The sequence below is a fragment of the Oenanthe melanoleuca genome, chromosome 2 (assembly GCF_029582105.1).
Source record: "Oenanthe melanoleuca isolate GR-GAL-2019-014 chromosome 2, OMel1.0, whole genome shotgun sequence".
In the NCBI taxonomy this organism is placed as follows: Eukaryota; Metazoa; Chordata; class Aves; order Passeriformes; family Muscicapidae; genus Oenanthe; species Oenanthe melanoleuca.
In genome coordinates, this window is record NC_079335.1 from 26,296,241 (window position 1) to 26,584,598 (window position 288,358).

General features: G+C 36.6%; 5 protein-coding genes across 10 annotated transcripts; 2 read left to right on the forward strand and 3 right to left on the reverse strand.

Annotated features, from left to right (window-relative positions):
- Positions 1-41,580: 41,580 nt before the first annotated feature.
- On the forward strand, positions 41,581-99,068 carry CNGB3 (cyclic nucleotide gated channel subunit beta 3). Its single transcript, XM_056485239.1, has 18 exons — positions 41,581-41,688; positions 44,022-44,094; positions 51,363-51,474; positions 66,372-66,526; positions 67,945-68,136; positions 68,661-68,869; positions 70,718-70,768; positions 72,747-72,833; positions 74,464-74,528; positions 77,964-78,086; positions 83,890-84,031; positions 85,959-86,118; positions 86,472-86,569; positions 87,349-87,432; positions 88,985-89,103; positions 93,491-93,637; positions 96,153-96,333; positions 97,372-99,068. Exons 1-18 carry the CDS (start codon positions 41,581-41,583, stop codon positions 97,603-97,605), a joined length of 2,340 nt encoding a protein of 779 aa, XP_056341214.1. The 3' UTR covers positions 97,606-99,068.
- A 1,558-nt stretch (positions 99,069-100,626) lies between these two features.
- CPNE3 (copine 3) lies at positions 100,627-128,042 on the reverse strand. Of its 2 annotated transcripts, none has more exons than XM_056485240.1 (17): positions 127,963-128,042; positions 125,216-125,274; positions 118,920-119,059; positions 118,085-118,264; positions 116,859-116,933; positions 116,353-116,424; positions 115,444-115,527; positions 114,441-114,530; positions 111,034-111,132; positions 109,984-110,070; positions 109,348-109,407; positions 108,271-108,404; positions 107,794-107,848; positions 107,647-107,698; positions 106,874-107,007; positions 104,605-104,841; positions 100,627-103,262 (listed from the first exon to the last, which is right to left on the reverse strand). In XM_056485240.1, the coding sequence occupies exons 3-17, from the start codon at positions 119,049-119,051 to the stop codon at positions 103,152-103,154; spliced, it is 1,602 nt and encodes a 533-aa protein (XP_056341215.1). In that variant the 5' UTR covers positions 119,052-119,059; positions 125,216-125,274; positions 127,963-128,042; the 3' UTR covers positions 100,627-103,151. The 2 variants fall into 2 exon arrangements, with proteins under 2 accessions (XP_056341215.1, XP_056341216.1); XM_056485241.1 differs by having other exon boundaries at positions 127,546-128,019.
- An 85-nt stretch (positions 128,043-128,127) lies between these two features.
- On the forward strand, positions 128,128-140,609 carry RMDN1 (regulator of microtubule dynamics 1). Its single transcript, XM_056485242.1, has 10 exons — positions 128,128-128,364; positions 128,963-129,074; positions 131,652-131,739; positions 132,667-132,826; positions 133,469-133,558; positions 134,187-134,242; positions 136,093-136,180; positions 137,754-137,784; positions 138,240-138,373; positions 140,409-140,609. Exons 1-10 carry the CDS (start codon positions 128,251-128,253, stop codon positions 140,445-140,447), a joined length of 912 nt encoding a protein of 303 aa, XP_056341217.1. The 5' UTR covers positions 128,128-128,250; the 3' UTR covers positions 140,448-140,609.
- Positions 140,610-143,512: 2,903 nt separating this feature from the next.
- WWP1 (WW domain containing E3 ubiquitin protein ligase 1) lies at positions 143,513-202,677 on the reverse strand. Of its 5 annotated transcripts, none has more exons than XM_056485236.1 (24): positions 202,127-202,677; positions 179,370-179,460; positions 175,559-175,697; positions 173,218-173,342; positions 170,301-170,438; positions 170,136-170,199; positions 167,873-168,054; positions 164,609-164,957; positions 162,477-162,572; positions 161,693-161,867; positions 158,337-158,391; positions 158,152-158,236; positions 157,924-158,052; positions 156,919-156,991; positions 156,757-156,828; positions 155,698-155,786; positions 152,885-153,044; positions 150,147-150,280; positions 149,897-150,037; positions 148,886-149,006; positions 147,642-147,746; positions 146,183-146,279; positions 145,838-145,910; positions 143,513-144,439 (listed from the first exon to the last, which is right to left on the reverse strand). In XM_056485236.1, exons 2-24 carry the CDS (start codon positions 179,437-179,439, stop codon positions 144,340-144,342), a joined length of 2,772 nt encoding a protein of 923 aa, XP_056341211.1. In that variant the 5' UTR covers positions 179,440-179,460; positions 202,127-202,677; the 3' UTR covers positions 143,513-144,339. The 5 variants fall into 5 exon arrangements, with proteins under 5 accessions (XP_056341211.1, XP_056341209.1, XP_056341210.1 ...); XM_056485234.1 differs by having other exon boundaries at positions 170,136-170,202; XM_056485235.1 differs by having other exon boundaries at positions 202,076-202,677.
- A 20,180-nt stretch (positions 202,678-222,857) lies between these two features.
- On the reverse strand, positions 222,858-241,161 carry ATP6V0D2 (ATPase H+ transporting V0 subunit d2). The gene is made up of 8 exons (XM_056485657.1): positions 240,884-241,161; positions 233,962-234,133; positions 233,221-233,399; positions 230,426-230,505; positions 228,487-228,564; positions 225,321-225,497; positions 223,856-223,933; positions 222,858-223,305 (listed from the first exon to the last, which is right to left on the reverse strand). The coding sequence occupies exons 1-8, from the start codon at positions 241,011-241,013 to the stop codon at positions 223,144-223,146; spliced, it is 1,056 nt and encodes a 351-aa protein (XP_056341632.1). The 5' UTR covers positions 241,014-241,161; the 3' UTR covers positions 222,858-223,143.
- Positions 241,162-288,358: the final 47,197 nt, after the last annotated feature.

Here is a 288,358-nt window from a genome sequence, read left to right on the forward strand (position 1 = left end):
CTGCCCAGAGAAGCTGAGGATCCCCTGTCCCTGGAGGTGTTCAAAGCCAGGCTGGATGAGTGATTTGAGCAAGCTGGTCTAGTGGAAGGTGTACCTGCCCATGACAGGAGGTTGGAACTAGATGATCTTCAAGGTCCCTTCTAACCCAAACAATTCTATGGTTGTATGATTTCCCTCTCCACCCTCCCTGGCCTAGTGACACATACCCCATCAAATTCAACAGAGGCTGGTAGTTGTGTAGAAGAGTTAAAAATCTTAGTCACACAGATAAAGTTCTAGATTCTGATCCGGATGTGCTAGGAAAAAATAAAGTTCATCAGGTCTGTAAGGGGAAGTTTCTCACCCAACAACCCCTTTCTAGACCTGACACCAGCAAGGCAGGGATCCCCAGGATCAGCCTTTGCATAGTGGGTTTCCATTGGTGCACTTGCTCAGTGCCTCATAGCTTAAAGCTACTTCTCACCTGTGTCTTTCATGGTACAAAAATGAGATCTTAGAGGCAATATTGGGATAGAAGCTGTTTTATACCTCCTTGCTGAAGATGGGGGACAGTGCTAGAAGAGAAATTTGAGATTTACATGGTTAGATATAACTAGTAAGAGCCTGATAGACTCTATAGCTCTAAAAACAATCTCAGACCCCAGTTCATACTTGCTTTTTGGTCTTTAACTGAAAAATAGAAACTTATCATGTAATGTCTTGTAATCTGTATATTGCAATCAGATACTTCAAAGTATAACCTTTTCACTTTATAAGAAGAAAAAGTATTATTAAAACCAGAATTTTTTAGGTAGGCCTTTTAGATTATCTGGAGGAATTAACAGAGTTCACTGCAAAACATAATTATGCATATTTTGGATATCCTTATCATACAAAAATGTCAAACTCCTATGCAGTTATGAGGAAACAGACCAATTACTTATCTGCTCTCCTATCTTTAAACATTGGATTTTCTTCATTGAAAGCAAGCAAACATAACTGGAATGTGTCAGGAGTTTTAGACTAGAACTTAATATATGAGGTTCTTGGATATGGTGTTATGTAGGGCCAGCAGTTAGACTTTGATGATCCCTGTGGGTCCCTTCCAACTCCAGATATTCTATGATCCTATGATGTTTAATCCATATCACCCTTCACTTTAATTGTTTACAGACCTAAAAATTATTATTGCTTAAATACATTGCAATTTTTCTTGTAATATTTTTTAAAAGGGTAATTTCTTATGATTTCAAGTTCCAAGCTTTTATTGCAATAATTAGATACATTTTGAAAGAGTTCCCTTTTCATAATGATACTCTGATCCAGTGAAAAAAATGAAAGCAAAATTTGATCTTAGAGAAGATAGAAAACTTGACAAATGTGTTTTTGTACAAAAATGGAATTCATCTTTTTAAATTGGTTTCCACTTGTCTGTGCATGGCAGTAGAGATCAAGAGGGCATTTGCAAATTATGGAAAGCAGAATGCCAGTAGATAGTGAATTTTTATAGATGTGCTTGACTGGAAAGGAAGATGAATTTATAATTAAGGATTCTTTTCCTGGATTTATTCTTCAAAGATAGCTGTGGGGTATAACATACAGAAATACTTTTCAGGGGAGGGGTGAAGCTGTCTAAGCATCATTTTAAGAGCAAAATTGAAGTGCTTCATGACAAAAGACTTTAAATGTTTTATGCTCCCTTAGAAGCATTTCCAACATTATAAAACAATACACAGACATTTTTCTATCAGAGAAAGTACTAAGGCATAAAATCACATTCAAAAGATTTCTGAAGGTGCTTCATTTAAAGTTTAATAGTTTAGCCTAAGTAGAGAAGATATTTTAAAAACTGGAAAAAAATACTGAGTTACATTTCAGTCTTAGTACTTTGTAACAGAATGAGCAGTCAAATGCTGTCATGTAGATGAAAGATATGTTGAAAAATGCATTTCTTTTTGAAAAAGTTCTTTCATGAATATCATGTTCTTATGCATATGACAATCATGTAGTTTAAGCATAGTGACAAATACTTGGGGCACAAAATTTTTTCACATTTTAAAATTTTAGTTATTTCAACTTATAAATTATTCACCATGAATATTTTGCTGCTTTGTTAAGCTGGTGGAATTTGGAAATAACTTTTTTTCTTTATAAAACTTTCTATCACATATTCAGCACCACCTTAAATAGCTATATGTTAGATTCCATTATTTTTTAAAGCATCTTATGGCAAGGTCTCATATCTAAGACCTTGCCTCAGTGTCTCCAAACTGATAATGAACCTACTCTCCATTGCTTTTTTATTATTGTGATTTTTAAGTCAGAGTATAGAGTGATAATGTGGGAAAAGAATTGAAACATATAGGGACAAAAAAGAGAATTTAAATTATCTAGAAGACAGAGTGAATGGACATAAGAAATAATTTATCCTTGCTTGCACTGCATTCTCTGAAATGTTATTATCAAGCCATGACACTCTCAGAAAGTCTTACAAATTTTCACTGGAGCTGAGGCTATGTTATACTCAAATAAACCTGTGTCAAACTTCCATTAAAGAGTAACTTCATTCAGTATTACTAATCTGGTGAAGAGCTGTGGAGGTGACAATTTTAAATACACACACACACATCCCATAATTTTGTTTTTCTGGGCTTTATAATATCTCACTTATAAAATTCAATGAGTCTTGACAACAAAAATATTTGTATAAGAGGCTCACATCAAGCAGGGAAGCAGCATTAGTTTTGAAATTTAAGGCTATAAGACTGCTAGAATCTCTACCTTCAGATCCTATACCCAAAGGGAATTCATTTCCATATTTCCATGACAGGATTTTAAAAATAGTTTTGAAGCATATGTAATTTCCTTCAGAAGCACAATAAAAATGAAACAAAAATACCTGAATACCAAAGATCACTCTTTGGACATCTCTAACCTTGTGCATAGACTAATTTCCTTGAAAATCAGCACAAAGAGGATTCAAACACCCAAAAAAGGGCATTTGGGTAGATTGTCTGCTTTTGCTGAATAATATACCCCATTGCTTTAAGTGAGATCCTCCCATTAAATTTCAGTTGTCACTAGCCAAAAAAAAGAAATGTAAGTGGGACTTGTGCAATTACCTTGATTCAACAGATTTCTGTGCTTGGGCATTTTCATTGTCTCAAAGAACTCCTGTTCACTTATTGGTTTCCACCAGAAGGAAAGAAATAACAGTGAGGGCACTGTTATGGTTTTTTTCTTCTTTTATGTTCAACAAATACATTCCCCCAAATAAATGTCTCAAAAGCAGCATTCACAATTGGCTTCCAGCATGAAATACCACAACACACAAAACATGTTGGAACATTGGTCTGGTTTCATACAGTGCTTTTCAAATGCTGTGATAAGAGGTCTTTTCAAAACCAAAGACTGAATGAGAGAAGCATATTAACTTGAAGGAAGGATCTGCCTTTTTGTTATTCCATGTGTCATTACAAGGTTTAGACATTAGAACAAGTTTTATATAAATGATGCACTCTGCAAGAATTGTCTTTACTCTAAGAAAAATATCAGAAGCCAGACAAGATAGCTTGGCAAAAAGCAGTCTAATTTAAAATCTGTCAGAAATAAAGAGCCCTCCTGGTGAGATACTGTGTGACAAGGCCTTAGATATGAGATCACATCCAAATCAGAACTTCTGTATACAAGTAACAGCTTCAACTCCATTGCTTTTACAGCTCCTTATTTACACCAGAATTGAATTATATCTACTAAAGAGCAAACTTTATCATTGTCTGTGGCTGAAGAAGCAAGTGCTGCTGCACTATACAGAGACTTAACCAAGACTGTAGCCAGGGCAATTCACCTATAAAGAGTACACCTAGCAAAGGCAGCAGAATACTGCAATCAAAGTCAATTACACCAGAATTACACCTGCAATCAGGACTAGAGAGTTAGAATCTCTGCTATGCTATACCCAGCAGATTTGTATATCTACAGAATTTCAACATAGGGAATTTTAAACAAGATCTGAATGGTGGCATTTTATTTTGTGGTGTAAGGCATAAGAAGCATATCACTTGTAGAAAGGGTATTCCCTTTTTTACAGCCTTCCTGGATGATAAATCTGGTTCCCTGGTTGAACATTTTGCATCACAGACTCCAGTTCCCTGCTAACACAGGCACCTATCCCTCTCTCCCTCATGTGTGCAGCACCATCTGCAAAGCAGCTCGTCTCTTTGCTCCAGTGCTGTGATCAGAGACAGCTCCAGAACATCACTGCCATTGCAAATCCAAGCTTCATCATGGCCAGTCTACACCTAACATGAAATAAGACAATGCAAAAAACAAAAATCTTCATTATTATTATTATTATTTAAATATTTATTATGAACAATTTTTTTAAATGATCACACAAAAGTCCAGGTTTTATTTGGTATGTAAACTCCAAAATATTTGAGGTTCATTCATGGCTGTTATGAGTCCTTCTACTCTTTCATGTTGGTATCTTATCAAGTGGGTACCAGAGCCCAGAAGCTTCCTCTTCTATTCTGTTGTAGAAGAGAAACATTTTTCCTTTGTCATGGAGAAAGGCAATAATTTCAGTGATACACTAGAGAACACATGCTGAGCCAGCAGCAAAGATAAGGTGAGCTCCCCAGTTTTCCCATCCATTCCTGTTTGACTGCAAGCTTTGGAAATCCCCACCAGAGTGCAAATTCCTCATAAACACTAACCTATGGGGATTATCAGGGTGCTGGAGAAGGACCTCTTGTTCTTCCAAGATCACCAGAATTCTCTCACAAAATGTAAGTGCACCTTTAATCATAAAACCCATCCTACCTCAGATTTCTCATCCATCCTCATATTCCTCATCTCATTTTCTGCTGGACTCAGAAATGGTATGAAAAGTATTTGTATAGCTGCCCAGTTAGAACAGTTGCCTGAGACTTCAGAATTATCCTTACACAAAGAACAAGCCCTCAAACTATAGCCCTATACTTTAAAACTGAATAAGGTCTATAAGTACTGGAAATTCAAATCTTCACTTGTGAAGACAAAACAAGAGTCTTAATGACTTTCCATGCTGATTTCTTTTTGAGGAAGATAAAGTTTTATATATGAAATGAAAGTGATGACAAGATTCGTGACAATTTAATTCATATACTTAGGCTGGTATACATTCAAAGTCATCTGACCTGTTTCAGGAGTTGAAATGGTCTGTAAAAACACTTTTTTTCTTTATTTTGATTTCCATCAGAAGGAGCTGATATAGTAATCTAAGACTTAGACATTCAGACATCTAAGGTCTAAGATGTGACTCATGGTCAAGATGTTGTCACTCAGAGGAAGAGCCTGCAATGACAGAATTCAGCTTATCCTTATCCATTTACCTTCTTCCCAAGTGCCCCTCTAAGGCTAACAGCAACAGTGCCTCAAAAGTTCCACATTTGAAGACAACTATCAAAAGGCACATCAGTGAATGGAAGGCTTTTGAAAACAAATACTAAATCCAGTATTAAATCAGATTTATTTCTTTCTTCAGTTGCTTCTCCAGTTGGTGCGCAGATTTCTTGGTTCTACTGTCCCAAGACTTTTTACAAGTCTGAGGATTTTAGTTCAAATGTTTCTCCCAAGTTTCACCAGTATCCAAGTTAAATTAAAAAAATTAATGTTAATCCCAGGTCTGAAATTCAAGTATCTGGAGACCACAGAATTCTGTGCTATGTTTTGCAGCAATTCCACACTGTCATCCCTGTCCATGTCAGACAGTGGGAAAAACAAGATCCTACTGTCTTGTGATTCCATCATCAAACCTAATACCATTGGTACTGCCATTTAGCTATTTAAAAACACAGAATAAGCCATAAACCAGGATCATGGCACTGGAAAAGGCAGTCAAAGGAGACCACAGATGTTAAGTAAGATCTCTCTCTTTCCTGTTCTGGACAAGAATTTTCTATGTCCCTGTATTTTCCCCACATCAATTACTGAATTTATTCCAGCACAGCAAAGGAAAACAAGGAAGAAGTCTAACCCTGTTGTAATCAGACAACACCTTTTTACTTTCTTTTTACCAAATTTCTGAGACAATCCAGATCCCAACATCCAAATCCAAGAAATTCCATAGTTGTGGAGAAGGATCAAGCAATATGCATAGCCATGTAATTATCCCTGTGCACTTTGAATTAATTACAAACCCAGCAGGAACTCATAAAGCATTGCACAGAACAGCAACAACAATTATTCTTAACAGTAGACCCAGCTGGCTCCCAATCTTAAACCAGCACGAGTTTTGCTAATAACCATGGCAATACCAGAAAAATAAATACCTTTGCTTAACACAATCATTATTTACTTGCATCCACCCCACTGATGTAATTTAACTTGGATTCTTTATTCTATCTGCTCTCCTCCTGTCTCCCAACCAGAGTATCCAGGACATATGACACTAAAGTATATGCTGAATATCTGCATTGTTCCCACACTGCAGAGAATCCACCAGCTAGAGCTGGGAGCACTGAATTGAAAAGAAACATAGTAAAACATGTATTAAAAAACAAGCAAACAACAAACAAAACAAAAAACCTCTCATTTAATTAGTTTACCTCATAGACTGAATATAAACTTCTGTATGATGTAAGAAATATCACTGATGACAGCACTGGGGACTATGATTTGTGTCAGGAAAGATGATCTCATAGCAGGTATCTTGAAATTAACTTTTACAAAATGAATAAAAAATACAGTTTGCCACTCATAACAGTAAAGTTTTCAAGGAATGGGAGAAAAAAAGAACACCAAAATCTGAGTGCAACTGAGTCAGAATATGAAATTTTCATGTCTCCAAGGTGTTAATTCAAGAGAAGGTGTAGACTGGCAATTGCTAGAAATCAAATGGAAAACAAGTTGTGACATTCTGTCAAATTTCACCTGTAAGTGCAGAATACTGATAAAAATAAACTCAGCTCAACCCTTCTGTTTCCACAATGCATCAAAAATAGAACATTGAGGTTATTTTCTCAGTGCAATAAAAATGAATCTCTTCAAGAGATTCAAACCGAAAAATATGTTTTGCAATTCCAAGTAGAGTATTAATCACACTTCCTATATTCAGGAATGCAGAGTAACATTTTCAAAAGCATCCGAGATTTTTCACTGACCAGACTTTAAGTTCTCTTTAAAAGGTTGGGTTTAGATTGAATGAAATGTGTGGAACAGCAGTTCCCAGCCATCACTGGTCCTTAAGTAACAATTCTGTGAAAGAAGATTTTTGTAGGAGCCCTGCATTGTGTCCATTCAACTGTGTTCAATTTTAATCTTTCAGTTGCCTCTGAATGTGAGCAATACCACAGGATCATACACAGCATTTCTCCTCAATGTGCAAACTGGCTCTGAAACAACTTTAACAGAAACAAGTTAGGTATGTCAGTTCTACTAAAGGTATTTTATACTGTTAGAGTTTTACTTTTTAGCTTGTGCAGTCATTGTTCAAACCCAGTCATACATGAAGATGGGTTCTAATTCTTCCATAGAACTCCACCAATATCTGTGAAACTTTTTTTAATGCATCTAGTCATACAACTAGCACAGACTTCCAGCTCTTTGCACCTCATTGTTTCTTAAACAAAAACAGATAGGAAAGTACCGTTTTTTTCTCTATTTGTCTTTTATTTGCTCTAATATAGCAACATTTCTCTTAAGATTCATTGCACTACCTTCTGTTTGTTTACATGCAAAAAATGTATGTAATATGATGGAATTCTTTAAGATAAACACCAACATGCTTCTTTTCACATAACACTTCTTTAACTCACTCTTGATCATCCTTTGTGCTTTCTTCTTTAGATTTGCAATGACATACTTTTTTTTTTTTTTTTTGTATAGTTATTTGGCAGAATGCCATTGTAGTGACTTCTGCAATCTGTGCAAGATCTTTGCAAAGTATTATTAGTTCTGGAAAACAGGACCCTTTATGACCCAGAGGAGTGAAGATCTCTTGCTTGTTTAAAAGTAAAAGAATATTTTCTTGAGCCAAAAATTATTAAACTTTGTTTCCCAATGAGACAAAAGGGAAGGGGGATAAAGAGAAAGGAGGGTTTTGAAGTTTCCTTCAGGTGGTATACACTTTGCAGCCATTTCTGGTGAGATGCTAGCACACAAATCAATTCTTCACAGATAAATTATGACTCTCTCTGTCTACCTGACACTGCTGCACACAGTCTGACACGATCTTTCTCTTGTAAATATAATGCTTTACTGGACAGAAAGAATATGGGCACATGTCATTGCATGTATTTTACACATTATTATATGCTTATAGTAGGGGAAGAGGAATTGAGATGAGGGAGTGGATTAGTTTACTTACTCCACCAATTTTAAATCAGTATAAATTTCCAGTGTAGGCAATGCCTTACCTGGCCTCAGCAACCACACTGTAGTGTGTGGGAGCTTTTCACACCAAAGTAACAGTCTGACTGCTCTGAACTCTTGCAAGGTCTGAGAAGGCATTGGGAAAACTGGGACTGAGAAAACACAACAATGAGCAACACTTGTGCTTTGTGAGCAGCCAGCAAACTCCTGAGTGCAGAACACCACTTAGTGGAAGTACACTGCCCAGCTAAAATGCCTAGAAGGACTTTGGTTTTGTGTGCAAGAAGAGTAAAATCTATTTTCATACACTTAAAAAACCCAAAAAAAGTAAATGCATTAAAGTGGCTTATATCCAAAACCAGAGAGATCTGTTTGTCCTTTATGACACAAGATCAGTGCTGCAGCTGACCTATATTCCTAAAGGATAATTAGATCAAATGTCAGATTTAAGTGACCTAAATCTCTATGGCTGATGCAGACAGTCAGAACTGCACCATTGAACAAGGAATATATTGTGATTGTGCTAAATTGATGTGTAATTAGGCTGGCAAACATTTACTGCTATTCCATTTCTTTCAGATAGTCCATTAAATAGCTTGTAAATAGCCAACCACCTACTTTCAGAAGGAAAACTGAGAATTAAAAAGTACATTAAAACACTCTAAAAAAAGGAAATTATAGAATTAAGGTTGCCCATAAAATCTTCATAGGCTTCCCTGTGTATGGTGATAAGACCCCATGGTCCTCAGGACATCTGTCTCATTCATTTCAAAAGGAGAAAACTTATAAATTGGAAGACCATATTGCAATTTTTTCTAGCAATTTCTAATTCAATAACTGTAAGAACTTAAAAATCACAGCTGCCTGTCTCATTCACTGTTAAAACCACAGAATAACCTTGCAGAATGGAGCAGCAGGGTGGCACTGGCTCCTGACAAGGGTTCCCTCTATGGCAAACTGGGTGGAACAGCAGCTGCATGCACTCATATCACTGGCATGACCCCAAGTTATGGGACTAATGGCATCTGTGGCCACCAAAGCCCCCCTCCTCACAAACACTCACCCCCAGATAAGCCTCTGTGGACTCCTGGAACCTGGACGTAGGTTAAGCCACGTGACAGGAACAGGAGATAAGATAAAGGTGGTGCTTTGACCAAAGATATTGTGGTTTAACCCCTGCCAGCAGCCAAGTCCTGGGCAGCAATCTGTGGGGAACTGCTGCCTGTGGGAGGGACTCATATTGGAGCAGTTCATGGAGAACCATCTCCCACAGAAGGGACCTCCCCACTGGAGCAGGGCAAGGACTTCTCCCTGAGTAGCAGCACTAACACATTTGGTGAGCTGACCATAACTCCCATTCCCCATGTCCCTGCACTGCTGTTGGGGAGCAGGTAGAGTTGAGAAGGAAGGAGAAGTGAGGGAGAAGAGGGACTTTTAAGGTCTTATTTTGTTTATCATTATCCTGCTCTGATTTTGTTAGTAAAATCTCAGTTAATATCTCTAATTCTAGCCTGTCTTACCTGTGCTGGTATCTGGTGAATGAGCTCTCCCAGTCCTTCTCTAAGCTCATGAACTCTCTGTTATATTTTCTCTCCCCTTTTCAGCTGTGGAGGACAGTGAGAGAGTGGCTTTGTTGGATGCCAGGCAGCCAGCCAGGGTCAATGTGACTTCAGCTTATGGTCCCACTTGCACCTGAATTCAGGTACAGGCATCTCTCAATAACTGGATCATAACACTAACCTTAAAACTGGTCTCTGAAGGGGATGATTAAATTCTTCTACTCATCCTGTGGTACTCTTCCTTCTAACAGGTGTCTCAGAACAGATCCTTTTTTTCCTTAAACTTTCCCTGTTTTACAATGACCATGGATAATCCCCATTTTACAAATAAAGAAGGCAGTGAGATGTCCCAGCCGAATCTCACCAATTCTGTACACTTGGTTTGAGGTCCTAAATACTTGACTCCTCTCCTAGGTACCACTGAGCACTGCCCCACACAATGCACAAGTCTCAGATGATGACCAGCATCTGCAAACTACAATTCAAGGCCTTCAGTCAGGCCAGAAGACAAAATATGAGACATCTGGGAATCAAAATAGGACTGGCTTTAGTGGCTTGCCTGCTATTAAAAGGAACTCTGTGAACAAGGCAGAATCAGGAGTCACTTCTTCAAAGTGAATGCATATCATTTGGAAGAAGGCTTGGCTTGCAATGCCATCTTATTCCATATTTTGCTTATAGCTGAACTGAGGAAATCAAAAACTGCAGTGCCCTTCACAGAAATACAAACCATGATTATACTGGTCAAAACCCAGCACTACATACTGAATAATTAAAAAACAATCTTAATCCTAACCTATTTTGATTTACAGCTGTGTAGCATTATAATTTCCAAATTTAAGAGTTCAAGCAAGAATAACAGAATAAATAAAAAAAAAAAACAGAACAGATAAATCTCACTGTGTGAACCCACACACAGCCTTTTGGCAGTGTTTTGGAGAGGCATTAGGACATTCACAAAGTCCTGATTAAAGTACTGCTTGTTTCCAATCAGCCTAGTGAATCATTCAGGATCTCTCACCGTACAGCAACTGCTTTTCTAAAATATATGTAGAGATGCTGTATATAAGTTTTTTAACTGATATACAATTGTCTGGTTGAGGAAATGTGAGCATTTTTAGTTGCTCTAAGCAGGCTTGGATTTAAGACACTAAGGATTCGTAGTCTAAAGAAGCGTGTCTCCCAAACTTTTCTGGTCATTTCTGAGATCTATTTTGAGACAAGTCACACAGAGGATCACTTGAAACAGTCTCACCACAACCTCAAGCTACTCTTCTGAAATATCCCTCAAGTATTTTTTCCAAAGCTGGCCTCTAAGCCTCTGACCATAAGAATGCCTTTGAAGCTCCATAGCAGGGACTGTGGAGTCTCTTGCTAGTGTTACTCAGAAATCCAGTAATTTGAGGGGAAGATCTTGAAAAAAACTCAGTAATAACTCCTGACAGCTGCTTTGTCTTTGCCCAGTGTAGCTTTATCAGGCTTGTTTGCTGCTCATGGATTTTGCATGTTCTGTCCTGGTTTTAGGACTAGATGAAAAGCTTTGGGGTAATTAATGATTTCAGGTGGTCCACAGAGATGCAGGAATACTTTCTTTCACACAGTAGAGCAGTTTTCATTATAAACATTTCCCAGATCCCCTGCACAACACTGGATGACAGATAAGTTGCATCCACACAGCCTTCTGCCTGAAGATGCCAACACACAGTAGAGATGGTTACATTTCTTTTCAGAATATTCTTCATCAATCTTTTAAGATAAGATCTCCTGAAAGCAGTGGTAGAAAGCTACACAAACATGTAAAAGAGCAGATATCTTGTCCAAAAGTCAAGTTAATATAAGTCACTGAGTCAAGAGTAACTCTGTACCAATAAATGGAATTAATTTGTTTTATGCATTGGTACATGGTGATGGTTTGGTACCATGCAGGATCATGCATATTGTATAGTTTACAGATTTCTGTCCTGTTCATCATGGCCTCCCTTGATAAAAACATGTCCCACACCAGGCTGACAATTACCTAAACAAGTGGCAACTGAAAATGAATTGTTAAAATGTTATTTCTGATTCTTTTTGGGGAATCAAATCTGTCTCAAATCATGCTAATGTAAATTACTGTGGCAAATGTGACATCTCTGTCTGAGAGCATGTTAATGTAATTTACTATAGTGAATATCACATCTCCATCTGCTGAAGCAATCTGTTAAAATTCACCAAGATTATTATCTTCAAGAGGAAGAGGTTTTTAATCTTTCAGGTTGCTTTTAAGTTTCTGCTGATGAAAATATTATCTAACATGTGATGCTGACTGACAGCCTTTGATTAAATTAAAAATGGAGGATGCAAATTTCTAGCTCTTACCAGATCACTGTAAAACATCAGCTGGTAAAGCTAAGAGACCAGAGCTTCAATAGCCCAAAACATTCAATTTCAGACAGGATTTCTTCATGAGTGGTAGACAGACACCAGTGCCTTGAGAGTAATATGATAAATTTTACCTTTGCCTCAATGCATCAACCTTTGACAAGTCTTTCCTTGCTATCAGAGACTAGAAAAACTCCAAAGCAAAATGTTCTACCTCAATAGGCTACACAGAAATAAATATAAAAATAGTGAAACAATGTAGTGGATATGGCTATCTTATTATTATAGTTAGGCAGTGTTTAAAACATAAGAATAAATCTTTCAGGCACTATCACTGTGGAAATCAGGAAAAAAAAGAGTCTGAAATATGTCAAGGAATCACATATCTTTCCTCAGAGCTACCCAATTTGTGCTCATTATGCATAATCTAATATAATAAAAAGAAAGATGTTTTTACAACTAACTGAAGAGATCTCAAAGCCAAATCTAGGCATCATGTAACTACAAAATATTACAATATTCTATTTCACAAAGGCCTAAAATGGGTTAAAAAAAAAAAAAAAAAAAAAAAAGAGAATACTTACTTAAATGCTAAAATTCTTTTGTAAAGAAATTTCACTTCGGTGCTTTTTTTTTGTTTTGATTTAGCATCTAAGAGGTATCACAGAAAACATCCAACAATATGGATGAGAATAGCACTTTCAGGAGAAAAATATATAGGATGCAATATCATATCAACAGCTTTGATTAAAGTCCATTGCACTGATAAAACAATCAAGTATCCCACTTTTAGAGGCTTTTCCTCTGTTTGGCTCTGGATTTGGCCAGAATGGGTAGGGAGCACAGTGGGGCTTGAAGACTGAAATCAGACCACAGAGCTTTGCAGTTCTGGGGATGGAGAATAAAAATGTTGGGATCAGAAGGAAAATAAACTGAGAGGTTCCTACAGTGGGAATGGAGGATTTGCTTGTTTCCCTCTCCTCTTTCCCCCAGAAGATGGCTTCCTTTCTGGTGGTGACAAAGCACTTCACAAAGTCAACTTTCAGAGTGAGACATCCAAAATACTTACACTCCCTGTTCCAGCCTCTTTCTAGCTGGATTTGGCTGCTGGGCAGCTTCACTTTGGGGTATGGACACCTGCTGGCCAACACAAAAATAGAGAACTGTTTTCTCAGGAACACAGTCCCAGAGCTGGGTGCATATGGCTTCATGTTCTCTCTGCCATATGTTAGAAACTTTCTGATTCAAACTGCTTGCAAGTAAAAGTCATCATTTTAAAACTATCTTTTAAAAATATCTGGCTTGGATTTTGTTTTGCTACAAATGCCAAGACACCCCAAACAATGGAAACATTACCAAGTCTCTCCAAATTCTCCAGTGTGATATAAACAACAAAATTATTCCTTAGCTTCTGATTTTCATGGATTCCAATAAATCCAAAGAACTACATACTCCAGATTTTGCTGGAAGATAAACTGAAATGAAGAAAAAGGTCCATACACTGGCTTTTAAATTTCTGCTCTTCCTATGTTTATGAAAACCTTCAGCTCTTCAACTGTTTTAAATTTATTTATTTTTAGAATCTAAATGAAGGACAGTATCCTTTTAAACACTTACAAGTCAAATGTTTTCAGTGAAAGTCTGGAGAGATTCATTAGGTAAAAGGCACCAAGGGTCAGTAATCACACAGGAATTACATTTAGCTAAATTTTTTAAAGTTTTGAATCTGATATCATCAGAGGAAATATTGATGTGATGCTGCTTTCACTCTTCATGCAAGTTTTCCTGGGCATTCTCTTCTGGTTATTCTGAAAGGCAGGATACTGGGTTAAATTGCCCTTTGGAATGGCTCCATATGAATATTCTTAACTACTGAAAAATGTCTATTAATGGATACATGATAAATGCCATGACCAGTGTCCTGCAAGTTTGGGCTTAAGGACAAATTGATTTGTATTCCTCTATAATCCCACTGAAATCTGAAGCTCACAAGAATTTTCTCCTTAACTCTATGTCAAATAATCTCCCAGTAAATGTTATTTCAAATTCTAAAAATAAAGCTTTATACTGGATATCCTACTATTGACAGTCACTCACTACTCTTTTACAGACTGAATGTTAAATAGTCAACAGTAAGATAAACACATCAAGGGTGTAAATTCTGTTTTCATCTTTAATGTACATTAAATCCCTATACAAACATATTCATTTAAGAGATTGAAAAGCAAAATGGCTTTAATTAAATAATCCTTAGAGCATTGACATTGCCTTCATGATTTTCATAAAAAGGAAACCTAAGAAATTTTACGTTTGTCTCAATTTTTATTTTGGATAAACTATTGTATCCATGAATTATAAAAATGAATTAGCCATGTTGCTGAAGAAGACTTTAAGATGATTTTCATCATATTTTCACTGCAGGCAAGATGCAACTACTCATTTTCACAATTTCAGCTCACTTTATCTCATCCAAACACTCTGAGCTACTGCAAACTGAAATGTCATGATGCATGACTGAAGGGACATTGCAGTGCAGTAAATTTGTAATGCCAGCTTTTTTACATTTCAGTTTATAAAGAATTTTCTCCACCTTCTTTAGCATCAGCAGACCAGTTTTTTGCTCTCTTTCATGAAAAGAAAGAGGAGGAAATATAGGCACAGCTAGACAATGAGAGGCAGGAACTGAAACATTAATCAGAATCAGGCAAAAGAGGAGATTAAAGGCAAAGAAAATTTATTTTCAACCTTCATAAGAGATAATAAAATGTTTAAATAATCAAACTGTGTAAATCCAGACTGTGAACAAATAGAAGTGTCATGTTTCTCATTGTTAAAAACTCATAGTCTAAAACAGGACAGGACAAGTAAAAATCAGTAGTATCTATGGAATATTAATGAGGTGAAGGAAGGAAGAGAAAGAAGGAAGAGTAGAGTGGTCAGGAGTGGTGCCAGGAGTGGTACACTGGCCATCAGCAACCTGAACAATCAAAACCACTGTGTGTTTTGGCAGACTTTTGCAGATGAAAGAAACATCCTTTTAATACTCCACAGGGATTGAATAAGTTTCTTCATAACAATCAAGAAGATCTGCCCTTAAAAATGCTCTTAAAAATAAATGAATAAATAAAGCCCAGAAATTAACTGATTCCTTTCAATATAGAACACTGGCTAATAGCTTAGCAAAAATACAAACATGAAGGGATGTCTGACTTTGAAAAATAAGCACAAACATGGCATGTGCTAAAAATTACTGCAAACCACTGTGACTGGAAAGATAAGTTGTAGCTGATATGAATGATTCTGATGTTCATGGTGCTCTTCTCACTTGTCTTACTTTAATTTGCAATTCTTTTACTGCTTGGTTCAGAATATAGCACTGTTTCACCCTCAGCAATGGTGTCAGTTCCTGGTCTTGCTGAAACCCACCAGAATTGTCAGAAGGGAGCTAAGTGGAAGTAAATGCATAACCATGACATCTGGGGAGTTAGCTGAATTTTCAGTGTGGTGTTAGAAACTCTCTGAACTGCCAAGTGCTCTTGGTTATCTCTCCCTGCTTCTTAGCTGAACTGTTCCTGCAATAAATGGAAAGGAATGGCATTTGGTTGTGTGTCATAGCTGGAACAATCCCAGATGATGCCTAAATATTCATCGCTTAGAAGAAAAGAGTTCTGGTAACACTGTTGATTTGTAATATTTTTATTATCCTTGATACCCTTACTGAGACAAAGGAATGAGAAGACATGAATTTAATACACTTATCTAATTCAAATTTGACACTTTCAAATTTCACTTGAAAGATGGTATTTTTCCACCTCACTTTGCAGCATGTATTTCCCCAACACTCTTTCACAATTGCAGAATACTACTCTTTACATCATTCTTCATATTCCTTAAGGATGAAAGAAAGCAGCCCCATTGTTTGTAACTAAAAAAAATACTCAACATACTGAGTGAAAATTCACTGGTATGAAAGCAACCACATTAAAAATGCAAACTACTAACATCATAGCTGAGGAAAATTCTGAATACATCAAGTTTTGCTAATGTTTATGGTCCACACCTTTGGTTTCCTATCTGCTGACAGACGTGCTCCCTCTTTCACATGCCCTATAGAAATGCTAAGTTTCAGCTGTCCCCACTAAATACATGAAAAAAAAAAAAAAGTGCTACCAACGTGATATCCTAGCCCAGAACTTTCCTCTAGAGAACAGGACACCTGAGTTTTTCAGATATCAGAGACTTTTTACCAGACAAGTGAGGATAGGGTACTCCCACCACACCCAAAAGAATGATGTGGTTACCAGACTCTGTTCTCATGAGTACATGGGGATTTTGTTCAGCAGCTGCTTGGTTTAAAATGCATAAAATATCCTGAGGAGCAATGAATTTGGAGTGACTACAGCCCTTTCCCCACTATGCACCCTAACATTAATGCAAAGGAATTCTCCCTTAGGCATGTCTTCTTATACTGCCCCTTGAATCTTGTGCTCCCAACTGCATAATGGTTCAGACTTTCCAAAAAATGGGAAAACTACCATTTCTGCCCACCCTGTCTGTACTGGCACTCTTCTGAAACCCAGCAGATGTGCCTAGAACACCAAAGAGTGAACAGACCTCAAAATGACTGCTTTGCTGGGTTCCAGTGACTCTCACATGGCAAGACCAACACCACTTTGCTTTGCATTGGAGGAGCCAGGGATGATCCAGGCAGTCCTGCCCACATGCATCCCCTCTGCAATGAAACTCAAGGCAGAATTTCAGCAAGGTCCTGCTGTGTGACACAAGCTGTTGGCCTGTTTAGGCACCTGGCCCTTGGCATGTGCCTGTGACTCTCAGTGTAGATCCTGTGAAGGCATGTGCACCACAGCACTTAAAACTCTTTTTGTATCCAGAACTTCTGAAACATTAACCAATATCTACTTAGCTGTACCATCAAGCTGATTTAAAAATATTAATTTTAATTCTCTAAAATATCTTGTTTCAGCAGTTTAGAATATTACAACTTGGTTTTAATTACCCTTGGATTATAATTTTCATATCTTCTCTAATGTTAATAGTTTGAAGAGATACAAGACTGCCAGAGGTGAGAAAAGTAAATAATGTATTTACAAATGCAATAATAGGATAACTTACAAATCAAGAAGAGTCCTGTGTTTAATTTATATTTTGTGTTTGATCACCCATAGGTCTGCATGCAGGCTTTGCTTTTTACCTTTCTGAATTTCTAGGAGGATTTTGTTAATATACACCTTGACCTTTTTAAAATAATGTAGGAAGAAAGAGGGAAACATTTAATTAATTCAATATAAATTTCACTCACTTCAAAGGTTTTATGCAACCCACAAAATACATATCTTAAAATGAAGGCTGCTAGTCTATATTGGTGATCTGAGGTGTAATACAACAGCCATCTATAAGCCTAATTTGCAGAATGTGGGTTTATAAGCACTATTTCCTGATAATTTCCCTGATAAAGTACACCACTTTGTGAAAGAGAAGTTTTTCCTGTTAATTTGGAGTTTCTGCTTTTTGAAGCATTTTGCATGTAGTAAGGAAGGGAAGAAGAACTTGAATTTTACTTCTGAGGTTTTGGTTGGTTAAAACAACTAACCCATTTTGCAGAAGAGATTCCTGGTGGCCTTTGCCATGTGGCTGTTGGCTTTGAGAGTGCCATAGGAGGCAAAGTTCAGTATTCACAATATGGCTGCATGTACCTCTAGCTGTAAGTCACTGGAAAATTGTACAAAACCTGTGTGTGAAGACTTGGAATAATTTTTCAATTACAAGGAAGCTCTACTCAGAGTGGAACCTTACCATTTTTGTGTTCTGACATCACACAAAACCTTATTCCTCTGACTTTTTAGCGTTTTTAAACTCTGGTTAAATTAGGTGGTTTAATCAGTATATTTGATCTTCCTTTCCAAATGAAGTAGGGCAGAATTATGATTATGTAAGTTTCTTGGATAAGTATTTTATACTTTTACACAGCTGGATCTAAATTCATTCCTCCCTCTCAACTCCCTGGATAAACAACATTTGGCTTCCTAGCAACCTCATTTGTCCTCAGTCATTTCAACAAATTATTGCAACTCAGTTTTAAAACAGTTCAATTTGAAATTATAAACAATACCTGTGCTGCAGATGTACAATTTCTGTTACTGCAAAGGTCTTGCACTATGCAGTAGAAACAGGCAGAAAGAGATGCTTTATGTACCTTACTCTGCTAATTTCTATCCTGCTCCTTACCTTCAGTGAGAGGAAGTTGCAAACATACCCATATTTTTAAAAAAATAAAATATAAAAAAAAAGCAATATTCCTTGCCCTTTGTGCATAACAGAAACTTTAGAAGGGAATCAGAGAACTGACAGTGAAATGAGTTCAGCAGAGGCCAGACAGATGGACAGTGGGCTGAAGTTCATGGCATGCAGAGTGAAGCTGAGCCAGGTTTATTCTGTTTTCAGGGGAAGGCAAATGGTGACCTAGCTGGAGATGCTGCCTAACAAGGATGATGGGGTCAGACAGTCCTTGGTGGAGCTCAGCAATATGGGGATGGGTGATAGATACAGGTATTAGGAAAAAATCACCATGTAGCCAAAAGACCAGCCAAAAGAACAGCTTACCCAGCTGATTAATGTTCCTCCTTGACTGGACAAGGTCATGATCAAATGCCTTAGGCCATCCTGGATTTGAGTAGGGATTGGATGAGATAGCCTAAAGAAGCCCCTTAGTTATTCTGTAATTCCAGCTTTTGAACATGCTCCTCTATGTGAAACAGCTGTGTTTTAGCTCCATGGATGTGCTAGACAGCACCTGCTGTACAGAGCAGGTCCCTCACCCTGAGCATTAGAGTCAGTTTGGGGTTCTGCAAGAGACTTCAGCAGAAGCAGATGCTAGTTTCTCTTTCAAATATTTGCATTTATTCATTGACACTAGTTTACAACTTCTGATACTCATAAAGAAATGCTTGAAGTTGTTTACTAACTGTTCTACTTGATTTAAGTCATATGCAAGAGCAAAGTAATCCAAACTGCTGTTAATCTCTCCCCATGTTGAAATATTTTGTTTAGTCTCAAAACTCATTTAATAATTTTGCTTTTTTGTCCTGCATTTGCCTCCATCCCTACACTTCATTCTTTTCCATGGTTTTTCTCTGACACTTCAAAGAAGGAAAATAGAGCATGCAGTGTAAATAAGAATAAGTTTTGCCTTGGTACCTATATTTTTAAAAAAAAAAAAAGAGCTAGTACAGAATTTCATAGTTTCCATGGCTGCTACTATCCTACTGAGATCAATACCTTAAGTGAACTCTTACAGAAACTCCAAGAAATAGTCAAACACAGGAGTCTGTGCACTTCTAAGTCTGGGTATATAACATTTGCTATTGCAATACTTGGGTTATATGTTGCCATTGTTTTACACGGATATGCCTCAAACCTCACTCAGATTTAAAATGACCTTTGGCAAGGTGCACAGAATTTAGAACCTCAAGTTTTATGTCATTCTTTTACATCTTTTTGAAGTTCTTCACTCCAGTGAGCAATCAAAAAGAGCAAATAATTTAGATTGTAATGACACAAAAAGACCAGAACTTCTCCCAACAAATACACCAGGCAGAGAAGGATAGGAATAAAAATACATGCATAACCAGCAGAGAAGCATTCTCCAGGCATGTTGTGTGATGATCAGAAACAGCATCCAGTTCAGATGGAGTCAGTTGTTGTTGCAGGACCTCTAAGTCAATGAAATTATGACCAATTGCTTTAGGAAGAGGAAAAGTGGCATGGTTACACTGGTGGCATTGCACCAATGAAGAGCATCCAATTTTTTTCAATAGATTTCCAAAGTAATGTGTACATAAAGGTCATCCCTGTCCAGGGCAGGCTGCCACTCTGAGTGAATGAAAAAAACCCATATTCTCCCATTTCTCAATGTAACACATGAACATATTAAGTCTTGTAGAATTTATAAAATCAAGCAGTATTTCATGCATGTATTTGGACAGTGTAATTCAAAGTCAGCTTTTGTTTCACCTAGTACTATTTTCTATCTGAAGATATCAGTAACTAGGTTTTTCTGAATATGTTAGCAACATTTTTAAGTGGCAGCTAATTTGTTTGTGGTTCACTGAATCATATTTGTTTGAAATTTACATTTCACAATTTTACATTAGTTCCCTGAAAATGATACTTTAAGAATATTTTTGTAAACATTTTCTGAATACTGCTACACATCATAATTTCTTGGCATTACATGGAAACACCATGGGTGTAACCATGAGCACAGCTCTGACTAGGTAATTATTGTACTGCTGCCAAAGACAAGGATGCAGTGGGAACCAGATAAGAAGGAGCTTTTTGACACCAGGTGAACAAATGTGCCTTATTGGTGCCCATCCAGAGGAACATCCAAGGTAGAAGATTGTAGTTGTCTATGCATCTGTTTCCTGCAGCAAAACCTGATCAATTTTACTGCTTTCAGTAACTTACCTAGCCTAAATCCACCACAGATATCCTGAATGTTTCTACATTGCTGTAGGCAGACCCCAGCTTACAAAGTTTTCTGCAGATGGACCACATGTTAGTGGGGTAGGAACTAGACAATTCAGTTGTAAGTATGAAAGTGTTACTACTGTTTCTACTCACCCAAACCTATTCATTCACTGCGCAGAACTTAGGTAGAAAAGAGAATCTGACAAAAAATAGAACATCAGATACTTTTCTAGTGATAACTGAATTTTTAATGGTGACAAATCAGAAATATACAGATTTTTTTCAGATGAGGAAGCAGAGCAATTACCCTATTCACATAACACAAGCAATATTGAAAAAAACATCTGAAACCCTGAATGCTGAGGTACACAGTTTAAATGCAAGACTCTCACATTAAAATATGGTGATTACTCTTCTCACATTAAAAAATGGTGATAACTGTCTTTCAAAGAGAGTTACTGGAGAGACCAAGAGAAAGCTGTCTCCAATCTTAGCAGGACTGGTTTTTTTCTGATCTTACATTCTCTTTTTCTCACTAAAATATGTGAGAAAATGTCTATTTGCCATCCTTTGAATCTCAGTATGCAGCACTGCACATCTCAGCTTCAAATGCTCCGAACACTAGAAACTCAAACCACTAATAACTTCCTTTTGTAAGTATCATTTTCAGAATGTGACCAAGGTATTTATTCTATTGACTGCACTCTTTGAAGTGCATAGAGAGACATCCTGCAGAGACTAAAGCAACTATATATACTTCCCATGGGTAAAACTGCTGTCATCCTTCTCATATTGCCACTAACTGGCCTGATTCCCTCACAATGGAGCCAATTTTGCACTGGAGCTATTCCACTATCTTCAAAGAAGGTTGTCTTCACTTAAATTTAATCTGAGAAGGAGTGTCAGGCTCCAAACATGATTTAATCCACAGAATATCATAAGAAAGTTGAAGTGGGTCTGTTTAAATCTTAAGCTATTTGATTCCATCTCTTTTAAATGAAAAAAAAAATCTTCTAATACTGCAGAAGCAAAGTCAAGAGATTTACCATCATAATAATTTGAGTTACATAGGCTGTTCTCTCCACCCTATAGTCCCATGTTACTAAGTTCCTCCAGTTTTCTGCTCTTTTACTCTACTTCAAGAGAAATGAAGTTAGCACTGAACAAAACTTTTATTTTTCAGGCTTGAGGTCTCAAACACAAAACGTTTTGAACACTCAGCAGAAATTCTCTAGAGTTATAACAGTATTACACAAGTTCATCAAGGCAGAACTAAAAAACAACTGGTGAGGATCACTCAAATTAATGAAGCATGAACTCTAGTACTGGGATGTAACTTATATTAGATGTATTTATTAGTCTTTCAGGGCTTCCTTTTCTCTTTCCAAAATGTTGATGTGACTTTGTAAGTAGAATCAGTATGGCTCTGAGCATTGACAACACAGCACTTACTTCAAAGCCCAAATTATTACAAAAAGATATTATGCATACGATGAAAGTCCTAAAAGTATTTCTAAATAGAAAAATATCTATATTTTTGGGGCATGGGGGAGTGGTGTGGGAGGCAATAAAGAAAAGTGTGGCAATCACTTGCATCCCAAGTTATTTTCTAAGGAGAAATAGTGAACCTCAGTGATCACTGAGTGTAACACAGCACCTCTCCCAAGGAACAAAAAATCAGATTTTGCTTTCATCCTCTAGATTCCAGACATGTCCTGCTTCCTGCCCCTCCACTTTTATAAAGCATAATCCACCATGCAGTTGGTTGATTCAGAGCTACAGACATAATAATAACTATTAATAGATTTCTTGGGTGGCTGATTTCCATTTGATCAGCTCACAGCTAACATCTACCTGCAGCATCAGCAGGAACACAAATTCAGACCCCTCTCTAATATTCCGAGAAGTTTATACCTTTAATTTTTTTGTCAGATTTGTCTACACAGGCCAACATTAAAATATTATTATAGTGAACTAAAGACTATTGTTAAAAAGTTAGGCTAAAAGCATTATCACTTTGTTATTGCAATGAATGCTGTTCTGTTATACTTTGTCTCATTTGTACTGGGTAGCTGAAAAACTACAAAATTACAGAAATTCTGAATGAGTATATCCTGTAAATCCCAAATAAACATTGTTTATCATCCACTTGAAGTATTTTCCTCTTCTGATTCTGGGAAAACTTTTCATGATGTTCTAACAGCTTAATGCAATGGTCTGTGTAACTTAATCCTTAAATTAAAGCAGAACAATGGAAATGCTATGTTTGCAGTATTATTTATTTGACCTGAGATTGCCTTGGGGTTTTATTGTAAGTTTGGAGGCTGCAGAGCTCTGAAAGAAGCTTTTAGCAATTAGCTAATTTACTGTCTTTGGACATATCCTGAAAGGTAGAGATACACAATTCATTTTTATTTCTTAGCTCAGACTTGGACTCTTTTATGCTTACATTGGCAAACACAAAATCATTTATAAGCAGAATAAATAACAACTTTCCAAGAAAGTAGCGAGGCTCAAAAATGAAAGGACTACATCAGTTAGCTAGAAAAGACTGCATGTAGAACTATTATTACTTAATTTCACAGTGAGCGATACCTTCAGAAAAAGAAAACAAAACATTATTGTTCAGTATTAGAAAATAGAATAGCACACAAGAATTTTTACACCTGTGGAGAAAGGAGCACTAAAAAAAAGCTATTCTTACATAAAGTATTATCCATCTTATGCAGGAGCATGTCTAATGGTCACCTGGCATATTTGCCACAGAAATAGCTTCCATCATCTCTTAATCAATTCAAATTCTATTGTTGAAGCTACTTTTCCTAAAATTACACATTCAAGGAGATTAACTCATTTAAAAGAAAATACAAAGTTCATCCTGACATAAACTCTTTGTCATTCATTCCTCCCTCCTACTCTTTTTTTTATTAAAAAAATCATCCCCTGATTAAATAATGTTTCCTGTCAGATTCTGCATGTGTTTTTTCAGGAAAAGTACAATTTTGTTGAAGCAACATATTCTCATGTAAGAAGCCTTTCCTGTGGAAAATTCCACACTAACTGTAATCCAGTTCTCTTCCTTGAGGTCCCAACAAGATTCATTCCTGCTATACTTTCACCATAATTTCAAACTGGTCATGCTGCTGGCCTGGAAGTTCTGAGCCCCTTAAATGGCTGTCCCAGATGTATTTTGCTCATCAAAAAGCCAGCTACAGCTGAAGCTTTCACAGAATTCACAGAATGCACAGAATTCACAGAATAACTGGGTTGGAAGAGACCTTCAAGATCATCAAGTCCAGCCCATGAGCATTCCTGAGATAAGGAAGAATAAACAACCATGAAAATCTCCAAGAACAGCCTCCTGCAGTCTCTCATTGATGGGCATTGGAAAGAGCTGGGTTCCAGAGGACCTGCATGTCCTCCAGAGGTGATCTCAGGTCTAAGGAGACACCTCGGATTGTGACACATTAACACCTCAACTAAACCATGGCACCAAGTGCCACATCCAGTCTTTTTTTAAACACATCCAGGGATGGTGACTCCACCACCTCCCAGGCAGACCATTCCAGTACTTTATCACTCTTTCCATGAAAAACTTTCCTAATATCCAATCTGTATCTCCCCTGGCACAGCTTGAGACTGTGTCCTCTCGTTCTGTCAGCTGCTGCCCTCTCTGCACTGAAACTCCTGTTCTTGGAGCTCATGTGAGCAGCAGCCACACGGCAGAAGTTTTAAAGCACCCCAAATCCTCAGATGTCCTTTGTGCCACCTCCTGAACCGCAGCACAGGCACAGCAGGGTTCCCCAGCAGCTCCCCCTGCTCTGCCCAGCCCTGGGACTGCAGAGCAGCACCAGTGGGGCTGATCAGACCAGGCACAGCCTCTTGCCATCTCTCCTCAGCTGTGGTGCCTCTCCCAGTCTAGCTCAGCCATCCTATGGATTTGGGAGAATCCCACAGCCATGGATTTCCCTTCACCACTCCTTGCAAGGCAGGAGCTTAGAGCAGAAGCTGCTGCAAGGCAATTATTTTAAGGCACAGGTTTTTTTTTTTCTTCAGAGCCTTTTTTCCCTCCTACACTGCTTCATTACAGCTTAATTCTGATTTTGTGCTGCTGCAAGTTCCAACAAGTTTGTGCTGCCCACATAATCTAGGAAGTCTTCAAGCCCCTAGAAGTGCACCAAAGATGCAAGATGACTAGGCTTGTCTCTTCAAATTTGTGGCATAGTTATAAGGAAGAGTTCTATTAGAGTTAATATATTTTCATTGTTTCTTATTGAAAAAAACCAGCCAAAAAAAGGCTACTGTGGAACTGAATTGAGACATATCAACATCCAAGTTCAGTAAAAAAGAAAAAAATTCAGCACTCAATGAGTAGAATTCTAACAATTTGCTTTGTTGGGAGATATAAACCACTGAAAATATAGTATCCAATATATATGGCATATGCAATACAATGACATGTGAAAGCTTATTTATTTGACTGTGGCCTTAACGATAAATAAAATGGATTTGACAAGGACAAACTTAATGATGTGGCACTTCATTCAAACAACTCTTCTGTCTCAGGACAATGGATAAGAATTCATCCATTACTAAATGGGTCCTTCTACTAAGAACTCCTATTAACCTCCTGTAAACCTTTTTTAAACTGAAGAGTATTGAAAATGTTCTAAACCAATAAATGATGAAACTGTGAAATAAATGTTTCAGAAACACAAATCTACTGGGATTTGTTCTTTGAAATTTTTCACTTTGCAGGAATTTGAAGGCAAAGGCTTTGTTTCCTTCACAACAGGTATAATTTGAGTGATTGGTTGCGTGGTTGAAAATTGAATTTAGTATTTTTGAAATATGCTTTGTGTAAGACCCTAATACGTTTGATCCTACTTCTGTTTATAGCTCAGTAACTACTCCTCTATCTTGCTTTCAAAAATGCAGCAATTTTTCCCCCTGCTTATTGTCAGTTTCTCTAGAAAACTATGTATCTTGTTTAATGATTTTCTTCTCAAAAGATCTTTCAAGTAATTTAAAACCTTTTCTTTTGAATAAAAAAACATGTATGAAGAAGTGCTATAAAAATTCTTATCCCAAGGGATTGCAAGACTTATGCTCCTATCCAAATACAAATTCTCATCATGGACACAGTAGAGTCCTTGAGTCTCACAAATCCTATGGGATTATTGGAAAGCATTAAAAATATATATACACAGTCATACTTCTAGTCATTAGAAATACAGAGACAAAAATTATATAGAACAGACAAAGGACACAACTCCTGAGTTTATGGCTTCATGGAATGAAACAGAATCCACAGAGAAATAAAGCGTTTTATTTGTTTAATTTGTCTTTATTACCAGGAAGACATTTACTGAACAATTAAACTCCAAAACAGTGTGAGAGCCCACTCACCATGGGTCTAACCACAGCAGAAATGGAGAGATGGTCTTTAAATCTAAGCTGTATTCCAGGATTAAGATGCCACTATAAGCAAGTGAGAAGATGAAGAAATTTATTCCTCTTTTTCTCACCAGCAGACTTTACAGCATCTGGATGCATCATGACTCTGATATCAAGTCACATTTGCTTGTTTGTCCTAAAGTGTAGCCTTGTATAATCATCATGTTGTCTATAGAACTTTCTCTGTAAAAAATTCTTCTTTCCAATATATAAATGTCTCATTATTTGTACCTTCAAAATGCCATGGAAATTGCTCTCTTGTCTTGTATTTTTTTATCCTGAACATCCAAATAGCCTCTTGGCTCTTCCAGTCTTTGCAGTCTCATTTTCAATAGCTTATTTAATTGCTACTTCTATTCCCCTTTTAATCATTCATACTATGTTCAACTCAGGCATGGAACATAACATATTCTCTTCAGCTAAGTCTCTGTTAAATTCAAGTGAGAACACTTCATTAATTTTTCCACATATGTGCATATTTCTTGAGTTTACAAAAATACCCTGCCTCTTTGGCTACTTTTTATACCATTAACTCTTTATAGCAGAGACCATGTTTAATTTGTTTATTCAGAAGCAGAATAAATATTTGCATATCCTGTAAAATCACAATACCCTTTATATATGTTGGATCATAAACTGAGTTCTGCATTTTCTGATCACAAGGATTTCAGGTATTTTTGAGTTTCCAGTACATATTTGGCATACTGGTGTTAGGAAGTGTTAAGAGGTATGGTGGCTTTTGAGCAGCTGGTCAAATGAGAAGATAGGTGACATAACATTCACAGCCTGAATATTACGGGGATGTTTCTAGCTCATGTTACAGACAATCATATTTTGGGAGTCTAAGGCAGATAGCCAATTGAGAGCCACATAAGCTGAAGAAGCAGTCATCTAAGATGGAGGAGCAAGGAGAGAGAATGTCCCGGAATGTCCCAGAAACAGCCACAACCCTTCCATTTATCCACAATGCAAGCCCAGCAAACTCAATCATCTAATGTGCTCTCAATCCTGATCCACAGCCTTGCCATCATAACATGGAACAGATCCACCTCCTTGAAGCACTAAAATTCAATTTTAACAACTTTTCTGATAGATCATAATCCAACATTTTCCCCCCGTTCATACTGCATATATCCAGTAACCATGTCTAGCATCCAGAGTATAATAATTCTTTAGATTAATCTTTAGATGCAACCTAACATCTGAAGTTAGCAGTCATTTTTGGATTTCTTCTGTCTACAGAAGGAAAGGAAGATGCAGGGAACTAGAGGCTGTTCAGTCTCACCTCCATTCGCAGAAAGTTTATGGAGCAAACTGCCCTTGAAGCTATGCTAAGGGAGATGGGAAATAAAGAGGTGACTGGTGACAGTAACTCTAAGGGTAAATTGCTACTGAGAAATTTAGTGGTATTCTATGATGGGGTTGTGGATTTGGATAAGAGAAAAGAAATGGATGTGATCCACCTGGAGTTGTGTAAAGAATTTGACACTGTCCTGAACTGTCAATTTTTCTCTAATCTGGAAAGATGTGAATTTACATTTGATAGATTGACCAACTGGTGGATAAGGAACTGACTGGGTGGTCACTTTCAAAGAGTTGTGGTCAAGAGCTCAATGTCAAAGCAGAGAACAGTGATGAGTGGCTGTGTGAGTTGACAAGCAGGAAGCCACAACAACCCCAAAACCACTGCTGAAATGTAAAGAGTGCATTTATTTCCTTACCTTGTTGAAGAGAGGATCTTTAAGCAACACCCAGGCAGAGACACAAGAGGGAACACAGGCCCCACCAGGTTTAGTCCAGCCCAGCAAAAGGCAGGGCTGCCCTTTGCACCAGTTCCTCAAATGTAATTGCCAACATGCTGTGACCTCCCTTGTGCTTTTTATGATCTCTGAGTTTTGATCTTCTTTCTCCCAGATTAGAGAGCTCATGCATGTCCATGAGAATGCCTCCAAGTCTCTCAGAACTCCTACATTATCTCTACACAGAAATCCTGTTTCTCAAAACAGACAGAGAAACAGCAATAGGCATAAAGTATGGGCTTTCCCACACCCTTATTCTCTGTGCCTTCCCAGCAGCATGGCCACTTAAGCAAATCTAGCATCCTCCTCACCATTCTTCCACTTTTAACCCATTCCTCCCAAAAGTGGCATTCCTCATGGGTTGGTATTGGGACCTATTGGGAACATGGTCAGTGGGACTGAGCACACCCTCAGCAAGTTCACCAAAAACACCAAGTTGAGAGGTGAGGTCAACATCCCAGAAGGAATGGATGCATCCAGAGGATTTTGACAAGCTTGAGACGTGAGCCTGTGAGACTCCAATGAAGTTCAACAAGGCCAGATGCAAGGTCTTGCACCTGGGTTGGGGCAATCCAATCAGAAATAGAGGCTGGGCAAAAGAACTGGGAGATGCTGGTTGAATAGAAGTTTGAGATGCCTTGGCATCACAGGCATGAGCCCAGAAAGCCAGCTGTACCCTGCACCAAAAGAAATGTGACCAGCAGGAGGTGGACTGGCTGCAGAAAGTCCAGATGAGGGCTGTGAAGATGGTCAGAGGGATGGGACACTGGAACAAGCTGACCAGAGATGCTGTGGATGCCCCGTTCCTGGAAGTGTAAGACCAAGTTGGAGGGAGCTTTGAGCAAGCTGGCCTAGTGAAAGACATCCCTGATTATGGCAAATGTTTGGAATTATATGATCATAACATTCCTTCCAGCCTAGGCCATTCTGTGGTTCTGTGATTAACAATCTGCCTTTTTCCAAATGAAAGCACAGGAAAAACACAGACACCTCACCCCATCCACCCCTCCAAGTTATTCTTTTAATTACCTTTTTTAGGATAGAAAAATACTGAAGAGCAACTGTGGTCTTCCATTGTACAGAAAGAAAAAGACAGAAAATGATGGTGCAGGAAAACTCTACACTGCAAATTGTGCTAAGAGCAGGAGTTGGTGACTCAGTCCAGAACACAGAAAAGCTGGGCATATTCCAAGATGAGAAGGAAAGAGAGAAGGGCACTCTCATCCTTGAGTGCTGTGGCAGTATCATGCCTTCTGTGCTATGACATTATAGAGTTAACATGCATCACTGATCAAAATTTGTCCATCTGTTAGAAAAGAAATCTCTATATTTAAATTCTTGTGGCTTTGCTACAAGACCTCTAAGAGACCATGTCAGACACTCATCTGCATTGTCCAGCTCAAGAATTCATTTGTCCTGATGCTTTTCGTAATGTTGTGAGAAGAAAGGCATAAACGAGCCTAATCTCCCTTCAAGAATCCTACTGCTCCCCCTTCAGATAGTTGGAATGAATCTCAGTCTCTGCTTTAAGACAAAGCAAAGATATGAGAATAAACATGTTACATTTAGATGTCCATATAGAGTTTTTAATACAGTGTTTATTGTCAAATAAAATTCTTTTCCACTTTTTAATTTTTAAATTCATTGGACAAGTGTGAGACAGAGAGTAAATCAGCATAAATAGAGCAAATAAAATATAAAACAGGATTAAGAAACAATTAATAAAACAAAAAGAGTTGGCAAGAAAATGACAGATTAATTGGAGCCTGATTTATCAAAATCTAGAGCATAGTAGGTGGCTGAGGTTACTGTATTTTTCTATTAAGGAAGAGCAGTTTCTTATCAGATTCTGTAGGCAGTAAGCATCTCAAAGCCATTTTAGCTTTGCATGCAATTAGGCTGTGGAATCTAATGGGAATGCATAAACTCCCCTGTGTCACTCATCCTGTAGGATGTCTTTATCTCATGTTTTTGTGTCACATAGCAGTGCAGCAAAACCTGCTTGCTCCTATTTAAAAAAAGCTTCAGAAACATCTATATTTACATGTTTGCATATTCTGTATGAGATACTTATTTCACTTAGAAACCACAAAATGTGATTTTCAGTCTATATTAAAAGAAACTGTAAAGACATTACATTAACAAACAAGCTGCTTCTCCAGTGAGTCCAGGATCATACTGCACACTTGGAAAATATTTTGGGGGGGCAAGGGGTTGACCTCTTTTGTCTATCAAAATACAGACAGCTGAGAGTATATGAAAAAAGTACATGCTTGTCCAGCTGACAGTGGTGCAATTATCTGATAATTTTCCCATCACTTGTGTTTGCAGGCACTACTAAAGCAGGAGCAGTGCTGAAAGCAGAGATAGGTTATTTGCAAAAAATAACAGGCAAATTAGTAATTTAACTACAGTCTACATAGCTTCTCAGAAAAACCTCGAAACAGGAGTGTAAACTTAGAGTTTTACTAATGTTTAAGATGGAGTTTAATTTCCAGAAGACTGCAATACATACCCATAAACTCTAATAAGAAAGCAAACCTTGATGACACAACAGGTGCCTTCTCATACAACATTATCTACTGGAATATATTAATACATGAAGAGTTTTAAGTAGTATTCATCAGGAGAGTAGAGGGTGCAGCAGGAAGCTCTAAATCTGTAGCATTTGGTTGTAAATTCACCAGACCTGGTCCCTAAGCATTAAGGATTACAATCATGCAAGATGTTTTTGTGTGTCTTACACTGAATGGCCATTCAGTATTTATTGACCTGAAAGGGAGGTAAGCAATGAAACCTCTTTACAGATCTAACACTTAGCTCTCATCAAAGAATAGAGCACTCTAAATTGCTGACATGGAAAGGATCCACTCAGTCTTTTGCTGGGGCTGGCTGTAGCACTACCTTCAAAACTGCTCAATGTGTGTATTGCTAAACAGCAGGACTTTTCAACTTGTGGTCTACAAACCAATTTTGCTTAATTATCAGAAAAAACATATCTGTCCATAAGACCATTGTTATCCCTTGCATGGTCTAAATGAATTTCTTATCCAAAAACGTAGCTGAATAGCTCTGACTGTGATTTGCTTTGTGCATCAGTGGTTCAAGAAGCTCCACTTACTATTAGAATTTTCCACTGCTCTTGCTAATAGAGCACCAGTTGATATTCCAAAAGAGCACAACCATCAGCTTGTGCAGGCTGCTTTCTCTCTGACAGATTTGACTGAGCAAAAGATTATAGAAGATTAACATGAAAAGAGTGAGAAAGAGACCTGCTGTAACATCTGGTGTGATTTTTAAGCAGGCCACAGCATTGGAGCTCTGACAGGAGGAGCAGGTCTTGTGGTCTCAGAAGAAAGTGATCCTGGATCTCAGGATTCTCTGATACTGGCATGGTAGGAAGGAACCAGCATGAAATACCCCAGGAAGAATATAAAGTTTAGTGATTTTAAACAAGCTGAAGAGGCAAATCAGAAGGTTAAGGAGATATTTTGTGAAATGGAAAAGAGAAAGAAAGAAATTTCAGATCACTATGCAAGCAAAAATTAACACCTATGTGGCTGACAGCAAGACTCATGGGTTTTCTGTGTTGACATTAAGTTAGGGATGAAAATGGGGTAAGCTTTGGTAATCCAGTGAAGAAATATGTTCCTCACAATACAAAGGGGATGAGGATGCAAAAGACATGGGTAACTGGAGGTATGAACAGATGCCATCCTCCATTTTCTCCTTATGCATGCACATAGAAGGAAGTAGAAGAATGAAATTACCCTGGCACTCAGTTTCTAGTCTCTCTATCAGTTGGGTGCCCTTAAATAAAGGTCTTTGCTAAAGAAAAAGCAGAGATGTATAGACAAACAGGAAAGTTATAACTAAGAACTTTTCCAGTATTTCATCTGAAGGAAAAGCAACTACTGGTCTGCTGCTCTATAACTGGAAAAACTATAATTTTAAAGAGAAATATAAATCTTCTCTCTCCCTGATAAAATTTACTGCTCTTCATAAGCTGCTTAATCATTAACTTACTAGTGCTTTTGATTAATGGCTGGGGAGAGAAAAAAAAGTCATATTTTATCTGAATAAGAAATGGCAGTTTTGTAGCAGTGAGAGCCATAACCAAGCTAAATCTATAACAGAAAGGAAATGGCTTTTTTTCCAGCTTGTACAGGACTGATTGAGCTTTTAAATACTAAATAAATTTATTTTCCCAAACTGCGAGAACTTTCATTTTTCCAAGAACTAGCTTAAATCTGATATCAAATATATTAGTAAAGCCAAATGCAGGAGGGGAAAAAGAAGTGCTCCATTTTAACCATTCCCTTAAATTCTTCAGGTGTTCTTTAGAAGTTTTTTTTCCTCCTTAAGTAGAAGTACTAGTGACTTAGAAAAGCAAACATTTTATTGCATTTTAGCACCAAATATATTATATCACCTTTAGAATCTCTTTGTCTAGGTTTCTGTCCAGCACACACTACTGCAGTCTAAGAACTCCTAATACTTAAGACACAGTTTTTCAAAGACTTATGGACATGGTGAACTTTAAACAGAAAACTAATTGCATCTTTTTTTTTTTTCCACTTGCAATTTCAGTGCAGGAATTTACTTTTTAAAAAGTTACCCATATGCACTTATCCCAGGAGACCAGGATCCAAAATCATGACAGATGATGGCAAGTAGAAGAATCACTAGCACAAGGAACTGTCTTTCACAACTGCTGTGTGCCTACAAGAGCCATTCCAGTGGCATGTAGGGACACAGGAGAGAGACATGTTTCTAATGGGTGCAAGCTTGCTTCAGCACATTGAGTTAAAGGAAGTTAAACTACCCTTCTCCTTAAGTTATCTGACAGCTGTGTAGAGGTAACATTAAAACTAATGAAAAATGCCATTGTGGAGAGGTGAGAATATTGAGGTTAAAGAGATAATGAACTACAATGAAGAGAAATCAAGCAAGTTTTAATATATTGTTGTGATTAGAAGGCTCAACAGATGGAGGATTTTCTTATCTCATTTATGGAAATGTCACAATTCTATGAATTATTTTTCATTAGGAGAGGATGTACAAGTAACAACCTATTAATTTAAAATTTGCAAATACAGAACACCTTTTCATTCATATTGCCCCCCAACAATATTAGTAAAATGGGAATATGAATTCTTCCTAGCATTACCTAAACATAAGTAAAACAATTCCTGCAATCATTAAGTGAATAGAATAGGTCAATCAAGCCAATAAAGGACTATTTTGCCATGCAATACCCTTCTTTTCAAATCTATCTCACTGTACAATGGGAGTGTCTCTAGCAGCCTCTACTGCTTCCCTTGGAGCTGATCACATTTTATCAGAAGTATAATGAATGTTAGACTTGCAAAAGAGAGGTCCAGGAGAAACTAGAAATGTAGCCTGGCTTGCTTATGGAGCCATTACTCTTCTGCCTTTTATTACTGAATCAAATGAGTTTCTAAATCAAGTCCATCATTAACACCAGAGCCTGCTGAACTGCAGGCCAGTCAGGTCATGACTAGTCTAGAGTCAAAGCTTATTCAGAGAATTTTCCATTTGATTTTCACTCCTACAAGTTTTACATATTTTATCCATAAGTGGAAATGAAAGTATTTATATAGAATTTCCCATCTCTACAAGGAAAGTTACCAATCTGCTCTGTGCTTCCCAAATGATGGAAGTGCAGGGCTAACACTTGCTCTGGTTCTCCTTCTAATCTTTGTGTTATAATAGATGCAGCTATACTGATTCAGCAGCAGATGTTGAGATAATTCTTTTCATCTTTACTAAAGGTCAGTTTAGTATTGCAGAAGAGTGGGAACTGTGAGTTTGAATCCCTTTTCTTTCAGAGGTCAGAACCAAAGACAAGTCCTGGTTTTAAGCTTATGATGGAACAGACTAGATAATTACATTAAAATATTCTCACTGCTCCCTTTTAAAAGAAGAGGAAAAGAGAAAGCAGAAGCCAATACAGCAATTGGAACAGTTTAATTATGTTAGACACTTTTCTGAGCCAAGCTACTTACACAAAGAGTTAATATTTCCTAATGAGAATGTTTTCATAATGCACTATCTCATCAGAGGGAACTGTAGTGTTAACTACCATTAATAATGAATTAAAAATAGCAAGAACTCCTATTCCTTCCACCAGAGGCTTCCCCATCCAAACAACTTATTTATCAATCATGAAAACTCTAAAAGGTGCAAAAAAAGAGCTAGAATTTAAAAAAATATGAATTGGTCTTATCTCTGCAGGACAGGGAAGGCCTCCTCAGACAGCAGCTACTTTTAAGGAAAGGAAAGTACTCAAAGGAAAAATGTAAATGTTTGGTGAACTGGCTGAGACTGGGGTAAGTCCCAGCTCAATGTTTTATCAGTTATATCAATGTACCTCCATGTTTAAGGTGCTGGGTTTTTTCCCTGCTAAGGCACTGTTTTTGCAGTACTCAGTTTGCAGTTTGTTGCCATGTTGTTGACTAGATGAGGTAGTTTGTGTTGGTGGCATGCTTTAAATATTTATGTTAGCAGAAACATAAGGCTTAGCACCACTGCAGTGGGAATAGGATGCTCTGAGAGCACAGAGAAAATATGATGTGTTTAGAGGAATACATTACACACTTCTGAGAGTTTTTCTTCTTTTGATAGCACTATGAATTTCAGCTTCCCAGAAGAGATGCAATTTGCAATAACCAAATTTCTATTTCCATTTCCCTCGGATGGAAGTGTTCACATACACAAGTGTTAACATTTCTGGCATGAAGGATCCTAAATGTATCACCCTCTCTTCCTCCTCTCCCCACAGCAATCATTTGCTTGCAAGACAGTGGACACAGATGTTTTTCCTCCAGATTTATTTCTGCTCTTCCCCACAGGTACCTGTCTTGCATCTCTGGGTCCTTTTTCATCTAAATTATGCCATGTCATCATCTCTACAGTCCCTCTTCAAGAAAGTATGTGAGCTTTTATAACTAAAGTAACTGAGAAATAAAGTACGCTTAAGAAAAAAAAAGTAGTGGTACTGCATCACCTAAATTATCATATTTGCTTCTGGTTTTTAAACTTCTCATTTTTATTAGAAAGGGAATAATCAAAAGCCCAAAAATATTGAACATGAAATTGCAATTCTAATCTGATCACCTTAAGATATTTTTCATTGTAAGAAAATATTTCCTTTCCTCTTCCTCTCCACTCCCACCTTACTCCTATATGAGAATATAACTGCAGAATGTTGAGATGATATTGGACACAAACCTGGCACCAAGAATGAGATTATATATTGCAAATATTCTGAGCAAAAGACACTTCGTTCATTGGTTTGATTTTTTTTTTTTGTGTTTGGTTGGCTGGTTGGTTGTGGATTTTTGCTTTTGTGTCATGATTTTTTTTAAAGAAAAAATTCCTTTTTTTTAATGGGGGCTCCTTTTCCCCCTCATATTAGATGGTTTTGAATTCCAAAATGAAGGATTTGGACTTAAACCTTATCAAAATTTGAGATCCAGTTGTGGTTCAAGAATATCTCTTTTTCTCATGTACAATGAAGTTTCCTATTCCTGATGTGCTCACACATGTGAAAGACAAACTCACCCAATGTTTTCTTAGAGTTTTATTTAAGGGAATTAAATCTTTTTCTACCACTCTACCATCCTTGTTATGCACGGTATTATACATAAGAGAAGCAATGATCAGTGGTTAAATAAGTAAATGATAACCCACTAGTCTGATGTGAAATCACATTAATATAGTTACTAGAAAACAACCCTTGCATTTTTATTTGACTATAAATATACATGTAAGGCAGTGCTTCTAAAACCAACATCATAATATCAAATTTTTTAACAAGTAGCATTCCAAATTAATGCTGTTTTATAAGGCTTGAAAACAAAGCAGCAAAACCACATTTTTTGGGAGTCTTGGCATTTTACTGAAATTTTTGACAGCCTACTATTTTAGTGTGTATTTGCACAGTCCAGAGATCTTACTGCTCTTACTAGCATTTGAGGGAAAATAATTTTACCAAAGTGACTTAATTTTCTAACTCTTGATGTAAATACCCTTCAGGCAGAAAAAAACTACTTGTCCAGTAGTTTTCAGGAAAAGATTTTTAGATTTGGTGCAAAGGCAGTCCATGCAGCTCCACACTGAAAGGCAGGCTCCAGCCCAGGAGTCAGACCTTTCAAAGGAAAAGGTTGTCTCCCCTCCCTATTTTCCTCCTGGGGCTTCCTACTGAAGACATCCAGCAAAGGAGCCCTTGTCAACTTTCCTACTGTAAACAAGTGCAGTATGGATTCTCAAAAAAAAAATAAATTTAACAGTAGAGAATGATGTTTGAGCTCACCTCACATCATCACTTTTAGAGAGACAAGGGTTCCTTGTACAGTTTCTGGCACTGTTTAATTCTATACCTATAACTTCTTGGCATGCTTTCAGCAGAGCCCAGTCTTCATTTTTGCCTTTGGGAAAACCACACCAGGCACTGTCTTCAGGATGCATTTTTGTTTGTTCAGTGGTAAATACCTTTCTGTGGGAAAAACACTCTCTCTTCTGCACATTTTGTTATTCGTATTTATGTGGTTATTGCAATTTTTTAGCAAATTGTGATTCCATTTTCTACTCTCTCAAAGTGCTTCATCCACTATTGGAAGGGAGGAAAGGGGGCAGCTTGAGTGGGTCTAATGTTCCCACTGGGTTTTAAACCACCACAAGCATATTTTGAGAAACTCTAGCACTTGAACTTCATATTTTGAACTACTTCAGTCTCCCTTGAAGTGCCTTATGCACAGAGGTTTTCCCCTGGGAAATATCCAGCAGACCACATACAGGCAATTTCCCATCTAAATGTTGTGGCAGAGAATTTGTTTCCTTTTATAGCAATCTATTCTTCTTCATGGAGATGAAAAACAGGAACAGAAAGGGGACTATGACCTCAGCAGTGTAAGGTTACTGAATGGCTGAATGTGGTATGAGAGCATTGTTTTTTAGGTTTTGTCTGCTTCTGACACAAGAGTGACCTCTTACACATTCCAAGCAAGTACTGCTTACCCATGAAGGTACTTGAAGAGACCCTAACTTGCTGGTTTGAGGTTATGTGGTCTTCCTAGAGGGGTTGCAGGACACCCAATTCTTTCTGATATAGCCTTGACTGAGAATCCTCCAAGCAGAATTTGCAGCTACCTTTCTAGAAAGCCTATTCCTTCTTGGCTCTAGGTCCAGAGACTAATTTTGGATACTCATTTAAGTGAAAAATACTCTTTTGAGCACTACCTTAGCAGATAAAGCTTTCTCATGTGATGAGTCACATTTTAGGCAGTGACAATGATGTCACTAAAGAAATTCTGCCTGCCCAGAAGGACATGTAAGAAATACAAACATAAATATCTATTTGTGGTGACTTTTTTTTTTTTTCTTTTTTTATTTTTTTCCTCTCTCTGAGGGGAAAAAGAGATGCCAAAAAGATAGGGAAAAAAAAAAAAAGAAAAAAAAGCCAGACATGCTAAGGGAAGTGTACCTTCTACTAGTAGACAAGAAGCTTTCCTCAGTATTTATTATGCCTGCAGAATGTCAACTACACATAAGGAGGTTTGCATTTTTCTTCTGTCTTAAATCCCACTCCTTTGATTCACATGTCACTTTTATCAAAAGAGGTCACTAGCAAAAAGTGGCATTAGCTATTATAATTTTGGCAGGCAGACAGTCAATTTTGTCACCTCCTACAACCCCCACATCACATTATAGCATGATTCTATGATCATATCCAAAGCTAGCCAAGATCTGGTGCAGGCTCTAGAAAATGAGTCTCTAGGATATGGTTCTCAGCTTAACTAAGAAATTTTATATGGAGGAATGTGAAAAGGAATAGGAAATAACATTCTGTATTTTTCCAGCATATTGCCAAAGAAGTGTTCCTATCTCTTTTTTGTTGTAACCTGAATATATTCTATGATCAGATTTTACAGATAAAACTGATTTTGAAAGTCTGCATTCCTTGAAGGCCAAAACAATCAAGATTATTGTGTATTTTCAGATTCCTCCAGACCATAAGACCTATTACCACTTCAAACCTAGGATGCAGAGGATTTGTGCCAGCATATAAACTGCAATACATGAAAAGCCTTATGAATCAGCACAAAAATTAGATACAGTAAAATGGTGAAGGAATCATCCTAAATTAATCTTTGTCATTTCTTGAGATACCTCACTAAATTCTAAAGTTATAATGCATCTAGTCATGACTGTGATAATATGCCTAAGGAGATATATTTTCTTTGAAAGCATGAATTAATTTTCTTTATTGAAGCAGAGTTTATTAGAAGATAGTATCACATTTGTTTAAAGAAGACAATAAGTAGATATGAACAATCTGAGCTCCAAAAACAATTTTTATCTGAGGAAAAAAATAGACAAAGTGTTTTAACAAAAACCTCAGCATTAAGGAAGGCAGATAAATTACTGTTAATTTTCATTAATCCACAAAAATAGTGAAAACTGTCAAATCTTACACTGTGAAGAAGCAAAAATTATGAAAAGTGCTAGACTCAGCTTTTGTCTGACTACTATTACAGAGCTCTAAAGAAAGATGTGCTACTCTTAGCTGTCAAGATTCTTGAATCACAAAGACAAGAAAAATACCTCTGAAAAGCATCTGCACACTACATTTTGCATCATGGGAATATCTGAACAGAAGTGAAACCCAGGCATTGATCTTTTTAAATGTTACATATGACTTAATACAAAATAAAAATTCCAAATGTTATCTATTGATCTGTACATTCAAACAAATGGAGCAACTGACACTGCCTTTGGAGGAATGAAAATCAGTCCTTGGAATTCACTCTATGCCTATTAACTACACTGGGAGTTAAATCTGCACTCATGGTGCTTTCAAACATTTCATTACAAATTCCAAGCAAAAAAAAAGACCAAAACAAACAAAACCACCTCAAAGAATAGTATAAAATAAAGGAATCTCTTCCTATTAACAACTCTCCTAATTCCTCAGAAAAGGAAGTCATGCTTCCTTTTGTATATTCTTATGATTTAAGAATAAAACTCCTTAAGATTAAAAATACAATCATTTGAATAAAAATCTTATCAAAAGTTTGAAAAGCCATTTCATATGTCACATTTATTACTGGAAAATAGATATTTCCTTAAAAAAAAAAAAAAAAAAAAAAAAAAAAGGATAGGAGGTAAATCAATAATAGATATAGGATATACTCCTCCTGTAGCTGGAGAATATATGAGGCAGGCTTGAAATTCTCTGTACCCTCTGGGGTTTACCATAAATAAGCACCCAGTAAGCCATGTAGGTAAGCAGCTAACTGCACACAGCCTGTAGCCTTTTCTGCTGCACTCTTAATCTTCTTACTTAACAGTGCATCATGGTATTCAATTCCCTGAAAAGCTTTTAGCATGTCCAAAGTGTGGTAAAAATACCTGAAGAGCAATTGCACATAGAAGAAAAAGGATACACTGAAGCAGATTACTCATTTTACCAGGGTCAGACATGAATTTGTACCTCTGTTGGTATCAAAATACAAGTTTTGTTGTCATCTGCTCATATTTACAAAGTCAGATCATATGAAGGGATTTTGAACATTCATTTAACTAGTCACAGACTAAGCAAATATAGCATTCATTAGCTGTGGGTGTCCATAGTATGGACATATTCCCAATGGCACTTTCCTTTTAATGTCTGCTACATGCCTTTTGCATGCCTCTTCATTATGAATTATATACTAGCATAAACATTATATTTACTAAAAGCATTTAAATGTATTGCTTCACATTTGTGACAATGACTGGGCAGAATTTTGCAGAAATTCTTAAAAGAGTTATACATTCTCTTATGAGAGATAAACTCTATATATTTTATTGCATTATGGTTTTAATGTAGAACTTTACCATTTTTAATAAACAAGGAACAAAACTACCCATTCTAAAAGGTTTTAACAATTAAGATTATTTTTTTTTAAATGAGAAAACAGTTGCCCTCAAAAAGGCTCAGTGTTAAAATATGGTTTGTATGTGGCTATTTTTTAAAGTTTCCTGAACTGGTCAATTTAATCCACTGAAATTTCACATAGGAAATGGAAAACAAACTTGTTTTCTAAGGTTATTTGTTGCAAGGAGATGTAAAAATTCACATTCAGAGGAAAAAAAACTACCTATTGTCCAGACCTGCAAAAAAAAGTGAAAAAATACTTTTGATATTAATTTATAATTTACTCATTCAAACACTAATTTTTAAACCAGGGTGAAAGATTAGCAAGAATTGCATTGCTTTTAAAGTAAGTCAGGTCATAGAGGCTAATAAAAAGGGGAGGTTCTCAGCTCTTGCTGTGTCTAGCAGCTATGAAATAATCATACCCCAGGGGAAGGTTCTCAGTTACAAAACTGAAGTCTGGCAAATTATTATAAGGTTTGCTTCATAAGTGTCATTGCAGGGAAAAATCTTCCAAATTAATGAATATTGTTGGTTCATTCTTACAGTTACTTCTATGGTAAAGTAAGGATTGAAAACCATCCTTGCCCAGTGATAAACCCCAAGGAGGGACATTTTCAATACTTTGATGCCATTGCTAAATGTGCCATTTAAGGAAAAACTCAGAGGAGAAGGTTTCTGTATTTCTTGATGCCTTGATGATGGGCATAAATCAATTGTAAGCTGTTAGCTCAAATTCAGAGCTCAAAATGAAGGCATAGACTAGTAATACATAAAGTGAAAATAGGGATAAAAAGAGACAATTAATTTGTAAAGATCCTTGCTAACAGGAGCTTAATCTACATGGCATTAGACATACTTAAAGCTGAATTTACCTATAAACTAAATCATACCTGATTTATACAGGATGACCCAAAGCCTATGGAATCTTAATATCATGTCCCAGTTATAAACTATATTTAACTAAATTTATGGGGTATTCACTCACCTAACACTTATTCTTATCAAAATTCTAGCTAAAATGGGAAAAATTGCATACATATTAAAAAATGAAAAACAGGGGTTTTTTTTCATGTTTTAAAATAAGAAGAATGAGACAAGGTATAAAGTTGCTAAAACAAACCCCAAGAGAAGATCTTCTATTGTCATTCACTCAAAAATAGAACAGGACTGCAAAGAAATTAAACCTTTTGAGACATCAGGTATTGTATTTTTGGTTATTTATTAATTAAATATTTTCATTTCCTGGTTAAACTACAGATATGCTAACAACTCAAAACCTTATCTCTAAACATAAATTAAATGCTTAATATCCAATGCATAAAAGATTAGACAGTGGTTTATTCTAAAAAGAAAAAAAATCACTCTGACTTTTTGCATGAAAAGTGGAACTGTATATGGTGTAACTTTCAAGATTAAAAATAACTTGCTCTACAAAATATAAAGAAAAGGTGCTAATGATGACAAAAAAAAGTCACTGAAATAGACTGTGCAAGAAATTTCTTTAAGGCACTAATCAGACCTAAACCTGATTAACTGTCTAATTGGCTTGATTACTGATGGCAAGAAAACACGTGCTATAAACCTGTTCACAGTAAAGGAGTCAGAGAGGCTTCAGGGGAGCTGAAGAGGCAAGATGTTTAGAAAACTAAGATCAATATTTTCTAGGCCAAAATTAGCACCTGAGATAGTAGATCACAAGAATGAAGGTGCTCCTCCACCACCAAAGGCATCAACAGGCCAGGTATGGTTTTTTTCTAGTCTATTACAGACTTGTCAATACTATCTTTTTGTTTAGAAGGTATTTCTGCAAGTAAATGCCAAAGGTTAGAATGTCAAATATACTTACTGAATATGGTATCAATCTTTATTTAGAAAAATGAAATAAATATCTATTCTCCTCCACCCCACTACCTCCTCTTTATGAAGAAAATATAATTTTCTCCTTTTTAAAGCTGCTTTCTGAATAGGGCTAACCTGAAATAGTACAGGCTTATGAGAGGTCGTGATCAACATTGCAAATGGAGAATTAGAGATACAGGTACTGCTGCTTTTCATATGATGATATATTTTTATGCATCTTGTTTCCTTCTGGCAGGAAATGTCAGTGTGTCCTTTCTGAATATTAGAACGTCATGCAGGTAGATATCAGCCTGTTTCCTAACCACAGGAAAGACAAAGTAATTTAGTAGCTTTTTAAATAAGTCTTTTTCAGCTTGGTTTTGATAATGTAAATCCTCTTGGAAAAATAAAGTAAGTCATATTAGTCTACAGTCTATATTTTTATATAGTATTTCTTCATAGTAAAAATTAATTAATTATTTTCTATTTAATTAATGAAATATTTTACACTGAAGCAAAAGGATAAGTACTCTTTTTCTTATTGTCTTTGAATTTTTATCTTTTCCCAATAATTTCCTAAAAATTGGTTTTGTTTTTTCCAGCTTGACATAATCAAAACTTTTATGGCAACAATTTATGGTTTCCCCAAGTAATTAGGGAAGTGAGAAAGGTTCTTTAGCATCAGTCTGAGTTATTAATCAATTATTGAAACAATCAAAACTCCTCCATTATAAAGTCAATTTTAAGTAAGTGGCATATCCATGCTGTCATCCACCAAAAAATGGTAAAAACGTGAATATTCTATAACCTTTATATACTGCAGATCTACAGGCATTGTTCATGCTTTTTTTATAGTTCAGTATTCTTGTGTCAATAAAATACTGTTTTAAAAGAAGGAAACTCCTGAATATTGACAGGTTAATTCTGTGCAGGCTGATATCTCACTTGGCAAAGTGCTCTAGCAAAACAGAATTATTTAGAGTTCACTGGAGACAAGGATTACTCTTTTGGTGAGGATAATTTTGCACATCAGGGCAACATTCAGATTGTATCTCCATCAGTTTACACCCTTCAAAACTCTGCTAACATGGAGGCACATGAATGGATTAGGGATTAAGACATTTGCTGCCTGCAAGGAGATACCATCTAAAGAGTAAAGAGAAGGTGGTACATAATATCTGATAACTGATAACTATACTAATTAATGCACTAATTTATGTACTTATGCTTTTTGGAGGGAGCCTAACAACAGAACATCATGCAAGAACCTTGAGCATGTACAGACTTTGATTGCAATTTTAATATACATATATATAAATATATACATAAAAATTATAATTTAGTTTTCTATGTATATGTATATTAGAACTTCAGTGCCTAGTTTTCTGAATGAAACAGACAGGAAAACACAAATATGTTCACAGAAAAAAACAAACCAAATTTATTCTCAGAAACACAAACAAAAAAAGGTCACTAATCTAGGAAAGAAAAAAAAAAGTGTATGAAGACCTGAAAGTTCCTAATGTCAAATAATTTTTCCATATGCTGATACAACCCAATATCCTTCTCTATTAATAAGCATGCTGCACACCAGGAAAACTCATTCTGTATGAGATAGCAAATACTCAAGGGCTTGATTAACACAATGCTGTTGTGTAGGACTGTGAACTCCCCATGCACATCTCACTCCATCTGCCAAAGGCCACTGATAAAGCTGAGATGGACTATGGTACAGGTACACAAGGATTTGTTTATTATCTAATTCAGCAGGTGTGGGGGGAAGTAAATTTTTTGCAGTGAAGCTGATACCATCTCAGTATTTTGTAGAGATTGAGATCTGTCATTGTGGCAAGGCAGGTCAAAGTATACCAGATGTGTTAGCCCAACAGGAGGTTCAGGCAGAATCAGAACCATGACCAGCTCAGAGATGCACCCTGGTTTGTGAGAGGCAGCACTGAACAAGTCAGCTCTGCAAACAGGCAGCAGCAGATCTCTAAGCCAAGCAACTGGGTTTGCAGCCAGGATGTGAAGATATCAGTTTTTGATTTCAGTATTCATCATAACTCCTTTGGCAAATCCATCTGGAAATACACAGAACACCCAGGAACAATGGTCAGTGTGTGGCAGCTTTCCCAAATTCCTACAGAAATGTTGCAGACATCCAACCACCCTTATAATTCTCAACAATGACAATCTACAGTTTCTAATCCTGTGTATTTTTTTTCTTTCTTTAAGGATGAAAATAAAACAACAAATGAACGACAGAAAGCAGAGGCCAATAAAGTAGAGCCTGTACCAAAGCAACAAGGTCAGTAATAAGCTATTTATGAGTTTTGAAAGATTATCTGGACACAATATGTGTGTACTCTATAGAATTGCAAATAAAACTGTTGTTCTTCCTAGTGTTCTGGCAGGAGCTCTTATTTTTTATTTGTGGAAGAAATTAAGATCTCTGAATTGCCATTGACCCCAGGCCAATGATTTGTTACAAATATAGGAACATATCCAGCAATAACAAAAGTCAACAAGCTTTCAAGCACAGTGTCTTTGTGAGCTTGCCCCTCTGATAAGCTAGTTTAGGAAGTCCTTTTTCTTCTTGCTGCAATTTGACGTCTTGGAAATCTTAAAATAAAGGTATTTAGTAGACTAAGGAGATAAAAAAAAAAAAACAAGAAAAACCCGAAAAAACCAGAAAAACAAAAAACAAAACAAAACAAAACCAAAACAAAAAAAAAAACAAACAAACAAAAAAAAACAAACAAACCAAAAAAAAAAAAAACAAAAAAAAAAAACCAAACATATTTTTAATGTTTCTTTTAGCAATACTTCTCATATGTACCAGAAAAGACAAGACAGATTTCAAACTATCTGATATTCAAATATTTCACTGAACAGTCATTCCAAACTTAAAATAAAAAATAAAAAATAAAAAATAAAAAATAAAAAATAAAAAATAAAAAATAAAAAATAAATAAATTCCAAACAAGAAAATATTTAAAAAAAAAAATTTAAAAAGCAATTCTGTTAAAAATATTTGCCATCCTCATTCAGGAGTTATTCAGGACTAGTGCACATGACCACAGAACTCAGGGCAGGAGAAGAAGGTAATTTTTTCCCTAAGCAGCTGGTTTCTGAAAACAGAGGCAGCAGGTCATGGCTATGCTGGCCCCTACTCTCCCACCTCCAGAAGCCAAGCCTGTTTGTGTATACCAGAGCCTAAATAACCCACTACCCATATAAAGGCTCAGGATGGGTGAAGCAATAACTACTGCTGGCCCATATCCCCTCCTCCCTCCCTCCCAGCACGAGTGGTGCAGCCCTTTCCTTCTCCATCCTCCAGTTCTGGAGAAAAAACAGAGTCCAATTTCCCTGTCACCTCATGCTTTTCCTTTAGAGAGCCGTTTATGTTTATTTCACTGAAGCAGCAAAGCAAAGACTGGGGAATCTCCAGCTTTTTGTGATTAAAAAATAACTGAGAAGAGTGGAATAACTAGAAGAGGATTATAAGGAAACTTTCATGATCCTTACTTGTGTCTGTGTAATCATAGCAAGTGTCACAATTTCTTTCCTCATATAATGAAACTTTAAACAAAGTCCATTTAGTGCAACTGTCTTGTCATATAATGGCTGTAGCATGAAATCAAGGGAAAACAAAATCTGACATGAATTCAGTGTAGCAACAAAGGAAAAAAAAAATCCAACCAGATTTGATATTTGCCTTTTCAGCAACACTAAGTCACAGATACTGTCCCATGACAGAATGGAGTATCAGTACAGAAATTCTTTTTGTTTACATTAAAAACTTAATCTAATTTTACAGATAAATATAACTCATTAAGATTTATTTTGGGATAATAAACTACTTTCTTCCTGTCTAAAATACAAGATAAGTGTTGGTATAGTAGCAACTACACCATTAGTTACTTCAGGAAATTATAATAACACAGTTAGGCTCCATGTTTTTGGGAGTATTTTTGAACCTATCATTTTTTGAAAGGTACTTTAAGCCTCAAATTCAAACAGCTCCAGGACACTGAGTGTATTAATGAGTTAGACAGACCACAGCTATACAAGCCATAAAATTTACATGGGGACCACACCTCAGGAGAAGCTAATGAATTTCACCACCCTGAATGCAAGTCCTATCATCTGATCTACAAAAGGAGCTTCTTTATCTCTGGACAGAAATGGAAGGTGGTCTAAAGCAGTTCACAGGAGGGTCTAGATAAAACTTCTGCAAAATTTTGTGAACTTTGTGTCAGACCTAAAATTGTGTGGTTATCTGCTGGAAGAAGAAAATGAGAATTTGTGTGGGTAGGCAGTGGACAAGAGACTAGAGAAAGCATTTTATGCTGCATGTACAAATTTAGAGAGAATTATTAGAAGCATAGCCAGGGCTCAAACAACATTAATTAAGGCAGATCATTTAAAAGGAGAACTTCAAGTGTGTTAGAGAAAAGTCTTTCCAAGGCCCTTGTTACTTTCTCTGGCATAATCAAAATAAATAGAACATTAAAACCCTTAATCATAGTATCAGTTTGCAGCCATAGTGCTAAATACAAATCAAGAGACTGAGTAGAGCTTATCTTTTTTTCATATGACCAAAACCAGCCTTTGCCTTCTCCCTTTCTCCATGTACTTCACAAAGCAGCACAGTGTTTTTAGCACACAAGAGAATCCAGCAGGAGGTACCATTGGAGCCTGTTTGATTAAAACTTGGCCACTTAGGTCAGCCAGGAGCACCTGGTACTTTTGGCTTCTTTATTGTCCTATCTCCACCTCCTCAGTTGCCCCCTCTCTCACTAGCTTGCTTTGTGATTAATTCTCTGCATCATTAGTTCACTCTGTAATTAATTCTCTGTGCTTAGTCAGTTTGTTCCATAATGGATTATTTTTTTAAATTTATTCCCTGCTCTTTTTTTGTGTACTTAACAAAATGTGATTCACCTAATTACAGATTCTCTGTGGTATTGAATTCAATTGCTAGAATTTCTTTGCATATTTATCACCTCCCATATATATATGGCTATACAAATGCTTCCCTTGTTTTACCCACTGCTGTTCAATAGCTCTTTTGGTGGCTATGCTCTTTAGAAGGACACATCCAGCCTCCACCTGTTAGCTGGTGACTCCATTATCATTCTCTGCTTTATAATTTCTTTCGTCCTCCTGATGATAATTCCAGTTTGATCCTTTCCAACTACATTTTAGTATTTCTCTGAAGTCTGTCCTTATCTTTACATTTTTCCCTTACTAAAAACTAGTCTGTTTCAAATAATCTGGGTTTTGATCTTCTACTAAATCAACAAGTGTCTCAAAGATTTTTCCAGAACCACAGACACATTTATTCAGCTTTTACATAAGTGCATATAAACATTGCTTTGTTCTTGGTAGGGCTTGAGTGAGAAAGCTAAAGTAAAACTACCATAGGTATTTCTACACATGCCTGTCTAAATCATAAATAGACAGAACATCCCTTCTGGGAGATTGCCATGTTGCTGTTCAGTGATATTTAGTATGTTCAGAGCCTAGATGCTTTGGAAAGTATCTCAAGTAAGCAGTGCAGCACCACAGAGGAAGGACTGCTCAAAAGGAACTTCACTCCAGACTCCCTCCTCTGTTCAGGCACTTGAGGAATAGTCACTTTTCCTCTAAGAAAAAAGTAAAAGCAGAAGCTGCTGATAGCTGCCCCCTCTCATATATTTGCCTCCTGTCACACCTTGCCTCTTTCATAAGAAGAGATTTCAAACCCATATCTCTCACACTCTTGTAGAGTTGCCTAACTAGCTAGTAAAACCTGGACTAGAGAGGAGTGGGAGGAAGTTCCATGGCCTTCCCAGCCTCTGGGCCATCGTGCAGAAAAGAATGCAAATCCTGTGGAACCCAAGAAGTTATAATGCACCATGGAGCATGTAACTGACCTAAACATGGGTCATAGAATGAGATCAAAACAGTAACCATGCAGGAAGAATGAAGGACTTTTATTTCAGTATGCATTTATATTGCAATTGTTGAATCTTTTAAAAAGTGGGAAAAAATCCTCCCAACAGGTATTTGACTCTATTGCAAATAAATAAGGCCCAGAGCCAAGAGTCTTGATCACTAGCTGTAATACAGATTATGGTCACTCTCTCTTCCTGGAGATAGAAATAAAGCAGATGCATTTATTGAGGATACCTATGCTGTAAAACCTTGGCTAACTCTGGTTAATTAGGAACCAACTAACTCTGCACAGACTACAACTGAGTAAAACTCTAAGAAGGGTGATTTGGATTAAATATGAATTTTTGCAACTAAAACCTCAGTTTGGCCTGTTATGAATTTGACTCTTAAGTTGCTCTTAGGCAGCTTTACAAAACCTGTTTTCTTTAGCACCAGGAAATCCAGAGTTGAATAAGTGGGTTTTATTTCAAAAAATACAAATGAAGTATGTGATTTTATAAGCTGCAGCCCAATGGACTAAACTTGCCAATCCAAAGACACTTTGAAATAATCTTATTCTTTGTCACCTTTCCCTTATGCTCATCACTGGCACTCAGAAAACAGGCAGCTGTTATTCCAATGAAATATTTTTTTTAAGGTTGCCAAGGACTTGAATATGTTTAATCAGCTTGCTTCCACTCCTGCTTATGTGAAGTCTTTTAATTCCTCTCAGATCTTCTTTTTTCACATAAGTGGCAGGTCTAAATGCTAGGAAAACAAAGTCAACTTCTTCATACATACTCTTTCTTTCTTTATAGAAAATAAATGATACTTTTGTTAGCCACTGAAGTTGAGGGTTGAGTTACAATGGACTTACATGCTGATTATTTTATTTCACCCCTGCTGATTTCTGAACTATTTTCCCTGCACACTGCATTTGTTCAAGAAATGTTGCTGGTAAAGTCACAAAGGTGCAACTTTTGCAAGGTCAGTGCTGAAGTCTTTTCTCTCCTTCATCCATAGGTTTCCATTGTTTTTCTTGAGATCTTTGTGACCCTAGAGCCATTTTTAGATATTTTGGATAACTCAAGAACATCTCTGTGCAGCCAGGACAATCAGGCAAATGACTAATTATGTCAGAAGCACCATATGGAGTTTGTGTACTGGTTCTCTTCTTGCCATTCCATTGCTCCAAATGCAAAGTCAGTCTTCAGCTATTCAAGAGAACCTGCTCTCTATGTCACTTCGCAGGCAAATCCACTTAAAAGCCAATTTGAGACTTCCAACATTTTAATATTTTGAAATGTTTAATAGTTTGCAAAAAGAGGAAATGTCCCCAAAAAATCACTGATTTTAAGTGCTTAAAATTATATTTCCAAGGCCTATATGTCACTGCTAAACAGAACAGATTACTCAAACATTAGTCACTCTGCCTCCTACTAGTGAACTCTACCCATGTCTTTATACAACTTTTCCTGTTCCAAACAATGCTGTCTACCCTCAAGTGTTTCCATGCACCATTAAAATTGGCAACATTGTTTGTATATTAGCTAAATTAATTTTTCCACTTAAGCATGTTGTAGTTTAACCCCAGCCAGTAACCAACCCCACACAGCCTCCCAGTGACTCCCTGACCAGCAGAATGGGGAAGAGAACTGGAAGAATAAAAGCTAGAAAACTTATTCCTTTATAGAAAAAGTATTCCTTTATGTTTGTCTTTTTGTCTACCATGAGTAGTTCTGTTCTGTGTTTCTGCCAAGTATTGAAAAACAGGTCAAGATAATTCAGGTCAATCAGATTTGCAGCATTATTTTTCATTACTGAAGGAACAAAAGCAACAACACTAAATGTTCTTTAAATCAACATTGCTTACATTAATCCTGGTAATAAACATCAGAAATTAGTGGTAACATTTACATACGTAGCAATTCAATTAACTATAATAAGTATTACACTATCATTGTGCAATCACATAGTAGTTTTTAAGCATCAGTGCATTTTAAAATTACTACATTTTTGTAAAAGAAGTTAGCAGTAGTAGGAAGCATTTGACCATATATATTTAATTAATATAAAATAGACATAATGTGTGGGTGTTCTGATAGAAATACTGCTTCTACCAAAGAAAAAGAAGATAAATGTGAGTCAATGTTTTGTGAATCACCCTATAAAACAATATATTGTGGATTTGAAATTAAATAAGATTATGTCAGTTGATGATCATGTTGAACTAAAATGTGCTTTTGAACAGACAAAACAAGAAGAAGCCCAGGAAGCACTTTGCTTTTTATATCAGTAACTGTTAGCTATAACAAGTTCAACTTTTATGTATATCCAACCAGTAGAGACCAGAGGGGAGGCACAGATGTGATACTGCTCAGACTGCTAGTGCAAAGCAGTGGAACTGGCTGGGAATTCTAGGAAAGAATTTCTTCCCTTCCTGAAGTATAGCAAAGCAAAAGCACTTTTTCTGTTCTGTACTCAAACTGCTACTATCCAGATGCTGACATTTATTCATATTTAATATCTAAAAACTTTTATAAAAGAGGTAAACAAATAAGTCTTATCAATTGCATCTTGTTTCTTGCTCCTTAGGGTCCTATGCAGATCACTGGTATGATGAGGTTTCAGAAGGCCTCTAAATTTAGTCAGATGTATTTGGAGGGATTCCATCAAGCAGTGTTTTTCTCACAAAATAATACTTCCACAACTGTCACTTTCCCTTTCCATCTTAAAACAGAACCAGCAACACTTATCCAAATTCAGTTTTAAAATACATTATCCTTATGGGAAGGCCAAATATCTAGGATGTGTAGACACCAGTGGGCTGCATTCCTCATTGGGAACTTCATCCACCTATATTCCAGTACAATGACAATGCAAATAATTCAAAAAACTCAACCCCCTTATTTTATGGATCTGAGTGTTTTGAAAATTATGCTCATTGTTGGTCCCTTGGCATGGTTTAAAGTTAAAAAAAATGGGGCTTGTTATAAGAAAGCATCACTTAAGGCCATTTAAATGGCAAGAGACCATTCCATTTGCTTCAAACTCTACAGACTTCCTACTTAGATGACTTTGAAAAAGTTACTAGTAACAGAATTGAAGAAATAGATTAGACAAAGTATGGCATGCATCATATCATATATTTCAATCATAATTTACTCTACAAAGAGCAGTACTGTCATGACAGCTGAAGCAACATCTTTGATGCAGTACAAACACTGAAGTATAGCTAATTTTATTAGCATTTCTATTCACATGAAAATTAGCTACTCTTCATTTTTCTTCCTATGTTTCACAAGGCTTTTTTGGACAGATCTATGTGCTGTCTATCTTCCTGCATGACTTCTCGTCCCTCATAAATACAGAAGAGCTCTGAATTGACCATTGTTGACCTGACTACTGAGGAATCTAGTTAAAAACCACAAGTAAAATACATATTCTAAATTGTGTACTTATCATAAACATGCTGTGTACAGTTGGCACTGAAATAGATTTATGCAAGATATTGTTCAAAGGTCAAGTCCCAGAAGTTGTGTCTTTTAGTGCTTGTCTACTGAAGAAATTATGTCAGACAGACTGTCATTCTTTCAAAAGTATTATTTTAACCCTTGAAAAATTACTTTTCAAAAATTAAAACTTTTTTTCTAGATACAGAATCAGCAAAAGCACCTGAGCCTTCAAAACCTGAAAACTCAGCTGAACCAGCTAAGACAACTCAGCAGGATGAGCATGAACAGAAAGATGGGAAAGAAGATGCTAAGTGAGTAAATTCAATTTAAAATTTTGAAGATTCTACCTGGCATCCTAACTTAATATTTCTGTGTGCCATATATCAGTTCTTTAAAAGTCCCTCCTATAAGGATATGAAGAGCTTTATTTCAATTTCAAGGTAGCATATGTATGAGGCATTTACTTATCATGGGGTTTTGATTGTTTCTTGTGTGTGCAGCATCCTAAATTGCAGGAATGAGGAAAAGGATTTGCTCAACTACACTTATATGCTAAGTTTAGCATATAAGTGCTGCTGCTCAGTTATTACTATATCTTAGCAAAGAAGAAATGCTGTCTTGAACCTAGAATGTTTGTCACATAATTCTGACTTGAAACTTTTTACCCTGAACTTTTTTTTTTTTTTTAATTAGTTATACCATTAAATTAGCATTAGCCTCCACAATAAGAAGATTAGTACTTATCTCTGCCTGAGACAAATAAATGGAGTGGTAGTGTCCCTCCAGGGGAATATTTAGGGACATTCAGCGTTTGCAAAAAGCTACAGTGAATGTTTTGTGAAAATAGAAATAAATATGATATCTAGGAAAAAAAAAACAAACTTTGAATAGTCCACAGTCATTTCAGAAGCAGAGATTCATAGATTCATGGAACCATAGAATTCTTTGGGTTGGAAGGGACCTTTAAAGGTCCAACCTCCAAGTGCAGCCAAGTCCAACCCCTCTGCAATGAGCAGGGACAGCTGTAAGGGGATCAGGCTGCTCAAAGCCCCATCCCAGCTGACCTTGAACGCTTCCAGGGATGGGGCATCCACCACCTCTCTGTGTAACAGGTGCCATGGTTCACACTGTAAAACATTTCTTCCTTATATCTAATCTAAATCTGCACTCTCCAACTTTAAAAACATTAAACTTTGTCATGTCACAAGCCCTGCTAAAATGTTTGCCCACATCTTTCTCACAGGCCCCCTTTCAATACAAAAAGGCTGCCAGTAAGTTCTCCCTGAAGCCTTCTCTTCCCCAGGCTGAAAAACCTCAACTCTCTCAGCCTTTCCTCACAGAAAGGTGTCCCAGACCTCTGATCATCTTTCTGGCTCCCCTTTGTGCTTGCAGATGACACCACCCAGCTTGGGGTCATCTGCAAACTGAGTGCTGAGTGTGCACTTGATGCCTCTGTCTGTGTCACTGTGGGAAATAAAGGTCTTGATAGAACAGGTCCTCCAGAAAGAATGAGGTCCAAACTCCTGATGAAAATAGAGTTTAGATCCAATTCCCAGGTTAGATCAAGGCACCCGAAACATTTTTCAGCATAATTGTGAATCTGTATCACCAAGAATGGAGTTTCCATAGTTTCTTTGGGCAATCTGGTCCACCCTTTGAACACTCTTATTACAAAAATTAAATTGAATTAATTTTTCCATTGCTTTAGCTGGTTTCTTTTGCTTCTCAAACTCTTGCTGTGTACCTCTGGTGCTCATCCTAAATTAGGATGTGTAGTTAGCCCTCATTGCTTGCAAAAACACATTGTGGGTTCATGTTCAATTTGTTGAACCCCAGATCCTTTTATGCAGAGCAGTTATCTAGTCAGTCAGCTACAAATCTTTACTCTCACATGGCCTATTGCTAAGCATCATGAAGTTTCTGCCTTTGGAGATCACTTTGAGTGGAGAAAATCCAGATAGACTCAATACAAAACAGGGTAGAAACTCCTCCTGCTTGTCTTTGCCTTCTATTATTCTGATTATCCTAATGAAACAAAGAAAAAGTCTTTCCCTGACATGGAATTAATTTATAGCGATGATTACCTATTTCCTCCCCTTTACTGAGACAAACTTTGTATCTGGAATTAATCAAGCAAAATGCTAATGCACATGCCTCTAAAAATAATAGATGAAATTAAAAGTAACTCTGCCTAGAAAGAATGGAAAGTTATAAATAACTTAGTCACTTCAATGTGAATCAGTAGGTCAAAAATGAAAACTTGGATAAGAATCTCCTTTTCTTGTGATCATACAATATGTTATTCAATGCTTACAGTTCCACTGGTAAATCTTGTAACCATGGTTAACATAATTGCTATGTGCTTATGAAACAAAAGGGTATGTTACTTATTAGCAGAAACAAAATCTGTCTGTTAAAAGGAAATTAAAAATATTTACATTAAACATTGCTTGCTCAGAGGTGTTCTGACTCAGTGTCACGTGTCAGAATATACTTATATAGATATACTTTGTCAGTCTAATTTGAGCAACAGCTTCTAAAAATACAGTAAATATTTGGTAAATTCTACTGCCAAAACAGTTACCCACTAAGTTCTGCAGTGGAGTCTGGAAGTCATGGCACTGATGTCATTGCACTCTCCTGAAGAGATCTATTGCATGGCTGTCAGAGCTGAAGGGAGAATGATTTTTTAAGATGTGCATTTGAGAAAATTTAATTCATTGCTTCTTAAGGTTCATGGAAGTGCATTTAGACACCAGTCCTGATGATTACTGCCTTCTTGAGTCTATGTGTTCAAATTTGCTCACTAGAATATTTTTTTGGGAAATCAAGTGCCTTTATCACCTTGAGGAAAGCTGAAAATTTGAGTCAAATAGATCCACGATCTAGAAAAGTAGCAGTAAATGAAACATGCTCAAACCACAGTCTAGCACTGAGACCAACCAGAACAATACAAAATACCTCCTGAAGAGTTTGGTAATTGCTAGTTTATAGTTATTTCCATACCTGGGAATTATTTGGAAAAGTGCCCATTTTATTAGTCAAAGTCATATCAAGGACTGTTCGGACAGTCAGGATAGAGTCCCATTGTCCAGGAGTTTTCTCTGTCACTGTTTAATCCATACTTGGATACTGCTCAAATAGAGATTAGTAATGAGTGCTGTCCCTTGGGCAACACCAAACTGAGTGGTGCAGTCAGCTGGAGGGAATGGATGTCATCCTTTCCTTGAGGGGGTTGAGAGGTGGGGCTACAAAAACCTCATGGGGTTCAGAAAGACCAAGTGCAATGTTCTGCACATGGGTCACACCAATCACCAGCACCATGAACAGATTGAGAGAAGACCTGCAGAAAGGACTGGGAGATGTTTTGGTGAATGAAAACTTAGCTATGGGATTCAGAACTCAGCTAGTTATATCCTGGGCTGCACCAAGAAAAGTGTGGCCAGCAGGTCAAGGGAGGTGATTCACCCTCATCTATTCCACTCTGCTGAGATTCCACCAGAAGTGCTGGATCCAGCTCTGGAACCCTTAGCACAGGAAAATTATTGACCTGGTCCAGAGAGAGACATAAAATAATCAGAGAGGTGGAGCACCTCTCCTATGAGGAAAGACTTAGAGAATTGTGATTGTTCCTGCAGTTCTACAAGGGGTAATGATTTTAAGGAGGGCAGATTTAGACTAGATATGAGGATGAATTTTATTTTTTTTTTTTTTTTTTGTGATGAGAGCAGTGAGGCACTGGTTTGTCTGAGAAGTTGTGGATGCCCCATTGTTGGAAGTTGCTCAAGGTCAGGCTGGACAATGTCCCTGTCTGAAGCAGATGGCATGGACTAAATGATCTCTAAAGGTCTCTTGGAAATCAAAACTTTTCTGTGATTCTAAGATATTGTTATAGAAATCAAGACTGGCAAAATACTGGTAGAATTTTCTCAACTGGAATTTCAGATTTTGCAGCAGGTTGCAGCAAGGGCTCACTGACAGAAGATGGAAGCCAAGACAATACAGCACAAGCAGTGTCCTTACCAGCAAGGCTCAGCCTCACAGGGTCTGAACACAGCAAACAGAGCAAGAACCTAGAAACAGGTCCATCAACAAGTCAAAGTGATGGGCCAGGTTAGGAGTCCAGGCAGGGAGGCCAGTCAGGAGCAAAGACAGGGTCAGAGACAGGGCTGGAGACAAGGCTACAGACAGCACCAAAGTCTAGGAGACAGCACCAGAGACAGAACTGGAGGTGCACACACCTGGACACAGCTGAGGCAGTGACCAAGGCCTGACCTGAAGTGCACAACAGAGACCCATGGGCATAGAGTATGGGTGGAAGTCCCAGGGCAATTAATTTATATAGATTATTTTCTTTGGCTAATTATCTTTCAAGAGTCAAAGTTCAATCAAAAGTCACCTGATTTGCAAGAAATCATCAGTATGCTCATTGACTCTGAGTAATACACATAATGAAATAAGGTTCATGGATATATATTTATTCACAAATCATATCCATACAAGTACTCATCAACTTTCATGGAAATGTTAAAAGTTTTCACCTTATCTGCTTTTACTGTGACATTTAATTTTTTTAGATACATCTGTGCAAGCTCAGATACATAGAATAAGGAAGAGGGAAGGAAGGCAATTTTACTGTTTGGAACAGCAAATTTTTTAATTTCCTCTAAAAGAGCTTTTTTTTTTTTTTTTGCTTGTTAAGTGAATAACAATTTTGACAAATATTGCATTCCCACAGAATTTTTTTTCGTCCACAAAAAAAGAATTTAAAAAAGAAAAGAAAAAAAATATTAAGACAATCGGCCTTGCCATCTGAGCACATCCTAATTTTTTAAAATACTCCAGTACACAGTGATGGACATTAATAAAGAGTAGAGGGACACAGCACTGCTCTCAATCACCTGACACTATGTTTGAAAGAGGAAACCCACAAGAATGGATGATGTACCAAGCACTGAATTACAATCTAGTGACTGAAACATTTAATATCTGTTTCCTAATGGCTTGAATAGAATTGCACACAAATTGGTTCTCTCTGCCAATATATTTTTTCTCCCCTCTGTCTTTACTATTAATGTAACAGAGCAACAGGTAATTTTCATTAATAGCCATTTGCTGAGCAATAATAACCTCTGGAAGGGTGGGCTGAGACTACCCTGTCTCTTCACAGCAGAAATAAGGGAACAGAACTCTCAGCACCTCATTTACACTCTAATAGAAGACAGGGGAATCTTATTAACATGAAACTAGCACAGAGCTTCAAGGTATGAGACAAAGAAGTAGCATCAAGTCCTGGAAAAGACAGAGCATGGAAGAAGGGAAACAAAGCATTTGAGAGTATAGATCAGAGAAAATGGAGGGACACAAAGAGCTTCTATGACCTCTTCTCTCCTGTGTCTTAATAGCCTTTAATCCTGTCGAATTTATAAGAGTATTCTTCCCAGATTTTGGTAATCATCCCAGATTACCAAAGAGATTACAATGTACTATTTATTCTAAGGCAGTATGCTGAAACCCCAGTAAAAGAGCATGAAACCCACTGTGCAAAATACTGCATAAAATAATAATCCATATTTGCAGGTTAATATTCAAGACAATAGAAAGGAAAAAATCTGCAGTAGGTAACAGGGACTTCCTATGCTTTTAGATTTCATCTCATCTCAAAATCTTACACATTGTCAGTTATGTTTAGAGAGGAACAAAATATTATATCTGATATGCCATCTTCAGAATCTAGCTATTACAAAAAAATATAAAAATAAAATATAAAACACATTAAAGAAATTTTCAATAAAATATTAAATTTATAAAAAATAGCATTCCCACACAGAAAGCATACTTATTTGATTCTCAAATGCATTTTCAAATGCAGAAACACAGGTTTGAACATTTTCCCAAAAAAGTGAACTCCAGTGCTGCAGAAGTCCATATGACCATGGGTGGTTCAGGCAAACTGAACTTCATGCTTGTGGTTTGCCTTCCTCATAGCTACATCCTATTACTTAATAGACTCTACCAGTCCTTCCATAAAGAAGATCTTTTTCCTCTTTAATTTGGCTAATAGCAAGAAAAGAAAACAAAACAAAGATTAAGAGGCAATTTGCTATGTGGTGCAGAGCCAGGTTAATAAAGAGAACTCCTGCTGGTAGCATGTTCTTAGTGAGTAATGCACTTCATTTACCTCAATAACCTCAAACAAGAAAATTACAGTGCTTATTAGTGCTTGCCATCCACTAGTTACAGCACATCAATTCAGTGAGTAGATGCACCTTAGAGAAACTCAGTCCTATCACAAGTGCAAAATCTCAGCACATTAGTGCTGAGAAACAGAGCCAGTATCTACCCTCTGCAGAGTCTCCAGAAATCCTTGATTACTCTAGGAGCACCAGGGATGTAGGAAAATGGTACTCATGGCAATAAACTCCAATTAAATTTGGATGGAGTAAGACAAGGCCAGTGCTGGATGCTACGAAACATTCCAGTTTAAACAGAATTACAAGCACACTTTATGGAGAGGCTAATACATTTCCTTAGTTGTTTCCAGCTAATCACTGCAGTACTTGAAACTGTAAACAGATAAAATGCATCTAGTATATTTATTAACCCTGACTGAAAAGACATTAATGTGTTAAAAAGTTTAAATACTTTTCTTAGCATTTATATTCCTTATATTCTTATATCACTTATATTCTGCTTACGCCTTTTATTTAGAGCCTGTCACTTCTACTTCTTGGACTTGAATTTCTGAAATGACTACATTGAAAACCTGAAAATTAAATAGAAAGGTGATGATGTGCTGTCTGTACCAAAATGGATTAAACTTCCTGTAATCTTTGCTGAGATGTATTTTCCCAGAGCCTTTAAATTCTATCTGATCTGCAGGATGCAGTTACCCTTGCTATTTAATTTGACTCACTCTGCATGGCAATCAAGTAGGTAGCCTGAAATTAAAGAGTAGTGGATTCAGAAGTTTCTCATTGCAGAATAAATGAAGTGAGGAAAGAATAGGAATGTCCTTATACAGACTGAAGTGCTGGAGTTTTTTACACTTGCATTATTTCAAATCTTATACTCATTCATATATATTTATTGCTAACCATATCAATGGAAGGAATTGTTGTTTTTTTTTGAATATGTAAAAAAGTAAGGGTATAGTTTGTCACAATTTTCCACTGATTGACTTATTTGATTAAAAGCAATTTCTGTGCATTTTGTGTAAGTTCTCCATAATACTTTTCAAAGAAGAAACCTTTTTTTAAAGGGAGAAATTGTAATTTATTCAAAACATTATCTCTGCTATTGTATGCTGAATCATTTTGGGGGGGGAAAGGAAAACAATGAGCATTGTGACAGGTACAGTACTACACTTCATTGTGACACTACACTGCTATTTATATTTAAATAGTATATTTAAATTTAAATTGATACTTAAATTGCATTTGTATTTAAATCACATTTGTACCAAACATTTGCAAATATATCAGGTCCTTTCTTGATAAATGTAAGAGGCATATAAATCTAAGACATAATGCTTATCATTTAAAGAAAACTGATTATTACTTCATAACAAGTGTAGATACTTATGTCCATGTTTAATCTTGCCCAACATCTCATATTAAAACCCCCTGTCTCCAGTTACTTACTCTTTTTCCAAATCTTAGCAATTTGGATGAAAACATCCCATGTTGTACAGCCCAAGAGAGGAACAGAGGAAAGTGACAGGTGGAGATATGAGGGTCAGATGAGAAGTCAGACACACCTGGCAGCCCAGTTTTATTCAGTATCTTGGGCAAATGATGCACAGGAGAAGAAATGAGATGAGCAGAACTTCTTCCAGGTACATGTAGTGAGTTCCTACAGAGGTTGCTGTTTAACACTTTACCCTAATTAAGGTAGATTTGCAACAAAGATGGTCACACCAAGGTAATTTTATACAATTAGCATAGGCAACAATGGCCCCATGGCATGAAGTTTGGGAACACACACTGAAAATTATGGAATTAACTTCTTAATTCTTAGTCATCACACAATTATTACCAAATCCTTTCTGTTTGGGGACAAAAAAAAAAAACAAAAAAAAAACAAAAAAAAAAAAACAAAAAAAAAAAACAAAAAAAAAACCAAACAAACAAAAAAAAAAAAAAACAACAAAAAAAAACACTGAGAAAATTAAAATGTGCAAATCACCAAAAAGTGAGATAAAAGAGATGCGACAAAAAATTGTACCCCATGCTCAAAATGCATAGGACAAATTGTAGAAAAAGATTTACATTGAGGAAAAAGAATTTGTAAAACAAAGCTAATGAAGCACAGAAATAAATTCATTAGGAAGATTAAGAAATATCCATGACTAGACATATTTAAGAAAAGGTTAGATAAGAATCTTTCAGGTGTACCTTATCCTGCTTTGAGCATTGAGGAGAGGATATCTCAAACTTCTCTACAGCCTTATGGTTGTATGATTATTTTAGGGATTCTGTGAAAACAGATGAAAAATGAAAGCACCTATTGGAAATTAAGTTTTTCAAATTTGAGACTTTTTACAACCTTTGAAAACATTCACAATGCGAAATTTTATGGCATTTCTATTTTAGTTTTTAATTCCCTGCATATTAAGAAAACTAAAAGATGGGAAATAGGAGGAAGGGTTTGTGCTGTGCTCATGAACTCTGAACAGCAATGTATCATACTTGGATTAAATTATTTTACACAGCCATAAATTAAAGGCTTATGTAAATAAGATATGATTTTGTACTTAAATGTTAAAATGTTAAAAAATTCCTGATAAGTGGCAGATGCCCCAGAAAGATTTAATTACTTATGATGCCTTGTGAGGCTACCTGTAACAGAGGCTAGACAGTGTTAAAGGAATAAAGTAGGTATTTATTAAAAGGCCTTTAAAGGACACACCTTAGGCAGTACAAGAGCCTGGCCCTGGCTCCACCTAAGATGGTCACACTTTTCACACTTTTATAAGGTTTGGTCCATTTAAATATTGGGGTTAATTGTCCAATTGCAGCTTCAGGTTTTGAAGTCCCATTCTCCCAGATTGCTCTCTTCAATAAATGTTGTTTACACTTTTTGTGCCCAAAGCTGCAACAGTGTCCTTGGTTCTCAGGCTGGAAATGGATTGTTTTGTCTAAGTAAACTGTGAGGAGAACTTGATCACACTTTATATGAAGTTCAGAGTTTTATACTAGTGCAGTACAGAACATGGAAAATATGAAAGCTAAAACTTAAGGCATCATTTACAGGTAAGAAAGCCCCAATGACACAACAGCACCTGATTGGGAAATAAATGAGAATGACTTCCTTAGACTATTATATCTTTGTTCTAAAGCAATTAGTATTAGAAATTATTCTGTCCTTATTTTCCACATCATAGTAAATAGTTAAACTGTTAAACAACTCTATATCACCAGTTACCTTAAGGAAAGGTGATTTTTTCATAGCTAATTGATACTTCCAACATTCATGCTACTTTCTTTCTACTACTTTTATAGTTCCTACTACAGAATTTTTAATTAAAATAAAATCTTATTCACATTTTAATCTGGTACCTCAGAGAGAGTTCCATGTGTTCAGCATTGAGGCAGACTTCTCCTTAGAGAGTACTGTAAAGAAGATTAGAGGATTCACAGATTGTTGTGATTGAATAACTAGGAGGATTGTCGAAGAAACAGCTGTGAAAAAAAAATTGAGCTAGAAAGCAAGGAATCTCTGCAGCCTTATTTGATTTCAGACTGCATTGCATCAAGAAGTTTATTCTGAGTTCAATACCAGTGGATAAGTCTGAAATATAGTGCCTTGCTTGGGCACTGTTGCTTCCATATTTGTTTTGTTTTATGAACACATGAGGTCTGAGAAATGGATGATCTATCCATTTTTTGTTTCAAGAACACTTGCTTAGGGCCCAAACAAGCATGATCTCTGTACAAAGATTCTGAACTAAGGGAAAGTCATGAATTCCATTGGAAAGATTTCTTTTTACATGTTGACTGCATGAAGCTCATAAATGCTTATGGCCTGTTCTTGCCTATACATACATAAAACCAAAACCAACCCAAATATTATGGGTATCACTATGTTTAAATTAATGAAACAGGTAATAAAATATTTAGTAAGACAAAGGAACATCAATTTAAAATAAAACTGAAATTATATAAAAAATGTGCTTTGTTCTGTTTTATTGCAAAGAAAAGTCAATATAAGGCCAGCATTTAAAAAATGCAGCCAATAGAAAAGGATATAATTTTCTGTATCAGTAAAGATGAGTCTTTATCAGACACTTCCCTTGCTCAGGGTGGATCAGATTAGCTATTGGGAAAAAAAAATCATCACTGAAAGAGTGGAAAGGCATTGGAATAAATTGCCCAGGCAAGCATCTGGATGAGGCACTTGGTTTAGGGATAATTATGATGGTGCTGGGTTGGCTGTTGGACTAGATGATCTTGAAGTTCTCTTCCAATTTTGATGATTCTGTGATTCAAGGAAGATGATGGGTCAGAGGAAGACACTTGTTTCAAGACTGTTAGGGAAAATTAAAATGTAATTAAGGCCTTTTTGACAGTCCATGGAATGGATTATTGTGTGAACAGCTTGTTCCAATACTTCAAGAGAATATATTTATCTTAGAAACAGCTCTTGAGCTTTCAAGATTTTTGGAAGAAGAGGTAGGTGTTAAATATACAGGTTAACTCACTTATCCACTTCCAAACTTTTATATATTTCAAGTTTGTTTGCTGAAAAGGATTTTCTGTCATGCTGCATACATTCTTTTGCTTTCTTGGGAATCACAGCCTACGACAGTACTCATGATTTTAGCTAATATAATCTTGAAGTCTATCACACTTGTGTCAACTGCTCCTTACTCATAGTAAAAGCTGCCTAGAATTCTGGTCATTAAAGGCTTGGAAACTTTCTCCTGACATTTAACTCATGATAATTCACTGTGCCTCTTTTAATATTTATTCTTCCCACAATACTTTTTCTCAGCTCAGATACCTATTTTCCCATGGTTCTCCACCAAAATTTGATCTTATAGGCATTGCTCTTATTATGTCTCAGTCTGGTTTTTTGTCCTTTTCAAAGCCATGTTCCCATAGCCATGGCCATTCTATGAGACTTCCTTTGGGAATGCCCCTAATTCTCACATTGGTCTATATCCCAATATTAATGCTTGCTTCCCTGGCAGTATGTCATATGTGTTCTGCAGTTACATTTGCACCAGTGTTTTTCATAGCCAGATTATGTAAGGCTCATAGGCAACTTCCTTTTGACTAAACACTTGGACATTTATCCTTTTGTCACCTGCAACTGATGTTCCCAGCATTTACAAAAAAAATTCTTACAATTTGATTCTAAGTGCGTGTCTGCAGTTTGGGGCAGATTCGATTTTTCCTCATTTCTATGACTTGGACTAAATAATTAAGATTTTCCTGCATAGGAATCATTACTACTTTTTAATCTTCCAAATCCAATGTCCTATTAAACATCTTTAGTACACTACTACATTTTGTACCAAAAACATGAAGGAGAATATTTTAGCTCGCTTCTAAAACCCCATCAGCATCCTGTGCAGATAAAGGAAAAAAAATAGCCCCTCTTCACAGACATTTCAGAGCAGAAACCTCTCCTCAGGGAAGCTTCTTTCAAATATAAAGACACTACAACAAAAATAGTGAAAGTTAGCTTTTTGGAATACCTCTCTTGCTGCATTCAACAAGTCTCTTGCTGTACAAAGCAAGTGACTAACACTGGATTTTTTTTCTATTACTAGTTTTCCTAGTAATTTGGATGACTGACCTTAGGCTTCGAACTCAAGGCTTCTATGGCATTACTCACACTGCAACTGTCAGCAAAAACTGAGGATATGTTTTTGAATCATTTCATGATGCCTGGAATTACATTTTTTGTCTCTGAAATCTTTCTCATCTATGCCATCATGTTTTGTGTATTATCATATCCTTCTGAAAATTGATTATCTGAATTAGATTCTCCAGAATTTATTCAGAAAAGACAAATTATTTTTTTTAAGACACAGATTGTAAATGCAATCATAAATCACAACATCAGAGCTCAATAAAAGCATTGAGAGCTCTATTGCAAGGCCGAGAATTCTATTTCTATGTAATTAGCAGAGAGTTTCTTAAGTGCTGAAAAAAATACTGTTATAACTGAAACCAGCAAAAAGTGCTATGGATATTTTCCAGGCAGCCTACATTTATGAAATACATTTTCTCAGGGGTCACTTGGTAGATAAAATATGGAACTGAACTCAGGTATCTGCTGTTCATGGAAGGAATTAAAACAGTAGACTGCAACTTCTGCAATAACATTGCACTTCTTATCACTGTTTGAACTCTTATCACAGAAAACTTTCAAGCCACAGTACTTAACAGAAGTTGCATGCATTAGTATACTCAATACAGTATTTCCATGGACTATATCAAGGTGATATTCCTTAACATGCTAGAGGTGTCTAAATCTTCTCTTGTGGCTTGGGGAGAATAAAGGCACTGCAATTTTGTCACTAAACAAGCAAGTTAAAATCTACAAGTTTCAAAAATAAAATCTACAAATGAAAAATATAAAAACCCCTACATTATTATTTTATTTCTCATGTTACATGTTTCTATCATTAAACAAAATATGTTTGAGGTAGTAACAAAGCTGTGTACATAGTCCATGAATAGCTGTCCAGATATTCATTTCCATATGAAATTACTTGCACAGGGAAAAAACATTTCCACTCTGTAAAGGACTACATGGTGAGTAAGTAATATAGACCAAACTTATTGAAACATAGTGCACAAAAGTCAGAGATGAATTGCTTAAAGAAAAAACATTCTTAAAGAATAACAGCTTAGAACAAAATCCTAGCACACCATGATATGAGAGGAATCAGGTTTAATTAAAAGTGATTTAGTGAAGTTTAAAGGTCTTCATTAGCCCAGGCAATTTAAAATGCACCCCCAAAGAAAGTACATATGCAATAAACATCCTCAAATTAGCAGTGTTCAACATGCAGCTTCTTCCATCTGTATTAACCAAAGAAAATTTAAAGTAAGCATTTCATTACAAGAAAATAATGGAGCAGGAGGTAATGCAAGCCAAATGAGAAGCAGGGCAAGGAAAATCAATTTCTCATCAACTGTGGGGCAAATAATTTTATATTAAGTCACATAGATTCTAATCAGTACCAAATGGAAACATGGTCCCTCTGCACTACATTGCACCAAATTCATAGTAGAGGAGACTAACTTTTGTTGGAAAATCTGTGAAATAAGAGGAAAGGCATAAGCAATTTGTAGCTTATTCCTAGAAAGAAGATGGAAGGGGCCTTTGGCATGACATCTAACTATAGAATAGCTAATGACCTGAGCAAATACAGCAACAGCCAAGACTAAGAACTATTTTAAATTCTTTGCATATAATCAAAAAACTAATTGTGAGATGTTAGCTGAAAAAAAGAAAGGATGTCATTACATTGCAGATGGCCTGAGCAAAGGGACAATGTGACACAAAAGGAATTGTGATGAGATTACAAAATGTATCAGAACTGGTTTGATTAATCTCCTGTCTGAGGAGTTTTAAGAAATAGACAGTATACAAGACTTAAATTAGAGGAATGACAAGCATATACTTCCAAACTTTTGCTTCTGCTGCTGCTTCTAACAGCATATCTCCACTTTATCCAAAGGTTTTATTGCTGAAGGACTTTCACATGCTTAAATTATACTTCTTTGGGCACTGTGATTAGTGTTGAGTCTCCAGAAAACTGCTTCTCAAAAAGCTGCACACATCCCACTCTGACACTCTCCTTTTTTAGCTACAGCTCCTTCTGTTAGAAATTTCAAAGTAGGTTTAGGTCTTGAGGAGACATGGTGTTTATTCAAAGATCACTTTGCAGTGGTGCTCATTTCTTCCCTACCCAAGGTACTGCCATACCACTTTCCCCCCTACTCACATTTTGGGAAGATTTTCTCAAGAATCCAGACATTTCAAGCATATGTCACTTTTGGTCTGCCACTACTCTTGCTGTGGTCACATCCCTCTGGTATTTGGGACAGAACTAAAAATCTGTTAAGAAAGAAAGAACAACTTCCTGCTGTAGCCCCTATATTGGGCATAATTTTCAGGATTTCAGTACAGGGGTGGCAACTGTGACCTCTTTGAGGAGGAGGAGTCTTTGAGTTGCCCTGTGCCAGTCACAGCCACTTCCAGCCATCTCTGATATCTGCATCACATCAGTTGACAAATGTTCAGTCAAGAATACAGAAAAAAAACCCTCATGTCCTGGTCTCTACATAGGGAAAGTCCAAATGTGTGGCCCAGCTGCCAGCTCAGTTGCACTCAAAAACAACCCCAGTCTGCAAAATCAGACGGTAGCAAGTAATCAAGGGTGAAATTTCAAGTAAGAATAAACACAGAAGAGTTGATCAAGAATTGCTTTCACCTAGATTTTCTATTTTACTCTCCAGGATGCATAAAACCTAATGAAAACAGTTTCAGTGCAGAGTATGAGTTTGCAGGTGTTTGAAAATCAATAGTTCTCAGGTTTGAACAAATGCTGTGAGTGCTGGAATATTAGCTTAGTGTTACCATGACCCTGAGGAAACTCTTAGCAGAAAAAGAAGAAACCTCAGCAAGAAGACTAGTGTTTTGTTTCCACTGAAAACAGATGCAATTTTTCTCACCTCATATTGGCCATAACAAACCATTAAAAACATAGATGAAATCAATTTTCCCAACATTAGAAAGTGTAAAGTAAGAATAAGTCCCTCCTCCTCCACCTGCATTTCCTGTCATTGTTAGGATATTGCCATATAACAATGAGCACATTTTCATGCACAGATGTGAAGTGGGTGCCTTGTAACTTAGAGAATACATCAGGTAATCTCTGGGCCTTCCACAGCCACAGTAGAACTTGGTCAGCAGCAGCTGTGGGATACCATTAGTGCAGTAGGCTAAACAGGGTACCCTGACCTTCTCTGCTTGAAATAACACACAGACTGCTGCTGACATGAGCAGGAGGCAAGAGCAGGTAACTCGGGTTTCCACTTAGCATGAATTGATATGAATAAGCACTGTGCTCAATAAGGATCTAATCCTAATGTCTGACTTCAGCCCAGTAATAGAACTACCACTGTTTCTTTCCATCAGTTTCCAGTACATTGAGCCTTTCTTCCCCTTTTGTTTCGATCAGTGCACAGCAGCCAACACGTCCAGGTTTCCAAACAAATGAGTACACTGATGCCCAGCTCCAGGAGATTGTCAAAAAACTCCGTGAAAGGGCAAATGTGTATAAGGAAAAGCTGAATGATCCAGTGATATCTTCACCTGAAGCAAGTCCTCCAGTTTGTAAGTGCCTCTAGAAATAGCTGTGTATTTGTTCGGTTTAAAACTGAAAATAATTGCGTGGAAACAGAAAATACTGTGACAATATTTTTGTAAGCATAGTGTGTTTATCCACTGGGAAGGATCACTTTGTGCCTATGAAATCAATTTATCCCTATTTCTCTACAGTAAACCTTAGGTAAGACCTTTGTTTGAATGACATCATTGAAGAATTTGGGGCAAAACCTTATAGAGGCAGGATCTAGAATCATTTGTGTCAAGTTTTCTGTATTTTTTGCTAGCTCTCAGAGATGTTAATTCATGAAGATGAATCTGAAACATATGAAGAAACATTTATATCTTATGAGTGGATATTAGTCACTTTGATATGAGATCTTCTGTGTAAATAAAGTGAATAAAATTTTAGCCTTGACAGAAATCTGGATGCGCTGAAGACTTTAAGTCCATGCTTTAAATAGAGCAAACTCATCTAAACATTAATTAATCATTGATTTTTGACAAAATATGAAACATAAATCAATTTTTCTCCTCTTCAGAGGAAAGTTTGATTTTCCTTTTCCTTTCCACAAAGAACTGAGTGTGGTGGGTTCTGGCACTTTTTAGAAGCTGTTCATTATATATGTGTTTTTTAAAAAGCTGTAAAAATGGTGCCTGAAGAATAATAAACTATGCCAGCTGATAAACAAACTAATTTTTAAAAAAAATTTCTTTGCTGATCTACCTCTTTTGTTCTCTTTGTAGAATTTATGACCTTTGTTTTCCTAACTAGTTATAGATACAGTTTACTGCTAAGACTGTGTATCCTAATCAGGTAAAGCAGTCAGAATTAATAGGACACATGTGTAAACAACATTATCCAGCTCAAAGATGGAAGAACTGATTCAGAAGAGTGCTACAAGACTTTTATAAGCCTAGAAATGTACAAAACCATAGACTAGTTTCACCTGCTGCATCTTGCCTATCAGGTGTCAGGAGAGGGGAGAGATCAGCCCATGGCACAGGAGTCTTTTCCCATGGCACAGGTGTCTTTTCTTATCTCCATCCTCACCACATGCATTCTTTGCAACAGTAAAGAGAAATGCTCAGTTGTGTTAATGAATGCTAAATTATGAATTAACAATTTTCTTGTCAGTCTTATAAAAGGCATAACTTGTAGGCATTGTCCAGGGAAATTCAGCAATATAGATATTGCACCCTGTGACATAAGTGCCCTGTTCCTGATAGCAGACCCACATGTTTATACCAATGGTGATTTTGTTCTTCAAGTGTTTTTCTGTGCATTTAATATAATGAGTTTAGTCACTGTCCAGTGTTTTTTAAAAGATATTTTAACATGATGAAGCTTTTGTTCATGTTAAAACAGGGTGAATTAATTGAGCCATTATTAAAATGCCAATGTTTTTGGTTATCTATGTGTCTAGCACCAAAGAAGGCTCCACCCCCACCAAAAGAAGAAAAAAAAGATGAAAAAAAGGAAGAAAAGAAAGAGGAGGCAGAAGCAAAGCCAGAGGAGGATCATTACTGTGATATGCTGTGCTGTAAATTCAAAAAACCTCCACTGAAAAAATACATGGAGTCTATGAAGCTACCAGATACCATTGACTCATACACAGGTAAATTTAAAGCTGTGTAATAGAATGGGGTAATGTCATACTGAAGTGACCTGGTATTACATGGTACTGTGAGCCACCATAAGATTCCAGGGACACAGAGGTTCTGTCCTAAACAATATTTATTCCAAACAGAGAAAAGTGACATCAGCTGTAAAGATGGTATTCACAAAGATCTAATGCAATCTGACCATAATTAGAACCCAAGTCTTCTGTTTGTTGATGTGGAATTTGTACCACTTACTGGGGACAAATAATTCTTTTGTCAGTTATAATATACATGAGCAGGATGCAAAACTATCATGGAAATTTCTTCATATGCACTGAATGCTCTCATTTTTGCAAATTCCTTGTGTGACTCCTATATCCAAGCCACATTGCTGTAGCAGCATTCCAGTTGCAAGAGGGAGAGTGGTGGGTAGGTCTGGGCTGAAGCCTTCCCAGAGGCTGCAGCAGAAGGAATGTGCCTAAAAAAACGACAGTGGGCTCCAGGTTCCCAGCTCTACCGGGGATGTTTTCCCTTCCAGACCGGCGCTACGTGGCGTGGCTCATGCTGGTGACCATCGCCTACAACTGGAACTGCTGGTTCATTCCCCTGCGCTTCGTGTTCCCCTACCAGACCCCCAGTAACACAATCTACTGGTTTGTCATCGATGTCATGTGTGACCTGTGCTACCTCTGCGACCTAATCGTGTTCCAGCCCCGGGTGCGCTTCATCCGAGGGGGAGACATCATCGTGAGTACTGGCACTGGGACTTCCATGGGCACCAGTTGTGTGTTAGAGTACAGAAATTCATCCAATCTGACACTTCTTTTTTATCACTCTGTCAAATCTATGTAACTTTTTGTTATTTATTAAAGGTTACGTACATTTTTCGTCACTGACCTTCCATTCTACATGGGTATTCCATTATTCTGCGTAGGAAGAAACATATCCATTACCTGGATTGTTAAAAATTGAAAAAAAATTATTTGAAAGTAACAAATGAGAGCAGCTGAAACAGGCATACAGCTCTAAACAGATTCCTCACTGGAATCAGTGGTCATATGTATTCATGTATATATATATCTGCTTGTATGTTTGTGTGAAACGTTTACCTACTTGCCTTGTACCAGAATCACAGTTAAAGACAGGGCATATTCTGCTAGGGTTAGACAGGATATGCATGTTTTGGAAAAGATTGTGAGATGGTGGTTTTATTTCATTCCAAAATCAGAGCAAATCCCTCTAATTTTAGGATGCTTTAAAAATATTTTGAGATAATCCCTTTTGGGGAAATAAGTATGTTCAAATTTGATTCTTGCTACAATTTTTGTGGTATCTTTCTATAGAAAAATGTAAAATAAAATTTTAAACAAGTATCTGAAAGCTTGCCCTTAACCTACCTACCAAAGGGTATCTGGAACATTAACTTTTCTTTAAAGTCTTCCCTGCTTTTGATTGTTTGACATCTTATAGGAAAAAAGATATCTAATTCAGAAAGAAAAAAAAGTTTTGATAACTTCAGCATGATATTACTGTGCCCAACAGACAGAAAATTTAAAACTATATATCTTCAGATCTAATTTGGAACTAGCCTTAGTTCAGAGCTTTTACAAAAAAATGTTATACATTGTACATACACGATATTACTGATACCTTTACAGACCAAGCTGGGCAAATATCCTTTCAATAGGTATTAAATGCAGTGCCATGGAATGTATTTTTCCACACCAAGACATTCAGTAACTGGATCTTGCCTAAATCCCACAAAACTCAATTGTTATGAACAAAGTTAAAACTGTAACATACAAAGCTCAGCTTGTATTTCCCTTGAAGCTGTTTCTACAATTCACAGATTTTAGTGCACAGAAACCACCTCCTGCCTGATGTCCTGCATTTAGTTTAATATTTAAACTGATAACAGTGAAAGTTGGAATGGAAATATGATTAAGATCTTAAAGCTATTTTTAAAGTTTTCCTGATATAAATACAGAAAGTATAATAATAGATACATTTCTTTATATACTTCTGATTACCCTTTCTTATTATATTAGCATCAGTTATCATGAAGAACAATTTAAAAATAAAAAGCTAATCACTACTAATGAATGCAGTGTTGATTATTGTAATGCTAGTAATGCTAGCAATGCTGGCATGTTAATGTTAGCATTCAAAGAGCTAATTTTGTACAGCACCATTAGAAACACTTTGAATTTCTTCTTTGATTCTCAGCAGATAAATGTATTTTTTGCAGTGAAATTAAAGGGGGTTGGGTTGAGCATGAAGTGGTACAGATGTCTCAAGAGGGAAGTTTTGTGGAAAAAATGTAATGTACTTTTCTAGACCAACATTCAGATTAGAAAAAATCAGGTAAACCCCAATTCTCATTTTTTCAAGCAGCTCTAATAAAATATGATCTAATGTAAGCTAGACTAATAACAGTACTACTTCCCAGAAACAAGACAGATATTTCTCTATTCATACTTTTAGACCACCATTCATTTAAGTGTCATCACCCTTGCTGTACTGTGGAGTAGCAGAGGCTCATCCTTGACATTCTCATCTTGACTATGCCTTTTTCTCCTCTTGTTATCTCTGTAGTCAGACAGAGTGGAAACAAAGAAATTCTACCACAGCTCTATGAAGTTTCGGGTAAGTAGAGCCTGTGCTACTGATATCAATATGAAGTTCTGGCTTTATGATTCCACAGAATTTTTTTTCATTCACTGAAAATCACTGTTGGTTTAAGAATATCACCAGAAAGCATTGGCTCAATGGATATCAGTGCTCACCTGCTGAAGACTGCCATCTTCATAATCAGTCTTTAACTGGAAGAGAGAATACCTCTAAATGCAATTCTAAATAGCATTTTGGAATGATAATAAATTAATAAAATAGAATTTGATTTGGTTTTTTGAGATCATCCCAGCAAATAGCTGGGATAGCAAATAGCACCATTTGCCAGAGATTCATTAAAAAAATTAAAATTGCTGAAGAGAGATGATAACCCTATTCTGTAAACTCTTTTGAAGAACCTCATTGTACTGAACAGCTCATCACTCACAGGAGCAGTCAAAAATTTAAACTAAGATTTTTGATGCTCATGGCATTTTTTAAAAACAAAGATGCATTTGATTTAAGTTGTTAATGTTGCTCCTAAATGTTAGGGTTATTTTTCCAGTGGAAGATAGGCAGTTTATTGAATTCCTGATGAGCATACAGCTCTGTGACACTAAGCACACATCTCAGTTATTGCCCTCTCCTCTTCTCTACTTTTGCACCTGCCTTGTTCAGAGTTAGTTTTTTTCAGTGACTGTGGCATCATTACTCAAATACTTGATATTAAACTATCTAAAAGTGCAGGATATACACCATACAGTCAAATTATTTTGACAGAGTAAAACTTAAAGCAAGAGACCAAAGTGGATTTGTATGGTTTTATTTTAAGTTCACACCTAAGGTATGTTTAGGGCTCTTGATTTCTGGAGAAACTAATGGTAGTTGAGTGTTTTCACCATATGCAAGATATAGATAGAATGTGGGAATTTGTCATATGATTAAGCACTAATTAGAAGTTACTGATATTAATGCATTTTTGACTAAAATTTCCCCCCTCTTAGACATGTATCTGAGAGCAGGAGAGAGAGAGATCATAAGAGGCTGTTTCTCCCAATCAATTTTTTTGTTTGCTTTGCACACTGTTCAGGTATTAATTGCTTCTTACTTGCATGGAATAAAAGGTCAGTGCTGCAGGCTGGTTGCTGCCTACACAGTTTACACCCCTCAGAGCAAAGACAGTTCTGATTACTGTGACATGAAGCCCAGAGTTCCACATCCCTCTCTTACTCCCAAGGAGTAACAGCAACAAAGCAAGGTATCCCAGGATCTTTAAAAAGAAAAAGATAAATTTGCCACAGCTTTCCTTCTCTATCTTAAGAAATGATAAAGCATGCAGATAAGAAGAATAATCACATAGTTGGTGGACTGCAGGGAGATGTTGAAAACCTTAATGGTATGGGAAGAAGCAGCATGCAAATATGATGGAAGAAAATATTTATTTAAAAAACCCAAACCAACCAAGCAAACAAACAAACAAAAAAAAAAAAAAAAAAAAAAAAAAAAAAAAAAAAAAACCAGCCAAATTTATCATCCTATGATGAATCAGTTGTTTGGAACACATGCCTTCTGCAGGTTGCAAGCAAGAAATCTAACTCATCGTGCTCCCTCAAAGCACTTTAGGCAGCCTTGTTTTAAAAGCTGAAAGACTTTTGAGAAGTGCTTGTGGAGTGGCCTCCCCACCTGCACTCACCAGCCACATGCCAAAATTTTAGTCTGATCACAACTACTAAAAAACCAGAATGTATTAATAATCAAATATATGAGATATTGTTGATAATCCACATGAAAAAGATTAAAATCTCAGGCACAGGGGATTTAAAAGCAGGGCAGAGCCAAGTTGGTGTTTTTAAGGAGATAATCTTACCTGCCAGTACTTAGGAAGCTGCATGCTTAGCATGCTGACTCTTCAAATATTACTGCAGTCATGATTCAGTCTAAGCAGGTTTTTGACAGCAAATAAATACATTATGATTACTATGAAGCTTAAATTGACCTCTCTGCTCTTCAACAGCTTGATGTGCTATCAGTGTTTCCATTTGACATTTTATACATCTTCTTTGGATTTAATCCAGCACTTCGAGCAAACAGGATGCTAAAGGTAAGATCTGTGATGCTGATGGATGGCTAACCATGCCTAGATGTTTTTGCAATGCAACAGGAATTTTTTTTATAATATTTAGGAATATGACTTTTAGAAACTGAAAAATATCTTCAGGCTAAAGTACAGCATAACAATAAATAAACAAAAAATACAAGTCATATTCTAGCCTAATTAAGCCATTTTCTTATTTTTCTTCTGACTTTCATATTTCCTCATTTCAAAAAGTATTTTTGATTAAAGATGATTTTTATTAGGTTTTCACACTATTGAAATTAGATTAATCTCAAATTACCTGCTTAATTTTCAAAGATTAAAAAAAAAATCACAAATTAATGCCAATGTCCTTTCGCCTTCTGTCACTTATGTCAGGTGTTTAAAAGCAAAGGAGTTAATTTTAAATACAAAAACTATACACAGAATACCTATCAAGCACAAAACTGTCTTTGTTATCGAGTCCAAAGACATTTGGAGTTGTGTAATGAAAGGTCTGAGAAGAGATTAGAACACAGTACCCAGCAGGCCACTCTGTGACTAAATGCATTTCTCTGCACACAATCAACATGTTGCCAAAGTATTGGTTTTCATTTAAAGCTGGGGAGGAACACAAGAACTCCGACAATAAAATAAAGATGTTCCTCTTTGATATTCAATAAAGCTTCAAAATTCCTAAAATCAGAACCAAAACAACAGGAAAAAATGAAAAGTTAAATAGTACCTTGTATTAGGCACCCAGCTGTATATTGAACTAAAACAAAGAAAAAGGTTACCTGTGATCACTAAAGATCAACTGCAAGTACTAAACAGGAAGAATTTTATAAAGCTGCCATTGATACCAGAGTATCCTCTAGCATGGCTGTTGATACATAGGATTGCTTACTGGAGAATTACTGGAATTTCAGGAAGAGAAAAAATGCATAAAATTCTTTGTGATCATGTTGCCCAAGAAATTATATATGTTTGAGGAAGTAGATGCTGTTCACCTGCAGTATTCTGACCAAAACAGCAAGGTTAATTCTGTTAATTCTGAGGGAACACTCAACACCCAGAAAAACACTTGACTGAAATTTAGCTTTGCTTTCCAGTTCACATTGTTGTTAAATGTTTGTCATGGTTTAGGAATAGTATTCTCCAATTTAATAAAGCCATATGTTGGTCCCTCTCCCCCCTCAGCTGGAGGCACAAAAGGAAATTATCACAGGTCAACATAAGAACAATTTACTGGAAACAACAATGGCACAAGGAAATGAACACTAACAACGACATTGCTAATGACAGAGGGGATAAGAAAACCAGTGATTCACATGGAAAACTCCCCAGTAATGTGCAATATCAGACAGCTCCTCTCCTAGATTTTCTCAACAGGAAGGAACACCTTTCTTCCCTGGAAGAGACAGTCCCTTTATCCCACTCCCAGCAGTGGCCTGAGGTAGTGTAGAATAACATGGAGTCCCAGCTGCTGCAAAACTTAACCCTGTCCTGGCCAGAACGAATATTTATAGAAAGTTTGATTACCGAAAAATCCATTTTCAAAATGTATATGTGAATTGATGCTTTTTTGAGTACTATTATTAAAAAAATGTGTACTGAAAAATAGTGATTGGATTACTTTCATTTGTTTTCCATTCAGCATAACACATTCTTTGAGTTTAATGATCGTTTGGAAGCTATTATGGAAAAAGCATACATCTACAGGTATGTGCTGATAAAACTCAAGTAGCATGCAAAGCTTGGCACAGAATGCATTTCAGATTATTTCATGAGTCAAGCATTGAGTGGAATATGATACATCCTTACCTGTTCAATTTAAAGGGTTTTTTTAAATATCTGTCTTTATGGTAATCATTAAAATAATGTATATAATGCTTCATATGAAATCTAGCTCAGTTCAGCTGGCCTGGTTCAGGGAAAATATTCACCAAATGGAGGCCTCTGCCAAAATTTAATTAACCAGAAGTTTCAGAAAGTTTCTTTACTAAAAGAACTAAACACTTTCTTTAGGCTGCTAATAGCAGTTCCAAATCCTCAGTAGCTGTTTATTTGTACTTAATAGGAGTTATAAGCCTGAGCCTGTGTCAACATTTTTCTTCAAACATGCTCTCCCCATGAACCTGGCACATACAGAAACTTGATCCTTCACTGACTACAGCTGGAACGAGGACCAATTCAGCAGTTCTCAAATAATGATTATAAACTCTCACCCTCTGCATTGACAGAAAGAATTTTGCATCCAATTCAAGTAGTCCATGGGCACAGCTATGCCAAATTCCACAGGTCTCTCAGCTGTCAGTGATGCTGCTAAAATCCAATGAACCCATCTGCTTTGTCATCATTATTGTCAATGTCATCAGGCCTAATTTATCTTGTGTAATACCTACACCAACAGATCCTTTTCCCTGTCCCAGTTTTGGGACATGTATTGTTTCTGTCTGTTGGTGTTGCAGAAATATGTTGGTTACCATCTTACTCTGTTTCAGAGATTATTGCTCTTAAACAGTACACATTGAGTATATTAATACTCAAATGAGATATTTTATGAGATTTAAAAATAAGATAAATTTCAAGAGAAGTTTCACATATGACCACTTTCATTTTATCATGTGCCTGTGAAATATAACAAAACTTAAAAGTTTGAAAGTTCTGCTAATATATTCTTGAGATGCTGACCTTCACAAAATTTATTCTTATATTGCCCTTGTTTTTCACTCATGGAAGATTCCTTTGTGGTTTGATTTGGGTTTTTTGTTTTGGTTTTTTTATTTTTTTTTAATTCTTTTAGGTTCAAGAGAGGACTGAATTTCCACAAGATGAAGAAATTTCTTGTCATTTTCTGAATATCTGCCTTCTCTAATTTCTAATTTCATTTTTTTTTTAAAAAAGGGCTTTCATCTGCTTATGGTGTTTCACTTTTTCTAATATTGATAAGCTTTAAAATTAATTTTTTAAAAAATAATTATTTTTCTTATTATATCCTTTGCTTTTTGGGGCGACAATTCAATGATTTTTCTGTATCTCCTATAATACTTGCAGTGAGTACTGGGAGATACAGTATGTATAATATAGATAATGTATAATAATATAGACAATTCTTAATCAACTAATTAGTTTGTATGTAGCAATACTGTTGTGTGCATATGGATTTCAAAGTAATGGGAACAAATTTAAAACTCATTTTCATTCAAATAGAGTTTTTCAAGGGACAGAGTTTCACACTATTATCAAGATATGGAATGGGAGATGAATGTTCAAAGGACAAGTTGTGAAGGGGATGTGTATGTCTTCAAGCTAGACCAGCTTTGAAGGATGTGATGTTTATTTACATGACAAGAAGAAAGGCTAAGACACACAGAGTGAGATCTCATTAGTCCTGGAAAATGATGTATGAAGTACCTGGAAAGACAGAGCCAGCTACTCTGCCCTGTCAGAGAGTTTTTTACCATTATATTGGTTAACAACCACAACTGTGTGTTGCTGCTTGTGTCTTTGCTTCCTGGTCAAAGGCTCAGTCAGATTTCCAATATTAAATCACTAATAGAATGTAAAGTACAGAATCTAAATATAACAAAGTGAATCTATTTTCTAATTCACACTTCAGAAAACACTGACTCCTGGTTTTACTCATTGACAAATGGAGAATAGAGGTGGTTATACAGAGGAGTACAAGCAGGAGCTAAAAAGTCTTAAAAAGCCCAGTCTTTTTGTGCAAACTGCTGCATTTTATTTTAATGTGGCAATCTTGCTTTGGTCTGAGATTGGTATAACCACAGTTTGAGCAATAAGGCACCAATTAACTAGATAATATCAAACTAAGCTTCTGCAAAGCAAGTGGATATACCTGGGGGGGTTCTCTTCTCAGAATATTTAGTTTGAGTTCATAGGAATAGAGCTAGCATTTTCTCATTGTGATATATCCAACATATATCTAGAGAAATATAACACAGCTAAGGTTTCCAGAATCTTCACTCAGACCTCAGGAGTCCATGTTCACAGATTCAAACTCAAACAGGAGACCTAGCATAGCCAATATTGCAGCATTACTAGATCACAGCAGCTCTCTGCTGTTCTCTGTATCTTGCAATCCTAAACAGAGCTGTCCTGGAAGAACATCAACTTTTATCAGACAAATAGCATTCATTTGTGAGCATCATAAAGAAGAAGAGTACACTCAGGTAGGTTGTCTAATGTCATGGAGAGGCCAAGGAGGGCATACAAAGGCACCTGAAGAAGCAGTAAAGGAGTGCTTCATGAAGCAACCACAGAGATATTAGCTCCCATTAAATTTGTTTTTAGACCAAACTTACTTAGATCTTACTAAATTCTCATAAAGCCACTTACTCAGTTATTCTGCACTGCATACTGCATTGAATTCTAGCTGTAGCAGATAAACTCACTAGCTACCAGCCTGTGTTTAGGCTAATCCTGCACTTTTATTGCTTATTTATCCCCTGCTTGTATGAATATTTCAATAGAGATCTAAATCCAGATCTTTCTTTTGATCCCCATGAACTGAACAGAGGATATACAATGAGATCATTACTGTATTAAACAGAAAGCTGCTTGGTGCTTAAGCAGTTCATCATTGGTATTCTTCAAAGAGCTGCCCATAAGCATAAGAACTGGGATTAGGAATGATATAACTCTTGCTGTAGCAACTAAATCATACTATTTAGAGGATCTACTGCAGGTCTTATACTACAGGTCTTGTAAAGCAGTTCATTTCTGACCTCATACATTCCTTGGCTTTGGTTCACAGGTTTAGAGCCTATCTTGGATAGAGTTTGGGAACCACATTATTTTTTACCCTGTACCCTCATTAATATAGGTTCAAATTTCTGGAAATATTTATAGCCATTTATAGAAGTGGACTATAAACTCCTCAGGGAACCATAATTTAAAAATTACCCCATGTCAAATATTCTAGGAAAGATATTTATTTGACCTTGGACAAATGTGAGAGATCAGTAAATGCCAACTATTTTTTTCATAGACTCAATACAGGTGGGGAACTACTTAGTGTATCCTTAACATTAACATTGCTAATCCAGAAAAGTAATGGGTTCTATTTAAATAAATAAATAAATAAGGAAATATTTCAGTTGTTTTTTTACAGGAATCTGTTGACTTTTACAGGGTCATTCGAACAACTGGATACTTGCTGTTTATCTTGCACCTTAATGCATGCCTGTATTATTGGGCTTCAGACTATGAAGGAATTGGCAGCACTAGATGGGTGTATGATGGTCAAGGAAACATGTAAGTCTTTTTCTTTTGCAAGAGATTTTTTTTTTTTTTTTGCTCATTCCTGCCCTCCCCCCACCATCCTTCTGCCATGCCACTGCTTGCAGGGTATGCCCTTGCTTTTTAAAGTGCTTGGATAGCAAACTTCTAGCATCATGACTGTTGATTAGCAGCTGTCAATACTAACACATATTTGGAGGGCAGGTGCAGTGAATAATCACTTCACCACTTTCAGCTTTTATAGGTTTATGAGTCAGTGCTAAGTGTTAACTTAATTAAACATTTAGAAAGCAACAAGGCTCATAAATTAAACTTAGTGATTGCATATGCACATGGGAACTGTTAGAAGGATTGTCATAGCAATCCCTCAAAGGAAACACAGGGATAGTTTGGGAGTTTTTTTGCTGCCACACAGCACTGTGTCATTAAAGTGCAACATTTTAGTCCCTCTTCACCATGGTGATTGGTCTGAAAAAATTCCACCAGCTCTCTCTGATCTTTTGAGAAGGTCATGCTTAAAATGTGGCAGAGTGACTTCAGGGGAAACAACTAGATTTTGGCACAATTTCCACAAACTCCTTGTGACAGCACTGGTTGGGTGCCAAGGACCATTTATTAAGATGATGGAGAGGAAGAAAAAAAAGCAAAGTCATAATATATTCTGTGTGTAGTTTTGTAAAGATATAGCTAGTAGGTTCAGTTGAGTGAAAATTTATTTCTTTGAAAGGCTATAATATAGTTAAAGCCACAGAAGCTCAATTTGTTCTTTAATTACATTCCTTGCAAAACCACATATAGTATCCTACTGCTGTCATAAATTGCTTTCTAAACAACTTTTCACCTTTCACTTGGAAATGTGCTCCACTTGTTTGTAGCTTTGTCAGACTTCACAAGTTTGGTGTCAAGTCACTACCTTGAAGGCTAAAAAAATAGTTTTTGAGAGCGAAACACACTTTGTGTAAACCAGCAGTGATTTTTTTAGGGTTATCTCTTGAAAAAAATGACATGTCTGAAGTTTCTACACACCATCAAATACACAGCTTGAGTACTGCTCTTGTATCCCACTAATAGCAAATGCTGACTGTGTGGAGAGAATTGCCTTAGAGAATTAGGCATGAAATAAAATCTAATCATCAAATGTTTGAGGATTGTTCACACGCAGAGGCATAGTGTGAACATTAGTTATAATTGGAGATGTAAGTGAATTTAAACTTATCAGACAAGATACTTCTAGGTATATTCATTTATTAGGAAAGCAGATATAAGAACAATTTGTCAGGAAAAGTGACTAGTACTGCAGCATATACTATGGCACAGCAGTGAACTTATAATTTGCTTTCACAGAGCACTCAAGGTTGACAACATTTGCAAAATGTGCCAACAGTCTCACAAAGAATGGGAATACATTCAGAAACAAGATTAGGGAAACATAGCTACTCAGCTAATTTTAGAAAAATGATGGTAAACAGTTTGACAAGTAAACCAAAATCTAGTTTTCTCAGATTACACTGACCCACAGAAAATGATCTAGCACTGATTTAGTGGCATTAATGCTTTATGTAGAATCCCTGCTGTGTCCATAAAATATTGCTATTAGTTATGTCCAAAACCAGTTCTTAAAAATATCAGCATTCCTAGGAATTTTTTTTTCCTTTCCAGGCTAAAAAGAAATAACAGACAGCAGTTTCCATTATTAGTTTGATTACATAGATGTTCCTGAATATGCATACTAGCTGGTGAACTAAATCTACAACTAACAGCTATACACAACACTCAAATCACAAGCAAAATTATCACAGCAGCTCTTCTGCAAGCTCTATTCTTTTCTGGCTCTTGTCCAGTAGTTAGTCCAAAATCTGAGCTCTCTTGCACAGCAGCCTTCAGTCAAAACCTTTGACTTGAGAAGAAAAGGCAATTAACTTTGCTACCCTACAACACACCCAAATTAGCCACCCATGGTGTTTCCAGCATTAAAAGTGCACTCAAAAGAACTTGAGTTTGGCAAGACCTCAGTCTCTCCTAATGCAGAAGCACAGAATCAATAATGCAACACCAGAGTGTAGAGTCTAGTCAAGGACAGTAGCAGATATTGAAAAGGTCTCTAAAGTGGACAATTTCAATTATATGTGTTTATCTACAATCTAATCTAACTACCTAAGTAAAAGATCAATCTCTCTAATTCCTGAGGAAAATGGACAAATCTTTTTTCAGGTATTCAGTGTAATGTCATCATTCTGAATTATTCCAAGGACATATCTGTGTTTCATCACTGTTCACAGAGAAACTAAAACTAAGGATCTGAAATTCTCATGCAAACCCTCCAGGTCAGCAGTAAATTTAGGCAAAACAAATAATTTCACTTTGCTCATGGTATGCTTCTGCTGTTTGCATGTCATCCACAAGCAGTCTGCAAAATTCTTTGGCAAATTTAAGACATCTCTTTGCCTCCTAGTTATGTTTCTCTGTACTGTGCTGCCTTCCTGTCCTGGGCACAGACTTAGTGATACTGAAAGTCCCAGAAAATGGTCACTGTACATGCCTAGAACAAATCCACTCCTTTGGTTTGCATTGCCCAGTGCACAGTGGCAAATCCTGAAACGTGTCTCATGGGTATCAGCTCTTGCAATAGCTCTGATGTGTCACAGTCACAGTGCTTGCTATGCAAAGAGAGTTTTGTGCCTCCACACAATGAATGTGAATGCACAGCCCAGCTCGTCTGTCAGACTTTCAGACCTGCCACCCACAGCCATGCTCTTCTGAGCAAAAGCTTTATACTTTGCTCCTCTGTGTCTGAGATCATCAGACCCACTGGCACCTGAGGAACACACTCCAGAGGAGGCACCAAGAAGGAAGTCATTAGTTTAGAAAGGCTGCTGCTGTACTCTGCTTAAACCCATCCTGGCTGCAATCTGAGAGGAGTCAAATGTGACAGTCCTGAAACAATGCTTCCCTGGGCTGAAATAAATATGTGAATACCACCTTAAAAGCTGAGAGACCCAGGCACAAAGACTTGTACTAACCAAAACCATGAAAGAAGTTTAGTGTATTCTGAAATTGACTTTTCTGAAAAAGATATTTCTATTGACATAATATTACAAGATATCTTATTTGCAGTGTTTCTGAATGTTTTCATACCTAGGACTTTTTTTTAAGGAAAAATCTAGTTGTTTGATTGCCTGAAGGATAAACACACTCTCTATGATGTGCAGAAGCAAAAATTCCCTTCTTGTCTCATGACTGTTATTTTCTTCAATAGTAATTTTATAGCAGGATGGTAAGCAGTATAGTGAACAGTGATAGTTTCCAGACACATGCTGGTAGGAAGCAGAGCTGTTAATACTGTTGAAATTGGAGTTGTTTTTTCTGGCTTTCCTTAAACAAAATTTACAGTCTCATTTCCCCCCTTCTTAGGGAGGAAAAAAGCTGCTCTGTATTTCAACTGTGCAGCTTCTATTTCAGATTAAAATAAAACAAAAAATGTTTAAATGGAGAAAATCTGTTCCAAAGAGATAGAGAATATCACGTGCCTTGCCAATGGAAAGTTTCTTTTGAAGTAAAATCACAGAAGAATACAGTATATTAAAGAAAGGGTAGAAAGATATTAAAAAAACCAACCTCACATTTTGGACATACAACACTACAAAGAAGATTGTGACCCTTAAATTCCTCTGAGGAGCTGCTTTCATCCTTTGTAGACATTCCCAGAATAAAGATTTTATTGTTTATCATGGTGAAGTTTGCAAACTTGGCACGCAGAGCCATTGAGGGTGAGGGAGTTGCTTAATTACTTTTGTTTCCTAAAGTATCACAGAAGTAATGTTAATTTCTTTACTTTTATATTACCCAATTATACATGTCTCAAGCACCACAGCATTCTCAGTAATGGCAAATCAATATAATATTAATATGCTTTACATAATTCTCCTCAGTCAAGCTAGAAGCATCATTTTATGCTTAAATCTGTAATTCTTCCAAAACAGACCTGAATCTTTTTCTTATTATTTGTTTATCCTACAGAAATCTAAGAAAAAGCTGTTATTTTGGCATAATCCAGCACAGTTCATTTTGCATCCCTAAAAAAAAAAAAAAAAAAAAAAAAAAAAAAAAAAAAAAAAAGGATAGGATAGGATGGAAAATATGCAATATTTTTTTTTTTTTTATTTAAAGACTCTGAATGAAAATGGCCAGTTCTGACTGTTAAATCTAAATCTAGACAACTAGACAACTATGGTAAAAGTGATCATTGTTACAGCATTTTATTAATCTGCAACCAAGAAAAAGGGACATTGTAGTGAAAAGCAGATATTAATTGCTTGGTAAAACCTTATATTTTGGATGAAAAACTTGCAAACACTTTCAAGTGTGTTAAGAAAAACAGCGTCATTGGAATTGGTTGTTATTGTGAGTTTGTATTTTCATATTTGCACAAAACTGACTCTGCAGTTGTATTACATGAGCCTCTTATTATAGTGGAGTTCATATCTTAAAAAGAAAGGAGTCTGAAATACACCTAAAGTCTGCAGGCAGACCATGGGGCCTCAGGTTCAGAGCAGGCATGAGAAGATGCACATAAGACCTTCTATTTCAAAACAAACTTATCTCCAAAAGTATTTCATCTGTTTCTTTGTGTTTGGGGGGAGGGGGGTTGTTTGATTTTTAAAAGTTATTATTTAAAACAATAAAATACAACACACATAAGGAATTAACATTGCTTCAGAAGTAGTAGCCCCAGAAAATCCTACTTTATAACTAAGGGAAATGAAGTTCCATTCCTAATCATCAGCAAAGCTGAAGTCTGATTGTACAGAAACTTGGGAAGTCCAATTCTAATTAATAGCAGGCTTTTAAAAATATACCTAAACCAATTACTTGTTTGCTCAGAAAAGAAGGAAATTATAGCATTGTCACAACAATGATTTGAACTAGTTATTCCCCACCACATGCTGCATTGCTTGTGGTACCATGTTCTAGAATGAAATTTAAACCAGAATTTTAGAGATGCCAGGCACTCTTCTAAAGCTTTCTGTCCAGGTCCTTTGCTGCTTTCACAAACTTGTGTTATCATACTAGTAGAAATACACGAAGGCAAAAAGCTCTGTGATGAAAAAGGCAAGAAAGAGTTTGTTAAGGTGACAGAAGGAGTTGTGGAGAGCAGCAGCTAGGAGATGTTAATAGAGGAGTCAACCTTCCAGTGCCAGATTAGTGCAGTGGTTGGGAGAAGCCGCATTACCACACAGTTTGTGGAAATATGTGACTTTTTTGACATAACCCAGGAGGCAGAGCCAATGAAGGGTGCTCAGAAGCAGACAGGGAGAAAGACCAGGATGGTAAAATGAGTAAAAATGGGCACAAGAAGGAAAACATTGCATTTGTCATCACCACCATAAGACTTTGCACTGGTGTCATCAAATGAAAGCCATGAAGGGGACTTTAAAGTGTTTGAGCATCTCTTATGCTGCTACAGAGAGACTCTTGGGAGTCTCTAACACTTTTACCCCGCTTTTGACCATCTCCACTGGCAGCATTCCAACACTGTAATGTCCATCTTGGCAATTTTGTACACAAGTCTTCTTTAATGCTACCTAGAGTTACTAGAGAACAGTAAATTAGAGCTTCATTTCCCATACATCCTTTGCTGAACATTCAGCTCAACCTGACCCATGTACCTGTATTATTTATAAAGTCATAGCCCTTTATAAAATGCTGACAGTCTTTTGGACTGAAAAGCATCACTGAAAGGCCCAGCTCAGGAAGGCAGATGCTCAACCTCAAACACACAATAGCTGAAGTGTGACAGAAGTGCTGTTTGTACCCACAGGTACCTGAGGTGTTACTACTGGGCAGTTCGTAGTCTGATCACCATCGGTGGCCTTGCAGAACCACAAACGCTCTTCGAGATAATTTTTCAACTGCTGAATTATTTCATGGGTGTCTTTGTCTTCTCCAGCTTAATTGGCCAGGTACATAAAAAAAAATCATTAAGTTATATTCAAGTTACTGTAATGTAGTGACAATATTCAATTTAGTATAGTTTACTTCGGGAAAAATGTTAGTTTCCATCTTCTATTTTAATGTCAAACATACTTTTCTGATAAATAAACGTGTTTAATCAGCCCTTGTTTTGTAGCTCTTTTGCACACAAGCTGATTAATAGCCAACACTCTGCAGGACATGGACAGCCCTTGAAATGATGCACAATTCCTTTTTTTTTCCTTACTCACAGCCAAGGAGACAAATCCTTGACATTCACATTATACTGTTAAATCTGAAATAAAAATTGTAATTGTTGAATAAGTCATGCTCAGTACTACTACCAATAGGATTCTGTTAATGGAAATCCCATGATTTTTTGTCAAACTAGAACTCTGATCTCTTTCACAAATTACAATATATTTGTCAATATGAAAATTAACTGGTTTCTATTTCTCTTGGTTCCCATTTGGCAGGAGGAAAAAAAAAAAAACCCATAGCACAGCAAATCAGTTATATTTCCAAATGAATATCATTGAAATATTTCTGGTTTGTAACTATTAAACTTGGGCTTTAGATCATAGGTTTTAATACACATTGCTTAGAGAAAAACAAATGCTGAGGTTTCTGAGTGAGGTTGTGGCTTATCAATTTCTGTGGAAACCATTCCAGACTTTTTGATTTGTCCATGCCTTTATAAAATTAATTATTAAAAAAAAAAAAAAAAAAAAGAAAGAAACTAATTTAAAACTGAAATTTAATTCTTATTTTGAATATAGATTTGAAAAGTTCCATAATCAAGCCATTAGAGACTGCATATGTCTCTTGCTCTTTGGAACTGCAAGAAAGGGTAACTGCCATTAGACTCTTGCTGACAGGATTTTAAATTCCTCCATAAAACAGAATTACCAAAAAAAACAATGCATACATATAAAATATTTTTTCTGGAAAACTATTGAATTCAAGAATATAGAATTAAACTTCAGAGTTTTTGGATTCATAATTTTTCCCTAAATTGTTGTAACTATCAATGAAAGCCTCATTTCCCCAAGAAGACTCTGCAGATTATTTTTTTGTTTCCAGCATAGTCATCTGCAGTCTCAAACTTTAAACCTTAACACACAAACTGCTTCCCTGCAGTTTTATTGTTATAATTCCTGTTTACAAAGAACCCTTTAAAATTATTGAATTATTTCTGCTTTAGCACACTTGCCCAAAAATTGTTATTCCCACTGCAATCAATTGCATCCCTGTAATAAAGAGCAAAATTCAGCCCATGGCACATTAATCCTTGGCAGCTGCCACATGAAGCCATTCCACTGAAATCACATCTGAATACTTATCCTTTTGAAGAAGGAATATCTATGAGCATTAACTCATCCACTTTCTAAAAACTGAATCACACTTGAGTTGAAATGTTAAATGTCATTCCTGCGCTAAAAACTTTAAGGTCACCTTTCAGCTCTCAGAGCTTAAGACTCTCAGGATCCCTTAACTGTTTAAACAGTGGCTCAATCTTAGTTCCAGTGGTGTGAGATGATGTTATTACAGAAATTCAGCCCAGTGTGCTTCGCTTGTGATTTGCATTGCTTGCCAAATACAGAGTAGCTTTACTATGGGCTTTAAGGAAAGTATTATCAATAATTTTCATCCATGTCCACAAATACAAGACAAGAATAAGCTATAATCCAGAAACAGCTCCTCTAAAATCATATTACACTTTCTAAAACAATCAGATTAAATTTGTAATTTTTCTGAAAAAGTGGATGAAGCACCTATTGAAAACATGCAACCAAATGCATAATTAGTCAATGATTTTCCAAAAAGTATTATATTATTTGTTCATGTTGCTGATAAGATATTAAAATCAGGACTATTTTTTCTAAAATGTGTAGTAACAACAATTGATTTTTGCAGATGAGGGATGTAATTGGGGCAGCAACAGCAGGGCAGAACTACTATCGCTCCTGTGTGGACAACACTGTCTCCTACATGAACACTTATTCCATTCCAAGACTGGTGCAAAACCGAGTTAGAACCTGGTATGAGTACACGTGGGACTCTCAAGGAATGCTGGGTGAGGATTTCAATTCCAGTTGCTCAGCGTGTCTGAGTGACAGTGGTTGTACAGATACAGATATAGGGTGAAATTCACATTTCTTCTTTTCTGAATTGCATGTGGGAAGTGAAAGGAGGCTGCCCAACTTACTTTGGAACTACAAAGCAATATGATTCTTAATACTTCATAAATTCTATTAATTAATACAATGTTTTGGTAATAATTTTAGACCAGATTTATTAAGCATCTTAGTAAAAGCATATTAGCTGCTTCCTCACTTGAACTTGTAAGTGTTAGAATAACTCCATCAAGTTATTTTTGCTCATTTTTGTGGATATTCTTTAATTTGTCTTTTTTTTTCTTTTTTTCAGATGAATCAGAATTACTGGAGCAGATGCCAACCAAAATGCAATTAGCTGTTGCTATTGACGTGAACTTTGCCATTGTCAACAAAGTGGAGTTATTCAAAGCAAGTAGTTTTACAGGAGAATGCAAAATATGTGGTATTCCATAGAGAAAACTTGTTTTGTGCATCTTGCAACACTTAAGTACATGTTTATTAGTATACAAGGCAAAATAAGCCAAAGAAATGTCTCAGAGAATGGAGACATCAGAAAAACCCAAGTGTATGTATTTGGTTTTCTTTTGTGTCAAGGCAGTGATCTTTAAAGAAGCAAACAAGATTAAAACAAAGTCCTGTTATGATGACATCCTATAGCTGATGGTATGGTCAGACTATGAGTGAATTCAGAGTATTACTAATCTCAGGGGTCAGACTGAGAATAATCTAGTTTTAGACACAGTCCACCTTGCTCTAGCCACCCAGGTCTGCCTGAGATCACCCATACTCTGTGTTCTGGCAATGTAACATTGGTGGAGAGAAAGCTGCATCATAGTCACTTTTTGTGCAAAAAAGCTTTTCCTTGGTAGCTTTCCAGAGCTACAATTTAAATGTGTACTTAAAATTGGATTTTTATGACAAGGCGCTGAGTTTTAGAAGTACACACAGAAAAATTTCTTGTTAGGATATTTGCCAGAAATCATATGATATACCTGCATAAAACTTACATGGCTGTACATTTTTTCTATGTGTGCTGAAGACATGGAATTCATAGACTCATATGAGTGTTTGACAGGATCTGTTCTTCTCCCACAGTTAAAAAAAAAGCAAAACTCCATAAACAACACATAAAGCTCTGAACATAAACTTACTGAGCTTCCTCAGAGTGATCAACTCTATTTTAACAGGGCTGTGATACCCAGATGATTTATGACATGCTGCTAAGGTTGAAATCCATTGTATATTTACCTGGTGACTTTGTCTGCAAAAAGGTGAGCATTCTTGTCTTATTCCAATAAGAATTATATTATGTACTTTAGAAAAGGAGTTCAGATATTGGTCAACAATGTTCTTTAAATAAAATTAATCCTGACTGAATTAGAAAGCATAAAATAATTAAACTACTCTGTGTAATAACAACAAATATGCTCTCAAATTTCAATCTAAAACAAGACAATATGGATTTTATTACTTACATTACCAACCATGAAATTATAGTAATATGGGAAAGCATTTAATGCAAATATGGCTTATCTAATGATACTTTATGAAATTTTAATATTTAAAAAAAATTGATCAAACTTAATGTTTCTATACTTCTATACATACAAACCCAGCCTACAGATCTCAGTCTATGATGCTTCATCTGTGCTTCATTTGTGTACTCAGACACCTTAAGTAGAATTATCTAAGAATGTAGAAAATAGACTGCATTCCATAAAGCTCTTTCCAGCAGGATCTGCTCTTCCTTTACTCACAGCTCTGAGCCACTGAATGCTGTCACTCTGTCTCTTAGCAAAGATGTCTATCTTGTCTCAGCACTTTGGTTTAAACCTGGCCAGACAGGTAGTTCACAGGTAACTAGCTCAGCTTCTGACCAGTGAGCCCAAGTCTCCTTCCAGAAACCATGTAAACATAGAGATGCAAATAAACCCTGGGGGGATGAATAGTAATCCCTACTACTACTGTTCTGGCAAGTGACCCACAGGTCCCACCACCCACACAAGTGATCACCAGAACCCCTTAACTTGTTTTTAGCAATTCTGGTCCAACATGTTCACTAAGGTCCTGCTCCCTCCAAGAGTAAAGCACACAATCCTCCTCCAGAATGCTGGGCTGGCTCCACTGACTCCACTGTGTAAAAGTTAAACATTGGAGGAGTTAAACTGGAGGATCAAGTGTGTCCCTTCAAAGACTAATTCCAGAACTGCTGCTGGCTAAGAAGGGTGGAAGAGTAGTTTGGTGTGTTTGCTTATACAATGCACAGCATGAACAGATCTTAGACTACAGCTGGGACTGACACAACAAAGAGAATAAAGGACAGCAACAGATTCAACATTTGGTACTGCAGTCCATGCAAACAGTTCTTAACAAAGACAGGTTATGAGAAATTGAAGCATCAACTTATTACAGTTTGATTCAGAGCTAAAAGGCGTCTTGCTTGTATAAATCTGCTATGTGACTAACATCCATAGCAATCTTATTAATGCTGCAACACATAATTAATTCTGCAACACAGAATGCTGGAGCCACCTTCCCCCTGGATGTATGTTGGTCTCACCCTACTTCACCAAGGAGATCCTGCATGCAAGCTTGGAGGACCAAGTGAAGAAATAGGGAGTGCAAGTCCCTTCATTTTCAGTCCTGGCTCCGTTGCTGCTACTTTTTCACTTTTAAAACCACATTGCTGATTTGCCTTATAATAGTGGCACACCCTCTGCTCATGAGAAAGTAGAAAGATATTTAAAGAAGAAGCTGTAATATTAGTCTACCAACAAAAACCACTGCTAAAACACGAGTTGTTTTATGTGTTTGTATGCCCAGGGGGAGATTGGCAGAGAGATGTACATCATCAAACAGGGTGAAGTTCAAGTCCTTGGAGGCCCTGATGGTACCAAAGTCCTGGTTACACTCAGAGCAGGAGCTGTGTTTGGGGAGATCAGGTAGGTCCATCTGTACTTTCAATACTTTTTTTCAGAACTTGTTAAATAATCAGTGGTTGTTTAACTTCCCTGTGGTAAGTGTGACAGCTATCATGGGGAGGCTAGACAGTGGGCAGGATCAATAAAGAGGACACTGAGCAAGGAGATGTAAGTGAAGGAAAATCTAAGTGAAGCATCAGTGATTAATAGGGTAAGAACTGAGACCAGTGTTTTGATCACAAACACAGGATTACATAGAAAAATTTCTTCTTTAGCATTTTAAAGATTTAACTCATCTCCCTGTTATGTTGTCTGCAATACAGGAGGACCAAATCCATTTTATTCTCTGTATAATAAGACAAGGTGCACTTAAACAGGAGATGGTAAAGATGAAAATTAATCTCTAAGAAAATAGATACAAAAATCTAAAATAGCAACTAAAAATAGTTCTTTTAAGAGCTGATTAAATGGCTGAAAATTTGACATCCCAATTTGAAAAAGTATTTATTTAAAAGCATACAAGACAAGACAAAGGTGGATAGACTAGATTTTTTTGTCTGAATTTTTCTGGATGAGATTTTTTTCTGGTGGCTACAAATGTTTTTTATACTCTGCTTGTATTTTCTATGCAAAATCCATTAAGTCTTTATGTGCTATTTTCCCCAGTTAATCAATCAAGTGCTAGTTTTTAGGCATTGCACCCCCCTGCTGAGGTTGGCCCAAAAAAAAAGTAATAAAATAAATGTGCTGCTGCATGTGATAAACTGGATCCTTGGTTTCTTCCAGCTGCCTTCCTGTTATTGTTAATGTTCTTGCTGGTAGCTTTAATCTGCCTCTTGAAAAGCAACACAGCTCTGTGCCAGGTTTACATTTGTCCTCTAGCTGTGTTTCCCTTTGTAGCAGGGGAAACATTCCTGTTTATCCAGTGATGTGTGTACAGAACTTGCTTAGACCTCAAGTGCAAAACATCTGATATATCTCATAGCTACAGAACTTGTTCATTAAGTGGGAAAGTGCAATTATATCAGCTCTTTGAGAAGGATTTTTGAAAGGTACTTCTCTGTGTGACAATATAATTACCTGAGCAAAGCCTCCAAACAAAAGGCTGTATTGTAAGTTATGCAGAAAGACTGAGAATGAGCTCATGGATAAGGGTGGAATAACGAAAAGACAAGAAAAAGCTAAAGCATCCCTCATATGTAACACACACGTGGTTTTCAATTATTTATTAGTTTGGTACTTGAAGTGAGAACTTTGCATTTTAAACTGAGAAATGATAACTGCTGATCTCAAAACAAGGAAGGGATTTTTAAACTTTTGATCTAACACAGGTGAGCACTTGTTTCCACGTGAGAACCACACAATGACCTTTAAAGATTCATTTCCCAGTACATGTTACTCTTTACATAATTGCCAATATGGCCAGCAAAACCCTCAGCAATGCTATAACACTACACTTCTAGTCTTGTTTTATTCATCACTGACCTACTGCAGCAGCAAACCCATTCAGACACGTGCAATTTGCATATAAAATGTCAGGCAGTGGATAAACTCGAGGACAAAAAGCACAGCAACTGGCAGACATGATGCACTAAGTGTATCAGGAGAGATCTGCTCTTCCTAGAGGCAAGGTGCTAGAAAATAATGAGCTTGTATTGTGACTTTTTATATAAATTTTGTCAAGGTCTTTTGAATAGAGAATACCACAAGCAAATGGAAAAAAATATTCTTTAATGGATTATGTAGTCGTTTTTTAGGACATCCAAGTTTTCCTCTCACTTCATAATGGTTATAACCTGATACCAGGCTGATTTTCTTCTAATTTCCAATTCAAGATTTGTTTGGAGAAATATGTCAACTTCCTTCTGAGTGGTTTAGGTACATGATTTATAAGGTGCTTGCTATTTAATTTCACTCTGTTCAAAATGCATGGTAATGATGCCTAAAAGTCTCCAGAAGCAAAGGAACGGAAGAAAATAAAACCTGTTTATTTCCAAAAAGTTCCCTGAATTATGCTAGAAAGCCAATTCAAGAGTATCAATCAAACATGATCCTTGCCAATTTCATCCCTGAAAAATATTACAGGAAGGGATTAAGTAATAGGAGTTCCAATTAACATTTTGCCCTCATTGCAACTTTCCTGTACAGATAATATCAGTTTGGGGAAGTAAAATAATTTCAGAATCAGAAGCAAACAGATTGTTGCCTTAATGAGAGCCCATCAGCAAAGACAATTCAGAACAAGAGAAATTCAGTTATAACAACATTTCACTAGCCCAGAGAAAATTACACTTGAAGCCAGATGTCCTCCTTCATCCATTTACTGATATTTCACTAGGGCTATTTCCTATCAAAAAATGTCAGTTCTGGAAAAACTAAAACATTTCTCCATTTTATGTAAATTTTTGATAGGAAATCTCAGCTTCATTTTTCAGCTGTTTTGTACCTTTAAATTTTATATTAAAAAATACAAACTAGAGGCACTACTTAGTTTTGTGAAAGATGGCATTCCCCAGTACTTCAGGATTTCCCTCAAAGTAGTAACTGCTGCTTTATGATGGGCTCTGTCCTTTGGGGTTTGACATCCTTCTCAGAAGCAAAATCCAGACCTATTTCCCTCTCCTGTCTTACCAGTTCTCCTCATGTGCACACAGGTGCCACCACAACCCTGCAGGTTCAGCTGATAACACAAGCCATTCCCAATTTCAATTAGCAGCAGCTTCCTACAGGGATCAGCTATAAAAACATTAGATAAGCTGAGTCATCACTTTGACAACTTCATAGCTTGAAATTTAATTGGCTAGCATAAGAATTCTAAGGTCATCAACTTCTATTAATATTACAGCATTCAGGCTCTCAGCTGGAGTAAAAAATGTTAGATAAAAATGCCAATTTTGTGATTAATATAGATACTGCATTACCAGGAATCACTGCAAGGCAAATGTATCTGTTTTTAAAAATTTGGTCATATAACACTTCACACACTAACCAAACCAGATTGAATGCTGAAGTACATAACACTGTCCTTAGTCAAAGATGATTCTGTTTGAGCAAAGATTTCCTTACTTGTAAAATTCACCTCACATCATCCCCATAATGAGAAAGCTGATCTCTTTAGTCCTCGTCTACCTTGATAAAATGAGCTTTCTGTTAGGAAAGCCTAAAAATGATTGTTCAGTAACTTGTTGAGAAGTGATTCATCAAAGCTCAAAAGGTGTTTGCAATTTTCTTTAGCAGCTTTTCTTATTGTGCAAAGAGTTTTATTCTATCTGAGGAATCGTACAGAATTGTTTAAAAAGAAGATGATAAACTGCATTTTCAGCATCAGTTCATGTATTGATTGCTGTCTTGAGTTGCAGAAAAACACTCTGTGGGCATGTAAAACTAGCCTTGCACACAGAGTTGCAGAGGTCTCCTACTATCCTTTATAAATTAAATATATTATCTATATGATTCAATAGTTAGAAATATGTTTCATAAGTATCTTTAACATTAAAAGAAATATTTATATATCCTTGCTTATTACTTCAGATGAGTATTAATTCCTGTTTACTGGGGTCCAGAATATCTTTTATTAATAACTTTTAAATTTAGATAATATTAAATGTTCCCTAAAAATATTAATTCATTGGGAAATCTTTAAAGGACAACGTTTGGGGTAGATCTTGAATACAGTGATAGAGTAATTTTAGTACTAAGAGCAAATGCAAATTCTCATACTTATCAGCAGAGCTGAGAAGCGAAGTCTCTTCCATTGCTTAGTACAAGATGAACAATTTATTTTTATTTGTACATTTAATTTTTATCTTAGATATCCTCCCTCTGGCCAACTGCTGCTAGCTAAACTGGTCTAATGCCTCACGTTCAAAACAAAATAACCTTCTTTTTCTGGCAGACACATTTGTAACTGTCAGACCTTCCTAAACTCTATCACTCAACTTGCCAACATTTAAACACGAGATGTGGTAGGGGAGAAAACCAAAAACTAGAGCCCCACAGAAGTTATTCACTCAGGAAAAAAATCCTTGGGGGAGAATAATTTATTCACTATAAATAATTCTGCTTTACTACTGATGCAAATAATTTTCAGCAATAAAACTGAGGAAATGCCAAGTTCACATGAGAACTAAAGCAAGTGCAGCCCAAGCTGTGGATATCTCTTAGCAGAAATGTCTCCATGTAGCAAAACTTTTCACAGTCCTTTGGATCTACATATGCCAACAGTGACAGTTTGCCTTCCTGAGATGGAATTTCTAAACCCATCTGCACAGGGCCTTTACAGAACATTGGATAGAGCAGCCAGCTCTGTAAGTGAGCTTTACAATGACTTTAGTGCAGAAACACCGACAGAGAGATTCCTCACTGGGGCAAGTAGTGCTGTCACTGATGGTGTTTATTTTCATTCCAGCCTCCTAGCTGCAGGTGGAGGAAATAGAAGGACTGCCAACGTGGTGGCTCATGGCTTTGCCAACCTTTTCACTCTGGACAAGAAAACACTCAATGAAATCTTGGTGAACTATCCTGACTCAGAAAAACTTCTCATGAAGAAAGCAAAGTATGTCCTAATAACAGTTTTTAAATCCTATCATTTAGCTGCAGGATGGACAGTTGTGACTTCTAGACGATTTGCATTCCTTTCTTGTTAAAGTAACAGTTGTAAACACATTTGGTGTTAGAGGTCAGGTCTGCCTGGTAGTTTCTAGTTGAAAGCATGGTCTTGGAAGGAATCCCAAGGGTTGTGAAAATGTGGTAAGTAGAAAGAAATCCTGAATGTAGCTGCCTTCTGCATTATATTTAAGGTAACAACAAACAAATAAACAAACAAACAAAAAACCAAACAAAACAAAATGAGATAAGGATACATATCAGAACTTCTTACATCACCAAGAAAGAAACTGCAGGACAGATATCAGTTAAGGAATAGGTTTTCAAAGATGCAACAAAACACTTGCCACCAATTCTACAGAGATACACTTCAATGCATCCACAGACTTGTGTGCATTTCCAAAACCTTAAGCAGCACGTAGGAATGGATTTAAAGCAAGGCCTGGCAAGATGGAACTACACAGATTAGACACCTGTGCATTTTGTTCAAAAGCATTCTGAAATGGGATTTCAAACTAAGATTGCTTTTCACCTTCCTTTGGCTGTAGCTTGCCAGGATGACCATTTTCACAGCTCTGAAAGGGCAAAGTATTGTCAGATTTTGTCATAAAATTATTGTCATAAATTGCTACCTTGTAAAAGGTCCAAATATCTGAAACAGTTTGTCATTATTAGTATAATTCAGCACCCCCGTTGGTCTCAGCTGTTGCCTTGAATTGCTATCAAAGTTTGGACGGTTGGTCCCAGACTTGAAATTCCCCCAGAGAAGACTAAACAGAGCACAGGAAAGACCTTTTGTTTTTTGGAAATGCTAGCAAATGGCTGCATTCATCACGTTGTAACATCCCTGGTAGTCAAACAATAGCATCTTAAGAATCACGATGCCCCTGAGGGACAAGGAAACAAGACAGGGAATAGGCTGACTGCTCAATTTTCAAAACCAGCATTAACAGGTAGAAAAGGGGAACGAATGCAGGGACCAATGATCCCCAGCATCAATCATTCCTGACTTTTCACCAGCTTCTATCTAAACAGTAGTATGACCTTGTTATTCCTCTTTGTCCCACACTGCCTCTTCTGATTTCTTGCCCACCCTAGGCATATTCTGCCCATCCATTAAATTCTGCTTCCTCCAGAGAGCCTTTCTCAACCCTGGAGTTTAATCATCCACCTTTCCTATCTGCACTCCCATTTGAGCTCAAAGACCTTTCTAGACACCAGACTAAAAAGAGGATTTCCTGTTTAATTTTAAAGATACGCAGTACCTGCTCTGTGCAGCATGTATTTTTCTTACCAGCCTAGCCATCCACAAATTCTGCCAAAACGAGGCACAAAGAGGAAATTTGTGCACTATTTTCATAAAGATTGTGGTTATGTTCAGTTTTAGAATGAAGTTACCAGTTACTCCACCCTGGAAGGTTTACATTAAGGTTTTTTGTGGTCATCTGACACCTTTTAAAGGCTCCATGAAATAAACTGAAAGGATTTATTCATACAAGAAATTTGCTCTATTATTACCTGCCCAATAACCCCTTTAAGTTTTTTGCATAATAAAGCCATGCAAGCTGCTAAAGTATAATTTATTTTTTTTTTTTAATTTACAGCAATGAAAAAAAAAAAAAAAAAAAACAAAAAACCCTTTATTTGTGAAATTCCCAAAGTACAAGATGCTGGAGAAAATTATACTTTTAGGGATTTACTGCACTTCAGACTGCAAATACAGTCCTCATTCATAGAGAGCCTTAAGTCAGGACTTTTGCAAGGATAGAAATGTGGCCTTGAAAACTGTACAGTAATTTAATAGAAACTGAAAGCATGGGAACCCTCTGCATTTTACTGCTCCCATCTATCTCAGATCTTCCATCTAATCTTTACCTTTGTTATTAATGCTCAGTTCCTGTCATTATGGCTGCAAATCAGTACAGCTGAGGAACTGTGTGAAAATCTAATCTGCCACAAGATTGGCAGTAGTGTTTATATTGTCAGGGTGTCTTCTACTGAGGAGGGCCAAAATAAGTACCACTGTCTAAGCTGACCTATGAGCCATGCTGGAAGTTAGTTTGATAAAGTATTTACACCACAAGTGCCAACTGGAATCCTGGTGGAGCACTAACTGCTCTCTGAATTTGCATCCAGAAGGCCAGATAAGGGATTACCACCTCAGGTATGGGGCACTCATCCCCCTCCACACCTCTTCTTTCCTTATAAAACTCTTTCATCTGTTTTGTGACATCTTAATTTGAGCCAGCCCTTGTTTATACTCCTGGATATAGGTCAGCAACTCCAAATTTGAACAGATGCCTCCAAGGGCATAACCTTTATTGTTTCCAATTTTGCTTGTCACTTGACCTGGGAACCAAGTAAGAGCCAACAGATTTACCTGCATAAATGTGGTATTTCAGCTTTGCAGGAACTTTGCTCAATTTCACAGCACTGCTGTGTGTTCTTTCCTCTTCTTTCTCCAGGGTGCTGCTGAAGCAGAAGGGGAAACCTGCTCCAGGACCACCAGTGCAAGAACCACGGGGCTTGGCCAGTCTCTTTGGGAAGAAACAGGAAACTCCGAAATTGTTTAAAGCAATGCTTGGAGGAAAAGGAAGAGAAGGACTCACTAAGCTGCTACAGCTGAAGAAACTACAAGACATTCAGGTAAAGCCACACAAAACAGAATGGAATCTACTGAGAGGGCTTGGGCAAACAGAGTAGATGAAAATTTAACCTTGCTGCAATCAACAACAAAAACTCCCAGTAGCTGAGATGTAACCACTTTTCCTAATCTCTGTAAACACTAACTCTAAAATTTGGCTCAGTCTTTCTGAACCTGGACTTTATGCAGACCAGAGAAAACAAAAGCAAGGAAAAAAGCAAGCAAACAAAAAAAACTCTAAGAAAGTAAGGATAAATGGATTTTACAAAGGCCTCAAGGGCATCTGATCTTCTAATTTTATGTAAACAATAGTAAATACAGAAATACCCAAACACAGTAATCTGATCCAGCTGACTCGGGCACATGGTGAACTCTCCAATTCAGTGTCAGTCTCTGGTTGTTAAAAATCCTGAAGACAAAATACAAAGTATAGCCCACACAGCTAAAACTGATTAAATCTCTAATATCTTGCACTTATTAGAAAACTGTTGTTTTAACTGATGAAAAATAATTGCCACATTATACTGTTTTGAGAAATGTTAATAAGAGCCTGCTTACTTCTACATATTTACCAAAAGGTGGCAGAATTATTTTCTTTATAGCTGAAATAGTTGTGGTTATATTTAAGTTAAACAAAGCAAATAGGCTTGGCCAAGGAATGGGGCAGTGTGAAGTATGTCAAGGTTTATGTAACACTTTCTTTCTCCAGTACTGTAAGTACATAAAGGAAGGCAAGACCTAAGGGAGGGTTCTGTGCCCCAAAATGGGTCTGTTTCATCCCTCTATATTAGTAAGAAGCAGATATGAATATCCACAAGTGTTTCTTAGGTTTAAGATTGATACTCTGATTTTGAAATTGCATTTTTCATTTAGAAACCAATTTTCAACATCTGAATAGGCATTTACACGTGTTGCATACCATTAATATAGTTGTCATGCTGTGCCTTTCCATGGCACGTCCAGAATAGAGCTACTTCCTGAATTTCTTCTGCACTATCAGAAAAATTAAATTAAAAAGACATTAAATTTCTTGTTTCTAGGAAGCTCAAGCTGCAACAGACACCAAGCCTAAAGAAGAGGAGAAGAAACCAGCTGAGCCTGCAGCCCCCTCTGCACCCCCTGCTCAAACAGAAAAGCCAAAGGAAGATGCTAAGCCTGCAGTTATGCAGAGAACAACCAGTAAGGAGTCTCTGATCATTACCATGACACCATCCCCCAGAGCAGGAGAAGGAGAGATCCTTAAAGTTGAAATCAAAGAGAAAGAAAAGAAATAGATAGTGCTTTTCTGTGTGGCTCATCTATTCGTCTTGCTACATTCAGAGGACTGGCTGGACTTTGCTTTTGGGTATAGAATATAAAAGTAGAGACTACACATGAGAAAAATCCTCTCCAGCTCCTCATCTTGTTGCCCTCCTCTCCTGGCATAACTGCACAAGTTATTTATATTCTTAACCTTGACACTGAAGAGAGAATTTTTGGTGTATTAGAAATTACGGCTCAGATTGCATTTCAGGACCACTTGTTTCTGTTTCATCCATGCTCTCCCTTTCCTCTTACTCTGTTTTGTTCCTACTTCTCCTCTTCCCTCTCCTCTTTATCCTTGCTTTCTTACTGTTGCTCCTGTTGCTCAGTTTGCTCTTAACTTTTGTATGTATTCTTTCCTGTTTTCTCCTCTGCTTTCCCATAGTTATCCTTTTCCTTGCTACTGCCCTACTGTTGCTAAGGTTCCTTGTGTTTCTCTCTATCCTTCTCTCTCCTTCCCTTATACTTCTAATCGGTGACCTGGGTGTGTGACCAGCGTGGCTCAGAGCAGACAGCAGGTGCTATGTGTTGGGATGTTTTACCTTGGGACACAGGGCAACAAAACAAAACCATTGTCAAAAAATAAATCCCAAAATCCGCAAGAGGGAAGCAGATTACAGAATTTTTGCCAGCCCTCTGAAAGCATAAACATCTGCTCCAGCTGTCTTTGACTCTGGCAAATTAACACGGGAAAGACTTAGTTCACCCTCCAGAGATGACCTATAACTTTGGGCTGCTGATTTACTTGCTTGATCTTGCCAAGGGGTTGGGCACGGTCTCTGAAAAGTAAGCACTTGATACAGCTGTCTGAAGAATCTTGGTATCTAAACCAGCTACTTCAAAAATAAAGGCTATTTTATAAAAAGCAGGATTTACACTTTCTGGTTCTGCATTACAAACCTGCAACCAATGCTCCATTTGTTCATCTGCATCATAGACTTTGAGAATGGTGCAAAGAGAAACCTGTCTTCTGTGTCATCACACTTGTGAATTACAGTAAATCCTTTATGAGTGCCACAGCTGGAGCATACAGCCTTCCATTCAGGAGCTCCCACACTGCCAGCCTTCTGCAAGGACTCATCAGTCTCAGATACAGTATTACACAAAAGCTTGACGCTGTGTTTTAAGCTTAACTCCCGACTACTTGATTTTCTTCCACGGGTTTACATCTCCTCTCTCCTCCAACCCCCTTTCAGATATCACTGGGTGAACAGTTTTGTAAACTAAAAACATTATGCAGAGGCCAAGCCAAGAAGTGGCAAGGGCAGGCTTCACAGCTTCTTGGCTGACCAACCAACCAAGGAAGGCACCATGCCAAAATAAAACTTTGCAGGCTACATACGACCCTGCAGGCTATGCATTCCGTAGGCCTGTTCTTTAAAGCCTTTCAACTTCTGTAATCACAGGCAAAACTGGAAGCCTAATCAGAATTAGTGGAAAGTTTGCCCAAGTAAAAGCTGGATGATTGAATTCTATATGTTGCATATTCCACAATCCTCTGACGTGACCAAAATTGTAACCTCTTTCCAAAGAAAGTTCTGCTGCATTAGCAGTGAGGTGAAGGTTCAACTACTTTGTGGAAAGAATTATCCTTATTTGTATGCTACTTGGTATGAAAAAGAAAAAAAGACTTCACAACAGAGGGAGAAAAATTTTAAGTTGTTTCATAAAGAATTATTCATCTATTCTACATCCAAGACTGTCTCAATGAAATCTCAAGATCAGAAATACTGTAGAACTGTTTCATGAATGAGACCTTCTATGAATAATAATCAAAAAATTACAATATATAGTTTCACATCCTTTTTTTTTTTTTGACAGTTGTCAAAGCATTATGGAAAGGGGGGAATATTCTCCACATTTTAACATTTTTATATGAGCGAATAAAGCTCACTCTCATTGAAAAGAACTGATTCCCCTCTGCCTACACAAATGCTACCGGGTAATTTTGAATGTTTTCTCTGTGGGCATATTTAAGTCCATCAATCACACACTGACATAAATTACAAAGTAAAGGCTGAGATTGCAGCACCAAGTGCTTCACTGCAGTGACAGAGCTTCCCAGGAATTGCTGCTTTGCTACAGCTCGTAACAGCCCAGGTTTGCAGAAAAGTTTGACAGTTCCATCTGCAAGACCACTGTTATGCACAGCTCTCGAGTTCCTTACACCCAAAACAAAACAGAGGAGGTATCACTGCAGAAGACACTGGCCCCACATAACATGCATCTGGTTTTCTGTGACATCCTACTTTTCCATTGTTGGGGTATTTTCCTCTTCCCACAATTCCTGCATTCTTAGGGTTGGCAGGGTGCAAGAAGGTTCCACAAATCCAAGTTGCAACTATTTGTATGGTTTTCATGAGATGGAATGATACAAGAAAGGTCAAGATGTAAGATGTAATAAATTCTTTCAGGAACTAATTCTACCCTGTAGATTATTGACTAGTGAAGAAGCAGAATGAATTATTCTGGTGTGCTTAGAAGATGCAGTTTCCATTATCACAGTTGTCTCTGTGTGGCATCACATTCTACTGCAACAGTCCCCTGTAACCTTAGTGTTTTGAGTCCCTCAGACTTGACTACACTTGAATGTAAAGAAACTGAACGGTGGAGTAGGATAATGTATTTGAAAACTACACATAACCATATCTCCATGCCTCTCTAACTAAAATGTAGACATTGTTCTGGGAAAAAAGTTTTGGAAAACCTGTTAATAATTGTATGAAATAGCATGCATGGGAGAACTCTAATGTAGCATAGAGCATGAAACAGTCACATTTAAAACTGTCCAACTTCAGAAGATCTTCTTGCTAGAAGCCTCTTTAAGATGATTTATGAAGAATAAACTGCAGAGTCATTACCACTAAGTGGAAAGGCATTTTTCCTCTCCCTTTTGTACTTATAAATCTGTGGCATAATCACCATAGGAACCACAAAAGCAGCATTTAGCATTACACAGGATCCACTGAATACAAAAGTATCACAGAACAGTATACTGAAATGATCATTTTAATGCACAGCTAAATCATAAGTCAGCTAACTTCATCAGAACTGAAATACATATAAAAGTACAAAATTCTGGTTACAGGTGAGCTCTCTGCTGTACATATGTATATATTATGACTATTACATGGCAAAAAGCATCTGATGACAAAGACTGCCATACATCACTTTTATCACAAGGTGGTGCCAGTGACCAAGCACATTCACTTTACAAAACTTGGACAATATTTTGCTTTGTCACCTTCATGCTATTAATACATTTTTTACACGTAAAAATAAACCAAAAATGGCAAAACAACACAGTAACTTTCCTTCCCCTTGACTCACAATCTTCTGCATTTCTTCATTCAGAATATCACTTCAGCCTACCCTGGAAGTTTTCAACAGCCATTAGCTGTACACTTCTATTTATACCAGTTCTTGCCATGGTCCTGTCTGAAACATTTAATTTACAAAGAATATGGCATATTGAGAACCAGACATTGTTGATATGCTATTTAACTCCCTAAGCTTGGGGAACATGGGAGCAATTCTCTAATAAGTGATAGTGAAGCCTCCACTGCAGAAACTCAGAATTTATGTATAGCATATAGGCAAAACAAAATGTTTTCTTTTATATGCAGGAGATACTTAGTATAATAACACATATATAGTAGCACATAATAATGCAACTCCATGGAAACTGAAAACAGAATCGGTAACAAAATTCAGGTGCAGCATTGTATTTTTGGCAGACAGCTCAGAGGAACTTCAGTAGTATCCTGTACTCCTATCAGTAGTACTCAACCACTGTAATTAGTGCAGACAAAGCATTAATATTGCATCCAGTTCTCTCTGTACAGGAAGCAGGCAGCTGTGAAACAGTTTACTTTTCAAAATCATGTACTCTTAACTTGCAGCAGTGTGATTTAGGTTTATTACAGTAACTTCCTTGATCTCAGTATTTTGAGTTGCATATCTGATATGACACTTCATTGTAATTAATAAGTAGCAACAGATTTTCACTACACTGATAAAAAGATGATTAGAAGGTTTTTTTTTTTAATATATAAATATATGAATTACATTTTAAAAAAAAGAAAGAGCTCAGCTTAACATGGAACAACTTTTCCTTAGCATTCTACTACTTCATAGTATTTAGGATCCCCTTCCACCAAAAAAAATGGAATGGAGGTAATATATCCATTCATGATTGACTGACAAATGTCAATTGTCTACTAAACATTTGGTATGTCTTGTGTAAGATAATCTCAATAGATATATCTTTCATCCATTAACCTTAATGTAAATTCAGACTTCTGAGAGGATTATAAATATTAAAAAAAAAAAAAAAAAGCCCACTAAGCAGCTCCAGCAATTAAAAGTCAAATACACTATGACCTGGTGAAATCTTGAGTATCCAAGTATGCTAAATTTAGCATTAGCCCATTCTGTTCTTACATACTACAGCCAGACCATCCACATGAGATAAGGTGGATATCTAACTCTACATTACTCCAAATGTTAAACTGCAAAATTAATGTTCAAGACTGACATTTCAGAAATGATGAATGTGACCTTTCAATCCACTTATGTTACACACAGTGACAGGATCAGAAGAGATCCTCAGCAAGCAGTATGCAGCTGGGGGTCAAGAAACCTTCATTTGTCCATTAAGCAAACACATGATTTACATTTGGTATAAAAGGTAAAGGGAAAACAACCCAAGTAAAGAAAACAGAAATTGTTTACCCTAGTATGCACTACGATTATAGGCTTTACCTCAAAATATTCAGTTCTATAGCAGAGAATACTTTTAAACTATAAACTGAATTCCCACTTCACAAAAAGCCCTTTGAAGATCAATAGTCATGATTGTTTTATGGCAGGGTAAGCCCAAAAAAAAAAACCCTTACCAAAATAAATCTGGAACTTCCATTTTCCAGTACACTGCACATTGGAACACATCTTACAGTCCTTATCGTAGCAGCTTCAAAGGCCAGAAGTATTCTGAGATGCTAGAGGTTTACCTTGATTCACCCTCGTTATTCCCACACTACCTTAAGAGAAGGCATATTATAAAAGAATATATACTTTAATGACTTCAAAGAATATATACTTTAATGATTTCTTTGGCTTATCTTCCCACAGCCCTGAATCCCAGGCATTGCCCAAAGGCACTGAAGTGGTAAACAAGAAGCAGCTGTGCAAGGAGGGCCTTTATATTCTGTGGCACTTGTCTGAATATGAAACACCTGTGTCAAATTTCTGTTATGGTGGCTTAATAGAAACTTTTTACATTCTTTTCAAAATCAAATGCATCCATGTAAGCACTGTCTCTCAAATCAACATCAAACCTAAACACCATTACAATCTGGGCCCTTAAAAGGCACACTTGGCAAAGTGATTTATAGGCAAAAGCTAACAGACAATGATACAGAGGCATGTGTACATGTTTACAGAAGCATTTTGAGAACCAAAGTCTGTAGATACAGCAAGTAAAGCAAGCACAAAGTCTCTCCTCTGCTCAGCCCATTCATTTTGCAGCAGGATTCTTAGGAGGCTGAAGTTTGTAGGTGCTGAAGTAGTTCACCACTTGCTGAGGGACTTCTGCCAGGACACACTGAGCCAGAGCTTCTTTGGGAGACTTATAAAAAAAGAACACCAAGCTTCAGTTTCCACCAACTGCTAACAAAGATTCTAAGGCAAGTAATTAGCACCTCCTCTAGAAGGCCAACTTAGTCTGACATTTCACAGAGGACTTTACACAGTGCCCTTGTGTGACAGACAGATGGAAGCTTCCTTCAGCTTCACCTTCTCACTCCTGTTACCAGAATTAGGTGGCTGTCTTGTGCCACTGAAGTAACACGAGCTGAGTGCACAAAGAGCTGCCACATCTGAAGACACCTTTTGTCACATGAAATACACAGCTCAGATATCAGACCACCACATAAACAAACTTCCACTATATGCTCAAGATGACCCTTCAGGGACTTGTCTATATCATCTGCAATCTTTTGCACCGTTTCATCCACAATAACTATTTCTATGGTGCAGCTCTCAGATAATGTTTTTACTGTAAGACTAGGTATCCATAAGAAAAAATAAAAATCTCTTTTTCTAGAAAATGAAAGCATTTGAATATATATTACACTGAGCATTGACCCTAGTTAATTACATCCAAGTGCATTACTTGATAACCATATTCTGCATTGATTTTGTTCTCATTTCAGTTTGCCTGAGTTACTCTGAGATTAAACAAAAAATTTTGTAACAAAAGTAAAAATATAAAACTAAAATAAGAAGTTATAAGGCGTATTATTAACAAGTTAATACTAAGACATGAAACAAAATTAGAATATATTAGGATGGAAATAAAAAGAGCCATTTGCCCATATTGAGGAAATTTTGGTGGTTTATATTTAAGTCAACTCTTTCCAACATTATGATGCTTAAAAGTTGACTTCTGTTAGCCTACACATACTTTATTGGGCTTTACTGATATTAAAAATTATCAGGGCTTCATTCTTTCACCACATTTTTTTGTATTTACTTTTATGAAAATGAAAACTATCACCACTACTGTGGCCATACAGTTTCTACTGATTTTGACCTCCCTGATTATGACTCAGCCTTGAATTTTAATACTGCACTGAACTGTAATCCACATTCATAAATGGGCATTCACAATAAAAAAGAAAAATTATCATAAGAAAAAACTTACAGTAAGTTTTTCCTCACAAATAAAAAACCCCATCCATTTGTTTAATCAAGTTTTACAGAGGTCATTCAGATGCAGCAACTAGCCAGAAATGCACTGCTGGAATTAGGAAATGAGGAATTTGGGGGTATTTTTTAGCATTTGAAAAAGACTTGTCTTAGAGTACATATTAGATAGACCACAAAAGCTTAGAACTAGATGTAGGACATCCTAGCAAGCCCAGCATACCTCCACAATACTTAATAAGCATATCAGTAAGATTACTTACATTTTGGAACTTCCTGAATGGCACAAACTGGACAATGTCTCTGACAGCTGCTTCTCCTGATGGGGACCTAAGAACTCCATCATCACCATCAAGAAACTCCATGGCATCAAAGTCTGCTCCCCCAACACCAACAATGATGATGGACATGGGCAATTTCGAGGCATTAACTATGGCAGCTCGAGTTTGATCAAGGTCTGTTATCACACCATCCGTTATGATCAGAAGTATAAAGTATTGCTGTCAAATCAATCAACACCGTGTTGTGACAAAGAAATAGCAAACATTGAGAAATGTTAGAAACTTAGGAAAAAAAAAATTTAGAAAAACCCACATAAAGACTACATAGTGTTGTCAATTTGGCATGTTCAGTGTGCTCACTGAATTTTACAAACATGTAATTTGTAGTCAGGCTTCATCTGTACAGTCTGAAGAAGCTTGTAAGGACAACATAATCTTTTAAAAGAAGTCATCTATAAACAGCCACCATCCAAAACCCCAATGGTATCATCCTTCTTTCCTCCAAAATTCCCAGACAAACCAAGAGATAAACTATTTCTCCATTAATTGTTCTGGGATAGAAGGCAGTTTACTGAGGTTTTGGAAAAGTAACACCTTTGAAACTTGTATGTTTCCTTTCTGGTCTATCAATACCTTTATGAAATACTACCCTTTAATTCATTCACTGTGTCCAGAAAATTCTAAATCACACCTTTTAGTGTTGAAAAAGCCAGCCATTTTCAAATTCCTTTAATCATGTTTTCTAGCTGCTTCATGAAGTTAATTACCAAGGTGTCTGAGACTATTTTGCAGTACATCAGTAATTTAATTAAGAACCACCTGAGTTACTTCCACTATTTCGTCAGGGCTTCTAAAAGTTGGCATCTTAGCTTCTGTTCTGGATTGAAGCACCAAAAATGAGCTAGAAGTACCAAGTCTAGAAATTATCAAACACTTATTGAATTTCCAGTCTTCCTTCACTTCATTTCAGATGATTACTGAATAGCATCAATTCAAGCCCCAAAGATATTCCCAGTATTCTTAGAAGTCTCTCTTCACTACTTTCCCTCCCATCTGCTTTGATGTGCCTCCAAATAATTGTTCTTCCCTTATCATGTCTGTTTAGATATCACCTTTTCTTCCTGCTTTCTGCCAGTCCATTCCCTCACTCCAGCAAGAATATTTATAAAGAAGCTATGACCACAGAAAAATATAAGCAACTGCAGCAGGACAGCCCATCACATTGGATTTATTTCTCTGTTCTCATACTTCCTCCACACTGGCAAAAAACCAGCGTCAGAATCAAAAGCCAATCCAAAATGACTGTGATATGTAATAAATGTCAAGGTAGCAAATTGTCTTCAATACATCCTTTCAGGCAGGAAAAATAAATCTCTTGCTAGGCTTACCACATGAAATAAAAGTCAAAAAAATCCAAACAAAAACAAAACCAACAAGAAGTTTTCTCCTTTCCTTAGATATGGACATCTATATATACAATAATTTTTTTACAGCTACTAGTGAAAGACTACCAAGGCAAAACCTTACCAAGCTCACGGCACATGAAAATCCATAGCTCTTTTTCAAATGGTTTCTACAGACAATTTTACATGCAAAAATAGCTAATTCTATTTTCTGATTTTACATGACATTCAATACACCAGTATTTACTATTATCAGTGATTTAGGATTTTCTGAACTTCCATGCACTATCAATATGACTGAAGACTCGGTCTTCAGAATTTCTGTTTTTAATATGGTCAACAACTCAAGTATAAAATTTTAATATGGAGGAGGCTACACCCCATACAGCACCTAAACCTTTATGGTAAAGTTAATTATCTGTGTTGCTAGCTAGGTGTCAGGAGCTATACCATCTACTTCTTCATTACCTTAGTTAATCCTCTCTCCCAGGTATAGTTGATTTTTTTCTCAGCTGAGGTTAAATCTCTCTCTTAGATATAAAGGCCTAAATTAAACTTCTGTAACTGTATAGTACTGCAAGAGCTTTGAACAGAAGATACCATAAAGGTGTTGTGTCCTTTTAAGTTTCTATTCCAAATCTGAAAAGTTTATTTAGTTAATTGAAGAGGACTGTTATGTACAATCTGCAAAAAACTGTTTTTTCTATTGTTTTAAGGGTAACATTTATTCACAAGGTAATGGGCCAACTTTCAAATTAATATATTATAAATTTAAAAGAGAAAAGAAGTATTTATAAACAAGAAGGAAAATAAAGTAAGAAAAACACAGAGTACCATAAAGAACTTACAGATGCTGTTTGCTGTTGAGTAGCTGCAGCAGCAAATCTTGCCACATGATTTATAATTGGAGAAAAATTTGTTGGTCCATATAACTTCACTTGAGGAAGACAGGCTCGATATGCATCAACAATGCCTTGGATCCCTAGAGAAGAAATAGATGCTTTTTTTTTCCTATTAGGATATTTTGAAGCATCTGATTTTCCTAAAGCTGTATGCATCAGTTACTTGATAATGCAAAGATTTAACACTAACCATGGTGGAAAAAAAAAACTATTAAGGAGCAATGGAAGCTTTCAGTTTGACCTGTGCTTAAGACATATACACAACATGACTTGCCTAGTGTGAACAGAAAGGCCATATACTCTATGAGCAAGTGTGTGAAACTGAACTACAGCTGTTCTCTTCACCTGGCACCTTGTAGTGGCTGCTAGTCTGACCAGAAAGGCCACAATGAACAAGCATTAGTAGCACCACACTCAAACCAGACAACTCCACACCAGCAGCAAAGTAGAATAGTAGTTAAGTGGTTTGACAACATGAGAGAACTATGTCCAGCCCTGTGCCCTGGCTGTTTAAACCACTTCTTTCAACAATCATTACACAAGAGTGACGCAATGCTATTTCTCATAAGTAAGAAACTGGTTGCAAAATTATTTCCTGCTACAGTACTAAACTAATTATTTAATTAGAACAACATGCTTAAGTCCACTTTTTGAGTGTCTTTATGCCTTCAACTTCGGCATTTTACTCTCTATGTCTGATGTTACTTTCTCAGACTTACCATTACAGAATGGGTTTGACGGGTTAAAATTTATTGGGAACTCATGAGATACCTGTGAAAACACAGAAGACATAGTCAGAACTTCAGATACCTCCTGAAGTAAATGCTTTCAGCTGTCCTAGGTACTGCATTTACATATTCCATTACCTGAAAGGACGGAGGAATTTGTGCACCAAATCCAAAGGCTGGAAACATCTTATCTCTAAAGAAGCAATTTTAAGGAAAACAAAGTCAGCGCCTTCTGTTAAAAACTGCCATAGTTCAGAAAGTTTAGTTATCAGTGCTGTTTTTCATCACTAAAAATGCTATTTCAGAGGCAAAATTAAAGTTCCCCATCGTATCTGTTTCTAGGACCAAAACTAGTCTTTAACACCAAATTGACAAGAATGCAAGCATTTATTTAAAACAATGCTGCTCTTTTCATAATATATGAAAAACCCTGCTTGTCTGCAGTAAAGACAAGACTTGCAACTACATGGTGCTGTTTTAGTTCTATAACTTAGCTCAGAAGTTTCATTCCAGTATATCTGCTGGCATCTTGAACACTGGGTTAAAAAATACCACAAATATCTATAGAAATCTAAAAAAAAGATCAAAACAAATAAATAAAACTCTAACACTTACGTATCATAATCCTGAATGACCATCCCGACAGACCAAATGGCTGTTAGGTATTCATTAACTCCATTAGGGCTGAGGTAATGCAGAGAGTCCGGAGAGCGAGGGTCTCCATTGGAGCCTGTAAAATCTATCCCCACCTGTCAAATGCAGTATTTATATCTGGTTGCTCTTAAAGGTTAAATCATGCTTCTCATTTCTGGCAAAGCCAAAGTGAAAACCATGAAAGAGCAGTAAATAGGACATCTACAAATCTACTTGGATACAGGTTTCTTGGAACACTCTTAAAACAATGCCACTACAAAACCCCCAAAAGCACTGCATCTCTCCAGAAGTGCTGAAATCACCCTCATCTGAATCATAGAATGGTTTGGCTTGGAAAAGGTCTTAAAGATCACCTAGTTCCAATCCCCCTGCCATGTGCAGGGACAGCTTCCGCAAGACCAGGTTGCTCAAAGCCCCAACCAACTTGGCCTTGAACACTTCCAGAGATGGGGCATCTACAGCTTCACTGAGTGTACTGTCAGGTTTTTGCTGTGTTTACTTCCAGTTATTATTCACAGCAGCTCTTCAAAATCTGGCAAATTAATTTCATTCTGTGTCTTGCCACACACACCTTTCTTCTCAGAAGTACAAGTAGCCAGGCTCCACAGAAGTCTAGACAGTTTTTTCTCTGACTTCAACAGGTCTTCTTCGCATTAGTGATGAAGCATGAAACTAAGGTGAAGACCCTATTATTTGTGCTGCATTTGCTTCACAAATTACATAACTGACAGATACTAACCCATATGAAGCTCTGCATGTTGCTTTCAAAGAGTTGTAAATTTCCCTTTGGTCTCCATCCACATAACTTAGCTAGCTCCTAATGAACATAACCAGAGGTTCAGAACCTTTTGCCAAGAGTAAAGACAATGTTTTTTTTTCTAAACAGACTAGAAGTGCTCTGGCAAAACAGCTTCTTGCTCCATGCTACAGAATAAAAAAGTCAACAACAAAAAAAAATACAATAATAAAGAAAAGTGCACAGCCAACGAATTCTATGCTTCAATTTCAAAAAGCATTCATATAAATGGTTTAACTTACGGTGAAATTCAGCTGACATCCACCCATGATGTAATCAAGGAATGTGCATTCCACAATGATCTAAAAATAGAAGATAGAAATTTTGTTTTTTTTTTTCAATGGGAAAAACCTAGCTAATATTATTGTAGCAACTTCTAAGGTTCCAGATTTGTCATCTTTACCCATGAAAAGTACTTGTTTCACCCTATAGCTATTCCACCCACCCACTGCAATGAGGACATTTGCAACATATGCCACCACACACTCAGTGCATCAGAATCAGGCCTTCAACAAAACTACACCAAAAAGACACCAAAGCAGCTCCAAAAGGACTTTCATTTATAAAATAACACATTATGACAGTTACACAATTTTACTTTGCCGTAAAACAGTGAGTTGGGAAATGCAGTGGTTCAGGATGACTTTATAAACTGGTAAGCAACCTTTCTCTTCAAGAGTGAGGGAAGGGACAGGGGACAGCAGGTATGTGATTCAGCTCTCAATTTGTCTCCTCATATTAATCAGAGTCCCTTGTATATTTACTATTTCTGAAACTTTCAACATTTTAAAGTTTATTACAGTTTGAAGATGAAGATATATCAGAGGTGTTATGTGTGAACACTTAAAACCAGAATCATACCAGAATATATTACTGACCTCGCAATGCTTAACACTCACAATGCCAGAGTTTTTATAGTTCTTTTTCTTCTGTCTTTTCTTTTCATTGATGCACTCAAACTCAACCTGCATGAATGCAAAAAAAAAAAAAACAAACAAAAACAAAACTATATTATTTATGCAACAAGTTTAATAATCCATTATTTCAGAACTGATACTTTGAGCTTATATTAAAAATGCAGTTCATTTCATAATCCAGCAAAATTAAACTCAGCCTGCTCAATGCCAGCAAGAAAAAACCCCACATTCTCAAGACAGAAATCCTCTCTTACCCAAAAAGACTATAAATCTGTTTTGACAACAGATTGTATTTCAAACAAACAAAGAAATTCTGTACCATTCTCCCTCTGAGGATTCTGCTAACAACTTTGTTTTGGTAAAAACAGCAATTCAAACAAAGCATCAGTGTTTCCAGAAGCTGTGGCTTCCATTATTATTATTTTTATTATTTAGTACAAATATGGGACTCAAAATATTAGAAAAGGACAAGCATGCACTAATAAAAGGTTTGGAAATTGCTATAGTTCATAAGATTAGGAAGGGTAATATCACTTTAGAGAAAAGCCATCTAATGTAACACACCTGCATTTTTGTGCAGTGGCAAAAATACCAATTTTTTTCAGGTTCACTAAAGTATACGTAATGCTTAAGTAGTGCTACATTTTTAAAATAAAAGTTTGAATAATACTTGAAAAAATACAAGTCTTGGTCTTTTAACTGTAGTTAAATCTGTCTTTTCACAATTTTTTTTTTTTTTTATTCCTTCATTTTTGTGATTAGTGACATTTTTTTTGTGCTGATGGTGGGGCATTTACATACCTAATAATAAAGACTGTAACCAAGACAATAATCTTAGGAAAATGGACATAAAATGCAAATGCTGTTTCAGCCTCAATTACAATAGCAATGTCAAGGTGTAGCATAACACAACTTGGAGGTCACCTGAGGCAAGTGACCTAGGTTTTGCTCCAGTATGAGTGAAACAGTTTATCAAGAACACACAGGCAGCTTAGACTGTGTAACACTTACGGGTGATGACCGAGATGCTTCCTTCAGTTTTGACATTGTCGTCTGAAAACTTCCTATGAGATCATGAGACCCATCACTATCATAGTCATAGCACTCAACCTAAAATGCAGCATTAGTGTTAGTAACAGAAAGGGCCCTACAAAAACCAATAAACACTGCAACAGCAAACAGCAAACCTGAACATCCCAAACATTCCTGTATCTTTTAGATCACAGCGTTTTTCTCGTATTGAAGTCTCAGAACTGCATAGGGTTGTACTGAAAACACATTAAGATTGGGTAGAAGCCATACTCTCAGTTTTGAATTTAATCTTCCACTCAAGTGAGAGAGAGATGAGAATACTAAGTAGCAGCAGGTCTTACATGAGCAAATAACATCCATTATATTGCATTATGTGTTGAGAGTGATGGGGTGTTGGGAAGAGCAGGAAAACAACGAAGGGTTTTTACATCCATCATGAATCTGAGCATCCAGCTAAAAATTTAGTAAATCTGTTATGTAAGCAATCACGAGAGCTTTAGCAACACTTCTATACTACTTCATTAATCCTCAAAATAACACAGAATTTATAAGCATATGAAGGTTCAGCCCTAAAGCTAGAAACAAAATTTGAAGTTTTGTTTTGCAAGATTAGCAAATTTAAACAGTGGATCTGTTAAACGATGATCCACACTTCATGGATCAGAATGTCAACTAAAAATAATTTTTCCTATAGTGAGAGCTTAAAGATAAGCTTATTATTTAATCAATGCACCCTTTTAACAGCTCAATCTACCAAAGAAGGCAGGAGTGAAGAACATTTTTTTTTCTTTTTGAAAACATAACAAAACTGCCTTTTTTTCTATATAAAAAGCTGGTTATTTATCTATAAAAGCTTATGTTCATTTCATCCACTTCTGATATTTTATTTCAGTTCAGCAAAACAGACATGATAATTAACTTCATCAAATCATATAAAACATACTAAAATAATTTAATAATTATGATGATGAATAGAAACAATAATAAATCAAGAGTCAAGTAGGTATCCCACATTACTTGGAATCAAAATGCAAGCCTCAAGAAAAATGATCAAAGTAGGTATGGATTATTAAACAGAACAGCTATTTGCATGTCCATCTTTCAAGTCTAAAAATATTGTACCTTATATTCAAGAATCAGTTTCTCTGATTACTTGAGTATTTCAGTTACAAATAAAAAAGCAAAACAACTTTAACAGACACCTGAGCTTCTGAAAGAAATTAGGTTTCTGAAAACAGGAATGTTGAAGTACAGAACATGATGAATAGATTGGGAGTTCTACTGCACACAACATGCCTCTATCTTACAGTTTGCACTACCACAACAATTTAAATTCACTAATAAATAAAAAAATGCATGCACATGCACTGAACAGCACCTTAAGTCATGCAAGCAGCCAAAGAACCAACAGGTTAATTAATGTTCATGGCAGATGCTATGTAAATTCTTCTGAATACTATAAATTATGCCAATCAAATTGAAATTTAATTTTAAAGCTGAAATTTAAAACTGAACATTATTTCCTGACCTCCAGTAGTTCTGACACCCTGTTAGCACAGTTAGTAGATGGATTTCCTTTCATTTCAAAGATACCAAAATTTGTTTTGCTTGACATGTTTGACTCATTTAAGATGATTTTTAATATCTATTCCAGACGAGAGAGAAGCATTTAATGTTATTCCATAAATGTCCTCCTGGACATGCAACAGCAGTAGGGAACAATGTGATTTAACATTCTTCCCAGCAGAACTAGGCATGCCTGATCCAGATGAAAGACTTGTGACACAGAAAAACTTCACTGACTGCAAACACAGAACATAACCATGAATCCAGAAGATAAAGGTTCAACTTGGTTTGTGCACTGCTGGGCATACACAAACTAAGCCATTAAAAAAGTGAAAAGCCACTCATAGAAAAATTGCTGGTTTACTTACTATGACAAACAGCCCATTACACATGCAACCGTGTGCATATAAAAGTGTTAAAGGCATTGTTTAATCCTTCAATAACATTCCATAACACAATTCTGCCTACATTTTAATGTTTGAAGAGATAGGTCCTGCATTTCTAAGGCAAAAATCAAACTGCCTGTCTGCAAGTCTATAACTATTCCAAGTAAAGTCTATTTCCTCTGCATACAAACCTACACTTCTGAGGTAAGATTTCAAAGAACAGACTTTATTAAAATTATGATAGAGCCGAGAATAACTCTTCATAGATACATTTAGATCAATGTTCTATAGCTTTAGTATGGCTGCTTAATGAAAAGGAGAAATAAATTTATAGAATATAGAGATATAAGAGCTAAGCAGCCAATCAGGCAGTCACTGGTCTTTTTGGGGAAAAAGGAAGCAAAAAGGAATGAGATGGAAAAAAACATGGAAGCAGTAAGGGAGGAAAGTTCTGGGCTTGTAAAGTTGTTCATTAGTCTCCTCTTTAAATATGTATTTAAATCCAGCCAGGTGCTGGTAACACCCAGATCCCTGTGGCTGTTAAGGATTTTCCAGGACTGCCTCAAGTCATATGACTAATATCCATTACATGCAAATCATGTTCTAAATTTTCCTTCCCAAAGGAAGAGCATCAAATATAGCAGTTTGCTGTATTCAGGTATTCAAGTTTCTTTTTCAAAAGCAAAACCACCAAGTTGCTAACACGATCATAATAGCTTATAAATGGCATTTTGATTGGTTGTTTAGCTTCAATTTCACCTCTAAAGGGAATTCCTGAAGAAAAATACTCAGAAGTTAAACACAATTTATTCAAGTTAAAATTGGAAAAGAGAAAACATTAAAGTCCTGGTAGAACTACCACTTCACAGGTTTTTGTTTCTGACAGAAAATTCAGTTTTATATGAAGGGAAAAAGTTGCTATAACTGGTATTCACAAGCTGTATCTGACCCACATCTGTTAGCTAGTATATTAAGTGTAATTTATTTTATGAGCAGTACATTTAAAATTTCATTAACATTACCTGTTTCACCAATAACAAAGTATTACAAGACCCATCACTTAGAACAAAGCATCTTCTAGCTTTTAACATGCTTCTTTCACTGTGCAGTATCTTTAACACCACCAGTACTGACTTATGCCATGCTAGAACTGTACAATCAAAATAAGAAACTGCACTTGATATTTCAAAGATATTTGTGTCCAACTGGTATCCCAGACCTTCAAAGACCAGCTTCTACCACACAATGCATCACGAATGTGCAGGGCTTTCCACTTTCCCCTAAAACACGGATATGTATCTGTGCCTTTCAAATAAGAAACCTAATACTATTTGAAACAAAAACCCTGCAAGTAACTAGAATAACACATCTTCCCCTTGTTACATATTTTAACTTTTAATGCATTAATTTATACACACATTTAATATGCATTACCTTGATTGACTTATCCATGTCACTGTAACACAGAGAATTGAGAGAGATTTTAAAGGGCCTCCAAACAGGATTCAGGTTGTTTTTAATAACCTGTTGAAAAGAAAAAGGCATAACACCATTGTCCACAATGGCAGAAAGTAGTCATCATAATGGGTCATACCTTCATGCCATGATTTTTGTGTGCAATGTTACTGTCTAATGCGCTCCAAATACTATAAGGATACATTATTACTCAAGCTGATGACTGAAATGAACATAGAAAAGATGTATCTTAAGCAGAAGAACCACCTCATGAGAGAAACAGTAAGCCTGACAAAAAGGATTTATAGTTCTTCAATATCCAAATTACAAAATGAATACAGTCACCACCTTCCTATGGGCACAGCACCTCAGCTGTAACTGGGCCCTGAGCTGCCACTGCAGTGAGACATTTTGAAATTACTCTTAGCCTGTCAGTTGCTGTCACAGGACCCCTATACCTCCTCCTGGATGAAAGGCTGCTGCTGAAGCACATTTTCCCTCACTCTGCAGCAGCCTTGGTTTGCCCTTGCTATGCAAGCATTCAGCATCATTATTTTCATTAGTAAAGGGCACAGCCAGGTGACACTTTCCTAAGAATAGTAGAGTCAGGAATGCCAAAGTCCTGCCCGTAGAACTGAGCAAACGTCCCTGTGTGAGTATGCAGCTTTTTTCCAAAACAGTGGTTTTCTCCTAGTTTACTGGAAGGAAAAAAAAAAAAAAAAAAAAAAAAAAAAAAAAAAAAAAAAAAAAAGGTTTTCTTTCCAAATAGAATGTCATGTATCAAAATCAGCATAAAGAGAATAAGGTATATTTCCCAGAGAAGTCAGTGGAAGTGATGAAAGAGATGATGCAATTTCTAATTAGTCTGCACGTCAGCTCCAGGCCAGTCAACTATTTTTGTAAGGCATTGTATCTCTAGTGTGGTGACACATTGGAAATTGAATAACCTTAACGTCTTTGTTGATAACTGAAAATACCCTACCTCTGTTCTGTGAACCATCACCCAGTTTCCATCTCCAGTCTGTTTGTGGAATTCCAGATAAGGATCAGACTTTCCAAAAAAATCCTGTATTTAAATAAATGCAATTATCTCAGAACAGCCTGTAGTGTGAATACCATTAAATTCTAGTTAACAAACACTTAGATTAACAAAATGTAAATTAAGGGAACAAAAGCTTTAGATAATGAAATGCAAGTATGATTATATTACCACCCATGAAAGAGGAAAATAAAGAAGGGAATGTCCTTCAATTTAGGAGAAAAATGTCCACATATCAAATACCTGAAAGTTCAAGCAGAATATTTATACCAGTAAGTATTACAATGGATAGATAGGAGACTAAGGATTTCCTCCAGTTCAAAGAAAGTATCATTAAATCAAACGGTAAAAAAAAAAAAAATTCCATTATTTTTTTAAAGTTGTTTTAAAAAGTCTCTACAGCCAGTTTTACATTCAACATAACTAATTCATACACACCAGGTACACTTTTCACCATTTATTTCAGGGAGGTAATGAGCAATCATTTATAAGCCATTGAAACAAAAAATATACCAAAACTCCCTTTTATTTATGAATGGGAACATGTTTCTCATGGACTACCCCTGAAATGCATTTTTATCTTACTTAGAAATATACTACAATTAATTTCAAAACAGTCAATGAAGTTACTCTGCAGCAATCTTACTTGAATTTCTTTTTTAAGAAAAAATATCTTAAAATCTTAAGATTTTAAAAAAGATTAAAAATCTTAAAAAAAATATTAAAATCTTAAAAGAAAAATCTTAATATATTTTATTTTTAAGCAAAAATGAGAATGAATACTCAAATGTTTCACACTTTGACAAGACTGATTTTATGACTTTATCAAAGAAACAGTAATCACTTAAATACCTTATTGTCCAGTTTCCTTGCTTCTAATTCAAATACAACCACCCTGTTATCCTTTACTTCTTCTGCTGTAATCTAGGTAGGCAAACAAAATACTCAGTTTTTATTCAGGAACTACACAGTTCTCATACTGACAGCATTAAAAAAGTCCCCATGTTTTCTCACAAATGAAGCATTAAAACATAGGGGGGAGGGGGCAGAAAGAGAGGAACAATTTGATTTGACATTGGGATTCCATTCCATCAATTTACCACAGATGATGGCACTGACAGAGATATGCCCCAAACAGCAGCCCATTGCATGCCCTAATGGTGTATGCAACAGGACTTACAATACAGGAGGATTTGGATGACAAAGCTATTGGATGACAAAGATAATTTAGTGGAGCAAAAAAATATGCTTTACATCACTACAGAATAGACTCACTGCATTCAAGCCACTAACTAGAAATAAAACCCAGAAACAACTAAGGATGAACTCTGAAGACATTTATTTCTTAACTGTCTTACCGTAATGCTTCCTTTTCCAGCAGGTTTGCCATTTTTAAGCACTAATGGTTTTGTTAGAGTCCTGCTAGAAACTATCTGCAAGACAAAATTTGAATATCAAGCATTATTAACACAATTTAATAGATTTACAAAGGAATGAAATGAGTCAGTGAGGTATTTTCATTTTAGTAATTTCTCCTTTTTTTTGTGAAGATGACAGCATTACATGTACTTCTCATAACTTTCTGTAAATAAATAGGTAATATTTTATTCATTTCAAATTTTTTAAATATATATGCAGATGAAAACATGCAGAGCTTCAGGAATAATAAGAATTAAAACATAATACCTCAGGTTTCAATTTCAAATTCTTAAGTTTTCCATACACACCTTTAAAATGCATGCAAGGCGTATTTCATAAACAGATTCAGCTAACAGATTTATAAACACAATGTGTGTCATTTAAAAAAAATGGTCAGGTTTCCCTCCACAGTTTCCAGCTGATTTTATTTTACCCTATTCAGGCAATGGTTCCTCAGAAGTGTGTCTATTCATTAGACAGGTCCTTCTTTATCTTAAGAATGAATGACTAATTTTAATTGACATTAAATTTCAGTTCACAATGCCTCTATCCTTATAATGCATTTTAAATAAAAATACTTAAGGCACAGGGCAGGAAAAAAAATCCCAAGACAGCTCTTCTGAGAAGTGCCTTTGAAGGACCTATTCAAAAGAACAAGTTAAAAAGAAGCTGCTCCATTGTGATGGCATCAACAGCAGAATATGAGTGGGAAATAGCAGCAAATCTACAGCTGGTAGAACTAGAATCATTGCTGGAATGGAATGGAAAGCAGATTACAAGGATAACATAGCCCTTGTGAACACTCACATGCTGTTCTATACTGATTTTCTTTTTTTGGGAGCATAAAATAGGAAATTTAAGTATTAGAGTAAATAAACAGCAATACTACAACTTTGTGCTCATTGAGAGTCCTTTTACTTTTAGATAGCAATCCAACAGTCAACATCCTAGTAGAGCACATTTCAGGGCATCACCTCAAGACACTTTGCAAATAAAATGTACATACACTGAACTGAGGCTTGAAAAAACAACTGAAGTGCATCCCATTCAACTTAAGACATCCTATTTAACTCCAACTACACAAGAACATAGTGATACATTCAAAGTAAAAGTGGCCAATGATTTCCAGTAACTTAATTCTAAAGGAAATCATCTGCATGCTTACCTGTCCCAGCGTGCATTCAAATTCTCCTAAGAAGTCATCATCACTCAGATCATAGGTTTTGTTATCAATGTCATATATTCCAAATTTAAGTTTCTGAACAAGCTCAAAATAATAATCAATTAAGAATTTCTTGGCAAACTTTGGGTTCAAGGAATTTTTAACTCTTTCTGTGCGATCAACCTGAAATTAGAAAGATACCACTTTATCCAAACAAACAAATCAAATCAAATTAAACAAACAAGCAAATCAAATACCATATTATTAAATATATTCAAAAGTTCTTAAATTACAATTATCTTCCTATAAACCTTTCATCAAAGTTATATTATAAAATGTTATATTATATATATTTCAAAATCCAGTGCTCTAAATTAGGGGTACTTGACCTATTTTTCATCACTCCCTCTAAGGTGGGACCTATTCCTGCACACAGAAGACCAACATAAAATCCTGTATTGTCAAATTCAGGATGAGATCCTAGTTTTGGAGTACTGTATTTATAGAAGCACATCTAAACACTTAGAAGGCTTCTTCTGTTGGTCCACACATGGCTGGAGGACAGTGCTAAAAATCAGACAGTTGTAAGTATTTAATAGCAAATGATTATGAGTATATTGCCCATGTAATTATTTGTTGTGGTTTAACATAGCCTGGTTTCTACGTAAGGGAAAAATGCAAACCCACTCCAATATTACAGATATAATCTAACAAAAAGTATTCAAAAGTGCTGGTACAAAATTAAATGTTTTAATAAAAACACATGTCATAGTATTTTAAAAGGTCCAACAAGGCAGGATGTGTTTTCAGCAGGTTTGTGAGAAGCATCAGGCTGTACCTCATACCACTGCTGACCACTTGAGTTTTGGAGAAGCACACACAGAGGGTCTGACTTGGAACCAACATCTTTATCCAAGAGATTGGTGCAAGAAATAGTCAGCTCCACCTTTGTCACACACTGTGCCGCCATTGGTTACACTAGAAAGCAGCAACAGAAATCATCATTAAAATGGAATAAAAAGCAAAAAAGAAGGATTATCACAATGCATTAACTCTAGCTGATCACAAGAAGTGTTAGCTTGTCAAAAGTGATGATTTGAGGTTACAAATGCAAATTTTACCATTTATGATGTACAAATATATTAGCATTATTACTGCCACACTCTTGTCTTTTCCCCACAGGTATAAACTTCAAAATCTGAACATAAAAAACAAGATCAGGTTTCTGAGAACACTTGAGGAACCAAATGAAAAATGGGATATATCTCAAAGAAGGCACAGTGATTTGAATTGCTGCCAATAAAACTTCACTTTAAATGAAATCCAAAAGCCCACACGAATGCCAGTATCTTATAATGTAGATATTGTTAATTCCATGAATAGGAAAACACATTATATTACCTACTCTTCTACCAAACCTTTGTAACAAAATGCTGAAACCATATGGATGGCAGAATTGGAAAAGCCATTTAAGCAGGTAACAGGTGATCTTGCTTTAGTAAACTTACAATAACAACTACATATTTTAATAAGAAGGATAAACACTTTGAAGTTAAGTAATAACTGTTCTTTCTGAAGATCCAGTTTTAAAGCATCCTTACATTTTCTCTTTAAGTACCTCCATCATTGTCCACTGGACAATGATCACCAAGACCAGCAGATATTACTAACCTGCAGAATCAACTTGATTATCAGTTAAGAATCCCACAATGCATTTGCAAGCCCAAGAAGATCTGAGCACCAGATTACTTTCTACATATATAAAAAAATCTCCATAATTATACACTTCAAGGATAGAGTTAATAATTTCCAACAACTCTTAGAGAAGTAAACCTCTACAGTACAATTGTCCTTGACTCAGAGACTAAAACTTCCAAATCTTTCCAGAAGCAGCCTACCTTGGAAGCTCCCAAGCTTCTTTAGTTTCAGGTGCCTTCTCTCCAGTAAACCCACAGTCTAGACCAAGTATCTCTCTGGATTAACTTGTCTTAAAAGTGCATGAGACACCAAAGAGAACAAGGCTGAAGGAAAGGCATCTATCTGGTCAGCTCACTAGCAACATATGCATTCACATTTGAATATGAAACTACTTAACCCAAGCCAGCTCACTTCTTTTGACTGTATTCATATGACCTGTCATGAAAATGAATTATTTTTTTTTAGAGGCAAAAAAGGGAAAGGAACATGGAAAAGACAAGGAACAAACTGAAAATAAGAGAAAGAAAACACTGGGGTGTGACAGAATTTTTCCGAGGCTTCTTGTATTCCACAGGGCATAATTCACATCTCATCTCCATTCTGCTATCTCAGTGATGGACCTGTTTGAGACTGAGTACATATCTGTAAAAGAAACACTCAAACATCCATGCACATATTTTAAGATTTCATAGAAATCCTCATGCACCTCCCAAATGCCTAAATGTGATTTCTTCTTTGAGTATCTTTTTGTTCCCATGACTTTATCAAGTTTAATTCATTGTCCTTGAGGGGAAATGAGTGAAGGTCTAAGTATTAAAATAGTTTTTAAACTAATAGTTTTTAGGCTTAGAAAGTCTATCTCTTTAAAGCAGTCTGCCCTTTTTCCTTGTCCTTTTTTCTTTTTATACTGGTATTTTCCATTCCCTATTGCTTTCCTGGCTGCCAGATCAAGCTCATTAACAGTCAGTGCCTTTCCCACAGAATCCAGTGCATACCAGTACATGACTCCTTAATGACAGTTTCCAGAGAAACAACTTTCTGCTGACAAAATGATGCTCTACCTCCCACTGGTGCTGCAACAGCAAGTTGAAAGGGTTTGTATGAAACTCAACAGAATTTAAACTTGAATTGAGATGCATTTTCAAACCAGTCAAAATTTTCTTGCTTCAACTGGCAGAAACTCCTCATTATTAAGAGTCCTTGAAAGCACCCATTTCTTTCATTAAGGTAATTTTTCCAAAATCACTAAATAAATAAATAGATAGCATCCAGCCAACATAAAAATATGGTAAGCTTTTTCCTCTTTTTGTCTGTGTGTGTACTCACACTTCTCATACATTTCAAGTACTTTCTCACATGAACACATCCATTTTGTTACTTTCTCTCATCCTCCATGTCACCAACTCTCCCACTATGCATCTAATGCAGGAAAAGAGCAGATTGAGTGCTGTGCAAAAACATCCTTTAGCATAGAAAAGGTATGAATAAAAAGGCTGACTCCCTTCCCTGAAATGCAAATGCTCAGTTGAGATGCAACTGTGTCCGTATTAGATAAAAGACAACTTGTAGCAAGAACATGCATTTATTTAAGTAGAGGACACTCAAAATCGACATAAAGAGCAAAACTACACAAACCACAAGATGGTCCTTTAATCTTTACCTTTTCCAGTTTTGAAAAATCCAAGATGAAAAACAATATAAGGTATTTTTCTCAGAAGTTTTGAGACTATTAGGAATCTATTTTTGCATAATGGGTTGAAGAAGTCTGTAATACTAATACATTTCAAGAAATAATTTTGCTAGTTTACTCAAAAAAATATGTTTCTCCCTTAGACTGGTATCTTTTACTGCAAATAGTTATAGTGATGTTCAGTAACATTATAAACGTTACAAGTTAGTAAAATACTTATTAGCAAGAACAAGTCATGTCTCTTTAATCCAAAGCAGTATTTATGGTAGCAAAACTTAGTAAATAAACAAGAGATACTTCTTTTACAACACTGCACACCTTACAGAATTTACAGGGCACATATGCTTCACATGTGTGAAGTCAGGAGTCTCTCAAACAGCACTACCTGCTGGAGCTCTGCTCAAGCTGCACAAATCCTCCTCATCCCAAATGCATGAATGAAAGAACTACTCCAGCCCCACCCAATTCTCCTCACCTCTAAAAGCCCGTGTTAGCTGAAAAGTTCCCACAGTTTGAGAGGTGGATGATAGGGTTTCTGAAGATGATAAACATCCTCAAGGATCAGTCACTGCCAGGTAAGCAAGCAACCTCTTCTTGAGGGCTGGATGCAGTACAGAGTCTGGCAAATTGCATTTTTTTCAGGATGGTGAAAATAAATCATGGCTGCACTAGTGCATTCCCTCTTGAAATACAATTCTACAATATATCTAGGCAAATCAAATGTAAAATATTCTAGATACATGACCAGATTACTTGAACACTTGGAATTCCAGAATAACTTTACAGAGACAGATTATATTGTTCAGGCAGTCATAGGATAAGCTTCGACTGCCAGTAAGTTACACCACATAACAAGAGATTTACTTAGTGTTATTGAAGTAGCTGTGCTCCACATTGGTCATATTTAATTAAAACCTTTGCTTTTCTCAAGCTATCAACTTGCACTCCATGTAAGGTACCAAAAAGGGAGGCAAAGCACACTAGAATGTGTGTAGGTGATAGCTCAGTAATCCTTTTTATTGAAATAGCTTTTAAGATTGCAGAAGTACATCAGGCTTTAAAAAAAATATTTGGACAGAAAAAGACTGAAGATTACTATATATAATGTACATCTGAACTGCAGTGATGTACAGTCACAAGGGATCCCCTGCCATGTCTAGGCTGCTCAAGAGCATGATTAGGTCAACTAAGAATATGACAAGTCTTTCTGTTTGAGCTGTAGTTATCACAGGAAAAATCAAGGACTAGTCTTGCAGTTTTACAGATCAGAATGTTCTTTGAACTCCAGTGATGATTCTAATGAAGATAAGTGGTAAACATCAAACAACTGAGTCATTGTCTGTTTTCCAAAAGAAACTGCAAACATGGCACTCTACCTGGAAAGGAACAGATCTATTACCAGAATGATCTGACAGTGCAGTTAGGAACTGCTAGTCTGTAGCAATCCTCTCCATGCTGCATTGTCAGAGGACGGTATTGGCTTGCCCAGATAACCTTGCAGAGCATTACAATGACATGTTCCCAATTACAGATGCATCCTGTCTGACAAGCAGAAATACTCAACTAAAAGACAAAAGGACTAATGAAGTGGATTTGGCATCACTGTCTTTAGTCACAAGTCTCTAACCTGTTCTGATGGAAATTATTGCTGACATTGAACATTTCCTAGCTCCTTCAAACTGCTAATGGCAACAGACCAAAAATCCATAATTTTTAGATATCTCAGGGCCCAAATGAACACAGAAAGGCCACAAAAAGCTTGCAAATGAAGTCTATTCCTGGTCAGCTAATCTGATCTAGAATTATGGTACACTTAAGCATTTTATGCCAGCTGTGTGCCAGACTGAAAAAGGAAGAAAATGTCACATCTGCTGCAAGAAGCTGACAATGAAATTGTGACAAATGGATGCTTCTTCTCACTGTTACAGCTGGTAGCAACACAATTTCTAGTGATCTTGGGCTACACACATATAAATATATATTTTTTTAAATCTCAAGGTAATCCTTCAGTTCCCAAGGAAACAGACCATCCTACTGGAAACAGACATTTCATACAAGGTTACAAAAATTAAGACTGTTTCCCAACCTCATTTCATCACTACATTTGAAAAAAATCCCCAAAAGTCAGCTTCTCTAAAAATCCTACCTCCAAATCGGAATTCTGGTTCCTCTTTTCAGTTTGTTTACAAGCAATACAGCTGGAAAAATCTTTTAGCTGATGTGCTGACAAGCTAAGTACCAGAAGCAGCTTGATCATTCTGTATTTGAAGAACCACACAAAAACCTTGAGTGTAAGCTTTCTCTTCTAATAGTGCAGCTACAGCTATCACTGCTTGAGTGATAGCTCTACCTATCTTGGGGGGTAGGAAGTCTCTGCAGAGGGGTCAGGCTGGATCAATGGGCCAAGGCCACCAAGTACTGCATCCTGCACTTGGGTCACAATAACCCCAAGCAGCACCACAGGCTTGGGAAAGACTGGCTGAAAACCTGCCCAGCGGAAAAAGACTTGGGAGTGCCAGTCAACAGCTGGCTGAGCACAAACCAGTGTGTGTCCAGATAGCCAAGAAGCCCAAAGGTATCCTAGCCTGTAGTAAAACAAGAGTGGCCAGCATGACAAGGGCTGGGATTGTCCCACTCAGCAATGGTGAGGCCACACAAATCACAGTGATAGGCCAAAGGTTGGACTTGATGATCTTGGAGGTCTTTTTCAACCTAAATGACTCCATGATTCTCATATTCACTATTTAGTATGCAGGAACTAATTAGAGCATTCTGAACTAAACAAGTAATATTAGGCTGATAAAAACCCTAATGGCCACACTGCTCATTTTACTGGGGATTGCACCAATCAAAAACAAAAGCTAACATTTAAGAACTCTGAGGTATATGCACACATGAGATTGGAAGCATAGTTTTCTGTATGGGAAATGAATCATCTATTTATACAAGCTTTATGATACTCTATTGGATTGGTAGCACACTGGTATAACAAGTCAGGCAACTATATGCAGGTTGTTTCTATATATAAAAATCTATCACTAAGTTACATTGGCAATGAACATAGAATTCTGTTTTTTTTTTAAATCTATTATACAGAAAATATTATTTTGATTTCTAGGATACCTGTTCACAAAATTACTTCAAAACAGTTATTTCTAAATATCCTGTTGCTATTTATTTGGGCATTTTTTAATCCTGTATATCTGTGTTTGTTTGCCCATTAGGCACACCTTTAATGCTTGGTTCTTCCCAGCATCCTCCTTACACAAAAGTATTTTAGGTGATGTTTTCATTCAAGTGAGCTAAACTATAAATGGTAATATTGTGCCTTGAACAAGAAAATTAAGTAACACAGATCTCCTGACTTCAAAATTCAATTATTTTAAGTGTACAGCAGCAAACCAGAGCAACACATGTTCCTGGCATATATGTTTACATACTTTATCAGAATATTTTTATGCCAAGTATTTCATTAAAACAGTCTATCAACTATGCAACATGAATAGTTAAATTGCGTGCACTTCATTGCAATTTCTCTGTGCAGAGCCACTGACTGATTGATTACACAATTAACATTAGCCACAAGAAAGAAAAGCTTTTATCTCACTAAAACTTGCTGTACTTTACTGCAGAAACAAGATGCAGGTGAACACATGCTTTAGATTAATCCTTTTTACAGTTACTTTCAAGGGACATTGTGCCTCTTCACAGTTACAAATGCTAGTTCTTAAAAATTAGTTACTTACCTCAGAGGTCTGCCTCAGGGCCCCTCAGCAAAAGGCTAAAGCTTCAACCAACAGTAGCACTAAAATGTGAAAGGAAATTAAAACCAAGAATTGTTATTCCCATAGATCAATCAAAGTAAGAGGTTTGAAGGCAAATGGTTTGAGGAACTACAGTTCCTCTTGAAATAAATAACCTGTCCAACAGTTCTATGTGTCCATGACAGCAGCACTGTAAAGATTACTCAAGGGAAAGTCAGAGCCTTTGTTAGAGAATAATACATACTAAATATTATAAAAGTCCAGCAGGAAAAGTTCTTTAAGATTTTAAGAATGAAGACCCAATTACTGGTTTTGTCCTATTCATTAATTTATTTTTTTTTTCAATAAGGTGAGAGTGGACTAGAGTAAATAGATCAAAATCAGTGGCTCTAACAAACCTGTGCACCCTTACACAGCTAAAGGTTGACTAAGAAAAGTCCATGAAATCAGTATTCCACAGTGGTCCAGGACATCTCAGCATAAACAACAGCAACATCTTGAAGCCAACAATCACAAAATTGCACTTTACTGTAGCCCAGAGGTATTTCAAACCTTCCTGTATGCAAACCAAGAGCTCTCCAGTCAGCTGCCCTCCAGTGCTGTATCACAGCAGCTACTTGCACTCAGCATTCCCTGTGCCTGGCAGGAGTCATTCAAGCTCTGCATATCCACAGGCTCCCAAGTGGCTCTGAAGACAGGCACACAGCAATCATGCTAATTCCTGGAACCATCAGATAATTGCACATATGCTAACCACCTGCCATGAGGAATTTATAACAACCCTTCTGAGTAGGGGAAGTACCAGAGCAAACTGCCACAACTAGAACTAATTCAGCTGCCTCCTAAGTGTGCCTTTGATAAAGCAGAGTCAAAGTGCACCTGATCCATCTATAAGATGGAATGGATCTACAGGACAGTCTTCCTTCAACCAGAGAACAAAGTACAAAGCAAGTGATCCAAATCAGTAAAGACTACTCCTTAAACAGAAGCTTGAATTGAACAACCAAACCCTAAAATTCCTCTATTCATAAATCCCCCAGACACTTAATAATGCCCTTTCAAAATGTCTGAGCAAAAGCATCTCATCTAAAGCAATATTAAAGCTAAACCAAAGAAATCAAACAGAATCAGAGAGTTGATGGAAAAGACCTTTAACATCACAAAAAAACCACATCACAAATCTACTTCCTGCCTACTTGCTTGCACAAGCCATATCACACATTCAAATGTCATGTTAGGAAAAGCCAGTATTAATCTTTGCATAACTGATCTACAAATAGAAGTACTTTTCTTGGGTTTAATAGGAACTAATATCCACAAATACTAAGTTGATCATATATTACTTATTTTTGAAGAGCATCCTGACTTTCACAGGAAAATAAACAGGAGGGAATAGAAAGCATCTTATTCCTTAACTTTTCCCCTGAAGGTATTTCCTTTAGAAAACCATGTAATGACAGCATTTGTTCCTCAATCAAATGAAGGTTAAAAAAAAAATAAAAAATTCCACCCCAGATATGTGTACAGTTGAGATCTGAGATTTTAAGTTTACTAATCCTTATACTATGGCTTCCCTTTAGCGTTCAGTTCTGGAGAAACACCTGGCATAAAAGAAGGCTGTACAAACACTGTGGTACCAAATTTTCTACTTTGGAATTCTGGCAAATTATATTTAATAATAGCTTAGTTATTCAGCCTACCAGAAATAGATTTCAATAGCTGAACCAAAATTAGTCTAAAAGTCACCTATAACAAATCTGTATAGATTAATTTTAAGACATTTAGCACATACATACTTCTTGTAAAAACACTGCATTCTTCCTAACACTGTCACAAATAAACAAAAAGACCTCTGTCTCCTACTCCTTGAATCTTTCCTGACCTTTTTCTTCTCATGATTTTTGGTGTTCTGCATGCATCTCAAACCATCTTTCCTGAGTGATGATACACATATAAAGTTGAAATTTAAAGCTCCAACCAAAAAAAAAAAAAAAAAAAAAGCTGGGATTAAACTTGACTGTATTTACTTTTACTAAACCAACTTTTTGCACCTTCACAGAAATATTTTAAACTTGAACCTTCATGGACAGAACCCTCCAGGAAAACAAATGTAAGCACTGGAGGCAGGGCAATACATATTACTTTGAGGATAATGTACTTTCAAGACAGGAGTATACAAGCAAAAGGGAAGAGGTTTCACACTTTAGAAGTTTTCCCTAGTGGAAGAGTAAGTTATGACAACATGATCATTATCTAAGGTTTGTCTTGTATATATTATGCAACTACAGTGAAGGAAGAAAACAACCACCCACTCAGCCAGCAGCTCAGAAAGAACAGCACGCGGTTTTCAGGAACGACGCTGACTCTCGACAGCCTCCTCTGCCAGAGGCAAGGATGCTTCTCGGAGCGGCGTTTGCACCGCCACAGGGTCGGCACTCGGGGCTCGAACCTTCCGGCCTACAGCTCTAACTTCCCCGAGCTCCGCTACCCGCGGGCCGGCGGAACGGGCAGCGCTTCCTCGATCCCCGCGGCAGCAGCTCCGTGTCCCGGCGCAGGAAGCGGGGCCGCACCCGCGGGGACACTCCAGGCGAGGAAGGGCTGGGCCAGAGCCGCCTGGAGCCCGGTCCCGCGGCCCCAGCCCCGCCCGGCTCCCACCGCGCGGGGCAGCGGGGCCAGGAGCGCGAACCCCGCGGGCCCGGCGGCCCGAGCGCGGCCGGACCCCCCCTCACCTGCAGCGCGGCGCCTCCGGACCCCGACCCGCGGCGGCCCCGCCCGCGCCGGACACCCCGCCCCGCCCGGCGCAGGCGCACGGCCCCGCGCCCCCCCGCGCGCCCCGGCCCGGCGCGGCGCCGCTCGGCCCGGCGTGGCGCGGGGCCCGGCCGCGCAATGTCCGGCCCCGGGCGCGGCGGGCCGGCCGGCCGAGCGGGCCGCCCTTGCCCTTGTGTGCCCCCGAGCCCGGGCAGGGCCGCGGGGCGGAGCGGCTCCTCCGCAGGCGGGGGGCGGTGCTGGCGGCGGCGATGGCGGCGCTCCTGGCATCGCTGGCGCGGCCTTTCCGCCGCGGCCCCGCTGGCCTGGGGACGGCGCTCCGGCGGGAGGCAGCAGCCCGCGGCCGGGGGTGGCCGGGTTCCCAGGTATCCGGGGCGCGCTGGGTGCGGGGAGCGCGGCCCCTTCGGGGGCTGCCTGGAACGCGCTGCCCGCGGGGCTGGGGAGTCGCGACCCGGCGGGGCTTTACGGGAAGACTGGACGTGGCGCTCGGGCCACGCTGTGTCTGTGGTGGGGTTCGTAGGTTGGGCTCGGTGGTCTCGGAGGCCCCTTCTCGCCCGATTCCCACGGGTGTGGCCGCCCTCGCCCCCGCGGAGCCGCTCCGCCGGCAGGAGGGAGGCGGGCGGAGGCTCCATCGCGGGGCGTAGCGAGCGACTGGTTTGTTTGTGCCGAAACCGAGCCCGGGCTCGTTTGGGCAGCACGGCTTGATGTTTGCTTCCAACCTTGTGCTTGCTCAGCACTTACGGTTCATGTGCTCTGTTCGTAATCGTGAGTTCCTGTTGAATACACTTCAAATACCCTCTTGGTAAAGTGGTGTTATGTCTTATGAGGGTTTTTTAATATTTTAAAGTTGGTTTTCTTTTTCTCAGAATCTGAAATACAACCGGTGATACAGACAAAAAAACTTTCTATAACTCGAAATGCTAATGTTCATTAATCATTAACCTGTCGTATGATCCTACACAGGTGCTTAGAAAAAGCCTTCAGAGAGGGGTTGTGCTTTCAACAGGGTCCTTTCTGGTTTATGAAGCTCATAAGCTGATTTCTGGCTTTGCTGAGGTTCATGCAAGCTTCAAAGGTAATATTTTCAAATTTTGAAGTATTTTGGTTATTTCGATGTGAAATTTAAAATTTTTAGTGCCAGAATTACAGAGGAAAATGGTGTAATGCTTTTGATTTTATTTCCATTAAGATTGCATGCAGTGTCATATCGTGATAGGATGCTTTTGAATTGGTTATGGGTGGTATGGTAGCACTTCAACAAGTGATTATTTCAGGTGTAACCGAAAGCAGATTAGTAGCTCCTGTCAGGGATAGAACATGTGCACAAGGTAGATAATAACTAATTTGTTGCCCAGTCTAATTAACTCCTATTGAGCAACACTGGCATAATGGTTCATATGAAATTGAGAAACATCTTCTATTTCTGTAACATTAAAAAAGGGGAAGCAAAAGCTTGCTTTACCTACTAGAAAACAACAAGTGGTAAAATGTTTTTTCGTATATTTTGAATAAGAATGGTGTCACTTCGAGAAGAACAGTAACAATATCTTAGAAGGGGATATTTTTGCAAACTTAAAATTTTTTCTGTCTAAATAAGGATTTTCAGAGTAAGCCTGACTGAAAGGAGCATGAGCCTAAACTGGATGTGTGCTCACTGCATAGTTGAGGTAGTAACCAATTCAGGTTACCTGTTTCTCTGTGTCTCAAAAAAAGGAGCAACTTAGATGTTTATGCAGATAGAAATAAAAATTCAGATAATACATTTTTTAATGGTTAAGGAGCTGTTTCCTGTTCTATAGCAGAAGGAGCATCAGTGAGATTTGAAATAGCTACTCAGTACACAATAAATAATAGTAATGAGGAATAAAGAATTCATCATTTCTCATGAGGAGCATAAATAACTGCTTAGTTCCCTTTGGTGTTTTCAGTGCTCCCACGTGAATTTACATTGCCAAGAAAAGCAATGCTAATGGGCTTTCTATACAAGACATAAATATAGTATGTATAATATAATAAATATGGTGCAAATAAGGATAAAATAGAAATACCTGAAAAATACTCTAAAGTAATAAAAGTATAATAATTTATATAACACGCTTTGTGGGAAATGCATTCAGAGGTTTTGAGTTCTGAGCATTTAGTCATTAGATATGTTAGTAGTGTTCAGGTCAGCAAGCAAACATAACTGTTTAGTGAAGATCATACTGAAGATGTACCATGAAGCTCATTTTGGACACTAAAATCCAAAGTCCATGTAGACTGTTACCTTGTATTAGAAAGGGTTGAAAGAAGACATTTAGAGACAGCAAGGTTAAAAATTATCCAGAATGCATTGATTTATATTGTAGGATCTTTTAAACTGAAGAGCAGGCTTTTGTGTTCAGTAGCCTTCAACTTCTTCTGCAAAGAAAACTTCTGACTTTAAATGTGGCTACCATATTTAGTAGGTAACTTGAAAAAGGAAACCTTATAAACAGGATTAATTTTTATTAAAGGGGTTAGAGGGGTTAGTATGTTTTGAATTCTAAGTTTGATCATGGACCCAGGAGTGATACCAAAGAGACAATAAGCATAGGCAAAATGTTTGTAAAAAGTTAGACAAGGCTTTTCACTTAAAAGATAATTTCTAATGCTTTAATGTTGGCAGAAGAGTAAACTTGAAGTTTGTTCTTCTCCTGTACCATTACATATCAACAAAATTACCTATTTGCTTCCCTTTAGGCAATTTTTCCTTCTAATTCCATTTTTGTTCATGCTGTAATCCTTTGTAATGTGGTGTTTGATAGTTCTGTTTCCTGTACACTGTTCCAAATAATCTATCTATTTATATAGTATTATATTTGGTATTATTATATTCATCCGTTTGGGGAAATTATATTCCCCCACCACTGTTGTGTTTCAGAGTATTTTCTAGAAAAAGAAAGTATCATAAAAATAATGGTACTTAGTTCATAAATAGACACTCCAGAAAGCCAATTCTGATTTTCATAACTATTTTTGCTATTAGTATCTTCAACACACAGTTACAGTAGATTAATTGTGGTTTTTGGGGTATTCGGAAAAATCCTAAGGACTTCAATCAGAAACCCCTAAAGCAATGTTTTGTTTTGGCTTTTGAGTAAATAATGGGACCAACTCAAACTGCAGTAATGTTCTGGCAAAATTGTGGAGCCATATTGAGAATGAAGAATATTTTTAAAAGTTGGGTTTTTTTTCATTGTTATTGTAAGATTTAAATTACCTACATATACTAATGAAAGGGCTTTGTTACTCTCAACTCTCTATTGTACTTGCTGTCCTGGTCCATTTTCTGTACATTTTTTTTTTTTCTGCCATTTTCACAAGTTAAAAATTAAATTTTTTGTAGTAGTCTGATTCAATGAGAAAGGCACCTTGGAATGTTAAATCTGTCCAGCAAGCAAAGCTGTCTTGCTGAAAGCTGTTGTAGTTTCACTGGAGAGGCACCAATTGTCATCCTCGTTGTGCAGTGTACATGTTTCTTATCAGTCCTGCTGTGCTTGTAAGTTTGAAATGATGGCCTGAAAATTACCTACATCATTTGTCTTGCTCTGAAATGTTTTGTTTTTGGTGATAATGTCTTAATTAACTATAATTTGTTCTTTTGTTTCCACAATTTTAATTCCTTCATAAGTGGAAGATGTGATAGAACAAGCAGACTACCTGTATGGGAGTGGAGAAACTGAAAAGCTGTATCGTTTGCTGGTTCAGCATAAAAATAGGTACTTCATTGCCTTGGGACAATACTGTGGCTTCTTTTCTATACTCTTCTGTGTCGGTTTTTCAACTAATACTCTCATTGTGGAATGCTGGAGAACATATTTTTCACCCTTATGTAAGTAGGAAAGAAGAACTTGTGATCTTTTTCCTCCTAATGGAAAAATGAATGAAGAAAGAACTGATAGTTGTAGAAGGTGAGGGTTAATCCTCAAGTTTTTCAGTCATGGTTGTTTGTTTTGTAACTCTAAGAACCCCTTAAAATACACTGCAAAACTCTGAAAGACTCTAAAGTCTCTATTAAATTAGATAGCCAGTGGTATTTATTTAAAGAATAATGAAGCAGTGTTCCATAGCAGTATGTTAACAAAACTTAAGATCCTTAAGCTTGGACTGTAAGCTGCAATACACCATTTGCTAAAGTGATATAAATAAATACATAAATGTACAGGTTTGTGTGCTGGTGGTATGGCTAATCTGTTTTTTCTAGGAAGAATTTAATAATTTAAGTACAATTAGAGGGAAAAAGGATGCATAGTGATTTAAGTATTCCAAGTAAACATCAATACAAACCATCAGAGTGCTGGAAAAAATGCCATCTAGCTAAGAACAAAGTAGCCCTCCTTTTCTTTCTGGTGTTTTCAGTGATACCACTGGAGTTTCTTAAATCTGTATCTTTTTTCTGAGAAAACAAGAACCTTTCCTGCAGATGTGTTTACTCTGCAGACCAGAATGGCAGAAGAAATGTATTGTCAGACTATTATAGTCTATAACAGTGGGCTTTCATTTGCTGTTTGTTCCTTGGGGTTGTACATAGCATGACAGATGATTCACTGTTGCCCTATCACCAACTTGAGGTATACTTTCAAAACCTCCTTTTTGTTTTGTTTCCCTGAATGCTTTAAAACATCAGTGTTTCTGTTCCTAACCAGTGATGATGCAGAGTTGTTATGGCGGCTGGCACGCTCGTCACGGGATCTGGCTCAGCTTGGTAGCACTTCTGCAGAGGAGAAGAAACAACTGACATATGACTCCCTTGAGTATGCAAAAAAGGCACTTGAAAAAAATGAATCAAATTCCGCAGCACACAAGGTGAGCCATACAAAATAACTGAGGTGAGCCATGGAAAGTAGGTGAAAACAAAGCAAATGTCATTGTGCTGTTTTAGGCAACTTCAACATAATTTAACTTTTCAGTTGAGGATGAATGAGGTTTCTACTTCTTCCTAATGTTTTTGGAAGATCTGAGTTCAGACTTTTCCAGGTAAACTTCCTCTAGGGAAACAGAAACATTCAGTGTGTGCAGGACCATGGAAAGAAGTGACTGATCAGGGTGATTACAGTAATTAGCTTCTTCTACTGCAATGTAGCCTTAAAAATGTTGTACATCCTACATTCAGCATGCCTTTTCTGGGCTCTGTTGAGTTTCATTGGAAATATTTCAGGCCCTGGCTGCATTCTTCACTTTTTTATTTTTGGTCCTGCTTTTCTCACAGGCAAAGTGGTCGCAAAGTGTAGTCACTTGCCTTGGTATCTTGGATCAGAAGAGGGCATTGATTCCCTTTACACATGCAGACCAGCAGCTTGCTCTGATGTTGATTGAGCTGTTCACAATAAATACTTAGTGCTTGTTGTCGTTCATGGTGGTGGCAGCTGTTCTGGTTGCAAGTATTTTAAAATGTATTATTAGTATAGTGCTGCATTAAATGTTTTATTTTTGTTATTTGAATTACAGTGGTATGGAATTTGCCTCAGTGATGTTGGAGACTATGAAGGAATCAAGACTAAAATTGGAAATGCTATTATCATCAAAGAGCATTTCCAGGTAATGCAGTTTTTTGCATATGACAAGATTAATGTGTCCAGTATGTAGATTGCATGACAGCTGGTAACTAATTTTTGGTGAAATACTGAAAGCATACTTCTGTTCTGACTTCCTAGTAGTACTTTGTTTTTTGGGTTACTGTGACATATGGTCCAGAAATGCCCCAGAAACAAGGAATACAAATTCGCTCCTGCAGTAAACTAAGTCACTTTAGAAGGGAGTCTTGAAGTGCTTTGGACACCTCTTAGGACTTTGATATTGAGAAATGGCAGTGTGGCTGTCCTTTTAACTGTGGATTATGCAACAGTAAAGGACAAACACTGGAGAAGATAAAGAACTACTAATTTTGCATTACCAGAGATTATATCAAAATCTGAACATGCCATGTCTCAAATGCACCTTTCAATAACCTACTAAAGAGAAGTGCCCAGACATCTGTCAGTGTCATCAGATTTCTGGAGGTGAGCTGATTAAGTTGTGCACTGAATAAATAGTGTGTTGCCTTGAAATTCTACACACCAGTCTGGTTTAATTAACAGTAGAATAACAAATCTATTTTTAAATGTATTTTAATACATGTGTCAGAACAACTTCTTTATATTGTGTTGTTTTCTTCTCCCTGTACCAGAGAGCCATTGAACTGAATCCAAAAGATGCTACAACAATTCATCTTATAGGGATTTGGTAAGATATATTTTCAAAGTAAAGTTAACATATGGCACAGGAGAAATACAAGACTTTAAAATATCTTGCATGAATTGGAGAACTGTTTGGAATAATTTAGAACATACTTGTAATGATCTGATGCAAGCATGAAAACATTGAACAGATACTGGAACTATTAAAAACTCTTTTTGCAGATGTTAAGTTTGCTTCATAGAATCCATAGTGGGCATCAGTGATAGCAAGTTATAGCTCATTTTGTTCTGGGATATGAATGGACTCAAAACTCAGCACTGACTTTACATTGAATGTTACTGATGGCTGCAACTTAATACAATCCCTGAGAAGCTATCAAAAATGAGATGTATTCCTAAAATATCTGACAGGATAGAGTATTTTAAAGGTTGCATTAAATAAAGGGAGCTTAAAAATGCATATGTATTAACCAAAACTCACTGAAATTGAATTTACTGCTCAGTGAAAATGAGACTTAAAATTACTGTTACATGGCAGGCAAATGGACTGGAAATTGAACTTTACATAGTAACCAGGGTATTCTGTGCAAGTGGTGTCATGGAAAACAGTATCATTTACCTGTTAGTGAGAGAGACTCCAGATAGCACTTTTGGTTATTTGTCTGAAAAAGACTACAGGTGTTACATTGTTTTACTGAAGATCTCTAATGTATGCTTGAGAGATTGGAAACTTTGTTTTTTCAGCATCCACCATTCATTCCCACGTGATCTAACAATTGCAATAGTCCAGATTTTTAAGCAGAAGTATATGCTACCAACTGACTAAGCCCCAAAGTCAGTTTTGAGATAGGAAGCTTGTTCTGGAAAGCACTTAAGACATTGTTCTGAAGCAAAACTAGAAAAGATTATCAGAAGTGTTAGATTAATGCTGCTTTTGGCTCTAAAATATTACCATGTTGTATATTTGAATTACTCATTACTGAATTCCAGAGCCATCCTGATCTGAAACTGGCATTTAGTATCAGCCAGTTTTTGAGTATTTTTCTCTTTTCTCTTTTCTCTTTCTAATCTGTCCTGGACTGAATCTCTTTCTGATAAGGCACATCTAATGACAGAATTTCAACTCTGGTTGTGTATTCCATGTCTTGCCCCCCTCTCCTCCAGACATTTACAGTTACTAATTTTTCACCTCCTCTAGAATGCTCTATTTTACACAGTAAATAACAATTGTAATCTCATTGTGGGAGGCTGCTAAAGTGAATATCTTTGTTTAATGTTTGCACCCAGAATGTTCCGTGCACTTGAAATGCTTCAATAAAAATGTTTAATCCTTCCAGAACCAATAAGATAGGTGACTGATTTATTACCTATGTTATTTAGTAGATAGCAAAACAGCATAGCATGGCTTAGCTTAGACCACAAGTGGTTTGATTCTTGAATTTATTTTCATTCTTATAGATCAGAGTCTCAGGAATGTACTGCAGATCTACTTTATATTAATAATTGAGAAAAGCAAAGTAGTGTTGAGGTAAGGCAATGACATTACTCAGTTGCTCTGCTTTTGCAAACACATTAGAACAAAATACACATAAATCATTAAAATCATTCAAGCTCAAAATCTGTCACATGCTTAGTAATCATCCCAATTTTAGCTAATGTAGTTAGTTCCCAGTAAAATACACACCAAAACTTTTTTTAGTAGCAGCTTCACACATCTTGCTGTTTTCTTTTACAGATGTAAGAACACTCTTATAGAACTTGCATTGTGTCTGCAGTTATGACTCTTGGAATCAACAATTATGACATCCAGTTTTTATGTCCAACAACATTATGAGACTGTTGCTCAAAAACAAGAGAAATGGGAAGGGTAGATAAAAATGTTTCTTTTTGCTTCAGGTGTTACTCCTTTGCTGAGATGCCATGGTATCAAAGAAAAATAGCTGCAACACTGTTTGCCACACCACCAACCTCCACTTTTCAAGAGGTATGGTATGAAAACATTTCACAGATTATTTTTCACCCCCCCCCCCCCAACAAAGCTGACCTCTGATTATGGAATGAGCATGGAGTTGTGAGTTTACAACTGTCAATAATAAAATGAGAACATAACAGGAGAGTAAAGGGTGTCTGAGAACATAACAACTTTTACTTTTCTTCAGCTGTAGCACACAGGCAATAGTGTAAATTATTTTGTGTAGTTTTTACATGAGAAAATAATAACTATATGTAACTTAGTTTGTATTTACTGTTGTGCTCTGTTGCAAATAACTGTTTGTACTAGTCCAGTGCTGATGATTTATGTGGTGGTGTTATGCCATGTATTTATTTGCTAGTTCTAATAGAATTTGTCCCCTTAAATTAAATGCAAAAGGCAACAGCTTGCTTTGTTACTTAAGATGAACAAATACCCTTTCATTCTCTGGCCACATATGGTGTGGGTTTTTCTCAATTGAAAGTACTTTTGTTCCTCTTTTCTATGACAATTCCTGCTGTCATACACCCTAAAACATACTATTCAGATCTTTATCATTTAAAATAGTGTGTCTAAAACTGTAAGTGTCCATCTTATTTAAACAGCCATACATATATAGAAGTTTGACACTTAAGTAGGTAATAGAAAAGTTTGGTGCAGCTGTTTTAATCTTTGTTTGTTTAAAGCAACCAATAATTGTTTCGTTCTCTTAAAGTGGAAGGGGGCAGGAGTCACTAGAAAGTAATTGTAGCAGGCTGCTTGCTGCTACACAGAAAGCAATTTCAGAGCTGATTGAAAAAGAAATAAAACTTTTTAATGGAATATCAAGCTTGTAAGTTTTGCTGAAAAACCACTCTCAGAAGAATGTCAGCCAGGATTTCAAATACTGTTAGAATAATTCCACTCCCAGCATTCAGTTCTGTAGCACTTCAACTCACTGAAAAAGCAAACTTGTATTGGTAGATTTTTGCAGTTTCAGTGCAAAATCTGTTTTGTAAATACATCCACATTTTCAAGTTCTGTGAGAGCATTTTCCCTCCAACTATCATTAGGAAAAGGTAGGGATGGACTGAAATTTTGTATATGCTGGATAGGAAACTTGTTGAAAATGTGTGGCTATCATAGATGTTTATCCTTATGTAAGAGGTTACTAACTGGTGCCCTGTGGGAGTCAGTTCTCTCTCAAATATTTATTGACCCAAATCACAAGATTTGTTTCATCTATTACATTCATACCTGAGAAATGGATGGGGAAAACTGTAGATGTACTGGATAGTACAAACAAAATTCAAAATTTATCTTCATAAGTTGAATCAGAAAAACATATTCCAGTTTGGTAGGAAAAAATAGGAGTTACTGTACTTCCGGAAAAAGTGGTAGGGGATTAGTTGGGTAAGTACTAGTTCTTTTGAGATGATGTCAAATCTAATTGTACATGGAATGAGAACCATCAGTAGCATGCTGAATTAATAAAAATAAGGTCATGGACAGGAATTCCTTCTTCAAGTATGTGCATAAGGCTTTAGTTGGACTATTGTGTTGAGTTTCTTCTCCACTTTAAAGGATACAATTTTGTCTTTTACAGGCTCTTCGTTACTTCCACATGGCAGAAGAAGGTAAGACTTGTGGCTTGTTTTGACTGAAGAATATTTTTTAGGATTGATGACTTGCAGTAAACCTTTAGCAATCAGTATTACCTTAATAACTGTAGCTATCAAACCCAAAACATGAGCATGATCAGCTGGTAAATGTGGTGTGCCAGTCAGCACACTGGACTGTTACATTGGAACAATTTATCAGAGATACTTAAAAGTATGTTACACCCTAGTATACATCACTTACAGTGTAACATAAAGATTTTTTCAGAGTAAAAAATAAAGTGAAATTTGTACCTTCCTGAGAATAAAGTACTCTTCCCTAAGGAATTCAACAGGACCACAGGAAGGCAGAAGAAATAAAAAAGGGAATTCTGTGTTAGGCTTTCAGAATTTTCTTAGTATAGTACCAAAGTAAGCTGTACCAAAGTATGCTGCTAATTCTCATCTGAAGCTTTTCTCCTGTCTCTCTGCAGCTGATCCAAATTTCTACAGCAAAAATTTGCTCTTTTTGGGGAAAACATACTTAAAGTTAAACAATAAGAAGATGGCTCTTCTGTGGTTAAGCAAAGCAAAGGAGTATCCTGCACAGACAGAGGAGGACAAACAGGTAGGACGTTAAGAACTGTAATTGTACAATCAATATTGTATTCAACGTGTATGACATCATGGCAGTGGAATGTTTTATAAAATAACTCAGGGGAAGTTATAATTCAGCACCTTCAATTCAGACTCACATCAAAATCAAAAAATTCTAGTATGTTACTAGCAACCTCTGAAAATAGTGGTTGGAAATACTCTGTTTTATTCATAAAAGAGAACTGTTACTCTTTCTTCTTCGTGGTAATTTCACAGTGCTAACAATGACCCAGCCTTAGCTGTGTTGCTGAAGTTCAGGCAGGCATCTGCACTAGCCTGTTTCTATGTGAACACAGATTCATCTTTCACATGCCTGAAATGGGTAAGGTAGGAATTACATTTTGGAATAGCTCACAGTCATATGAACACAAGGAAGAAAAAAGCCAAGATGTACCAAAACCTTAACACTGCAGCCCTTTCCAGGCCCCTTGGGAGAGATTCAGATGATCTGAATAAGACAAATGTAGGGAATGTATCTCTGACAGCAAATCTCCAATGCTGGATGACTTGAGTCACTTTATTACCCTTTGAAACTGTACAGAAGGATTCTGGTTTGAAGGGTAGGCATCTGCTTCCTTCCTAAACATTCAAAGTGCTTCCAGGAGAGGTAATCCATTAGACTTCTTCGTACCCAATAATGCATTCAGTAAAAACCAAAGCATTTGCAGTTACCTCTCAAAAACAATCCTGGTAGCATCAGGACTAACAAACCCTGATTTCCATTTGATTTTTCTTATAGTTGATTTATATTTCATTTAGCATAAAGCTCCAGTTAAGATGCGCATTCTGAATGTCCATACAACACTCTGAATTTCCAAAGTAAGAGATACTTTGGTAGGATTTTGCTTTTCACACCTCAGAAAAAACATTACTGAGGTAGTATTTAAGAATCCCTCTGTAGATTTGCTAGAAAGCCTCAAACTGTTTCTTCCAAAAGTGAGTTCCTTTAGTAACATCTTTCAGTGGAAATATGAGTCTTACATTCCAGTGCCTTGAAAACTGTTTAGGAATTTAATAGCCTGCAGGAGGAGTGTTTTCAGGTGTGTAAGAAATTGATCAGTTCTTCTGACAGTCACTAGGTTTCACACGTGAAACCAGTGATCCCAAAAACTTGTCTTTCTTTAGGAACTATACAAAAACGATTGTCAGGAGTGAATTCTGTACAGTAGCCAAGTTGTTAAACCACTGATCTGCTTCAGCTGCTTGTGGCTTCCTGGTACAGACATCTGTTTCCTCATCTCTTAGAGGGGTGCAGAGCTGCTGAACTGAGAAAGGTGGCATTTTCCCCATTCTCTGGGTGAATGTGTAAAATGAAAAATTCATTGGGAACTAGACTTGATAGTCCACTATGAAGGAAACTGGCCTGTGCAGAGACATTTGAATTCTTATCTCAGCATTATCACTCAGAGATTATCTGGTTTACACTGTCTGCATGGCTTGCTGTGTCATTACCAGAAGTTTGTTGGGTTGGAGGTTTTTTTGTGGTTTGAGGAGGGAGGAGAGAGTGTTGAGATTTTTTTTCTGTTTTGTTCAATTTTGTTGTTGGGGGGTGTTTTAATATGAATGTTAGAGATAATATTAAAATTTTATTAGGTTTTAACCAGGAACCTTAGGCAAATAGAGCCTCAGAAATGGTCTCACACTTCTTAGTCACTATCTAGAGCACTGAAAACTCTAGGTTGGTTGGGTATGGTCAGAGGTAGGACAACTTCCTGCATGCAACTATGCAGCAAATCAAGAACTAGTATTTGTATTCAACACAAATAAACTTCATTTATGTAGTAAGTGAATTGCACTGAAGACACTGGCTTAAGTGTTTTATTCCTATTAATATTTCAAGTATTTTAATATTTCAAGGGTTTTAAACTATGGAAGAAAAATGACTTGTCCTAGGACTCTTCTGAATTTACACAATTGCAGTGAAACATTTGGGTGCTTGTGAGAGAAGTTTTGCTAGAAGAGCCTGTAACTACCTGGGACTGTTATGTTACATTTATTTCTTTCAGGTACAGAAAGAAGCTGTGGAACTACTTAATTCTATATAAGAAGAAACAAGATAATGGGAATTCAGTGCCTCAGGTTTGAGCAACATAGGAAAAAGGCCCCAAATCCTACTTTGGTTTACTGAAGCTGTTACTAAAAGGACAGCTCAGACCTTCTATCTCCCTCTCATTTCTATTAAACTCTGAACTGGAAGATCTGTTTCATTATGTGATCCTGTCTGTTCATTTACATGGGAATGAAGGGAGCTTCATTCACAAGCAGGGTTTATAGTTAGACTGAAAAGGCTGGGAGAGTGATAGCATGGGGCTTAATTTAAGTTTTTTACACTTCTAATCTACAAGTTATTTATGAGGAATAATGAGAAACATGACTAGCATAAGTTTAAAGGAAGGAGGTACAGGGTCATGGCATAATTATAATCCTGCAGTTTTTTCTACAATGTTTTCCTGTGAGGTTCAATGGCCTTCAAGAGTTATAGATGCTCCTACAGATTTATCATTAAGACTGCACCATCTTAATTCCAATATTCTTAAATGTGAATGTTTGACTTTGCAGAAAGTGTTATGGTTTAAAATAAAAAATGAAGAAAAAAAGAACAAGTAGGGAACATCTAAGAAAATCCCTTTATGGGTGATATCAGCAAGTGCAGTGAGCAGCTTTATGATTTAGTGGCTATAAACATTTGCTAGGCACACACACTTTACCCTAGACTATGACAACAGGAGGAATATACACTCCCAGTATATTAGAAAGGAACTACTGTGTGGAAGGATGTGGACTTCTGTTTGTAGACATAAAACTTTTTTTTTTTCTATCTACTATGTTGGCAGGAATTTTCACCAGCAATACAAAGTAACTTAAGTTAGGTGTCCAGCCAAACTATATTTCAATTACTCAAGAGAAAAAGTGGAACAAATAATGAAAAAAATGGTAGGCAATCACTTGTGGTATTGTCAGTAGAACAGCCTAGAAAAAAATTGTCTAGAAATACCTAATATTTGCTTTACTAGGAAAAGGTATTGCAATCTCTAGGAGAAAGATGAAGAACAGCATAAATAGCTTAGACTAACAAACCAAGCCCCAGCTAAGTCAGCAGTAAAAATTCATGGTTGAGGGACATTCTGGGGCTTGAATTAAAGCCTGATGAGACAAAACTACAGTTAAAACATGGTTTTCTCAACTACCATAAAGTAATTATTATTTTTCTACTAGTAAAGCAGCATAATGAAGTTTTCTGTGTCACAGTGCCTCAGGGTGGATCATAGAGTGTTTGAGAGAGAATTTTCTGCATTCATATTTTACAAAAACATCTGCAGAGTTGCTTCTAGTAGCTTTGTTGCAGAGGTGCCTTTACTTGGTGCCTTTGCTGCTGCACAAAGGAAGAATATCCAGATGCTGAGTAATATCTGTGGAGTGTGCAGTGAAAAGAAGTTGAGTTGCAGAAAGAAAGGAAAACCAAAACCCATGAATTACACAACAGCTTCTTCAAGTAGTATTACCTGCCTGGTGCTCTGGTCTGATCTGCAACCATTGCTGCCTTCCCTGTTTTTGCTGTCTTACACCAAATATAGGTAAAATATGGGGAGTTCAAGTGGGAAAGAAAATTACAACATAGTCTTACTGAAATAACCAGGAAATTCAAGTACTTTACACCCATGCACACAGGTGTATTAATTTTGGTTTCTTTTCCTCTGGAGCCATTCTTAGTCAGGCCCTTGACACCAATTCACAGATCATACACATGGACAGAAAGCTACTGGCTTTGGTTTTTTTCATGCTTAGTAATCCTTACCCCCAGAAAAAACCACTGCAGATATGAGACAGCTGAAGTTACCAAAACAATAAAACAACTACATTCTTGTGATGTGCTGTCTTTTTTATTTTGTTCAGTTACTCACAGATTCACAAAATTCAGCAGTTGGTAGTGGGTCACCAAGTCATTCATTAGTGCAAATTCATGTGACATTCAGCCCTCCTTGTCTTTTAGGCAAGTGACACTCCTGGTGCCTGGCCTTTGACCTTCTTGGTTTGTTTTCTTAAACTTCCTCCATTCTAACCAGGATAAGTGATAATTTAAGTGGATTTGCACTTCAAATGAATCTAGTGCTATATAAACATGGTTTTGCAGAAGATATTTGGTGGTATATGAAAAACCCTCAAAAGTGATGGAAATTTTTGAAGCTCTTACAGAAAAGTTCATGAAAGACAGCAGTCTGTCTGGGCCTGCTGCACCACTGCTGTGACCAGAGCTCTGTACAGGTACAGCTCCAGTGTAAGCTGTGCATATTGAATACAAAGCCTTGAGACAATCCAATATGTAGAAAAATAAATTTCTGGCAGAATTCAGCTGCTGGATTGGAAAGATACATGGACAGATAGAGCAGTTTTTTTCTGCATGTACACTTTTAACAGTGCAATATGATAAGTTAACACAAGTGTGTTGAATTGTATTCTAAAATCATTTCCATGTGTGTACAAAATTGTGTCATTTAAATGTAATGGAATTTACAAGGTAATATTTAAAGCATATTACAAATGGTGATTGAAAACATGTTTTTACTCTATAATAAGGAAGCACAGTTTGCTAAAAGTAGCATTTAATATAATTCACATGAATAAGGTGTTAAATTGTATTTTTTTACCTTTGCAGTTCAGCAAATATATGCCAATAAAATGCCAATAAAACTAATTTTAAAATGCTTTTATATTATTGTGCACTTAGGACAAACCTGACCTACATAAAAGGATGACAGGTTTTAGAAGTACTTCATTCAAGTACATCTAAATTTCTGTAAGAACTTTAGAGAAATGAGAGTATTTAATACTAAATAATATTTTTCCTGTGCAAAGCTTAAGTAACTTTCCTTTTATTTGAGTTTTCTAGATCCAGTATCTGAAACTGAACAAGAACACACAAAGCAGCAAAATTCACATTACCTTTTGTATACCCTTATAGCTCAGTTTACATTAATATAACTCTACAAAGTTATAAAAAGGACATCACAGATTGAAAAGGGAAACCAAATAAAACCAAATTAAAAAAAAAAAAAAACAAAAAACAAAAACAACAAAAAAAAACCTGCAAGACACCAGACCAAGAAGAGAATGTGTAATATTTTCTCTTTTATTATTTTTTCTTTGAAGATTACCTAACATCCTCGTGGTAATAACCCAAGGTACTATGTAAACAAATTTCAATGCTGCTCAAATGAATTAAAATACTCTGTTCAGCTCCTGCAGTAAGTCAGAACAGTGGCACCAATTCCTTTCAACATTAAATCACATTCATCTCATTGTACATGACTCTTGTGCAAGTAGTAAAGGCTTTATTCATGACCTTGGCTACATCAGTAGAGAGGGATATATCAGCTATTTATGTATTTAAAAAAATTAAACGGACAGAAGAACAGATTCTGTCGTCTCAAATACCAGCAGCATCTTTCTACATATTTAGGATACGTTTGGCCTAAGCCTTTAACACCTTTTAGAACAGCCATGCAGTAAAACAAACTTGGAGATGTTTCTTTAGAGAACACTGAGCAGTTTAAACATTTTTCTGAATGATAAAGCCAAGATAAAGCAAATCCAGGCCCTTTTAAATGGCTGCAATTTTTCATACACTTAAAGCTCTATAAAACTAGAGCCCATTAGTATATATATTTATATTTTTATATATATTTTTTTAAATAAGTCTCTTGTCTGCTTTCAAAATTTATGGAGGGGTTTTTCTGGTCTTTTGAAAGGGCAATAAATAAAAGTAGAAAAGGCTGAACTGTTTTGCATATATTTGTGGAAGAACGGAGAACAATTAAACTTTTAGAGTTCCAGAAAGATCACTGTACAGAACAAAAAGCTTATATACAATTAAGTGTGCAATTTTAGTTGGCTGGGCTTTTTATTATGCAAGATATCCTTTTTGACTAGGAGCCACTTCTACTCTTGTCCAAATCCCTCTGTTTCTTCAATGGCAAAGAGCAACTTCTCTTTTAGTTGTTCATAGCTTTTATATGGTGGCAAATCCAAACGATTAAAACTGAGCAGGAAAAAAAAACAGAATTTTGTTAAGTTTATCTAAATCCCATGTAGGACTCTACAGAACTCAATTGTTATAGTAGACATTACAAATGTTGTGATCTAACAATTAGAAAAAAAGAAATAATCAGCACAATCTCACTGCCTTGGCATTTCTACAAGAAGTAAAAACAAAGTTTCGGAGGAATATCTTAAGAAACAAAAGACTGTTACCAGATAAAAACACAATGGTGAAAGACTAAAGGCTTTCCAAGACACAGGGAACTATAATACTTAGAAAAAATATCGTATAAAAACATGATAATTACAATAATTACTTATAATAGTACTACATAGAAAAGGAAATTTTCATCATAAAGTTTAATATAATCCTAGTTTGATTCATCTCCAAATTTCAACAGCAGCATGAAAAAGTTGAACTTTTCTCCTTCCTACATGTTTGGATATAGGTGGTTTTTTTCCCCTTCTGCCAAAAACATTACATTCCATGTCTTCCCCAAAATTGTCTTAGACAAAATATGTTTAACTCTTGCAAACATCACTCAAAACAAAATCCAGTGGAGAAAATGTAAAATGGAGGATACCCTTCACAGAATCACAAGGTTAGGAGAGACCTCCAAGATCATCAAGTTCAACCCATGCATTAACACCTCAACTAGATCATGGCATTAAGTACCATATCCAGTCTTTTTTTAAACACATCCAGGGATGGTGACTCCACCACCTCCCCAAACAGCCCATTCCAATACTTTATTATTCTTCCAGTGAAAAACTTTTTCCTAATATCCAACCTATATTTCCCTTGGCACAGCTTGAGACTGTGTCCTCTCATTCTGTCAGTTGCTGCCTTAAGTAGATTGTTTAAAAGTATGATGAATATTATTGTCACAGGTTGCCAAAGGAAAGTGTCCATTTTGCACAGTTTATATAAAATACTGATCTGTGTACCTGATGCAACAGCTCAGTACGCACAGGAATGCCAAGCCAATAATGGCCCATCTATCATTTCTTTCACACTACTTCTTCTTGTGACTATACATTTTATCTTTTATAATGTTACTGCATAATAATTGTATCTAATAACTGTGTCTACTACTAACATGACTTGTTCAGTTATTTAATATTCTCTAAAAGAATTAGAAAAACATCTTTCAGTTCTATACAAGGATGTTCTCATCCTTTTGATAGATCTGATATTGACAAACTGTTCAGCACAGTTGGAAAATTCAAGAAGTGGGCAACTAGGAAACTTTTCAATACTGGCATGAAAAGGCAATCAAATGAAGCTGAAGATGGAGATAGACAATTGATCCAAATTATATTTCATTTGATTTGGCCAATGCAAGCCTGGAAGACATAAACCACTAAAGGTACAGGAAGTTTACACATATCAACTCACCATGTGTGGCTTCTTGGTAACCAGGTTTCCTTACCAACTTTTTCAATGCAGAATTTCTGAGGACCATTACTTCCTAGAAAAGATTTTGAAAAGTATAATCTGTGCCTTTTAAGTAGCATACATGATATATACATGACATAAGACCCAACTGACACAGCAGACAGAGTTCACTAGTCTAATTTCCAAATTGTTTATAAACATATTAATGGGATTTACTATATAAAAAGCCCTTCTAGATCCAAGGTGATGAACATTAAGTTCCTCTTATCTGTACACTTGCAGCATGTTTCATTTGCAAATGAAACAGTGGCAATATAAAAACAGTTCTGATCACCTTTTACTTACCCATAAGTTCAGCAAATCCACCCAGTGGTAATCTGCAAGTGCCAGTGACAAACTGCAGAAGTCGCATGCGAACCTCGTTGTCTGTTTCTTTTACAAACTAGGCACAGAAATTCAAATTACTTAATAAAAAGCTTTAACACAGTGGGACAAAAACAAAAACCCCATGAGATGGTTGAAAAAATATCATTCCATTTAAAAATACACCACTTTGGTTTGGTACCAGTTTGCATTTCTTTACTTCAGCAAAACTGGAGGGAAAAGAACAGTGACTACAGATTATATGCACTGTCAGCCATTATAATGTGAAGGCTGGGAAGAGCAAATAAGAAGAATCCTTACCTGTTTTATTCTACATTAAAATATAAATCATGCCAATGCTTTGTATGAAGACTACTGCCATTATTATTCAACACAGCACTAGTCTAGCCACTCTGGGTATTTTAAGACTAAGGAAATCTTGCATATAAAGTTGGTACTTCTGGTATAGATTCTTTCAGTACCAAGCATCTTAAAAAGATGTATCATCAGATCTTACAATATAAATAAGATAAGAAATAACTGATTTGCATCACTTTCCCTGAGAAACTTGGTCAAAAGCATCTGTAAAATGGTGATTTTTTCAAAAGATAGGAAGACCCTAGGTCTGACTTCTATTTAGGAAAATTTGTAGAAACTGTGAGCCTGAATAGTATTTGAGGGTTTTCCTCAGCCAATTTCATTAAAATGCGAGTGAAGATTAGTAAGTGCTAGACTGGAACAGTTAATATTTGACAAATCATCAAAAGTACTATGTGACATTTTTAGATCGCAGAATCAGAATGCTTTGGGTTGAAAGGGACCTTAAAGATCATCTAGTTTTAACCCCTCTGCCATGGCAGGCACACTTTCCACTAGACCAGATTGCTCAGAGCTCCATGCAGCCTAGCCTTGAACACCTCCAGGGGTGGGGCATCCACAGCTTCTCCGGACAATCTATTCCAGTGCCTCACCACCCTCACAGCAAAGAACTTCCTCCTAATATCTAACTAAAGCTACCCTCTTTTTAAATCCATTTACCCTTGTCCTGTCACTACATGCTCTTGTAAGAAGTCCCTCTCTGTTCTTCTTATAGGCTCCCTTCAGGTACTGGAAAGTGAAGATATACAGGTGTACTACATAAAAGAACTTTCAGAAGGTTGATCATTAAGAATAAAATAAACTTCATTGAATAATCAGTAAGGACAAATACTGAAGAAGAAAATATTCATAAGCCAGCATCCAAATGTAATGTGTGTATCTATCTGCCATTTCTCACCCTAAAGTATCCTCCCTAAAGACCAGTAATCCTCCTTTTCTGAAAAGAAAAAAAGAAAGCAAGCTGTAAGAACATTCATCTGGACAGCCCTCCACTCCACATGTCATTTGTGCTACAGATCAAAAGAAAACCTAGAGAAGTCAGAAATGTAACTGATTAACATACCTGCCAGAACCATATGATCTGCTTGCTATTCCTCGTGTAATGACGATAAACAGTGTTCCTCTGCCAGTCTGCTAAATCAACTTCTTGCATACCACAGAGCATTACCTAGAAAAGAGAATGATTTCTTCACATTAAACACATAAATTAAGAGTATTTTCTATTTTGTATGAGACATGGTAACAAAAATGAAAACTTCTGCTCTGAAAAAAGGACCGGTAATTTTTTAATTTTACTACACAATTAGATTTTTCCTTATCTTGAGTTTACAGAGCTACTTAAAAATTGTGTGGTCTGAAAGACTGAATGCCAGGAACTTGCTATCTTCCAACTAATAGCTCAGTCATAAAAGATACTACCTTTCCCATAAGAGGAATTTTTATATTAAGGAGGATATTACCCTTTCCATTAAATCTTCACCTCATATTCCAAAACGATGATGATTAAATTGCTGCTACTGCTACTACTAATAAAGATAAAATGTACTGCAAAGTATAAGTCTGAAAAGTACTCATTACAAGAGGCAATGAAAACTGAAGGTTCTAAAGGCAAAGCCTTCTATGAAACCGAACACTGAGTAAGACTGAGCAAAGTCTTTTCTTAGAAAAAAATCCTCCCTATTTAACTTAAGATTTCAGAAAACTGCTCATTATATACAGGGAAAATTGTCAAGTCACACAGAAATAAATGAGCAAAGCACTACAGAGCCTTTTGTCCCCACTCCACAAGGCCAAGAGTGAACACAGGCCAGGCCGCTTGTTAAGTAAACGTGGAGCATGCAAGCAATCCCTGTTATCAGCTCTTGGCTTGCACACTGAGGATCTGCAAAGCTCCATTTCATGCTTTGTTGGTTCCTCCAATTTTCTGCCTTTAAATATAAGAACCCTAGAACGTATCTCAGACCATATATTTGATACTAAGCAATCACTAACAATCAACTTCTTTGTCATCTGTTACACAGTAATTCTACCCATCTACCACAGAGGGAAAAGTCTGGGACTCAGATCCATCAGTGATCTCATTTAGTTCCACAGAAACTTTCAAAAATACATTTTAATGCTGAACACCACAAACACTGATTCCATTTTCATCTTGATTTAATCCCACTGCTACTAATAAATTCTCCATGTTCCAGAAGCTATCAAATACAGCATGCACAGAGGAGAGATTCACACTGACCTATCCATTTAATCTCTCTGTACGTATTATCTTTGCAAAAGGCAAAAATTATTAATAAAAAACCTCACCTCCAGTTCCTTTTCATCAAAATAATGTAGCCATTGTAGAGGAACTACTTCATTAAAACCATCAAGAAAAGCTTTGGTTTGTTCTCTTACTCCCCGAGAAAATCGCCACTCTGCCATTAGCCTGGGATAGAACAAAACCAAAAAGGAATTAAGCATCAATTAGCACTCAACATGAAGAAGTTCAAACACATAAGATTGTGTATGTGTTCCCATCATGTAAGAATCCCTCAAGTTTCACTTCTTACACTGTTCAATTCCATTAACTATAAGGAACCTACTATACTATAGTACCACAAATCTTCAAATTTAGATAATACTAAAGTAGGAAGATGTAACTTAGATTAGCATTCCAGTTAAAAAGAAGTATTATTATTAACCTTAATTTATCTATATATTACAGAAACTATCTCTCTGAGAAACTGAAGACCCCTAATTTAAGTGGACACTTTATGTGCAGCACTGGACATACAGTGTATCACAGAAAAGGGTCTGTATACATCTGCTTTTGAGATCACTGAATGGACAGATCAGAAACAGATGTTCAGAAAAATAAGGGCAGCGATAAAATTAGGAAATAAGCAGAAAAGAATAGCAGAAAGAGTTTAAAAAAAAACAGTTGAAATCACAGCATGTTGCACACCATTCTGAATTTCAGTTTCATTTATAACAAAGGTCTAAACAATTTCATAATCTTCCATCAAATAGATATCTTCCCTCTACCTGCATTTGTTACCTGAAGTTACTGAAAATAGGCTTGCTCATTTCAGTTTCACCTGTTCTCTCACTGTGCATAAAAGCACATGGTCTCCATTTGTTCCAAGCAATTGTATATCAAGATAGCAACATGTACCAAGATACCAGTTCAATAACAGTCACAAGAATTACATAGTAGCATGGGGAGAAAAAGTAAAAACAAAACAAAACCAAATCAACAGAAACTACCATGTCAAAAAAAGACTAGAGCAAAAGGAGAAACATGGAACACTTTTTTCAGCATCTACACCTTCCTACCCAATATATTCTTCTTTGTTCTCCTCAGTTACCAAGATATTTGAACCTCCTGATTTCAGTTCATGTGAGGTTACTTTTCCTAAGAGCTCCATATCCACACAGAAGTACATTTCCAAGTTACACTCCTCAATGTTATTATCCCTGGATGCAAAGAAAAAAAAATTACAATGAATTCTGTATAAACAAAAAAAAAAATAAAAATCCATAAAACATCAAAGACACACACATACACAAAAAATAGACTACAAACCTTATCCAAATAAGTGAGTTGTAAAATTCAGTATCAATAGATTCCAGGTCTTTAATAGTAAGCTTTTTGCTCAGCATTCGTTTGTAGAAAGGCAGAGAAAAACCAGTGTCAATAAATTTCCCATGAAACAATGCCTGTTAAACAGAAAAATATGTTAAGTTTTCATTGAACTACTGAATTATTGAAGTATTTCTGGACTTCAAGTATTTTTTTTTTTCTTTCTCCTTCAAATAATAAAAAACACTAAATAGCAGTAGCAGCTTTATAAAGCCATATTGATAAAGAACAAAACATTAAATTAAATGGGAAGCAAAGACATAATTTATCCAAGCATATGTTATCACAATTTAGAAATTCTTTTATTAAAAAAAAAACCAAAACTTCTCATAAAAGGACTTCATCGTTTCTTCCCTTAATTATGTGAATAAGCATAATTGCCAAGTTTTATTTTATCCTACTTGATCAGAATATCTGATCCTGCTTGAGTATTACTGCCATTTTTTACTACATACATACATCCAGCAACATCATCCTTTACAGAATGCTACTGCAGCTTGTAAGAAAGAGCTTTGGGAATCACATTTTTTATAGGTGAGTAACAGAAGCGAGGAATTAAGTTCTCTATGAAAAAAACCACCAAACCCAAAACATGGTCACACTTGTCTCACACACATGCTCATAGGGTGTAAGCTGATTTCTAGTACTGAAGCACAGCATTACACACATACACAGAGTGTTAACCCCTACACTGACTCAGTGCATCTGAGAGCTCATGGAGCACAACCATAACTATGAAAACCCTTTCTTCACTAAAACAGCTCTTTTAAAAAAAAACATCCTAAACATTGGCCATGTATGGCATTCATTACTTCTCTTTCCTCTCAGCTGAAATACTGTGAGTGGAAGAGCCTATTAACAGTCCATTTCCTCTAGGCTCCATCTTTTTTTCCCACCTCATTTCCCCCTTTTAGGCTTAGCCTAGTATGCATTTTCTTGTGCTTAAAGAGACCTTAAAGAGGTTCTCTTAAAGGCATTTATGAATTTATTTACTTTTAAACTAGTCTGTTCTTCTCATGGGAGGGTGACCTGATAGAAATTCCATGTCAAGTGCAGTATCTGGGCATATGATTTTCTGCTTCTGCAAAATCAAGCTCTTAAAATCACCTTATTCAGTATGTATGATACTCTTAGAGCAAAATATAAAAGCTTCCTGAGCCAACTTAATTTAACAGATTTTTATTACAAAGTAAGATGTGTATTCTTTATGTTTAATCCTGTTTCAGCTGAAAACAACTATGGCTACTTCAGTATTTAAAACTAAAAATCTCACTCTATTTTAGAGCTGTGGGAAGAACTGCAACTTCATTTCCCAGTTGCATTATTACCTGAGCTATCTTAAGCCACTAGAGGGTATCCCAGGAAGCACTGCAGAGAGTTCCATCCAGTATAAACCATGAAAACACTCAAACATTGCAACAGACCACATCAGGAAGCATTACACAGGTCTCTCTCTTGCCCCACTTAGAGAATTTAAAATATAAACGCATAAATACTTCAGGAAATAAAACAATTTGTCTTTTAATTACATTAATTACTTTAATTAAGTTCTCTACAATGATCTGTACTGTTAAGAAATAGCTTTCCTAAAGTTAACATTTCTTACACACAAAATCAAAAATCACCAACTGAAAGAAGGCTCTAGCACCTAACTGGCTTTATCATGCTGCCCTGCTAAGTGGCCCTGGAACTTGCTGAGAACTAAAATAAAGAAAAAAGGTGGCAGCCTACTTAAAATGTTAACCCAATGAGGAAAATTTTTCATGACAGCACAAAAATTGTGAACTCAGCCAAAAAACGCTTGAAATCAGTGGTTATTGTCATAATTGAATACATTTCTTAAGAAGTATCTATAACAAAAGCAGAACTAAGAAACCACACAAACCTAATTTATTTTAAGTCTGAAAGTATTTTTTCATTTATGTTAAACTTGGCTTCTATTTATTCCAATTTTTGTACAAAAAGCCTGAACAACATAAGGCAGTAGTCTCTTCAGTATGAAAGTACACTTGTATCTACTCTTTTTGGTTTCACTATTCACCAAGTTGAGGGATGTTGATGAGAACTACCTGCAGACATGATGATTATATGGAAAGATGACTGTATCACTACATGGAAGGAAACAAATGTGACAGAAGAGGAGTCACTATAGAGGACCGACTCAGTGATACCAAAGAAATTATACAGCATGCCTGATCGGCTTGTAGTTTAAGAGAAATCAGATGGCAGAGAATCAGCTCCCTGATAGCTTCTGGTCTCCTCCTTATCTTTTATATCCAAGCATATACATTTAAATTAAGGCCCAGTGTACTCACATTCAAATTCATTTTTTATATATACTAAGGTGTACCAAGTCCAACTGAAGAACCTTTTTCACAAAATATTATTCACATTTTTCAGAGCATCAGTATTCAGACACTCAGACAACAGTTTGCATGAAGTACACACATCCAATTGATGAAAATAAAATATTATATCAAACATATTAACTTTGATCACTTTCCCAGGAAACATGAGTGTGCAAGAGACTTAACTCTCAGGGAATTGGCTTAATAAACTTATATGCCTTAATCTTCCATTTCTATGAGATTAAAATAACCTTTAATAACTGTACAAACAAATACTGTTCAGGAATAAATGTATAGCTACAGCAAATATAAAACCTTAAAAATCTAACCTACCATGGCAATAAAGCGCCCAATGAAACAGAAATATGAAAGATGGTCAGGATTGATTGTTGATGCTGGATTTATCTGCAGGCAATAGTTGCTCTTGCCAGCATATTCAAATAGGCAGTACATAGGGTTCAGTACTTCATGGGAAAGCAAGAAAAACCATTCTCTAAGGGAAAAAAAACATGTATACACATAAAAACCATCAAATACAGATGTTTATCACCATTCCCCTTAGGTAACTAGCAAAATGGTCAAAATATATGCAAACTTTGAAAAATAATATAAACAGTGTTGTATTAGAATCAAAGAATACTATATGGTATTACATATTTCTTAATTATAGAAAATTATTTATCAGATCAAATAATGTTAGAAAATAATTGTTTCCAAAGTTTAGAAATTACAATTAAGATTTTTATCTTGAACATACCTCACAGCACCAGTTTTAGCTGCCTATTAGTAACATTTTTTTCTTACACATCCTTGCCTCAACTAGTACACAGCATTTGCCCTCCTCATGCCTACTTTACTATCTACAACTCACATCTTTACTCAAAAAAATCACAGATTATTCCATGCATATTATAAACAACTTAGATAAAACAGAACAAAACAAACAAACTGAAACTTCAGCATACCTTATTTGCTCTTCCAGTCCGACAGCAAAACACTCACTGACTTACTGTAGTTTAACAAATTACCATGCAGTGGTTAAGCCTACACAATATGTAAAAATGTGTAAAAGTATCTTTTTTGCTGAGGTTAAATGAATATATGTTTTTGACCACTTTAATATTTTCCAACTCAGCTGACCTGAAATAATACCAGAATCTAGTATTTCAGTGTTCAGATAGGTGATTTTTATAATATTTCTTGCTTTATAGTATTTGCAGAGACCTCAGAACAGTCATACACACTCAGGAGCGTTTGTATCAGCCACTAAATGTTTTGTACTGAACAACCAGGCCTAGGAATAACTGATAAAAACAGCTGAAAATCTGTCCTATAACTGTAGGGACTGAATTCTGTCTTTCAGCTGTCACAGTTAAGAGGCATCTCTTCTATCCCTGTATTTATTCAAGATCAAGGAATAAAAATGAGATTTGCTGGCATGTTTCTCCTAACAGTGCCATGAAACTCAAGTCACGGATTATGAGTCACTATGATACACTTCCAACCCAAAGGCCAAGTATAAAGAGTAAACAGAGAAAGGCAGCCAGGATCCAAAAACCTAACAGGGTTCTGTGTATCTTCCAGTGAGCATGAGAATGTTGTACTGCACTCTAGGCAAGTTTCATACTGAGACAATTACATTAACTACACAGAAGCATCAAATTTAATCGGCATTTAAATTAGAACAAGTCAGATAACAAGGGAGGAATAAACTAAATCAGCCATTAACAAGAAGTTGCAGAAGCAATGAATTTTTCACATCAACAGCTAAAACTTGCCACAGGACATAATGTCATATTGGTCCTTCTATATGCAAGGTAAAAATCTGACAGGAACACTGAGTTTAGTCTGCTGAGAGACAGCTGATCTGTATTTGTACTAATGCAGTATTTCATTAGTCAGTACATGAACATTTATTTAGTGTCACTTAAGAATTCTCAGCTCAAGTTACAATGAGATCCTGGCTGGCTCTCAGTTTCACATACAAAATCTTGGGCAAGACTTAAGTAACTATGAAGAGATGAAACTACACTACTTATGTAGTATTTTTTTCTTTATTTATTCTCTTACTTTGTTTGATTAACACATTTCAATTAAATTATTCTAACATCTTTTCTATGGAAAGATCTATGAACTGTTCTGGTTCCCACCCTAAACCTATGCCCTCTCAATAGGGACACCAACCAAACAAAACCCATGCAAAGCACAAATTGAATTCCTCCTTGCAATCACTCCCCAAATGTCTATGTAATACTGTAATCAGAAGCAAAGCACCACATACCCAAAGAAGCTCAGCCTTCAGAGGCAAGCTCCCTTACTAACAAATACTACTCATTTTCACTGAATTCAGTTTTAACACAGGAAGCTACATAAAACCAGAATAAAACCAAACCAGAACATCTTTACGTTAAAAAAAAAATACAAAAAACCCCCCAAAAAAACCTAACAAAAAGAAAAAAAAACCAAAACAACCTAACAAAAAAAATTCTATCACTGACAACCTCTTCCAATTCCCTGGATATACAGTAGTACTGAATTTTTTTTCCTAGCAATAGCATTTCATTCAAGTAACTGGTAGCAGCAGTCAGTGGTTGTATCCTCTGTGGTCAATAAATGAAACCTTGTCTATGGTTTTCCTGTTATCAGATTTTTCCCCTCTGAGTTCCACTTCAGATTCTAGAAAAACCCATAGTCCAGCTGTTTCACATTCCAATGGAGCCAACACAGTCTGTCTGTTGTTCCTCCACGCCTTCATGCCTCTCCTTTCATTTATTTCCTTTCTGTTCTTATCAGCCTGAATCTGGTGTTCGCTTGCCATTTTTCCAGATAAGCATAACGCTTTATTTTCCCACAGTCCCCACTTCTGGGAAAATTGAACTTTCTGATAGAAAGTTTCTTAAGTAACTTAGTCCACAGCATTTAATTTCATTCCAATTTAAACATCACTCTTTGTCAAAGAACTGAGCAACTGAGACCATAGTTTTACCAATGTGAAGTTATAACCTGTAACAATAGCCAGTGCTGCCAGTTCCACCTTCTTAATATATTTAGGGGGACTAAAAAGGTACCTAAGGTCAGACTGCAAGAGAAATCAAGGCTAAAGTGCTGTTAAAAAAATAAGAACGGTTTAAGAAAATTTCTTTTACCTTGCCAAGCCACCATAATCCAATCCTTCTTCTCCTCTAAAAATAACATATAATCTTCTCCTCAAATCATAGGGTTTTAATGCCATAATCTATTAGAAAATAAATAAATAAGTTATAAATTATGGATTGCCACTACATCACTCATTGATGTATTTAACTTAGGTTGACACAGAAATTGTGTATACATCATATGTTACACAAATTTGAAAAGCAAATAGACCATATCTCATGGGAAAAGGAATCAATGAACTACACACAAAAATACCAACTTGGACTTAAAGTCCTTGAGCAGCAGACTACCAGAAAGTGGACGGAATATCTGGGAAGTATTGCTGTGTGGGTATCCTGTTCTTACATTCTTCCTAATGCAGTCATTATTTAAAGAAAATAGGTGAAAAGGCACTTCACCTGATATATATGATTTTTGATTTTAGGGAAATCACATAAAGAAATAATTTAATCCAGACTAAGTTCATACTTCTTATTTATAGAGAATCCCTGCCAAGAGGTCTTGTGTTGACAAGAGCAAGAATTTTCATTATCCATTGGCAGCAGACTATAAGAGCTCAAGGACTATAAGCTTCAATTACACAGATTTAATCTTTGAAGGACAAAACAGGACACCAGTCTTAGCTGGAGAAAACAACATATTGTAAGGTATCTAAACACACAGGAATCAGAAAAGCAAATCCAACGTGGCTGATGCCACAGTAGGTTAAGCTATGGAACTCTACCACAAGAGGCTATAGATGCAAAAAGTTCACAAGAGGAGCACAGACTAGCTCACAGAAGACAAATCCCTTGAGGATTATTAAAATACTCAGAAACCACTTCAAGCTCAAGAAGCATTTCAATTGTAAACAGCTAAAAATGAAAGATCATATGGTAAAAGTATTATATACAATACTTCTTTTCTTACAGTTTTCCCTAAGAAACCCCCACTAGCTAATACCAAGGGAAGATTACTGTGCCTGAAGGACCATTAGTCTGAACTAGCTATGGCCATTTTTGTTCTTCTGCTGTCTTGATAAACAAACACAATAATTTCTGCAGGCTTACTTGCTGGAAGGAATCCTCAAACAAGGTCTGTCTGGATACATTGATTTTCACATGACTTGGCAGTGCATTGGACTGTAATCATAAGGCAATAACATTAAAAGGCAGCACATACACAGGTAAAAACTCATAATTTAAATAAATAAAAAATTACTAAATCAGTACCTGACACAAGTACCGGAAATGAGCAAGCTTCCACCTAAAGCTACGCTCATAAGCAATCTGTGGCCCTTTATTTCTGTAAGGAAACATATTGGAGATACATTAATAATGCAGATACCAAATATTAGTTTCAATGCTAAACAACAGCATGAAGATTTCAAAAATACACAAAATTTGTTATTGTAAGATATGATCAAATGCAGCTGGTGGTTTGGAATGCCAGTCTTCCCTTCTACCATCCCTTGCCCATTCTTTTTTTGCAAGTCAATTTACCAAATTTGATAGAAAGATAAAAGATCAAGGAGATATGAAGTCCCTATGAAATCTGTAAAAACGACAAGTCACATAGATGAGAGACATCTATTTATCATCTTCATTCAGAGAAAGACTGCTAAGTTAGGCTTTATAAATTCAGCTGCTTCTGGAACTATTAAGGACTTTCTAGTGCAACATTCTACAGGGTCATTGAATACTAAGTCATTACTATGCTGTCAGAAGTAAACCCTACCTCATATAAAAGACATTAAGAAAGCCACCAGAGGTTGGGTCAAGACTCCTATTTAAATATTTAAAAGAGATTTGCATGTAAACTTTTTCAGAAGTACTCAGAACTTCTTTGTTTAGACATTACTGTTGCTACAGTGTGTATAATTATAAGCAATACTCCTAATGACCATTTGCTGTTCCTTTAAAAATGCAACTATTAGTTACATTAGTTCAGTATTCAAGTTAATCTCATTGCCCCTCTCTATTTTTAAAATTATTACAATCTTGGTATTTCAAAAGCATATAAAAACTATTGAACATCAGAGCAGTACAGCAAAATGTGTCATAGATGAAGTAAAAAATAAAATTTCTGAATATATTAAATTTATAATATAAAAACTTGTTGATAATTTAGTGTTCAATTCCAGCTAAAAGAGTAGATCATTTTATAGTATGAGAAAACTTCACTATCAAACTATTCCAAGGTAAAACATTCAAAAATATATTTAATTTCTCACTTACACAGAAGATTTCCCAGTACGAGGATCATTGAAGGTGGTCGTTCTTGTATTATGATCAACGAAGTATCTAACACCTTCTCTGGTATACCTGATTTCCCAGCCCTCTGGAAGAGGGTCCTCATTCTGTAAACTGCAAAAGAAATTGCAGGCAGTGCTTTTTCCCCCATATCATGATATAAAAGAATGAAGCAAGATCTTCTGAATCTGCACAGTCCTTATACACACCTACCCTTGAGTTCGAGGGTCTTCCCACTGTGTTGTCTTTGTATTATGATTTACAAAATACACCCTATCATTTGAATCCACTCTTCTTTCTAAAAAGAAGAGAAAAAAAGAAAAAATTCCACTATACAACAACTGCATTCTAAATTTCTGTAACTGCCACTTCCTGAAATCCACAGCTAATTAACTTACCCCAACCTGGTGGTAAAGGCCCAAGTGGATCATTTTCTGCTGACAACATCGAAGCCTATTTAAAAACAGGAGGACTTTCAGTTAGGCCAAATATTATTCATATTATTTTCTCAGTGTTTTCTAAGACTATAACTAGTCCTGAAGACTATTCATTCTGAAAAAAAAAACCCCATCATGCCATTTTTTAATCTGGTTTTGAAAAGAGACTGTATGATAGAAAGATATGCTTTTGCACACTTGCTTCCAACACACTGTACCCTCCCTTTCCCTTCCCACAGCAAACTTGAGTGCTCATACAAAGAAATGCAGTTCATACAAGTTTTGAGGAAGCATGTATCAGCAGATAAGCACTAAGTTTTTGCTTAAAAGCACGTTTTACCATAATAAACATTTCCAAGCACAGTGACTATTGCCAACATAGGAGGTTTTACTTCCTCAATACATGACAACTTCCCTGGCTGTTTGGCTATTTTTTGATATTGTCAATTTTTTTAAAATGCAGCTGCATTCATATGCTGATGGGTGAAATTATACCAGCATACAGTAAGGTTAAAAGGGAAAAAAAAAAGGGATAACATTATTATGTAAACACATGCTAAGTTCACAATGTACTGTAACCTTGCAGAAGTCCCCAAGTAGCTCCCAAAAATACAAAGCACGGGAAAAATAAAAATAAAACTAAAAGGCAGAAATCCCACAGACTATAAGATCCATGCTCTGATTTATAATTAAAAGTATCCACCTCTAAAATTTTGTGGACACTAGCTTTTAGTGTGTGTGGGTGAAAAATGGAATTTTGATATAGGGGAACCAAATTTTGTTTTCCAAAGAGTATCTTAGAAACTAATATTGCTTCATATAGCATTTGCAATACAAAAATATCAAATAAGAGTTTACAGGAGCAAATTTGGGAAAGACAAATCTATGACATTTTTTCTCTGAAGGAGAAATAGATCAAGGATCAGAAGGAAATGCGTAAGTTACACTCAAGATCGAGCTGTGTAGTTGTTCCAGCCACCAGCTACTACAAATGAACAGGGAATTATCATTATTTCAGCAGCAAATGCAGTTAGTCTTTTCTGCTTTAGGAGACCACACAACCACAATAACCCCCTAACCAAAGACTTCTCTGTGGTGACTGTAAAAGAATAGTGCACAAAAGCAAAAAGCTGTCTGCCAAAGAACTGAATGGTGGCACAGTTCAGATATTTCCGATCTTCTTAATGGGTCTGAGGATTTGTGTGTGGCTGCTGGCCACACAGAGCTGTATATTTAACAGAACATACTGAAACACCAGGCAAATTCACTTCCAAAATGACTATGATAAATTAATCCAGGTAAAAATGAAAGTAATTCAAATAACTATATCTCATCTATTTTTCTTTCTTTACAGAGTTCAGCTTTTCCCACTCAAGGCAATTGAAATATTCTCTAACTGAAAGTATTCATCTACTTTTTTCCCAAAAAATAAAATACAATCTCACTCCAACTGCTATATAGGCAGAGTTCTGGTATGTCACCAGAGCATGAAAAGGTAGCTATAATTTGACCTAAACTATTCTAGAAGAAAAGTATAGCACACTAAAGAAAAAAAAATAACCAAAAAAAACAAAAATAATCACTCTTTCTACAAAATAATTTCAATTTTCCCCCTCAATAAACTGTGAGTTCTACCTGTGCAACAGATATAATACTCAGAAAACAGAATTCTAAAGAATCTCTGAAGAGATGCAAACAGTCACATTTTCTTTTCCTTCAGGTTTATTCTGTCTCACTAACAAATCCTCATTTATTGATTTTAAGGTCAGATGAGACATTTTAAAGAATGGGTACGTGGTTTTCAGTAAGGGCTACCATTTACTAAAGGAAGTAACATCATTTAATTTTAAAAATACATTGTTCACCAAAGGATAAATCTAGAAAAAAAAAAAAAAATCTTGGCATGGGAAAAACGAGAGTTTTCTCAGATGTTTTATGCAACTGATCAAAGTAGTACACAAGCACAAAAGTTGGTCAAGCAAGAGTTTTTGTCTTGGTGTGCTTCAGCTGTGATTCTTGAATTTGCATTAGAAAATTACCAGTGTGCTTAAATACCCAGTGAAGGAGGGTGCAAAAAGGATGGAGCTAGGCTTTTATCACTGGTTCACAGTGTCAAGACCAGAGGCAACAGCTCACACTGAAATACAGGGGGTTCCCTCTAAACATCAGGAAACACTTTATACTGGGAGGGTGACCAAGCACTGGCACAGGCTTCCCAGAGGGATTGTGGAGTCTCCATCCTTGGAGATACTTACAAGACATCAGTCCTGGACAGTTGGCTCTAGGTGGCCTTTCCTTATGAGGGACATTGGACCAAATACCCTTAAGAGGTCCCTTCCAGCCTTGACCATTCAACTTTTCTCTAACTGCATAAAACAAATTGAATTTGATGCACAGCTCTGGGAGTTCAGAAAATTAGTGGTGATGTAGATTTCTGCTATTGCTAGTGACAAGATATAATGTCTAATTCAATAATTTGAGAATTTTTAAATGTAATACTGCACCATCCGTTACTTCAGTGGGGTGTGTAAATAAAGTCCATCAAATTCAAACTTAGGTCAGCATGTGCAGAGAGTCCTATTCCAATTAAGCTGTTTCAGACTTGTACTTCAATGGTTTTATCTTTAAAACACTCCAGCTTTGCTGCGTATCACTTACAAAGTTTCTGGGATCAGATAATTTTTTTAAGAAGCCAAGCACAATTCTTAAAGTACACCGTTTAGAGTGATAGTGACATACAGGCACCATTATTCTTAACTCTGAAGAAACAACTATCCTATTTATCCAGCCACAGATGCAAAAATCTGACTCAAATATTCTCTTTGAAGCTACTCATATTTTCTTCAGGCAGAAGTAAGCAACTATGTGAGAGAAATGGAAAATCATGTTGGAAATTCCAGAGCTGAACCAGATGTACAACCTTCAAAGTAAAAGAACTGCCACTCGTGTTAGTGAAGGACTTCACTAATGCAAAAACTAAATAGTTTTGAAGGCTATTTAATGCTCAAAATAACCCCTAACAACATTTACATTTCTTTTCAGTTTAAGGGACAGTTTTAGTTGTACCTCTTAGTACTGGCATTAAAAGTCTTACGTAAAATGCAGTATACAAAGTTGCTGTTGGAGAACAAGCTCAGAAGGGAGTATTTTCTGCCTTCAAGGACGATTTTTAACTTTTTTCAAGATAATCAGAATCTAAATTACTGATGCTAAACATCTTTTAACACATATGGTTGAATAGTTGCAGAATCCCTTTCTTTAAAGAACAAGAAGTGTACCTATACCTCTGTCCGAATTTCAGACTTTGTATACTTTACCGAATAGAGGTATCGCTGGTTGAATTGTTGCATAGCTCCCTGCAGCTGATTCCGTTGAGATTGCCATTGCTCAAAGTTCCTCACTGACTCCATCGTTGGCCGCTGCCACGTTGTGGTTCTGGTGTTGTGGTCTACATAGTAAACTCTCCCACGATCATCAACTCTTCTTTCCCAGCTTTCAAGAAACACAAATGCTAACAGTTAATTCTTCAGTAGTGTTACTAACCGATTTTCTCTTTATGCTAAATTCCTAGCTGGTACTTGAGCCACTTGAACCACAGGGGTCACAGGCATTGTTTCAATTTCTAAAAGACACAAAAGCACCCCGATTTAACTGGTAGATGAACAAGCACAATGAGCATACACAGACTTCAAGCAACTGCCTGCTCAGCTGTCTGTCACCTCATTTTTAACTTTGTAAACACCTGTGACTGCAAGTAATGTTGGCAGATTCCACCGAGAACATTTTGCTGGGAAATCTGAGGTTTGGAACCAGTGCACTACACTTAATGGTGCCACTTAAATGAAGGCAATCAAATATGCATTATTTCATGCTTAAATTTTAAAGGAAGAACAAAATATTTTAGCAGCTGTATTAGAACAAGTGGTCAAAACTAGTGGCATAGCCAGTATCACCATTCCTGTAACAAAAGCTGCAATTAATATAATTAAATGAAAGCTAGAATTTCTTAATATATACAGTTTTGATGAGCTGCTGTTTGTTTCCAGCAAAAAACAAACAAAATCATATCTAATTAATATTTAATTCAAAGGTCTACATTACCCAGGAGGTAAGGGCTGTGGTCTTTCCCATGTTGTAGTTCGTGTGTTGTGATCAACATAATAGGTTCTACCATGAGGATCCTTTCTTTGCTCCCACCTTCAAGACAAAGAGACTTCCATGTAAGTGAAGGTTCAAATAGTTCCTTTATACTTCCCACTAAGACAAAATGTACCTTGGCATTGAATGAAAATACCATGGTCCAAAACCCATTCTCAAGCACCAAAAAAAATTCACACCAGAATACAGATCAGTCACTTCCTGTTTGTCTGATATCACCATAAAGACTTCTTTAAAGGCTTTAGCACACAATGAGCATACATCAATACTCACAAGCATTTTCCTTTTATATTTAAGTTGGCAACAAAGTCAATTAATTATCTGCTCAATGCTTGGATGCTAAAATAACCTTATTCCAAAAGTGCTTAGAGATGCATTCTTTGCATTTCCAAGTTCATGTCTCTCAAAACATGAGAGTGTTCACATTTTGAAGCTATGTTCCCTATATCCAACAAACAGCATCTTTCAGAGAGAACCTGAAGTGTGTGCTATCAGCTGTTTTTCCCGTGTTTCTATTTCCTACCCTGGTAAATTCTGTATCTGATATCCCTGGCAATTACAATCTTACATTGGAGATGGAGCTAGAACCAAACATTATCAACAGTTGAAGTTTCATGATGCTGAGAACTACCATAATGCCATAGAAGTATGTATAAGCAGCAAGGAAACCAGGATAAACATTAGGTGAAAAGCTGAAGTGCTTGTCTGCAGTTGATTTTTTCTTTTCCTTACATAAACACTTAATTAGTTCTAAAAATTTTCTAAGTAGAATACCTTGCCTGCTACTCATGGAATTGGATGCGCATTTCCTCACTATTGCAGAGTAGTGTATAAAACTACAAAATCTTTTCTGCAATTGGAGAGGTTATATGTTAAGATTTGAAGAGTAGAGAGGAGAGGAACAGCAGCATTTTACAGAGTTCCTAGGGCTATTCATAATGGAGACTCAATTAGGTAGGGGTGATAAGAGGGTGGAGGGGAGAGGAAGGAGGGGGGTATGGGGAGCCAGCAAATAAAAACCCCACAGAATGTGATCAGAGAATGATGAAGAAATACAGTTGGCCATAGTGTGCACTATCCCTGGAACTCATGACCCTCTCCTCAGTGGGAAAGCATGTAATTAATTGAAAAAGAATGTATGGAAAGAATTCCCACCTATAAGGACAGGGCATCTGAAAATTAAAAACTAAGTAACTCTTCCACAATTCATAAACAATACTTCTATCTTTTAAATATTTGTTTTCATGTTTACCTAACTGCAGAAACTCAAGTGAAGTGTCACTAATAACTTACTGAACCTTCTTCACAGGGAGCAGGTATAAGACAGACTCTCTGCAAGATCAGCTACAATGACACAAGGTATATATGCTTTGGGTTAAGAAACAGTTTTTGTGATCAGAAAATGTTAAAATAATTAATATTTACAGAATTATGGAAAAGTCAGTATTTCTAATTTGAACTGAAGACACTTCTTCACCCCAACATGAAAGCATATATTAAAAATGTTAAGATCTATCTATATATAATTGAGCATGTACTATACTTTCATTTAATGTCTAAGTACATTTTTGATTTTGTATTTAAGACTACTAAAGCAATTTCTAACAATCTAGTAAAATTAAAATATTCTAGCTCTTAGCTACATACACAGCAAATCTTCTTTTTAACTATTGGATTATTGAACTCATTCTTACACAGCAAGTACCTAAAGCATTTATAGACTAGTCATTTTCACTTCTTTGTGCTTTGGTCCCTACCACTAAAAAACAAAGGAATAATGAATTATGGCCCAAGTAAATTTGAAAATATGAAATGAAAAGTCTTCACATCCATAACACCCAAGTGTTTGTCTGTTAAGATCACAATACCTTCTCAGCAAATCAGTTATCAGTTGTTACTTTCTGGGACAAGAGTAGCCAGTTATAGCAGAAGAACAAATCTCATTTTAGATCAAATAACCCCATCTCAGCCAGCTGACCTGCATTTGACAATCCCTGTATAGAATTAAGTTTATGTTTCTTTATATGCACATTTAGATGACACAAAATGATAGCATTAAAAGCAAAACAACATACCCTGGTGGCAAAGGTTCTGTGCTGACCGTAGCAGGTTGCTGTCTTACAGGTTCTGCAGATGCACTTGGCGTGGAGGAGGATTCCCTTGGCTTTGCTGCATCTGCTGCTATGCTGCTTCGAGCACTAGGCTGAGCACAGTCTGCTGCAGCTGCAGGTTCTAGTTCAGCAGACACAACAGGTGATGCAGAAGTGTGGCTTTCTGAACTAGTTGCTTCTGTTGCTGACTGAGGTTCTGCTGTATCATTAGTGCAATCTGCTGAAGATACAGGAGCTTCAACTGAACCCGTGGGAGCCTCGGAGACAGAGGAATTGCCAGCTTCAGGTGCAGAGGCAGATGACTCACCATTAACTGAGAAATGGGAAATAACATTTGTGTATCAGAATCTGATTATATTTACTTTTCAATTAACCAATTTCTGATATAGATGACTTGAAAGGAATATATTTAAGTTGCACCTGTATACCATAAGCAGCACTGTTGTCTAAGATGACAAAAAGTCACAACATACTTGCCTTCGGTTAAAACTTACTTTTTGCAAGCCATTCTCTGTACTTCCCTGTTACAGAGGGATATATATATATATATATATATATATATACACAGTTTTTCTTAGTTTCTGTATGTCTTGGACACCTCAATTTTACACCTTAGTCTAGATTAGCAAGAGCACCCATCTGCTTTCCACAAAACTGTATAGCCTTTTTTAAAACTCTGAACTTACACTGAAGTTCAAAAAATAATCTTGATCAGTATGACAGGAAAGCAAATATTAAGAGATTACTCTATGAGTTTTGGAAAACTAAGGCTAATTTCTACAGCTAATTTCTTTCCTTTTTCAGAGCTGAGGTACAGAACCTACAATTAACCCTACAACTGTGTGTGACTTGGAAAAAAAAAATCCCCCTCCAAAACAGGGATTAAAATATAAAAATTACTATTGGCTAAGAGAACTTACATAGTTCAATAACTAAAGAAAATTACTTTAGAATCACAAAGTAAATAGATTCTATCTTTTGAAGAACAATAAAAATGCCATCAAACTGAAGCAAGCACAATCTCTTAAGAGATTTAAAGCAGGCATGGATTTAGCAGGCAAGGGGTGCTAAGAAGGCTTTATTAGCCCCAAGCCCACTTGGCCAACAGTACACCAATCATCTGCAGAGCTTAACAGAACAGTCCCTCAGCACATTAAGATCTTGTCTAACTTAGACAAGTGACATCAGGTACAGCAGTCTGCAGGACACTCATTAAAAGTCAAGGCCCTATAAAAAGCAGTGCAACATCATTCAGCACCTTCATTTTCTGCAGCACTAATCAACATCATACAGTAACATTTCTAGTTATACTTAGTAGCTTGTACCTGTTTATAGTTGCAACAATTTTCTACAGGACTAAGGATATGCAACACTTGCTTCAAGCAATTTTCTTACCTCACAGTATATTATCACCTTACCATGCTAAGGACTGAAACTAACATAATTCTATACTCTTAACCTTTTTGATACACATTTGCAAAATTAAATCTTACACTAGTGCCTATAAAATGTTGTTTCATTATTTTAAAGAGTTCACTTGTTTTATTCTGTCATCAGAATTTAAATTTGAAAGTCAGTTTCTTTAAGGAATTATCAGTGCACCATATGAATTTTCTTGATATGCATAATGATAAGCATGACTTTACAGGCAACAGATTTTTAAGTTCTATAAAGGCATTACTTTTTGAACAAAACTTTTCCAGGGTAACACATCACTGCTTCCAGATGGCACAAAAGAAATATCAAGATTTTATATTGTTTCAGCAGGACATGAAATTATGAACAATTTGATCAAGTTTCATCAAATTTCTGCTTAAGCTAGCAACAACTTAACTTACACAAGAAAAAGACCTTAAACTGAAATTTCAATTTCCATTAAAAAAATTCAACTCATCCACATGAAGGAATGAATAGGATTACATAATTAACTTAGAAGGAAAATAATGAAAAAATCATCTGCTCTATTAGTAAGTTCATCTCCAAAACAGACATATAAAACATTACATCAGATGATTACTTCACCAATTATGCCTAAAACAGCAATTCTGGCAACATCACATGAAATTACAATCCTGCTAAAGCACAACAGTGGGAAAAAAAAGTGTCATCAAAAAATGTCAGAGATCTGTTTTATGTCTTGCCTTAAAAACATCTTCACCCTCTGATACAGTAGTTGATTACTCCTACATCAATGCTTTAGTGCAAGCTCAGCAATGATTTAATCAATATTACCACTTCAACAAATCAATTATTTTTCAATTACCCTATCCTAATACAGATTTCAAATGGCTCTCTCTGCTGTTGAAGAAAAAGGGAGCAATGCCTTAATAATATATATGCCCTCTAGCCTTGAGCTGAAAAGAGAGGGGAATCAAATTAAAGTTCTCCAGATAGAGAAAAGCTTCAGAGAAGACCTAATTTAATTATTAATTTTTAAAGTTCATAATAGTTTCTGTTATCTTCCAACCATACCAACATTTTCCACTATATTACAGAGAGTTTGACAATCTCTATTCTCCCATTTAGTAACAACTTGCCTATTTCTATTTACAGTTTCCTTTTCTCCCTGCTATCACTCTAATCTCTCTCAAACAGCTGAGAAAAGACAAAGGGCTTAGAAAGCAGTCTTTATTAGATGCCAGAAGAACAAAAATTAAAAAAAAAAAAAATATTTCACTAGTTTCACTGAAGCAAAAGTGAACTGAAGTCCGAATCAATATTTTTTTGTTTAAGAGGAAAATGAAATTCAGTATTTGCCACTACCTGTTCTTAAATGGAATTTTTGAAAAAAATTGAATGCATGGAAAGTCTGCAACACATCTTGATGCAGAGCACAGCAGTTCCCTGCCTAAATCAGATTTATGTAATGTCAGGAAAAAATGTAATCATAGTTACTCAAATTAATTCTGAAAGAAATCTGATTTTTCCTCCAGACAAAGAGTAATATGATTTCATCATCTGGGACAGAAAAACTGAAGATTTTGAATCAAGACACTTGAATCTTTCTTCATCAGAGAAAAGAACTTATGATAAAGTGTGAAAGTCAGTATACTTAAGAATGGGTCTACCGCAAAAAAATTTACAACAGTGGACACACAAGGTTATAAATTCAAGCCACATCCTTTCAGTACTTTTGAAATCCAACAAGAATTTTATAGAAAACATACCTCAAATTAAGATACAACTAGATAAAAAAGCTTCATGGAACATGTTCTCCAGTGTTCTTACCAGTGCTGTTGACAGGCTGGGCTTCGAGTGGTTTTGGTACTGGTGTATTTTTGGGTCTGGCTGCAACATGATTAGGAGATGGTGTGCTGTCTCCATTAACAGCTTCTGCACAGAACGTATTCTGTACTACAGAGCTGGAAGGTACTTGATTGTCTATCCCATTAGAAATGTCACAAGCGGATCTTGGTAAAAATAAAAGATTATTTTAGGTTACTACAAGCAACATGTTAAACAGTTATGCAACTAAACTAATGCTACACTAAACTATGCTATAGAAACAAAGAAACGCTGACAAAATCACAAGTGTTTATAGCATTATATCTTAGTGTTTGCTGCCTAGATAACTGTTTTGGTCTCACACTTGACTGTAAGGAAAAATGCAAGAATCATTTTTGAGGATTTCAAATATTTAAAATAGGTAAGAGTTTCCATTTTCACTTTCTCTTTTACTTTTAATGACATTAGAATTGAATTGAACAGACTGATGCATCTGCTGCATCTTCCAAAATGGCCTAAGGGAGCCTTCCAAAGAGCAGCTATGAGCAGGAAAGCTTTTTCTCCCATTAAGCAAGAGGAAGAACTGGTTTTGTTAGTCATATCACTAAAAATATCCATAAGATAGCAACAAAATTCGCCCTCAGTAAAAGGAAAATAAGATGAGTATCTCTATGCATTGGCAAAAGGGGCATTGTGAGGATATATATATATATATAATATACTCAGGCAGCTCTGTGTTTACAAGGCCACATGGAAATAAATGCATTTTAAGGGCTTGTGAATGGAAAGTTTTGTTCAGTTACAGTAGTACACTGTTTTTTTACTTAAATTTCTTTCAGAATGCTTAGAGCCATCCACCAGAGACAGATATTTTGAAAACTACACTCAATGACAACTCCTTATCATCTCAACTAGTCAAGGAGTAGAGATTAAACACTGAAATTACACAGATGACAAAAAATGTGAGAACAGTTAGAAGTCCAACTTCATGGAGTAGGAAGGGAAGAAGCAGCATTTCCATGCTACCTTACCCAACTCCAAAGAAGCAGTATAAGCAGAGAATTGAAGCATTATCCGTTTTCAACTCTGGACTACAAACTCAATTTACCTCCAAAAGACATGCAGAGAAGCTACCTTAAAACTTTTCTTCATCTCTTAATTTTAAAACTGTAAATCAAAAGTGCTGGATAGTTGTGTTGAAAACTGCAGTAAAATAAAATATCAACACCAAGAGCAGGATGCCAGTAAGAGATATTATCTCCAGCAACAATAGCTGAATGAAAACAAATGATTGTTACTACTGTTTCAAAGTGGTATGCAGATGTGTTTCAAATAACTTTTAGTAGTCTGAAACCTTTAAAAAAAAGAAAAAAAAAAGCAGAAGCAACTTTATATTCTCACTCCATATTCCTTCATCTTAAGCACCCATTGGGGAAGAGAGACACATCCATAAATTCAAAAAAAGAATCAAGTCAAGCATACAGGGACAAACATGTCCCTGTCACTCAAATGCATAGCAACTGGATGTTTTTACACTCCAGTCAATAACTTAAACAGAAATGGGTTCACACAAGGTAACCGGGCAGACCAGTAACAAATTGATCTGAATTGACCTGTTTGTCTTACTAGAGATGAAGGGGCAAAAAAATTTATTCCTGCTTCCCTCAAGCCAGTCCTTGAGTGGGTTATAATGGTAGAGAAGCCAAGAATGAAGCTCTTAATTGGCCTGAATGTCTTTTTCTTGCCACTTCAGGAGGAAACAGGCCTTGGCCTCAGTGTTACAAATACTGCTTATGAAACTCAATACAAGTCTCTTAAGTTCCTGATCATATACTTAAAAAGGCTGAGGAGGAAGTCATTCAGGGCTTTTTTTCCCCTTTTCCTTCCGTTCAGGTGCTACATTGTAAAGAGCTGATAGACATTAATAGAAATGGTTCTTAAGCAGCAAAAGAAAATAAATTGAATAAGTACATAAAAATACACCGAGTCACTGCTCCCCTAATTTCTGCTGCAGCATTTCATAGATTTCCAATCAGTTGAACTAAATTATGTAATTATCAAACAAATAATGTTTCTAAAACCTGTGGCAACATAATTTAGACCTCAGCAGATGAAATCTCTCATCTTCATAACCATTTAAAAAAAACAAAAAAAAAAAAAAAAGCAAAACAAACAAACCCACCAGAACACGAACAACCCAACCATTTCAACTGACAAATTTGCTAACACACTTCATATTGCATAAAACACAAAAATAAATTCCAACCTGGATGAACTTCTTGCTGAAGTATCTCTGCTTTCATGTACAGCCTCGCCATTTTGCTGAACTTCTACTGAACAGCAAGAAACAAATTCAACAGAAATAATTCTATTATATCTGTTTGAAATCTTAATCCAAGTATTATCATCTGACTTAATAATTTTAACTTACTGGTTGCTGATGAACTGAGATTTGTAAGAGATTCTTGTTCAACCACCAAACCATCTAGCACAACTGTCAGTTCACCTGTTTGCACCATGCCACTCTTGTTTTCCAAAGAAAGTTTCAACTGTTCTTTCACCTTCTCCACTAAAAATGGAGTTGGGGTGGGTAGGAGAAAAGAAGAAAGAAAGCGTAAAGGAAAAATTAAAATTCTAAATAATATTAAAAGAGATCTTCAACACACAAATGTGATATATGCATTCAGTTCTATAAAACTGAACATCAGAGATATTCAAATCAAAGCAGAAATCACTATGGAGCTGTATGTATTTACACCTGCTGTGTGTAAATGCACACTTCACTTTAAAAAAGAAGCGTCTGTTTACATAGTATATTCTATAGGTATGCTAAAGAACCCATGCAGATTCAGTACTTTGTTGTTAATGATTTCCCAGGTCTGCCATTTCCATTAAGCCCTTTGGAAATTATGCACTACTTACATAACATGTGATGGCTTAAAGTCAAATAACTTTTGAACCACACATCCAAATATTAAAAGTCACTAGGAACCTCATTTTACAACCAGAGCCTATATTGATTTCTCACAGCACCTTCCAAAACTAATTCTAAAAGATCACTGAAAAAAACATCTCTTTGAGGAAGAAGTAAGTGCAAAGACTTCAGAGAGTCCTCCCTCAATTTTAAAACTATTTTTAGTAAATAATTACTAGCACTTTCATAGATTGCAACTCCAAGGATTAAACAGTAAAAGAGGATGCCTCAGGTAACCAAAAGTTAAATCAGAAACTATTTTCACCAAAAGAAAATTTGAGATAACTAATGGTGCAGGAAAATAATTCAATCTGACTGACAAGCAATACACACATTTGTAGAGAGACATATATAATCCAGAGGTAAAACATACTGGAGATGCTACGTAATTCTCTCCATATCAACTATTACAACAGTTAAAACTACATGTCATAAATCCAAACACAGTTAGCTAGGAGTTCATATTAATCAGGTTAAAATGGTTAAGACCTTTTAGTATTTGTGCTCTCAGATTAAAAGATTAGTTTTTAAAGATATGCCATCATATTTCCCTCCATATGATAGCATTCCAAGTTAAATTTAAACTGGGCACTTCTATGCATTAAACTAGCATTTTTTGTTTGGTTGGTTGGTTTTTTCATTCTTATCATGCATCACAAGTGAACAATAAAGATGAAAACAAGGCAGGCTGCCATAACCTATTGTCAGATACCCCCCAAGCTATTCCTTGAAAGGGCAGGTTTGACAGTGTAGTTGGGCAGCAGTTACCAGCAGACACACACTGCTGTGCCACAACGGATTTTAAGGGACTTTAAATCTCTGCAGCAAGCACAAAGCTCCTAAATCTACAGGAATACTGATCTAGCAATACACATTTTGGAAGAAAGTACCATCTCAAAGAAGAGAAGAAACTAACCTACCACTGAATTGTTTAATTAACACATTTTTAATTTTTGGAAAGGGTGGCTGGTTTAACTTCTGCTATTTTAACACGTTATCTTCCTAAACCAGATCAACTGTTGGCTGTAGCTCAACTGAGCTGGCAAGAAAACTCTGAGGTGTGTGGGCAGCAATTTAATACTCATGGTGTTTAGCAGAAAAAGTAAGCAAATTAATTCTGAAGTTTCTGCATTTAGAGGAATTCCTGTTCCACGTTCATCAGCAAAGAGCTTTTCAAGTGCTACATTTTAGAATAGGCATCAATAATTAAATGAATGAAGGATATCAATCAGATTATTCTACCAGTGAATTCTTAGGTAATCCAGCAAGTGTCTAACTACTGACTTGCCCAAATAAGAAACATTGCATATAAATTATTTCTGGTGCAATGTACAGCAAACTCAGTAAATCATTCCCTGAAATTATTTGCCAAATTGTTAGATCCAATCTCCTCTGGATCTACTGTAATAAAATTACAGTAATAAAAAATAAAATTACAGTAATAAAATTATTAAGTATTTTGTTAGAAATTGTTAAAATATTAATTATTTTTTTGTGGCTAACATTATTATAAACCAAGCTTCTTCTGATATAGTTTTCTTATACAAAAAGAAAATTTTCTGCTTAGCTATGAAATTTACTGCTGAATCATAATACTGTTGAAGAAGCCCCACTTAATTTTGGATTCAATTTTCTCTAAGAATCAGAAAAATTTATCTTTTTTTTTCCTTTTCCTTTTCCTCCCACCTTTCTAGACAGTCACCTCAGGTTTATATATTTAACTTGTGAGAAAGGTTAAAGGTTAGCTGGAATTCTACTGCCACTCTGGAGTGGAATTTAAAGTGTGGATTCACCATCTTGTTGTACTAAAGAACTGAAAATTTACAAAGCAAATCAGATACATTCTATTAAAAATATTTAATATTAGAAATTACATAGAACAAAGAATCTCTAATGTATAAAAGGAAGATCTCAATTGTTTCATTAATCAGTGCTTTCTTTTGCTCTCTGGGCAGCTAAATTATGAGAGACAAATATCCAGCCTTTCTATTAGTGACTCCAGAGAAGTTAAACATGAAAAATCACACATCTTTTATAAAAGTTTAAATTATTTTTTTTGTTACCAAATACAAAACAGATCTTCTATCATATTAGTTACTAGCTTGCTACAAAACATTGCATTTAATCACTTCTGCTTTTACTTAGTTTTCCGCAACTAATACTCTACTGTTTGTTTCAAAAGTATTATATCCCATTGTTACATTTACAATGTAATGTTCTCAATAGCACAGACATCTCTAGAAGAGACAAGTAAAGATAACAACTGAAAGTCAGTTGTAATTACACATATAGTTAGTAGTCCAGTTGCCAGTTTGATATATAAATTAGTAATAATAATTTTACTTTATTCAAAATATCCTTCATGATAACTTACATTTTCTATTGTGTACTTCCAAAGCTTGTCTCAAGTCTACAGTGGCTCTTCCTAACAGAGCATCTGCTTTTAAAGTGTGATGGCTCCACACTCTAAATTCCAGCGTAGTCTGTGGAGTCACATTCCTGCATATAAAATACATTTTTTTAAAAATATATACAGATTTTTAAGAATTCATTCTTGCTGTTAGAAGTATTTGAACTTTATTCACTTTTTCATTGTATTTCTTGATACTACCAAAGTGAAATTTTGTATTGCAAAGGGAAATTTTTAATTAAGAACTGAGAACACTATGATATTTACACTTAGGATCAAACTTAAAGTGCATTAATTACTACGATAGCATAAGGAATTTGAGAAGTATCAGAATAACCTACACTCAGCTCACATCTCAGTTATATCAAACATATCTTTATTTATGAAAGGCTTATCTCCCTTATTCCTTCAGAGTTCTAGCTAAAAACTTACATTATTAAATGTGAAGAAAAAGGTGGGAGGCATATTTGTTTCTCACTGAAAAGAAAAATACTACATATTTTTTTAAGAAGGAAAAAGCAACAAAGCATCTATTTGCAAGCAAGAACTCAACAGGTATCAGCCTGCCACGTAAGTGCTGGTAAGCATTTTTTGTGAATCCACAAATATATATAAAACTATAAAGCATACTCACAGAAATCAGAGTTGAAAATTCAAATGATGAAGCTAAAGTAAACACTGCAGGGAAGCAGAAAAGTAAAGGACCCAATTGCAGTAATATTATGACAAGCTTTGGCATTGATCTCTCTCCTACTCAAGCTATGCTAGGGGTCCTGCAGAGTAAGTTTTGTAATACAGGGCTTAGTACTGCAAAGATGCTCTTGGCTGTGAAAAATAGGAGTAGAGATACTTCATTGCAAAAAGTAAAAGGCCAAAATTTATCAGTATTGACCAAATATATACAGAAAGTTATATCAGCAATGAAGAAAATAATAACAAAAACAAGCCCCACTCTCCCAACAACAGGAGCTCTACAGCCACTTGAACATATTGGACAAGGTGGACCATTTTTGCTGAAACACAAGCAAATATATCTTTGCATTTTTAACAGGCTGCCTTCTAAGGGAAGTCTTAGTAGAAAAGCAGCTCAACAAAGTAAAGGAAAAAATCCCCAACATCTACACACACAAATATATTGCTGACTACAGAAGCGAGGGGAATTGGGTAAGCCAGAGAGGTCACTTAACCTCTAATACCATTCCAATAGCCAGAAGAAGAGGGGGCCAGAATACTTTAAAATACATGTAAGGGTAAAACCCTAAGTAAGTAATACTCATTATGAAAAGAGTCTGCCTTTACTATGCATTGCAATTTACCTCATTTCTATCAGATCATCAAATCCTGCCAAAACAAACTTGCCTCCTCAAGAGCCTCTCAGGTCCCTGTGAATATACCAAAAGCAACCTACTTTTTCTAGTTCTTGATCCTGGAAATCATCCTCAGGTCCAAGACTACGTTATCCTCTCTAGCAACATTGCAAAGGGCTAGTAAGTTCACTAAACCTGAAATACCAAGAAATGAGGCACAGGAATACCTACTTGCTTCAGACCAGGTCTGGAGTAAGTGTTCCCAAGCAAAGAATTCCCCAGAGAAGTACCACTCCCCATTCTCCAGCACTGTTCCTACTGCTAACAAAGCTGGCTATTGCACACAGACATGTCAGGTGCTGTGAAATGTACTGGCCCAGGCTCAATGCCACTTGATAGGAGCTGTGCTGTTTCCAAACCCAAGTCTGAACCAATACAACCTTGCTTTTGAATAAAACATTCTAACCAAGAGCAAGATTGCTAGCTCTTCTTGGAGTCCTGTTCAGGTATATCGACACCCCTAGCATGGTCAAACCAAACAAAAACCCAAGGAGATTAAAATGGTCAAATATCAGGGTAAGTTAGAAGGTAACTTTGCAGGTTTTGTGTGCATATCCCTTCAATGGGAAATTCAAAGGAAGAAGTAACCTTCCTCATAAGTGCTACTTATCCAGCTGAGACTTTTTTCTTCTAAAGTTGAGAGTGACATGGTTACAATTAGTAGGTGTTTCTAGCAATGTGTGCTAAACACAGTGCTGACAGATATCAAGACTATATCATGTACAGCCACTGTATGCAAGTAACACACTCTGTAGGAAAAAATATTCTCAAAACATTGTAAGGATTCAGAAAAGAAATAATTTGAGATAAATACCAACTTATGTCTGCATTTAGACATCAACAGCCAGAGCAAACTATGTAGGCAGCCAAGCTTAGTAAATATTTGCCTGCAATGTCTGTCTAATAAATAGTATCAAACAACCAAAAAATCTACTTACACTGTCAGCTGCTCATCCCATTTGGGATTTGAAGAACTACTTGATTTTGCTGTTTTCTTAATTTCTCCATCTGCAGTTAATTCCGTGTAGAAAGTTGTTCCAAACCAATTCTTTTTCCGTTTCAGTTTGGCACTAGAAACTAATGAAATACATTGCTTTATCTATAACAGCATACTGTTGCTGAAAAACAGAAAATGTACTGCCTACACACTGTATGAAATATTTTGCATGGCAGTGTTTTTCTTCACCTTCTCTACTTCTGCTGAACAGAAAGAAGTCAATGTAAAAATGGTAGCTTTTATTTTCAAAAGCTACTTTGTCAGATAGTTGAAACCAAGTGTGTCATACTCTTCTCCACACATTGGCAGGACTAGTTGCAGAGACAGCACAACTATTTGAGGGGTAAGCACTGGAAATAACGTAGGTTATTTTTCCATTGTTCTCCCTATTCTTCCCTTAACTGAAAAATGCCTAAGTATGATACATCTGATGATGCATCTCAGGGACAGACTTTATCTTTTAGCTATATGTTGTTATGCAAGTCAATGCAGCTCACGCTTATTTCAAAATGTCCCTGCACAGCAAAGCCTGTATACAGAACTTAATTTCTTTGCCTGTATTACTGCATGGTTGAATTTGTGGGTTTACACACTAGTTTGTCAAAATTAAGAAACCTAGTCTTAGATCTTCTGTATTTAAACAGTTTTGCAGATGAACTCAAAGGTTTCAGGTAACTATTCAAAAATTAAGGAACACCACAGACCAAAGAAGCTGTTTTCACCTCCAAATCACTGGTGAGCTCCTCTGTGCTACTGAACATAAATCTGTTTTCCCTCTTCTATGTCCAGCTGAGGAAGTCACTATAAAAACCAACAGCAGCATAACTGCCAAGATTTTAAATTCTATTTCAGGCAAATGGTGTCTTGAAAAGACCACAAGAATGGACTCTCAACTATATTTACCTGCTGGCTGCGCCTTCTCTCTAATTCCTCCTTTGCTTCAATGTGATTCTTGTTCCCTCCACTTGCAAACTAAAACAAAGCTGAGTATTTTCAGCCACTTGGAAATAATTGTTCTGTATTCCTTTCCTTTCTGGTACTTGCTAACTCAATGTGGAAGTTAACTAAACTGAAAGGGAGACATATTTCTGGACTGCAGTATTCTGAGACATATACATTAGTCATTTAAAAGTTAGTGGGATGCAACCATCTAAGATTCTAAAGCCACTAGCCATGGAATTTTACATGGTTTCAAATAAAAGGTGCAAACTTAACTCCCTCACATTTGGAAAGTCCAGTCTTAGTAATGCATCATGAGTCATAAAAGTGAACTGCAGCTTGATAATGATGAAAGCTGGAATATAGAAAACTGAAACTGTAATTCCACACACAAGTCATATTTTTTCCATCTGGAATTATATTTTTAAGCTTTGACAACTTCTATTTCTTCCACATTTTCCTTCAGAATTTGCTTTCCAAAGGAAAATACAATATCTATTAAAATACAAGTATTTAGTAATGATATTCAAGGTTCCTTTTAATTTCCTTTCTTTTATCTGATTATGTTTCAAGTTAATAAGTTTTGAGTCCCCAAATAAAAGGAGACCATTACCATCTTTTGGTTAGGACATCTTCTAAAATAAACCTATGAATAAGTAATATACCAGCAAGACTTCCAAAAGAACTAACAAGACAAGATCCCACCAAGAATATGTGAACAAATACTGATGGCAAAACACACCTACAATATGCTGCATCTGTCCAAACTCAAACAAGTCACCACTCATTAATTCCTTGTTTGCAAAATGAGTCTGTGATACTTGCTGCCTTTATAAAACTGCTTTTTAAGTACAGTTCTTGAAATATATGTCTAGTTTCTACAGCAAAAAAACTAAGCAAAACTGCACATAAATATGCAGTGTAGGTCAGCAATACCACAGTCTCACTCTCCTGTGTCTCCCACTACTTTCCCCATGATACTGGCATTCATTCCTGTGATCTTGCAATAAAGACTACGTTTAGAGAACTAAACCTTCAAAAAATTAATCACAAATGTTGTAAAGACTTCTTTCCATTTGACCCCGACCCAGATTTCTTGGAGTCAAAAGAGGTATCAGCAAAATACAAGACTTTTTACATAAGGAGCAGTTCAGCACAGGATAAAAAAATTACCATTTCTGTATACACAGATCTGAAATTAAGGGTCATTTGTGTGAGTCAGTTTACAGTTATAGATATATACATTCAATCTATAGGTGGCTGTATCTCTGCTGTTATTGCCAGTTTTGATGATTCATCACATTATTGAGTACTGTGCTCCTTACATAAGGTTAATAATTTTTGAGGTTCTTCTCTTATCTAATTTCATTAAATATCAATTTGGGGGACTCTTCAATAATATATTTTTTCTCAGATAAACTGGCCATCTTTGGATCATCCAGCAAGATGCATCCTTCTTTAGATGCAGCCTTTATTAAGACATGGTATCTTATTCATGTTTTTCCCAAATTTTTTTCAGGATAGCCTTAATATATTATTGGCCATGCATCCTTTTTCACTTCAGCATTCCCAGATTTCTCAAAATCCCTGGACACTTCAAATTAGTTATCAATGGTAAAATAATAGTTATACATATTAATACATATATATATATATTTATAATAGGTGTATTTATATACAGTATCTTATCCATGTACTGGTAACATTTTCACTTTTAACAGCTGTAACACTGTCACAATTAGCTTCAAATTTGTTTACTTAGATGCACTTCACTTATCTTCAGACTACAAGGAAGTCTCAGTTCTGCTCTACTATCCCACAGAGAGAGTAGCTAAGACTAAGAATAATTGTCACATCTTTGACCAATTCTTGTCCATCAGATTATGCAAAATGCATAATCTACTTGGCCTGTTCAATACCTATTGAAAAAGTGTCCCCCAACACAATTAGAAATTTCCAGGACTGTTTGTAGCCTACTGTGCTTCCCTGCTACAGATACTGTGATGGACGATTTCTGTCTCAAACTATGAGAACTAGCAGAGCAAAAGGAAAAAAAGTAAACAGTCACAAGAGACAACATAGTAAATTGCAACTGGATGGAAGGAAAAACATTCAAAGTAACATGGCTTATCACAAGGAAAGCTGGTAATCCACAGCCTTTGAGATACTGAAAATTCAGCTGGACAATATAATGAGCAACCTGATCCAAATTCAAAGGTAGCCCTGCCTTCATCAGAAGAGTGGACTAGGGAATCACCAAAGGTCCCTTCCAAATTAAATTATTTAATGTATCTGTATAGTCCAACCTATGACACCAAGGACATTATATTCAAAAAATATTTACCTGATATGTAATGAAAGAGCTTAATCTTTGGAAGGGCTAGAAAATTTTGTGATCTCCTCCAGCTGTCCACTTTCACTTAAACATTGTACCCATTTTCAGCTTGGGGTTCACTACAACCACCAATTATTTTCCTAGAATTTCAGTAATCTAAGTTCCCTCTTCAGAATGCATGTTGTTAACCACTTGCCCCCAAGCAAAATTTCTTGTAATTGTCTGTACTGTTGTAGAGAATACCTTCTCTTATTTTTTTTTATTTTGAAGATTTATTAGACCCTGTCATGAAACTCACTGCATAATCTCTATTTAGCTTCAAATCATCTACATATATTATAGCCATATTATTAACTGTAACATTCATATCATTCATTAAAATATTAACTAGTTTATTTTTACACTCACTTCCAGGACTGTTTTTGTACAATACATATGTTTTCCTGTAAAAATCTCTATCATAAAAATCACTACTTGCCTGTTACTTTCATCTGTAATCTTCCATTACGGTTGTGACTTGCATCAGATCTTGGTGAGGCTGTGGCCATGTCAGAGGTTTAGGCTTCAGCCTAAAAAAAGCAAACAGATAGCTTATTAAAAAGTACTTATCTCTGCATGTTAGCTACAGCTATTAAATGAAATGTCCAACTAATCAAGAAGTCACCAAATATTATTTAGGTTCAGCCAAACACATTATTTCGTAACAGCAGTTAAAAAAAGCAATCACTTTGGAAATCTGTCCCACGTTACACCTCTAAGGTTGCCAAGACACTTCAGTAACATGTATATTTACATCGTTTAGAACAACTGTGTAAGTCAAGAATAGAAATTCAGCCGTGATATATCAATAATTCTCTTTCTAGAAGACATACTTATGGTCTGATTTCAGAGAAGCCAAGCACCAACAACTTCATATGAACAAAACATTTGAAATGTTTACATGCTTGAAAATCATGCTGTCACCAGAACAATACACTCAAGCAATGAGAGCAATTCAGACAAATAGTTTGCATTCTGTCCCTAGATTTGCCACCAGCTCTCTGCCCCACTGTTGTCCACCCACAAAACACTTCCCTCCTCATTGAGAAAGGAAGCACTTTTCAAGGACATCCTACCTCACCACTCAGCAACTAAAACTGAGTGTGTCAGATCTCAGCTGGGCATCCCAGCACAGACATGTGCACACAGAATCACTTCTGTCCTCCTGAATTACTACACCTCAAACACAGCTAGAAGTGAAACATTCTGTTTCTATCAGACAACTACTTCTCACAAGAAAAGAATATATACAATATGTACATTAGACTTTCCCTGATCTGGATGAACTTCCACATTTTTGTATCTGTGAACACGACTAGTTTCAGTAACGATATGGGAAGAGCTGTCACCAAACCTTTTTGATCATGCACCTCTATAAGTATGAAAATTCTGAGTACATACCAATATGTATGTATTTGTTTATAAATTAAATATATGTACCACTTTACTAACACACTCCATATATATTACAACATATAAAACCAGAGTTTAAAAATTGTGAGATAAAGATGAAATTAAAAAATAAAGAATGTTAATGGTAAAAAACTCTTTTGCTTTTACTAAAAAAAATATTTTTTTTTTTTGTGAGAGCCACGTGATTGAATATGCTTCAGCATTTTTTAAATGACTTAACATTTTGTAATACAGTTATTTAAAGGTCTAGTTTTAAATACAGTTTATTGGCTGCCACAGCTGGAAAACACAATTTATGAAGATATGTACATCCAAATCAAAATGCATCACCTCCTAAATCATGACGATTTTGTATCATTTTGTATCTCCATCCACCAATTATGTAAAGGTTTTTCTTTTAATCTGGCCATTAAACATTCATCTTCTCTGTTATCAATCACTTGTTATTGTTAACCAATGGAAAGTGTTGCATTTTTATACTTTTATCAAATTTTGGGATTCTGAAACTCTTAATTGGGTAGACTTTTAAGCATATAATGAAATTCTGCTTCCAAGTTTAAGTGTACAAATATGGATGGTTTAACAGATGACACCTCATTTCTGGCAACAAAAATCACACAAGGAAACATTTCAAAACATCAATTTTCAAAATGCTTTCTCCATAGCATCAGTTTATTTCAAAAAGCAATAGGTTTCTTGCTTGTTAAAATACCATCTTCACCTTTAAGGAAAAGTGCCTTAAGTGTCTTTATTTTTTCGAAAACAACTGATAGTCAGCATACTGCTGACTGTTATCACCGAACAGGTCAGGAAATTCATTTGGCTTTTTGTGAGACAAAATATGTAATTAATCTTCAAGTTTTACAACCCTTCTAAGCACTTTGCTATGATAACTAGAGATCCTCTGCACAGTACACAAGATCTTCCTGGTCACGCCCAGTGTCATTACAGATTATTTTAAATACTCTACTATTTAAAAGTTTTGTTTTCACAGAATGAACCACAATGATGACATCCTGCAGCACTTTGTGCACTTATGGCTCCAACTTCCTTGCTGCTTGCCTATGCATGATGCAGTAAATGAATTCTGCAAGTGGTGCTCAGCTTGTAACCTTTGGTCAAATCAGCCACTCCATCTGTGGTTACTCTTGTACAGTTTTTCCATTTAAAAAAAATGCTGTTATTAAAGAAGATAGTGTTTAGAATTTATGCTTAAGAATGTCTCTTGTCTGGTACATCTTTCCCTAGTGATTTAGTTCTTTGTGAATTTCATTATGGACACAGAATCTAGCAATTACCATAAATAGAGGTACACCACAAACACCTATACTTTGATCCAACTTCTGTATAGCAAGCCTCTCCCACTATATAATTTTTATATAACTTATTTCTTCAGAACTTTGGCAATATTTTCCAGACCTCTTCCAACAATATCTTCTGACAAAAGAATGTGTTTTCATTTGTCACCACACTGTTTTCCATGTATTATTTCAGGCACTGATACTACCACACAAAGATGAAATGTTTCCCCAACAGTATCTTGTGTCTTCTGCTACTGAGAAATCTTAGAAGAGGCTTCTAATGATCTGTCACTAAGTTTAGTGAAATCTTCTAAAGTCTTGGATCGAGTATAGCATGACTTTAACATTGCTTAAAAAAAAATTGTAGATGTTTGTCTTCATGTTCTAGGTGCTTAGTTTTTAAATGCCTTACTAATGGTGATGGCTTCATACTATCATTAGCTGATACCTCAAGAAACAATGTTCATCATTTCCAATAGCGGATGTACAACCATATTTGAAATACCATTCCTGATAAACCAAATTGTTTTGGCTGACTTCTTGCCAGATCTAATTGCCAATGCTTTTATCTCATAATATATCTGACCAAGAGCTCATGTTAGGAGTAGAAGAAGCATCAGCTCTGCCATATTCTTATTATTCACATTACTAGTATGATACAACTATCTTCAATCCATGGTCTACTTGCAAGAATTTTTTTAAGCCAGTTGCCTATTTTGTAAGGGTTTGTTTAGTAAAAACTAAATACCATAATCCACAAATCCTTCTAGCTGGACACAAGGAAACTGCATCTATTACAACACACTGGAAGTGAATGAAAAGATGAAGGTGCTACTGTGACCCCCATCATACTGTGGAATACTAAATCTGTCCTCAGGACATCTCATGAACCAAATGTGATACAGGATCATTGAACATACAGACCTACAGAGTCTGTCAGTATCAATATGTATACTAAATAAAAATTTCTTTCTTATTTTTCAGGTAAAATAGAAGTCCTAGATTTTCTTCCCACATTTCACTGGACAGTCTTCTACAACTGACCAATATGAAAAATATCATAAAAGCAACACATTCAAACAATTCTGAGGAAAATATATTTAAATTCTACACAAGAAACCAAGATCTGCAATCTAGTTCTAAACATACATTAAAAAACTAGTCTAGACATACTTTTGCAATTGACAAATTATGAATGCTTCTTTCGCCCAACTGTTTACCTGTACAGATCTAAAATGCTGGGAGGATTTTGGTTTTTATTTGGTTGGTTGGAAGAGTTTTGTGCTTTTTTTAACTTTATATCAAAGATGTACAAAGCAAAATAAATAAGAAATAAATATATAAATTGTGTCAGAATCCTCAGATAGATAGTTCATTGCATAATCTCCTCAGACTTCACATATTGCAAGTAATACCACCTGCCCAAACCTGAGTTTCTGGCCCTGCTAGCTACTAAGCTGCTAACTGCATTTGGCAAGCACATTTGCCAATCCTCTGATAACAGGGAAGTGAGAATTCACTACACTTAGCTTTGCATCTTTCCTCTTAAAGGAAAAAATTACTACAATGCCTGGGAGAAATTATTGCACTGTGAGGGAGATCACAATATCTGATGAAGATGAAGCAAAGTTAGGCTTGGGGTTGGCTAAGGGGCTGTAACTGCATGACTGCAGCCCACAACAACAGTGCCCTGATGTTCTGTTCTGACCCTGTTGAATTAACATCCTTCCATAACAGAAATCTATTTTATATTCTTACTCATATGGTAGACTTAGGTGCATTCACACAGCAAGGATTACAGTTTCACACTTCCAGTATGTTGTAAACAAAATACTGACAGGCATGTCAAATACAATTTAGAAAAACACACGCAAATATATGGAAGTTAAAAAAGAGCATTTAAACTTTTAAAAATAAACATAGGTTTTTACCAACAACATACAAAGTTTTGTGTCGTAGTTTATATTGAACAGGGCTTTACTGAACAGAGCAAATTAGTTGAACTGACTGTTTTCATCACGTTCCAAAAATTCTAACATGTTCCAAAGATTCTAAGAGCTGAAGCCCCCTCATCCTTTTTTAACTGATTAGAAATCAAGAACTGGTTAGGAATTAAGGAGAAAGGAAACATTAAATTTATTTAAGGCTTCAGTCATCAGTTATTTTCATCACTAACTATCCAAACTCAGTTGCTGACATTTTTAAATTAACAGGTTATTGCCTAATCAGCCCAGATGCAAGTTGGCTCTTTCAGGAGACAGCCTGCTCACATGACAATGTTTGTCATTCTCATTCAAGATCCAAAAAGCTACTCTAATGTTAATATTTAAAAAAACAAACAAGAGAGTTTTCACTGCCTGATGCACACTGGGTCATATTCACTTCCAATCAAACATGTTTTTACTCCAGGTAAACAAAGCCTTCAAGAAGAAAAGCCGGCCAAACTAGATTGTACAAGATGAGCAATTTTGTCTAGAACTTTGAATGCCTATTAGTCCCTAAAGGCTGGTCTGAACATACGACAAAATGCTGCTGCACAACTGAAAAGGAGAATCCAAAACTTATCCCTTCAACCTTTGACAGGAAAATTACTGATGCAGACATGGCAGAGGGCAGAGGTGATGTGAGACACCGGATAAAAACTATCACAGGAACTGTTTGCAGTGCTGACCTTTCGTAAGGTACTAGTACAGATTGCCATATTAAAGAAAAAGACATGAAAAGCTCTCCTGGGATAATAGAGCATGAAAGAGCAGTCCAAAATTAACAAAGACTGGAAGTTAATAGTGTTGACATAAATGTTTCCAAAAATCTCGGGTTTCTGGGGAGCAAGGCTGCTGCAGAGAGACCAGGCATACATGAATGAAACTAAGCAGGGACAATAAAGAAGTCACATAAGTAGAAGGACTGACAGATTTACATGAAGATGGGACTACCATCATTTTTTTTTCTTTATTAGAAGCAAAACCTCTTATAAGCTGAGGAAGATTTCTGAATGTTCTAGTAGACATTTTTCCAACACTGAAAATCTGAAAGTTTGAAGGACTAGCAACCTCCCATCTTGATGAGCCAGAATAAATTATATCCGCACGGCCAAAAATAAACAAAATTTCAACTAAACACATTGTCTAATCTGCAGAAATGCATGGGATGATAATTAGACCAAGTGAAGTGAAAACACTCATTAAGAGGACTGAGTAGTTTTCACATCCAGAGTAATGTCAAAAGCAAAATACCTGTATTTTCTTGATCTAATTTGCAAAAAAAGTCTCCATGTTAAAGAAAAAGAGATGGTGAAGAAACACTGAAAGATGAGGATTTTTTTTTAACTAAACAATTTTAAAAGTCATATTGCAAATAATGCAAGCTCTTACCACTAAAGGACAAGGGAACAGTAAAGGGCAATATTAATGTTTTCTTGCATCATGGACAAAGTTTTTTTCCTAAATTCCCTTTTCTTTTCTCTCAAAATAAATGCCCAGTTTGGCTCCTGAATATGTTGTTTAATGGTTAAAAATCTTCAAGGTTATCTTTACATAATCTTAAAAGGAGGGTTACATATGGCAATGTAAGAGTCACCATCTTTGTAGTTATAATCTTCCTGAAAATCAGGGGATTAATTCTAACAGGGCTACAACGACCATACATTCCTAACTATGAAGTTGCTACACCTCTTTATTCAAACTCTAAGTTAAACTTCTTTGGTCTAAAGGATGTGAAGTTTTACTTTCAGAACTCTTTCATCAACACACACACATACCACCCCCAGCCTCAAATTCCTGGACAACAAAAATTCAGAGAGATTCTAGAGAGCCCCACAAAGACAACAGTGATCACAGCCCTTCTGTCAAGCCACCCTCATCATAAATTACATCAACTGGCAGAGTACAATCTAGTCATTAACTCTTACAGCTGATATCTTAAGAGTAGTTCAGTTGTATTATTTTGGGTAACTACAGATCGATCAGGACAAAGTAAGACTCAAGCAAAACCATGAAATGGACAACACAGTAGTCTATTAAAAGAACTAAAGGATAATTTCCTAATTCACGTGAATCAATGGTTTCATGGAAGTCAGTCTTGTTAACAATAGCATTTATAAAATATATGCTTCTGTGAACAATATTCTCTAAATCTCAAAATGCTATTAAAACATCAGAAATCAAAGATAATAAAACCAGTGAATATTTCATTTATTTATTTTTCAGTCATTAGTAGAATAATTATTTATTCATAGAATTTAAGCAGGCACATTTTAAATTGCATTACTCATTTGGTAATGAGTGCACCTGGTGCAGGTATTTCTTGTAAAGCTGAAAGTTAGAAAGTATCACTGGAGCAGCAAACACATATTTATAAATGACCTGATGCTGTGACCAATAATTGAGAAGATATTTCAAGAAGAACCATGGTACTCAGGCGTAAAAGAGTACACCCAAAAAGAGAGAAAACCATTTCCTTACTCATATGATACCACAAGAGTCAAGCTAGGAATAAGACAAACAAAAACAAAAGTACCAGGACAGTATGATACAATTACCTGCGATATCATTTCATAACATATGGAAATTCCCATCACAGAAAACAATTAATTTTTTCAGCCACTTTAATTAATTAATTAATGTAAAAAGGTGAATTAACACTAAAGGTTGGAGAAGTGAACAGTGATTTCAGGAGGCTGTAGGGGTAAGAATCTCTGTACTGTAGCTGTTCTGATCTTCTGAGTGTGAGGCATGAGAAGGAAAGATTCTCGGGAAATTCTGCCCGTGGTAGAGCATGCAGGGAGACACAGCAGCCCTGTGAGAGAATCTTTCAGGAAAAGACGAAAACAAAAAAGTTGTTCCACTTTGTTGGGGAGCATCGGAAATCATCCACACTTTCAGTTCTGCCTCCAGGCCCTCTTCAATCAAAGAAACAAGGCAAGGGTTGGGGGAAGTTACCACGCTGATGAAAATCAGCAAGTATAGGCCAGAAGGAAGATTCTTGATGTAAAAATAAGAGTAAAAGAAAAGTAAAAAATGCCTGTTCTTATGTTAGATGCAAGTAAGTTTCTTATGTCAGATGCAAGTAAGTTACTTAATCAATTTCTTTCCATTAAGACTTTCAAAATCCAAAATTTTTATTCAACACAATTCTGATTGAAAAGTCCATTTCACTATTTATCAACAATAAAAATGGTGATGACTGTCACTGCTAATTGAACACATGTCTAATTAATTGGGTTTTTAAAAAAATAATAATTAAAATTGTATTACTTCCAGAGAGAATCAGTAACTCTAATATCATTTAAAAAATGAAGGGTTTCTCCCTTTGCCATCAGGAAACTTTCAGCTCAGTAATTCGATATGCACAAACAGAAACCAGATCTGAAACAGATATGGAGAAACATCTGTACACCCAAAATGGGTTGGCCTTTTTTACACCAAGCAGCATAGCAGAGTCACTTTTACAATTCTTCTTGCCCTCTGCAACACTAACAAAAAAAAAAAAAAACTCTAAGACTTGGCATTCCCTATACGGACAGCTTTGATCATCAAAAGTTAAAAATAGAGTAATATTTACACATAGGCAAATAGAGACCTTAAATGTTTCTTTCCTCAAATGCCACAAACCTTACCACAAATCAAAAGCCACTTTAAGAAGCAATGGAAATACTTATCAGTAAGAGATGTCTTCCACAAACACCAGTAGAGCCTTCTGAGAACCACTTAGACAAAACTAATTTGTTCTTCACAAAAATTTCATCTCTCCTCCTCCATTTCATACGTTCTCTTTAAGATTTACTATTACAGGCCAATTCAGAATGTCTGCAGTTCCATTCTCTTTTCTGAACAAATGTATGGTAACCAGAAATACACAATGAGCCCAACACAAACTTTGATGTGTTGTCTATATCCCTGATCCATTACACCTAAACCATGTAGGCCAAGGTACTATCTTTAATTAATCAGCAATTATGTATGGGGGAAGGGTGGGAAGAAAAACAACCTCACTCCTGTGAACATTAGCTTCCAATAGAAAGTTATATTCATGGACATCTTATACACTTAATGAAAATATTTGCTGGTTTGATTCCTTTCAATAGATTGCCAGAATTTAAAATACTTATAAAGCTGGAAAAATGGTACCTTGACATGCTTCAGCCACTTACAAGAACTCTCACATATGCACTCTGTTACACTCATTCTTAAGGAACCAAATTGTTTGAACATAGGAACAAACTTTAAGAAAAGGAAAATATTGCCTAGCTGTACTATTGTTTTAATTATTTCACATTACACATCTTTCTAGCTGGCAAGGACTTTAAAAAGGATATATATAGCTGCAAATGAACATATTGTAATAGTTAAGGAGGCAATAAGGCCCATTTAAAATTACTAGAATTTGCAAAAACATTAAAGAGATTTTTTTTCAATGTCAAATAAAAGCCTTGACATGCTTCAGTTAATTGAAATTAAGTAAATTAATTGAACAAGAACTAGGGAGTAATGAAGCACTATTAAGCAGCAGGTGGGTTTTTTCTCATTCTTACAGACACACTGAAAGAAATGGTTCAGTGCAAAGCCCAGTAGTAAATAGTGCTTCAATGTGTGACTCCTGCGAGACATATGAGAGAAAAGCAAAGTCCAAGCTACACAAACAGCTCTAACCTTTGATTTCTAATCTGGATGTCTTACCCTGAAAGTCTTGGATTCTTTCAGTTTAACTAAATAGATCTATTTATATGACACTGATATGTTACTTTTTTTCACAGACTCAACCAAGTTCCACATCTGGTATTCTGCTTTTGCCCCAAGCAGCCAATTCCCATACCTTTTTATCTGCATTTATATGAATATAAACACTTCCTGTTTTAGAAACCCCTTACTTTTCTGTTGTTTTCACCTTTACTACCTTTACATTTCAATCCTATGTATATTTTTTCTTTGAATTTTATACCTATATAATTTATTTTTTTCTGGGAGATATTTAATTATTCAACACAAAAGTACACAGGAAAGCTGTACGTTACAAAATAAAAAATATTTACGAACTGAACAAAGTAGCATGCATGCTTGCCATCAGGTTTTCTATGTCTGAAAATTATCCATGAAGCTAAAGAACCTGAAACATTACAAATATTAACTTATGTGACAGTATGCTCAATGAAGGAAAAATTAACTTTCAGAATCCCTGTGAAAATAATTTAAGCAATAGTTCTATTCTCAAACTGAATGCAAAAGATGGTACAAAATGTATTCAGAATCATAAAGCATAAAGTTTAACAATTAGCCAGCAAATTTGTAAGATGCATTGAGTAGTACTGAACAGTCTCCTCAACTAAGAAGTATCATTTGTAAAAGTATTATAAATAGTAGCTTAAGTCATTGTTTAATAGCTTAGAAAATATTAGAAATGGAAATCACTTTTTCCCTGATCATTTAAAATAACGCTAAAAGCACTGATTTTACTTCTCACACAGTGGAAACACGTGGTGACAGTACTTCTAGGGAGGGATCATAGTAAAGACCATCGTTTGTTGAGCAACAGATTATTTTATGTGGTACCTACTGCTAAACTAGAGTCAGACAAATACTGATGGACTGAAATGTAGGTTTCTACCTTAAATAGAAATATAAGATAGTTTATAACAATGCAAAGCTAACAACTTGAAACGATTTAACAGAACAGTTAGCTACTTATCAAGATCATAAGATTCCTTCAGATCCCTTTAGTACTTACTTCTTATTAACAGTTTCCCCAGTTTCTTAGGTATTGATGAGTTTAAAATATGTATGTTAAAAAAATAACTATTCTATCAGGCACATAAATATTACCTATACAAACAGATCTGGAAAACCTGAAATGATAGTAAAATTCATTCAAAACATTTGTAACTGTAGGATATATTCTATGCTAATAGTGAAGATTGGAAACTTTTTTTTTTTTATGTAGAGGTGGTCCAGTTCCTTAATTATCTTGATAACCTTTAATTAAACTCTTTGTACTGGAGACCAGTACTGGGCACAGGACCCCAGATGTGGCCTCACCACAGTCCTGAATAAAAGGGAAGGACCACCTCCCTCAGTCTCATGGAGATTCTTTGTCTGATGCAGCCTGGGAACCAAGTTCAACCTCATGTCCACCAGGACCCCCAGATAGCTTCTGCCAGCAGAATGTTTTGCTTCTCCTTTTAAAACTCAAAAGTACGGTCAAAACCACCTTTAACTAACAATATCCCTCACTCCTTTATCTAAGAACAGTTTACAAGTATTCCCTCAAAAAATGAGAATTACTTGAGGCTGAGAGGTCTGGAAAAGGACTCAAATTTATTAATTAGTATTCCAACAAAACAAATGAGAAGGAAGCTAGGAGAATATCCTCATACTTTCTGGTTTCATTAACATACTTTGGGGAGTGAATCTTCAGACCAGCCAGAACAGTCGGGGATATAAGAGCATTTAATTTCTCATCTTTTTGCCAAGCCCACAGTACAGACTGGTGGGTAAAAACACAGTATTGGCTTCCTCGGGATCTGCGTTCACAGAAGCAGAATTTCAGCTTCAGCACTCTCCTCCTCCCAGGTTTATGAGGCCTTGATAAGAAGACAAGGCATTAGTTCTCCCTGACAGTAAACCAAGATCTCCTCCAGAGATACTTCAATGTCCCTGATACATCGTAAATATTTTGTTGCTAAGTTCCAAGTTGCCAACCCTACAGCAGACCGACAGAGAACTGAACTGGAAAGCAAACTGTAACTCTTCTTCAAACACAGGACATCCTGAGATGGAAGAAACCCCCGAGGATCAGCCCATGCAACTCCTGACTGCACACGGTACCACATGAAAGTTAAACACTGTAAGAGCACAGTCCGAATGCTTCCTGAACAGGGTGGATTGGTCAGTTCCCAGGGCTAGGATATTACTGGTGCTCACAACACTTGGTGGAATGAGTCCCATGGCTGGAGCACTGGGATGGAGGGCTACAGGCTGTTCAGGAGCAACAGGCAGAGCAGGTAAGCAGGAGGAATTACTCTGGATGTAAGGGAGGGTTTGATTGCACAGCCCTTACAGTTAGTGATGATGTGACTGAGATCCCCTGAGAGAAAATTAGTGGAATTAGTTGCAGTGGGTGTCTACAACAGATACTCCAGTCAGGACACAATTATTGACTAATTATTCTCTAGGCAACTTAGGGGAAACCCCTGATTTGTAACCCTTGCCCTTATAAAAGAATTCAATTAATATCAATCAGGAGCACCACACCACTGTGATGTGGAAATCTTGGAAGATTGTTGAAATCTGTAGAAGATAATTTCTTATCACAGGTACCCAGTGAGCCAACTAGGAAAGATGCTCTCCCAGACTTGTTGTTTGTGAATAGCTTGTCTTGGCAGTTGTGATCATGAAATGATCCTGTTTAATTTAATATCCTTCTAGGATAAGGCCACTGATCTTGTATATGAAGGGAAATTGGCAGACATAATTCTGGATTTTAGCAAGGCTTTTGATACTGTTCCTCACAACATCCCTCCAGACAAGTTGCTCAGCTGTAGGATGAGCAGGTTCATGATATGCTCAGTGAAGTATTGTCTAAGGGCAGAGCTCAGAGGGTTGTTCCAAACGGGACTACATCTGACTGGTTATCTGTCCCAGTGGTGCTCCTCCAAGGCTCAGTTCCAGGGCCAGTCCTGCTCAATAGTCGTATCAATGATCTGGATACTGGAGTAGAATGCATCAGTAGCAAGTCTGCTGATTGGAAACTGGAGAGGGAGACACTAATCTCCTCTCTGGGTAATTTAGTGACAGGACATATAGGAATGGTTCAACACTGAGTCAGGGAAAGAGCAGACCTGACATCAGAAAGTATTTCTTCACTGAGAAGGTGGTCAAACACTGTATCAGGTTTCTTAGAGAGGTGGCCTATGCCCCAGGCCTGTCAGTGTTTAAGAGACATTCAGACAATGCCCTTAACAACATAGTTTACCTTGCTGTCCGCCCTGAACAGCTCAGGCATGTGGATTAGATGAACACTGTAGGTCCCTGCCAATTGAAATATTGTACTCTATTTTATTCTTGCAATCTGACAGCTTGGTGCCATGACCACTTCCCTGAGAAGCATGTTCCAGTGCTTGACCCAACTTTTGAAATCCTTTCCAACATGCACCATTCCATGATTCAGCAACAAAATTCTTACTAACCAACCAAACCAAAACAATTTTAAGCAACTCCCTCACCTCCTATCACTGGACACCAGAAGATCAGCACCTCCTTATCTGTTGCCCATCATAAGGAAGTTGTAGACAGCAATGACATCACCTCTACATTTTATCTTCTCTGAGCTGAACAAACAGTCTCCTGAGCTGCTTTTCGTAAGTCATGCTCTCTACTTTTCTTTCAGACAAATTCTAACATTCTTCACACTGGGTCTGATATAACTATTACTGTATTTATCTCCCTTAAGCCAAGCTATATGCATTTTCCATCCCTCCACCTCAGAAACCAAACCTTAATCTATTCCTATTGATATGAAGAGAAAGCTATATACAAACAATATTTTCTGAATTTTTTTCAAGCACTGACCATTACTACAAATGCTGCAGAATTGATCTGTGCATTATCTCCAGAATGTTATCAGCCTCTAAGGGTCTAAGAAAAAATATAGTACCATTACAGAAGTTCACAAAAAACTGTATTTCTGAGTGTTTAGCAAGAGGTCCAGGCAAATGACTATGATTCTGATGCCTTAAGTTTTAGCTTTCATATTTTCCAGATTCTGTACTGCACTAGTATATAACTCTGACCTTCATATAAAGTGTTAGCAAATTCTCTTCACAGTTTAGTTAGACAAAACAATCCTTTTCCAGCCTGAGAACGAAGGATACCGTTGTGGCTTCAGGCTCAAAAAGTGTGAACAGCAACTTGAGGAGAGCAATCTGGGAGAATGGGACTACATAACCTGGAGCTGTAATTGGACAACTAACCCCAATATGTAAATGGACCAAAAGTCCATTTCACACTTATAAAAGTGTGAAAACGTGTCATCCATCTTGTGTGTAGCCATGGCCTGACTCTTGTACTGCCCAAGGTGTGTCCCTTTGAAGGTCTTTTTAATAAATACTTTATTCATTTAACAGCCTCTTTTCTAGGTAGCCTCTAAAAGCACTAGTTCCACTGCACACATCTGCCTGTTCTGTTCTGCCTTACACTTGGACCTTTTTAGCCTTGTTTTCCCAAGCAAACATCACATGCACGATTCATACTGACCACCTGCCTCTTTCCCCTTTTCATTTCATCTCCATCCCTCTAAATGAATCTGTTCACCACCAAATTCACTTAAAATAAACTGAGAAGTAATATCTTCTGAAACACTAAGTTCCCATGAGTTTCACAAAGTTCAATAGCATAGCAAAAGAAAGAGACACAATTTCATGTGCTAGCCGAGCAAAGGGCTGCAGCGTAAGCTCAAGCTCTCTACACTGCCTGACTCAAAATCTACAAACACCACAGAGAGCTCTGAATCAGTCTGAGCTGCAGCACTGCACAGAGCCTTTTTTACTGCAAGTAAGAAAGGTCTAGAACAGCACATGAAGCAAAGAATTGTAAGAAAAGTCTGTATAGAATCTAGTTTCACTGCTACAGAGCAACATACAGTAAAATATTTACAGTACGTGTTGCTTGTGAATGTTAATCACGATGATGTTTCTAGGTCCTGCCACAATGTCAAATAATGAAAAAAGACTCCTCTGTGTGTTACAGATAAAAAACACACAGAGTGAAACAAACAGAGTAAAAAACTTCCAGGTTTCTTGAACAGAACAATGGTAATTAAAGGCCAACACACATATCGAGAAATCAGGGAAGAATTTTTTCTCCCTAATTCTAGTATTTAGCTGAATAGTTCTCGTATCTGCCAGAACATGTAATATGCTAGCTACACAAGCCTTTTGGGCTATCTTCTGTTATGGATAATCCTAATGCTAGCATAAATTATTGCTCATCAAACTTGCATCAAGAGCAATGTAAAGCAATATATTGACTGTAAAAATATGGGCAGATTTTAGTGTACCTACACTGGAAATAGAAAACTTTACCCCCTAGTTACATACAGGCACTTCAAACTATATAGGTAACCTATTTTAACCACATGGAAAATGGACAAGCATGAGCTTCCAAATAGGCAGAGAGCCTGAGCACATACCAGGAGTGCCCAGATAGCTTATAAAATCCACTCACAGGAATTTGTGCCTGTCAGCACCACCTTATTAGTTATAATAGCTTTGACTGGTGTAAACACATCTCTACTGCAGCCACAGCAAAATTAACAAAAAAAGGAACAACTTTTAAGATGTTAACAGACAGTGCTACTGTTACATCCTCCCCACTATTTTTTAATGGGATATGAAAAAAAGTGACTAAGGAATACCAATAATGGGGAAATATATTATAACTGCTCCCCAAAATAGATTTCCAGCCTCCCCATTTTTTTGGTAAGTCATAAAAAACAACAATTCAAAGAGGGGAAGAGAAGCCTACTTAATGTTATGAAAATGTGGTAGAAAGGGTTTTGCACAATTTTTTGTCAGTAAGACATTTGATGTGATCCACCTCTCACCAGTAACTTTATCTCAAAAAATAGCTCAAAGAGGTATAAGTAGAATTCACTGCATGTTCTCACTCTCTTTTCTCTGAATATTTGATTTTTTAAAAGTGCTATGCAAGGCTCTTTCCAGCTGTCAATCTCAGCAGTGTTAAAACACTAAAACATGTCTGTCCTACTTCCAGTCACAGACTGCACTAATCTTACCTCTAATCTTACCTACTGCTACCTGAGATCCAAGTATTGTCACTTACTTTTTCAAAAATAGCCCTTCAGTCTCTACAGTGCTAGAGAATTCAACCTGATCCCTACCAAGGCTCTAAGCTGATGAATAATTCTCACTTCTTAAAACAAAGAGTTGCCTGTTTCTGCTAATTATTTTCAATCCAATTTTAGTTTGAATTAATGATTCCAAAATTTAACTAAAAAAAAAATAAAAAAATAAAAAAATCACAAGTTGAAAACATGAAAATTAATAAAACACAAGTCTTACCAGAACAGCCCTAAGTTTGACTTCTCAAGGGCCAATACTGAACCACAATAAAACCTTGCATATTATGTTTAACATTACAAAACACAGTTTAATGAAGGTCAGTATCCTTTCTAGTGAAAGGAAAAAGACTAAGTTATAAAACCTAAAATTATTCACAGTTTATTCTTGAGAGCAACACTGCCTTGAAACCAGGTGCTACAAAAAGTGCACAGAAAGACCAGCTTCCCACTGAAGGATATCAAAGTTATTCCTTAATTCACATTGATTTTCAAGGGACTTGTGATGGTAGGTATCAGAGGAAAAACAAGCAAGAGAAAATCATCTCCAGCATCCTTTACCCACAAAACTCTCACTTGCATCATATGGCCAACACACAGGCCTTCAGCCTGAAGAGTATTAAAAACCCTTAGTCATTCTGTAAGTCTTCTTCCCTGTGAATCTCTCCTCCTCTTTCTGTCCTTTTTTGTGCCTTCTCTAGTTGTACTATACAGATTTCAAGATAGGGCAGAATGTAAAAGCCGAAAAGATACACAAAGCATTCATTCAAGCTAGGAATGCACTGTGCACATAAACAGTGGCACGATGACATTGTCTGTTTTATTCTCTAGTATATTCTACTCCTACATTTTCTATATCAACTTCTAAAAACACCAGTTTTTAAGCTGTGGAGTGTCACTAAACATCTGGAAAAATGTTCCTAGTTCCCTTCTGTTATCAGGGAGGGTCTGAAACTGAAAATGTTCAAATATGCAGGAAAATAAGCCCAAAGTGTATGTCTGCTAATAAAGATTTATCTAATGAATTTTGATTTCTTATGGCCTTTAAAGCTTTGAAACTGAAGCAACCAGCATGAAAGATTTATATAAAGAGACAAGAACAGCAGTCAACTCTGAAAGTAGGCTGTCCCTGACAGTTATATTCCAAAAAAAAAAAAAAACCAAACCAAAACATAAAAAAACTATAACCAAAAAAGGGCTACAGCAGGCAGTCCTGATTAACTTGCTCTTATAAAGTATTTGAAAATGCATTTAGTTTATGCACAAAAAGTAAAAGCTGTATGATCTTTGTAATTAAAATCCCTATTTCTCAGCAATGGATTTCCTCCTTATCTGTATAACAATTTATTCCTTATTTTGAATCATACATCAGTCAATCTCAACTGAATTGTGTAAAAATTACTTCTTGATAGACTACCCTCCTCAACTTTTCAAAGTGTGCTCTAACATCTCTTTGTTTAGCTGTATGACACAGGATTAAAAGCACAGTCTGAAAGTTATATTTATATTTAATATATTTAATACTTGGGGTTCTGTGAGCCTCTGCTCAAGGCCTCTCTTCACTTTTTTTTTAATGCTAAAAATTAACGTTTTTCATTTTATTTGCACAAAAGCTATACTCTGATGGTTTTCTCATCAATCAGTTGTATTTTTCTGATCAAAGACTGAATACAAACAACTAAAAAACCCAACAGTTCATTTGTAAAAGATTTGGGAGATTCCCAAAACCATTTATCATAGAATAGTAACAAACACTCTTATGTAAGTAATATAAAAATAGCATATAAGCTCATATATGTTATATTTTGAATACATTCCAACATTTAGTTTTTTACTCCATTCCCGATGGGACATCTCCATAAAACAATTCTTAACTATGCTTGGTTCTTGTTACCAAATACTTCATTATACCTCATTTTGAAGAATAGTTGCAGATACTCTTTCCAACACACATTAGGTCTCCTATGTTAACACAAAAAATGTACCTATCACCAAATATTACACTACCCACTGTTATTTCCATCTGAAGGTTCAATTTTCATTACTCAATAAATAATTTCACTACCTAAAGATTTTGTCAGTTCATTAACAGAAGACTTTCTATCATGTTATGAACTAAGATTCCAAATAGTTTTCTTTTCCATAGCTATTCCCTTAACAATGTAATTTAATTCACTATCCCATGACAACATTTTGTCAGCAATCTCTTACAAGACATTCAGACAGGGATTTATTTTATTTTGGATTGACACACATATCTGTCTTTCACCAGATTTTCAATACTAACTGAAATTTTCCTGTCCTTGTAACTGGCATCTTGAAGTCAAAATACACCTTTTTTTCTTTCTTTTTTTTTTTTTAATGCCCAAAATATTTTCAGCTAAGTAAGAAAAGTGACCATTTTTTAAAAAGATAACACTGTACAAAGATAGCTGGAAGTGGAAAATAAATTGTGCCAAGAATGTAGGAAAAAAGGGAAGTGAAATTTTAGAATAAGCAGCTTTCACACTTCTAACCTGAGGGAAAAAGGGAAGTTTGCCAATCCTATTACTCTTCATCTTCTATTGAGCTTTCCTCTTGTATTTTATTTTGCTTTTTAATTGTTATGTTTACAAACATAGTTTTACGCCATCATAGATGCAAGGAAATTCAAGAGAGGGTTGGGTTGTGTATGTAATTTTGGAATACCAGTTTGTAAAAACAAGGTCAGCTTTCAAGACTAAGGTATCATGATCTGTTCAGCAGCTTTACTTCATCCCTACAAACAAAAAAAAGCCTTTCTGAATTTTTCAAGAATTGCAACAGCATTCTATTTCAAAACTGGACATGTATTATTTTTTCAGTTCTAATGCCAAAGCATATTGTGCAATTTTACAGATTATGAACTTTATCTTTCCTGTTTACTTTAGCCCATTCTAAAACTACGACTCATTTGATTTGATTTATACTAAGAAATTGCTGGCTACCTTGAAATGCATATAAAGTCCAAAGTTCTCTTATATTTTTCATCCACCTATATGAGGAACAGATAGAAGTGTTTAGTTTCTCCTTTTTCAAAGGATTCTTCTGCTAATCTCCTGCTCCATTTAGAGCTTATAGCAAAAGAGCTGGGTTAAAAACCCCAGTAATGAGAAATGTGTGCAGAGTATCCTGTTTACTGCTGTCTAGGCTCACAGAAGCACAGATGAGAGCTCTCCTCTGCCCACTTCAGGCTGCAAGGTGAAGATACCTAAATGCATAAACCACAATTATTTTGCTGCTTATCTTTAGAATCTGACTTCTTCTTCTCATCAGTTTTTAAATTGCTTTCTTCTATCTTCAAGACAATTTCCCACAAAATTTCAGCCTAAAATCCTAATGGAATCAAAGCAGACAGGAGTAATTCTACGCTGTTTGAACTACTTGAGTGGTCAGTTACTAATATGCATTTGCATTCTCAATGCCATTTACACATAAGAAAATCAAAAGATTGTCCTACCGTGTAACAGATAATTTTATTTGAAAAAAAGTCTTCAGGTTTTGAACTGGTTACATTTAAGTATGCTCAGATGCTAGCCACTTAAAGCAGAACATAAGTGTATCTAACATACTCCAATGAAAAGAAAAGTGGTGATTAATAAAAACCGAAGAATGTAATCTGCTTTGTTAACAACATGCTTCATTCCAATTCTATTCATGACTTAATTTTAGTCAAAAGCCATTATAAAGTAACACAAGCATCTCAGTAAATTTCAGTTGACTCTTCAAAATCAGTAGAATGTATAAGTTAAATCCAAAACCATACTCTCTTTTAACACGATTTTAAAAGCTTTTTTTTTGACATTACTGAATTATCAAACTGTACATTAGATTAACAATTTACACAATCCTCCACACTAACTGAGGGGAGAGGGAATTAAAATATAATTGTTTCTTTGCCATACATAGTCTGCTATAGAACTACAGCAGTACAGTCAGGTAAACCTGCAGTGATTAATTGCTTCTTACTATATGTGCAATAATTGGTAAGACCTATATGTAACAGAAACCTAAATGTTTTCCTGGCATACCTTCCCTGCAATGTAAAGAAATTAAAAAACAAAACAAAAACAAACTTAGCACTCTCCCCTGTAAACAATTCTGACATTCTATAACCACTCTGACAGCTGATCTCTTCCCTGGAACCTCCAATGTTTCTCTGTAAAGCAACACTACACTTGCAAAACAGAGCTAAACTTAAATACACCTCTGATTAAACTAGCAGGTCGTCAAACACAGTAAATACTTATGCCAAGCAGCAATAATTAGAGCTTTTCACTTACAAAAAGCAATTAAAAACCAAAACTCACTCTCTCTCAAAAGTATCATAGCAAATTTTAGGAAAAACTATGCTACATCAGTGTTCTACAGGGGAGAGGCAGGGCAGGGAAAGAGTGTGTACCACTCTAAGACTTGTTCTTTTTTACAAGCCTTTGGAATGCCTCTTCTGGACACTCCCAACTCCTGCAGATAAGAAGAGGAGGTTTCTCTTTCCAGCTATATTATTCTTCTTCAAGAAAACAGAGGTATTTCCAATGATCCTTACCTATGGACACTTTGTTATGTAACCACAGGAGAACTCGAGCACACTACAGTAAATCTGAATGAACACTGACACACAGAATGGCCTACTGATGCAATGGCAATAAGCTATGAAAGAAGGACCTGGATGTAACCAGCTCCTACTGTCTGCACTGGGACACAGACCTAAGAATATAGAAGAGTGTCACTATGCATTGCATAACTCAGAATTCAAAGGAAGAGTTCAGCAGTTCTGGTTTACAAGTTTCGCAAGGACAGGAAAAATAACAGGATTTTTGCTAATATGACAGTACCATAGAAACTGGGGAATCCTGCCCCAGTTTACATACTTTATTACAGGCACACTGGAGCAGCTCTTCTGATTTTGAGTCACTACACAACTGATTTTCTGGCAAAGCCAAAAGAGTTTTTCTTCTTTTCTTTTTTTTTTTTTTTTTAATTTGGGTGAATGTTACACTGTGCAGAAGCAGGCAAGTGCAGTACAAAGCTTGCTTAAAAGGTAGAACATTTTAATCAGAAGCTTCAGTCTTTTTAAGATAGCTAAAAGCAACTTACAAGAATCACTTGAAGACAGCTTGCAGCAAGCACTTATTTTAGTTGATCACTCCATCCATTAGCTCACCTAGCCTTCACACTTTATCATCTCAATTCTAAAACGAACTTGGGAGTTTTTGTGGGGGATTTAAGTTGCAGGGTTTTTTTAAGCTAACAATGAGTAATTTAAGTGCATAAAGAGAAGCCATTTCCAATTAACAGACATGGCTTAGGTCATGATGTTTCAATGATGGCACCTCAGTTTTCAAGGTTTTTCCATGTTTTAATGGCATAGGAAGCATGAAGAAACTGAATGTGATACCAACTCTGTTGTGTAGATCCTTACTGCTGATTCCTCCTGTCCAAAACCCAGATGAAATCTCTTTCCCCACACACATTCTTTCATGAGAAACAACAGGGAAGTGAGTAGAAATTCCAACTTATCAAAATTTCCAACTTTATACTGAAAGATAAAAAGGAAGATGAAGAGCAGTAAAACTAGCAAACATTTCTCCTTCTTCCAAGGGTTCCATAGACTCATGAAAAGGGGTTGGCTCTGAATTCCACCAGTATTCCTGTGATTTAAATAATCACTTGTAGGCAAGTGATTATTTAAACTTTATTGAAAGCCCTTCAACAAAAACATACTGGCCGACCTACAGTGTTTTTTTCACTGATATTTAGCAATAAACATAAACTATTTTACGAGCAAAAATAATCCGTATTCTTTTGGAATCCCATACCAAGAGAATAAATCAGTCCCAAAGCTCTCAAGTATAATTGTATATTTAAGGGAATTATTCTACACTATCGCTGGGGAAAGTCTATAGATGGTACTAAACTGCTCAAGCTAGAAGCACTTACAGAACTAGACCTTTAAAATATAGCTCAAAATACACACTGAAGAGATGGCAAAGGGATTCTAAACCCACAAGTTCACAAGCAGCACCAAGCAAAAGTATTTCCAATTGCCCCATTTGAAAGCATCTTTGTCATGAATCCAAGTAAATTGTACTTTTGCAGCTGTAAATTTTTTCTCAAAAGGATGAAAAATCTTCAGGTTTTTTCTCTAAGTATATTTCTTTCATCTTTAGAAATAGTTATGCAGATAAGTAAACACAGAAAATTTTTAAAAAATATATAACCACTCCAAGTTAGTAAAGCATTATCACAGCCAACATCAGTGCCTTTGTTTCTATATTGCAGAGATTAAACCAGTATACCAATTTTAAGAGTAGACTTATTACTATGAAGTCATACTGCCTTTCATGTGTATGACCATATATAACCCAGCTACCTGCAGTGATTGCATCCCCTAGTAAACCAGCATTATTAAACTTGCATAACCTGGGTTTTTTTCAATGCACAGTATTCTGATTACTTGTTATAAGACACAGCTTCTCTGTGAAAATGAAACTAAAATATGAGTGCCTCTTTTGACACTTTCACCCAGACATCGAAGAGCTCCCATTAAAATGATTAGATGGTGTTAAGTCCTTGTCTCTCTTTGATGTACAGTTTAAACATTTATAGATCTGGAAGCAGAGCTAGATCATCCTAGTTAAACTGGGATGAGAATTGGTATCGTTCCAAAAATAAGACAACTACAAATAAAATCAAGTAAATAAACACACTGAGTTGTAACATTTCGCAACAACATGAACAAAGATAAGCGACACAAACAGGTCTTTCGAGGTCTTAAGTTCACAGAGTCTGCTCAACCCAACACCCATCAGAGGGACCCGAGAGAAGAGCAGACACCAATAACCTGAGCGCTGACCGGGAACACCCCGCCCGGCACCGTGAGGGGCGACAGCCGCGACCGGGGAGGGGACACGGCTCCTCACCCTCTCCCTCCCCGGCCTCACCAAAGGAAGGCGAACACAAACACAACAATATCCTTCTCCTCTGCTTTCACCCCGCACAGGAGCGAGCCAGGGCCGGCCGTGGAGCTGCCTCTGACTCCTGGCCACTAAAGCCTCTCGCAATCCACTCAGCGCTGACACAGGTCACGACTCAGCCCTCAGTCACCCCCGCAAAGGCCGAAGACAGGAATAAACAAGGTTATTCGCCTGACACCGGACACCGGCGACAATCCCCCTCCCTCTCCCTCCCTCCCCTCGCCAGGTGCGGGCCCACAGGCCCTCAGTCCTGTCCAGACGCCAGCCGGAGTGGGAGACGGCAGGGAAACAGCAATTCCCGAACACCGTGCGGGGAGAAGCAACAGCCGCCGCCCCCCGCCAGCGGAGCCCGAGGAGTGCGACTGTGGAAGTGCCGGAAAGGAGAGCCCCAGACCTCAGCTCGGCTCCCTTCGCCATTTTAGCCCCCACGCCCATTCCCCTCCTCCCCGCCCCTCGGTGACAGGGGCAGATCGCAGCCGTCCAGCGCCCACCCCCCGGCTGCCCACGGCCGAGCACGGCAGCCGGGCTTCTGCCGGGCCAGACCGCAAACCGAAGCGGCTGCGGCAGAGCCTGTTTTGTGCCCTTACCGTGGCTCGCAGCCTCACAGCTGCTGCCGCCTCCCTTCTCCTTCCTCCCACCTTTCTCTTCTTCTTCTTCTTCTCCGCTTCCTCGCCGCCGCACGGCTCCTCACCCCTCCGCGCCGCGCTCCGCCGCCGCCGCCGCGCAGAATGATGCCATCTCACAGCGGCATCGGCGGCTCCCGCACCGCAGCCCTCCGCCCGCCCCTCCCGGCGCCGCTCCCGCCGCCGCTGCCGCCGCTCCCGCCGGCCGCCCCCGACGGCCGGGCCAGCCTCGTGCGCGCTCCCGGGGCACGGGCAGCAGGAACTTGTGGAGCCGGAGCCGCTGGAGCCGCCCCGGCGGGAGGGCCCAGTCGGGACCGAGCAGTGCGCAGCGGCGGTGGGAGGGAGGAGGCGAGCCTGAACCGAGGCTCTTCAAAGGGGACAGGGCTTATTCCTAGCGCCTGCCCCGGGCTGAACCAAGTCGGGCGCCGCGGCGGGGAGAAGAGCCGAGAGCACGGACTCGACCCCGGGGGAGGCGGGGCCGGGCCGCAGCCCCGGGACGCCGAGCGCGGCACAGAGCCTGCTGGGGCAGGATAAGGAGCGCTGCCGCCGGCCGCTGTGCCCCGACAAGGCTCCTGCGCGGCGCCGAGGGCCGGCGCACCCCGGTGCGGCGCGGGGGTGTCTCCCCGTCCCGCCTCCCTCCCGGGCCGTGCGGGCAGGGCGGGCTCTGCGCCCCGCGGAGCCGCTGCCGCCCTGACAGGAGCCTGCCCGGTGCCCTGCCCGAGCCGCCGAGCCTCTTCCCTGCCGGGCTCACGCTGCCTTTCCCGCTGCCGGGCGGGCGCATGGATGGATGGATGGATGGATGGATGGATGGATGGATGGATGGATGGATGGATGGATGGATGGATGGATGGATGGATGGATGGATGGATGGATGGATGGATGGATGGATGCAGGGCAGAGGCGGAGGCGGCTCCGCAGAGCTGCCCCGCTGCAGGACACACCTCCGACAGCCCCCGGGCCGGCTCTGCCCTGCGGATTTACAAACCCAAAAGTGGTTGTACGCACAAATACGCGGAGCTGAAGTTGTGCCTGGCATTGAAGACTAATGGAGCTTTGTCTTCGTACCGTACAGCATAACGCTGTGGAGGCAGTGGTAGCATGAACTTTCGGGCATAAGCAAGGCCTTTGAGTGGCTGTCCCAGAAAGTCCAGCACCACTGTTAATTGAAAGGAACAAAAGCTTACAGTAAGACCCTGAAGCAACTTTCAGCAACGTCTGGTATTTCATTATTCTAAAAAACCAACATGGGGTCCAGCAATCTGATTTGGGCATGTAAATTCCTTCACGAATACAAGGAATGCTCTCAAATGTACTGCTTTCCAACCTATTCATTCTTCTCAGAAAATCTATAGGAAAACAGAGTTTCCAAACAGAGTTTGGAAAGGAAACAGTACTTATAGTTCAACTTTAAAAGAATCTTAGAGTATCCTAGAATTAAAAGTACTGGTCTTTTCTTGGCTGGTAATACTAGTACAAGTGACTGAAAACTGCGATGGTTTGAGCTTCTGCACACAGCAAATATAACAGAATATGTGGGCTCTACACTCACAAAATCTGGCCTGGGCAGTAAGACTAGCTGTATGCAGTTAGCAATGTAGTTGCTAATTGCAAGTTACCCAAGTTAATCCATTTGATTTACAGAGTTCAGCATATACTATTTTCTCTACAACAATTAAACCTTAGATTTAAATAAAACTAGAGTGTCTCTTTACTTCTGAGATTGTCCAAAATTAGAAACTTGCTTACTACAAGGAGCTTTTACAGTATTTTGGTAGCATTTCCAGAGTGTAGTACTAAGGTCCATCCTGCTTTCCTGGCTGTTTCTTTTTCTGGTGTAAAGCAATCTAATAGAAATGGATGTAGCATTATATACCCAGCTGCCAAGGGTGGGTGAAGGTGCAAATGGCAACATTCTATTTCTGGTCTTTGCAGAAGATATTCATTTCTCTTCTATCAAACTTTGCTTGTTACTAATATCAGTAATCTGATACTGATACTTCATAGAAAGTATGAGCATTATTTCTTAGTATATGTGGAAAATTTCTAAGTGCTTCTTTCTTGCCTTAAGAAGTATTAAAAGTGTGTAGTTACTTAAAACTCTGTACACAGTTATGAGCTTCTCTGGCCTGCTTCCTCCCTGTTTCAAAACAAATTTTGTCATACATTTGTCTCACTCTAGGGAACCATGACATTCCAGTATTCTTCCATCTTAAAAGACATTTGATACCCTAATGAATGCAAAATGTCACAAGTTTGTTAATGCCACAAGTTTGGTTTTAAATGTCTTATAAAACCTTAAGACTTTTTAATATTTCTGACTTTTAGAGTAGTACATAATGGAAACATAGAATCATAGAATGGTTTAGATTGAAAAGGACCTTCAAGTTCATCCAGTTCCCCACTCTCCCTGCCATGAGCAGGGACCTTCCACTAGACCAGGTTTTACTCAGAGCCCCTCCAACATGTCCTTGAACACTACCAGGGATGGGGCAGCCAGGCCACAACTTCTCTGGGCAATCTGTTCCAGTGCCTCACCCCCTCACAGTAAAGAATTTCTTCCTAATATCTCATCTAAACCTACCATGCTTCATCTTAAAGGCATTCCCTATTGTCCTATCTCTACATGTCCAGGGTAAAAAGTCTCCCTCTGGTTTTCTTGCAGGCCTCCTTAGGGACTGGAAGGTGCTATAAGGTCTCCCAAGAGCCTTCTGTTCTCCAAGCTGAACAATGCCAACGCTCCCAGCCTGTCTTCTTAGAAGAACTCCCTCACATTCCAGTCCCAGACAGCATTAAATTCTTAAAGGTTAAAAGCCATACATTGAAAGCTTGCTGAAAACATTCAAATTATGGAGTTATGCTTGTATACTTATGTCTGAGAAAATGCAAATACAATTATCTTCATTTTGCAGATAAACACCTTTCTTTGTTTGCTTGTTTGTTGTCTTCTTTGTTTTGGCCAGAAAATATTGCAGACTATCATACAGTGCTGAAGGCTACCAGGAATTAATGCAGGTCTGGTGTCCTTGTTACCTTAGAACTCTGCTCTTTATAGGGTGAAATAAAGAGTGTTTATTAACCCCTTTATTATCCCTTTAGGAAAGTTAACCTTACGTAAAGTTTGATAAACCACTAAATTTACCGCAACAAATCAACCAAAGTTGGAATTTTGCAAGAGGGTCTGCATGAAGATTTTTTTTTTTTTTTTAATAGATATAAGAGTATCTTCTAGACACAGCATTAATGAGATAGTGATTTACAGTACCAGTAAAAGATTTTAACGGCATCTCCTTGTATATTTCTGACTTTTTTTGCTTTTATTCATTACAAAGTAAGGAGAGTTTTGGAGAACTTGGATTCAGAACAGATCTCTATAAATCAGATTCCAGAATTTACTGGGTTTATCCTCAGATTTTAGTAGATCTTGTCTGGCATGCTTGAACAATGTACATTTGATAAGCATGGATTTTGTGACAGGCTATTGCAGTATCTAGGTTTTAATAGCCTAGACTGTATCCAGTGGCTGGAATTGTATCTTACCATTTCAGTAATTGTTTCTCTGCTGTAACTGCACAAACAGGAGTGGCAGTGCGCTCTGCTAGCCCTTAATTGGAAAGGCCGAGTGACAAAAGTTTTGCTAATTTATACTTCTAGTGAATCTTGTAGACCTCAATAGACAGTAAACCAGTAAAATTACAAATTAATGGCTTTCTTAGCCCATTTTACTGTACAATGACATCTATTTGCATTTCTGTTTGTCTCTTTTACAAAGGCTTGTGTTAAACTATAGTCCCTGAATGTTGCCAGATAGTTTAAAAACTTCTGCAGAAAAGTGGAAGTGTAATAACATTAACAGCAATGCAGTAGTAAAAAATGAGGCTGAAACCAAATCTTTCTGCCATTAATAGAATCCAATGCAAGCTGATTTCACCTGAGCAAAGACGTGCAAATCTAGTCAGTGTGGTTTCTGTTTGAAATGAGTAAAGTTTTATAATACAAGTCTTAAATGAAAATGGTTAGGTTGATTGCTTATTCAGTCCTAATTTCCAAGTGGTGGGCGGGGGAGAAGGTGTCTAATGAGAGTAGAGGGAAAATGTCCTTGATAATTGTTGTTGGGGTTTTTGTTTGGTTTGGTTTTTGTTTTTGTTTGGTTTGGTTTTTGTTTTGGTTTGGTTTGGTTTTGTTTTGGTGGTGTTTGTTTTTTTTTGTTTTTTTTTTTTTTTGTTTGTTTGTTTGTTTTGGTTTTTTTTTTGTTTTTTTTTTGTTTTTTTGTGGTTTTTTTGGTTTTTTGTTTGGTTTGGTTTTTTTTTGGTTTTTTTGTTTTTTTTCATGGAGATTTATTATTACAAAACTCATGCAGAGTAAGAAAAATTTTGGACAAGTTTCTTTGGACCATATTCAAAAAAGCATTTAGGCACCTGAATTGTGGTTTAGCTAAAACATAAATTTTATCTTCAAGAGCATAAGCCACAAAACCCTGTAGATGTAGTAGCCCAAGTCTGCCAGTGGATGTACTCAGTGTCCATAGGCATTGGCAACAGGCACCCAATGTCTTTATTGCAGTAAAAAAAAAAAATTATTACTTGGCTTATGCCTGGTTTGTTTGGGGTCCAGGTAGTTGGTATTATGTCACCAAAGATCCACAGAAGGGTGAATCAGGGAAGTGTGATCCAGTAAAGAAAAGATCTGAAATCAATGCAGAGTACAGAAGTTACAGCGAGGACAGAAGCAGGGAGAAATGTGGTAGCAGTGACCACCCAGCATTACAGTGTCAGAACCTAAAACAACCTGTGTTCTGTGCCCTCCTAAACTCAAACCAATCTCTCTTTCCAAGTAATGTGCTCAATTAGTGCTGTCTGATTAGGGACCAGGATTATCCTTCCTGTGCCAGCACTATGGACCTTACAGAGGCACACTGAAGTAGTAATGCTGGACAACTCAGCAGCTAGGGAACGTGAGCTGGAACAGCTGGGAAATTTTACTTCCTGGTCCTGCTTCCCAACAGCGTTCAGACATTTTAATCAATGGCTTTTCAATGCACAATATTGGCTCCTGTTCCAGGGCAATAAACACTCCCTATAACAACTGAATGTCTGCACTTTTGGCTTTCGGTCAGAGTCTTCTCGAGTTGCTCTCTCAGATTCCATGGTTGTTGTGTTCTGAAAGCAGAATGAGTGTAGTTATGTATATGTTTGACTTATATACATTCTTCTGTCTGTAAAATTATACCTTAAACATATATTGTCCTTACAAAATGTATTATTTATATGGTAAGTAAGGGATAAGGGTTTGTCTCTATGTTGTTATGTGGGTTTTTTGATGTTACACTTATAGTACAATCCTACTTTAGTCAATACAGTCCTCCTTTTTTTTTACTGTGTATAATTAAAAGTCTCCAGTTTCACAATGGTTAAGGAACTTGGGTACTGCACCATCCAATTATTTAATCCTGTTTATTTTTTTCCATCTGTCAGAGGTATGCATATGTTGCTTCTCTTTTAAGGTGTGAGATATGAATTCTGCTATTATGTATGCAATATTTGGTACAATCATGTTCAAGTTTGTAATATAAGGCTTTTTGTATATGTAGTAGTGTAAATAACACATAACAGTAATTGCCTTGGGTACACTTAATTTAACTTGATTCCTCCCAAAATTTTGGTGTCTGATTGCTTTAAAATGAGTAGGTTTTTAAAGCAGTATTGTGGAGAAATTCAAATGAAAAATTGCAAAGACTTGACTCCAGGTAGTAAAAATTAATAAAATTGCTTGCCTCTGGATTTAGACAATATTAGTTTCTTTGTCTACAAACTTAGAATTACGAGGAGATTCTTCTTTCTACACCTTTTTCCAAGAGCAAAAATTGTTAATTCCAAAGATTTCTAATTATTGAGGGGTTAAAACTCATTGATTTTCATCTACAGTTCCAAAAAAAGTATTTTTTGTTTAAAAATGTCTTCCAAAATGTATTCTCTGATACAGTTATTTCAATACCTTGATATTGTCAGCTTTTCAGATCTGTTAGTCATCATTGAGGCATTAGTAAATCAGCAATCAATTTATTGTTTTTCTCTTATAAGTCTCAAGGTTTGTGTACCAAGTCCAAAAAAAAAATGTGAAAACAACTTGTCTAGGGGTTGTTGTTTCTGTGCTATCTCTTAGCAGCACAGAGTCTTAGACTTATTTGGGGAGTGGGGGATTTTACAAACCAGTACATCTCATTTTCTATTGTAATGAGATTGTGTTGTAATTTCCTTTAAGTCTGGTGCTGCATGGTCTTCTCTAAAATCAGAAACCTTAGATTTTATGTCAACATATTGTAAAGTATTTGAAAGACAGCTAAAATCTAAGTATCTTTTAATCAAGTACTGTTTTTCCACTGACAATGGCATGAAATCTATTAATGTAAATTCACTTCTGTCTTGAAATTGTGGCTGATAAATGTTGAGCCACTGTTGGAAATCTCTTGTTGTGTACTGGGTTACTTTTTTGAAGTATGCCTGCTCTCCTGGCTTGGAAGCAGGGCTGAGGCTGAGCACAAATATGGAGTAAGCTGAATGTGGCTTAAGTGCCTGAGATGAGTATAGAGACAGGTAATGGAGAATAAAGGACTCCAGTCCCAGTGGAAGTGGAAGTCACAGAAGAGTGTGGGAGCACAGCAGCTCACCTTGGGGTGGAGAATGGAAGAGAATAGGATTGTTTAGAAGGTGTGAAATATGGGGAGGGCATTCAAATAAGGGAAGGCAAATAGTTTGGTTTATTCTGCTCATATTCCAGGGGCAATATTTTTTATTTTTTTTTTCTCACCAATAAACTTTCAATGAGTTTTGGGGAAAAAAATGAGAGTATGGCAAGTTATTTTATCCTTGGTTCCCATGGAAGGAAGATGCATGTTTACCAAGTCCATGCAATTACCCTTAAATCTCCATAATAACTTTTTTGAGTTCACAGGCCAACTTCAAACATGTCTAGTAAATCTGACAGATTCTTTTTCCTTGAGGAGATAGATGGCAAAGTATAGTAGAAAGATTCTGTAAATGTTCTCTGGAAGGCCTGCCAACAAAGGAAAAGCTACATCATTAAATTGCACACTATTAACCACTGGAGAATAGGGAGCAGGGTAAGAGTAAACAATAAACCAGCCAGCCCTTATAAATGCCTACCATAAGAGAAGGCTTCAGTTGGAGTTTGCATTCTTAGGCACCAAAGTCAATCAACCATGAAAAGCAAATCTTTAAGAGACCCAAGCTTCATTAGTTCCAGTGCTCACTGAGTGATGTGATTTAATTGCAGCTCTACCTAAAGCAATGTTATGCACCCATAGTCTGTGGGTAATTGATGGTCAATAAAAACCAAAAGGGGGCTCAGAAGGCAAGTCAAAACCAGACATTCCTGCACAGCCATATTCTCTCATATATATAAGCAGAAGGGAAGAGGAGAATGAAAATTAAATAAATTTCTTTACCTTTATTTTTACTTTTCTCTAAAAGGCCATTGTGAGTACTTTGGCACAGTAAGCACAAGATGGCTTTTGAATTTGTTTTGCTTCCAGAGGTTAAGTGCTCCTTCAGTCAAACAGGCTGAGAAATGTAGTAGTCTAGAGATCACAGTCAGAGAGTCAAGATTTTGGTTGTTGTAAGAAACCCTATGTCCTTTTTCCTTTATTACCCTATTTAGGTTGCATAACTGAAAATGATCAAGTAAATGTAATTTGTGTTTGTCCTTTTTCAGAGCATGGCCTGAGTCAGTGATCAGTTTGAGCTGCAAATTGATTTTGTCTTTTGTTGAATATTCTCTGAGCATTATCAGAAAAACTAAGGAATTGAAATCTTCAAATTCATATTTTTTGAGACATATGTTCTTTCTCTTAGCATTACAGTGGTTCATATAGTGTTCATGCTTATTTAAGAGCTGAGAGATCTCTCTTCCTTTAATACAGACTATATGCTTATTATCAGCTTTCTCCTGACTCTCCTCTCTGATCTTTCTTGGATTCTTAGCTCCAGGTTTTTTTCTTTCTTAAGCCCTAGAACTTTTTTTTCTTTGAAAATCCTCTCTTCTTTTGTATTTTACGTATACTAGTAATAAAATAGATTTATAAATTCATGCATGTGTTTTAACATCTTGGGAAAGTCCTTTTTTTGCCAGATATTTACAGTACAGTACTGTTTGTTTCTTTATGAATAATCCCAATATTTAATGCAGTTAAATGCATTCCAATTTTAGGACAATGTGCCTTCTTGGTAGAACAAGGCAATCTTGGTAAACCATTCCTTCTATGACTGTTTAAACTGCTAATGGGAATAAACTAGGAAATGTTTAACTTTGCCTTATATAACATATTATTCTCTTGTAAGGCAGCTACGACACATTGTCACCAGATTTTTATTAAAATTTCACCAGCAATTTGTGCATGTTGTGTGCTTTAAAATGAGATATAAAATTTATACTTCTGTAAATGTAATTTAATATTTAAAATCTTTTAGGCATAGATGACAGTAATGCTATTTTTTAATTGTTGTTTTTAAAACTTCATTTTTCTTATGACTTATACAGGGGAGTTTTAACAAATTAAATATTAATACAGAACATTTCAATGTTTACTGAAGAAATCAGTGTGCTGCTGCTCTTTAAAAGCCTTTAAAAATGCATTGCACTTTTTCTTCTACATCCTGCACATTCAGCTTAACACGTAAAATTTTTAGCACAGATCTGATGGAATGACAAAAGACATGTTTGAAGTAGACCTGCTTTTATGCTCTTTTTTGTCTTCTGCCTTCAATTAGATGACATCTGTTTCTTTGGCGGGCCAGTTTGTGACATGTTCACTAAAATATTGGCAATATCACAAATAATGCAGCTAAGTCTAAGTCTGTATTTCCTGCTCAGCTGTTCGAGGTATAGCAGAGGGAAATGAGCTCCTGCCACGAGTAAAAACCCATGAATTTTAGTTTAGAAAACACAGGATTTTCCATAGTTATTTCTCCGTCTGATGTAAGACCTAGAAGAAGAGTTCTGAATTTCCAGGTGGAGAGATTCCTACAGGCAAAGCCATGTGGAAGATACATGTGGGAGATGTGCTCAAAGAGATCAGTTGTGTTTTTAAAGGGTGAGTCCTATCTTGCACATCTCTGTGTGTGAACTGTAGGACTCTCCTTTGGCTTTCTACCAAGTGCTGAGTGAATTACAGAACTGACTGTGCACAAAACATCTCCTTTATGAATATGGCCTCTGGGATGCATCCTATTTACAGAAAATAGTACTACATATCAGTTTTCTTACTTTTACTGGATTGTAGGTGAGAGAAAAATGAAATCAGGGTTAAAAGGAGAAATGTGTATTTTTTTGAATGACAGAAATCAGAATATTAATGTGTTATAAATTATTATTATTATTATTATTATTATTATTATTATTATTATTATTATTACTAATATCGTTACCATTGTCATTATTATTCCTTCTGACAATTCTAGTTATTCCTGAGGGATAAAAAAGATGTAGCATATAACAATGAAATTTGCACCGGCATAGTTCTTTTCAGGTGTGTTATTTTTCCTATCCAGAATTTAAAGAAAATACAGTTTTGGTATTTAGTAAGAAATTATTAACTAGATGGAGTAGTATTTGCATGGAATTTGTTAAATTTAAAGCAATTTTGTCTACAAAAAATAAATATTTTGTAGCCCCAAAAACATGACTCATTTGCATCCCTGTTTCAAAAAAAATTACTAGGAATAGAAGGGTATATTGACTGATTTAGCTCTTTTCACAATTGATTATTCTATTTAACTCAGCACAATATTAAATATTGTTTCCTGCAATATCCAGAGAAGTTTCTGGATATTTACTTTCAGTAAAATTAAAGTTTATTTTAAAGTGCTAAAACATTTTAACTTGTTCTGAATATTAATAATAATATAAAAGTGTGAATTAGCAAGTTGCCTAATTATATATTAATAATTAAATTTAAAACTACATTTATGAGGAGAGACTTAACTTGCCTTTCTCAAATATAAGTATTTTGTTTTCTCCCTTCTTTCCCAAGATGTAGCACACTAACTTTGTTAAGGAACATGCTAACCTTGCCACGTTGAGGAAAGTCACAGACCAGTTTTGTTGATTTTTCTTGGTATAAAAGTTTATTTTCTGATTTATTTTATGAAAGAAAATACAAAGAAAATTAGTTAACAAAAGCTAACAAAAGTTATGAAATGGCAGGGATAAAATATTAATGTAATACCAAAGTGAGAACTCAAATGATTTTGGATACATAATTTTTTAATGGTAAGTCACCTTGAATCTGAGTGATTTAATACATTCCTGAAGGTTTGAGATCAGACACTATTTGAAAGAGAAATGGCAGAAAAAGCAGAAGAAAGTGTATCTATTTCTACATAAATACATGCCCCTTTGAGGCAGAGTTAATTATTCTGATATAGTTCATTTATACAAAACAACTGTTTGGACCTTCTGCAATGATGTGGAAATCTGTTCTTGTTCCATTGCATTGTCCTCTGGGAAGCAACTGAATTAGATTTTTTTTCCTAAAATGTTATGCATCAGAGTGATCCACATACTTAGCCTTTGCTGTTTCCAAGGTATTGCTTTTATTTTTCAGCAGCTGTGCCTGCTGCACTGACAGTGGCCAAACAGCAAACACAAGATTTGGACAACAGCTAAGAACTTGTAATTGCATTTTCAGTCAATCTGAATTGCATTCTAATGGGAATGAAAAGGCATTTTCTTTCAAAAAGCAAAGCTTGAACATACAGATCTAGCATAAATTTTATATATATGTATATATATGGATTCTAAATGTCATTATCATTCACTGAAATACCTGTAAACAAATAATTGGTAACAAAACTGAGTTGCAGCCAATGTGATTTTTTTTTTCTTTTTTTTTTTTTAAATTGCAACAAGCCTATCTGACAAAGCTGGACAGTTTTCAATCAAAAGACTCAAGTCAAATGATCTCTGTGAAGGAGCTTAATTTTTTAATGATTAGATAGTGGAATTGACTCTTTGTCCCATGATGGTCAGTTATTAAATCTTTTCTGGCCTTTAGCAGTGTCAGTATTTTGATTGTGAAAGGGCTGTTTTCCTGTACTGCTGGCCTGAAGTGTCTACTCGAGTTTAATACATTGTTTTTCTGTGTGGTTTAATGCAAAATCTGCCATATAAAGTTCTGAAATTGTTGTTGCTGTTTTTTTCTCAAAATTAAAAACAAAACAAAACAAAACAAAACAAAACAAAACAAACCACCAACTTCCAAAAATCACTGTTAGGAGATTGCAGTGCAAGTGTAAACTGGATCATGCAAAGTCAGCGTGTAGGGAGTTTTCCCACTGAATTCAGTCCTTCACACATTGAGGAGAGGAACTGGCTTAAACCTGGTCAATAAACTGACTTATTGTAGATTCTCTGATGTATGTTAAACACTTCATGGCATGAAATGTTGACAATTTTATGAAGACTTCTATAAGTAATTACCAAGATGTGCAGCAGCATTGTCTTAGGTTGTTTTTTAATTACACTTTTAACACAAAATTATTTTATTCTATTTTTTTTCTTTCTGTGCTTTTGCCAGAGTGCTTTTTCTCACTAATGTAGTTCTCTCTGACAAGGCAGTATGATTCCTGAGCATCTAGCTTTCAAAAGCCAACAAGACTTTCAAAAGGCAGAAAGATTAATTAAGTGTAAATACATCAAGTATTATACCTTCTATGAGTTGCATACATTTCTAAATTTACTTTTACCCAGTGCTCTCTTTGAGACAGAAAGGGCACAAATTAGGATAAATTTAATTTTCCAATGCTTTTCCACTTACAGCTTGGAAACAGGTCCATTAATTAACTTCATGTGGCTTGCAGCCCAAAAAAAAATTTGGAACACATTATTGTATAAGTGTGGCAATAAACAACCCCAAATGTATTTTTTCTTATTGGTAATGATAACTCATGCCTTTGTGTGGGCCCTGGATATCTGAATATCTTATATAGAGAAGAGGCAAACAGTCTTTGCTATTTCATTAAGAAGACAAATATGTTTTGGCTTTTACTTCACAACTTAAGTTTCATCTTGACAGAAAATTGTATTTGCCACAAAACAAGGTGTTTTCCAGCTTAGCAATAACTTTGTTGATGTCTTGCCTTGTTTCTGAGATATGACCCCTTCATTGTTGAGTATTTTTTTATCTTAAGGAGACCATGCCTGACTGTGCCAGGCAAGAGCACAGCTTTATCCTGCACCATGGAAACATAAATACATATACACAACCATTTCAAACTCTCAAAATTTATATTAAGTTGGTGGATCCTATTAACAAGGAACTGATAGATTATTTTTCCTATATTTTGGTATTTGTTATATTAGGATTCATAAATTACTGTATTAGAGATAGAGAGTCATTAGCCTGAGTGTGAGCATAATTTTTCCTAGCCAAGGACAAAATGCACCCAAACACATTTTTACAAAATATGACTCGGTCTGCTCTACTTCTTATCTTGTAAAAATCATCCTATTGCAGTTAGCATTACCCTTGTATATGGTAGCAAATTCCTCCTGAAAAACAGCATCTTTTTTTTACTCAAATTCAGACACATTCTTGAGATAAATACAGTATTGTCTTCAAGCAGTACTACTATAAAGTGAGACACTTTATAACTGGTGTCACAGTACCACTAGATTAGGTAATTTTAATTTTTCAGGTTTATGACAGGTTTTGATATTGGTCTATACATTTCTGAATTTCTAGTTCTGTAGAGACAAACTGTCTGTTTTTCTTTCAGAGGAATTAGATCATTGTCCCCATTCTGGTTGCTGTGGGACTTTGCCAAAATATGTCAGTTATTTGTTCTTTCTGTAACTTCAAATACTGTCTGAGTAACAATCTGACCTTGTTTACCAGCATCCTTGAGTAGGTGATAGAACTCTTTAGGGAAAATTAAAGCTCCAAAAGGTTTTATTTATTTTTCCTTCTGCTTATTTGTGTATACTGTAAGTGCGCAAACTGAAATGTTTTGAGAGAGTTTTTAATAATCACCATTCTCATTAATGTGCCTGGTGCTGTGCCCAAAACTAATCTTAATTGGTGCACTTCAGAAGATGTGTACTAATTGGAAAGAGTCCAGAGCAAACAAACAGATTTTATCAGACATCTAGAAAATGTGATCTACAAGAAGATGCTCAGCTTGTTTAGGTAGTTGAGGACAACGAAAGAGAAAACAGAGTCTGTTCAGGGTAGTTATCTTTGATGATAATTTGACCTACTCTCAGTGGGGGGTTGGACTATGTATTATTGGTAAGATTTGTTGGGAAACAAGTCTTTTAAAAAGAGCCTTATGATGGAAATGCTGAGCTAAGACTTGAGAAATGTGCACTCAGTTGTTGTCTCTTCTCAGAGTGGTCTTGGGAATTCTCTCTGTTCTTTGATCCACCAGCACTAATGTGTTAATATTTTTCCACTCTATTTTGTTTATAGGGCTTAAACCAATTAGGACTTTGGCACTGAAAACATAACTCTGTCATGCTTGCAGCATCTGAATCTAAAATTGCTCCAAACAGGCCTTGTTCTGCCTCTGACTTCAAAATATCCAAACTCACCTGTCATTTCACTTTAAAATTTTCCAATTGGCTTGCAGGATTTCTGCCTGTCTTTTACCTAGTATTGTCTCAGTCTGAACAAGTTAGTGAATAAGTTGCTCAAACTCACTGAAAAGCAGGAACTGGTGCAACTTCGACTTGCTTCCTGTCATGCAGAGTCACTGTGTACATTTGCAACAAGTCTAGATACCTGAACTGAGTTGGTTTCAGGGCTCACTTTCATCTGGTTTCCAGTGTCTCAGGCTTGCAAGTTCATGCCTCTAAGTTATGCTGGTTAGGACATTTAATTGAGCCTGGGTTGTTCATCAGACAGCCAAAGCTATTTCAGCTCTCACTGTTGGCTATAGATTAAATAAGTGACTCTGGCAGCACAGACCAATCCCAAGGTCTCCCTGCTGAGGGATTTAAGTGATAAGTTAATGTAGTTGTTGGCATCTACACCTAGGAGCAGCCTTCTGTTCCAGAATTGGATAGCCCACTTATGCTCCTGAGAAGAATAGTAGCTGTGTTCTGAGTTTAGCTTTTGCTGTTCATCAGTGATCTGTCTCTTTGCTCAGCTGAGTGCAGGATACATTTGGATTTGCTTAAGCTGTCCAGACAGTACTTATTAATGTATTGGCACCCTGTGAAGTGTACCTGACAGTTTTTAGCTCTTAGTTTGTGTGCTCTGATAGTGGGTGAAGGGACTCATTATCTTGATTATGACCTATAGGCATTGTGATACAAATTAAAACATACCTTCATACTTACTTATCTCAACTATTTTGTGAGATAGAAGAGTAGGACATATTTGAAAGTGTCTACATTCCAATTGCTATCACTTCATTTGAATACAAGTGAGTATTGTTTGGTAAATAAGTTTTGTCTGCAGCATTTCAGAGGCTCGCTGTTTATGAGGAACAGGATTATAGCTTTTATTCCCTAAGAGCTCAAAGCTAAGTAGAAGAAAAAAATCTTGCAATAGCTTAAACATGAAAGAAGGCAGAGATTTGGGTTGACTTTGTCCTCTATCATTCTGCTCAGATGTTTCATTTCCCATGTTATCAATCCCAAAATTTAAAAAAAAAGCAGCAGCCAGCTAAAGCTAATCTAACCATGGTTAAGGTACTGATGATTAAGACTGTACATGTATCAATCCTGTACTATCACTACTTCAGACTCCTGTTCCCACCCTTTTCAGAGTGTACAGCCATAGTTACAACTAATTACAGTAAACTCTTCAGCATTAGGGGTTTTTCACAGAAATACTTTTGGATATTAAACTAGATCTGTGTATTTCATACATACATTCTGAGCTGCCATTAAAAAAAACAGTCTTATTTTTCATAAAATGGCAATTCACAGCCTGTAATGCCATAAAAATATAGATCACCAGGTCATGAGTGCTGTGTAAGTCCCCTATTGGAACAAATAATGTCTGATTTCATTCTTTGGGTGATATTTAAGAACAATATGGAATTTCTCATAGCAGTGATTTTGTTTTGGAGTTTAAAGTCCTGGGGACTTCTAAAGAAGCTTCTGAGATTAATCCTGTATATGCAGTCCTCAAGAAGCTGGCAGACACATAAATATCCCACCCCTAAAAATGCATATGCCATCCATAAAATAGTTCAGCAGATATGAAAAGCAGCAACTTGCATCCTAAGCAATAAGGATAAGAACCTTCTAGATTTTTTTGTTTCCTGTTCACTCTCCTGTTTTTCCTGCCAGGTGTCAAATCTGCAAGAGAGTTCAGGGCTGTAGTTTATTTAATAAATGGCTATGATCTGGTTTAGTAACTTTTTATTTCTATTTTTTTTTTTTTTTGTTAATTCCATGAAATATGGCACTGGCCACTGCAAGAATAAGACTGGACATCTAGATGGAATATTTGTTCAAGGTCTGGCCCAAACTTCTTGACGCCTTGTGCAATGAAACGCTTGATTTGCAAGACACTTAGATAAAATAGCATGTAGGACACATAGGATTAGAAGGAGTAGGACTGATTGGAAAAGCTGGCATTTTGATTTGTGAGTTAATACTTTTGGCAAGGGTTTGTTTTAATGCAAGATGGCTTGTGCTTTGGTGAGGGTAAAATCCTGCGTGATGGAATTACAAACAGTATCATTTGTCATGATTCAATAGCAAGGACTGATCTAAAAACCGTAAAAGAAAAAAGTTACAGTGCTATGATGACATTCAGAGTGACAGCCTTGCTGCCATGGTGGAGGTTGTAAACTGTTATTGCTGGTTTTAAGAGAAAAATATTAAAGCTCACACCTTTAAATGGCAGAGTCTTTGCTTTGAAATGACAGAAATAAGACTTTGATATAAAAGTCATGATATTATTTTAGGCAGTCATTTTCAGTAGCACTTTAAAAGCAATGGCTTTCCCTTTTAGTGGCTTTCCCCATTTGGTTTCTGCACGTTTATTTGAGCAAAATGAGAAGCATGCATGCAGCTGGATCTCATATACTAAATTACATAGGTCTGTTTAATTAGTCAGGTGATCAAACCTCTGGATCTGAGCTGAAGTGCACCCACTCAGAAACTCTCTGTTGTAGACCATGGACACTAGAGAGGCAAGTGGTGATAATAATGTTTGCTAAACTTCTCAGCTGTTCTCTCCTGCCAATGAGGAGTCATCAACATGAATTCACCTAAGGGTTCTAAGAAAATGTAATCATTTTCAGTCAGCTGCTCAGTCTGCTGTGCTGGGCACAGTGACCATGCTGGTTACTACCTGGCACAGTATTTGTGGCAGCATCCTGGCTGCTGCAGGACACTGGGCAGCACTCTGCCACGCTGAGCAGCTTGAAAGACAGATTCAGGTTTCTCACATAAACCTTGTGAATACAGCTCTCACAAACACAGACATTTATTTACCCAGAGGCTCTAACCCTGCTCCCACTGAATTCAGTTGGAGCATTGTCATTTATTCCCATAGGACTATTACCTACTTTAGCTTTTGCTGGATGTAGTTCCATGCTTTTGTTAAGTCCTTTGTGGTTTTTTGAGACATTGAACAATTATATATAAATTTTTGTATGCTTTACAACATATTGTTTAGACTAATTTGGAATTTGGGCTTTCATACATCCATGAAAGTCCTAATATTTGCTATAAATAAAATTCATCTGTTTTATCTTGGCTTCTTTGGCTTTTTGCACATTTCCAACAGTATTAGTACTCCCTCTTCATGTAACATATGATAGACAAAACACTCTGGTTTATAAATATACACTTCATTAAGCCATTTCTGTCAAAGATCTGGTTGAGTGGGAAGATTTTTAAAAGCATGATTTCAGCCTTTTGAATTTTTTTATTTCCCTACTGAGGGCAGAGAATATGTGACTTCATTTTTTTGTTGTTTCTTGGTTTGTCCAGAAAAAGGACAGCTTTTGTCCTCAAAATCTGCCATTCTTAAGCTTGTTTGGGTTGTTTGGCTAATAGTCAGGGGTTGTAAGCAACACTGGTATGGGGTTTCAATTGAACTTGGCTGAAGAATTTGTAGGTATAAAGAATTTTTATAACCCTAAATTCATAGGTCTGATAGGCTTGTAATCATTTGAGTGCTCTAATTTGCCTCTTGTGCTGGGGCGTTATGGAGGAAATGGTTTAAATCACTTTAATTGAAAATGCAAAAAGAGTTTGATTTGTTTATATATACATATAAATTCAATGAATTTATTACAAATCTTTCAAATATTTTAATTGTTTTTCACATTTTCACTAGTAAAAAAAGTGTTGTGAAGAAACAACTTTTGAATTGATTTACCCAATGGCTGCTGTCTCAGTTTCCAGCAGGTATGTGACTCAGTAGAAAATTCTGTAGTTGACACACAAGTGCATGTGTGGGTGTGTGGATACATGCATGGTTATATAGAAAAGCAGAAGTTTCAGAAAGCAATGCAACACCAAGAAAAAAGAATATATACATTTTCAATATCATATTAATTACGTAAGAATGTGTACTTTTTCTGGGTTAAAAAAAAATACAGCTATTATCTTATCAAGGACCTTGAAAGTTCTACCTACTCCTTTTCAGTCAGTCTGATTTGCTGTTACATGTTATAAGTAGCAAGTAAGAACATGTAACTAACTTCCAGATAATACATTTTTCTTAAGTAATGCTTAAAATAATTGTGGAATATGGATTCCAAATAGTCAAATATTTCTCAAAGTGTGTCATAAATATAAAAGTTTTTCCCTTTGAGAGCTTTGTCCTTTTATTTATTGGATTTTATTTTTTTTTTTTTTCTTTGTTATTTGGGAGACATTCCAAAATCTTGAATGATTTTCTGTTTGTTTGAGAAGATGTTTTGTGTCATGTAAACTGTTTTAACTACCTAGTAGATATCATTGCCATTTATCACTTTTCCCCCCCATTATTTATATTTCATTATTTCTCCACATTCCTCAGTAAATTAATCTAGCTGTCCAGCAAATCAATGGATTTTGTCTTATTTCTTGTTAAACTATTATGGTAATAATCATCATAACAACTTTATAAATCTTATCCAATCCAAACACTGTCCAGCTGTCTCTGGATTGTTTTTGGTGTTTCCTGAAAGTCATGCTGGAGCTGACAGAACCAGAACAAGAGATTCTATGACTGTCAGCTGACTGTGAGTGCAGAGGAAGCCTTAAGACCTTGTGCTGATACGATTCACCCTGTAAATCTTCAGCTCCTAACAAACACAGTAATTCATGCAGGAAGGAGGGACTGGGCATGGGAAGTGCTTCAGACTCCACAGCCTGGTCCATCCACAGCTCTGTTTGTGAGCAGATGGCAAGCACATCAAACCTGAGCTACAGCTCAGGCAAAGATGGAAAAGGAAGATTCACAGCTCTCAAAGCCCACCAGGAACTCCTTCCTGGTCCTGCTCTCCATCTCTCATTAAAGATGCAGCCCGGGGGGCATAGTCACCATAATCACACTGAACAAATTTGTCTGCATAGGCTTAGCTCTTAAAGGGTGTAAACACAAATTCTTATGGAGAGGTGAAAGAGAGAAGATGAAAAGTGGCTGCTTCCTGTTCCCCTGTTTGGTAGGTTGGCATTATCATCAAGAAGCTGCTGATGCCCTTGGTAGTAATTCTGTGATGGGAACTTCCACTATAAGATCTTTTTAGGGATGATACATGGTCTTTATATCCCCTTTATATTGGGTACCCACCAACTCAGCAAACTCTATGATTCTATTTTATATATTTATGTTAATAGATTTATAGATCTATTTATTTATATAGACACCAGCATGAAGACTATTTTTCTAACTAGGGAGTAATGTAAATTATATTATTTACAGAAAAAGATAGATTTTAAGGAGTTAGAAGTTTAAAGCCCTTGTCCTTGAATTGAATATAATTGAGGTCTATTACATCCTGTCCTCATTTGGCAAATATCTAGACATTTGTTTTGAAAAAAGCATCAATCAAAACTAATGCTGTCCTTTCCATAGTCTAAAGACCAGTTCTGCTGACAACACAGTCATGAAAGCTGCAATTCCTGCTCACTTCTTTCTGAGCCAACAGTATCCAGACCGTAGCAACAGCAGCTGCATATCTTCCCTGGCACAGAATGATTTAGGGTGGAGAGCAGATTCTTTCCCCTTCAAATCACTTCAGAAAATTCTTGGCAGAAAGTCAGCTCATTTGTTTTGTTCGAGTAAGGAGGCCTGATTTATCAGCACAGAAAAAGTATTCATGCACTGTGCTGAATTGTGTTAATTAAGTTTCTGTGTCCCAGACTAGTTGACTTTGTTATTCTTCTGCTCCCAACATTTTTAAATGCGATTATAGAATTTCATGTAATTTTAATGCAAATATAGAAAAAAACTACAAATTTTCAGCAATGTTTTCTATTGCTTTCTCCACTGAAGTTTGTGATATGAAAGCACTGATCACCAATTAGACTGTGATTAGATTCTCCTTTTTTGTTTTCCTGAATTGCTGGATCTACTAAAGAATATGCCTTGATAAAAAAATAAGACTTGTATTCTTGTCTTATTAACTTTTAGTTAATTTTTCTAAATTCCTACTAAATTATTTCTAAATTTAATTATGAAAATATTTTTAAGTAATACTATAAGGTTTTCAGGTATTCACAATAAAGCAAAATATTAAAATCATCTCAATTCTGCATTAAATGAGTATAAGATGTTCTGGGATATGGCCTTTTGGTGTTATTTGCAGTTCAAGAAGTGTGGTTTTATAAAAAGCCCAGAAGGTTTCTTACTTTTTATGTATGAATGCATGTGCACATTTACATATTATAGAGAGACTATATTATCTCTTGGTTTTTAAAATCATGATGCCTGAATGTTTTCCATAATTCTGAAGTGTTGACATCAGATTTTTTTTGTCTACTCAGCAGGAAATGGATTGTATTTCTGTATGATATTTACTGAAGGAACAGCCAGCTGAAGAGTGAGATTTGCAGTTGTGCAGCCAGAAACTGAGAAGCCATGCAGAAAATCAAGGTATGACCTGTTTGAAAGATAAAAGGGCAAATTCTTTGAATAGAGTAGGAAGGCAGAATGTCGATAAACCTTTCAAAATCCTCCCTTTTTCTTCGGCAGAATTAATCTTGTCCTGCTACAATCTGGCTTCAACTGTTCCCTCTATTTTTAGTTACTGATCCTAGCCAGGTCCTCAAATAGCTCAGAGCTGGTGTTGTTTGTGTCTGATGTAAAAGTGATACAGACTTGGTTGGCATTTCCATTCATGTTTCATAATCTTCCCTAGTGCATACATTAAGACAATTCTTTGGTGTGCTGGGAGGGGATATTTTTATTGCTGTGGACTACATCAGACCCTCATTGTTTAACACTTAGGGTGCTCTTCATCGACCATAAAGGAAGAAAACCAGAATATTTTAATGATACTGAAGTTACTTATTTACATTTAGTTGCAGAGAGGAGTCACAGTTAAGCTCAGGAAACTCCCCCTTCAGATTTGTTAAGGACAATCTCAGAGCTTCTTTCTTATTCCTGTATTAAGTCCTTCATACAATCTGTATGCCAGGAGAAAGATCCTGTGGGACAGAAGTAGTGGTTTAATTGGCCCTTTGAGAAAAACATTAATTTAAAAAAAAAAGGCATTAAAGAGCTTTTCAAATGTCATTGATACAAATCTTAGTTCCACAAAGAGAAAAAATATATATGTAAGACCTTGCAGGAGGTTTTTATTGACCAATTAAATTAAAATAGACACAGTGTGGAACAAATCTACGAATAAATTTGTGAATAAACCCATTAGTATTTCCTTATGAAGTACTCATATCTCTAATTGCATTACTTTTTTTCCCTACATTTCCTTTTTTTTTTCTGCAAGAAGGCTCATTAATACAATTTAAAACATCTGATAAGAGTTGATTTTTAAAATAATATTTTTCTTCTTTTCTATGAAATTATACATCTTTTCAAGCATTATAGATTCTCAGATTTAGAAAATTGGAATGTAGTTGTTAATTTTGGTTCTGTGTCTCTGAGAAATACATTCAGCAATCCATACAATATTCCTGCATTCTTGTTCCTTTAACTTCACATAGGCATAAAATACTCCAAAATGAAACTGGTTGTTGAATGCAAGCACATTCAGCTTTACCTGTAGAAAAGATGAAACAAGTGTTATGATAAAATATCAAGGAAGGTGAATGGGATTTTTATATGGTATCTTTTACACTCAAGATTTCTTGCAGCTTTGCCACTATGATTATATTTAGCAATCTCTTGAGTATCAATGTAATTGAAATGTCATCTGTGGATTAATTTTGGTAATAGACTACAGCAACATTACAGGAAATCAAAGACAGTGGTGGAATATTTTCTCTAGTGGATTGCTCAAAAGAAATTCATTAAGTGGTGTTTATGAGATGGCTTTAGGATAGGCTATCAGGATTGATAGTTCTGTAAAGAGTCTTCAGAACAATGATGTGGGATTAATTTTACTTTAAAAGGTAAATCATCCTATTTTTATTTAGCCAAATGTTGACAGCCACAGGAAATCAATTTTCTTGAATAGAAAGCAGTACAGTAGAACCAAAAGCCTGGTATCTCATTCTTGTTTTAATTATTTTTAATTTTTAAAAATTATTTTTAATTATTATTCCATGTTAGTAACATTCATTTTTGTATTTTAAGGTTAGAAGTTTTACCTCATGTTCAAAAAATGCATCTTCCAATGTCTTTTCTCCAGTGCCACTCCCTACACCTTCAAACACAGCCTTGTATTCCTAAAAACACAGACAACCACTCCATGGAAATAAGGTACTTTTGCATTCTGTGCAGCACAGACACCTTACATATTTTGTAAATTAATCTTCATTAAGTAATCTTTCTATAACGAAGACCTCCCGTATAGATTACAATTCTACATAAATCAAAAGTTAAAAGCATATAATCAGCAAAAGAAAGTAAAATCTCATTAGCTCTTGTATTTCTTATCATCATTTCCAACAATTTAAAGTAATTTACCGAAGGCACTAAAAGAGACTTATTGTAGAATGGCATGTGACCTTTCACTCCTTTGGACAGAGAGCACTGAACTTCTTGTACAAATAGTATCCATCAGAGCCAGAGCTCTAAACAGAGCCAAAACACTGAACTCTGATCATCACACGGCTGCTCCTTTCATTTCCAGCAGTCAGCTGGATTTGCTTTACCTGCATTAATATTGTATCCAAATCCATTAGTCTGATTTGTCATCCTGGAATGTCCTTCGACTTGATTTCTTAGCTGTTACATTTCTGTGTAATTTCCTTCTCTGTGTGTTTGGTTTGTTTTTCCCTTAAAGTAGGAGTGTAGTAGAGGTCTACTACAATGGTTCCCAAATTCCAAAATCCCAAAAATAATCCACCATCTCATGGATAGTCTTGCTCCATACCTCACTGACATGGTAACTCATGATTAAAATGTTCTGCTTATGCATAGGAGCAGATGCACAGCTCTACCTTTGTGGATTTTTTTTGTGGCAAAAGCAAGAGACCAGACATCTTTTGTGTACCCACTTAGAGGTAGCTTAAATACTATAGTTAGACAGAGTACAAGGGTTAAATCATATATCAAGTGTTGCAGATTAACTAATCTTTAATAATAGCACTATTTGCATCAATATTAACATTTCCATCTACTTCTTTGAATCAATTAATGATTTAGAGAAAACTTCTCTGAAGGGAATTTTTGTGGTATACAGGCAATAAATCAGGTTTGACTAATCTGTGACATGACTTGTTTGGTCAGCTCACTTTAAAATGCTCTATGGCTATGCTCCAAAATCAAAGGCAGAAGCAATGAAGTAAAACTCTATTTGGGGAGAGTTAATGGAGTAGGAAGAGTTTTATTTACTAGAATGTGATTTGTTCTTACTTAAACATCGTTGTAAGAGGAACTTTGTACTGCACTAATGTAATAATGTCTTATCTTAATCTTATCTCTTCATATCAAGCCTTTGATCCCATACATATTTTTATGAAAACTTCAGTACCTCTGCTAATTTTTTTTTTCCTCTCTCAAAAATTCCTTTAACTTATGTGTACGCTCTTCAAAATTTTGCTGACGTCAGGAGATGTTAATTAAGCATTTGTACTTTGGCTTTTTGTTATAATAAATTACTTTACATACTGCATAGTATTCTGCAACACACTTCACTTGCTCGTAGTCATCTGCATTGGCCAACAGGTGTAAGCCTTCTGGATAAAGTTTTCCACAGGTTGGGTACAGCTTCTCTCGGTCATCTTTACTCAGCTCAGTGCCAAATGAATTTATGGTGATGATAAAGGCACGCCTGTCTGCCTCAAACTTCATAAGCAAAACAAAGAATAAAGAGGTGTTATTAGACATCTCATTTTAAATTAGGGTGGGTATATTTTGGGTTTTTTTGGTTAGTCAAACTAAGGAAATTTAATTAAAAAACAAAGTTGACTTGAGAGCATTGGAAATGTACCTTATTTTTGAAATTGTAAATTCTTCTTTGTAAATATGCATTAAATTTTAGCTGGAAAATCAAAAAAGATTTTGCAACCACAGCTTTTAGTCTGTGATTTTTTTGTTCCAAAGATATAATTTCTGCTGCTTCCTCATTTCCCTGCTTAGTTACCCAGATGTTGACAAGAAAAAATATCTTCACACCCTCACATGTAAGATTATGAAATAATGATCTTAAAAATAAAACTTACAAAGGAAAGGACCAAGAATCAATAGTACTGCACATAACTCAAAGTGCTTTTGATAGTAAAGACTGAATGAAAATCCTAAAAATAAAGTAGTTTCTCAATGCACAAATTTAGAAGGATAATTTACTAAGGAGGAAGGGGCCATTTATTTGACAAGTTAAAGTTTTAAGTATTTCAAACAGTTAATTTTTAATACATAGAATCAAAGGCTATATTTCTTCTGCCAGGTAGAATCTGTATTTCCACTGTAGCAGCAGACTGAAAGGCAATCCAATGTCTAGATATTGGAGCTCCTATTTTGCACAGGGCAAAATTTCACCTACCATTCTTACAGTATCAATTAAAAATGCAAGAGTAAATCAAAACAATCTTTTCTTCTGTTTTGAAATATAAATTGAGTAGGGTTTTAATTCTTTCCTTTACTCCTTACTTTCATGTTTTGAGAACAGCAGAGCCTTTGCTAGTTGCAGGGATTGCACACTGAAAATCTTCCCAAGTGAAGTATATATAGGCAACTTACATTGCAGGCAACTTACAAAACTTCTCATGCTGTGAATATTTGAACTAGTTTTAGCAGAGGTGCTCCTTTCATTTGAATAATAAGGCTGCATTTGCAACACAAATCTTCCTCTTTAGCCAGTAAACACAAATTCACATCTACTCTTATGTACAGGAGCACACAATAACAGGAACTCTCTACCCTTTGGCACTGGCTTAGAAGTAAGGAAAAAGAGTAAACAGTAAAGATGCAATGAGAACAAATTAAATTGCTTGAGAAGATTTCTAGGTCATGAATAACAGGGCCAAATTTCACTTTCCTTATTAATAAAAATAGGCCTATTAGACCTATTGAAATAATTTTAAAAGCACAAATGCTTTCTTTTTTTAACTTGTTAGTCTTGTAGAATCTAGCTGTTAGATGTGAAATATTTTGTTAGTACAAGACATTGCAACTAACGGTAGCAAGTGTGGGCTCTGCTTCTAGTGGCTTCCAGTTTGAGAAAATTTGCAGGATAATTCCCATCCCAGACCTCTCAATTCATCAACTCATTAGCACATGAGGTTCTCTATTCCTTGCCAGATTCAGGGCTAAACATGCAGCATGGAAAAGAGATCTTCAGTACTCATAATATGGAAGTTTTGCACCATGCATGGTGGTCAAGGAGTTGGGGAGCTAAATACCTCAGCCCCCTTCTGTAGGGTCAGGTTGTTAGTCTTACATATAAGATTACAAATATTCTTTTGAATAATTAAGCTTTTTTTTTTTTTTTTGGTGAATCCAACCATTAGCAGTCTGTTCTATGTGTTGCTTCAGGTTAATAAAATTATATAGAAAAGGAAATCTTCTGAAGAAAAGTTTATCCACCTGACTGATTGACATTAGATAGGGATTTTAAAGAGGCTTATGGTAGGCTAAATTGTTACCACTGATATAAAGGGAGTTTTACAATGTGCTTAAACTAATGTTAGTAACTAATCTGCTCTGAGCATGACTTTCTATTTAAAAATGAACTTTCTGAAAATTCTGAATTACCTATGGAAAATGTCTTTATCTCTGCCAGCCATCCCTTGATTTTGATTTTTAAGAAAAGAAAAGAAAAGTCAAAATACTTAATTTCTATTCACTTTAACTTGATTAGGAGTAATTTGTTGGGAGCATAAATTGACACATTGTGACCTGCTTAGTTAAAATAGAAAATTGCAAGCCCTTTTAGGACCTTGTTTTGTAAATTGCTATTCAGACACATTCTTCCCTCAGGGATGAGCTCCCAGGGCTATTATTTCACTTCTAAATGCAAACTTTCAGTATGATGTCGTCAGACCTCAGTGAATTTTTTTGGTTTCCAGGGTGTAAAATTGCTTATCCAGAAAAATAGACTCCTGGAAGCAAGTGGGTGGTCTGGCTGTCAGCCTCTGCAAAGAATTGTGATAGACTAAGTGATAAAAAAAGAAAAGGGGACCTGAATGCTGAGAATTGAATTCTAGAAATTTCTGTATCCTTTATTAAAATAACAGAGACAAAAATATCATTCACTAGATGCATGCATGCTCTGGGGGAAGGACATTAGGAAAAAATATTAAACTTTTCTCAGTTGAGACGAAAAAAATAACACAGAATGTTCTAATTTTATATGACACTAATTCCAAAGGTCACTCAACTCTAACCTCAACCACTAATTTTTATAGGAGAGTAAAGGAACCTAGCAGTGCCACGAAGCTTGGAGATTATTGATTAGTAAATAAACAGTAATGCCAGGCTTTAGCTATCCCAAACCCAATAATCAACATTTTTGTTTTTTCTACATAATGGAGAGATATGTTAAAGGGCAACAGGTTGAGATTAGTGAACCATTTATTCTGTTCTGCTCTGTTACAGAAAAATATTAACTGGCTCCTCCCCAGTAATGGTCTAGCTGCTTTCTCTAGTCAAAAGGAAAAAGTCATCCTTGAAAACACTATTCATTACATCTTAGAATAACAGGTATATTTAGAGGAGAAGAAACATTTGACAGATACCTTTGAAAATGGAGAGACATTGAACAGGAAAAACAAAGTGAGATAATTATGACAACCTTGTGGAATATTTTAATGTATAAAGACTGAATGTTTCTTACCTCAAGGATAGGTCTCATTATTTCTGCTGTAGTACCACCTTGTTTTTCACAAAACTTATAAAATGCCTCGAGGTAGGACTACATGAAAGAAGAAGAGAAATATTTTAAATTCTGCTTGAGACCTGGACCAGGATTGCACATAGGCATGAACCTCATTTTGAAATACTTCCATTAACTTTGATAATTCCACCTATGAATTTAAATTTTAGTATGTGCTTAATTATTTAATTCAAATGAAATTTGAAGCCTTCAGATACAAATGTCTTGCTATTACATTTTGAGATCAAATGTTTTCAGAAATTGTAATAAGGCAAATATTATGTTTTACTTGCTCTCTAAAGAAGGAACTTTTTGAGCTCCATTGAGCTTCCACTGCATAATAAGCAGATGGCCGAAGGAAACTCTTCATTTATAGTCTGTGGAGGAGGGGATTTGGGCATATGCCACGGCTGTTGGCCCAGCAGGATGAGGATACATAAACTAATCCCTGCTGCTCTACCCTAAACCCTGGATTAGGACAGAACAGCAGACAAAGCTTCTGTAATACTGGTCTGCAGAGCCCTCTGGTCTGTTAAGGATTCTGGCATCTGCACCCATTTCAAAATACCTGTGCAGGAAGGACACTAAATATCTCAGATATGCTGTTCTCCCTGCCTCTGTCTAACAAAATACTGTATTAGAGAACATTTATGTTAAAATGCATTTGCTACAACTTCATACAATCTTGTCAGGAGCTGTCACTAACTCTGCATTTAAGTGAATTTTAAGTAGAGACATCTCAAGGGGGATCTACTGCAAAGAATTATGCATTAGGTTCTGTGTAGTGCTATCTGATAGTAGAGCAGAAGCAACTGATGACCTTGACAGCTGTAGTAAAGGAGAAATTATCTATTAATAATTTAATAGTGTTTGCAGAATGGTCCCCCTAATACTCAAATGAGCAAGAAGAAAAAAAATAGATTCAATAAGTGTTAATATAGGGTCATCCACACAGGATATAAGAATCAAATATGTGCGCTGCCAAACTGGAAAAAGTGTCTAGTAAAGCAGTACCATGAAATAATTAAAATACATGAAAAAAATAAATATATAGGCATAACTGATGATGTATTGAATGAGAGAATTAGTTAAAGTTTTAAGAGTTAAAAATTTGCTTTGGAATTTATAAATATAATTTGTAAGACAAACAGAATTTTCTTTTCTTTCCCCCTAGTGCAATCAGATCACTGTAAAAATACTTCCTGCAATCTGGGGAAAGAAAGATGTGAAAGAAAGATGAAAAATATTTTGGAGAGAACTTGCCAGGAGGAACCATTAAATGATTGGAGGATTTACAGTCTTCAAACAGACCATTGTAAGAGTAGTGACCTGTGTGCTAAAATTTGTAAAGTACTTTGAAAATGCAAGGCACATGTTAGATGCATATCCTTGCAGCACTGTGCTATAACAATGTTAAAAATTATTTTGAAAGGAAGAAAATAATACAAAATCTTTACCAAAAAAATCATGTTATCTAGACTCAAAACCACTAGACTCTTGCAAACCTCATCCTCCTTACATAAATCAATGTTAGATGAGAGCCTGCCTAGGCTCACTGAGGAGCTAAGTGTTCTCTGGCATGTGGTGGATAACTGAGTTATTCATAAACAAATCTGGATCTCAATATTAGCTTGACATCTAGAGCATTTTCATTAATGAGATATTAAATTAGAATTTGGATGCAGACCTAAAATTTGAAAACTCCCCAAACAGTGGAGTAGAAATGGAAGCAGCTGGATTTCATTCCTGGGCTTGAAATCAAGCAGATGACCTCAGACAGCTTGCTTTATGTCACCATACTTCTGTTTCCCCATCCATAAAACAGGGTTAATGATACTGACCTGCTTGGCTGAGACATTTGATAAACCCCAAATATTATCATTTTGCTGCAAAAACTTGCCTTGTACAGTTTGTTGCGCATTATTTCAATGTTCATTTCATCCAGGTCATTTTCAGACAGGCAGTCTTGGAAAAAAGCAGCTGAAAGCAGAGTTTATAATATAGCAGTATAAATCTGCATGCTGATAATATGCATCTCCTGTCTACTGCTCACCAGTGTGTGAACAAGGATCCAAGAGCTCTGTTGTACAAGAAAGGGTGATATAATAGGGAGGAAGAAAAATCCGCTTGATTTTCCCCTTATCCTCCTATCCCCTCCTTTTTAATGAGAATCTGCAGTGAGGGGAATCAATCAGTGCTGCAGCAAGAGTCCATGTCTCCAGAGAGAATCAGATGGGAATGTTAATGAAAGCTCTAATCTTCTCTGAAGTATATAGTTTGGTTATTATGGAGATTTTCTAGTGAGGGACATGAAAAATATTTTTCATCTGAAATCATGCAGGTGTTCTGCAATTGTTAAGGAGAATCCCCTTTCCTATTTTCCCTTTTCTTCTTTGCATATGTAGTGTGGGAAAGGCAACAGGCTGCAGCTGATAAAGGGCACATGCTTTGACCTTGACCATCTGTGCTTGTGGGTCCTCTGCAGAACTGACTAAAGAGCAAGCTTTTGAGCAGGGAGGCAGTGGATGAATTTCACTTGTGCAGCTGGACCATTTAAAAATATGATATTAATAACCAACATGTGCCTCTCACTGTTCTGAGCTGTCCTGGTTTGGCAGAGCAGTACTGTGTGCCAGTGTTTTCCCAAGCAGCGGCAATTGAAGATGGTATTTACAGAGAGGATGTGAGCCTGGCCATGTTTTGTGGTCTTATCCCTTCCTACTTTTCCAGCATCCAGATTTTGAATGGAGAATATCAGAAAGTGTAGTTCTGAGAGTTCCCTTCAGTATCTCCTTATAGATCTGTTGCCCACAAATTTGTCCCATGACTTTGAAGAACTGATACCACTTTCTTCTTTTACAAACTAATTTAGAAAAAAAAAACTTCTGGAAATTTACTACCAGTGGTTTAGTTTACCTTTTAAAATTAGTTTTCTGCTGGGATTTGGTTTTCTGAAGGATTTGGTAAGGAGCAGTTCATAGCTCACTATGAACAAGCCACTGCTCTCAGGAATCTGTAAATTGTGTCCATATCTCTCATCAGCTTTGTCCACTCTGAACTGCAGTCTGGACTTTTTAGTCTGTCAGCACATGGCAGCACTGTTCCTTTGAGCTGTCCTGCTCTGCCCCTTCTCTGATTTCACTGTGCAGTGTGCCAGTGGCCAGGCACTGGTGGCAGTGTGCTGAGGGTGTCCTGAGTGAGGGAAAGGCAGGACTGTGCTGTGCTGGACTCAGCCAGCTCCAGCTGGGACCCAGGGCAGGGCACAGCTGAGCTTCTCAGGAGAGCAGCTGTACCTGAAAACCAAACTGGGACTTCTCACCAGGGCATGTGATGGTAGGACAAGGGGTAATGGCTTTAAACTGAAAGAGGGTAAGTTTAGATTAGATATTAGGAAAAAATTCTTTACTGTGAGGATGGTGAGATGCTGGAACAGGCTGCCCAGGGAAGCTGTGGATGTCTATCCCTGGAACTGTCCAAGGCCAGGCTGGATGGGGTTCTGAGCAGCCTGATCCAGTGGAAGGTGTCCATGCCCATGGCAGGTGGGTTGGAACTAGATGATCTTTAGCTCCCTTCCTACCCAAACCATTCTATGATTCTACAGCTCTAACTCCCCCTGCTCCTTGTGACATGCCCTGCCTGTCTGGACGGATGCAGGGTAACCTGCAGGGATAACAGGGGGGCAGAGCAGAGGAGCCTGGTGTGAAGGAGCAGGAAAGGCTCCTCTTTTACAAGGAATACAAAGGATATTTATTTTCCCCAAGTGTCTAATGTTTCATTATTTTCTATTTGTTTTCTTATAAGTGGATCACATATTAATTGTGTCATGCTTATATTAATCAGTAATAAATCAAGGTAATTTCCCCACAGATGTAGTCTGGTTTGCCTGCAGCAGTACTTTGTGGGTGATCTCAACCCACAATCTCTTTTCCACCTTTTTTCTGCCCCACATTGTGCTGAGAGTAGGGGGTAAGCAAGTGGCTGGTGGGGATTTTTTTCTGTCTGGGGCTGACCTACCACACCTCTTGAGAAGCAGAACCCAGAATCTCTCATAGTACTGAAGATGAGGGCACATAATGGTTTCATATGCATTCAAATCCATCCAGTTCTGTCTTATTCTCAGTGCCCTTCACACCCTATTAGGTTTTGTTTGTGTTGGCTGCTGCACCACACTGAGCAGAGTTTCATCTTAATTTCATAATGTGACATTCCCAAACTTTACCCTGCTTTGCTCTTAGATTTAGTTCTTTAAAACAGGACTTTTCTTTTTATTTGAACCATGCCCAAATCTCAAGAGAGAATCTAGGTTCTACCATATCTAATATTTATTAGTAACTGTCTGCTTGATCCTTAGTGAAGATCTATTTTTTAATATAATGTAGGTGTTGAAATAAAAATATAGATGTTTTAAATCATTGACTACTTTGAATATAAAATACATACATTGCACTTATTGAGTAGCATATTTTCTCTGAGTCTGCTTCCCAAGGTGGGTACAGAAGCTAATAAATAACAGGAGTTAATAAATATTAATAGAATATGTCCTGAACACCACTTCAGAAGTGCTTGATCCACAATTCAAGATTTTTGTTAGCAAAACACAGCACACCCAGTGGGAAACATCCTGTTCTAAAGAATGCAGGGTTAGTAGTTTTGAGGAAAAAAAGAAAAGAAAAGAAATAAATTTAGTGATTTTACCTAAAGGTGTGTCAACCAAAATAGCATTGAAGAGTTCAGTGGGGTTTGAGGCAATGCTGACTGCTTCCATCTGCTCAAAGCTCCCCAATGGATGGCACTTGGGAACAAGTTCAGCTATGGGTCGTTGATGTAATGTTCCAGTTATTAAAAGAATTACATTGTCAATCATATAGCTGTATCTGTATTGGAAAGAAGAAGTAAAAATAAATTCTTTTTATAATCAACCTTCACTTGAGAAAATAAAAACCCCAAATTTTTGAAAATTAGCCGTAATACCAAAGTACTACCAGAATGTATGTTCATTCTGTATCAATAGCCCATCAAAAATCAACAGAAGTTTTTAAATAGCAGTAGATAACACAACACTAGTTTAAAACCATATGACTGATTTAGAAAATTGACACTTTTAAAGAAGGTGGTACTAACATATGACTATAATAAACATAACAGCTAAGAGATGTAGTTTCATTATAAGGCATGACAATGAGCAAATATCCAAAAGCAAATAATCCAAAGAAAATAATTTGAGCTAATTTGGGATTCCTTTATTTCATATATACCACCTGGACAAAGAAATACACGGGAATCTCGGTGCTAAAACTGCAGTTTCTTCAGGTGGTCCAATCTTAGGGTTTTCTTCTCATTCAGCTTTAAACATCCTCCCATGAAGCAGCTAAGAACAGGCTATTTTAACTGCTTTTTCTACTACTGTGTGGTAATCTATGTGGTAATAGTACTTACGTGACAAAATTCAGAAAAGTGGTAAGAGGTTCAAAAGCGTGGTTTCTAAAGTAATGAAATTCTGTCAGTAGTTTTGTTTTGAGTTTCTCATCGATGGTGGAAACTGTGAGAGGACCAGTTTCATTAGCCAAGAAGTTGCCATAGTCTGTAGTCTGTAGATGTAACTTCAGATCTGGAATTAAATTCAGGAAAGATAATGAGAATAAACTGTCATATTGTCTGCAACCAAATTTTTTTAAAAGTTAATTTCTAATACATTTTTATATTAAGCAACTATAGATGCAAAATTGATGCAAATTTGTACTGCCTTCTACAAGTAAGACTTTCTGCATGCTGTAGGGAAGAACAAATAATTTATGCCTTTCTCAGAAGTTTCACCATCAGCTTTCTTTTTCAGACATACTGGATAGACTGTTACTACTGTCTGTAGTCCCTCCCTCATCAGGTTTGTTCAATGTTTCAATTTCACTTGTTTGCACCATTCTAATACATCAGGTTTTTTTTTTGTCTACAGCACTCTCATGGACTGTTTTGCATTAATAGGAATCATCCTTTAACATTGGTAAGATCTTAAATATTCCTGTGAAACATCTAAATCTTAAGTAAGATTATAATCTTCTGTTATCAGGCTGCCTGAAGAAGAGAACACATCTTGCCTGGCAGACATTCTGGACTCCAAATGGATTCTGCAGTGGAGCACTTGAAAGGGGAGAGTTTACACTCTCTTAGCATTTCTGGTTTGGTTTTCTCTGATTTATGGCTGCTACTAGCAAATCCTAAGAAGCTGTTCCAGAAACTTGGGTCATTGTGACATTTTCTGTTTGAGCTCTCAACACTGGTGACTGGGGAAAATGAGTTGTTTCGACCACAAAGTTAAAATAAACTTTCATGATATCACAGAATTAATATGACAAATTTTCTCTGCTAGCCATTTTTTAGCATGAGGCATAAGCAAGCATTTGAATCAGTTTTTGCTATTCAAAGCAGTTTAAGGTTTCCTTTTAGAAAAGGCCCCACTGCAATGCATAATTGTGTTCAAATGCTATATTAAAACTATTGTAAATTATAGGTTGGGATGCTGTTATATGATTTGGGCATTTATAATAATTAGAATTCTATGTGAAAACTGAACTGATAATTAGGGAAAAGGACAGCAACACTCCCAGTGATGGGAATAAGGGTGTACCTGTATAGAAGTTAATTTGCAGTTAGCAAGGTAAGCATTTATCAGCACAGTAGCTGCTTTTGCCTATTTCCTTATGTGTATATTTCCTTAGTATGCAATAAGACTGCCTACACTGAGACTTAAAGCAAAAGAACTAGTACAATGTGAATCAGACTTCTATGTTTAGCACTGTAGCTTACTGAGATAAACTTCATGGAGTATTGTATGCAAGTTGGCTGCCACTCAAGGTTGCTCAGAGTCCTGTCCAGTCTGGCCATGAATGTTTCCAACCTCTTTAGGCAACCTCTTCCAGCATCTCACCACTCTCCTTTTAAAAAATATTCTTCCTTGCATTTAGTCTGAATCTGTTATCTTTTAGTTTAAAACTATTTCCCCTTTTCCTATTGCTACAGGCCCTATTGAAAAGTTTGTCTTTATCTTTCTTGCAACCCCCCTCAGGTACTGAAACTTGGCAATGAAGTCTTCCTGGAACCTCCTCCAGGCACAACAGTCCCAGCTGTCTCAGCTTTTCCTCCTAGGAGAGATGCTCCACATCATCTCTGTGGTTCTACTCTGGGCTCAGTCCAACAGGACCATGTCCTGTCTGAGCTGGGGACCCTAGAGCTGGACACAGAACTCCAGGTGGGGTCTCATGAGGGTAGAGTAGAGGGAGAGAACCATTTCCCTCCCTTGCTTTGGATGCAGCCCAGGACACTGTTTGTTTTCTGCAAAATGAGCACACATTTTCAGCTCATGTCTGACTTTTCATCCAAGAGTAGTAGACATCCCAGTCCTTTTCCACAGGTCTGCTCTCAGTTCCTGCCTGTCCCAGCCTGTGTTGTCAGCAGGCATTGCCCAACCCAGGTGCAGGACCTTATGCTTGGCCTCAGTGCATCTCCTGATTCCCATGGGCTCACCTCTCCAGCTTTGCTGGGTCCCTCTAAATGACATCCCGTCCCCCAGCTGTGTCAACTGCACGCCTCAGTTTGGTGTCACCTGCAAACTCATTGACAGTGCACCCAGTCCCCATGTCTGTGTCACTGGTGAGGACATCAAACAGTACTGGTCCCAGTAAGGATCCTCCAGGGGCACCACTCATCACCGAGCTCCAGCTGGACTTGTCAGCTCCTTATCCACAAAATAGTCTGTTCATCAAATCCATGTCAAATCATATAACACACGTGGGAAATATCCTAGTTTTACTACAGACTTCCATGCAGGAAGAGGAGAAAGAGAATAAAGAGAATCCAAATATGAAAAAAAGAAACACAATTGAAGAAAGAGGGAAAGGTAAGCAAGACTAAGAGATAAATAAAAATGCAGTTATACCCAGAAATCAGTCTAACTCTATAAGACCACGTTTAAAAAAATCACTAACGTCTTGATTTTATACCTACATTTCCTGTGAAAACTGTTAATTCCTACTTTTCTCATTTTGTTGCAAAGAGTATAAAAATACTTGGCATATGTTGAGATTAGATAATACTACTTTATGAGATGCAGGGCTGAATTCCAACTTTTCTCAATTTCTTTTCAGATGAGCCATAGAGTGTACCTTTAATCACACTCTGTAAATGCCTTTCAAATACAGTGGTTTTCAGGGGTTAACTATTTAAAGCAGACTGTAAAACCCAAATATGACCCCCAAGTATTGACTATTCTGAAGTGTGATTAGCATAATCATAAGATTAACAAAACAAAAAACCTGCTGATAGAGAGTAGTTTAACAAGACTTTATTACTGTTCCTAAGTTCTCTGATTGAGTGGCTTCATAAACCATGCCTTATATAAGGCACAAAAAATATTAGCTGTAATTCATTAATTAGCCTTACTCATATCCAAAAAGCTGTGGAGGAAATGTTATACCCAGGAATGCTGGGTTTGTAACCAAGTTATACAGCCTGCTTTATAGATGTATTTCTTTAACTGAATAAATAAATGCCAGTATGCATACTGTATGTAAGAAAAAAATATTCAACTCTATCTCATGATCTTGACCAAAACAATCATCCACAACCTGCAATACCATATAATATCAATCAGGAATGTCATAATCAGAGTTCACATCAAGACAGAGTTCAGTGCAGCTCAGAGACTGAAGGGTAGTCCTAAATGATAGTCCTTTCTCTGCTGCTGGCATAAATAAGGTCTGGGAACTATCACAGACACTTGCACTAGTGACATGACTTGGTGACTCAGCAGGAGTAGATGGCTGAGCATTACAGGGGCCTCAGACAATCCTCACCAAAACTTTCTATTGATGGCAGCTGCCCCTTTTCTCCAGGTCTCTTGGAGACCTACACAAAACTTTGGCCTTTTTCCTAAAGATTCCTAGGAAAAGTAAATTCCTGTATTTCAGCTGTCGTACATTCATTTTGAGTGTCAGCCATCATTGTCTATTTCCTCATAAAATTACATGCAGGAAAACAACTTATAGGAAAAATTTGACTATAAATAATTACATGAGTTTACTCACAACTGAACAGGAAACAAACACAATTAACTAAAGTATGACTGAAAGGAATTAATGCACAGAGGGAGACTAGTTTAAGATGAATGCAGTTAAGGCAGTAATGATCCTGATCAGAAAAAAGAAAGAGTACAGTGAGAACTTGAACAAAATGTTAACTTAGTCTCTTGGGACTAAGTTCATGGTATCTTATCTGACTCCTCACTTTGATAGCAATAACCAACTACCTGCAGTTTTCTCTCAGCTAAAGCTATTTTAGCCACCATGTGCTGGCAAACCCTGGCCCTGGCAAGTTAAGTAAACTTACTTCAGTGACTTTGTTGGGAGCAGAGTTGTGATGCTTGTCCTTCTGTGACCTAGCCTCCTTTCTACAGAGCAGAAGTCATTTTATCATGGAAAAAAAGCAAGAGAAGAACAAAACACTGTATTTAGACACCTCCACACCCCCATATTCTACTTCAAAAACTGTCAGCTAGGTTGCTCTGGGAACCTCATTCCCTTGAAACAGATGATGCCATAGGGCCAAACCAGCCCATGAGGCAGCTCCATGGACATCACAGTAGCTCAACCAAGCCAAAAAGGATGTCTAAATGGAGCTGAAAGCCTCTCCTCCTGTCTGTATGGCCCTGAATTGAGACAACACAGTGGTATCATTAGTCTGTTGGCAGTCTCTTTTTAATTACTATCATGCTTTTACACTTGCTCTGTGATTATGAGGCAGATGTAAAGCACTAATATACAGCTTTTTTTGTGGTTCTTCAGTAGCGTCATTATGGTTTCCTCCCTAGAGATACCAAAACCACTTTGAAATTAAAAGATCTTTTTGCTCCTGTTTATGGGTTACTTTGAGTGGTTTTGATTTTTGTTTTCTGCTTGTTTATTTTAGCATATTTATAGTGTTTTTAACTTAGGCCATTTTTTGTGGTGTGGTGCTAAGCCACAGAATGTAGAATAGGGTAAATTTATTGCCTTTTAATGTGAAGACATGGTGGCATTACTAAGCAAACATCATAGTACTACAGCATGAATCCTCTTGCTGAATATTTCAAATTTAAATAAAAGGTAAAGTATGAAGTTTACTTTAGAATTTATTTTAGAGGGAGGGGTCTGTGGGTTTGGTGTACTGTACACTGACAGTGAAAGTTCTGTATTACAGCATCCAGCATGTGCAGAAAGATAAGTGTGTTTAGCTTCATGTAAAACTCATTATTTCTCATATTTTCATTATAAATGATACATTTGGTAGGTAAATAATGGAAATGTGTTAGTTGTCTATAATAAATAGAAAAATATTACAATGGTGAAAGAGATTAGATGAATAGAGAAAAAGGGGAAGTGATAGTGGGTAGTAGAGATGTGCTTGTAGGAGGGATGATTCAGGCTGCTGCTTTTACTGATGAAATATTTTGCATTCTAAAATTGAATGAATGCTAGAAAAAATAGGTTTCAAAAATAATACTAATTGTTCATCCTATTATAAATTTTAATTAGGAATAGTTTTTATCTCTCTATTGTTACCTCTCCATCTGCTGCATGCTTTTAAAAATATTGAATGCTTATATATCTTAGAAATATGTGAAAATTACTTCATGGAAGTAAATAACTTCCTTGTACCATGACTTAAAATTTAGGGGGTTTTTAGCTATTTTAAACTTAATATAAGAGGTATTCTTTTGTGAAGGGTGCAAATAACCCCTTTTGCTTATATGTTTTTAGCTCTGTATATTTTCTTCTTATTCAGAAGCAACCAGGATTTTTTTCCCTCATAAAGCTTTGGATGACATCATTTATTGAGCTTATCTGCAGGGAGAAGTGAAGTGACAACACAGTTTAATTATTCTACCAATCTGTCCTTTGTGTCTTTTATAGATGTTTGAAGCTGTTACCTTTTTCCAAAGTCTGTATACTTATGCAGCAGGACTTTTTCACTTAAAGAATTAAATACAATATCAAGAGTTTCTGTAGAGTCTGTAAGTTGCATAGATCACAACTGCTGGAACAAATAGGGTGAAGAAACAGTTGATTTTGTGTAGCTGACATAAGATTTCAGTTCTCAGAGTGGTTGTATACATCTGTGTGCCTAAAGTGCCATTGTATTAAATGGAGAGCTGACACAGCTCTCCAGGTTATCAGCAGAAGTAGACACATGCACTTGGTCAGTTGAATAGTGTCTAGATTCCAGTGACTGTATTAATAACTGATAACTCTTCTTTAACTGCAAGAGGAACTTTATTCTGAGGACAGGCAAACATCTATGTGCATTTCTTAAAATGTAGTTGTTTTAATCTGTGAGATGAATGGTAAACAATCTTCCCAGACTTATGTTATTATTTATATTAATAGTTTAGAAAGCCTCAAAACTCTGTTGGATATGGGAATCATCATTCTTCACTTATTCTTACCCCAATCCCATTACTGCATGTACAAGTCAACCAAAGCTTAAAACAGAGTGAGCTTATTCATTCTCCTTCCTCCTTTTCCAAATTGATCTAATAGACTGCATGTTATAGAGATTGAGTGTACAATCACAGCTTTCATTTTGCAGTCAGGAAAATGAACTTTATGTTCCTTTAGAAAGGTGATTTCTTTCTGTTGCATTTTTTTTCCTGCCAAATGTCTAAAGGTACATCATATGATTCTTTGGTGCAAGTCTGTCTTCATCAGGCTGTGACCAGTCTTGGCCACAGAAAGCTGTTTTGGAAACTACTGTGTGTTCTTTTTATTACGGTGGCAAAGTCACCTTGAAAAGAGCTTTTCTCTTTTTTTCTATTTCCCTAAGTTTTATCTTTGTGGAGTCTAGTTTTCTGCTCCTGGTAAGTCTCCACCACTGCCCTAAAACTCAGGAAATAATAAATTACTAAAATAATAAATGTATTTTATAGACAAATTCAGAGTCAAATAGCAAGCTTTTAATAAGATTTTGGAAACTGTTTTATACAGCTGAAATGGTATGAAAGTTCCAAACTTGAACTGTTCTATAGCATGGTTATAATCTGTGAGAAGGTTGCCAGGCTCCATAAGAACTCTGTGGATGAGATTTCTAAACCTTATCAGCAAACCAGAAAGTCCCATGGTCTGTATTGCTTAGCAAATCCCAGCCTGCACACAAATTCCTGCACACAAATGTGGAAAGCTATTAACTTAAACATTGGAACAGCTCTTCAAAGGACATCGAGGTTATCTCTGCATTTAAGACAAACTCCTAGTAGTTCCATCTTTTACCTTCCCTTCTTAAAACACCTAAGCTACAGTTTTTCTTCCTAAAGAAAACAAAGCAGCAGACTTACCTTCTAGTGTCTCACACTGTGCTAAATTGACATAGTCCCCACTTGTCAAGATCCCAGCTTTGAACCCTCGGACCAGACCCTCCAGGTAGCCATGGTCCACATTGAAGTAAAACTCTGAGTATCCTGGCATGGAGAAAAAGGTGTTTAATCTCTCTTCTGAGTACTTGATGGCACTGAATATCTGCCACCAACTGTTTTTTCCCTCTTTGGAAGGAGTGACAAATAGTCACAGAATTCCTGCCAGCCTATGATTGTGTTTTACCAACTGGTTTCTTCCTGTTTCTTGCTCCCACTGTAGTTCCAGTACAGTTGATGCTTACACAACAGCCAGCCAGTAAATCCAACTCCCTCCTGTCAAAGCCAGAAAATAAACTTATTATTGTTGGAAGAGAAGCCAAAAAGGAAGTACAGGATTTAACCCCTGCTTGCTCTGCACTGCTTGGAGAATGAGAAAGCACATTACAAAGCTTGAATAAAACTGTTTTATAAACAGGAAGTTATCTGAGAATGCCTATAGAGAAAATATTTCTGCAGTAAAATAGTAGCCTGTGGCAGAGCATAGCCTAGTCAAGGAGCTCAGATGGCTTGGTTGTGTCTCTGTATTGCTTTCTTTTTTTAACATTTTTGCTTGCTGGAAATTTTCTGCTGCTCATCTCTATCACTAAATATGTATTCAAATTATAAGAGCCTTCTAATAATTAGTGTGAACATTAGATGATGTGCAAAGGTGAAAGATTTTTGAAGAGTTTGACTTTCATTGTCCTTGTAAGTCAGTATCCAGAACTAGCCTCAAAACCACAGTTTGTCCCAGGTGTGCCACCCGCACCTAAGACCACAGACTCATTTTTCAGAGCTTGGAACAGGTTTGGTGTATTGTGTTGGCTGAAGGCAAGCACCATGGCTACTCTTTGAGCCTTGTGCTGAATGTGGCTGCAGCAAGAGCTGTTGTGAGCTGGCAGCTCGTGGGGCAAGGCTGTGACTATCAGACCTCCTGCCCTGTCCTGGGAGGGGAGAAACTGATGAGACCTTGGCACTCACCAGATTCCTGAATATGCCATGCTTTTCCTGGCACAGCAAGGCTTGGAAGGCTACACAATGAAGTACAAGATGCCTGCACATTTGCTGCCAAAACAGCCACCCCCTTCCTCCTCTAGCAAGGTCACTAGCTGGCTGGTTCCTTGGCTGGCTGACTAGGAGCCTCCAGTGGGCAAGGAGTGGTCACAAGCCACTGGGCAGCTATGCTGAGCCAGGGGACCAATACAACCCTCGAGGGTCAAATTAAAATTGTCTCAGGCTGGATGTTGTCCCACCTGTAACCCATGGCAGGGGAAATAATGACAACATTCAGACATTTTGAAAAATCGCATGCTCAAACATGCAAACTCTGTTCTGTTGGAAGTTCAATGGGGCCGAGAGTACTGAAGTTTGCTCCTCATACATTGGGTTTACAGTTTTAAGTCCATCAGTTCTTGTCACTGCAGAGTTAACCCAGCTAAAGAAGAATGAGACAGATTAGGCATCATAGACAATAGAAGCAAAACGTTTCCCTCCCCCACACAAACAATTTGGTTTTGTCTCCCAAGTCTGCAGGCCAACAGTGCTCAGAACCTCCTAATGCAAGAAATTTCCAGGAGAATTTTGTTGATGAAATTTCAAGTCAGAGAGATTTTTCAGGATGCATGACTGCCATCAGTACTTCCTTACTGACATGTGACAATAACCATATTTTAACTTAAACCTGCTTTTTTTGATATTGTCATCCACTTTGTTCCAGCATGTCTTGCTCAACAGCCTCTGTTTTTCACCTTTTCAAAGAAAAGAAATGGGGAGAGGTAATAATAATTGCTGTGCACACTAAGAGCAGTGTGTAAGTTTAACCTACAATCTCCAAAGTGTGTTTCATAAACAAGTAAGGGTTTTTTTGAGCAGCTGAGTCTAAGCCTCCCCCAGCTGCAATCAGTGTCTCAGAATGTGGCACACATCCAGCTGGGGGCAGTCCAAGGCTGTGCTCCTGATGAGCCTCCAGAGCTCCAGCCAGTGCAGAAGTGGCTTTGCGATAAATCCTAAATTTAGTAAGGTCATGTTAATACTGCCTGGCAGGTGTAAATACCACCACTGGTGATCCTCCACTGGGAAAGTCCTACCAAGTCTGTAAATATTGGTGGGACCATCACTTGAAGCATAATCACTCAGCAAAGTGGTTTAATGAAATCAGTGAAATTTTGAATTATTTCAGGAAACTGGAAAATCAGGATAAAGTCTTGAGGGTTTTATCTACTAAGGGATAAGGTGTTAGTTATTTTGATCCAGATTGATAGACTGCATTTGGCAATATCAGAAAATCCTCAGTTCTTTGATTCTTGTTTAAAGAAAAGCTGTGGAAAAGAGATAGCTTTAACAGCAATTTAAACATGATGCACATAGTTAGTTAATGCACTAAAATTTTATGTTAAAATATATATATTCAATATCTACTGTTTCAATCTATCAAAATAATCATATTTCTTATAATAACTGGCTGGTACTGTATGGTTTCTTTCACACTTGTAGTGGGCAGGGTTTTATTAAATATTATTGAGTTTTATATTATTGAATTTATTTCTATAGAGCTGTGAACTTGCTTTAACAAATTACCATGTGAGAAAACACGATACTCTCACCTGTTATGTTTGTGGAGTGCAAAGGTTGAGATATTTTTAAAAGAATCTTTTCGCAGTGAGCTAAACAAATATTGATAGTGTGCTTGGGAGGAGGTGTTATTTCAGGTTAAGCAGCATTAACAACACAAAACTCTTCAGATCTACGTACAGAATTTAACCTTTGATACTGCAAGTTTTCAAGAGACTTTGAACCAAAATGAATATATTACTTAACCACAAGAGGTCATCATAACACTACTCTAAACAACTCCAGTTGTTTTCACCTCCACTGAGAGAAACTTGGAAAGAAACATGAAAAAAAGGTCTAATATTTTGAATCTGTTTTCAGCTAATCTAAAATTAACAATAAATTTGCCACATACTGATTATTTACTCAGAAGTGACAAACAAAATCCTTCTGTGTTACCAATGTTTTGGCTATAGCCACAGATTTTTCTCTGAACTTCCTCTATTTTTTTATTTTTTTAAACACAGTTGACAGCTTTTAGCCACGAGGTTAACACTGAACAAATGACAAAGAATCAGCAGAAGAGTGAGTAAGTGGTTATATCACTGGAATTTTGGCTAAATCACATGAATTCAAGGTTACTCTTTTTTTCATTAGAAGTATGTAAAATACTATTTTTTTTTTCTTGAAATCCCATTTAGAAGTCTATATCAGCCTTAGCAGGCAGATCTCTGTTTATATTTTGCTTTAGCATATGCAGAAATAAAATTCAGTCAAGTCTTGCCAATGCAATTGATTGCAGGACAATCAGCATTATGAGTGACAGATTCACTCTCTCCAGTATACAATGTTGCTTGAATGTATGGGTGAAACAGATTTCTTCATTTGTGTGTATATTGACTCTTTTTCTTTGGCAGTGTGAGATTTTTTGACCTAATCTCCTATCCTGCCAGTGGAAAATGCTCTTTCTTACTTGTGAATCGGAAGTGGTTTTAAAAACATAGCCTTTTCCAGACATTGCACACTCCCCCTCCCAAAAAAAGAGGATAATTTTTTTCACATTGGTTCAGTAAAAATTATAAGGTGTGCACTACTCCAGTTAAAACCATTTCAATTTTCTAACACCACCTAATAATATCTAAGCAGATTTAGACTCTTTTGGAATGCTGTGTTTCTAGTCAGTTTTTTGTTGCATGTCTTTTTGCTGACATTGAAAGGCAATTACATCAAAACTCCCTAACCTTTGCAAATTCTGTAATGTTCTAGTGTAAATTTCTGATGGGTGTGACCCATTCCTAGAAATCTTTCCAAGATGTGACCTGCTGAAATACCTTATTTTCTGAAATAATAATAACAGGGCAATTCTGACTGCAATATGTAAACTCTTAAATGTGTAAACACCTTTCTGAGGTGCTGAGTACCTGCAACTCTTGTAAACTGAATATCACAAACAATTGGATTCTGCATGGACCCTAGCACTCCATGGAGGGCTACAAGAATGCTGGCATGGGTAGCAGAAGTGTAGTTCAACCACAGAAAACACAATTATATTTATCCCAATTTCTGAGCTTTGCTCAGCTGCTCTCACCCGTGAAGAAACAGTCCAAATGTCTGTGACAGCTTAGAAGTTAAAATGTATTAAATGAATAAAATACCTTGTCTTTTCATAAAATATATGAATATTGAGAATGACAGACTATATGTGTACAGACACAATCCAGCAACCATGCTTTGTAACTATTTTTAAATCCTGAAAATTATGCATTCCCATGCAGATCTGATAGCTAAGCCCTCTTGTACCAAAGAATGTTGTACCCAGCTGACACACCCAGTGTTAACCTGCACCCTGGGCAATTTGCTCTGCCTTTGATGAGAGAATACACAGCAAATACACACCCTTAACTTACCTATCACCTGATTAAGTTTTTATTGATATTTACACCAATACATATTTACATTGATCTTTTACAACTGTTCCTTGTTAGAAGCGTTATTTTGATATTGGATTCGTAAACGTCACTCACTGATATTATGAAATATCAAAGAGCTTCCTTTTCCCTCTCTGTTGCTTTCAAAAGATAATCTCACAGGATTTTTAGGTCAGCAAGCCTTTTGGTTTTTTGGTCTTTGTTCAAGGAATTACATGCCAGTGTAATAAAAAGGTTTTTATCAGAGACTTAGAGTGGTAAGTCTGTGGAGAGAAGCCAGGAGAAAATCATTATCAGTAGATATAAACCTAGAGAAAAGCAGATTTGATAAAACTAACACAACTCTGGAATGCTTTCAGAAGTGAAGATGGAAATTTACAAAGCTTGTACACTCTCTTACAAAATTGGGCAACTTTGATCTGAGTAATTTGTACTGTTGGACACTGATATTCACATGAACTCAGGACCCTTCTGCTCTGACTCATGTTCTGCTAATTCTACTGAGGATGGCAAGATTCAGATCCTCTGTTAGCCTTAAGTCTTTCTCTCTACAGTTTTTCAGCTATCTTAATTTTCCATCTCCTTCCTGAGAAGAGTTCATGCAGATGAGCACCCTGTTTTTTTTCTTCATGGATCAGTTGTTCATTAACTGGCACAAAATTCACAATCAATAGGTAACATCTTTAGATTTCTTCAGGGATCCTGAAGGTTTAATCCTTGACACAATCTGGAAACAAAATAAGGATGATAAAACTTGGAGACAAAAAGTACAGATGAGTCAATATGAAGTGCAAGTGGTAAATTTATTCCCCACATTCACAGCTCTCTGAGGGGCACCACTCGAATGGTTTCCTCATCATCTTATTGATTTCAAACACAGACACAAACTCTGACAGCTTTTTTTCTCAGAGCAATAGGCAATTAATATTTTTGACCACTAATTTCATCTGCCAGAAGATGTAAATGAATTCAAAATGCAGCATTTGCTAGCATAACACTAACATGGTTATAGATTATATCTCCTACATCCCATTCCATGTAAACTTCAGTACAGTTTCCATTTTCCACTTATTACTTCTACCTCAAAAGGTTATGAATAAAGTCTTAAAACTGGAATGTGCTGCAAAATCAGATCTCTGTTTCAACAGGAAGATGACTAGAATTTAAGTCGAGGATTAATATATTTTATTTGGCCAATGAATTGAATAGATTCAAAAAGTATGTTGTTCAGCTTCAGACTTAAACCTGATGTGTTACAGATTTTTCACTAGGTGGAGCAATAACATCTTTGTTAACATGTTGTTCCTATTCTGTACTCGAGTGCCAGGATATTCTGAACTAAATCTATATATATTGTAAATGGAGCATTTAATTTGGGATATATTTTTTGCAAATTGGAATTTTTTTAAAGTCCTGCCAAGTGTTTTTCTAACTCTGATACTTCTTAAAATGTATTAAAATATAGAATTATTAATTTTACTTCTTTTTTTTTTTTTTTTTTTTTAGCTTCAGATTAATGAATATTTTATAGTTGATGGGAAAAGTAACACAGAAAACAGTCTACAGATAACAACTTGATACTTTGGGTTGTTTTTGTTTGCTTAATCCATGCAGTAAGAAAGTAAACCAAATTTTGGCTCATAAGTTACATAAATACTTGACTAATTGGAATTCTCAAAGATGCCATTTTGTATGAATGCATATTTTTGCCATTGCTTCTTAACATTTTATGTTAAAATCTCTTTTGAAGGTATATGGCTTTGAAATATAAAGATACATTAAGAAATAAATTCAGACTTTCAATCACATTCTACCTTCTTAAGGTTATTAATTTAAGAAATATTGGTGGTAAGGTTTAGAATTTTTCAATACATGGTATTTTTGTTAGAGACCCTTCTCCTGATATCTGCATGAGTAATGATTTTTTATCAAAAGATTAATGTTTTCTATGGGACTATGTTTTCAGAAGAAAGATTACATTATTTTACAATAAAATGTCAAGGTGATAGATTTAAAATTACTATTCAATTACATCTATTTTCCATTTTAATCCATACATTTTAGTTCATGGCTTGATTGGCTCCTATTATGTTATACCAGCTCTTTGGCTTCAGGCCAAGAATATAATACCTGAATATGTGTTATTCTGATGATTTATGAAATGGCTGTTAGTAATGGCCACATTAATTTATGAAATTAAAACAATATATCAGATAGTGATTCGCATTGAGGAAGAAATAAAGTCTGATCATGTGTTTATTTACTTTATTTCCTCCACACTTAACAGAATCAAAATAGTGTTTAACTATATACAAGGACAGGAAAATAAATAACCATCAGCTACAGTAAAGACAGCTTAAGACTGCTGCTGGCAAGGCTGATAAAATAAAACCCAATTTAGAAAGAAAGCACATAGAAATTATATTATGTTACATTCTTAAGAAGTGTCTTACCATTTAAGTTGATGGATTGCTCCTTCTATAACACACTGAACCTCATTCAAAAATTAACCTCAGTCTCTAGTAAAACTGCAGAGCTGGTTTGAAACATTAATTGTGACTTTTGAGATTTAGATACAGAATTTCTTGAGCCCCTTTTTTAATTTCTATTTCAACAAACCCCCACACCAGCACTGCAGCACCATGGGTGACTGAGCTGCCAGGGCACACCCCCATAAGGACTTAAACTGTAGAAGAAATGCTATTCAGGAAAACATTCAGGAATTCAAGTACTTAAGGTATTCAGGTATTCAAGCACTATTCCGTTAGATAAAATTCTTAATATCATTTTTTTCCACAAACCCAAATGAGCACATGAATTGTGGGAAAGGTTATTTCAGAACAGTATTTTCATTTTTTATCTTTTCTGGTAAAGAGTCATGCATTTTGGTCAAAAAACAGAAAAAAAATATTAGTAGTAGTAATGTAAGTGCACTAAACATTCTGACTCTGCCTCCTTTACCAAAAAAATAGATGCTAAAACTTCTTTAAAGCCAGGGCCTGATTATTCATATGTAGGGAGACCCATGGGACAGATGTGATAGACAATACAATAATTTTTTACTCTGTTAATTGGGCAGTAGGATCTGGTTTAGCATGAGAAAGTACAAACTTGGATTTCTGTGCCTCTAATGACAGAAATATCAAATGCCAACAATGAAATTCAATGTCCAGTTTTGCACCTGTGATTCTCCTAATCCCAGACCTGTTGTCCTGAAACAGTTTCAGCCCAGTGCATAAGAAAACCTGAGAAGTTTTCACAGCCTTATGGAAAGGGTGAATGCCAGCAAACAGATCAGAGTTTTGTCTGACTTGAAGTACAGAAACTCTGAAACTTAAAAGTACTTGTCTCTTTCTCAAAATCATAATGTTCTTACTTAATTGAATAAATTATCTCATATTGGCACAACAGTAGTCACTAATAAAATAGGTACGAAAGCCTTCAATTATTTTGAGAGTAAAGGATCTGTAAATCACTATGAATAACTAGCAGACTTCTGCCTCATAAAAGCTGATTTCTCAACCTCAGACTTTATTTAAAAATGTGGTTATTACAAGCACTCATTAAACACAGATTAAGATTTTGTTTGAAAATGGCACTGTGAAATACCTGGTTAATTCTCTAATCTATATATGCTGTACTTATTATCTTGACCAAATTACATTTACAGCTCCTTGCCTTTGATTTTATGAACAAAACCAAAATACAGAGAAGGTCTAAGCTGGTATTGTACATACAGTATTTTCACTATGATCAGTACATGTGTGAACAAATGATTAGATATGAAAAGAATTCCAAACACAGAGAAAATAATTTACCAAAAAAAAAAAAAAAAAAAAAAGATAGGTTGACCTTCTCACAGCAAAAATTAATTTAGCTTATACTTATCTACAGCTTATGCAACTGCAGTTTTGGATAAGTCTACTGATTCCAAATGAGTCATATAAAGTGCATCAATATGAAAAGAGTGTAACTAAAAGGTGCTGCTGAACAGCAACTAAGTATTGTCTTGAAGTTAAAATTAAATTCGTAGAAAATATGAAAATTTTCATCAGAATTTGCTAAATGGTATATTAGTTTTGTGCATGAATTTTGCTACTAGACTTTTGACTTCAGGAATTTAGTATGACTATTCCACAGATAATTTAGAAGTAATATTCACAACATAATACTTGTAGAAATTTGGGGGCAGAAACACATTCCTTTTTGATGTGTTCTTTAGAAAAAGAAAACATAGACTAAGCAGCTATTTCAGATGCCCAAATGAAGTGCAGAGAACCAAAAATTTGGGGCAGATAAACTGGATAATTCAATAAATATTTTACAATTCTAATCTATGTATAAACCAAATTTTCCAAAATAATGATTCATTTTTCCATTTCACAAACTGAGTTTATCTGTAGGTATTGAGAGCTATAAATGTGGAATATATTTGAAACTGTGAGGCATGGAGGATGCTTCCTAGGCTAAAGGAGTCTGTAATGCCACTGATTCCCAAATGGCATTGGTGAGACTGGAGTCCTGATTTCCACAAGTCTCTGGAAAATGTGCCTCTGGGTGACTCAGATGGAATGACCTCAAGTTAGTGGCCTTTTTCTGGAAATTTCTGTATATGGTTTTATGGTTGTATCTGCCTTACCCATCAAACCAAAATATGAATTACTGAGCAAAATATAGAAAGACTGTACATAAAACACAGAAAGAGAGTTACCTGCATTTTTTATCCCTGAAGTTAGTGCTAGTAGTCTTGCCAGAAGTGCCACTAAGGATAAACATAAAAAATTGAGATGGGAAGAAATAGGAATGGTCATATGAATGTTGTGTGTTTGAGAATCAGCTGAATCACTTCCTGGAAAGAGAATTCCTGTTAAAATAGCAGCACAGTCATTGTGCAGAGGCCAAGCACACCCATGAGGGAACATCTGTGTGCAAACACACACACAAATAACATACTTACAATACTTCAGTGCAGGGAATCTGTGCAAGTCCTGCAGGACCAGCTCAGAAGTAAGAATGATTAATTTCTAGAGTCCTTGTTCTGCTCTTCTTCTAGCACTGGAACTAATGTCACATTCTCCCCCTTTCTCTTAAGAGGTAGAAAAATGTAGCATTCAGTTAGCAAAAATACCAGCAAAATTCTTAAGATTTTAATCTTTTGACTATTTTAATAAAAGAAATTCTGATTCTTTTTTTTTCTTCTTTTTTAAGATTTTAGCTTTTATGGGAAAGTTATTTTTTCAAAGGGGATAAGTACAGTTTAGTTGGGCAGAATTGTGTAGAATTAAAGATGAATCTAAGCTCAGGTACACCCAACCTTTGGTGTCATCTAAGAATCAACATATCTATCAGATCAACATTTTCTTTGGGCAGAGTATGGTTTAAGTAAATGCTTTTTCAGTGGCTAAAATTGGGGCAAAATGGCTGTCTTATAAAATGAAATATATTCAGATCTTAAAACTGCTGGTTTTGTGCTGTGCTCTGATTGCCACAGGAATATCTGAAAAATGGAGAGTTGTCTTCTATGCCATTTTGGTATCTAGGAGTGCTTTTAGATTCCAATTTGTCTAATTAATGCTGGGTTTCCACAGTTGTGGTGTTTTGGATTTTTGGAGGTTTTTTGGGGGTGGGGGGGATGAGTTGTTTTGTTTTGTTGTTTTTTTGTTTGTTTGCTCTTAAGTAACAAAAAAAAGCTCACTCATATATTTCAGAATTACAACTTTTAAAAGAGGGCCAACATATTTAATATCAAGACAGGAAAAGTGAGCAAGTTTGGTTCATATCTGACTTCTAAGATTTAAAGTGGTGGCTTTAGTGAATGCAGCTCAAACTCTGGTTTTGCCATTTGTTTCCATATTGATTCTCCCATTTTCTGATATTTTGTGTGTTTGACTTTTATGTTAAGCAGTTTCTTAGGCAAAAATTGTGTTTAAATACTAGGGCAGAGACCTGAGACTTAATTCCACCCTGTACATCCAGTTGCATCATGGGTAAAGCATGCTGAATTAGCAGACAACATTCCAAAACATTCTAGCTTGAGCAGTGTCAGAAAAATAAATTAATAAATATATGCATAGTACAAAATGGACTAATTTATGATACTTAATTTTTCACAAATATACAGGATGTTTACAAGGTACTCAAAAATTTTAAGGCAGAGTATCAAATAAATCTATGCCTCCCCTATATTCCTTGCACACAACATTCCTTCCTCTGAAATGCAAAGAATCACCTTTGATTAAATCACTATATTTATAATGTTAATTTATAATTATAAAATTAGTTTAAATTGATTTTCCATTTTTTTTTTAGTTAAGTCCTATTTGATAAAGTACTTCCATTCAACTCCAGACAGCACATCACCACATACCTGCATCCTCACAAAATTCCCTTCTGTAATGGTACAGCAGATCTGAAAGGAACCTGGAAAGATCTGGAACTTCTCTATCTGTGGTGCCTTTGTGACTTCCTGTAGTTTGTGACTTCTGACATACACTTGTCTGCCTTATTCCTAAAAATTTTTATAAGCAGTTTGCTGCTGTGTTTCACAGTTTATAGTGGAACTGTCCATAGAAACTTTTTCTTGGTATATGATATGAATTCTCTTTTTGCAATTTTCATTAATAGCTTATTTATCTTATTTTGTACAGAAATGCAAAATAAATATTACTATTAATATGATGAAATTATTTATATTTTATTGCAATACATTTTTTAAAAAATTCCTACCATTCATTTTGCTCTTCTTTGGTTTCTTTCCAATAATAAATAAATAAATAAATAAATATTGATATCCATATCAATATCAATAGTAACATTTTTTTCATTATTTGGAAATTAGGGATTTTTTATTATAATCAACGGTAATCAGAGGCAAGAAGCATTTAGGAATCTGTACAGGCATTTCTGTGATCCTGCATGCATGGTATGATTATTCTTTTCAGTAATGATTATATTACCATTTATGCTAAATTATACCTATATAAAGTAAATTTCAATGAGCATCTTAAGTCTTCTGCCTTCTGAATGTTGATTGCTCTTTGGGATATCTATTTTCTATTATTACACAAGTGAATGACTGAAGTTTCAGTTTGCTGCATGAGTGAAATTGATCCTGTTTGAGGCTGCTTAGATCACAAAGTAAAACTACTTGCTATAAGAATTGCAAATAAATAAAAATAAAATTAAAATCTATATACCTTACTTCAGATTACGAGCTACAGACAGTCTGATTCTATCTTCTGTGGGCAGGAGGCATCAGAAATATATTCCATAGTCAGATTCTGGCACTGCTGGAGGACCAGGGAGAACATAGACCTCATTCAGTTACAGTGCTCCTGGAGAGATAAAAATAATTCTATGAAATGTTATCTTTCCATTCCCAGAACTGTATTTCAGATTACTTCAAATGTATTTCAAATTAGCTTCTTAATTATCTCCATGTAATTATGGTCCTAATCATTGTTCACACTCAATCATGCATTACAGTATAAGTTCATTAAAAATAAATAACTTTATTGCTTTAATTTATTACAGTTACCAAACATGTTGATTCAAGAAACAGCTGCTTAGGTATAACCCTCTTGATCCAATGTAAAATTTTTCTAGTGAAGAATCTCTTTCCATATTCTTCTTATGGAAATCCTGTTGTGACTTGTCTTCAAAACTGTCTTTCCAGGTTAACTTGGCATATAAACTTGGCTTCATTAACTCAAGCAAAAGAAAATATTATTATTTCTTGCTATCAGCCCTAAGGCTTAATGACAGGGATAGGGAAATACTGGGGTAATTTCTCTATATGTTTATACTTAGCCCTTAAATGGCAACTTTTATTTTCAAAACTAGTAAATGAACTTTAGTTATCTATTTCTCACAATAAAGTGAGTAACTATTAGCAACCTTTTTTTACAATGAGATAAAAATACTTTGTGGGAAGCTAAAAGAGCTTGATGAGGTCACATGGGAATAATTATCATATTTGCTGTATATGTGAGTCTCCCACCTGTAACCAATTACCTATTTTATCACCATCACTGGAAATATGCATTAGCATCCTGAGTCATTTCCATTAAACAGTAAATTTTGAAAACATCTGAAAACCACAAGGGTTGCAGTATTCTAATGCTTCTGGCTCTAATTGACTGTTTCAGGCAGATGTGTCTGGGTTAATGCTTTCTATTGAAATTTCACCTCTCTGCTGTAGAGAAACCAAAACCAGACCCTTCTCAGAGGTGATGATAAAAAGACAAGAAACAATGCTGCAAAGAGAGATTTTGTCTGGATAAAAGGACGGGGGGGAAAAAAGCCAGCAATTTAAATGTGTAATAAAAATCACTGCAGAAGGGATCTTGATTGCAGCTGCCCAGCTCTGGCCTTGTTTGCTCAGTATGATCTGGAAAACAAAGAGTACAGATGAACCTTCTTATGTGACTGCTGCTTAGCTTCACACTTTTTGTAACATTTGGTAGCAGGAGACCAGAGTGTCTCCTGGGGACGATTAGTAATTGGTCTTAGCTAGGCAGGAAGCCAAAGAGATTTCCTGGGGCTCTGTGATTAGCAAGGCCATTGGCAGCTTATGTTTGCAGTCTGAGTTAGGAAGCAATAAATCATTAAGACAGTAGTCCCTGCTGGAAGGGGCAGCATGGGAGGATGTCCCAGCAGGGCAAGGGCAGAGCCTGCAGGGGAAGAGTCATGGCCAAGCTCCCAGCCAGGACCCAGCACTGGGTGGGCAGTGGTTGCCTGCTCCTCCCCATTCATGCCACAGGACTGTGCTGTGCCCAGAGGAACTGGGACCTGCTCTGTGGGTGTGGGATGAGCGTGTGAGGCAGAACACGCGTCTCAGAACAGAAATCATTGGCCAAATGCTACATCCCTCCTGTTAACAGTAACTTCAGAAATATATGTGTTTGAGTTAATGCCACCAAATTGGTGTGTAACACTATCCTCAGAGATCTTAAAAACTCAGCTGAAGAAACTTAATCTAATAACAGAATTGGCTCTGTTTTAATCAAGGTTTCAGATAATCTCCAGGACTGTCTTCAAACCTGAAGAATTCTGTGACACCAGGACTACAACTTACAAGAAACTAAAACTTCAAGAAACAATCATAGGGTTTTATTTATTAACTTATTTGGCTTTGTTTGTTATACAATTTACAAATGTCAAAATCCTATGATATACAAGTAAATGATGACTATGTATTGTCACATTCTGACTGTCATATCCTATGATGTACATGGTTAAAAGTATATAAAAAATCACTAGTTTCTGTAGATGTTGAAATTTTCTTCACTGAGGAAGATAATGAAATATTAAAATTAATATAATTTATATTAAATCATTTTAAACTTTAAAATAATATTTTCAATATATTTGGTTTCAGGCTAGTAGATAAGAATTGAAAAAGTATAGTCAGTAAATGGCCAGATTCCTCTCCCAGACTAGTATATCAGTTTGTCAATTAACAGCAGGATCAGAGATCAGTGTTTGAAGAGTGTTTTTCAAGAGAATGGAGTACTGTTAATATTTTCCCCCAATACATTTGCCTTTTATAAAATCTAAATATTTGCTGCCTTACCTGAATGAAGTTGCTTACACAGCAACCTCTCTTAAGCTTCTTCCTCTTTAAAGCCTCTGATCACCCACTCTGGGCTCTTTCACAGTGGATGGAAGTGAAGGTGCACATATGTGCAGGACATGGAGCACACCTTGTGTGTGTCAGACAGCTGCACATTCACTTCCAGCAGAATCAGCTGTGCTCTGTGTGTGTCAGACCTAGTGCTTGCAAACAAGTGACAGAGGCTCAGTGAGTCCAGAGAAATCTGAGCCTGCATGCAGAACCATCACAGGCCTATTGCTGTTCATCCAAGATTTTCAGCAAGTTTCTAGCACCATCAGAGAAACTGCTTCCAGTCTGTGGTATCTGGCTTTCCCAACAAGCAAACTCCTCTTTTTGTTATGCTCAGACAGCATTTTCGGATGGAACAAAAAAGGAACTATCTGAAGAGAACTAGCTGCACATCTCTAATCTGCTTTTTTCACATTCTGGGAGTGAGTATAGGTTCAGTGTTTGTATTCCCAATAAAACTCAATCCCAACGTTGTTCTTGGGACACACTGCCCAGGCACTATCTGTACCCGAGCTTCCAGTAACACATGGATTTTACTGACTTTTGACATGGAGCTTGGACAAAGGCCTCTGCATCCCTAACACAACCTTCTGAAGTTTTTTATCAATTAATCTTTCTGATTCTTTTTATACAAATTTCAGCTTGGTTGGTGGATGATGGAGAGTAACTTCTCCAATGGAAGGAGTCCAAAAGAAATGATGAAAGGCAGCAGTCATGCTGCTGTTTTGTGCTTTGTGCTTTTTTTGGTGTTTTGTGCTTTGTTTTTCCTTCAGCTAAACTTGCTATCATGCTCCTCGCTTAAGAAGTAGTAGTAGTCCTCTTATCCTCTTAGTTTTATTTATATGTAACAGTGAGCTGAGGGACAGTACATGTCTGGTAAGGAAAAATAACTAGAAAAGGAAAAATAGGTGATTCCTTTTTTTTTTTTTTTTTTTTTTTTTTTTTTTTTTTTTTGTTATGGTTGATCAACATACAAACTAGGAAATGGGAGTAATATGGATGATACAATTTTATTTTTAGGACAACCTCTCTCCTTGTGAGGAGATTGGGAAAATCTGGAAGGAGCTGTCCAGAAACTTGCCTGAATGACAATAAAAGATGATGTGAAAGATCATATGTGCAGATCAGGGTTTAAACCAACAATGACCCTGTGTTCTTTTAGTATTTTAGTTTCCTAGGTCTTAAGCAGCTATGAATCTGGGAATTTTTTAGTAACTGTTTGCCACATTGCACTTCCTGTTGTGACATGGTGAAAAAAAAGAAAAAAAAGTCATGTCTGATATAATAATATTTCTAAATAGCCTATGAACCACTTACAAGATAAGCATAATACCTTTAATGGAACCATGACAAGGTGAATTGCAAATTCCAAATTCCAATGCTTGGCTCATCTTGAAGAGAAAGAGCTTAAGAGGCATTTATTTTAGAGGGAAATGCTGATTGTCAGTGTTCCAAAGTGTAACTGACAAAGTGACACTTTTAAGTGTCTTACTTTCAGATATTTATCTTAACTTTGACACTTAATATTGCTTTTAATATTTTTTGTTCACATTCCCATGGGCTTTTCATGGTACCCAGTTATTTACTAAAAATGCTAACTTCCCACACTACCCTCCCCCTACAGTTTAGGTTACAAGAGGATTGTGTTTTGCATTAATGATTCTTTTAAGGCAACTTTTCTAAAATCTCAGAAGATAAGTTCACTTCCAGCACCATTCAGCTAAGTGAGTATGGACAACTAGGGCAAGTGACTGGTTAGGAAACAAGACTTACCTTAGACCCTGTGCCCATTAATACTTAGTAAAGAAAAACGTCACATAGCTGGTGAAAGTTTTCAAGTAAACAGCCTGAGTCAATATTAAGTCTATTTTAAAAGTCTCTATTGTTGGGTTAGCTGCTTCACAGAAAAATTACCAATTTCTAGTCCCAATTATGCCCAAATACTGACAACACTGCTGCCTGTGAGATAAAAGTGTTTTGTTATTAGAAGATTTATTCACTGTGAATGATTTAATTTTCTGCCCCTGAAATCATCTTAAATTAAGTCGTTCATAAGAAAGTGATTGCAGACAGAAGGTTATTATTTGGAAAAGCCTCTATGAATGAAAATTCAATAGCCAGACTCTCATTTGTCTGCCTAAAGGTGTTGTTATATTTTAGGTTCATTTCATTTTGAAAAGTTTGATGGTAACAGAGAAGGACAGTCTTCACTGGAGCTTGTCTGATGTAGGGAGGTCCAATGTCCATCTCCTTCATCTAGCCCAACAGAGAAAAAAGTTAAATCCTACTGAACAATGGCAATATTGAGCTTTCGTGCAGAGAGACTTTAAATAGGGCCTTCACAAAATTTTAATGAAAGTTCCTCATGCCTGACCGGTGTTCAACTGCTTTTCAAGACCTTCACCAACATATATCTGATTTTGATTCCTACATGTTCTTTTTCTGCTGGGTTAAGGAAACCCTAAGGATGGGTGCAGATGGTTCTGCAGAGGTGGGTGCTGAACTCAGCTTTTCAGAAATGGACGTCCCTGGAAGAAGAAAGGTTGCCTTCAAACAGAGTTTTCTAGGTTGTACGTGAAGTAGTGGCAGCAAACTTTTATCTGCTGGTGAAAACCATTGTTCTGCAAAGGGATAGTTTTGGGAAAATAAAGTTGAGGCTGGAGCTGTGCAGGAACTAGTTCTGCAGCCACATGTCAGTTTATCAGGAAACCTGAATTTTATTCATTTGTTGCATAAAGCAACCATGCAAATTTTTGAGTTGGAAATTATTAGCTGAAGGCTAATTCTTCCCAGATCTGCTGCGTGTGCTTGGTCTATTTGTGATGAAACGCCATTTGCTAAAGGAGAAGAAGAAAAGATGACAAATGCCACAGAACACTTTCAAATGCCATTTATTAGAGACCATTAAGAAATGAGGAAATTATAACCCACATATCAATATCTTATACAACAAATGCAGTTTGGAAAGCCTGGATGACATTATTACTTATGACATATTTTATGTGACAGTTTATATTTAGGCAGAAGAGATACATGTAGAACAGCAATAACTTTTGGCTATTTTTAACACACTCAACCATAGTAGAAATTATTAATAAATACAATAATAGTAGAATAATAATAATAATAATAATAATAATAATAATAATAATAATAATAATAATAATAATAGTAATAATAATGATGGTAATAATAATAACACTTATTAATAATACAACTTAATGCATCTTCAAACAAAAGACTTCTTTTGCTTTTTTTAAGCTTCTAGAATTCTACTAAAGGGTAGATTGCTGCCTGAGTCAGAACAGTCAGAAATTAGTGCTAACATTGTACAGTTTGCTGCTGAAAACAGAGGAAGGGGTCAATGTCATTGACAATTTGTCATCAGTTTGAGTTTGTGTTAAAACATATGGCACTGATTTTTTTTTTTTTCCAAATAATTCAAGTGATTCAAAATATTCTGCCCAAGAAACAATGCTCGTCCTACATAATGCTGTTAGCAAATGGCATTAGAATGTTGATGTACCTTTTGCATATTAAAGAATGCATGGCTATTTTTTTTTCCATATTTGAGATAGTCAAAGTACATCATCTCAATGGCACTGCTATATTTCCTCATGACTTCTTTTAAGAAGCATTTTGAATCTTTCAGGATTGTCTTTCTATTAATCTGCTTCTAGTAAACATTACGGAGACATCATCGGTTTGTTGGGTTTTTTTAGTTGAACTGAAGCTTGCAAACAAGTCATATATTGTTTGAAACAGAAAACAAGAACATTCATTGTTAGTGTGGCCTGAGTTTAGGAAGTTTCATCAGATGTCCTTCATTCATCTGCTCTGGCAGTCCCCAGCAGCTCCTGAGTGGGTCTGTACGTGCTGCTCGTCACGCAGCGTGATGCAGCCGCCGTATCTGGGTCTCTGAGCCTTGTGACTCCAGCGAGCACTGCACGGGTCAGCTGCTGTTTAATTTCTGTTTCACTAATAATCATAAAGCATGCCACAGGCGCTTTTAACAGGCAGCAGCAAAACAGGGGCTTTTGAAGCATCCCTCTCAAATCTGAATGAAACGTCTGATAAATGAATTTAGCTATCTCAAATCTTGGCTTGGGTTTCCTGTGTTTTGCTAGTGGCATTCCTCCATGCTTCCAATAACATGGCAATTTCTATAGAGTGTGTTTGTGTGTGCAGGCAGACAGCTCCTGATGACACTTCTCTTTTGTCCCTTCAACACAAAGAGGGATGTATTACTCTACTGAATACAAAGGACTAATTCTACTAAATCAGCTTGTGTGCTCATTAGTGGACATAGCAGTTTGCAAAATTTAATCGACAAAGATTTGCAATCACCTTTGCTAAATACTAGCAATTCTTAATTTTCTTTATTATAATCCATTTTTCATCTGTCTAACTGCTGCAAATGCAGTTTATAGAATAGATGGTTTTCTTTGTGATTGCCTTAATATAAAGGACACAGTGATAGTTCTTTTTGAGTAATTTTTCAAAATAATTCCCTTGCATTTGAGTGCACAAAGTTTTCTATCACAATTCAGGGGCATTCTTTTTACAAGCACAATACATGGGTTTAGGGACATGAACATATACATATTTTTTATACATTATCCTCATTTAAGAATTAACAGGTGACTTATTTAGTGTGAAGAGAAAGCAGACATGACAATAAAATAATTACAACACCTCTAGTCCAATTCGCTAATTGGTAAACTATTTAGGATTCATGACACACTGATTCCACTTACTGCCTGATGTAAAAATTCAATTTTATAAAAGGACTCTTCTATCAAAAAGTGAGATAAAACTACTAAATATGTTGTTATGCAGAACGCCAGTGATTCCAGCTCTGTAAAAAACAAGGTACTTCAGATATTTTGAATATTTGAAAAAAATCCAGATTGCAAGTGTTTAAAAACTTCACCTGAGACATGGTGCATTAGATTAGCAAAGCAGAATATCACCTTGGGATGGAGAGAAGTTGAAAAGCTAAGTGTACTTGCAGTACATTTTTTAAATTAAAAATTTTTAAGTTTGTGAATTTCAGAGTCCTCAGGGAGAGTTATCACACTGCACTGTACATATGTCATTTTGGAAAAAAAAACAACCTGGTTGCTTGAATCAGAACTGGAGCTTCTAAGTAAGTTTTAGAATGGAAGCCCAGACACATTGCAGAATATAAGCTCCTCACCAAGATGTTTGCCAGATTTCCCTGTCTACAGCACAGTGTTGCACTCATGCTGTCCTGTGAGTGTCTGGCTTTGCAAAATGATACCTATACTTATGCACATATTTAATATTTATTGGTTTTCACTTCTAATGTAGTTTAGAGTAAACACTTTTGAAACTGTGATGACTGATGATAAAATTTATGACTGATGATAAAATTTTTTGACTGACTTTTGAATATGTGATGTTTTTAATATATTCTGTTTTCTGTCATTCTTTTTTATCATTTAATACTCTGTGTTAAGTCATATTTCCTAAAATATTTTCCATTAAGATGGTTGTATGTTCTTGCTTGCCTGATCATGCAGTTCCAAGTAAAAATAAATCACTTTCATTAGAATAAAGCCTCTAATGTAGGCAGCAAGTTTAGTAATTGTACTTAAGGGCTCAATGGTACAATTTATGCCTCAAAGCAGAGGGGGCAGATGTGCAGAATCACTGCAGCTTGCACCTGGACACTATCAGTTCCCAAATGTACATGAAAATCGAAGTCCATATCCAAATCATTTTGATAAAAATAATTTTATCAGAATTCTTCCACCTCCTACATCATGTTTACACTAACTGTGATAAAAGCCCTTCATTTACAGAGTAGGCTTTAGGGCATACTGATATTACTGCAGCAAAATAACTTGACATAATTCCAGCTCCAGTTTCTTCCTGCTGATTCTTTCCCATACTGCTCTGAACATAGCAGGCTACAGCTTTCCATACTGGAAACATTACTGCAACTTCCAGATTTTCTTCTGAAAATACTTCATGGTGAAATCTGTGTAAGAGTTGAAGATCTTCTCTGTGGCCTTTTCTTGAAAGGAAACATTATTTCACTATAGAAATACATTTTTACCATAAGGAAATGCATTTTTACCAGTGTGTTAATAATATTTTATTGATTTATTAATTACTTATTATTCAGTAATTATTTTATTTCTTTTTAGAATATTGTATGCTCACACTCATTCAGCATTTGATTTAGTGGGCTTTTCATGGTGAAACAAATCAACTAAACATGAATTAAAAGTGAAATAAAATAAGGCTACTGCTGAAAATATTTTCAAACTTCAGCAAGAATGTCTGAACACTTACTGTTCAAATTTGAGTAACTGGATTAACTGACAGAACTGACAAGAGTGTGAGTGAGCAGTCAAAGGTTATTTTTTAAGCCTAAATTAATTTAAATTTCTCCTGTTCAGATGCAAACTGACTAAGGATTTCCAAATCATTTGTGGGCTTTGGATCAGTGGTTTTATTTGATAATAATAATTCTGGGCTTTTGGGTAAATATGTTTCTCTCCTCTCTCTGGACTAGAAACTCTGATTATAGTCATGGAACAAAGCCAGCACCAAGATTTGCTGCTGTTGGAAGGACAGCATGAAGATCCTGAGGAGTACTTTAAACTCAAATTTATTTAGTGAATCTAAAGCATAAATTATATGGGGAAGGAGGAAAAAGATTGAGAATTTTCCTGAACCTCCCCTCCTCACAAGTCCAACCAGATACTTGTGGTTAGTATGAAATCATGGAATGTGCAGCACCACTTCTCTTTTTTAGGTATTGGAAATTTTATGCAATTAAATAAAATGCCTTCCAAGGCTTGCTAATACATCTGCTACAAGCAAATTTTATTCAATGTGTATACATTTTCCAGTCCTGACTTCACACTGTTCAGCAAAGGATCACATAGAAGGGATCCAGTAAGATGGGAAGACATGGGAATGTGAGTTTATCCTGTGGTTTTGTTTCACTGCATTTTAAAAAAAGGAAAAGGTGAGCAAGTCATTGAACTTTTAGCATGAGTAGTAATATTTTAATGTGTAATTTCCACTTGTTGCAATGTACTTAAAAAAGTAGCAAATTAAACATGTATTGCTTCCTGTGAGAATTATTTTACACACATAATAAGGAGTCCTTATATTACAAATAAGAATGTGTACCCTGTCTTCCCATTTATTCAACAGAGAAAGAAAACATCTTATTTAATTATCACAGGAATGTCTAATTCATATATCATATTATGTACTTAAAATTTCACAATAACATAAATTTCTATTTCTCATTCCTAGGTAATAATACAGTCGCTCACCAGAAGAAATTAAAATTTTAGAAAGGGAAAAATTTTGCTAGAATATTTCAAAATGTACCCTTACTAACACCAGGACTGCCTCAGAATTTTTGAAGAATTCACAGAGAGTTGAAAGGGGATCATATCAGATTTTAATTTTTTTGGGGATAAAATAGTATGGAAATCAAATGTAAGGAGAGTATGGGGTTTTTAATATAATATTGTGATGGTTTTGATATACTATATGAGTTAATGTCCTTTGTTTTGTAAACTTTATTGGAAAATTATGCCAAAATCATGAGTGTTACATCATTAACAGGAAATTAATGAAAATTAAATTCCCTAGACTCCCAAGTCTGGACTTGGAATCCTGGAAGTGTCAAGACCAGGCTGAATGGGGCTTAGAGAAATTTATTCTAGTGGAAAATGTCCCTGCCATGGTGTGTGAGGGTGCTGGAATTAGGTGATCTCCAAGGTCCCTTCCAAACCAAATCATTCTGTGACTATTGCTAGAGGAGGAGGATCCTGCATAGGGGCGCACATGCACAAACCCCCCTGGATGCTGCACCACTTGTGCTGTCCCTGCTGCTCCCACAGGAAAAGCAGCCTGATTCCCTTGGTCAGGAGCCAGACTGAGGGGACCTGGGGGGACCTCACAGGGCAAAAATGCTCCTGCCTGGATGGGATTGCAGGCAGGGGAAAACACAGGTTCCCATGAACATGACTGTGCTGCTCTGCATTTTTGCTCATATTTCAAACTTATGTAGATTGCTTTTGCTTTGACTGAATGATAGTGAAAAATGGTAGAGAGATAACTAAATTGCAGTACTTAATAATATTTTTTAAATCACAGGTATTCTGAAGAATAGCTTTTGTCCAGATAATTTTTTGTTCAAAGGAAATAATTCATCTGTACCAAATTTTTAACTCAGAGCTCTGTCTTTAATCAGTAGAACACAGTCTCAGTCAGAGTGTGAGCTTTTATCACAATGAAGGCAAAATGAAGTCATAAAAACTTGGAGAAAAATTTCTTGAGCATCATTCATGATGGAAGGAGGTGGAATGAGCCAAGCTGCAGAATATGGTGCTAGGGAGTTCTGTCCACCTTGGGCAACAAATGCAGTGGTGGCGCTGGTGACAATTTTTTTTTGTCTGTTTACTTTTTGTTTTCTTTTTTGTTGTTTCTTATTATTGGTCTTGTGATTTTAATACCATTCATTTTCTTCATCACTGTAAAAAAGACATCATTCTGATGGCACACTTTTGTAGTTCTACTCTTGTGCACTGTTAATGAAATAGCATGCTGCTTGTACATTCTGGTTTTTATATCTCAGCCACGAGTCCCTGAACAAGTACAAGAGGAAATCAGAATGCCATGTGAAACATCTAACAAGGTGCTCAGAAACTTGGATTCTGCATTTGCTGCTGGAGCAGGGGCTGTTCAGACCAGTCACAATGGCCCTGTTGTGCTGTGCAATTGTCTCACACTGTATTTGTATTTTGAATCAATAGCTGCCCTGTAGCCAAGGTTACTGTGACTCACCACCAAAGCCCAAGGAGATGCAGAAACTCAAGGCTGAAGCTGGTTAGAAACTGGATAGATCTGTGGTGCATCATCTGCCATGGGATATAATAAACATGATATGTGTGTCTATAAAAGAAAATAGGGATGAAAATGTGAGGTGTAAGATTCAGGCATGGGTAGGAAAGGATAGGATTAATCACATTACTCTATTTGATTTTGTTTTTCTTTCAGAATTTTCTTCTGCTTATATTTTTTCCCTGCTATTCTCTTCTGTTCTTGGTGCTTTCTTCCTAGGAGATTCCCAAAAGTACCTGAGGCTTTGCTGCTGTCAGTGTGACATTGCTGAACCTCTCAGGATACTGTGCCTCCTTGAGCAACAGAAACAAGAGTCTGGGCTCAGATTAGCAGCTCCTTCCTGCTATCACCATGATGTTGCAAAACCCATTTGACTGCCACAGTTCCAGCATGGACCCCTAAGCAGTCTTATTGTTCTTCCAGTCTTGGAACCATGAGACCCAATGGGAATATTGTTGTTCCAAACAGTTACCTACCACAAATTCTTGAAAACTTTTAATTTATGCTCCTGCCTTCTCAGGAGACAGAGCTGCAGTTTTTAGTGTGACCATTGAATATGTTCTCAACAGGTTTCATTTTATATAGAACATGGACTCAATAAATGCTGCACTGCTTTCCATGCTGGGATGTTCAAAATAATCCTCAGTAACTTTTCAATGTGACATTTCAATTCAGAACTTATATTTTTTGGAAAGCAGAAGCAGATTTCTCTGGGGGTAGAGTGTTACATGTTAGAAGAGTTTGGAAGAGATATTTTTTTATACTCATAGAACATGTGGTGCAAAACCATTCAGCAGCTTTTCAGAAATACAAAGATAATTTTTCTCCTTTTTCATCAGATTTGTTGGAAGAACATCTTGTTCACTGAGATCATTTCTACAGTACTTTCATACCAATTTTTCTTAATCATTGATGTTCTCTTTCACTTACCATGTTTTTTTTACCTAATATTTTACCTGTTTTTTACCTGAGGATGCAGATGGAAGAATTATGCAAAAAGATTATTCTTAGTTGTTTACCCCAATAGTGTATGAGGCAGAAAGCAGGAATATCTAAAATTTTTGTGTCTTTGAGCATGATTGAATGAAGATTGTCACTTAAACTGTTCTAAAGAATTGCTTTAATACCAAGTGTGGGTGTTAAAAATTACTAGTCTTTGGCCAGATAAGTCTCTGACTTTGAAATCTAGTTTTCAGCTATAATAATAACTTTTTGGCATTTAAAAAATGCCAAGGAATACCATTAGGGACTTTAATCTGGTTTTTATTTTTCAATTTGTTTTAGCTGTTGAAAAGCAATGGGATTCTGTATCATGTGGTGAATACCATTGGGTTGGTCTTTTTAGTTTTTTGTGAGGGATGTGTCTTTTTTTTTTAATTTGATGTCTTCATTTTACTCAAGAAGACACATGGATGAGAAGCATGCATCTTTAACAAAGTTGCATCCCAAATCCTTCCATAAGGCTGTAGGATTCAAGCAGCTGTAAAACCTGTGAGATACTAAGAGGAAAAAGCCTGACAAAGGGTGGTACAGTTTTGACCATGGGAAGAGAATGACAGTGGCATCAGTTCACGTGTTAATGACATGTTTTTAGAAATGCTTATTTGTAATTGTCCTGAGTTTTCAATACTATGAGCTATGTTATGTGTAACTTTGTTGGTCTATGGTGTTTGAAGACACATTGAAATAGACCAGATATTTTTGTCCCTTTGAATAAAGGGAGTGTGTTACCTTTCAAAGATTAATTTTGATCTTGCATAAAATAGGCCTGGAAACCAGCAGAAGAACAGTCATTAAGCACACTGTTCTCCAAGATCTAATATCATATTTTTGTTCCTGTCTGCTGTGACCCAGTTATTCCCAGCTCTTGAGCTGTGTGATTCCAGAACAACCCACTGTGGCACTGCAGAAAGTGCAGTGTCCTCAACAGTGAGGAAAGGCATTTGTAAACAAAAAGAAAGATATTTTTCTTTTAAAAAACCTCTCATTCTCCTTCATTTACATGAGCTTCCTTCCAAATATTTCCCAGTCAGCATTTTCAGTGATCTCATTCTCAAATCCAAACTGTGAAATGGTCATCATCGTCATCATCATCATCATAATCATCATACTTTTTTAATATAACTATCTGCTTTCTAGTTTCATTTGTAGTCCATTTATTAATTCTGTTTTTTTTGGTACCCATGAATAGTGTAATGAACTATTTCCTGTATCCATCAACATGCTAGGAAATTTTATGCAAAGGATTGTAGAGATAAGTGATTTTTAGATTGTAGAGATGAGTGATTTTGTAGAGATAATACCTTATTAGGAGGAAGTTCTTCACATAAGGAGAGCTACAAAGTGTTTTACAGCTGTAACAAACACCCTGCAGATAAAAGAAAATGGCTTTACACTTCATTGATTTATAGTTCAGCAACTTCTATCAATTAAAAGCATCTTTTCTTTTGCCACAAAGCAAATAAAAATAATATTTCAGTTGAAATCATTATTTGTTTAGTTCCTTGAGAAAAGAAAAAAAGTCTCCAACTTGTTCTTAGATTAAACTGTATACTTTAAAATATTTTTTTTCCTTTACTCCCTATTGTACACTTCAATCACATAAAATTTTCTTTTCAAGTTAGGCTGTTGAGAGAAATGTTGAGTGTATAAAAACACAGGAGGGGAGGTGGTGAAATCAACACACTTCAACTTCTAAAGAGGACACAGACTGAGTTTTATGTACTATGAGATTTCCTTCAGTAGTGGGTATCAGAGAGATAATTTTGTATTTCTGAAATTTGTTTTAGCCATCACCTAGACTTCTGACCTTTTCTTATGGGGCTTGTCTATTGTATGTGGTGTTCCATTTAGTTGAAATTGTGATTAAAAGTTAAACCAGACAAAATGCCTTAAATTACTGTATCCTCAGTTGGAATCTCCAGCCCCTTCAGTGAGCAAATACTGAAACTTAGGTAAAACACAGCAAATGAAAGAGGGTCTGTTTCCAAAATGAGGCAGATCAAATTCACTTCAAATACAGTGGGGAAAATAAGCTGAACTGACTGACAGTGGTGCCCCAAGTACAAAAAGTGTCTTTACAGGATGTGAAGTCCTGATTGAATTCAGCTGGGATGCCCAAAGACAACAGATGTAATTTGGAGAACATCATTATTTTAGTTTCTGTGTCTGGCCCATTTTCAAGAAAGTATGCAGTATGTGAATTATGTAAAATATCATATGGTGGGGTAAAATGAGAAAAACTTATGTTTTTTGAACCGCCTGCCCAATGTATTCAAGACTTCAAAGTTTTATTATGTGGGTTGTCCCATGCTCCTTCTAACTGAGTGCACATATGCTCCCATAAGAAAAATAATCCATTACTTTTGAATGTCACCAAATTTTGAAGCAAGATCTAAGCAGCAGTTGATTTTTCTCTGCATATGAGAAAACTAAAAAATCTTATTGTTTCATTCCATCCAGTCAGTCCTTTCCAGACCTTTTATGTCCCATAATAAATAAATATATTCCTTTTAGCAACTAATTGTCAATCACATCTTTCTGAGCCTTAGTATGCTTAAAGCCACTAAAAATAAATCTTTTATAAAGCACGAGTACATAAACTTTTTCGGATTTAAGTCTGTTTCAACATTTTCATGCCTAATTTGGAATCTTAAGGTTTCTTTATTAGGTCTGGCAGTGATGCCACACCCAGAAACATTTCCTCTGTTTCTACTTTTGCATCCCCCTCTTCTCATTATCATCCTTAGGGACTGGAAAGACCAGATTTCCAGAAGCTGGGTAAGACCAGTGCAAGTGCACTGCTACCCAGTCTTCATGAAATCTGCAGGCAATACATTTCTATTTTAGGAGATAGCAGTTCATCCTAGATTAAGATGAAAAGCATTTTTAGACAGATCTAGGATGTCAGTACAGTAGCAGAAATAGAAGTACAAAACTAATTGCAGATAGAGCTACTCTCTGAAGGAACTGGGACAGGCATATCAGGATAACTCCTCTGGAGTTCAAGGGGATACCAGCTAAGGTTTTTTTGTCTGATGTGTAGAAATAGGGTCTAGAAGTCATTAGATGTAAGGAGTTTGAGAGCAAAAAGTATAAGGAAACAGATGTAGAAACCAACTTTATATCCATAATTTTAATGTTTGACAACGCATTTGAGTTGAACCATGCTAAGAAGTGCATATGAAATTATTTCCAGTATGCCAAGGCCAAAACAGAAACCCAGTGGATGATCTAGGTATGTACAGACATACAAAAATAGACCTACATATATCCATTAGTTGTGTTTCAAGCCATAGGGATGATGTACCAGATGAAGAAAAAGGTCAGTGCTGCTGAAGAGCATTTCTCCAAAGGCAAAATATTTTATTGCTTCTACAAAGGCAGGGCTTGGCATTGAGACTGGCCACATTAAATGTCTTTATCAATGATCTGGATGAGGTGATGAAGTGCACCTCAGTATGACACCAAGCTGGGTGGGAGTGTTGATCTGCTGGAGGGCAGGGAGGTTCTGCAGAGGGGTCTGGACAGGCTGGATCAAGGGGCCAAGGCCAGATGTGTGAGGTTCAGTAAGACCAGGTGCTGAGTCCTACACTCGGGTCACAACAACTCGGGTTCAGCCTCTTGTCCCACATAAACAGCACTGGGACAACAGGCCAGGCTGCACCAGGGGAGGTTTGGGATGGACATCAGGAAGAATTTCTTCATGCAAAGTGTTGTCAAGCATTGAAATGGGCTGCCCAGGGAGGTGACTGAGCCATCACCCCTGGAAGTGATCAAGAAATGACTGGACATGGCAGTTAGTGCTATGTTTTAGTTGACATGGCAGTGTTAATCAGAGGTTGGACTTCATGATCTTGCAGGCCTTTTCCAATCTAAATGACTCTATGATTTTAACAATTAAGGGAGGAAACGTTATTTTCTTCCTCCAAGATCCTAATCTTTCCTGTAGGAAAAGGAAGATGCAGGATTCTCTCACTCTTCCAGTCATGGTGTATTTGCTCAGGTTCAGTTATTTCCTCTGGAGGCAGCAGATGGCACTTTTCAGCCACTTCACTTTTCATGTCAGAAAAAGCCCCCACATTTCTTATAGAAAACAATAGTTAATATAATTATGAAAGTTATTGACAAATAAGAATTTTCAAAGAAAATTCTTCTGTACTTTATTTCCTAATTGATACCATGGCAGCAGACCAAGGCCTGAAAAGAATACCATAGCTTTATTTGAGGATAGTTTCTTCTCACAGAAAAATTTCTACACAAATGAAAGTTGAAAGATGTTCCCCAAAACATAAATAAAATAACCACTTAATCTGCTTTCATTAAGGAAATTGTATCTTTATTTAAACCTCACCAGTTTTATCGTATTTTATCTATGACAGTGATTCCATAAAGGAAAGCTGCTGATGTTATTTGTTACCAAGGCACTCATCTAGAAAATCACTTTAAAATATGGGAAAACAGATCAAGTATTTATGTGAAGAAAAGAATAATAGTGACATGTTACTGGCTATTTGAAAACAGTTTAGAGGAAAAAGAAAAGAATAAGAAAGGGAGAGAAAGGTACATTTTGTACGTAGTTGCAATTACCAGTGTGCGAATATGTTGAGTCTATAACAAACTCCTGGGGGAAAAAAAAAGGAGGGAATGTTAAATGTCAGCTTTTATTTTTAGGATGTCAGGAATACTATGTTTTCACATTATTCAGTTGCTGAAAGTGAGTACCCTGGATCTAAATGTGTTCTATTTATGTGTGCAGGTTTAAATATCTGTTAAAAATATACTCCTTGTGAATGGGATGGTAAGTAGCATTGGTTTCTAAATCCTTTCCGTTACACTGGAAGAAGTATTCTCAATTATACCCAGATTAATTAGATCATTCCCTAAATACTGTGCTATAGAGAACTAGTTGTTCCTGTGAGCACATTAGAAACATTCTCTGAGCTGCAATATTTTGTAAAGGATAACTCCAAGGGGAAATCAAACAGACTTAAGGTTTACTCTGTTTCTTTCAGACTCATCCTGCTTCCACAGGATATCTTTGTATAGAATATCCGGGATTCTATTGGGAAACTGACTTTGTAGTTCAATCAGTGATGGTGCTTCATCTCAGAGAGTAGTTATTTCCTGAATGGAAAGGAAGGTACCAATTGAGAGAGGTAGCACTCCATGCTTCCCTGCACACCAGATTGTTATCACAGTCACACTTCTGCTGTGACTTCCCTGTGACTCAAGAACCAGCAGCTAAATAAGGCTCCCATTATTTTGCCACAGGGTCACTGAGGACTCTCTCACAAGCTACTTTGGAAATGGTGTTCTTTGTTAACAGTACTTTAAGAGGGGAAAAATGCTCTCCACCCAAATGTTTACTAAGCAAGGCAATGCTTCACAGGTTTTACTGCAATGTCAGGGGAAGGTAACAGTGATTACCTGACAACTTCAAAAGTTGTAACCTCACAACCTTACAACCAAAACTTCAGCCTGGTGCTGCCATGCTTAGACCCAGTTCTAACCAGCTGAGTTGGGTACTTACTGTGAATTCTGTGCCAGTATTTACCTGATAGTGAGTATCATATAGACAGAGATATCATATCACTGAGATACTGTGAAATAACCAACCAGCTGTAACACAGTAAACCTTTTGCATTGATATATCAGTCCCCAGGATCACACAGTTTCATGTTGGTTTTGATATTTGACTAATTTCAGTATTTTTTTAACAAACAGAGCACTTATGAGTGAATTTGTTTTTAATTGATGAGGCTTTCCTCCAGTAGGAAAAGTAGAGAAAATTAGTGCATTAAAATTACTGTGACAAAAAATTTTGCATTTTTTATAGAGAAAACACAGCATATCTGAAGTGCTTCTTGTCCTTCTGGGAGACAGGCAAATTCCATAGATGAATTAGGAAGAAAAAAATCATTATTCTGACCAAATTTAAAATCCCAGAGGAATGCTATTGCTCCAATGGTACGTGTTAGCCATTCCATCTCCTGTTTGTGAACCACACTTCAGGGTTCCACTGAAGATCATTATTTTTTCCTCTTTCTCCTCTTGGATCTTCTCTTAAACTCCATTGTTCTCTGCAGATTTCAGCATCTTCTCTTTTAGATTTTTCATTAACATAACCCAGTAAAATTCAGGGAATTTTTTCAGTCTGTGCTAAACTGAATGTTGCAGTTTTGTTCTGAAATATACCTGTGTGTTGGGTTGGGGTGTTTTTCTCCAAATTACATCAATTGTCTAAAAGAAAGATATTTCCCTTCAAGTCATGCTTCGCTAATGTAGTCACAACAATCTGTCATCTTCTAGTAGAATAACAGAGCTACTAAAGAAAATGTTATTATTCTTAGCATACCAGTCTTCCTTAACACTATACCTTTTATTCTTGAGGATTTACTGTGTTGCCACAAGTTATTTTAAGAGTGTTGAGAAAAAACTTTCTTGAGAAATGTTTCTTACACATACAATTTCAGTTAAAGCTGTAAAACTGTGTGAAATAGCAGATAATTTTGTTCTGTAGACATGGTCAAATTTAAGATAGAAAATAAACTAGTCCCTTTAAGCTGTGTCTTAGTTTGCATCTCTGTAAATTGTAGCTACCTAGAGTCAAATATCATCAACATCCCCCCCTTAAATCTAGAAAAAATCTGGGTTAAATTCATTTTTCTCAAAGCAGAATGTTGGTGTGGCTCTCAGGTTTTGTGGGATAATAAGGATAAAATAGGATATGTCTGTGTTCTCTGCAGATTCAGCTGTAGTTCTTCCTGCTGAAAGAAGAGATTTTAGACAGGACTGCAGGGCAACAGACTGGAGATCTCTGTATAAGGATGCCTTTTGCACTTTGATAGGAGAGGTAAAATTGCTTCTCAGAAGTTTCTCTGTGAGCACCCAGCTGCTGCTCACCCTTCCAGCCCTTCCTGATCCCACTGCAAGCTGCACTCTGTCAGCTCCCTGCAAAATCCATCATGCTCATGCTTTGTATTTGCCAGAACCTTCTCCTGTCTTTCCACTTTTCTCTCTTCATAGCTGAGGGAATATCTTGAGTTAATTCTTTTCATCCTCACACTAGATTGCTCTTAAAAGTGCTGAACACCTTTCCTTACACTCACTGGAGCATTTTCAGAGAAGGAAGAGGTGAGCAAAGTGAGGTGAGCAAATGTGAAAGTAAAGCATGACCCAAGGAACAGGTAATTGCTGTCACCCTTTACCAAAGTTCACTGTAGCCAAAACAGGGTATGTAATAAACTTTTATGGGAATTTTGTTTGTTGTTCTGCTCTTACCACACTCTTCAGCATATGTGAGCCTAAGCCATGGACTTTGGAGCAAGAGCTGAGCATCCCTCACTGCACACACCAGTTGTGAGGCATGCTTTGATGTGGTGGATTCAAATATCTTCCTCAACATGAGCCAAAAGAGTTTATAACCTGTTTCTCCATTATTAAAATCCATCACCTATGAGTTACTTAATATATTTGAGCAATGTCTCTGATGCTTGATATGGGAAAATTTTAATTTTTCTTTTATGGAAATATTCCCAGTCATCTGCAATTACTTGCCAATAGAAAGACTGAACACAGAAGTTATTCTATCATGATCCACTGTACAGTCCTTACATTCTCCTTCCCCCTCTTCCTCCCTGTAACTCTTGCCATATTTCTTTATTTTTAAGCAACAGAAACCTGGCAATGAGCCATAGCTACTTTTGAATTTTTTAAATAGCTATCAAAAAATTATCAGTAGGATTGGAGCTCTGGACATTCAGTAGGTTTTCACCACTGTTTTTATCTGTCTTCTATCTAGAATATACATGAAGCAGAAAAAAAAATGCTGTTCAGTACCATCTAGATTGCAGTATTGAAGAATGTGTCTGTAGGAATATATCTGAAGCACGGTAAGCAATCTGAACTTTAATTTTCTAAGGCTAATGGTGAACATTAGCATTCAAAGTAACAAAATCAATTTTTACTGGGCACACGGCATGGGAGAAGCTGAAAAATTTCTTCAGGTTTTATACTAATATTTCACTTCTTCCAGAGAAATTGTGTATTGATTGAACCAATTTAAACTGAATTTTAGTGACTACAAGCAATATTTTAATTATTCAGGCAGTTAATTTTATGGGGCACAGTGCAAATAATGTGAGTTACATGTATATGTGTATTTATACATTTATATATTTATTTATTCATTATATATATAATTATATATATTTATATATATATATAATTTAGGTGTAAGAGTTTTACTGCTAAAATGAATGTCTACAGTGCTCTGCTGGGAGGTGATCACTGTTGACACATTGTAGTGAGAAGGTAAAGAGTAAATAATAGAAATGGATATTAAACAGTATCTATTAAGTTCCAGAGACTAATGCATAATTAATTTAAGGCATTAAAATCTCATCATTGCTGAGAGCATTTGGTACACTTTCACTAGAAAAAATAAATTTAAAAAATAAAGAAACAGGGTTCTTGTGCTGAACTCTTGCAGTTTAGAAAATTATCTGAATATACATTTGGTACCCAGCACTCCTCAGGTTTGGCTGGGCAATGCTGCTGATTTCACCATGAGGAAAACTGGAGAACATGGGAATAAAACACAGCCCCAGCTAGATCAGCTACTAGGGCAGCCAACAACTTTAGATATGGATTAAAAGAACCCTGATGTTCCAAGTGACCTTCAGGCTGTATCCATGACTGTGAATATGGCTGATGGTGTGCATGTGTTTCCTGTTAATGTTTTGTTAAAACCTTGTTGAATTATAGTTACAGCCACCATAAAGGAGAGCTGTGCAAGTTCACTTAGAACTGTAAGTGTAATTAGATGAGCACATGCAAGCCTTTTTGAGAATTGTCTCTTGTTTCTGTCATTTAAGTGACAACTCTTTTTGCCAATTACAACTTAACCAGATTAATATTCCATTAGAGAGAAAGACACACAGCTTAGCCAAGTGATAGAAAGATTAGAAGGGGACCTGCACTTGCAATAATGTAGTCAAACTAGTTATTTTTGTTCTACTGAGTTTGGCATCTTCTTTGGGTTTGTGGTGTAACCTAGACCCTTATTCTCACTAAATTTTCACTCTTTATCACATTCTCTCAAATCTTCACCCCTCCTGTGGCTAACACTTGTGTGTTTCTTTCTCACTGAGGCTGGAGTTTTTACAACTGAGAAATTTTGTTTAATAAATCCATGAAAAATAATTTCAACTTGTTGAAGAGAGTGTTAGAGCAAGGAAAAGTACATTAACTGATGACTCAGTCTATTGCAACTCTGTAATATAGTGAAGTTTGCAACTGAATTGGACAAGGATAAGACTGCTAGAAAGATTCTATATTAGATTATTGTAGAAAGCACTTTCTGGGCTCAGTATTTTTAGACTGCTCTTTCAGCACTTTTTTTTGAAGTTTTTTGAGAAAAGACTTCTTGGAGAGAATCTGTTGTAAGACCTCTGAAAATAAAGACCAACAAACAGTGCACAGTGCAAACAGACAAAAGTGCAAAGTTGTCTTCTAAAATTATAAATAAAATGTATAAAATGGCTGTGGCTGGATGTGCTAATTTCCCTTTTGGTGAACATTAGAGAATACCTGTCCCAGCATCTGGTTTCTTGCATCCATTGGCAGTGGTAAAGAGGGAAAAGCCATGCCTGGATCCTGTACTATCACCTGCTAGACACTATGGAACTCCATCTTAGAACTGGACTTTTGATAATTACTGTATTTGACCAGGATGGAGTTCTTCACAGGATGATAAATCAAAATAGTAGATTTTCATCAGTGGAAAGCAGCCTGTTTCACAAAGTCATAGATGTTTGTCAGTGAACTCTGTGAGATTATTGTTATGTTGTTATTGTTTTGGGTTGTTTTTTTTTTTTTAAATGATCTTTCTCTTATTCTCAGACATACCAGTTTTGGTTTTATGCTTAACCCTGCAGTTTAGATATGTTCTAAAGCATTTTATATCCTTCCCTCTCTCCTTCACACACACATACACACCCATGTGTGGCAATTCATGGTGCTATTTTCCAACTGTTACAGCCCCTTATAGATAAATAAATCAAAGGCCACTGAAGTTGAGTAATTCAGCAAGATAGCTCTAGAATCCACCTCATCCTGCTGCCTTCTAGTAAATTTAGCACACTGAAAGTCCAGTTGCAATTAGGAACTTCTTAGCTTGCAAAAAAACTACAATGTCAATTATGCAAATGCAAGTACAAAGTGCTATCACTACTGCCAGAGGCTGAGTCTTTCAAGATTGTGGGTGAACCTGAGAGATTGTAAGACTGTGGCAGCCTTTTAGAGTTTCCTTCCCTAACCAAAGGCTTTGGAGTTGCAGATGGGCTTTGGCAGAAGGAATTAAGGCTGAGCTTTGAAGAGTAGGAAAAAATGGCAGGACACAGCCATGTCATCTCGTATTGCTTATAATTCATGAACAAAGCTTTTGAACAGTAATGGGATCCTTGCCTAGCACTGGTTTTGATGAGAATCTGATAGGACATAAAGCTATCAAAGTCAGGCTTCTTTAAAGATCACAGTTCATTGAGCAACTTAAAAGCTTCAGTAAAACAAAGCACATGCAGCCCTCTGTTCTGGTGCTCTGCACAAGATAAATTTCCAATAGTCTATGCAGAAATAATGGCTTATTATAACAGCTATTCACATCTAGTCACTGGACAATACTGTAGCTAAAGTAAAATGCAAAATGTTTTATTTGTGGAGAGGAAACTTAACAATTAGCTTTGTCAAGTCAGCTGGTTCAGAGCCTTATTAAAGGGAAGTGTTTGTTCAACAAAATGTTCATCTCCCACACATTGATCCTGAGGACATGTATATGTTTCTTCTGGCAGAAAGCTGAAAGTCTAGGAACCATGAGAAGCATGAGAGTCCTAACATGGCATTCCTTTTACTTCAGTGCATGAAAATACAACATAAAAATAAACAATTTCTAGAACATCTAGAACACAGAGCAGATGTTTGAATAAGACCACAATATGGTACATGCAGATTGTAATTAATTGGCAAATACTTAAAGGCCCAAACACCTCCTAAAAATGTTTTGTTTTTTCATAATTAAACTGTTGGAAAAATGCAATGTGGGTTAATAGATGTGATAAACTGTGTTGTCTGTTTATGAGACATGAGAAGTCACCTGAGGAACTGGGAGTCATCTCCATTATCTGCTGCTGTGGCTCACAGCTGCAGGAGTCTTATTGAGGTCAGCCTGAGATAATCAATTCACATGATTAAAAGTGAAAGTGGCCAGAAGGATGTGTTCAGTGCTTTGTAGCTGTCAGACCTGCAGAGAGCTCCAACTAACAGCTCTAGGTGAGTAATGCAGGGAGAAAGGGTGAACAGAAGAGCAAAGGTGAACTGCATGTGAAGTATAGGGCTAGGACAGCACTGAATAATGTTCTGTTAGGTTTAGGAGAATCATTAATCAGTGTGAGGATACCCAGAATAGACAAATAGGCATTGCAATACAGATGAGCTTGGGAGAACCTTGTGCTTTCACTGTTCAGGAAACTGCACAGAAAGGAGATCACAGTTCCAACACAGAGTTGTTTGCACAGTGTGGGTGCAGTTGGATTCTGTAGGACTTGCCTTGGGTTCTGTCACTGATATCCTATGTGACCATATAACCTATTGCCTTCTCTGCTCCTACTGAAACTCCACTGTGGAAATAGGTCAGATGGGGAGGCACAGGGAGCTGGCTTCACTGGCAGAAGCAGAGACATTCAGCTTCAAACCCTGGGGGACACCTAGCTGGGAGGAAGGACATCCTTAACATGGTGGTGAGAGAATAGAAAGAAGAGTTGTCTCTTGGGAACTAATATGTTAACCAGTTTGTTACAAATAAGGTGCCATTCTCGGTTTCAATATAGGGTTGGCTGGCTGCCAGCTACATATACGGTTTTGTTCCTTATTCTCATTAATGATTGGATTATGTGACCTCCACCCCATCTATATATCAGTGTGATTTGGAGGTTGTCCCTTGTACCATGCAGTTTTTCTACATTTGTTATTTTATACATTAAAAGTTCTTTGTTTTTCGGGAACCCTGTTGTTCCCATCTCTCCATGTTTATGCCACAGATTCCCTGGCTGGTCTGGTCCCGATATCATTGCACTCTGGCAGTGATACTCTGCTTCTTTTCTGCACACTTGTAACCCCAGTAGGAATTTAAAATAAAATTTAAAAAAGAAAAAATAAAACTATCCTTTTGGTGCATAAAATCTGGAAAAACTTAAATGTGGTGTTCCAGGGAAAGTGAGAAAACTGCATACACTTTTGGTCAGGCTTCAGTATCATTTCTCTTTAAATCCCACAGTGCTTATTTATAAGTCATTCAGAACTACAAAGTCTAATTTTTCTGTCTTGTATACAATTGGAACCCAAAGAGTCTCAGACAACTTTAAACACTTTAATTACATTAAAGACATTAACAACATTAAAGAATGTTGGTTTTGAAAATTAATTTACTTTTGTGCTACTCTGTTATGGTTTTGTGCAGGTTTGGGCAAAAGCATTACATCAAAGTATTTGCCACTGCTGGTGGTAACTATAATCTTTTCATTCAGAACCTCTGAACATCAAAGTATGTGCCATTGTAGCCAGAAGGGAATAACTGAATGTTTTTCAGTTATGTGTCTGAATGGATGGCAATATTAGTCATAAGACAGAGAAACAAAAGGCTCTTTATTATCTGCACCGTTCTTTTAAACCAATTTTGTTGCATTTAAAGTCCTCAGTCACTCTGGCGTCTTTTGACTAAGAATGTTCAGAATCTACAGTACTGCCTCGTAGTTTTGCCATCAGTTTAACAAATTAAAAATATAGCTTCCACAACAGCTGATTATCTTCTATATAATAGAAGTTTCTATATAATAGAGTTTCATATCATCAGTTATAATCCAATTATACCGTTTCACATTCCACATATTCTTCTGTTGGAAAGAACAAACATAAAATACAGAAAAGTCACCAAAATAGTAGCAGATACATCTTCTGGTAATCTGCCTGAAAGTCTGAGAAGAAAAGATTCGATCAAAAGGACCAGGAGAGCAAACTACCCTTTCCCGTTTCTCTAGGGTGAGCTGGTCTCCACAGGTCAAGGTTCAGCACAGTGGCTCAGCAGGAAGGAGCTGGTGATGGGGTGATAAGGCAGGCAGTCAAAGTGGGAGACCTGAGCCTGCTAAGAAACGTGTGGTTGCAATTGCAAACATCTAACAGAAAATAAATTACCTACGTGCTCCTCAACATCAACAATACAAAGCAGTATTAAGTCTTTCCTGTACTTCTCCCTCAGGCAGGTCTGCTTCTGCCTGACTTTTTTGTGAATATACTGAGAGGACTTAACCATTTGTAATGAATATACTACCAGAAAAAAAGCTCAGTCTCTGTGGAAATCATTGGGCCAATTAAAATTTTAAGAAAAGGAAGGAGCATAATAATAATAGAGAAAAATATTTAAACATCAAATTATTTTATAATTATTAACAGATATTATTAATTTAGTATTAATTGAGATAGGCATAACAGAGAGAAACCTTAAATGCAGCATTTAAAGCACAGGTCATCAAGCCAGAGAAAGCCTATAACTTGTATATGTCTCAAAAGAGACCCCAAAATTCTGGCCATCACCAGTTGTATTAAACTATAAAATATAACAAACTAGAAAATTAAGATTATGTTTTAATATTTAAACTGAGATACATATTCAGTAAAATGAAAGGACAGATATATATCACACAAATCTGTTCAATTTGAACATGAGCTTTTATTTAGATTCAAGTAACTGCTGTGCTGTGTAGTATCAAAAGAAGGCCTCCTGTTCAGGCATACACTGATTTTATCTGATAAACACCCTTGCCTCCTGCCTGCCCTCCTCAGCTTTCTCATTCTCTTAGAGGTACCTGAGCAATGCTGGGACTGTGCCATGAGGTGACATGATGAATCCAACAATCCCTGGTCACACAAGAAAACCCAGAGACTTTAATAGACAGAAAACAAATGCCATGAAATTCCACATTTTTCTAGTGCCTTCTGAATTCCTTTCAAAAGCATGAGCTGATGTCAGAAAAATAATGTTATTTTTACTTGACATATGAAAAGACAAATCTGGAGTTAAGAAGTCAGTCTAAGATTAGCATCACAGAGAGAAAATTTGAACTAATTTTTTGAATGAGATGAACAGAAATTAGGTGGAAACAAGTGATTAATACTGGAGCCCCTTCAAAGAAGGGCAGAGGTGGAGGAAGCTTTCTGGGATTAGAAGGGACAAATGTGTCATTGAGAGTGAGATGCCATGAGTTGCCATGAGACATGTTTGTCCCTCTAGTTGTCCTGCTGCTATGGATGATGGAGTTGAGTTCTGACCTTGCTGCAGAGCTATCTGTAGAGATTCTGGTCAGAGTAGTTTCAGTGTGCTATGAGAGACAACTTTCTGCTTTTGCAGAGGGAGCTCAGGAACTGTTCAAAACACAGTATGAGGGAAGTACTCACCAGTGATGCCCAACCGCTTCACTAAATTCTAAATATAAATGTATTTCTGCTTTTGTTTCATGTGTCGAAAGAACAATGCACAATATCCTACAGAATCAAGTAGCCTAAAGTTAATTCTCCAGAAACAGGCAAAGTCTTCCCTCCTCAGTGTGACTAATCCAGTACTACCATATAACTACCATTTGCCAAGGAGTTAATTCCTTTCTACTCCAGGACTAATCTCAGTGACAGGTCAGAACAGAAGCCACTTCAAACAGCACAGAGATTTAAACAACAGCAGAAACATTCCTGGATTTTGGATTAGCAATCACATGAACAGGAGAACAGGACTTTGCTAGAGGAGTTGGTTTTTTGAGGATCATATTGGATTAGTATGAAGCAGGTTGCAGGGGCTGTAGCATACAGCTCTGTAGTATACAGAGTTCAATGGACCTCTTACCTTTCTAGGGTAAGAACAAACTGAGGTTAGCTTTGACAGGAAAGAGGCAGTGCTCAGATCTCAACTGTGATGAGATCAGGTTTGAGAAGAGCTGTGGGATGAGGTAAATGGGAAGAGGTAGGCACAGACAAAAAAGCATGAGCATAGGACTCAAAGTCAAGTCATCATGTTCACTCTGACACAGTGCACTGACTTATGTTTTCTTCTGTGACCTTCACTCACCTTGCTGAGGTATCATGCATGCCTTGGTGCTCTCCTGTACTCTCTCTTCTAACAGTGCTTCAGTAAGCTGGATAAATTAAAGACCCTGTTACCACAAAATAAAGGCATGACAGTTTTCTGTTAGATTTTATAGACCTAAAACTGGCAATGGGGATGAACATCTGCAAAAGATTCAGGAAAATCCTTGTTACATACTGCAAAATATTTTATGTCTTCCTGATTTACTTGCAATCTGAGTACTAAGTTAAAGTCCTTGAAAAGTGTGATTTTTGGTTCTCTGTTTTCATTAGAATATATTCACTGATTTTAAAAGGCAAAGAACTTATAAAATGAATATTGGTTGTTGCTTCCTCAAAATTTGTCAGTCTTGAAAACCTTTCTTCATATTGAGGAACCAACCTAATTCATTACCTTGATTTTACTGTATGAGTTTTTAATCCTTATCTTTTTTCTCTATTTAGACTTCTATCTTTTCACCACTGTCACATGCTTCCTACACTATTTCAGGAGTACAAAATCCATAAATATCTGTATGTATAATTAACTGTAAGGATGAAACCTCACTGATTTGACAATATATTGTTCTTTCAGATCAGGATTGGGACCCAAAAAGCCTAAGCAAGGCAAATATAGGAAAATTAGGGTATCAAGCAGCACAAAGCTCTGTAAACAGAGACTGGTACAGACTAATACTCTTATAAATACTGTGACATTTATTCTGTATTAAATGACCTGTTTAAATTATGTAGTCCAGTTTCAGAGCTTCATTGGAAGATTGTCATGATGGACAAAAAGTAAGATTATAAACTGTGGTGAAAGAAGGAGGATTAAAAAGGGTGATGCAACACCAGTAAAAGCAAGTTACTTATTTTGCATGTGATCTGATGGGAAATATTTCATAGAAACATCACCAATAGGCAGAAACTGATAATATGAGTTTGAATGTGAAAATATGTCATAATATATTCATGAAGGTGAAACACCTCCCACACAATTTGGAGCAGTATTAATTACGCCTTCCAAAGCAGAACAATCCCTTATGGGCTGCCAGACATTTAACAGATCATTGTCAGAGTCAGTTCTACAGCTGCCTACTTTTGCTGAGGTGTATTACAAAATAAGACATCAGCTTGGCAACAGATATCTGCAGTGCCAAGACTAGAAAGGACAATACTAAGCAGAGGTATGACAGAGAAGCACAACTGTGATTCCCAGAATCAAAAGAGTGGAAGAACTGAGCCTCACATTCCCAAGCAAGAATATCTTATAGAGTAGCCACAATAGTGCTCCCTTCCCCTTGCTCTCTGCCCTATCCTTTTCTTGCATTTTTTTCTAATCCGTCTGCATGGATGGCTCAGATGCCCACGCAAAATAATCTAGCCAATAAAATGGATCATTTTGTTTCCTTAGGTATTCTGAAATGTGTTCCATTATGAAACCATCTGCAAAAGGCATTGGCAATGAAGCAGAACTGTACCTAACCTAGGGAAAGGACTTATTGTGAGAGGGTCAGGATTAAGGAGCTCCAACCACCCAAAGCAAGCCAGTTCCTCTCCAAAAAGTTTTCAAGATGTGCTGAGCAGGTCAGTGGCAAGGGAAACAAAGGCATGGAGGGAAAACTTTAACATGTGGCAAAAGGCATCTTGCTTTGCAAAGAAAGAATTGTGAAAGATGCAAAATTAAAACTGAGGTCAAATCTCATTAAAAATCTCTGACTGATTAACCACTGATTAAGTTCTAGATCGGGGAAACATGTATTTCTGCCATCTTAAAAATGATCCTAGTAAATGACTTGTACCTGTTTTGAATTTTTCAATGTCTGAACTGTCTATAAGGCTGCAAGAGTGCCTGAACTGCACAGCTGATTTCCATGTGTTTACTATTCTTTGCCAGGTTAAAATAGAAACAACAAAAGAAAAGAAGCAACCCACTATTCAGTGCAATGCCCAGGCATTTCTTTTTCTGTCATTTGGAGGAGAACAGGCTTTCCCCCAGGGAGCTTGTTCCCTCCTTGATCTGGGAGTGTAGGGGTGGGGAGGGCATGGCTGGCAGTGGTGTCACCCAGAGCAGTGTGTTGTTTCCAAACACTGAACAGGCAGACTCCTGGTATGTGGATCAGACAGGTGCTAGCAGGAAGCTATGCTTAAGCCAAACCTTCAGAATAATGCACAGCAGAGGCATCTCCTAATGGGGGTCTGCTATGAAGGAAACACCCATGCAAGCAACTTATTTCTGATTTAAAATCTCAGGGATTTGAAAAAGAAAAATTTTCCTGAAGTTTTGTGGTGCCCCATACCACAGAAGTTGCATGGATGGTAAAACAGTTGTGCTTTCTGAAGGAAGCATGTGAACTTCCTGGTGCTTCTGTTATTGTATATCTTGTCCATGTTCTTCCTTGTTAAAATAGACTAAAACACTTCATACACTGTATTTTACAGAAGAATTTATTGCACAGATGTAGTAAAAATGCATTACTATCCAATCTCAGTAGTTAATAGTCTTGGGAATACAAGACACGGTGAGAGACGGGGGTTGAAGAAAAGAAGTGAGAAAATAATGAAACAATAGAATTGTCAGGCTTTGCTTAGTGAGGAGCTGCCTTGGCTTGCTACCAAAGCTGTTATTTCTGTGTCTGCAGATGGAGGTGACATACACTGTGGATCTTGCATGTCATCCTGCCTAGACTTTGGAGGAGGCTCTGCACTGATTCATGCCTGCAAGAGACTACATCTATTTTTATTTCCTTCCGATAAAATGTAGAGAAACTAATGTGTCTGAGAGAGTCATAGAGGTCATATAGCAAATAAGAAACGTGATACAGTTATTGTTTTTTTTTTCTTTTTTTTTTTTTTTAGCCAAAATGTACATCTTCACAGATTATGCAGATGTGTGACTTAAATTTCATGGTTACTGGAAATTCAAATTTAGAAATCAATGGAAAGTTAAAAGAAAATACTCCCACTGAGAATTTATTGTATAAATTAATTAAACCTAAATGGTTCTGTTTAATTTTAAAAATCAAGTTCCAGGAGAATCCTTCCTAGGAGTAAAGCATGAAGAGAATACCTGTAAGTTTCCTTGAGTGCATTAGCTGTTCTGAAAGATAAATAAAATGGTCTTTCCTTGACAGCACCAACCTTCATTTGTGCCATGTCTTGCAACACACAATGTGATGGAGATCTGTATCTCAAGCTGTAGTGCACCTAAAAAAATGGAGCATATGCTGCAAAAACAATGAAATTCATCACATTGAGGTAATTATAACTATTCCAGACCTCAGAAAGTGTGGGCACTGTTGGGTGGGAAATTCTGTGCCTAGAAGAAAAGGCTGAGTGTTTTCTTAGCTTAAGCTAAAGTCCTTGATCTGTTTTGAGGCATGGAACAAGACTTGGGGAGATTAGCTAGAGGACACATTTAGACAACACCAGGTTAGTGGAGCTGGGTGACATTTACAGCTCTGCCCATGCTGTGTCTGTGCACCAAGTTCCCTCTTTATGCAGTTGTGAAAGGACATGCATCATAGAATGCTTCTTGCTCTTCTAGAAATGCATACAGATGACAGTTCACAGAAGTTTGCAGTAGAACAGAAGAATGATTTCACAGATTAACAGGCATCATATAATGTAAATATTCTGTTTTAAAAGAATAAGCAATGTGATTAGGCAGAAAGAGAGCTCTGTGGTATTTGAGTCTGTAATGAAGAGCAGAGAGATGTTATTAGCTCTGATGCAAAATTATCAAGGAGAAGAATCTGAAGGATGAAATATTAGTCACCTTTTGCTAATGTTGAAATCTCTCACCATAAATAAGTGGATTACAAGTGGCAGATTTATAAAGTAAAATTATTTTTAGAAAAAGAGATTTAATAAAGAGAATATGTTGACTTGTTTGAAAAGTGTGCAATGCCTCATTTAGCAATATAAAAATCTCAAGTGCATACAATTTTATTTGTCCAGGTGAAGAATGAATTGTCTTCCTTATGAAGAAAATAATATTCCTGAGGGAAAAATAAATTATGAAATATAGAATGAAGCACAAGCTGATATATGATTAATGAAAAATATTTTTCTGTATCCTTTATTCAAATTCAAAGCAGTACCTTTTTCAATGTAGCATGTCACATCAAGCCATAAGGATGATGGCCTGGGTAGTAGTCAGCTTAAAATTTTTACTTAGCATTTTTTTATCCCACAGAAAAATTCTGAGTTGATTTTTTTCAGACTCTAAATGAAGGACAAAATATAACCTTGAGCAATTCCCCATTCCTTATGCTTTTGTTCTGTCTTTCACTCTGTTATATGCTCAACAACAAAGGAAGAGGGTTTTGTTTGGTTTGTTTTGTGTTGTTTTTGGATTTTGTCGGGGTTTTGTTTGTTGGTTTTTGTTGGGGTTTTTTAAGTTTTTTTTTTAATCTGGGCATAGAGACAGTCCCTAGGAAACAGATGTCTCTCACTTCTGTGAGATGGAAGTAAAACTGGCTCTATGATTATGTAACCCCCTTCAGTTTGATTGAGTTAAAAACCAGTAAAGGGGAGCTGACTTTCTGTGTTTCCCTTTGCTCCCTGCAATGGAAGGATAGAAGGAGACATTGTAAGTCAAGAATTGCTAACACTGTAGGCTTTAACAGACTATAACATACACTCAATGGCATCATGCAGCACTCTCTGCTTGAAAAACAGCTGTACACACTGCTTCAATGAGAGGCTAAAACTGCAGGACAGTGTTTTCAGCAGCTAAAGGTTTAAAGGTCCTGCCTTAGCAAGAGCCAGTGTATTGAAACTTCCTCATGCCATTCACAAGGAATTGCAGCAGCATGGAATCGACTGTGCTAGAGCATGTTATCTGCCTGTGTGAGTTTATATGTCTTCTCTGCCAAAAACTTTGGAGGAAATTCTTCAGGGAAGTTCTGAGGGGGAATAAACATTTATATCTACCTTTAACCAATATGGCTTGGTTTTATAACTGATTCATGTTATAAGACTAAAAGAATTTTTTTAATATAAATATAGCAGCTGTGTTTATCTTTTCTAATGTAATAGATTATATTTTCTAGTTTAATAGAGTGAATTAATCAGCTATAAAAATGTCTAATGCTTTAGCATTTGCTGCCTTTCATGTCTTTTCCCATTCATTTTAGGCAGACATTAACACATAACATCCCTCACTTAAATAAATTTAATGTTGTGACATGAAGTGGCAAAAGTATGTAAGTCTCAAGGCAGTGTTCTTCTCAGCCTCCTCTTTCATGTTGCCAAGATATGAAATAAAAGATTCCTTACTCGCAGTGCTTAGAAGCCTCAAAGGTTAACATAAAGAGAAGTCAAAAGAGGTTTGATACCTTTATTCCTATTTTTTCACCCAGGAATTGCATGAATAATCCTAGCACACTGTTTCAGGATACTTAGAGGGGCAGAAATTATTGTGATTAGGATGACAGAGTGGGTTCCTCATTGTTACTTGGAGTAAGGTCTCTGACAGAGATGTCATTTTATAAAGGTGGCAAAGTAATCAAACAATAAAAATCACCAAAACCAGGAAGTGAGCAGATGAAGAAATTTATGCCTTTTTAATCTCTTCAATTACATTTTATGTTGTTAATATCACGACCTGGATAATTTTTGTTACACTTAAAATGTACTTTTTAAACTCTGTAAGCAGATTTCTTTGTCTAACACTACCACAGAGAAGACCATTCTATCGTGCATCCTATTGTAAGAGAAATGCAGAGATGAATAGCAGAAACAAATCACTACTTAACAAGAAGTGTAATTCCTAGACCCCAAGTGTATCCAGAAATACCATTTCCCAAAAGAATGCTCAGTCTCAAGGAAGGAACAAAGTACATTTGTGTAGAGGCTGGGCTGTGATATTTACACATGACATTTCCCTGGTAAATTGAGTTGGAATATATTTCCAAGGTAAGGTAGCATTTCAGTTTTGTTTGATGTGTAAACATATTGACATAAAACATATCCATTTCAGTTTTAAGCAAATTCCATGTCCTAGAGTCTGTCTGAGACTGCAGGGAATTAATTGTCCAGAAATTCACAGCTCCTAAATACAGTGCATGTGCCAAGTTTGGGGCTAGACAAGCAGGTTACAAATGCTGGTGAATAGTAGAGGAGAAGGACAGTTTTTATCATCTTGGTATTTAAATCAAGCTATATCTGCATTGGAAGTTAGAGGGACACTTTTCAATGTCAAAAACTGAAAGGAAAACATAGATTTTGTAGTGACTAATTGATGCTAGGCCTTTGTAACTTATTTTTATCACAAGAAAAATTAGCATAAGACACTGTATAGGAAAGGTGCTTGGGAGGATTTGGAATGAGACACCCAGCAAAACTCTGGTCCCAGCTACAGACAACTTGCTTACCTCAGCTTTGCCGATCTTCACAAGTTGTCAAGATGCAAGAAATCAAATCAAGACTTTAGATTGACTGCCAGAGCAGGCAATTAAATCCCTGAAAATGCTTAAGGCGGCAGTTTTTCTCAAACTCATCTTCCCAGCAGACATTATTAAAGAGAGGTGGTTTTTCCAAGTTGATTTTTAAAAAGGCTGATTATTACACACATATTGACACAAACAGTTCAAATTTAGAATGTTTTTTTCCAGGGATAAGGTACCTACCACCTCTCTGGTTCCTCTTTAATAAGTTCTCTGTAGTCTGAATAACATCAAGTCTGACCTTTTTTCCTGTTCTTCTGAAATATTTGATATTTCCTGGATTTGTACTGGGAGTCTGGGTACTTTGAGGTGCTCTGCCATGTACCAGAAAAGTAGAAGTGACGTAGGACAAAGCCTCACACAGTCTGAAATGCTCAAAAGTCTTCATTCAGTCCCAGTTCAGACAGGAGAGTTTTAGAGGATTGGAGCTGATCCTTGACCTGAGTTCAGCATGTTAGCCATCAGCAAAGGAGAGAATGTGTCCCTTTCTCTCCCCTATTCCCAGCAGAGTGCCCCATGGTAGAGCTGCTCTACCACAGGCTATCCTAAGCTAGCAGGGCCTGTGGGAGGTGGTGTGTGCTGTTGAAGTTTCATCTAAACATGGAGAATAATGGGGTTGGTGAGAAGACTGTAAAAAAAATATACAGTTCTCTAATATGGCCACATCTAAGGAGAGAGTAGGGGTGGTTGCTCAGGCTGCCTGTCTCTGTTCATCAGTACTGAGGCTTCATTATGACACTTCAGCATGACTGTGCAAGGAGGAATGCTACATTTAAATGCAAGAGGTGTCCTTTTTTTGCCTCTGCCTCCTCTTACAGCATTTGCAGATGCCTATTCCTAACAGAAGGACCAGTTTTGAGTGAATGGAGGTGATTGCTGGCAGCTCTGGGGAAGGTGCTCTGGCCAGAGAGGAGAAAGGAAGGCTGAGGACGTCTTTGCACTTACCCTACTGACCATCTCAAAGTGGGTCAGACAGACAAACCCAACCCCATCCAGGGCACCAGGTGCAGCACAGTGAGCTGCAGCTCCAGATGGACCAGGGCTGTTCATCAGATCTCAGCATAACTCTGCTCACAAACTCGTTTCCAGAGCTCTGTGTTTATGCCATTAGAAATAAATAAAGGAGTAGTTCAATACACAAAGCAAACACCAGGTAGCAGTGGCACCATGCTGGGATGGCCCCTCTCTGTGGAGGAGGAAGCCACAAGGCAGCACTGGAGCATCAGTTTCCTGTGGGAAGCTGAGAAGGGGCTAATGGGGCCAAAACCTTCTAACCTCTTTCCCACTAGGGCATGGGAAAGTTTTGCAGTTGAGGTGGAATCTGTGTGTACTGGTATTATTATGAGTCTCAACTAGACATAAAAATGAGGCAAACCCCAAAACAGTGAACACTTGAAGTGGCCTGGCTTTCAGTGGGTTTTTCTTTTTTTAATGATTGCAAATGTTTCTGCCTGATGGAATCCTTGGCAGCCCCAAGGAAAGTTGTTTTAAGATCCTTGCAACTAGACTGCAGCCAGAAACTCTAGGATATGCTTTGAGTGTGCCTGTGCCTATGCATCCTCAACTCAAATCCCACAACAGACATGTTCATTTAAGTTTGTAAGAACTTTGCACTGACTCATCAGCACTTTCTGTGCTCTGCAGGATAGAAATTCAGATCCTTCACAGGGTTTTCTTTACGTGGTTTATGAAAAATATAGAGAACAGCAAACACCTCTGTGCTACATTTGTTGATGGAACATTGTTCTCCTACTGACTGGAGCTTGAATTAAACCTGATTACTGAACTAAATGTACAT

Bases quoted from the DNA above. Each gene is read 5' to 3' on its own strand.
- ATP6V0D2 (XM_056485657.1), bottom strand. From the start codon at position 241,013: ATGCCAGGATACTCAGAGTTTTACTTCAATGTGGACCATGGCTACCTG. The intron at 234,134-240,883 runs GTAAGTCTGCTG...ATTTAATTCCAG, and splicing joins ACAGTGTGAGACACTAGAAG to ATCTGAAGTTACATCTACAG. The intron at 230,506-233,220 runs GTAAAATCACTA...CTCTGCTTTCAG, and splicing joins TTTGGTTGACACACCTTTAG to CTGCTTTTTTCCAAGACTGC.
- CNGB3 (XM_056485239.1), top strand. From the start codon at position 41,581: ATGTTTAGAAAACTAAGATCAATATTTTCTAGGCCAAAATTAGCACCT. The intron at 84,032-85,958 runs GTACATAAAAAA...TGATTTTTGCAG, and splicing joins TCTCCAGCTTAATTGGCCAG to ATGAGGGATGTAATTGGGGC. The intron at 87,433-88,984 runs GTGAGCATTCTT...TTGTATGCCCAG, and splicing joins GTGACTTTGTCTGCAAAAAG to GGGGAGATTGGCAGAGAGAT.
- WWP1 (XM_056485234.1), bottom strand. From the start codon at position 179,439: ATGGCCACAGCCTCACCAAGATCTGATGCAAGTCACAACCGTAATGGA. The intron at 158,392-161,692 runs GTAAAGTATACA...GTTTTTAAATAG, and splicing joins ACCAGCGATACCTCTATTCG to GCTTCGATGTTGTCAGCAGA. The intron at 158,053-158,151 runs GTAGGTGTGTAT...TTTCTTTTGCAG, and splicing joins GAAGACCCTCGAACTCAAGG to TTTACAGAATGAGGACCCTC.
- RMDN1 (XM_056485242.1), top strand. From the start codon at position 128,251: ATGGCGGCGCTCCTGGCATCGCTGGCGCGGCCTTTCCGCCGCGGCCCC. The intron at 129,075-131,651 runs GTAATATTTTCA...TTCCTTCATAAG, and splicing joins GGTTCATGCAAGCTTCAAAG to TGGAAGATGTGATAGAACAA. The intron at 136,181-137,753 runs GTATGGTATGAA...TGTCTTTTACAG, and splicing joins CAACCTCCACTTTTCAAGAG to GCTCTTCGTTACTTCCACAT.
- CPNE3 (XM_056485240.1), bottom strand. From the start codon at position 119,051: ATGGCGGCACAGTGTGTGACAAAGGTGGAGCTGACTATTTCTTGCACC. The intron at 116,425-116,858 runs GTAAGACAGTTA...TTGCCTACCTAG, and splicing joins CTGGAAAAGGAAGCATTACG to ATTACAGCAGAAGAAGTAAA. The intron at 103,263-104,604 runs GTAAGTAATCTT...TTTTTTTATAAG, and splicing joins CATTCAGGAAGTTCCAAAAT to TCTCCCAAAGAAGCTCTGGC.